Source organism: Biomphalaria glabrata, chromosome 10 (genome assembly GCF_947242115.1).
Source record: "Biomphalaria glabrata chromosome 10, xgBioGlab47.1, whole genome shotgun sequence".
Classification (NCBI taxonomy): Eukaryota; Metazoa; Mollusca; class Gastropoda; family Planorbidae; genus Biomphalaria; species Biomphalaria glabrata.
The window spans coordinates 19,092,651-19,381,008 of record NC_074720.1 but is presented as its reverse complement, the minus strand read 5'-3'; the positions used below and the strand labels follow the sequence as shown (position 1 = coordinate 19,381,008).

The window sequence follows — 288,358 nt, the reverse complement described above, 5'->3', positions numbered from 1 at the left end:
ACCAGACAGAGTTAGTGAACCTAAGCTTTGTGGAAATATTTCTTATCGCTCAAATTTATTGTTGTTGAACAGGAACTTATAATTTATGACATGAATGATTCATAATAATTGATGCAATTTAACTCGATATAAAAGTATTTTTTAAATATTTTACTTTTTGTGATAAGGGTGCCATCCAGTAAGGCGCGCATCTTCTCATTATTTCTTGGTAAGATGACGCTTAAACTTAGAAAAACAAAATTATGCTATAGGGTTTTAAGTATCTACATTATATTTAAATATCTACTTAAATATAATGTAGATACTTAAATATAATGTAGATACTTAAATATAGTGTAGATACTTAAATATAATAAAGTCTACATTATATTTAAGTTCACTTCGCCTTTCATTCTAATTTCCAACTCTTCCACACTCTCTCATTCTGTCATTCTCTCTGTCTCACACTCACAAACACACTTCACCACTTTGAAACACACAAACACACTTCACCACTTTGAAACACACAAACACACTTCACCACTTTGAAACACACAAACACAAACTTCCCCATCGTGTGTCATGACTCCCTCATGAATTTCACTCTTCTAATAAAAACTCCACACACGTATTGGAAGCGAGATGTGCCCCCCCCCCCTCAATTACTTGACTTGGTGATTTTTTATTCCTTATGAGTGAGTTAATTAGATCTGAGTTGAATCAATAGAAAATAAAAACTACTAGTTTCTTGATTAGTAACCACAATAAATTCTAGTTACACCCACAATAAATTGTAGTTACATGAGAACTTACATACCCAATATATTCTAGATACATCTCTAATAAATTCTAGTTACATCCATAATAAATTCTAGTTACATCTCCAATAAATTGTAGTTACTTCCACAATAAATTTTAGCTACATTCACAATAAATTCTAGTTACATCCCCAATAAATTCTAGTTACATGAGAACTTACATACCCAATATATTCTAGTTATATCCACAATTCTAGTTAGATTCCAATAAATTTTAGTTACACTCACAATAAATTCTAGCTACATCCCCGAAAAATTCTTGCTACATCCTCCCACAATAAATTCTTGTTACGTCTACAGCCGTTTTGTTTTTCTGTTTCATCATGATAAAAACACAAACAAGATTAAAATGTACTTTGAAAAGAGACCTCCTCTATACAACTTTAAGAACGAATATTTTCCTTTGAACAACAAATGACTGTTTGATTTTTTTTGTTGTCCACACGAACTTACGAGTTGAAGAGAAGTAATTACAAACATTTGTATTGCAATATCACTATTCAAGTCATTGAATCTGGAATTGAGTAACCCTCCCAGTTTATTGGTCGATTCTCTAAGCGTTGCTTAGATTTTGATGTAACTCTATTATAGGTTACATCGACTTTCATTATATAGACATCGAAAATTAGATCTAGAATAGACCTTACACATTCCAAATTAGAAGTCTAGATGTTTATATAATGAAAGTACCAATACAAAATTAATTCTACGTTGCCCTCTGGCCTAATGGGTAACGTCCTTGGTATGTCTAGCTCACGGTGCCAAAAGATGAGTTCAATTTTCGTGCTACAACTAAAATGAAAATAAAAAATTATTCTTATTTAATTTTTTTTTAAAGTTACATAATGGAGTATTGTCTTCTGAGACTGATTATATTTTAAAAAAATGTTTTTATTGTTTGAAAAAATAGAATACCATACAAATTTGGTCTTTTAAATTTGAAAAGTTTCGTAGAATTTTTAAAAAAATTCGTTGTTTTGTTTTATGATTTGAAAACGTTTGTTACAAATCTCCTTGAGCGTAAGCTCAATCTTTTCTGAACACAATCCATGAACACACTGTCTGGACACAATCTCTGGACACAATCTCTTTTGAACACAACCTTTGAACACTATCTTTGAACACTTTCTTCTCTGAACATTATGTCTGGACACAATCGTATCTGAACACAATTTTTTCTGAACACAATCTTTTCTGAACACAATCTTTGAACACAGTATTCTTTAAACACAAGGTCTGAACACAAGGTCTGAACACAATCTTGTCTAAACACAATCTCCTCTGAACACATCCTTTGATCACAATCTTTTCTGAACATAAAGACTGAACATAATTCTGAACACAATAGGCAACCAAAACTGACTTAATGAGATAATGAAAATAATGATAATAATCTTTATTATTTATAAGGAACATTGCCTTACAGTTTATGAATGAGACAAAACCAAACCTTATAACTCTAGAAAACGAACAATACGTTCACACTGGTCTCACTCCAACATTATATACATCTTCTCACTGTCTGAACATACGAAAGAAATTTAATCCGAAGTATTACAATAGACATTAAAACATTGCATTCAGAAGGCTGATATTCTTGTAGAGCATTACACCAAACCTGAATCGAATCAGTTCGGATGTAACTGCAATCGCTCCCCCCTCCCCCCATAATTCATCCTCTCGCCATAATGATGAAAGTGTTAACCCGCAAACTTGAAATTCAATCTATTAATCTAGTGCAGTGATAATCACATCACTTTTCATTTCTATTAGCGTTCGCAGTTTTCTTTCATCCAATGAAGAGGCCAACAATCATGTCACTGAACTAAATATTGAGCCCATTTGTTGCTTTTTGTTTTCTTAAACCAAAGAATGAGAAAGACAAGATGGCGTGGGCAGTAAATCAAAGCTAATTTGAGAATCTATTTCTAGGCATACCCTGGTTTAGAAATTGTTTTGCATAATTTATTCTGTTTGTAAGAATACATTACGCATGTTTCTTTAATCAAGATCGATGCACACAGTTATTGATCATTTATCTAACACATTTTTTTTTCTTAAATTTTTCTATTTTGTTTTAGTGCTGCTGTTTATCCGTATAAGGAACTTTTATTTATTTTTCAATCTCTTCTGTTTGTATAACAAAGTCTATACTATAGACGTAAAATACTACTCACTAACTCATTCATTTATCAAAGAATGTCTTAAACTTTCGTTAGAAATCGCATGAAATTTCGTACACATGTACCTTTTACCTCCTAGACTCTCATCAAGAACCGGTTTTGACATATTCGAGGCCTGGCGTCTGCTCGTGAAAATACCGCAAGCTTTCTATCAAACCTTCGTATTTTATTTTCAGTATTTCCCCAAAAGATCGTCGTCTATATCATAGACTTATATATACTACGCTAGACTGGACATGGAGACTTTTAAACACTACAAAAAATGTCGTGAAAAATTTTTAGAACGTTGGATCAAGGCGTTGTTTTGTAAAGTAGTTAGAAGAAGTAAAGCTGTTTTTTTTTTCAACCCTAACCTATGTAACATATAATTTAATTTTTAGATCTAGATCTAGTAGTAATTGAACATCAAAAATAAGAGTTTTCTCTTCTCATAATTATTATTTTGTAATTTTTAGATACATAATCTAGAAAGATCTAGACAATCAATCTATTTAAATGTACATAAGATGATTTAAATGTACATGAATTATTTCCATCTAGGATTTTTGAAACATTATCTCAATGGAAACAAACAGGAAATGGCTTTGTTTCATATATTTGCGTGAATATCCGAGAAATGATTTTGCATTATTTCTAAACTTTGAAAACTAAAGATCATTACTTTTCTAAGACAAAATAGATTGATTGGGGCCACTCCCCGTAGAGCCTGAAAAAAAGAGTTTACGTACATACATTTTTTTTGTATAGATACGCTTGTGAGTCGATCAATCGCGGATAAGAATTTATTTCCGGTTTCCAGTCTAGATATAATATATGTCTATGATGTGAACATTTTTTAGAAAGTTGGATCAAGGCGTTATTTTGTAAAGTAGTTAGAAGAAGTGAACTTAGGTGGTGGGGGTCAGGGGGCGCGAGACAGCGGGTAGATTGGTCTTGAGGCCATAAGGTGAAAACCTACAAAATCACTAACTCAGATTTGACAATATGTTTCAGAAGAGAAAAGAAATAAAATAGATTCTAGAAACAACAGATTACATGATATGTAACGATATGGGGTCAAAAAGGTCACGATTGAGCACTCTTTGCGCAAGCATTAACTAGCACCTACATGATTACAAAAGAGAGTTTGTGTTTTCTGTCAAGAACTTGATACCAGCTCTTGATAGCTAGAGTGGTTATCACTCCTTCGACTAATATAATGTATAAAGCTAATATCAGAGATGACGATAAAATAATGATAATTTGATGACGATACATTGATATAGAACTAGGCGTTAACCAAACAACATTGAAAATATTTTTAAAAAAGTAATTTGATGTTTTATTAATATATCAAGTTAGCAAACGTTTCGAACGACAGTGAGGTCTATAATATGTTTTTATAAAATAGTAATAATAATATTATAAAGTGTTCTCTTTAACCTATGTGATTCCAGAACAAGAATTTAGTAATTACTGAGACAAATACTTGGCTACGATGGACTCTCCCTGTCTGTCTCTGTCTCTCTCTCGTGTACAAATCCTGTAGCCCAAAGTCACTGTCTGCGCAGTAGCCTACTAGTGTAATACCGATATTTACTTGTGTAGCAAGCAGTGGTGGCGCCCTATAGATCTACTGTCTCTGGCCGTCACTTAAAGTAAACTTAACCTAACACTAATAGTACAATATTTAAACTACATGTTTACATATTACTTCCTAATGTGTCTTAAAACGAAGAGATATTAATTAATAATATCGTTTTATTTCGTGCTTTTAAGAATGTGCGCTTATAAATATGTTTTGGCACATAAGCATTGAAGATTATTGGCAATTTGTATCAAACATCGGACAATGTCTTGGCATGTTGATCTAATAGACCCTGTACATTATTAGAAATATTTAATGTAGTTGCCCTGGGAATTATAGTTTCTTGTGATCATTGAAGTCCTATAAAAGCCATAGAAATATGGAATCGTATTGCCGTGGAGATTATAGCTTGTATTATTAATTATACACTACTTACTTAAAGCCCATCACCGCAATGGAGTATAGGCAGCCAACAATAGTCATCCAAAGACTCCCTAGTCCCCTGTCTTTGTGGCCATTCTTTTCATCTTGCTTCAGGTGTAGCCAAACTTTAAAGTGTCTGCCTCTAGTTCCCTTCGCCAGGTGCTTCTAGGACGCCCTCGATCTCTATTACCTTGTGGGGTTCACTTGAATGCTTGCCTTTTGATGCTAGTTAATGCTTGCGCAAAGAGTGCTCAATCGTGACCTTAGTGACCCCATATCGAAGGTGCCAGCCCGATCTAGCCTCATCTTCTCTTTCTGATTTTTTTTTCTACATGAGATTAATTGGTTCTTTGCGCGGGGGGGGGGGGGGGCGGGGGTGCTGATGGTGTCTTGCCAACGGATGGGAATGATCCTACGTAGGAAGCTGTTAATGAAATTCTGCACTTTTCTAATGACAGTTTTAGCTGTTCCTAAGCAAAACAGTCTTAACATTAGTGTTAAAGAACCAATTTGTTTTGTTAAGGAAATTTCTCTAGCTCTCCAGATTTTCTTGAACTTTATATTCACAGTTACAGTGGCGTAGAAATCAAGGTGCACAAGAGTTCATTGCCCAAGATTGATACCCCCCAGGTGTCATTGAAAAACGAGAACACTTTTGAGTGTCATGACACTATTAGGCTTAATTGCAAAAAGGCCTTACTGTGTCATGATACTATTAGGCTTTATTGTAAAAATAGAATAGAATAGTCCTAACTGAATAGAGTGTAAGGACATAACTTAGCAGTGCGCGGGGTCCTGGGCGAGCGTCATGTGCGGGGTCTTTAGCCGTAAGAGCAGGCTATATACCGTACCACATCAAGCTAACGGGCTCATCCGTCTCTAACGCTGTAACAATAACAATACAGTATGACCGCCTCTAAGCTGTGGGCCTTATTTTCGCTACAAAACATAGAACATGACGAATGTACTTTTGGCCTACTATTGACATTATATACTGTACTGTAATTGTTCATTAACAGAAGTAAATAAAAAGGAAAACACTCGTGCACTACCAATATTATGTCTTCTCTATCACTCTGCTTCTATAAAAACAAAGTGGGCTATAAGAGCTACAGTGGTCCCTACACTTTCGCAGACCCGACTTTTGCGTAAGGACTTTACCACGGGTTTTCAAAAAATTATTTAAACAAGGTAACAAAGACAGCTTATGTGGAAACACAAACTCAAATTCGTCCCCCGAAGTTGTCCACCCAGGCAGGTAAAAAGGCAGGTTTCAATATTTTCAGAAAGAACATCAGAATGAAATTCTATCAAATGACAGAGAAGAATGGAGAAAAAAGGCTGACAGATCTTGTGTGGTGCCCTAGTGGTCCAGCAGACCAAAGGATAGGTGAAAGTGTATGTGAACCTGGCCTAACTGATGTCTTATAATGAATATCTAATTGATCTACTTGTTTTGTAAAGGGTCAATCTCTTATTCAAATCCTCAAGAGAAATATACATGAAAAACCTGCTTGCATAAGTGATTTAAAAGATTAGACTTTTCGCTTTCAGAAAAGAAAAAAGTAGCCGTTGCATCAGAATTTTGATTGGTCTAAAATATTATGATGTCGGTATTTCACTATCTTTTCTAGTTTACGAGACCTTAACGGGACGGACGGACAGACATTCCACACAAAACTAATAGCGTCTTTTACCCTTTCGGGAGTTGCTAAAAATAATAATTACAAATAATAATAATAACAATAATAATAATAAATGTGACAATCTTGGTTCACTATGTGGACCAGTAGAAATGGCAATCTACAGATCTTCGATTATGGAATGGATAAGTCTGAATGGAAAGATTTGCCGTGTAAATAGACACACGCTACGGAGTCACTTCCTTGTCTCCACAATTATAAAGTATTCATTTTATTGAAACGTGTCTATCTTGGCGTCATCTGCACACGGATCATCGTGACGAAATATTGACCAGCCTTTCCTACTGGCGATCAGCAATCAGAATCGAATCTCGATTAAGAATCGAAGCCACTCCACCACCCGAGCATCTGTGTCATAGACATACATTGGTCTATGATCTGTGTTTAAAGGGAGAACATGTGTACCGTGAACACAACATCAGGGGCCAATACTGGCTGTGAAGACTGAAGAAACATCAGTAGGACAAAGAACTTCGGGTCTATCTATTTTAGCAAAAGTTCTGAGTTAAATGCATAAAATAAACAACACTTGCCCTACAGAGGCAATAGATTGATTTTTTAAGATAAGAATATCGATATATCGACGTCGACTATTTTGTTTTTCTAGAATGCTAAATTTCATGCCGGGCTTGTCTTTTCAATCGAATTAACGAGAATAATTGAAAACGTCTTGAAGACGAATGAATGCACATTAGGTTTTGCTTACACAAACATACCACCCAACCCCCTTTCCCCTTTTTGTTTTTCTTACACACACTCATACTAGTTCCTCCTCCTCCTCCCCTTTCCACAAAACACTTTTCTTCCGATGGAAGTGAGATGAAGTAGAACAACCTTTTCAAATATAACTGATACGCAAACTACGGCACGCGGGCCAGATCCAGCCCTTGAAGCAGTACTGTCCCGCCCATCCAAACGTCTGCTCACAGAACAGAATTAAGCTGTAGAGAATCGGAACTTTGGCGCCACAAACTTGAACAGAATCCTCTCTGCTTTTCGGTTGGTAATGTCTTTGAACGTGGAGGTCAATTTTATATGAAAAAGGAAGAATGGATCACATGACTTAAAAAGTTGCGCTATACAAAACAACAACAACAAAAGTCCACAAAACAAATTATTAAATTAAAAAAACAAACACAATTTGTTATAAAAATGTTCCTTTCTCTGTTTACTTCTAGTTCTTGATGTTACATAGTTCTTGATGTTACATAGTTCTGATGTTACATAGTTCTTGATGTTACATAGTTCTTGATGTATGTGCATTCCATAAAATCTTGACATCAATAGCGTAATTAGGATGATCAATTTAGAATATTAGTAATTTATTTATTGCCAATTATTATTTTGGAACAGAAGGGATATAACCCTGTAAGGTGCTTATATGTGTTCATTATTTATACTGATCAATCTTGATACAAAATAGCTTGAATATTTCTTTGGTCATTGCAGACCACGGCCACCATCTGATTTTTAAAAACCGTTTTAATTCATGTGTGGTGGCTTTGTTATCTCTTTTAGAATAAACGAGGGCGACGTCACGTGTTTCTGGTGATTTTTAAATAAAGAAGTTAACTCTAAACAGACATTTTCTGCCTTAATTGTATGATGGTTTCCGACGTACGTCGGGAGAACAACTATTCTCTACTTGTTTGTAAAATGTTTGTTTGTACATAAAATATAAAGTAGAAAGTAAGGCGTATGTATGTGTATGTATGTATGTGTACGTATGTATGTGTATGTATGTGTATGTATGTGTATGTATGTGTACGTATGTATGTGTATGTATGTGTATGTATGTGTATGTATGTGTATGTATGTGTATGTATGTGTACGTATGTATGTGTATGTATGTGTATGTATGTGTATGTATGTGTATGTATGTGTATGTATGTATGTGTATGTATGTATGTGTATGTATGTATGTGTATGTATGTATGTTACGAATAGAAATCAAAACCGTTCGAGCAATCTTGATAAATCTTGGCATAAATGTTTCTTGGGTACTAACTGGTACCGTAGTGTATGTATTGTAGCCCTAAAACAAACTTAAGACCCTCAAAAAAAAGTTGACCGAATCTATGAAAGTATTATAATTTCATCGGTCTAGGCCATGTTAACCATGTATAAATCGAAAGGATCTAGATCTAATTTTTAAAACTACACTTTGCACAGATAGTTTTTACTTGCTCCAAACAGATTGCATCGTTGTTTTTTAATTCAAAGGAAATTGCGTCAAGTTTGTTTGTTGCTTTTTTCCATATATATGTTTATCTACCTATATGTTTATGCGCGCCCCCTAGCGTAGAAGAAAATGTGTTTTGATTGGCTGTTTCCCGACCTGATTTGCATGACGCTCTTTGTCTCATTCATTCAACTCGAGTGCAGCAGACGTGGAAACTGAAGTATATTTGTCCTCATTTGTACGTTAGTGAAAAAAAAATGCAAATGAAACAAACTGAATTACATGCATAGATCTAGATCTACGTCTTTGAAGACATTAACTCTTTCTCTCCTAACCGACGATACCAGCGTTGATTCCACCAGAATGTAGTAAATAATTACGAAGAGAAAGAGTTAAGACATTATTTTATTTCTGTGTAACATTCTTTTATCCTTAACCCAGGAACTATTTTTTTGTAAACACAGAAACTAGTTTTGTTTTTTTAGTCCCAGAGTTTAGTTAGAGCCTTCGTGTTTTCTTGCATGGGAATCAGTTCCATCAGTCCCGGAGTAAGGGATGTGCCTAAAGTGTGACCTCCTACTGACTCTATAAATAGAAAGCATCTTGCTGACTCTTGACTCTATAAATGAACTGACTAGGTACCACAGTGGACCGACAGACTAGGTTCCACAGTGGACCGACAGACTAGGTACCAAAGTGGACCGACAGACTAGGTTCCACAGTGGACCGACAGACTAGGTTCCACAGTGGACCGACAGACTAGGTGCCACAGTGGACCTAAAAACTAGGTACCACAGTGAACCACCAGATTAGGTTCCAGAGTGGACCGACAAACTAGATACCACAGACGACTTACAGACTAGACACCACAGTGGACTAACAGACTAGGTACCACAGTGGACTGACAGACTAGACACCACAGTGGACTAACAGACTAGGTGCCACAGTGAACTAACAGACTAGGTACCACAGTGGACTAACAGACTAGGTACCTGTGACAGGTGGGGAAATGTGACGTGTGTTTGGCTCGTTTAATGTCTAGGGGATGATTATTTTTAATGCTATCACACCCCCACTTATCAGCATATGAATCGGGAGCAGGCACGCAACGAGACAAAGCAATGAAAGATAGATACAAAAGTTAAAATAAAGGATATTTATTTACATAAATATACATATAATAATAAAAAGGGGGAGGGTTTGCATCTATCTCTAGTATATTCTATGTTTAATCATCACTCTTGCACCTAATAAGAGAATATGTCACTTTGTCCTCTGACTTAGCTGGTATTCCTGTTGATGTCGCAGCTGGCTGTGTCCTGGCTTGAGGTTCTGCAGCTGGAGGTGGCGCTCTAGCGGATAGAGGGACGCCGGTGATATAGTTCTTGTGGAGTCTCAGTCCCAAGTTCTAGTATCTGTAGTGGGCACAGTATGGCGGGTGGCCGGATACCGTGGGCACAAGGTTACTGCGGGCAGAGCTGATCTGCCGTGGGCAGCGTGGTTGACAGGATGTGTCCAGTGAGTTGCAGAGGGTTGGCGTAGCTATGACGTCTCACACAGATCTGGTCTATAGGGACGTCGCACCTAATAGCTTGACAGGTGGGCTGTCGAATAGGCGGGCAATGCCGATAGCGCCAAGTAGTAGAGTTGAGTAGATCTCAGTAGGCAAATGCAGCGCTGAATAGCACTAAGCACAACTGCAGGTAAATAGATAGATGATCCAATAACTAGGCAATAGGTGATTCTTGATAGCAACTAGGCAAGTGCAACGCTGATTAGCACTAAGCACAACTGCCGGTAAATAGATCGTTGATCCAATAACTAGGCAATAGGTGATAGGCAAATAGGCAGGTCAGTAAGCTAGTGCAGTGCTGAATAGCACTAAGCTCAAACTAATAGGCAGACACCTGAGGGAGGCACCAGGTATTCCTCTAGGAGAAAGAATGTATGAAGTAGTCCAGACTCGATAGCTCAGCTCGTATGAGAATGAAAGAGGGTCTGGCCCGATTTAATTTACTTTATATATGCCTGGGAAATGTGGGCGGACACAGGAAAGGTCCTAGGCTAAGAATTAGCTTACACGTGGGTGAAGTCCGACCAGAGCCGCACCTTGGAGTATCACGCGGTATGTTGACCCGTGTAATCTCTTAGATCAAAGAGAGACGTGGGGGGGGGAGTGACCTACATTCCACCCAAGAGGGGGGGGGGTCAATTGCGGCGTCAGACATCCTGCCGATGAGATCAAAGAGTCTGAGCGTATTTTTGCCCCGGTCAAGGGAAGATAAATGAAAGGACTGGCCTAATTTTCTCCAAGGTGGTGGACTAAGTCTAGCCTGGTAGAGAGGAAAAGGCGTGGCGGGTGAATAATTTAGGGGTAGGATGGAGAAATAATTAAAATAAAATAAATAAATAATGAAAAATAATAATTAATGCTGTGATAAATTAGAGTGACTCTGACAGCGAGTTTTTGACTTGTCACAGTACCACAGTGGACTAACAGACTAGACACCACAGTGGACTAACAGACTAGGTACCACAGTGGACTGACAGACTAGGTACCACAGTGGACTAACAGACTAGACACCACAGTGGACTAACAGACTAGACACCACAGTGGACTAACAGACTAGGTACCACAGTGGACTGACAGACTAGACACCACAGTGGACTAACAGACTAGACACCACAGTGGACTAACAGACTAGGTGCCACAGTGGACTAAAAGACTAGGTACCACAGTGGACTAACAGACTAGGTGCCACAGTGGACTAACAGACTAGGTGCCACAGTGGACTAACAGACTAGGTGCCACAGTGGACTAACAGACTAGGTGCCACAGTGGACTAACAGACTAGGTGCCACAGTGGACTAACAGACTAGGTACCACAGTGGACTAACAGACTAGGTGCCACAGTGGACTAACAGACTAGGTGCCACAGTGGACTAACAGACTAGGTGCCACAGTGGACTAACATACTAGGTACCACAGTGGACTAACAGACTAGGTACCACAGTGGACTAACAGACTAGACACCACAGTGGACTAACAGACTAGACACCACAGTGGACTAACAGACTAGACACCACAGTGGACTAACAGATTAGACACCACAGTGGACTAACAGACTAGGTGCCACAGTGGACTGACAGACTAGGTACCACAGTGGACTAACAGACTAGGTACCACAGTGGACTAACAGACTAGGTACCACAGGGGACTAACAGACTAGGTGCCACAGTGGACTAACAGACTAGGTGCCACAGTGGACTAACACACTAGGTGCCACAGTGGACTAACAGACTAGGTGCCACAGTAGACTAACAGACTAGGTACCACAGTGGACTAACAGACTAGACACCACAGTGGACTAACAGACTAGGTACCACAGTGGACCACCGACTAAGTATGATGTGAACCAAAATTATTAAGTAAAAACTATTTGTGACTTCTTCGAGTCACGTAGTCCATCTGCATCTATAAAATAAACAAATTTAATCTGGTTCATTTAATACCAATGATAGACTTTGTAGTTGAAATAATACGTCGCTGGGACTGGGTCTCTGCCATCTTACAGAAAAAATGTTTGCCGGAAGTTTTCTTTCTCTCTCTCTCTCTCCTCCTCCTCTCAAAGTAATCTCATTCCAAGGGACTTAATTTCTTTCTTTCACTCCAAGCAGACGATAAAAAAAAGGAGTGTGAGGCGGGGGGATGTACGTCATCAGTTTTCAGCCCGAAGAACGATTGATTGTACTTTGAACAAGGTTTAGGCTTCCTAAATATTCTAATAGTTCCCCCCCCCCCCTTTCTTCTGCCTGCGTTCAGGTCGTCTCGCAGTTGGAGAAACTCAAAGGTCACTGCCAAGTGTACACTGCCAGGTCCTGACGACCTAATCTCTCCCTTTTCTGTCACCTACTGTCCTGAGTCTTGAGTTCAGGTGTGCGGATCATGAAGACTTGAGCAGGCCAGTTCCCCGAGTGGACGGATGGAGAATTTATTAGATGTTGATGGATGGAGCGACAAATGTATGCGAACTCTTATGTCCAAATGTCAAATAGATATAAAAGTATACAATGTAGGCTCTGCAGCTGTTACGCTGGGACGAGGGATAGCTTTATTCTTACACTAACTCAAACATTATTGACAAATGTTCAACAATCTTTAACTTATAATTTTTTAAAATAGATTTGATTTGTTTAAATGAACAAGCACATTCATTTATTGAAATATAATAAAGCATTACTTTCACAAATTCAGTAACGTGATTTCTCCACATATTGTTGTATAGACTGACTCTGACTGACTCTCTTTTAGTACAGTGATTTCCCCACATAATGTTGTATAGACTGACTCTAACTGACTTTCTTTTATTACAGTGATTTCCCCACATAATGTTGTATAGACTGACTCTCAAACAGAGATATACAATAACACAAAGACTTTCCTTTAATTCGGGATCATGTATTAGCACTGCATATTTTGCCATTTTGGAGCCTCTCGCGTCTTACTAGCTACTTTGTAGACACCCGTGTGTAATAACACGCCAGTAAAAAAGAAGTCTATGTTAGATTGAAAAAGAAATATCTGAAATTCATTTTAAAAAGTAAAATTTAAAAAAAGATATTCGAGATAAAAAAAAATATCATTTTATTGTTTCATTGTGTTAAAACACTTAGCACTGGGTTGAAACACTTCAAGGGCTATAATCATACTAGTGTCGACTAATGGATGTCCACGTTTCAACAGACAGTGAAAGAGACTAGTGTAAAAAGAGACATAAAGTATCTAGTCTTTCATTCATGTTCATTTGACTTTGGTGAATCAATTGTACCACTGGGAATGTTGCTCATATGTAATGCTAACCTTTAATAGAACTACTGGGTTGAAATAACCTTTTACTTTGTTTACATTACCATGTCAGTTGCTAAAGTACTATAATTTGTCATTAAATGCAACATATAGATCTAAATGATATATAATTATATATAAATAACGATAATTATATTTTCAGAATGAGACCGTTAGAAATAGCAATTTTAGGATCATTGATGATGATTCTTCTTCTATTATCTACTGCACAGTCCGCACCTTTCAGGTAAGTGACAATAATCAAGAACAGTGAGATCTTTTTTTAGTATGATTTCTCATGCTTGTAAGTTTCTTCCAATCTAGATTTTAAAACAAGCAAAGTAGAAATAACCCTTTAAAAAAAAACTCCGCAATTACAACTATATATCTCTGTAATGTATAAGTTATACCCATTATTCGATATCAAACTAAATAATTAACAATACTAAATTGACTTATTGATTACATTACAAAAATATTGTTTAAAGTTTGAACGTGATCCGATAATATTTGTGGAAGAAATAACGTGTACAATTATCTAAGGGGCCAAAACCCTACATATTTAACAATATCTGTGAGTAAACCTTGTTGGTATCAAACAAAATAATTAATTACCAGTAATTAATTGACTAATTGTGGTTGTTTTTTTATTGATTCATTTATCTTCTATATATACTACACTAATAAATAATTATGCAAAGATTCAACTTGATTCGAGAATGGGTGTGGGAGAAAAAAACGTGTACTAACATTTTTACCAGACAGACAAACAGGCATAGTGTTATAAATAATAGTGTTATAAATAATGACTATTATTTAATTCTCCAACCAAGAAAAACAAATCTAGATTAGTATAAGATCGTAGGTCGTTATAATTTGAATAGATGCTTGTTTTAAATTCTGAAGATGAAAGAATATTTCAGGCCCCACTGTGACCTACAAATTTTTGCACAACCCCAATTCCTGCCGGAAGTCGATTAAAGTTATCTCTTCGTCGACTTCACCTTCTTCAGTGGTAGCGTCCCTTTTGGTCTTAAATTCGTCCTAAGCATGTTTCAATAGGAGTTCTTCCGGTCAATATAACCTCTCTTTCAAAAGCAAAGCCTGTTATCGTGTGAAAGTTGAGAGGACTGTAAACATTGGGCCATTATTTCAAATACCACGTCCAACATAGTTTTACTTACGCAACTCTTTGTCCTACTAACTATAAAAATGGTCTCAGAAGTTGAGGGGTGGCGTAGTGTGGAGCATTTAAGAGTAGAAAATCATAAAACGCAAATCAAAATATGTGATGGCCATTCATTCAAAAAGGGGAATGATTGGTAGACATTTATAGATCTAGATACTTAACTAGCAGGGATCATGGTAGTTGGTGAGTTGTCAAGTTTAAGCTCTTCTGTACAGCCAATTCTGGGCAGGCTTCACCTTGAGAGAGTCACGCACCTCTTGCTCTTCTATACTTTTTTCTTCAATAAAATGTATAGGATTGTAAAACTCGTAATCACCTTGTTTATTGGATTTCTTTTAAGCAGTGATAGTGATGTAATGACCTAGTTATTTGTTTTCTGTCAAGCAGTGATAATGATGTAATGACCTAGTTATTTGTTTTCTGTCAAGCAGTGATAATGATGTAATGACCTAGTTATTTGTTTTCTGTCAAGCAGTGATAATGATGTAATGACCTAGTTATTTGTTTTCTGTCAAGCAGTGATAATGGTGTAATAACTTATTATTTGATTTTTCCCAAACAGTGATAATGATGCTATGACCTAGTTATCTGATTTCTCCCGATCAGTGATATTGATGTAATGACCTAGTTATCTGATTTCTACCAATCAGTGATATTGATGTAATGACCTAGTTATCTGATTTCTCCCAATCGGTGATATTGATGTAATGACCTAGTTATCTGATTTCTACCAATCAGTGATATTGATGTAATGACCTAGTTATCTGATTTCTACCAATCAGTGATATTGATGTAATGACCTAGTTATCTGATTTCTCCCAATCGGTGATATTGATGTAATGACCTAGTTATCTGATTTCTACCAATCAGTGATATTGATGTAATGACCTAGTTATCTGATTTCTCCCAATCAGTGATGATGTTGAACAAAATGAACAAGCGGAAGTTGATGAACAAAAAGAAGCCAGATGGTTACTTAATCATCTAGCGAACTTTCAAAGGTAAGGAAACAGCAAATTGTTTAGTTATACCATATCATGAGGCGGATTTTGGGGGTGGCGAGTGGGCTAACTAGATAGGACAAGGAGGTTATTTTATCACCAACTTACAAATTTGATAGGTCTCTGTCATGCATTCACATTCGATGCAAGTTCTTAGCGCGTAAAGTTTTGTTTCAAACTATCAGAAATAAATACGCCCTTTAGTTTTGGATTTACACTGACCGGTGAGTTAGCAAACATAGTTTGGGTCAGCAGACACGAATCCTGTCGGTTCCGCATTTGCCTGGGGCTATGCGTACCGAGGCAGGACATTTCTGACGACGCCGTTTTGGCGCCATGGTCGTTTTGGCGACTCTGTTTTGACGACAGTGTGAATTATTAGACATAAAAGTCAGCTTCTTTCTTGCTTTAACTTTGAATAGGCCTAAAGGTTGTCAAAGGCTCAACTAGTCTCTGGCAATCCAGTTCAGTACCTGGCCTGCACTAGAAAGTCCTCTTCAAATAAAATAACAAGGCTACTGCAAGGCAACTGGCCAATAGGTTTGTCTGGGACAGGACGCATCCATTGCCTCTCGAGATAGAAGAGGTCATACTAGCTGGTTAGCTGGTTATCCAGTCTTCACTTTATTTTATTTGTAAGCATGCAATAGTTATGTATACATTCTGTATAGGGAAGAAATGTCCAGCTACTTCCTGACCTCCTTGACTAAAAAAGCAGCAAGAAAATACATATAGGTAGCTTTCCCACAACAGTAACCATACAAAAGAAAATATTCAGCATAATATTATATAAGTATCAAGAAGTCAAATTATAATTATATCGTAAAATAGGGAGACGGAGTAGCAGGTACAGCGTTCCCTTGATAGAGTAGCAACTTGCAAGTACAGTGTTCCCTTAATAGAGTAGCATGTACTGTGTTCCCTTGATAGAGTAGCAGGTACAGTGTTCCCTTGATAGAGTAGCAGGTACTGTGTTCCCTTGATAGAGTAGCAGGTACTGTGTTCCCTTGATAGAGTAGCAGGTACTGTGTTCCCTTGATAGAGTAGCAGGTACTTTGTTCCCTTGATAGAGTAGCAGGTACTGTGTTCCCTTGATAGAGTAGCAGGTACTGTGTTCCCTTGATAGAGTAGCAGGTACTGTGTTCCCTTGATAGAGTAGCAGGTACAGTGTTCCCTTGATAGAGTAGCAGGTACAGTGTTCCCTTGATAGAGTAGCAGGTACTGTGTTCCCTTGATAGAGTAGCAGGTACAGTGTTCCCTTGATAGAGTAGCAGGTACAGTGTTCCCTTAATATTCAAATACTGCCTAATGCTAACCTTATTACTTTTTTTTTGTTTACTAGGAACAGAAGAAATGGCCACAACTTAGATGCAGGATTTCAATCAAGGCACTCCATTTTATACAATTTATTTAAAGCTCAGGATGGTAGGTTCACACTGGAGAGAGGAATTAATCCAGCATTCTCATGAATTACTTATTCATTACTATCTATCTATCTATCTATCTATCTATCTATCTATCTATCTATCTATCTATCTATCTGTCTATCTCATGGACGTAGCCAGGATTTTTTTTCGGGGAGGTTTATATATATATATATGTGTGTGTGTGTGTACATAATTAATCTTTATTACATTCTGACCCTTTCGGAAGACGTTTATCGTTTATTGTAGACTCCCCGCCCTTGCTAGCAAGGGGGTCTGGGGGAGTTCGTAGCGCTCCCCCAGCGCGGGGCGAAGCCCCTTCGCCGAGCACTATTTCTGGTATTGAAAGCCAACAAAATGCATATTCTGAGGTATCTACAGTGCATTATCTTGCTATTAAAAAGTTTTATTTCAAAAACCTAATGTGCTATTCTTACTGACTTAGACCCTCTCGCGCCGTTCGGCGCATTTTCCGGCAAGCTGTTTCCGCAACTCTTATTTTGCGTAATTCATTTTGTTGGAAAACATGTCCCGCAAAACCCCATGCGACGCTCTGTCACAACCTTACTAAGGATTCGACTCCCAGTTCGGCATATGATTTCTTTGATTTAGACCCGATCTCTATGACTGACTCCTAAAAGCTGTCTTAGCCATCTTTGTTGAGACACATTTAATGATTCTCAATTTCGGCAGAAGACTATTCACACTTAATTAATGGAGCCCAAGCCACTGGTAGAAATCTGTAACCTTTCTTGACTACGCTCTTGGAATTACATGCCTGTATTTCGCTTTAGATTTTATATGGAAAAGGAAAGTTTTTTCGTCAAATCATCTGTTGAGGGGTTTTAAACTAAAAAATCTCTGGGTTTTTTTTGTTTTGTTTTGTTATTAATTCAAAACCCCATTTAGCTACGATCATAGAATTTGGTGACTGTAGTTTGCTTTAAAATAATATTGAAGAGAGAGGTTTTCAACTCTAAACGCTCTGTAGAGGAATTTTAAACTCAAAACCATCTGGAGGGTTTTTAAACTTTAAAGAAAAAGCCATCTGGAGGAGGGGGATTTAAACTCAAAACCCCTTTGGCTACGCTCATAGATTTTATAGTGTGTAATTTGCTTTTTTTTTATATTGAAGAGGTACTTTTTAGCTTCAAACCCCAACTGGAAGGGGGGGGGGGTTAAACTCAAAACCCCTTTGGCTACGCTCATAGAATTTTGAGTATGTAATTTGCTTTTTTTTATTGAAGATGGGGTTATCGTAAATTTTGGATGGGGTTTTTAAATCAAAATATTCCTCAACTGTGCTGTTGGAATTTGGGGATTGTTGTTTGCATTCTTTTTTTGTTTTGTTTAATAGAAGAGGGGGATTTAACTGCAAAAACCTCTGGTAGGGGGTTTAAAATTCAAAACCCCCTGTAGGGGGTTTTAAACTCAAAGCCCCCTGGTAGAGGGATTTGTATCTCAAAACCCCCTGATAGGGGTTTTTAAAATCTCAAAACCCCCTGGTAGGGGGATTTAAACTCAAAACCCCCTGGTAGAGGGTTTTAAACTCAAAACTGCCTCGGCTGTGCTGTGGTAAGTGATGATTTAGTATTAAAATCTCACCTAAAATAAACAAAATGAAAGCAAAAATCAGTCACTTAATCCCATCCCCCCCCCCGCTAGGGGGGGGATTTCATTTCGGGGGGGGGTTTGAACCCCAAGAACCCCCCCCTGGCTACGCCCATGATCTATCTATCTATCTATCTATCTATCTATCTATCTATCTATATCTATAATATTATTTTATAATTTTGTAAACAAATTGAAGTTAGGCATTTTTACAAAAATTCTACAACTTTAAAAAAATATATCAACTGTATAATAAACCCTGACAAGTGAACACATATAGATCCAGATATCTATATACTTGTCTATCATTCAGACTCTTTGGTTTTGTAGTCACCACAACAAGCGAGCTACCACAAGTGTCATCATCAGCAATCTAATTGGATTAGATGTGTGATGTGTTTTAGCTAGTGTAATTTCAGCAACATATCTTTGATAAAAAGAGTCATAGACGATTTTTTTTTCTTAGAGTGGCTATGTTTCCATTGGCTATTGTTTACTATTAGTCTTAGTACACATATAAAAACAGCGCTGTTCACTGACACCAAACTAATGGCATAAAGTGTCCTATTAATATTTCACATCACTATTCGCACATGTCTGTGTTGAGGGCACTCGATCAGTTCCTGGGTAACACAACTGACTTTTTAGAGCATGAAGACACACCCAGTCAGGAATGAGTCAATGAAAAGTAGTGCACACACACACACGCACGCTTTTATGTCAGAACTGCAGGGAATTACTGCAGGACCAGAACTTCTACTCACTTTGAACTCAACTGATAGAGAAATATGCCACGAAAAAGACTTTAAACTAACCTGATACTGCCTGATAGGGAGATATGCCACGAAAAAGATTTTAAACTAGCCTGATACTGCCTGATAGAGAAATATGCCACGAAAAAGACTTTAAACTAACCTGATACTGCCTAATAGGGAGATATGCCACGAAAAAGACTTTAAACTAACCTGATACTGCCTGATAGGGAGATATGCCACGAAAAAGACTTTAAACTAGCCTGATACTGCCTGATAGAGAAATATGCCACGAAAAAGACTTTAAACTAACCTGATACTGCCTGATAGGGAGATATGCCACGAAAAAGACTTTAAACTAACCTGATACTGCCTGATAGAGAAATATGCCACGAAAAAGACTTTAAACTAACCTGATACTGCCTGATAGGGAGATATGCCACGAAAAAGACTTTAAACTAACCTGATACTGCCTGATAGGGAGATATGCCACGAAAAAGACTTTAAACTAACCTAATACTGCCTGATAGGGAGATATGCCACGAAAAAGACAAAAGTAAGGAAACACTATTTGCCCTTTAGAACTTAAACCTCAAAGAAAATTTATACAGTAATATTTCATTCGTTTCTAAATTCCTAATTGTAAATGTCATAGTTTTGAAAGTCCTAATTTTAAATATCCTAGTTGCACATGTCCTAGTTCTACATGTCCTTGTTGTAAATGTCTTACTTTAAATGTCCTAGTTTTAAATGGTCTAGTTGTACATATTGTAGTTGTACATGTACACAGGTCCTATTTGTACATGTACGCAAGTCCTATTTGTACATGTACACAAGTCTTATTTGTACATGTACACAAGTCCTATTTGTACATGTACACAAGTCCTATTTGTGCATGTCCACAAGTCCTATTTGTGCATGTCCACAAGTCCTATTTGTGCATGTCCACAAGTCCTATTTGTGCATGTCCACAAGTCCTATTTGTACATGAACACAAGTCCTATTTGTGCATGTACACAAGTCCTATTTGTGCATGTCCACAAGCCCTATTTGTACATGTCCACAAGTCCTATTTGTACATGTCCACAAGTCCTATTTGTACATGTACACAAGTCCTATTTGTACATGTACACAAGTCCTATTTGTACATGTCCACAAGTCCTATTTGTGCATGTACACAAGTCCTATTTGTACATGTACACAAGTCCTATTTGTACATGTCCACAAGTCCTATTTGTGCATGTCCATTAGTCCTATCTGTACATGTACACAAGTCCTATTTGTACATGTCCACAAGTCCTATTTGTACATGTCCACAAGTCCTATTTGTACATGTACACAAGTCCTATTTGTGCATGTACTCATGGCCGGATTGAAGAGAGGGTAGGCGTACTTCACAACAGAGGCCTTCATAGAGGTCTTCACAGAGCCTTCACAATATAGGTAAACAAAAATATCCTAATTTTGACGGGACAGAAACGCTTATATTCAAATTTGTTTTTCGCATTTTAGAGACATTACTTTAAATGTTACATTTGACAACACTTGTAGCGTGCTCGTAATACAAAATTCAGTTCCGGATCTAGAGCAGTTTATGCTATTCGGACACCTATAGGCCCAAATTTGAAAGTTTGACTTTGACAGCGCATTTTTTGACAATATAAAAGAAAATGAAGTATCAAAATCTTCTTTACTTTAAGGAGAATAAGGATGACTACTTATATTTGTATCCCTAACATATATTTGTTATTATATTTAATGTCAAAGAGGCCGTGTGTTTTTATTTAATTCGGACAAATTTGACCCACATTATTTGATTCCGGACACCATTATTTATTTCGGACAGTCTCTATATTTAGGCCTCAACTAAACTCAGATTTTAATTCTTTACTAACATTAACTAAATTTTAAGATCCCCAGTCATAAACCAACACATTAAATCATTAAGATGTTTTGGAATTATGCATAAATACGAACACAAAAAGTAAAAATATGAACACACTTATTCTACCAAAATTAGGTCACTGGGATACTGACTTCTATGCCGACTTTTGGACTTACTTTATGTTTGAATTGTTTGCATGATTAGATTTGTGTTGAATGTTTGTGTTTTTGTTTATTAATTTAATAAATTTCTAATACAGATGTCAGATGATCTTTTGTAGTTTAGTACATGTTAGGATAGCCATTCTTGCCTAACTGAATCCTCTATATTCTCTCTATATTAATCTAGATCTATCTAGTAGGTCTAGATCTAAGCATTTAACTTCATTCAATGTACCAAGCTCACTCCAAACATTTGCCCATTTATTCTCTATTTAAAAAAACAACAACAAACGAACAAATGTAATATATGATCATTTTTATTGATGTCCAAAACTGGCTGTCCGAAATAAATTTTGGTAAGAAATTGGAATTTAATTCGGACACCCTATTAATTTTTTTTTTGTATGGAATCAAACAACTTGGCTTATAAATCAAATAAATTAGCTCCAAAATCAGAATAAATATTGTCGGGCTCATTAGTATAGACGTAGCCAATCAAAAAATATAGTCTTAACCCTAGGAAGAGGTAAAGTCATCCGGGTAACATAGGAAAAAACAACAACCTAACTAACAAATTTGAAATTCGTTTTTCTTACATAAAAAGACAGCTAAATGAAAGGAAATTGGGCCAGAATCATTGGAAAATGAACAAGCAAATTATACAGCGTGCTAGTTTTATGATAAATATTAAAAAATTATTTAATGACCACAAAAACAGCGAATGTCCGAATTCATGTAATGTCCGATATAAATAAACTACTATATATCAGTTCATCATTCAAAGCCTTACAAACTCATAAATATATATTTTTTTTTACATATAATATAGTCTACATATTGAATTATAAGTTTCATTATAGAAGAACTCTTGTTTCTTTCTTCTAAAATATGGCATGCTTTGATATTTATAATTAATAAGTGTATTTTTTATCAAAGGTTTCAAAAAATTGTAGGGGCTTCGACAAAAATTTTGCCCCGAGGCCTCCACAAACTTGAATCCGGCTCTGCATTTATTAGTTCAAAATGTCCTGGGTGTAAATGTTCTAGTTTTGAATGTCGCAATATCAAATATCTAGTTATAAATGTCCTACTTGTAAATGTTCTAGTTATAAATGTTGTAGTCGTAAACGTCCTGGCTTCAAACGTCACCGTCGTTGACGTAATACTTCGAAATATTCTAGTAGCTGAGGTCTTACTGGACAATGTCACAGCTATTTTAACACAATAGTTGTCAATGCTTTCAAGTCCTTGTTAATAATGTCCTAGTTAATAATGTCCTAGTTGATAATGTCCTTGTTGTTAACGTACAACTTTGAAACAGGATTCACCACAAGAAAAAAACTTCAGAAGTCAAGTTGGTTTAGATGTGGCGTTGGCGTTATCACTCATCAAATAATCGATACTCATAATCATAGGGACCTGATAGTGTTCTCTTTAATAACTGTCCCCTTACCCCACCCTCCAATGTCTACTACTACTACTACTACTACTACACACACACACACACGCTCAAATAGATGATATACAGGTCACCCCAAACAAATACTGGAGATCAATCCTTGCCCAGTCCTTCTGATGTCTGGCAAGTAGGCTCCAGTCCATAACTAATTAAAATATATGGACAGAACAAAAAGATGGATGATAATGACACATGTGTGTTACAAATAGCACAAGTATATAACAATCACATTGTAAGCATACAACCATGACACTATATCATAAGTTTATTACTATGACATTTTATCAGAAGTATATAACCATGATATTATATCAGAAGTATATAACTATGATATTATATCAGAAGTATATAACTATGATATTATATCAGAAGTATATAACTATGATATTATATCAGAAGTATATAACTATGATATTATATCAGAAGTATATGAAACCATGACATTATATCAAAAGTGTATGACTGTGACATTATCACAAGTATATAACTATGACATTATAGTATAAGTATATAACTATGACATTATAGTATAAGTATATAACTATGACAGTATAGTATAAGTATATAACTATGACATTATAGTATAAGTATATAACTATGACATTATAGTATAAGTATATAACTATGACATTATAGTATAAGTATATAACTATGACATTATAGTATAAGTATATAACTATGACATTATAGTATAAGTATATAACTATAACATTATAGTACAATTATATAACTATGACATATAACACAAATTTGTACAGAATAGGCGTGGCGAACACAAGATTTTATTTCAGTTTCTATACAAGGTGTGCATTACGAGTTTTTCAAAACAAAGCCTCTCTCATTTTTCTTGTCTCTCTTTGTTTCTTTCTCCCTCTCCCTCTCTCTCTCTCTCTCATATCTTTTTCTCTCTTTCTGTATTTATCTCTTTCTTTTTTTTTCTCTCTATGTCTGTCAGTGTCTTGTTCTTCGCTCTCTCTATTTAAAAAAAAAAGCTTATTTCAGCTGACTAGATCTGTCTCTCTGGTAGTACACGTCAAGTCTTCCACTTCTCATTGTTAAATCAAAGTGAAACTTTGCACAATCATTCATTATTTGTCGAATACAATGCATAAATAAATAAAAAATTAACCAACTAGTTAATTAATTAGTAGTAATTAATTAATTTTGTTTAAATATAGAAAAAGAGATACAAATCTTGCAGTATTGAGAGATATTGCAGTGATTGTGCGATTCTTTCTTTTATATGAGCTTAATTTTTTTGAAGCTTTTTTTTTATTTTGCCTATTCTCAATTTCTCTTTCTCTCTCTTTTCCTTGCTTCACTCTCTTTCGTTCTCTCTTTCACTTTTCTGTAAAAATATGTATCTCTTTGTCTGTCTCTTTCTTTCTCTCTTTCCACCTTATTTAAAATTCAGTGACTAGTTAGACCAAATGAACTAATAGCCAAGACTAAGAACACCAATATGTTATGAATGTGTCCTATCTTGTTTATACACACGCACGCACAGATATGGATTCAATACAATAAACGTGAAGTCTGCTTTTGTCGTTTCTAAACTCACACGATTTGAAGGATTCTACTTTTCTACTCAATCTATTCCTCCTATTTATTTTTGTTCTGCCTGATTCATGATATACTTACTTACTGACCGTCACCCTTATTGGAGTATCGGCCGGCAATAATATTTCTCCATAGTCCCCTGTCCTGGGCCACCAACAATGGATCTCCATAGTCCCCTGTCCTGGGCCACCAACAATAGATCTCCACAGTCTCCTGTCCTGGGCCACCAACAATAGATCTCCATAGTCTCCTGTCCTGGGCCACCAACAATAGATCTCCACAGTCTCCTGTCCTGGGCCACCAACAATAGATCTCCACAGTCTCCTGTCCTGGGCCACCAACAATAGATCTCCATAGTCTCCTGTCCTGGGCCACCAACAATAGATCTCCATAGTCCCCTGTCCTGGGCCACCAACAATGGATCTCCATAGTCTCCTGTCCTGGGCCACCAACAATAGATCTCCACAGTCTCCTGTCCTGGGCCACCAACAATAGATCTCCATAGTCTCCTGTCCTGGGCCACCAACAATAGATCTCCATAGTCTCCTGTCATGGGCCACCAACAATAGATCTCCACAGTCTCCTGTCCTGGGCCACCAACAATAGATCTCCACAGTCTCCTGTCCTGGGCCACCAACAATAGATCTCCATAGTCCCCTGTCCTGGGCCACCAACAATAGATCTCCATAGTCTCCTGTCCTGGGCCACCAACAATAGATCTCCATAGTCTCCTGTCCTGGGCCACCAACAATAGATCTCCATAGTCTCCTGTCCTGGGCCACCAACAATAGATCTCCACAGTCTCCTGTCCTGGGCCACCAACAATAGATCTCCACAGTCTCCTGTCCTGGGCCACCAACAATAGATCTCCACAGTCTCCTGTCCTGGGCCACCAACAATAGATCTCCACAGTCTCCTGTCCTGGGCCAACAACAATAGATCTCCACAGTCTCCTGTCCTGGGCCACCAACAATAGATCTCCACAGTCTCCTGTCCTGGGCCACCAACAATAGATCTCCATAGTCTCATGTCCTGGGCCACCAACAATAGATCTCCGTAGTCTCCTGTCCTGGGCCATCAACACTAGATTTCCGTAGTCTCCTGTCCTGGGCCATCCTTTCCATCTTGTTCCAAATGTAACCAAACTTTAATAGGTCTGCCTCTAGTTCTCGTGGCCACGTGCCTCTAGAAGGCCCTGTCTTTCTCTTGCTTATAAGGGTTCACTTCAATACCTGCCTTGTGATATAGACATATATTTCATATCAGTTAAGCCTAGTAGAGTGTAACTTTGTTTAGAACACATTATAAAATTGTTACATTTTTTTTTCTTTGCCGTTTCAGCTGCCCGTCTCGTGCAAGATCCTTTTGGTCCAGGCAGAAGGAAATAAAAGAATGTCAAGGTCATCCTTGGTCTATAAAGACCAGAATTTTTTAAATTGTATGATTCTTTCTTAAAATATATCTGCTTTCAAATTAGGACATTGAATTCAATTTCTGTACACAGTTTGTTAATCATATCTGTTACTATTTTTAACTTATAACACATAGACTTTGTCAATGTTGCCGGGGTTTTTTTTTGGCAGAAAAAAAATTTATCTAGGTAGACTTCAATGTTCGTATTATGAAGTCTACCCTGAAAAAAAAAAGATGTATAGAACAAACTACAGATTTCGCGAAAGACAAGATAAATATATTTCTTTTATTTATGTCAGTAATGATCAAGTTATCAAGTTATGAGATGCTTTGAGAATGATATATCCAATGACGTGACTGTTTTGATTACCTTTTGTTTTGTTTCTTGTTGTGTTGTTATTCATGGTTAAGTTTTATAAAACATATTTAAACTATAACTTTTCAAATAGCAGAAATAAAAAAAGTTACAATTTTCATGCAGAGTTGTTCTATTAATAGTTTCGAAGGGAAATAAGCCCACAACTGTGTCTTTTGGTAGTGTGTTTGTCTTTTGTACATTGGTATTACTCTTACATTGGTATTACTTTTACATTGGTATTACTCTTACATTGGTATTACTCTTACATTGGTATTACTCTTACATTAATGTAGGAAAAATATCAAAAGTTTAGAATAAAATGGATATATTACGTATAACTTAAAATGTGACCATGTGACAAATTTTAAATCCAAATCAAATCATATGAAATTAAAAACAAAAATAACTATGTAAATCTCCTTGGCAAAAAATCTAAAAGAAAATACAAAAGATAAAACGAAACATACGACATGCAGATTTATGCAGTATATGTCATGCTAGAATTATGTGGTTTAATACATTATTATCTTAAAAAGTATAGAGACATTTCAAGCTATGCTATCTATAGTTCAGATGCTGTAAATGTTACATTTTTACAATGGTAAACTGTTAGCCCAAGGATCAATCGCCTTTCCTTTCAACTAACGAAATTAAAAATCCTAGTCTTCACCAAGATTCAAACCAGAAACCCCCCTGGGTTTGGAAACCAAGCGTTTTACAACCAAGCTATCACGCCCACATTTGTATTGAGTTTGAAAATCAAGATGATCAACCAGCAATGTTTTCCAGGGCATCTAAGGTATAAGTCTGAGATTACAGTAGAGGTCCTTTAACAGAATTGAATGAGTACAAATGGGACTTCCACGGCCGAAAAGAACAGGTCCTTAACATGGTCAGTCAGGTATTGCATCCAGTGATCTCGACCATACACGTCACAGGAGCCCATGAGTCACGGAACATACATCAAAGTCTTTCCGAGAGTCTCTCTCTTCGCGAATATATATATATTTTTTTGTTCATTGGAAAGTGGGACCTACGAAAGTCAATGGACCATAGCAGCTCTTAGTGTACACTTTGTTCTAATACCAAAGACTAAAGACACTATTTTCTTTTCCTATTAAGTTGTTCGACTTGATAGCTACTGGAGGCCAATGAGCAAACGAAAGCTGCTGCGACTGGAAACATCTTGATAATAAAATTCAGCAGCACGAGGTTTCTGTCAATCACGTTAAAATGTTTGTAAAATGTTTTAAATGTTTCGGATGTCCCTTCAGAGTTGAAGATAATCTACTTCCTAGTCCAAACCTCTTGCAGGAGGACGGGGATAACATCGGGCAGGATAAGAACCCGGGTCCATTAAGACGATCGAACAACAGTCCGGCGCGCATACTGTACTTATAATTATGAGTCAGCGTGATTGGATTAAACTCCAATGCCCAATGGTAAAGTTCCACTTGCAGACCTTGCGATCTAAAGGATAGATTTGGTCCACGGTTATGCAAAGTCAGGTACCCTTTAGAGCTGGGTGAACTCAGTGGCGCCCTAAAAATCTTGAAATTAAAAATCCCAGTCTTCACCGAGATTCGAACCCAGGACTCCAGGTTCGGAAGACAAGTGCTTAACCACTCAGCCACTGCGCCAAATGATATTGCAACGGATAACTTGATGTTATTACCAATTACAAAAGAAAAACTGCATTCGCGCGGAGTCTTAGCAAGAATTTTAGCAATTGTTCAGTACCTTTCCACAAAAAAAAAACAAAAAAACAGCGCATTTCATGGGAGAACAGAAAAAGCTTATGCACTGAACAAAGTTCAATTTGAGATGCTTGACGAATTCGACCCAACCATTCAAGAACGTCTTTGACGAATTAAGAACGCCGAGGCTCACGACCATTATCTCGGATCTAGGATTCAAAACGAGCTTATGGACCCATTGGCCTTCTTTCCCGTTTTCCTTGACTACACGCTTGATGTTTGCCACAAAGAGCAGATGTCTTTTATGTAGCGTTTTGGGGACGTATCAGATCCAGAAGTTAAGGTGAAGGTGTAGTTAAAAGGCCAGTACTTTAGTACGGTAGTATGTTTTGTAACAAAAATAAGGCCTACAGCGTTAGAGGCGGACGATCCCGTTAGCGTGACCTGGTACGATATATATATATTGTCTACTTTTAGGGTTCAGAGGGCCCGCATATGACATTCGCCCAGGGCCTCGCGCACTGCTAGGGCCGTCTCTGCACACACACACACACAGAGTAGGATTATAGCGAAATTTTCTTTTTCCTTGTTCTTTGCTCGACACCACGTGTTAGCCTAATGCCCTCGAACTCCATTGAGATAAACACAACAGCCAGAGAATACTACACAAGAAGAACATACACACACACCCACACACAAAGACACAAGAAGAACATACACAAACACACCCACACACAAAGACACAAGAAGACCATACACAAACACACCCACACACAAGAAGAACATTTAGCAATAACTATGAAAACAAAACATGTCCTCTTGACTTCTTTCATCTGTTCACATTTTTTGTTTTGTTTTCTTGGAGTGTCTAAGCCTCCAATTGTTTCCGTCTTTGAACAATTCTTTAGCCAGCTCCCTCCCGCCACCTTTTCAACGTTCAATCAAATAATACAGAACAATTTCTATCACAAAAAGATTACGTTATAGATTTCACGTAATAATATGTTTCAAGGTCAAGTTGTTTTTTTTTGTGAATGAACATTTAATAGAAATGTTTCCTATAGTACTAAAATAGCCAAGGGAGTTTCAAATAATCTGTTGGAGAAGTTAATTCTTAGAGAGGGTTTAAATACAAGGGAAGGCAGTAAGCAAAATTCATTCAGTAAGTTTTTAGCTTTATGTCATTTAAATCATTTGTGAGTCTATTATTGAAATAAGTTGTATTGAGTGTTAATTGTGTATGTTTATTAATTGTATGATATTTACTTTGGAATTACAGTCATCGGATTTAACTTCTGAAAATACTTACAGAATGTGTGTTTGAAAGGTATAACATAAATATAGCAATGTCCAGTATATTTCAATATTTGAATGTTACATTCCATTTAATAGTAGGCTAACAAATATGAATAGTTCACTTTGATAACCAATGTTTTGAGTTATTTGCCTGGTTAAGTTCAAAGCATTCTTCCGCTGTAAGAAAATGATTTCTCCTAGCGTCCTACATCGCCTTTTACTCGCAGTCAGAAGAGCGCGCGTCCAAAAAATAAGTAAAAGTAAAAAATGTCTCTATAGAATTATTGTCTTGCAATCAGAGCTGAGATTTGCATTCTCCTGGCGTCTACAGAGCACTAATCATCCTTCAAAAAACGTCGCACGTCAAGTGAAGTGTCATAAAGAAGGAGGAAGCACTGGTTAATACTATTTTTTGATGGGCATGGAGTTACACACAGCGCACGTACGTCTGCCCAGTACGTGATGCTAGTAAGATCCTCTTCGTATTACGTAAGACGTTAGCCGATGACTTTATTTTTGGTCAAGCAATAGTGGTCAACATAACGATGTACGAGAAATTCACCCATTCTGACACGTTTGGAAAAGTCTTCTTCCAAAAGTGGTCAACATAACGATGTACCAGAAATTCACCCATTCTGATACGTTTGAAAAGGTCTTCTTCCAAAAGTGGTCAACATAACGATGTACCAGAAATTCACCCATTCTGACACGTTTGAAAAGGTCTTCTTCCAAAAGTGGTCAACATAACGATGTACGAGAAATTCACCCATTCTGACACGTTTGAAAAGGTCTTCTTCCAAAAGTGGTCAACATAACGATGTACCAGAAATTCACCCATTCTGACACGTTTGAAAAGGTCTTCTTCCAAAAGTGGTCAACATAACGATGTACGAGAAATTCACCCATTCTGACACGTTTGAAAAGGTCTTCTTCCAAAAGTCGATGTTGCTGTAGACGGAACAAAAGAGATACTTTGCCAAACTAGATCTCAACCACTTCGTGAGGTTGTGACCGAGTGTCGCATGAGGTTTGCGGAACATGTTCCGCGACAGAATGAATTACTCATACTTCATACCAAGAGTTGCGATGACATGGAGGCCAATACTAGGAAAGCGCAAACAGGGACGTCTTCGTATAACTTGGCGCCTCACTTTCAGAGCAGTACACATGAGGTAGGAAGAGGCTGCAGACATGTCAGGGATAATTCTATATAAAGACAGCTAGCCACCCAATGCGCCGAACGGCTCGGGAGGATCTATGTCTAAGGTCGAAGTCTAAGCCTCTCCAGAAAACGGTATACATTTTAAACAATCATTACCTGAATGTCAAGGATGTCCATAACTTAACGTTCTTGAAACATTGGTGGAAATTGATTCAGAACAAAAAAGAAATTACATCACTTTATCGGCTTTACCATGGGAAAGGGGGGAGTGCGCCCCACATTTCAAAAGACGCTGGGTAAAGTATTCATCCCTTACATATGGACTATTTTAATAGTAAAATCAAGGTTTTGATGACGGGTGCTTGTTCTAAGGGAGACAATTCAAGCTACTCTTTTTAACTATTGTACTGTTTTATTTATTTCCCTTATACCTTCATGAAATGTTTAAAATAATCAATAAAGTCGCGGAAGGATCTGTCTTGTGTCTGTGAAAAAGTTTTTCAAACTAATAAGCAGGTCCGGATTTACACTTGATAAGACCCTCAGCTATTTGAGAAATGGGCCCCTTGGCAGTCAACATAATAGAATTCTTACCTCTTTCTTCAAAATGTTTGAAAATATCCCTGGAATTATGCTCGTAGGGACTAGCGGATGCAAGGGAGAAGGTAGGGGCGATCGCTCCTCCTAAGACAGACCCACCCTCTCCTTCCCCCTCCCCCGCAGCGGGCGAATTTTTATAGAAAAATTACACAAGTTGTGTACAAAAGCATTTACTTTTCTTAATAATATATATACTAATATGTATATTTTTAACATTTATTTTTAAAAATATGTCACCACTCCCCACCTCTGGTATGTTCGCCGATTCTGTGAGGTAGGGGCGTTTGCATCTACCACCCCACCACCTAAGCCTTCGGGTGTGCCGCTCAATGCGCCGTACGGCTCGAGAGAATCTACGTCTAAGTCGAAGTCTAAGCCTCTCCTGAAAAAAAAAGTATAGGCCTAAAACATTTTGTGAAGAAAATTAGTTTAATATCTATTCAGTAGGCCTATATCTACTACTTATTAATACTTCAACGAGATAATATACAATGTCGCCCCCCATTCATCTGGTATGTTGGCCTATTCTGTGGGGTGGGGTGGGGCGAATGCATGCACCGCCCCTCCCGCCGATACTAACCCTTCGGCTGGTCGGTTTTATTATTTATTTTTTTTTCAAAATATCACACTCTGTGAACAAAAAGTTTTAAATATCTTTATAATATATGCTACTTTTTTATATTTTAACCTGTTTTTAGGTTAAGATTATGTCACGCCGCACTTTAAACTCAATTGTAGGCCTAATTATAATAGGACTCAGCTTAAACATATCAGCAAGTAGAAACCCCGGACCCAAACCAAGGAACATGGGCTTATTAACTTTTCTCATGTCACTAGAAAAATAATAGTGATAAAGAATTAGCCGAGTAGCTATTTTCGTTTGCTCAAGATATTGGGTGTTTGGGGGGGGGGGGGGGGCTGAAACGTAAAATTATCATTACAGAATTACAGCACTAAGAGTAAGTAGTGTGTCAGCTGATTGTCAAGCCTTCTTTTGAAAAAGGCGTGTAAACTTGAAGTGAAAATCACAAAAAAAAAACACGGGTATATTGGTTTTCTGTTTTGTTTTTATTTTATTTTTAGTTTAAAGTTATGACCTTGACACTTTAAATTGTGACTACTTGAATTGTTTAAAAAAATCTATTACATTTAGACTCTAGTAGTAGCTTTTCCATATGTGTTTCAGTTTGAGACAAACTAACAAGACTATTTTGAATCGGTAGAACTAGTGTTTAGGCCTACGTGTGTTAAACTAAGTGAGCTACACACTTTGATTCTCTTGCCAGATTTTTTTCTCGCACAAACTAAATCTAGATCTAGCTACGGACAGACCTGTAGTGATGGTGTTTTTATTTTTGTCAGTTTAAGTCATGATTTTATTTAAAAGCAATACGAGTCAACACGCAAGAGCACGTACACATAATACAATTCTTCGGTGTATGTCTAGATCTAGATTATTATTGATTAGGCCTATATAAAGATTTCAATTTGCATTGTGAGAGCCAGGACAGATCACCAAAGACAGTCACCAAAGCAAGAATAAGTCATCTATAGGCTTACTGGATGAACTATATCTAGAGATCCAGATTTAGACCATTCATTACTCAGTAAGTTTCTAATATAGAAATCAGTTGTGTCGTTTACTTAAGTCACTAGAAATTGAACTACAAAAATCACTAAGTATCAATGCGGACACTTAAAATTACTTTAATTAATGGTAGATCTATCCTATCAATTAGAAAATACTGTCAATTGTGCTGTTCGCAAACGAGTTAGCTCTTATTAGTTCTTATTGTGATCCTTCCTTAGCTCTTATTCGTTCTTATTGTGATCCTTCCTTAGCCTGAACACTATTTCCTATTAAATTCTATATAGTATAATAGGCCTATAGAACAAGGATGCATAACATGTAGTGCTACCACTACTCTTGGGAGGCTTAGCGTGAAAGACTTGAGGGGCCAATCTGAATCCCCCTCCCCAGCTGACTTACTTCTATTAACATTAATTCTATTAGCTGTGTAAAAATCCATGTCTGCACTTAAATAAGAAATAAGAAAATTATTTACACAGTAACAAAAAAATAGTCTCTAAGCAATTTTAAAGCATGTCAGATACATGCAAATATGTTTTCTAGAGTATTTGTCAAACTTAAGATAGTCTTATCAAATAGACTGGCAAGCATTGCATTGGCCATAGAGCCTCTTCAGTTAAACAATGTGTTGAAGCTTTAATAAAATTTATTTCCCTTCCATATTGACCAATGATTTCCAGTTCCCACTATCAGTAAACAGAAATTGGGGCATTGTGTCACTTTTAAACCTGGATCTGCAGTTTTAATCTATTCTATTTTGTTAAAAGTCGATCTAGTTAATTAGTTGTACCTTGTTTAGGTGATGTCATTATTTTATTTGTGATGCAAGTAATATAGGCTATCCTTTCAAATGTTTTATTAATTCCAAGATCTTCATTAAACCATGACAATGTTATTGATTTGATATTTGGTGCAGTTCTTGTTACATGTCTAATTATTAATAGATAAGGTTTCATTGCAAAATTGGGAAGGTTTCCCTTATTTGGGAACTAAAAACTACAAGGCAATTATGATAGAGGGAATATTAAATATATAGGAAAACAAGAAATAGCAAAATGACATTTTTAAACTTCTTTTTGCCCAGATTATTAAATATTTGCTATATTTTTTATTTTCAGAATGACTTTTCAACTTTTAAACACAGTATATATTTCATACGTTCACTGATTGGTTTCATGACTTAAAAGAAGTTTTTCACTTTTTTACAAGTAGCTTTGAATGTTTTGAAAGAATTTCCAAGGTATGTTTTACATTTTAAACAATTCTATTTTGATTTATTATGAAAAAAAGAGGCTTAATTCTTTTTAATTTACATATAAAAAGCTTGAATTTCTTTAAATGTGTAAATAGATAATGAAATGTTTATCTATTTTTAAGGAATCACAATTTATCTTGCATCACTGTTGAGTTGCCCTTTCTCTGAGGATGAATTTAATTTGAATACATTTTGTCAAGGATCTAACAATTTAGCAAGCAGGGATCTGGCTTCAATTTAATGGTAAGCAGAGGGTTGTGTACTTGTACAGAATGTTTCTTGCACAAAACAAATATTTTTAGACTCAATATGAAGATATTTTTAAGATTATTAAAATGGATTCTCTTAATCATACTATAAAATTCATCCTTCAGTAAATTTAAAATTAAGGGAATTTCTTTTTTTCAACATACATTTTCTGTAAATTTGATAGTCATACAAAATTGTCTGTAGAAAATAACCATTTACAATTTGGTAATGTCCAATATTTACATGTATGTTACAATTTTGGATTTACATTATCTTGCAAGATCTTAGTTTTCATATTTTTTCTGTGTGGGATACTGGCTCATTGAATATCATTATTTTGATAATTTAGAGATAATCTGACATCTTAATTTTTTTGCACATTTCAGAATTTGTGTTATTGACTTCAAGTCTTGACAGAACAATGGCAGATCATTTCTTAGTTTCTAAATTCAAGTTCCTGATTCTTCATCAAATGTCAGACAGAAATCTCTGAAGATAGTTTTACAAGAGTATCACAGTTCAATTTATCACATTCCATGTTATTGGTATGAAGCCTCAATATGTCTCAAGAGAACTGTACATTCAAAGAAACTTTATTTCTACACACAAGATATCAGCCCTGACCGCACTTCAAACTTTGTTTCAACTATTGTATTGTTTAAATCTTCACCACCACTATTATTTTGACCTATGTAGTCATCTAGTCTGTTATATCTCTACATGGACATATCTAAGTTATCATAGCTACTTTAAAAAACGAATTGTCAGCATGTAAAACAATAGTTTATGTTCAACTCATATCCTGTATAATCTCAACTCTTAGAGTTGAACTGTCCATTAGTTAAAAATAGTTGTCACACCATTTTTGTGCTAGGATTTCTTGTATGCTATAGAATATGCAAGTAATACCTAACTAGTCAATACACACGTTTGGATTTCTTGTAAAATATAGATTCCATGCAGCAAGTTACAACCAGCTTTTACACATCTTCAGTCAGTTCTCCTCTACTACTTTCTGGAGTTTCAGTTTATGCATACATGTTTATTGCTATATTTTGTAAACATAATGGTGTAACTCAATCTCTTTGAGTACAGACTTGAAAAATGAAGTGCTTTATATAGATTTTTAAACTTATTATAGAAACTTCTATTACCTGTATTTTTAATAACTACTTGTAATTTTGAGTTTTCTTCAATTACTTACAAAATCATTGTAATATAAGTTCTAGATAATTTCATCTAAAATCTTAATTCTTCCCACAATTTTCCAATTAGATTTCTATTTTTCTTAATTTTTTATATTTTCTTTGTCACCTTTCTAATAAACTTCCAAATTATAAGTTATAATGGACCACATTTGAATGTACTGCATTCTTATAAAGTGACTACTTCTACAGATGATCACTTTTCTGTTCATTGTTTGTTGAAATGTGCAATTTTTGTAGTCATTATTTGAACTGTCATTTTATTACTGAATCATTTCAGAAATTGTGGTCTGAATGGTGCCAAAAGTAATGTTTATTTCACAATGAATCCATCTCTTTGCAAATGTTCTATCACACTTCTCTGGTCAATCATTTATTATTCATGCCATTATTTTTGGCATATACAAATCTTAAATTATATTTCTAGTGCACATTGCAGCTATTTCTGTACTCTAATTATTGCCAAGAATAATTTAGTTACTTCAAACCAGCAGTTTTCTTTTCAAAATCTAGATCACTGCTATTTTTCATTTTCTTTGCATAGCCTAAATCCCTTTTTTTAAACTAGCCATTGTCTTTGCTAAGTCTAGATCACTGCCTTTTTAAATGACATTTTCTATGCTAAGGCTAGCTCACTGCCTTTCTAAAATAAGCCATTGTCTTTGCTAAATCTATATCACTGCCTTTTTAAATGACATTTTCTATGCTAAGGCTAGCTCACTGCCTTTCTAAAATAAGCCATTGTCTTTGCTAAGTCTAGCTCACTGCCTTTCTAAAATAAGCCATTGTCTTTGCTAAATCTAGATCACTGTCTTTTTAAATGACATTTTCTATGCTATGGCTAGCTCACTGCCTTTCTAAAATAAGCCATTGTCTTTGCTAAGTCTAGATCACTGCCTTTTTAAATGACATTTTCTATGCTAAGGCTAGCTCACTGCCTTTCTAAAATAAGCCATGATTTTTGCTAAATCTAGATCACTGCCTTTTTAAATATCATCTTCTATGCAAAGCCTAGATAACTAGGCCTACTTTTCTAAAATAAACCATTGTCTTTGCTAGTCTAGATCACTGCTTTTTTAAATATCATCTTCTATGCAAAGCCTAGATCACTGCCTTTTAAATATCATCTTCTATGCAAAGCCTAGATCACTGCCTTTCTAAAATAAGCCATTGTCTTTGCTAAGTCTAGATCACTGCCTTTTTAAATGTCATTTTGTATGCAAAGCCTAGATCACTGCCTTTCTAAAATAAGCCATTTTCTATGCAAAGTCTAGATCACTGCCTGTTTAAATATCATCTTCTATGCAAAGCCTAGATCACTGCTTTTCTAAAATAAGCCATTCTCTATGCTAAGTCTAGATCACTGCCTTTTTAAATGTCATTTTCTATGCAAAGCCTAGATCACTGCTTTTCTAAAATAAGTCATTTTCTTTGCTAGTCTAGATCACTGCTTTTCTAAAATAAGCCATTTTCTTCTCTTAATTTCTTTCTGCTCAATGATAATGTCATTTTCTTTGCAAAGTCTAGATCATTGCTTTTCTAAATGTATACATTGCTACACATTCAATTGTAACTATTGGTATAATTGCTTCAATTCCTCTCCCCAAAGTAAAATTTTAGTGAATACACATAAATCTACACTTTAAAAATCTAGTGACATGTGCATTTTTATTTGGACCCAAACCCCTAATAAACAGAATTATTTTTATTTCTGTAATGTGTAGCCTGTTAAGTGACAAGTATTATGCATTCTGCACTACTGAAGCCATTTCCTTGTCAATTTCTATGCCATTGTTAAAGTCTATGTTATGACATAGTGTCAACTATTTTGTCTTGACAGACATTTTAGTCTGTATTTAAATATATCAAATCAAATGAAATATTCAAGTAATGTCTACAAGTTAAATACAATCCTTATACAAACATGCAAAGTCAACCATTTTCTGCTTTGAGAATAAGTTTAAGCCAATCATCACACACATCATGTTGACTTAACAAAACCCAATTAAACAAGATGTGAACTTAAAAGAATACTTCTGTAATGAAAAAATGTTCTAAGTTTAGAAATGTAATACTATAGTGTCCTGAGTATGACGTTAAACTGCTCCTCTTTGTTAGTTACTTTTGGAGCTCAAAAGTTTCTTTTTCTTTCTTCTTACCAGTCTGTCTCATCTTCTCTAGTGTCTGTCTCATCTTCTCTAGTGTCTGTCTCATCTTCTCTAGTGTCTGCCTCATCTTCTCTAGTGTCTGCCTCATCTTCTCTAGTGTCTGCCTCATCTTCTCTAGTACAATGTCATGAATTATTTACACTCAGTACAATGTCATGAATTATTTACACTCAGTACAATGGCATGAATTATTTACACTCAGTACAATGGCATGAATTATTTACACTCAGTACAATGGCATGAATTATTTACACCCATCAATGTCATGAATTATTTAGTATTTATACTTATGTAAAGTATCCAAGTAATTGTGAAATAAAATCTCTTCAGACCACATGGATAAGGTTTTAGAATTTTTAAGAAAAGGAAGACAGATTGTTAAGTTGGCAGACACTTAAGTGTATATAGTTAACATTTTGTATTTTCCCTTTATTATTTGTATTTGTTTTTAATTGGTCATTAAAACTTGTACTTAGCTTAGTGAAAGAACATAACAAATTGTTAGCTCAATCAACTCAGGCACATAAAGTTGAATCTAATTGTGTGTACACCTTTGAACATGTCATATAAAACATCTGTACTGATTGTGGTCTAGTTTCCCTATAATGTTGTTTTATTTTAGAAGAGTTAACTTGTGTAGTGGATGGTAGTCTCCTGTAGATAAGTTTATATAAGTGGTGTGGCCGGCAACACTGCTTATATAGATGAATCCTCAGGGACTTCACTTTCCCTGTACAGTTGATGATTCAAAGATTGTACAGCAAAGTTGAGTGAAACTGACCCATCTCTACTTATATCCGTACTAGTTAACTTAATATATCAGCCAAGTTCATAGCACCAATTGAAAGATGCAAACTTAGACTCTTAGGTACACTTGTACACTGTAATATTTGAGTTCACTCATACTGTTATATCAGATTTTTCTATAATAAACTTGTACCCCTTATCCATAAACTTGTACCATTATACATGAGTTAACTTCTGATATTATCTTTAGATTACTTGTATATTATTCCCTTGAGTTTACATGTACTGATAAGACAGTTTACTTTATATTATTACCTTGAGTTTACTTTATATTATTACCTTGAGTTTACTTTATATTATTACCTTGAGTTTACTTTATATTACCTTGAGTTTACTTTATATTATTACCTTGAGTTTTACTTGTTACACTGAGTTTACTTTTGTACCAATTTTACACTGAGTTTGTGTAACATTACCTTGAGTTTCTGTGTAACATTACCTTGAGTTTCTGTGTCGTATTACCTTGAGTTTCTGTGTAATATTACCTTGAGTTTACTTGTACTTCCTTTCATTATAAAATCTAATTTCTCTATTATTGACCTGTTTCTCTATTATTGTTACTTAAAAATGATGTTCTTTCTGTTGAATAATATAACCTGTCAATTTGTACACTTTTCAAAGTATTGGATTTATATAAACTATTTTTTGTTTTTACAATCTACTGTTATTCATACAACAGTCCTTGACACTTTTTTTTTTCTGTTACTACATTGTATACATAGTCATACTACAGTCATTGACACTACAAAGTATACATAGTCATACTACAGTCATTGACACTACAAAGTATACATAGTCATACTACAGTCATTGACACTACAAAGTATACATAGTCATACTACAGTCATTGACACTACAAAGTATACATTGTGTGTATTTTGTTGACTAGTCTTTTGAAAGATACGTGAAAAAAGCATTAATTTATGTTAATAAGATTTATGCTTAAATTGCTTCTATCTTTCCACGAGACACTATTCCACATCAGACATAAAACTGGATAGAATCATTAGGCTTCACTCAACACCATCACACACATTATTGTATACATTCAGTCGATCACATACTCTAAGTAAAAGGACAATAACATACATATTAAGAGAAAACACCACCACACACACATATACAGATAACACACACACTGCAATCTTTCTTTGCCACACTAAACACAAGACTAAGACCAGGTGATTACTTTGTCTACATGTAACATTTGACCAAGTGTTCATTGATAGGAAAATTGTCTATATCATTACTTGTTTTACTTTATATTGGAAGTCATTTCTTTTGAAAGTCATTTTTTGTCCATTTCTTCCAATTAGTTCTGGAGTTTTCTTTTTTTTTTTTTTTTTCACAAACCTGTACTTTTTAAAAAGCTACATTTTTAGTTATATTAAAATTAGATAAGTTCTCAGTCATTAAACAGCTCTTCCAAAAAAAAACAAAAAAAAAAAACAACATAGTTAGCATGCCAAATAAATAGATTTTGATCTAATATTTTTTCAATTCCTTGAATGTTTAGTTCTTAAAAGTTGTTTTTTTTTATAGTAAACTTTCACTCAGGACATTAAACTGTTTCTCTTTTCTGGCACTTTTAGAGCTCAAAAGTTCCTCTTCTTACTTTCCTCCTTTCTATAATTATCTGATCTTTTCCTTTGTCAGCTCAACTTTAATAGTAAGCGTCCATTACTGAAAGTAAAGAATTTTTTTTTTGTTAGTCCTCACCCCATCTTAGTAAGTCTTTTGTTACTAAGTAAATCTTTTAGTCATCTATTTTTTTAAATTGTTGGACTAGAGATCTGTCGCTAGCTGGCCGTAGTGATAGGGTTTCCACCTAGCAATTTGGTAATTAATTCTATTGGTGGAGTTCTTCATAGCTTTTATTTATAAAATGTCAAGTATAAGTAAATTTTTCAGCCCTTTGAAGTTGGCAAGCTTGTGTTGTATTTAATTTAAATAATTTTCATCAGTGTTTTTGTCTATCTTGGTCTGTTTTTTTTATATTTCTATTTATTCAGACAGTTTAATAGAAATACTTTGATTCTTAGTCTACTATTTGCAGATTGAGTGATTTTGTTTGGGTATGAATAGGATTTTGGCAGATTGAATATGTCCTGGGTATGCCAGGTTTTTCTACAAATATTCTCCTAGCACTTACAACCTGATGTACAAGTAATGCTATAAAGTTAGCATTTAAAACATTGGAAGTTTTCCGTATTCACTTTTTACTCTATTTTTGATTGTCACAGTTGTAACTTTAACAACTTTATTTTTGACATGGCCATTTTTGTGGCCATGAATAATATTTAGTTAATTATTTAGTCTGCTTTGTGTGTGCGCAAGCCCTCTCCAGCTAACTCCACATCCATTGAGGATTTTGTATACGTTTCTGTTTTGTTGGCTCATGTTTTTGTGTTTGATTAAAACCCTTATTTGGATCTTTTTATTTTTTTTTGTTAGCTGCTGGAACTTATATTTAGTTAGCATTTACCTTAACTTGAAATTCATGTTCAGGATAGGATTTTGGATTAGGTTTTCTGTTGCTAGTTTAGTGTTAGGGTGAGGTTTTATGCTATCTAGATATATTTTCCATATGAAAGTCCATTAGGGCATGTTTTGTTTTTGTTGTTTTGATTGTCTGTTATGTTTTATAAGTTTGTTTTTATGTCTTTCTTTTTTTTTTTGTCTTGTTTTTACGTCTGAAATCCTTTCTGGGTGGTTTTATTTTTTTTTGTTAGCTGCTGGAACTTATATTTATTTGGCATCAGCCTTCGATCAAAATTATTTCGTTTCATTATTTGGTGTCTTAGCAGGTTAGGAAGTAGTTTAATTTGTTTTTTGGGTTTACAGTTGTGCTGTATGCCGTCTAAATATATTTTCCTTTGAAAGTCACTGGCGTGGTTTGAAATAAACTCGTAAACTTTGAGAGGGTTTGACACTATAAAATATTTTCAAATTTCTTCTATTTAAAACAATTTTTTTTAACCCTCCCCCATCCCCTTTTTGAAAATATTTTATAATCAGAGCAGACAAAATACTTGATACATTTACTTTTGATACATTTACTTTTCATACATTTACTTTTCATACATTTACTTTTCATACATTTACTTTTCATACATTTACTTTTGATACATTTTACTGTTCTCATCCCCTTTCTCCCCAATGTCACTATACAGGATTGAAGATGTAGTGCTTGGTATTAGAATTTACTGATTGAAGATGTAGTGCTTGGTATTAGAATTTACTGATTGAAGATGTAGTGCTTGGTATTTGGATTTACTGATTGAAGATGTAGTGCTTTTTATTAGAATTTACTGATTGAAGATGTAGTGCTTGGTATTTGGATTTACTGATTGAAGATGTAGTGCTTGGTATTAGAATTTACTGATTGAAGATGTAGTGCTTTTTATTAGAATTTACTGATTGAAGATGTAGTGCTTGGTATTAGAATTTACTGATTGAAGATGTAGTGCTTGGTATTTGGATTTACTGTTTGTTGTACTTAAAAGTGAACACCAAGTAGTAGGCTAGTAAGTTGTTTTTTTTTTTTTCTTTATCTAAGATTATCTAAAGTAAGTTTCTATATTTTATTTTATTTAAATATTTCAATATATTAGTTAATGAAATGGTACATCTATGAATTCTACAATTAAGTTCTATTTAAGTTATCAACTTCACAAGCTTGCATTTTTAGTTCTAACTTTAATTTTTGTGTGCATAGTATTTAAAGTGTAGGCTAATTCAAGATGTTAAACTGCTCTTTTCTGGCACTTTTTGGAGCTCAAAAGTTTCTCTTTTTACTTTCCTCCTTTCTACAACTAGTTGATCTTTTCCTTTGTCACCTCACCTTGAACCCAATGTCTTCTAAAAGTTTTTCTTTAGTCAACCAAACCTTTTTTAATTGCTATTTCTAGTCAGTTGTTTTGTTTTCTATGCTTCCTTTGGGAACAATTTGTTTTGTTCTGTTTCCTTTGGAAATAAGTAGGCCTACCTGTATTTTAAAAAGCAGCATGTAGTTTACAGTAGTTGATTGTAAACTTAACTTCAGTTTTCTCCTTGGTAGCTAATTAGACTTTATTCTACATTTATATTTGGTTTGGACACATTCTCACATTCTGTTTTCCCCTGACATAATGTGACATCCAGTCCAACAATTCCTGGACATTTTTTCTCTACATTTTCTTTTATTCTGTATAACATTTGTCAGTTTTCATGATTTTTCACTTATCTTTTTTTTTTCTGTCAATGTTTTCATACAAGTTTAGTAAGGTACAATGCCAGTGAAAGTTTAATTCATTGACTGTATTTAAGATTGTTTCCTTGTAGGTAGCTAACTCTTACTTTATTCTACATTTATATTTTTATTGTTGGAAGTCTCACATTCTGTTTTCCCCTTACATAATGTGACATCCAGTCCAACAATTTCTGGACATATTTTCTCTAAATGTTCTTAATTCTGCGTAACAGCAATATTTGCCAGTTTTCAGGGTGATTTTCTCATTTAATGCTAATATTATATTTAAAATACTAGCGGAACAGATAGTTATTAGCTGGCTGTAATTAAAATTTTCTAAATTCATTTATATCTATTTTGTTGGAACCTCTCCCATTCTGTTTTTCCCTTAACATAATGTGATATCCAGTCCAACAATTTTTATCTTTATCTTTTTTTTGTGAACTATTTCTTGGATTCTACTAAAAGTGACAAATGAATATAGGCATTTTCTTTTTCATCCAATTTTCAGTTCGTCACCTGGTACAGTGTGAATGAAAGCAAAGTTTTGAAGAGCTTGGTCTTGTCTTGTGTTTACATACACCAACATGCATACAGTACCAAACCACTTTATAATGCATGCATAGTCACTTTAGTATATTAGTTTCATCTCATTGTCTTTAGAAGCATTTTATATTTTGATAATCAAGTAACATATACTAAATGCAGACTCCTACAGCCAATGCTTAAGATAGATTTATATATTTTTTTAAGATGATTTCTAACAAAATATACTTATATCTTTCAAACTGTTAACACAGCACACTAAGTACATGCTTGTAATGTTCAATGACTGTTTCATTGTTATTGATTTCCATTATTTACTTGTTTATTTTGACTATAGAATTGGTTCTAGTGTCTATTTTAAAATAAATGAACCAATTTTGTGTAGAATTGTTTTGGTGTAAATAAACATCTGGTTTAACAGTGTGTCCTTGTTGCTTGCTTTCTTAGTCAAATTTAATTGAATAGCGAGTTCATAATTACTAATTTATAAACTGACTTTTGAAGTCAGCTTGTTTACTTTCAATTATATGAATTATTTTTCTAGCAGTATCTTTTACGCCTGTGATTAATGAAATATACAAGGTCTCTGTAGGCTGTATATAGAGACTTAAACTGAGCACGGAAAAAGGAAATGTACATCTATCAAAAATGGATATACTGAAAGATTAACCTTTAAAACAAATGTTAGAAGTTTTGTGATTTTTCAATATTTATGGATTAAAAGTATAATTAATTACTTCAAAATTCGGTAGATATTCTGAACCTGTTAGAACACATTTTCAAAAGACAAGGAAGCTAGATTCTTGAAGACTCAGTTATTTAAATCTTTACTTCTGCAGTTAAATTACATTATGAATGAAATCATGAAAGTGGTTTAAGCGCAAAATGGAAGATATGTAGCATGAGAACAGTTACAGAACTAGAACTGCCAAGATGTTTTTTTTAGTTATTTCCATTAGAAAAAGATTACTGGTACGTTCTAAGGACTCATGAACTGTTCAGCTCATACGTTTTCGCTTAAGCTGCTTTTGTAGTTAGTGTCTGCATTACAAGACTATTTGCAGGGCCGGATTAAAGTAGAGGCATCTACACTTGTTCAAAAGCTTTAGTAAAATCCACTGTTTAATAACACTTGTACAATTACACTTTCCCTTCTTTAAAAAAAAAAAACCCATGCTTTTAGATATATTTAATCTCATTTGACTTCATTTAAAAAAAAAATTAGTATAAACAAATTTTTAGGTGTAAAAAAAATATTTTTTAGTTTGTGGACCTAGGTTGCAGCACTGCCATAAAGTCGGAGATGCATTTATATATTACGAGCAAGCTACATACGGACACATCTTTCCCACGACAGGAGTGGGGGCATGGGCATAGCGTCGCCTTTCTTAAATATCTTCAAGATACAGAAAGTTGAGGCAGCCAATGTGTGTGTGTGCATGAATAAATCTTTATAAATCAAACAATAGCCTTGTCTACGTTAGTATTAATAAAATATGTATGTCACTATATTAATACTACTGTAAAATCCTCACCATTGTTCAAATGTTTTAATACAGACTTTTATACTAGTGTCCGGAAAGGAATTTAATAAAGTTTAAAATGCAGGTAGGTTACTTAAAGACCAAGAACACAAATGTACGTAGTACTGCAGAGTTGGCAATCTTTTTGACTTTGTGGCTAACAAAATTTATATTCTACTCGCTATGAACGTAAGGCAGAACATAATGCCGTTGAATGTTTGTAATATTTTATTTTAGGCCTACAGAAATGTTCGTTGTATGTACGACAACTAAATATTTGAGAGTTTGTGTTATCACACAAACTCAGAGGCGGCCCACGACTGATGAGGCATAAGAAATATTCCAAATGACGTCTAAGGAAAAAAACAATTTTACTACTCACGATTTTATAGTTGGACTAAATGTCTTTTTTTTTAATACGAGAGAGTTGACATGGTTAATAAACTTATTCAATTCCGAAGATCAGTGCAATGTTTCACAAAACCTAACATGACCTAACCAAAAAGCAATGCGGGTATACTCAATCAAGTCAAGTCAAGCCAACTAGATTAAACAACACATTAGATCTCTTCTTAACCAACAGACCTGGATTAGTAGTTGATTATGATATTATCCCTGGTCTATCAGACCATGAGATCATAAAAATACACAGTCAGATAAAAGCAGTAGCCAATACAAAACCCAAAAGAAAAATATTACTCTGGAATAAATGTAACCTAACACAACTACACCAAGCTGCATTAAACTTTCAACAAACATTCTTATTAGAAAAAGACATTAACCAACCAGTCGATGACCTCTGGAATTTCATTAAAAACCATCTTAAAAGCATTATAGAAAATCATATACCAACTAAATACACATCAAACAAAATAAATAAATGCTGGTTTAATAATAGACTAAAGAAGCTTTGTAAACAGAAGGAAAACCTATATAGAAAATTTAAAGAAACTAATGCAGAAAGAGTTTACAAAAAGTATATAAAAATTAAACACTTAACCCAAAAAGTAAGCAGACAGCTGCAGAGTGAATACATAAACAATGTAATATCTAAAGATAACAACAAAAACCTATGGTCATACATTAAGTCTAAGAAAATGGAAACAACAGGCGTAGCGCCATTAAAAGATGAACATAACATAATACACAATGATAATGAAACTAAAGCAAACATCCTAAACAAATACTTTGCATCAGCATTCTCAGCCCCAGGAGACAAAGACATATTACTGAATTTGGACCAAGTAGACAACATAGAAGATATAGTAGTACAAGAAAATGGAATTCAAAAACTATTAGCCAACACCAAACCAAATAAAGCTTCTGGACCTGATGGTATTCCAGCTAGATTACTCAAAGAACTAAGTAATGAGCTAGCCCCAGTGTTCAAAATACTCTTTCAGGCTTCTCTTAACCAGGGCAGAGTACCAAAGGACTGGAAAGAAGCTAATGTCACCCCCCTATTTAAAAAAGGAGAAAAATCTGACCCAGGAAACTACAGACCAGTATCACTTACCAGCATCACATGTAAAATCCTAGAACACATAATATGTAGCAACATCATAAACCACTTAGACAAACATAATGTCCTCACACCATACCAACATGGCTTTAGGAAATATAGATCATGTGAAACACAACTAATAGGACTAATTGATGATTTTTCAAAAGGTTTAGATAATAGTGAACAAATAGATGCTATCTTACTAGATTTTTCTAAGGCTTTTGACAAAGTTCACCACCATAGTTTGCTTAAAAAATTAAAATATTTCGGCATTAATGGTCCACTGCATCAGTGGATTAAAGATTTTCTGATAGGGAGAGAACAAACTGTAATAATAAATGGCTCTAAATCAACACCGATAACAGTAAACTCAGGTGTACCTCAAGGAACAGTCTTGGGTCCTCTACTATTTTTAATTTACATAAATGATTTACCAAATTGCATTAGTTCAGGAACAAAAGTCAGATTATTTGCAGACGATTGCATAATATATAGAACAATAAAAACAACACAAGACACAGATATTTTACAAAGAGAATTAGATGAATTACAGAAATGGGAATCAAATTGGAGCATGTCTTTCCACCCAGAAAAATGTCAGTTGTTAAGAGTAACAAAAAAACTAAAACAAATTAATTCCACTTATCTTATTCATGGCAAACCAGTAACACAGACTAAAAACGCAAAATACCTAGGTGTTATAATAAATGAAAAACTGTCATGGAATCCACATATTGATGAAACTACAAAAAAATCAAACAAAGCATTAGGATTTATTAAAAGAAATTTCTATAAATCAAATACGAACATAAAACTAAAATGTTATTTAACCTTGGTTAGGCCAATAATAGAATATGCATCCTCTGTTTGGGACCCCTCAACTCAAGAAAACATTAAGAAACTAGAACAGACACAAAATAGAGCAGTGCGATTCATAACAAACGAATATTCACATTTGACTAGAGTAACACCTTTAGTAAAATCACTAAATTTAGAAAGCCTTCAGGACAGAAGGCTCAAAAGTAAAGTAGCAATCATACATAAAACACTGAACCATAATCTTCAAATACAAAAACAAAATTTAATAAAATACTCTGAAAGACACAAAGATAAAGGCACATTCCTCGTCCCATATGCTAGGACAAATTTGTACAAATACTCCTTCTTTCCTAGTGCTATTAGAGCATGGAATGGGTTGCCTGAGCTAGCCAGGAAAACCAGTGACTTGGCAGAATTTAAGTCATTGGTTAATATGCATGACTAAATGCATGACGCGTAGGACGTAATCATCTTCTTTTTTGAAGTAACGTCTGTATTATATAAGATAAGATAAGATAAGATAAGTCTATTAAATGTTTTCTCATTCCTATCAATCCTCTTATGAACAACATGCGATTTCTTAATAAAGATAATATAAAACGCACAAGACTCTGGTTTAAATCGTAAAAAGAAAAGTCCTTTTGAAATAAACATTTATTTAAAAAAATAGATCTCGGATGAAAATTTAGCATTTCCCTAACATTTTAGCAGCTAGCTGAGATAGTTCTAGACGCCTGACATTGGGCAACTCTTTCTCAAAGAAGAGGACGTGGTCTATAGTAATATAATCCGACCCTCCTGGTGTCAAAATAGTGTTCACAATTTCTTTAACGTCCTCTTCTGATAATGTACTTTTCGGTCGCTTCACCACGCATGCGCAGACGTTGTTGACGTTGAGGCTGTCGGGAACGGGGACGGCCTTGACCTCCACAATGTCTTGATGCGCGAGGAGGGGCTCTTCTATCCAGACTGGGTAAATAAGAACGATCCCTGAAAGAAAAATATTTTAGAGACGTCATTTTGAACGCACTTTCTTTTTGTTGCCTTGCTTGTAAGCTGATGGAGCGTTTTTGTTATTATGCTGGTGAAACGTTTTCTTTGAGATTCTTCTGTGTTCCCCTGTTTAGGGTGAGTATCTCAGGCATGACTGCAGTTGTTTTCGATGCCATAGTAGACTGGTTCTTTTCGTTTGTCTTTATGTCTCTACAGGGAGTTAGTATGGGAGTGGAAGTCTACGCTGGTGACTAGAGATAGCAGTGTGTTGTGTTGTGGTTTCGAACATTAATGTGTACGTTGTGGGACAGCAAGGTGTAGAATTTATTGTTTAATTAATAGATCCACAATATTAGAATGTTCATCATAACTTAAATTCATATCATTAAACATTTACATTGTCAACAGTGAGTCACTTATTTATTGCAAGCACGAAGGTGCCTGGTTGAATGTCAGGGGCCCGGGCAAACGAGCTAAGGCCTTAACACAACCCTGACAGTCATCAGTAATTTTTTTTTTTTTCAATTCCTACTTTTAGCTTGCTCTCTCGTTATGATATGACTCTTTCTAAGGTAACTACAAGAGATATGACTCTTTCTAAGGTAAATACAAGAGATATGACTCTTTCTAAGGTAACTACAAGAGATATGACTCTTTCTAATGTAAAGACAAGATATGTGACTCTTTCTTTCTTGAAGACAAGAGATGTGACTGTTTCTGTGTCGAAGACAAGAGATATGACTTTCAGTCGTGAAAACAAGAGATATGACATTCTGTCGTGAAGACAAGAGATATAACTTTCTGTCGTGAAGAGATATGACTTTCTTTCAAGATGACTAGAGATATGACTTTCTGTCGTGAAGACAAGAGATATGACATTCTGTCGTGAAGACAAGAGATATGACATTCTGTTGTGAAAACAAGAGATATAACTTTCTGTCGTGAAGACATGAGATATGACTTTCTGTCGTGAAGACATGAGATATGACTTTCTGTCGTGAAGACAAGAGATATGACTTTCTCTCGAGAAGACAAGAGATATGACTTTCTGTCGTGAAAAGAGATATGACATTCTGTCGTGAAGACATGAGATATGACTTTCTGTCGTGAAGACAAGAGATATGACTTTCTGTCGTGAAGACATGAGATATGACATTCTGTCGTGAAGACAAGAGATATGACTTTCTGTCGTGAAGACATGAGATATGACATTCTGTCGTGAAGACAAGAGATATGACATTTTGTCGTGAAGACATGAGATATGACTTTCTGTCGTGAAGACAAGAGTTCTATAAGACATGTTGGTGTTACATACTGGAGCATAAGCTAAATGGACAATGGATTTCTAATACTTCATTGTCCATCTCTCGCCTTGCCATCATGTACCAAAGAACTGTCAGACATTGACATTGAATTTACTGATTGAAGATGTAGTGCTTGGTATTTGGATTTACTGTTTGGTGTACTTAAAAGTGAACACCAAGTAGTAGGCTAGTAAGTTGTTTTTTTTTTTCTTTATCTAAGATTATCTAAAGTAAGTTTCTATATTTTATTTTATTTAAATATTTCAATATATTAGTTAATGAAATGGTACATCTATGAATTCTACAATTAAGTTCTATTTAAGTTATCAACTTCACAAGCTTGCATTTTTAGTTCTAACTTTAATTTTTGTGTGCATAGTATTTAAAGTGTAGGCTAATTCAAGATGTTAAACTGCTCTTTTCTGGCACTTTTTGGAGCTCAAAAGTTTCTCTTTTTACTTTCCTCCTTTCTACAACTAGTTGATCTTTTCCTTTGTCACCTCACCTTGAACCCAATGTCTTCTAAAAGTTTTTCTTTAGTCAACCAAACCTTTTTTAATTGCTATTTCTAGTCAGTTGTTTTGTTTTCTATGCTTCCTTTGGGAACAATTTGTTTTGTTCTGTTTCCTTTGGAAATAAGTAGGCCTACCTGTATTTTAAAAAGCAGCATGTAGTTTACAGTAGTTGATTGTAAACTTAACTTCAGTTTTCTCCTTGGTAGCTAATTAGACTTTATTCTACATTTATATTTGGTTTGGACACATTCTCACATTCTGTTTTCCCCTGACATAATGTGACATCCAGTCCAACAATTCCTGGACATTTTTTCTCTACATTTTCTTTTATTCTGTATAACATTTGTCAGTTTTCATGATTTTTCACTTATCTTTTTTTTTTCTGTCAATGTTTTCATACAAGTTTAGTAAGGTACAATGCCAGTGAAAGTTTAATTCATTGACTGTATTTAAGATTGTTTCCTTGTAGGTAGCTAACTCTTACTTTATTCTACATTTATATTTTTATTGTTGGAAGTCTCACATTCTGTTTTCCCCTTACATAATGTGACATCCAGTCCAACAATTTCTGGACATATTTTCTCTAAATGTTCTTAATTCTGCGTAACAGCAATATTTGCTAGTTTTCAGGGTGATTTTCTCATTTAATGCTAATATTATATTTAAAATACTAGCGGAACAGATAGTTATTAGCTGGCTGTAATTAAAATTTTCTAAATTCATTTATATCTATTTTGTTGGAACCTCTCCCATTCTGTTTTTCCCTTAACATAATGTGATATCCAGTCCAACAATTTTTATCTTTATCTTTTTTTTGTGAACTATTTCTTGGATTCTACTAAAAGTGACAAATGAATATAGGCATTTTCTTTTTCATCCAATTTTCAGTTCGTCACCTGGTACAGTGTGAATGAAAGCAAAGTTTTGAAGAGCTTGGTCTTGTCTTGTGTTTACATACACCAACATGCATACAGTACCAAACCACTTTATAATGCATGCATAGTCACTTTAGTATATTAGTTTCATCTCATTGTCTTTAGAAGCATTTTATATTTTGATAATCAAGTAACATATACTAAATGCAGACTCCTACAGCCAATGCTTAAGATAGATTTATATATTTTTTTAAGATGATTTCTAACAAAATATACTTATATCTTTCAAACTGTTAACACAGCACACTAAGTACATGCTTGTAATGTTCAATGACTGTTTCATTGTTATTGATTTCCATTATTTACTTGTTTATTTTGACTATAGAATTGGTTCTAGTGTCTATTTTAAAATAAATGAACCAATTTTGTGTAGAATTGTTTTGGTGTAAATAAACATCTGGTTTAACAGTGTGTCCTTGTTGCTTGCTTTCTTAGTCAAATTTAATTGAATAGCGAGTTCATAATTACTAATTTATAAACTGACTTTTGAAGTCAGCTTGTTTACTTTCAATTATATGAATTATTTTTCTAGCAGTATCTTTTACGCCTGTGATTAATGAAATATACAAGGTCTCTGTAGGCTGTATATAGAGACTTAAACTGAGCACGGAAAAAGGAAATGTACATCTATCAAAAATGGATATACTGAAAGATTAACCTTTAAAACAAATGTTAGAAGTTTTGTGATTTTTCAATATTTATGGATTAAAAGTATAATTAATTACTTCAAAATTCGGTAGATATTCTGAACCTGTTAGAACACATTTTCAAAAGACAAGGAAGCTAGATTCTTGAAGACTCAGTTATTTAAATCTTTACTTCTGCAGTTAAATTACATTATGAATGAAATCATGAAAGTGGTTTAAGCGCAAAATGGAAGATATGTAGCATGAGAACAGTTACAGAACTAGAACTGCCAAGATGTTTTTTTTAGTTATTTCCATTAGAAAAAGATTACTGGTACGTTCTAAGGACTCATGAACTGTTCAGCTCATACGTTTTCGCTTAAGCTGCTTTTGTAGTTAGTGTCTGCATTACAAGACTATTTGCAGGGCCGGATTAAAGTAGAGGCATCTACACTTGTTCAAAAGCTTTAGTAAAATCCACTGTTTAATAACACTTGTACAATTACACTTTCCCTTCTTTAAAAAAAAAAACCCATGCTTTTAGATATATTTAATCTCATTTGACTTCATTTAAAAAAAAAATTAGTATAAACAAATTTTTAGGTGTAAAAAAAATATTTTTTAGTTTGTGGACCTAGGTTGCAGCACTGCCATAAAGTCGGAGATGCATTTATATATTACGAGCAAGCTACATACGGACACATCTTTCCCACGACAGGAGTGGGGGCATGGGCATAGCGTCGCCTTTCTTAAATATCTTCAAGATACAGAAAGTTGAGGCAGCCAATGTGTGTGTGTGCATGAATAAATCTTTATAAATCAAACAATAGCCTTGTCTACGTTAGTATTAATAAAATATGTATGTCACTATATTAATACTACTGTAAAATCCTCACCATTGTTCAAATGTTTTAATACAGACTTTTATACTAGTGTCCGGAAAGGAATTTAATAAAGTTTAAAATGCAGGTAGGTTACTTAAAGACCAAGAACACAAATGTACGTAGTACTGCAGAGTTGGCAATCTTTTTGACTTTGTGGCTAACAAAATTTATATTCTACTCGCTATGAACGTAAGGCAGAACATAATGCCGTTGAATGTTTGTAATATTTTATTTTAGGCCTACAGAAATGTTCGTTGTATGTACGACAACTAAATATTTGAGAGTTTGTGTTATCACACAAACTCAGAGGCGGCCCACGACTGATGAGGCATAAGAAATATTCCAAATGACGTCTAAGGAAAAAAACAATTTTACTACTCACGATTTTATAGTTGGACTAAATGTCTTTTTTTTTAATACGAGAGAGTTGACATGGTTAATAAACTTATTCAATTCCGAAGATCAGTGCAATGTTTCACAAAACCTAACATGACCTAACCAAAAAGCAATGCGGGTATACTCAATCAAGTCAAGTCTATTAAATGTTTTCTCATTCCTATCAATCCTCTTATGAACAACATGCGATTTCTTAATAAAGATAATATAAAACGCACAAGACTCTGGTTTAAATCGTAAAAAGAAAAGTCCTTTTGAAATAAACATTTATTTAAAAAAATAGATCTCGGATGAAAATTTAGCATTTCCCTAACATTTTAGCAGCTAGCTGAGATAGTTCTAGACGCCTGACATTGGGCAACTCTTTCTCAAAGAAGAGGACGTGGTCTATAGTAATATAATCCGACCCTCCTGGTGTCAAAATAGTGTTCACAATTTCTTTAACGTCCTCTTCTGATAATGTACTTTTCGGTCGCTTCACCACGCATGCGCAGACGTTGTTGACGTTGAGGCTGTCGGGAACGGGGACGGCCTTGACCTCCACAATGTCTTGATGCGCGAGGAGGGGCTCTTCTATCCAGACTGGGTAAATAAGAACGATCCCTGAAAGAAAAATATTTTAGAGACGTCATTTTGAACGCACTTTCTTTTTGTTGCCTTGCTTGTAAGCTGATGGAGCGTTTTTGTTATTATGCTGGTGAAACGTTTTCTTTGAGATTCTTCTGTGTTCCCCTGTTTAGGGTGAGTATCTCAGGCATGACTGCAGTTGTTTTCGATGCCATAGTAGACTGGTTCTTTTCGTTTGTCTTTATGTCTCTACAGGGAGTTAGTATGGGAGTGGAAGTCTACGCTGGTGACTAGAGATAGCAGTGTGTTGTGTTGTGGTTTCGAACATTAATGTGTACGTTGTGGGACAGCAAGGTGTAGAATTTATTGTTTAATTAATAGATCCACAATATTAGAATGTTCATCATAACTTAAATTCATATCATTAAACATTTACATTGTCAACAGTGAGTCACTTATTTATTGCAAGCACGAAGGTGCCTGGTTGAATGTCAGGGGCCCGGGCAAACGAGCTAAGGCCTTAACACAACCCTGACAGTCATCAGTAATTTTTTTTTTTTTCAATTCCTACTTTTAGCTTGCTCTCTCGTTATGATATGACTCTTTCTAAGGTAACTACAAGAGATATGACTCTTTCTAAGGTAAATACAAGAGATATGACTCTTTCTAAGGTAACTACAAGAGATATGACTCTTTCTAATGTAAAGACAAGATATGTGACTCTTTCTTTCTTGAAGACAAGAGATGTGACTGTTTCTGTGTCGAAGACAAGAGATATGACTTTCAGTCGTGAAAACAAGAGATATGACATTCTGTCGTGAAGACAAGAGATATAACTTTCTGTCGTGAAGAGATATGACTTTCTTTCAAGATGACTAGAGATATGACTTTCTGTCGTGAAGACAAGAGATATGACATTCTGTCGTGAAGAGATATGACTTTCTTTCAAGATGACTAGAGATATGACTTTCTGTCGTGAAGACAAGAGATATGACATTCTGTCGTGAAGACAAGAGATATGACATTCTGTTGTGAAAACAAGAGATATAACTTTCTGTCGTGAAGACATGAGATATGACTTTCTGTCGTGAAGACATGAGATATGACTTTCTGTCGTGAAGACAAGAGATATGACTTTCTCTCGAGAAGACAAGAGATATGACTTTCTGTCGTGAAAAGAGATATGACATTCTGTCGTGAAGACATGAGATATGACTTTCTGTCGTGAAGACAAGAGATATGACTTTCTGTCGTGAAGACATGAGATATGACATTCTGTCGTGAAGACAAGAGATATGACATTTTGTCGTGAAGACATGAGATATGACTTTCTGTCGTGAAGACAAGAGTTCTATAAGACATGTTGGTGTTACATACTGGAGCATAAGCTAAATGGACAATGGATTTCTAATACTTCATTGTCCATCTCTCGCCTTGCCATCATGTACCAAAGAACTGTCAGACATTGACTTAGAAACTCGGTTGCCAGAGTTGGGTACGGAAAATCCTTTCTGTAAAAACTCATGTGGTGGGTTTGGCACAGCAGAATAAATGATGAAGAAAGACAACTCGTAGGACAGTACAAGTTGTTTTTTTTTCGACTTTTTATGCGCGGACACTCGGCAGCCATTTGGGGAAAAGGTTCAAGTGGCTATCGGTGACCGATGCGAGCTGAAGAAATATCCACTTCACTACATTCACATCAAAAGAAAAAAAAAGTAATAAAAATAAAGTTGAAACTCGCACTACCCACCTCTTGATATGACGTCACCACCGCGGCCAAAAATAAGAATTCGACCGTCTTCTCTGAAAGGTGTAAGAAAAGTGTACGAAGTATTTTTATTCAATTAAGAAGAAGCGAATTTAAGATTAATCTTTAACATAAGAGCACATCAGATAAAATAAAATTTATAATATTGCACACATATGTAGTTTGAAAATAGACTAATAAGATTATCCGATAGCAACAAATAAGAAGACAAAGGCTACGTTCTGTTTCCCTAAATGCTGAGTACAAAATTCATGAATAAAAAATCAGTATATCTGCTATGCGCTAAATAACATGCCCTATAGGTCAGCCCGATATGCGGACGCTTCGTATTAGAAACATGGCTTACAAGCAGTGGCGTACTTAAGGTACTTGACGCCTAGTGAGGTAGCTCCTTTTCATACCCTCTAAAACACCGAACATATTTTTAATTTCATGTGACACATTTTAAGTTGTGAACTGTCTATGGTAAGGAGCTCGAGACCTATACATCGGAATCTCGGGTTCAAAAGGTTAATATATAACTGAGGAAAAGTTGATACCCCTCATCACCCAATATCCCGTGCAGTCCGCACCCCCCCCCACCCCCGCCGAGTTCGAATTTCGGTGAAGACTGGGATTTTTTACTTTGGGATTTTTAGGGCGCCCTTAACTCTATCTCTAAATGGTTGTCTGACATTAGTTTAGAAAAGTTACAGGGGTTGTCGTTTTGTTTGCCATATAACACCCTTGTTAACCGTCGGCCATAGAGACAGATTATCTTTACATCTGCCCTATAGATCCAATTGTAAATTTAGTCTGGAGGAAACATTTGACTGAAAGCACAAAGTAACTTCAGTCTGGAGGAAACATTTGACTGAAAGCACAAAGTAACTTCAGTCTGGAGGAAACATTAGACTGAAAGCACAAAGTAACTTCAATCTATGACTTAAAATTAATAATAAAATACAACAAAAAGGCAAGTAACTCCCGGTAATCAAGGAGATATGACCCGAAGATCAATTGCCACGCAATGAAATAGTGTTACACTTATTGCTCACTTGTTGTTGTTGTTTTTTTACTGAATTGCCAACTGTGAATTTCAGTTTAGCATCCTTGACATTGTTTAGTATATCGTAAAAATGTCCAGTAGTGGCGCGCTTTTATCATAAGAATGAAGATTAGAGACCTTGTTTACAGTACCATACAACCTTTAGAAGTTATGTTAAGTTAAATTATCAAGCTCTGTATCTAGTATTAACCTGATTTGTCCTAGATCGTCAATACATAGCCATCCGTCTTGTGTGAACGCTGATTTAGTTTTCAGTGGGTCACCGACGTAGCCTTTACAAAGTGTTGGTGATTTGACTAATACACGACCCGTCTGTCCTCTGGGTACCTCTTTCATACTATCATCTACAATTTGTATCTGTCAGAGAAGAATCGGTCGTAGGGAGTAAAGGTATCTATCTATCTATCTATCTATCTATCTATCTATCTATCTATCTATCTATCTATCTATCTATCTACCTACCTACCTACCTACCTACCTATCTATCTATCTATCTATCTATCTATCTATCTATCTATCTATCTATCTATCTATCTAACTGTCTGTCTGTCTGTTTGTCTGTCTATCTATCAACATATCAAGCTATCCATCCATTTACCTGTACATCTGGTAATAAACACCCAGCATCATAGTCATCGTATAAATTAAAATCTTGAATTTCTAAAAGAGTAGCACCAAGAATTTCAGAACCTGCATATCCAATGTACATCTTCTTAGCAAAACCTTCACACCTATATAGCAGTCAAACAAAACAAACGTAAATAAATGGACAGTGCCAATGAAAGGGAGGTAATTACAACAATATACGCGTCTTACTTCCCTAGGACATCAACGCTTTCAACAACTTTTGCTAATAAATTAATAATGCCATCCTATACTCTTAAGCGAGCTATTCTTGTATGGTAGTCCTTATCCGTTCGTTCATTTTAGTAATTACAAAAATATTTCCAAAATGACTTCGGGTATATATCTTTCCTTAAGAAATTATTCAACCTGGTACTTACTACTTATACAACTAATTCCTTGTAGTTACTTTCACGTGGACAACGTTTCTCATGCTCATTTCATACGGAAGCCTTACGGCTTGTGCAGTTTAATCAGGATCTCAGCACTAAGCACCCAATCGATGAGAGATGGTTAGGTTTGACTAGCTAGTTTGCTGAAGTCCCTGTGGCTAGTCAGAGTGAGCGCAGGTTGAGAACAGAAACAAGGAAACGTTTGTATTTTACGTGATGCCAACAATCACCTTTGTAACAAATTGTAACAAGACTCTAACCCTCATCTCTCCGTAGAGTAACATAACAAGAAAATTCGAATTTTATAAAAGACTTTTTTTTATTACCACTTCCCCGAATCACACTTTTCACCATTGCATCGATAGAAATGATGGGAAAAGTATCGAGTTCTTTTGGCGCTTTGATGATGTGCTCAGTCCCCCCCCCTCCTATTACTCGTGGTGTTCAAATAAATCAAGGATTATTTTTTCCATCCATATTTTTTAAGCCCGTGGTATAGCCCTTCCAAACCCGTGAAAGTCTAGGGCACATGAACCTGCTTTTTTTTTTGTTGCGAAACAAATCTTCAGTTATTCCTATCTCCCTTTTAACAAATCAAATTGTGTAACCTCCCACCTTTTTCTTTTTTTTTTTAGCCATTACATAATATCCGAACGTTCCCGAGAATTAGACTGGCGCCGGGAGGTTGGGGGGGGGGGCAGAGTTTTATTGGAGCTCTTAGAATTAACTCCCTTTTGAAAAAAAAATCATTTCCATTACACTGACGTAATGTAATGATAATAAAAACAAACTAAAGACATCCTTACTTTTTCACAATTGTTGAGGTGAAAGGTTGACCGCCTGTGTACACAAACTCCACATATGGTCCTGGAAGATGTTTTCTTCTTTCCATCACGTACAAAATGAACTGTGCTGGTACTATCATCAAGTTCATCTGCTCAGCGTCTTTTATTTTTAAACTCAACTTGGTATAAAAATAGAGTTGTGACGTTACAGACTGGAGAATTACTTTGGTACTTCTTTATTCAAGCCTACTTCACAATGATAGGGCCCTATATAACTATATTCATACTTGGCTCATTATTTAGCTTATTCTTTCTGTGTACAGTCTCAAAGCCAGAGGCTTTGTAGTGGAGAGGGGACGTTAGTGTAAATATTTTAAAAGGGGTTGCATGACTATTCCATCAAAGGAAATTACATTTGTAATTGTGACTGGAATCTGGAATTCACTGGGCAAAAAGATAAGACAAGTTGTAATTTTGTGACAGTAGAGTTTTTTTAAAAATCAGTGAATAATAATTAATGATCAAACGTTTTAGGGATTTAAACCACTAGCGATGGGGTTTGTTCACCTGGTACTGCCTCACTGATCAGAAAAAGGGAAAGAATTTAAGAAACTGTTGTTTTTTTATTCCGAATAGCTTGCCACGAAAGGTAGGATAAGTTCATTCGTGGGAGTGGAGATAATAAACCTTTGTTTCAAAATTAATATTGAATAATTAATGGTCATTTGTGTTTAAATTATAGAGAAAGAAACAGATTGCAATCTTGAAATACAAAAGGTATTGATTTTAATGATCCAAATCAATATAAATTCATTTCAGGTGCGCATACATTATATTTATTCCACTTTTCTCATTAATTATACTGTGCAGCTAATTTTCACACAGTGAATAGATACGAGCTTTCCTGTCATGTTTTCTGATTCTACATATATCACATGAGCCTACATATCAAATTTAATGTCGACGCGAATGCTGTTACGAGAGTTCCATAAACTTATAAAACAAGTAACACTCTTTAAACTCCATACCTCAAAGATGGCTTGTGGCTCCGTCCGGTAGCAGTCTGGTAGCACTCGTGTAACTCCGGACAAAGTGTCGAAAGGAAGTGCAGCAACAATGTACCAAGGCAAATAAAGGTAGCTGGTACAAGATAAGAAATTCACGTAGCTGGTTAGCTGGTACGAAATGGAAAAGCGTGCAGCTGGTAGGACTTCTTAAGAACTAGGTTTACAGATGTCATGTGCCAATATTTAATACGTGACTCAGTAATGGCATCTAATTCTCATTGAAAGTGACCAAGAGTGAATAGGATCCGCATGTTCTCAAACCATCAAGTCTTTATTTAATGCTCAAGAAAAGTATTCAATAACTTGGAGTTATTAAAGCAAGAAACATAGTAGTTGGCCTACACATCCAGCATGTGTTCGTCACTCTATCCGCATGTGTTCGTCACTCTATCCAGCATGTGTTCGTCACTCTATCCAGCATGTGTCCGTCACTCTATCCAGCATGTGTCCGTCACTCTATCCAGCATGGAGTGTTATGACGAGACAAATAAGCAAAATATAAAATGAAAAAAAAATGTCTTAGATGAAGAACCGAAAAACCACTGCCATATTTCTCAATACTGCAAGATGTAACTCTCCTTTTTCTATATAAAGCAAAATAAATTAATTTTAACTAATGGATTAACTAATTTCTTTATTGTTTCGTTTATTGTCATCGACTAGGAGTGATTATGCGAATTTTCAACATGATCCGAGAATGGCGAACATTTTACCAGACAGATGAATTGAGTTAATATAAGCTGTGTAAAAAAAAAATCATAGTTTTTATTATGAACATAATTTAGTTCTAATTGCTTCAAAATGGTTTTAAAAAATACAGTTGAATCAGGTTAATAGGAGCAGCTGATTATTAGTCTCAAAACGATCGCGTCCCGATGTGGTCCAAATCAACTAACTGGATTAGACTGCACAAAAGCGACTGGATAAGTTAATTCTCTAAGCCGAAAGATTTCGATCTTCATCTGATTGTAACTTGTTTTTATGTTTTCGTGCTAGAGAGAGAGTTATGCTTCTGTTCTCCAAACTCGTTTTGAGAACGAGGCTCACTTAAGGCGAAAGAATTTGCACAAACTTTGCTCACAAACATTATACAATGCACCAGAATCTTACAACTTCCACTATTTGATCTGGTGCAAGATGTGAGAAGCGTGGAATAACAAACTCTATTTGTTCTCAGCTATTTTGATGAAGTAAAAATGTATTCTAGATTAAGCCTATGTTTCTTTCTTTTTTTAGTAGCAGTTGCGAGGATGTTTTAAAAGTAATAAATTAGGACAATGCTTTTTTACATAACTAGCTTGGAACGTACTCCCTGGTCGAGTGGTATGGTCACGATGGTTCCAGGTTCAAATCCTGCCCGCAGCTATTCCATGCCGTCCTGCATGCGATTTGGGCTAATACATAATAATCTCTTAAGAAAGAACGTCTGAAACTTACAAAGTCAAGTATCAAGCATTAAGTATCAAGTATCTAGTATCAAGTACTAATAGAAGTTTGGTATCCATTTAAGACTTGAATTACCATACAACGATTTACTACAGAAATAATAATTCACAACCACCAGAGTCTTTTTCATTAACTTTCCCCCAGTCAGTTTGAACTACTTCCAGTACTTATGTAGAGACAGTCCAGATACCTATTGAACTAAGCTGTCTGCTCGATCATCTCTGAGAAGGCTATAATAGAAAAACTAAGTCAAGTACCTCATTAAATCTTCACAAGATATCGACTTAAAACTGGGTCAGATTGCTACTTTACAACAATAGAGACTGACATTCTTCTTCCCATACATTGTGAAAATCCAAGTCTATATAATAGTCAGAATTCGACACATTAACAAGGTTACAAAGACAGTTTGTGTAGTAACATAAACTCATAATCGGCACCCGAAGTGGTCCTACCAGGCAGATAAAAATGCAGGATGAAATTCTACTAAAGGCAAATGACAGAGAAGAAAGGAGAAAGAAGGTTGACAGATCTTGTGTGGTGCCCCAACGGCCCAGCAGACCAAGAGATAAGTGAAAGTAAATGTGAAGTTACATGTGAACGTGGCCTAACTGATTTCATATAATGATTATCTTATTGATCTAATTGTTTTGTATAGAGTCAATCTCTTATTCAAGCCTCATTAAAAAAACATTTCGTAGAGAAAAAAAAATTAAAAATCCCTTGTTAGGTGTCTTACAGGAATCGAATCACCCCGCAGTTCACGCGATAATATAAAAAAACACTTATTAATTGTTGTTTTAAATTATGTTCCACTTATATTTAGAACCGTTTGCATAAATGTGTTAAATATATGATAAATGGTAATGTCCCTTACTAAATAGCCTCCTGTGTTTGTTACTATTAATAGTGAATAGTTGTAAAAATGGTGTATTTGTATGCAAAAACTGCTTGCATAGTTGATTTTAAAAATTAAATTTTTCACTTTCAGAAAAGAAAAAAAGAAGCCGTTGCATCAGAACTTTGAAAGGTCTAAACTGTGATGTCGGATTTTCACAATCTTTTCTAGTTTACGCGATCTAAACGATCGGACGGACGGAGAGACATTCCACACAAAACTAATAGCGTCTTTTCCCCTTTCGGGGGGGGGGCGCTAAAAAAAGGGACAATTAAGTCTGATTAATGAGACAACTTAGAATTATTTACACTTAAATTTAGTTTCAAGTTTATAAGACTATCACTGTCATTTGTCTCAACTTTATTTTCAGATGTCACTTTATAAATAGTAATCATATCTAGCTCTTACTTTTTGAATACATCCGGGAACTTCTTCCAGAAAACTTTGGAGTACGCAGCTATAGCTGCATGAGAAATTTCGCACATTTTGGGGCGATTGGCTTTATCTTTGTCAATGCTGAGGACAACTGCAGCGCCGTCTTCTGGCTGAATGTCAGGGTTACAGAACTCTTCCGATAAGCTGGCCAGCACTTCAAGGAAATTTGCTCCCTTGCTTTCTAGTAATAAGTAAAACAAGTATTTGTAGCCTTTATATCTTTGTATTTTACAATCATCCCTTCATATGTGACAATTTCCACAAACAAGTAATTAGTAAATAAAGCACATACTTGTGATGAACATAATTTTCATGATTAATATCTCAAGATAATAAGGTTAAGAGCCAAAAATAGATCACACATATAACAAATATAAGATACAATCAAATCCAAATCCATCAATTACAAATACACAAAGACGCGATCTTTTTTTACCCTTATAACCGTGTATTCCAATTAATCGGATTAGATTGCATAATAGGATTTTCTTCATACTTAGGCTGATCCGATTAACCGGTGGTTTGTTTAACCGAATTAGACTGTATGATTCAATAATAAATTCTCTATCATAGAGTTATGTATAACAATAGAGCCATGATCACCTAAAACTATAGAACAGTACAATTACTTCACTGACCAGAACTTTTGTTGGTGAGCACCAGTTTCTCCAAGGTAGGCATTGACCTACAACAGACAGATGTCACAAAGGTAGATCCGGCCACAGGTTTGGCATCATTTTTGAACATATCCCACATTTCACTTCCCTGATCGCCAGATAGAACTATGTACCTTGCCTTTGACATGTTCACTACCTACAACAAAAATAAAAAAAACTATGCAACACAATTCCTAGTTCCAATAACCGAAATCATCATCCAAATAGTTAGTCCATAGATCATTATATTTTGAAAAATTAGGGTTAGGAGTTTTCCTTGTGTGAACAATTAGTTTTTCTCATGGATACACATAAACTGTCAAATTACTGGAAAAATCATTAGAGCCGTTTTTGAAATCCTTGACCAGGCAGTGTCGAAACAAACAAATTTGCAAGTTGATAAGAGGAATTGTAGAAAAAAAATGTAGGTATCATTGCAGTTTCAAAACTCTTAAAATAACTAAACATTGATTTTAATTCATTAATTATTTTCTTATTCTCCAGTGTAGTCAACTTTGATCGCTGTAAGCCCCAACGCCAAGTGATTTCCTGCTTTCTTAGCTGTAGAAATGTTTCCCTTGACATCTAAAGCATACATGATGAGGGTCCCTTCATTGGATTATTTTGACTCTAAAAAATCAAGACCGCCTTCGCGGTCTTCTTGAATGCTCGTCGCCTCCCCCCTCCCCCTTTAAGTTTAGCGTCCCAAAGGTTGCTATTAGGTTTCTAAGAATACCTCAGTAATAATTTCACCTCCTGAATAAAACTTCTCTGTACTGATGTGCACAGCACCAGTGAGGATGACCCCAAGGCTGGCTACCCAGAATTCAATGCTCAGTGGTGTGGTGACCAACACGTACTCCCCCTGGCGGACACCTGCCGACTTCAGGACATGAGCAAACCTGTTGAGATCAAAACAAGCAGATCCAAAGACACAGACATTAATACAATTTAGAGACATAGAGAAATGGGCTAACATTTTCATAAGCCAGAGAACTTCTAGCTCCAAGCCATTGTAGCCATTTTCTGTTATAGGTTCACAAAGTTCATCGTAAAATTTACTTTTCACTAGAAATTTAATCGCCTGTAAATGTAATGAGTGTTTTTATGTCAACATGTTTCAAAATAATCCCCTGTGTTTATGTTGGATGGATCGTTAGGTGAGGGATGTAAGGCTCCAATTGTCATATTGACAAGTCCCGTCTATTTTTTCCAAACAACTATGATTTTTATGACGGTATTATGATTCCAGAAGGTTAGTGATCTATTCCTTCAGACAATATAATGTATTCATTGTATTAAATTTTTCCCTATTTATCTGCTACATTGAGCTGATCACTTTACTCACTTGTTAACCGTCGGCCATAGAAACACATGACATTTACATCTTCTGCCCCATGGATGGCAATGTCTGAAAGAGGAACTTTACTTTTTACTTACTAGTATTATATGTATATTATATTTAATAATTTGAAAATCAAAGCTACCTGCTGGCTAGTTGCCACAGTTGTCTGAAGGTAATGGACTGCCTTGTCATAGTCAAGTCGTAAGAAATGACCGCTTCTCTATCCGGGTAGTTGAGGCAGACATTGCAAAGTTCTTTCGCCACTGTGGACGACATTCCACTATATTTCTACTTGTGGTCCCAAATACAAGAAGTATTTTGCGTGTCCTCAAAGTTATATGAGTATTTATTTGTCCTCAAGTATTTATTTGTCCTCAAGTATTTATTTGTCCTCAAGTATTTATTTGTCCTCAAGTATTTATTTGTCCTCAAGTATTTATTTGTCCTCAAGTATTTATTTGTCCTCAAGTATTTATTTGTCCTCAAGTATTTATTTGTCCTCAAGTATTTATTTGTCCTCAAGTATTTATTTGTCCTCAAGTATTTATTTGTCCTCAAGTATTTTATTTGTCCTCAATGCGAATGAATATTTCAACTGACCTCAGTGCGAAATAAAATTTCACTTGTCCTCAAACTAAACAAATGTGTTTCTTTTTTTATACGCTTTTAAAAATGAATGAATTATCTTACACATTAACAATTTTATACATTTGTCTCTCACTGTCTCTCAATATATCCATATCATACACGAACACTCACACAGCCACACACTCACACACTGAAGCAATTTGAAACCTTGTCACGCGATATATGTTTAACGGTCACCTGTGTTGGGGAAATGGTTAGAATAAATGTAACTAAACGAGTAAAAGTCCATCCAGAATGTTTGAATGTTAATGAGGCTCATGTTGAGTTTGGTTTGCCTTTTTTTTAAATTTGTTTCCATACTGCAGCCTACGAGTAAAAACTAATGTACACCCCCGTGACATGCAGTGCTGCTTGCAAGGCTGACGGAAGCGTCTTGACCTTACTAAAGTATTTATGGATTTCGGTTTCGCAATTTTAAAGAATTAAAAAAGCGATGCAACAGCTGGTTGGTTTGATTGTAATTTCATTAGCTGACAGTACGTAGATAAATAACATTCGTATCTTGGGTCTACTGTCAGTAGTCTAACCAGGTACTTGGGTGCCCTTTCCTTGGTTAAGTGGAGTAAAAACCAAATCAAGTCATTTTGTTGCTATCAGTACATTTAAAAGAAGACAACCAAATATAATGGTATCATTACATTTAAATTAGTGTGATCACATCAAATATAATGGTATCATTACATTTAAATTAGTGTGATCACATCAAATATAATGGTATCATTACATTTAAATTAGTGTGATCACATCAAATATAATGGTATCATTACATATAAATAAGTGTGATCTCAGATTTAAAAATATCTAACTGACAGTCAGAAGTTTACAATTAATTCATTAGCGTTTCAAAGTTAATTCATTGTGGATTTAAGTGTTTACAACAACAACAAAATTAGACCATTCTTTTCAAGTACATTTACGTTTCTCGGAACCAATGACATCGTATGTTGTCTGAATGAACCAATGACATCTTATGTTGTCTGAATGAACCAATGACATCTTATGTTGTCTGAATGAACCAAAGACATCGTATGTTGTCTGAATGAATCAATGACATCGTATGTTGTCTGAATGAACCAATGACATCTTATGTTGTCTGAATGAACCAATGACATCTTATGTTGTCTGAATGAACCAAAGACATCGTATGTTGTCTGAATGAATCAATGACATCTTATGTTGTCTGAATGAACCAAAGACATCGTATGTTGTCTGAATGAATCAATGACATCGTATGTTGTCTGAATGAATCAATGACATCGTATGTTGTCTGAATGAATCAATGACATCGTATGTTGTCTGAATGAATCAATGACATCGTATGCTGTCTGAATGAATCAATGACATCGTATGTTGTCTGAATGAATCAATGACATCGTATGTTGTCTGAATGAACCAATGACATCGTATGTTGTCTGAATGAACCAATGACATCGTATGTTGTCTGAATGAATCAATGACATCGTATGTTGTCTGAATGAATCAATGACATCGTATGTTGTCTGAATGAATCAATGACATCGTATGTTGTCTGAATGAATCAATGACATCGTATGCTGTCTGAATGAATCAATGACATCGTATGTTGTCTGAATGAATCAATGACATCGTATGTTGTCTGAATGAACCAATGACATCGTATGTTGTCTGAATGAACCAATGACATCGTATGTTGTCTGAATGAATCAATGACATCGTATGTTGTCTGAATGAATCAATGACATCGTATGTTGTCTGAATGAACCAATGACATCGTATGTTGTCTGAATGAACCAATGACATCGTATGTTGTCTGAATGAATCAATGACATCGTATGTTGTCTGAATGAATCAAAGACATCGTATGCTGTCTGAATGAACCAGTGACATAGTATGTTCTCTGAATGAACCAATGATATTTTATTATTTTATGTTGTCTGATTGAATCAATGACATCGTATGTTGTCTGATTGAACCAAGGATATTGTATGTTGTCTGAATGAATTAATGACATTGTATGCTGTCTGAATGAATCAATGACAATGTATGTTCCCTGAATGAACCAAAGATATTTTTTGTTGTCTGAATGAATTAATGACATTGTATGTTGTCTGAATGAATCAATGACAATGTATGTTCTCTGAATGAACCAAAGATATTTTATGTTGTCTGAATGAACCAATGACATTGTATGTTGTCTAAATGAATAAAAGACATTGTATGTTGTCTGAATGAATCAATGACAATGTATGTTATCTGAATGAACCAAAGATATTTTATGTTGTCTGAATGAACCAATGACATTGTATGTTGTCTGAATGAACCAAAGATATTTTTTGTTGTCTGAATGAATTAATGACATTGTATGTTGTCTGAATGAATTAATGACATTGTATGTTGTCTGAATGAACCAAAGATATTTTTTGTTGTCTGAATGAATTAATGACATTGTATGTTGTCTGAATGAATCAATGACAATGTATGTTCTCTGAATGAACCAAAGATATTTTATGTTGTCTGAATGAACCAATGACATTGTATGTTGTCTAAATGAATCAAAGACATTGTATGTTGTCTGAATGAATCAATGACAATGTATGTTATCTGAATGAACCAATGATATTTTATGTTGTCTGAATGAACCAATGACATTGTATGTTGTCTAAATGAATCATAGACATTGTATGTTGTCTGAATGAATCAATGATATTTTATGTTGTCTGATTGAATCAATGACATTGTATGCTGTCTGAATGAATCAATGACAATGTATGTTGTCTGAATGAACCAATGATATTTTATGTTGTCTGATTGAATCAATGACATCGTATGTTGTCTGAATGAATTAATGACATTGTATGTTGTCTGAATGAACCAATGATATTTTATGTTGTCTGAATGAACCAATGACATTGTATGTTGTCTAAATGAATCAATGACATTGTATGCTGTCTGAATGAATCAATGACAATGTATGTTATCTGAATGAACCAATGATATTTTATGTTGTCTGATTGAATCAATGACATCGTATGTTGTCTGAATGAACCAATGACATCGTATGTTGTCTGAATGAACCAATGATATTTTATGTTGTCTGAATGAACCAATGACATTGTATGTTGTCTAAATGAATCAATGACATTGTATGCTGTCTGAATGAACCAATGACATTGTATGCTGTATAAATGAATCAATGACACTGTATGCTGTCTGAATGAACCAGCAATTGAAACTAGTTTATTAAAGTATTACGTCTTGTGATTGCTACTTCATTAGGTCTGTACACTAGACTGCTATACTGCTTTATTTTATATAGATCTGCTATTAGTTTCTACATTTCGACATTACAACAATCCAATCCATTATTTTTTTCTAGCAATTTAGTTTTGTCTTCCTCTATTGGTATATATAGCATTCCAATCCATTTTTCTTTTCTAGCTATTTATTTTTGTCATCCTATGGGTACTTGTAACACTCCAATCCATTATTTTTCTTGCAATTTTTAGCGGCCCCCGAAAGGGGAAAAGACGCTATTAGTTTTGTGTGGAATGTCTGTCCGTCCGTCCGTCCCGTTTAGATCTCGTAAACTAGTAAAAATTTGACATCGTAATATTTTAGTCCATTCAAAGTTCTGATGCAACGGCTACTTTTTTTCTTTTCTGAAAGGCGAAAAATCTCCGTGGTCTCGCCTTACTTAATGTCAAACTATTTCAAATGGAAAGACCAAAAGATCCACGACAACAGATGTTCTACTTTTCTGTCTTTTTATTTTATTCTGAATAAATAGTTTATAAATTGTTAATGAAAAGCACATGTCATCATAAATAGTGTCTACACAAAAGAATGAATAAATTGGCACAAACTCAAAATATAGTCTTGAGTAAATAGTCGCCTAACAACATACAAAATTAGCGACATTTATTTTTAAATGCATAGGTAACAATTACTCCAACAAAGATGGGCAGTCTACATATTAATATTATCTTTAGTGTACGGGCAGTCTACATATTAATATTATCTTTAGTGTACATATTGACCTTATATTTCATGTATATGTTGACATTATCTTAAGTGTACATGATGACATTATCTTAAGTGCACATGTTGACATCATCTTTAGTGTACATGTTGAAATTATCTTAATTGTACATGTTGACATCATCTTTAGTGTACATGTTGAAATTATCTTAATTGTACATGTTGACATCATCTTTAGTGTACATGTTGAAATTATCTTAAGTGCACATGTTGACATCATCTTTAGTGTACATGTTGAAATTATCTTAAGTGCACATGTTGACATCATCTTTAGTGTACATATTGATATTAACTTAAGTGTACATGTTTACATTACCTTTAGTGTACATATTGGCATCCTCTTGAATGTACATTTCGACATCCTCTTTACATTAAATATTTCCAGCCTAAATATGCTGTAGTGCATACATTAACATTCTGTTGAGTGTACATGTGTTGTTGTCGGTCGTTGACTTGTAGCACCAAACTGCTGGTACACAACTAAACCGTTGTAGGCGTAATATATCTTAACTAATACAGTTTCAAATAACTTGAATAACTTCCTTGTGAACAAAACTAAATATAATTTTATTTGTAATATAAACAAGACCAAGTTGAAATGACATAAAATAACTGTAGTAGCGTTTAGTAATAATATTCCTAAAGGAAATCCAACTCACTACAATAACACAGTCTTTCTGTCTCACGTTCTGGAGTCGTTTTTTTCCTTAGACCAAGTGACGACAATGTCGACTATGTTGCATCATTCACAACCAATCGGTAAACTCTTACCACCGTCACCATATAAGCACACACAAACACTCCATAACAACATGATAATGTTATCTGTACAAACACAGAAACTTTGAGACACATAGCAGTGGGGGAGGGAATGGAAGAACTCCACTGTATCTATCTTTTTAAACGTAGGAAAGTCGGTAGTTGTCTTTGTTTAGCGAGGCCCCTTTTTTAAAATTACAAACCTTATATCAACTCACTCAGCCTGTCTGTCTGTTTGTCTGTCTGTCACAATTTTTGTACACGTTATATCTCCCATACCCATTCTTGGATCATGTTGAAATTTTAAACAAATATTTCATAGTACCTAACAAATCATAAATCAATTTAAAAAAACACACATTTAGTAAATCAATTATTGGTAATTAATTATTTTAAATGGTATCGAACAAGGGAAATAAATGTGGCTGTAAATGTGGAATTTTCCCCCTTATTAATTTATGTATATGTCTGTTTCTTCTACTTTCCATTCTATGATCAAATTAAAATTTCGCTTAATTGTTCATAGTAAATGACAACATATGAGTCAGTCAAAAAATTAACCAATTAATTAATCAATTAGAGGCAATTAATTAATTTTTATATAGAAAAATGGAGCTTATTCATGTAGTTTTGAGATATATGCTAGTAATTTTGTGGTTATTTCATGAGATAAACTTTGTTGCCTTGGCTGTTGAATATAATGCATTCGGAAAGAACGCTAACCCAAGAGCTTGATATCCAAACATTTATCTTCTCTTTGTTTTTGAAGGCTACTTCTCTTTACTCTGAGCTACGGCGTCTTCCAGAGGCAAACATCCTGTCAATTGACATCACATAGGTCTATAATCCAAGCCATTTTTTTTCACGTGATTTTAAGCATTGAAAACAAAAAAAGAATAATATAGATTGGACATACAGACATACGAAAAGCAGAATGTTTATACTAGTTTTTGTAATAGTATGTCCTACCCCCAAACCATTCTTACAACTTGTAACTTCACTTCTTTTTGCTGCGTCATATCGAGAAAAGAAATGCACAGCGGACATACATGATTGTTTTAAATTCAGTGTTAAAAAAAGAGAGAACGTCTATTATACAAATAAGCAACCTCCTGTTGGCTAGGTTTGTTTAGCTCCTGAACAAGTAAAGAGCCTGATGAAAACCTGCCTGAACCTTCTATTGAACCTCAAGTAGATGAACAGGTTGACGCAGGCGTTCAGGTGGCAGCACGAGCTACCGAAGCCCACCGTAACGTTATACAGCCGCTTGTAGCGCCTTCCAGACATGAACTCGGGCACAATGACCTGGGCTATGCTGTTGACAGACAGCACGAAGACAGCCAGCAAGAGGAACCCGGCCACGGCTGTAACCTGCTTGACCACTTGAATCTCTTTGCCGCTCAGCGTCTGACCCCGAGATTCCTCTGCAGCCTTTTTCTCGCCCGTCTGATTGGTTTGGAGCGAGAGATCGGCCTTTTCTTTTTTGTGATTATGCGAGGCCACTGTGACCTTTCCGGTCATCTCTCGTCTGGTTCGAGCTGCTACGATCAAGGTATGGGTGAGTATGATGGCGCATATAAAGACAATGATTAGCAAGACGTTCGGGAAGATGGTCCTGTTGATGATGTCATGCACCTCTTTCTTGGCATTGAAGTCTTCGTTAAAGTAGGCGAAAAGGCGAGTAATATTATTGGCAGGGTTCGTGTACCAGTAGAGACCAGTGGTTCTCAAAAGGGGGATTCTGGTGACTACCGCCAAGCAAAGGATGGCGCCGATGATAACCAGCGTTCTCCTCACAGTAAAGGTGTTCTTGAACTTGAGGGCGATCGCCACGCAGCAACACCTCGCCAGGCTGATGTAGGCGATGATGCCCATAGCGGTCTCCATGAAGAGACCCTCGTACCAGGCAGCGTACCCCCCTAGGAAGTATACGTGTATGGTCAGTCCGCTTTGCCACGGCTGGATGCCGATGGCTGCTGTCACCGCCACTACGGAGGAGAAGAGTAGGTAGAGGAGGTCAGCAATGGACAGCGCCAAGAAGGAGATGGACACGCTGTCGTGCAGACCCATGTCCACAAAGACAATGATAGCCATCAAGTTGGTCACCACTCCCAGGCCGATCAGGGTCGGCCATAAAAAATAGAAGTAAAAGCTCATGATGGCCATGTGGACATCGGTGCTGATGTCCCCAATGGTGGCCAGTGTAGCTGTCGTGTCTGTTCTTGTGGCTGCTGAAGTTGTAGTAAAGTTAACCCACTCCATGCTACTTTAACTTTCATCAATGATAGCACCCACAAAATGCTACATCAACTCTGGTAGCAATCACAAAAGCTTATTCTTCATTCAGGGCACCAAATAACTGCAAACTAAAGATGACATTGAGTGTCATAGTTTGTCAAATCTCGTCTAACAGTTAATCCTATATTTTATAACTTCATTACAAAACGATTGCATATCTACACTATTATTGTTAAAGACAGATTTTTAATACAATTAAAAGCCAAAATAACAATGGTGGACACTTAAAAAGTAATCATTTGTAATGATGCTCCGTGCATTGTAAAGCTTGGTTAGCAGTGCGCAGAATTTCGAGAAAAGATAAATACTAGTTTTGTTATTGAGTATGTCGCTCGGAAACAATCGATGTTAGCTTACATAAACATAGAAATAGTCGATCGTATTAACTTGCAGACACTTTCAGCAGTAACAATAAACCTGTGCAGGTGAGAAACAATTATTGGAAAAATTTTGAAGTAAAATAAAAATAAAAATGTGTTTATTTAGTTTATTCAAATATATATTTGCTCATCAATGTTTTAAAAAATCAAATATACACTCTTGGCATGTTTGTCTTTGATTTGAAGCTCTAGATCTATGTCTATGTGTTGTGCTATCGCTCATTATCTTGTTTCACCAGGGCCATCAATGACATAATTGTTGTGATTTTTTATCAGCTTCACTTCGTCATGAGTAATTAGCCTCAAACCAAAAACTCTTCATCTTCACGCTGTCGCCTCAACGTTCACGCCACATGCGTAGAGAGTATCACGAACCCTAATTATCAAACACTCTGGGGTTGAGAGTCAACAAAGGAAATGAACGAAGCGGAAAATGTCATTTCCTGTTTTATAGATCCATAGCACGTGCTGATATATAGTGTAGCATGGCAACTGTTAAAACTTCTTTTAACTGGTTAACCCCTGCCCATAAGCAAACACGTTTATAATTATTTTTATGTCATTCAAGACAATGTTTTTATTTATTTATTACACTGTACTAGAGAAATTGAACTTAACGTAAATTATATCTCGAATATTTACACACACACACACAAATGTCATCAAAGGTGTAAAACCACTACAATAAGTTTATCTGTTTAAAGAAGAATTGATTCAATTTTATGGATTAATTCTAAGGTTTTCGGTGTCTACTATAAACAACAATAAAGTACTACTGTACTTTGACCAGATTTGTTTAAATCTTTGAAGGCAATGCACTTTTACTCTTGTTTTTTGTAAAGCCTTCAATGGACTGGTTATGGACAAGTTTATAATGGTGTTTTTTAAATTACTAATTAGTAATGGTCCAATCTCTTTTGTGGACCAGTGGGAGGAAGGGCTATCTAGTAGAACATGTTCCAACCGCTCAGCAAACACAACCCTGCAAGAGTCGGGATTCGAAATGAAGCCCCCATGTAAGATGGCCGTAACCAAGCGGGGTTAGCCTCTCAGTCACACATCACAGGCTTGGAGGGAACTTGAAGTTTGTCTGTGACTAGCTAACAATAATGACAGCAAGGCTCAAGATTATCTGTAGAGAATTTTGAACATCATGCGTTTTCTCATAAATCTGGCACTCCGTGGGCATCGCAAACGAGTTGAAGAAGAATTGGCAGTACAAACTCAAAGAAATATCCTGGAGTGAAATAACTAACCAAGTACGTTCCATTCCTGAGAGATGGAATATGTCAATGTCCCAACAAAATAAGAACGAATTTATTGTAATATAAGTGCTAACGAATAAACAAAATCATACATACATTTTGAAAAGCAAATATTTCTGGATTATATTCAAAGTACACTTAACATCTAAAATAGGAATAAAAAGTTTATAGTACATTGTCATGCAGAGCATCAAAAAAACGCATTGGCCGCTAGAAAAAAAATTACCAGGCGAAAAAAAGTTTCTATCACCACACAGGAAAGAGCTACTGCTGGGAATACCTTCCTTGGACCGTAGTGGTCATGAAATAAAAACCTCATAAGAACAACGTCATGATAAATATGAATTTTAGTGGCCTTTATTGAAACCTCAGATGGAGATCTCGATGGTTCTCCCAGCAACATAGACAAAAACGAATTTTGTCTGGGGCTTCATGTAATTGTCGCTGTTTCTCCACAAGTCTCCAATCTTGAAAACAAGAATCTATTAGGCTTTAGAGTATTTTTTTAAAAGTCAGTCCCGAATATTGCCAATTTGATTTGCATATTTTTTTACTATTGATGTAAGTGTGGCTACATGCAAGCGAAGCTTTTCCAAAATTACGTTAATGCTGAACTACTTACAATCAACGATGACGAATTTACGACTCACAAATTTGAAAATTTCGTCTATTGAACAAGACTAGGGGAAAAAAATTGATTTCGATAAAATTATCGATAGTTTGCCGATACGAAAGCACGCGAGATTCACTTGTATTAACTTTATTTGTAAAACCCGACTGTTTGCGAAATAGCAATGCTTCTATAATGAATGCACTTTGTTTTGAAATTAGAAACATTTCACTGTTTTAAAACCTTTTGTTTTTAGAGGGCATCACGAGGAACTGCCGCACAGGGCATCAAATACCCTAGTTACACCACTGGTAGAGATGTAGCTAGATTTCATTACAACTTACTAGTAGATCATGACATTTGCTTTAATTTGATGATTTTATTTTTGTTGAAATAATTTGGATATATTTGTTTTGACACCATCTTTCAGAAGTGCCAACTTGATGGTTGCATGACCGAGCGATTTGAAAGTGTCAAAATATAAAAGGAAGATAAATTTTCCGAAAATCTATGAATGAAAAAATACAATTAATTGCTTCAGCAGTCTATGAGACTAATATCGTCCTTAATATAATCATATACACCAGGAATCTTAAACCATTGAACTTTCCATGTGCATATAGAAGCCCATGTGCTTTCAATTAACTACATAGTTTGTCCAAGAACAAAAAATAACAAGATGGCTGCTATGTTCAGATAAACAACGATACTGCGAGTTCCACCAAATGCAATGTTTCCTGGCAACTCATGCTAACAACAAACCTTGTTCATCTTCCCAGTAAGCTTAATTTTTCTACTAGGCTGCCCACTTTATAGCCATTTCAATTCAGACCGCTCCAACGCCCTTCAGTTCTAGGAACACATTGTTCTGGGTCAACTGCTTCCCTTCACTACCAAGAACACAGGTATGGATCTGGGTCATCTGCTTCCCTTCACTTTCAGGAACAAAGGTATGAATCTGGGTCAACTGCTTCCCTTCACTACCAGGAACACAGGTATAGATCTGGGTCAACTGCTTCCCTTCACTATTAGGAACACAGGTATGGATCTTGGTCATCTGCTTCCCTTCACTACCAGGAACACAGGTATGGATCTGGGTCATCTGCTTCCCTTCACTATTAGGAACACATGTATGGATCTTGGTCATCTGCTTCCCTTCACTACCAGGAACAAAGGTATGGATCTGGGTCATCTGCTTCCCTTCACTTTCAGGAACACAGGTATAGATCTGGGTCAACTGCTTCCCTTCACTATTAGGAACACAGGTATGGATCTTGGTCATCTGCTTCCCTTCACTACCAGGAACACAGGTATGGATCTGGGTCATCTGCTTCCCTTCACTATTAGGAACACATGTATGGATCTTGGTCATCTGCTTCCCTTCACTACCAGGAACAAAGGTATGGATCTGGGTCATCTGCTTCCCTTCACTTTCAGGAACACAGGTATAGATCTGGGTCAACTGCTTCCCTTCACTATTAGGAACACAGGTATGGATCTTGGTCATCTGCTTCCCTTCACTACCAGGAACACAGGTATGGATCTGGGTCATCTGCTTCCCTTCACTATTAGGAACACATGTATGGATCTTGGTCATCTGCTTCCCTTCACTACCAGGAACAAAGGTATGAATCTGGGTCAACTGCTTCCCTTCACTACCAGGAACACAGGTATAGATCTGGGTCAACTGCGTTCCTTCACTACCAGGAACACAGGTATAGATTTGGGTCATCTGCTTCCCTTCACTACCAGGAACACAGGTATGGATCTGGGTCAACTGCTTCCCTTCACTACCAGGAGCACAGGTATAGATCTGGGTCAACTGCTTCCCTTCACTATTAGGAACACAGGTATGGATCTTGTCATCTGCTTCCCTTCACTACCAGGAACACAGGTATGGGTCTGGGTCATCTGCTTCCCTTCACTATTAGGAACACAGGTATGGATCTGGGTCAACTGCTTCCCTTCACTTTCTGGAACACAGGTATGGATCTGGGTCATCTTCTTTCCTCAAACTTAAAGAAGTTGCTGGAGTATCCCTTCGGGAAGTCGGTTCCCGGTCATTTCATCCTCGGTCACTTCATCCCCAGGTAATTCTATCTTGGTAACTTCATCCCCGGCCACTTCATTGGTTTTCAAAAAAAAAATTAATGGAAAAATACTGCGCGTTTATTTTTAACATCAACACGGGTTTTCCCGCTGCCCCCCCCTGGTGTTTCTGTTCAGTAAATGATGGGGGGGGGGGGGGGGAATTATAACGTACAAAGCAACTGTTGTCCAATGTTCTTTCTATGGCAGACTCTAGGCACAGTATACTTACTGAATGTAACAATTCGTTTTCTACTGAAATTCAACCTACAGTACAGTTACTAGTACAGTATTGGAGGTCACAATTAAAAACTTACTGACCTTTGAAGGAGTGTTTTAAATGTAACAATATGTGAAGGTTATTAAGGGAAAGGGAAATTATTATAAGGGGGTCTTGAAATAGTAGAGAATGTCCTGCGATACTAATAGTCTACGTAGGCCTACTACCTAGATGAATTTAAAGACCGCGTCTCCACTTCGCGGAAATGTGACCTTCACGGGCAGTCTTAGAACGTCTCCTCCGCGAAAGTCAAGGGAGCATTTGTACATAATTATGAATGTATATCAAGCACAGCTTTCAAAGATTTCATTAGTCCCTCTCTCTAATTAATGTCCACTTTTAAAATGTCCAAGGAGGCGATTTGGTTGAGCGGTAAGGCGCTTGGCTTCTGAGCCAGGGTCCCGGGTTTGAATCCTGGTGAAGACTGGGAATTTAAATTTCGGGAGCTTTGGGCGTCTCTGAATCCATCCAGATCTAATTGGAACCTGACATTAGCTGGAGAAAATTAAAGACGGTTGGTCGTTGTGCTGGCCACATGACACCCTCGTTAACCGTAGGCCACAGAAACAGACGACCTTTACATCATCTGCCCTATAGACCACAAGGTCTGAAAGGGAAACTTCAAAATTGCAAGCATAACATTGAAACCAACAGTATTACCACTTATAATTTACTATTTACACCCACAACATTATTTACACCCAGCACGCGTTTTTCCCCACTAATAACTCAATATTTACACCAAGATCATTTCCAGCCACCACCCACACCAATATTTCCAGCCACAACTTCTCTGCCTACACGACTCGACGTTCACCTCTTATTAGATTTTTTTTCTCTTTAATTTTGGAATTTAGGTTAACTGCTAGCTCCACTTGGCCAAGGCAAAGAAATACACATCTTTCTACGTTTTGACTTTTTGAGTTTAGCTGTAAAGTGTCTGAGTGAGTCGTGGAAAGAGGCACGAACTGCTCACTTGTATAATATTAGACTCAACATTTTGTTATAGATAATATATGATTATACCGACTGTGCTGGATTGGTATTGCTCTCTCTCCAAACAATTGATCAATGTGTCGTGATGTTATCTTTGAACTGTGTTGGCTAGTATTACTTACTTCACATTCCTGGTGAATGTTTTCTTTTCAAGACTAAATCCATTGAATACAAAGTCTAGATTTGTTTAACAGCATAGGGAAAAAACGACTCTAAATATTTCAGACTGCGGTGTGTTGAACTCGATTAGAAAAACGAATGTGTAGTTTGTCAAATGTTGAAAAATGACGGTTTAGTTTGTAATATTTTTATCTTTAGGCTGTAGTGATTGAACGGTGGAAATATTCAACCAAGTTTGTGACTTATTTCTATGGAGGCTGTGTCCATGGGTCTATTCTATGACTAGAGCTACACCACTGAATGAGAATGGTAGACTTAGACTGACTAGAGGAAACACTAGGTTCTGGGATTTGATTTTAGTTTTTGGTGAGTACATAATAAGTTGGATGTTGTTTGTTATTTAAGCTCGTTGTTTATTAGTGGATACATGTTTGTTTTTGTTTGTTTCCTGTCCTTATCTATGACATATGTACACACACACACACACACAAACAGAATAATGGTAACATGACCGTTATTTATGTATACGATTACTGTCGATATAGAAGTTCTTAGAGGGAAATTAAACGAGAAAATACACATGCTTTCTCTCTCTCTCTTTTTTCTCCCCCCTCTATTTCTCCCTCTTTTTCTCTCTCTTTCTCTCTCCCCCTCTACCTTTCTCTCAACTGTTTATCCTGTCTTGGTATTGCCATTCACTTTAGTTCATGTATGTAGTATTGGTCTCTGTCTGCTAGGCTACATTATCAAATGCTATAGTATGTTCACTGACACCTAAGTGTGTTTATATATAAAATATATAAAAGGTTTCCAATGTGTCCTCCTTCTCCCTTTGGTAACTGCTTGGGTATGCCACGTCCAGAATGCCAGAGTCAAAAGACGTGCTTTTTTTGTTTTGTGTTTTTTGAGTTACATTTTGTTCAAAATACCATTTTATATTATGACTAAAGTCTACTACATTGATTTCCTCTCAAGTTGAATGTGTCTATATTGTAATAAAAGTTGTATTAAGTTTTGTTCAAACAAGTTATTGAAGTTATTTCCAGTTGTATAACTTCCAATGAAACCACCTGCAGCAGTGGCTTAGGTGTCCACCAGCAGTTTGGTGTGACGACATTCTCTACAATAGTTCCCTTGACGTCGTAATGCTTAATTCATTCTCTTCAACGACAACATGTTTCTTTAATGACTTCTAATGACTTCATGAATACGTTTCATCTGTCTTGTAGAATGAGAGGGAACATGAGTCAATGTGTTGCCTTTAAGTCTTTTTCTCTTTATTCATTTCTCTTTAGCATTGCAGTTTTTGTCTATCGTTTTTTCTGTTTACTGACGATTACTAGCCCTTGTGAAATGAAACTGTGGGCTAATTAGTTCTGGCGTGAATGCTTCACTCAATTAAGTAACAAGGACATAAAGGTTCAAAATCATTGCAGACGACTCGAAGAGTTATCCCGCCTCCTTTCCTTTTTTATTTTTCTTTTACATTTGTGCATTCGGCAGAATTTAGCATTGAAGCAGGTGGAGGTAAAAACCGGTTTTTTTTTCTTCTGGAGGTCAGCGTGACCAGGTTCCAAAACATTTTATGGTCATTAGTCCAGACACTTGGGGTTAATTGGATGAGCTATGTTGAAATTACACAATACCTGGCTACATACAGAAGTGCTTTGGTACAATGTGTTTCTTCTTAAATGTATGTATCTCCTCATCCGCCTCCTTCTTTTCCCAAAGTGGTAGAGAATGTCTGAACACCTTTGTCTGTTTCCCAAAGTGGTAGAGAATGTCTGAACACCTTTGTCTGTTTCCCAAAGTGGTAGAGAATGTCTGAACACCTTTGTCTGTTTCCCAAAGTGGTAGAGAATGTCTGAACACCTTTGTCTGTTTTCCAATGTGGTAGAGAATGTCTGAACACCTTTGTCTGTTTCCCAAAGTGGTAGAGAATGTCTGAACACCTTTGTCTGTTTCCCAAAGTGGTAGAGAATGTCTGAACACCTTTGTCTGTTTCCCAAAGTGGTAGAGAATGTCTGAACACCTTTGTCTGTTTCCCAAAGTGGTAGAGAATGTCTGAACACCTTTGTCTGTTTTCCAATGTGGTAGAGAATGTCTGAACACCTTTGTCTGTTTCCCAAAGTGGTAGAGAATGTCTGAACACCTTTGTCTGTTTCCCAAAGTGGTAGAGAATGTCTGAACACCTTTGTCTGTTTCCCAAAGTGGTAGAGAATGTCTGAACACCTTTTACCTGTTTCCCAAAGTGGTAGAGAATGTCTGAACACCTTTGTCTGTTTTCCAATGTCGTAGAAAATGTTCCCACATCTTTTGTCTACTAGAAACATGAATTTTGTGATTCTGTGTGTTTGCTTGTCTGCTATCTTTTACATACTCTCTTAGTCTCTCTCTTCCTCTCTCTCTCTCTCATCCTCTCTCTCTGTCTCCCCCCTCTCTCTCTTCCTCTCTCTCTCTTTCATACTCTCTCTCATCCTTTCTCTCTCTCATCCACTCTCTCTCTCTCATCCTCTCTGCACATAAAAATAATAAGGCCAATTAAATTATTCAGAATATAGAGGGACAGTTTAATTCCTACAAGGTCGGATACATTTGGAGTAACAGTCGAAAGTTAAACAAGAACAATCATTGATTAGGAACCATAAGGCTTTGCCCTGTGGGAATATTTTCAGCTACTTTTGTCCACCTTATTAGAAGCTTGAGATATAACAAACGTGTTCTCCAATATATAGAGCTTAAGCATTAAGAGATGTCTTCCAATGTGTGGATCTTAAGACAGCAACGAATTTCGTACTGTATCTCTGGAGAGCAGTCATCGTTTATTTACATCAAAGGTCTTGTCTGTAACATCTTATACAACTTATGAGAATGATTGAGGTTGTCTGTTTGGATGGCGTATTAGCTACAAGCCACCAAGCATAATGTTGTGGTATCCTTGTTTAAAGAACCTTATTTGTGGATATTTCAATAGCTGCTACTTTAATCATAGAGCGTATGTTTGGGATCTGAATGTCGTCTTCCCTCAAAAGGGTTCAATAGCGATTCGGGTATATTCGAGTGAAGAATGTAGGTTATAGACATAGTACGTTATAGACATAGTACGTTAGAGACATAGTTCGTTATAGACATAGTACGTTATAGACATAGTACGTTAGAGACATAGTACGTTAGAGACATAGTACGTTAAAGACATAGTTCATTATAGACATAGTACGTTAGAGACATAGTACGTTAGAGACATAGTACGTTAGAGACATAGTTCATTATAGACATAGTACGTTAGAGACATAGTACGTTAGAGACATAGTACGTTAGAGACATAGTTCATTATAGACATAGTACGTTAGAGACATAGTTCATTATAGACATAGTACGTTAGAGACATAGTACGTTAGAGACATAGTTCATTATAGACATAGTACGTTAGAGACATAGTTCATTATAGACATAGTACGTTAGAGACATAGTTCATTATAGACATAGTACGTTAGAGACATAGTTCATTATAGACATAGTACGTTAGAGACATAGTACGTTAGAGACATAGTTCATTATAGACATAGTACGTTAGAGACATAGTACGTTAGAGACATAGTACGTTAGAGACATAGTTCATTATAGACATAGTACGTTAGAGACATAGTTCATTATAGACATAGTACGTTAGAGACATAGTACGTTAGAGACATAGTTCATTATAGACATAGTACGTTAGAGACATAGTACGTTAGAGACATAGTTCATTATAGACATAGTACGTTAGAGACATAGTACGTTAGAGACATAGTTCATTATAGACATAGTACGTTAGAGACATAGTTCATTATAGACATAGTACGTTAGAGACATAGTACGTTAGAGACATAGTTCATTATAGACATAGTACGTTAGAGACATAGTACGTTAGAGACATAGTTCATTATAGACATAGTACATTAGAGACATAGTACGTTAGAGACATAGTTCGTTAGAGACATAGTACGTTAGAGACATAGTTCATTATAGACATAGTACGTTAGAGACATAGTACGTTAGAGACATAGTTCATTATGGACATAGTTCATTATAGACATAGTTCATTATAGACATAGTTCATTATAGACATAGTACGTTAGAGACATAGTTCATTATAGACATAGTACGTTAGAGACATAGTTCATTATAGACATAGTACGTTAGAGACATAGTACGTTAGAGACATAGTTCATTATAGACATAGTACGTTAGAGACATAGTACGTTAGAGACATAGTTCATTATAGACATAGTACGTTAGAGACATAGTTCATTATAGACATAGTACGTTAGAGACATAGTACGTTAGAGACATAGTTCATTAGAGACATAGTACGTTAGAGACATAGTTCATTATAGACATAGTACGTTAGAGACATAGTACGTTAGAGACATAGTTCATTATAGACATAGTACATTAGAGACATAGTACGTTAGAGACATAGTTCGTTAGAGACATAGTACGTTAGAGACATAGTTCATTATAGACATAGTACGTTAGAGACATAGTACGTTAGAGACATAGTTCATTATGGACATAGTTCATTATAGACATAGTTCATTATAGACATAGTTCATTATAGACATAGTACGTTAGAGACATAGTTCATTATAGACATAGTACGTTAGAGACATAGTTCATTATAGACATAGTACGTTAGAGACATAGTTCATTATAGACATAGTACGTTAGAGACATAGTACGTTAGAGACATAGTTCATTATAGACATAGTACGTTAGAGACATAGTACGTTAGAGACATAGTTCATTATAGACATAGTACGTTAGAGACATAGTACGTTAGAGACATAGTACGTTAGAGACATAGTTCATTATAGACATAGTACGTTAGAGACATAGTTCATTATAGACATAGTACGTTAGAGACATAGTACGTTAGAGACATAGTTCATTATAGACATAGTACGTTAGAGACATAGTACGTTAGAGACATAGTTCATTATAGACATAGTACGTTAGAGACAGTACGTTAGAGACATAGTTCATTATAGACATAGTACGTTATAGACATAGTACGTTAGAGACATAGTACGTTAGAGACATAGTACGTTAGAGACATAGTACGTTAGAGACATAGTTCATTATAGACATAGTACGTTAGAGACATAGTACGTTAGAGACATAGTTCATTATAGACATAGTACGTTAGAGACATAGTACGTTAGAGACATAGTTCATTATAGACATAGTACGTTAGAGACATAGTTCATTATAGACATAGTACGTTAGAGACATAGTACGTTAGAGACATAGTTCATTATAGACATAGTACGTTAGAGACATAGTACGTTAGAGACATAGTTCATTATAGACATAGTACGTTAGAGACATAGTACGTTAGAGACATAGTTCGTTAGAGACATAGTACGTTAGAGACATAGTTCATTATAGACATAGTACGTTAGAGACATAGTACGTTAGAGACATAGTTCATTATGGACATAGTTCATTATAGACATAGTTCATTATAGACATAGTTCATTATAGACATAGTACGTTAGAGACATAGTTCATTATAGACATAGTACGTTAGAGACATAGTACGTTAGAGACATAGTTCATTATAGACATAGTACGTTAGAGACATAGTACGTTAGAGACATAGTTCATTATAGACATAGTACGTTAGAGACATAGTACGTTAGAGACATAGTACGTTAGAGACATAGTTCATTATAGACATAGTACGTTAGAGACATAGTTCATTATAGACATAGTACGTTAGAGACATAGTACGTTAGAGACATAGTTCATTATAGACATAGTACGTTAGAGACATAGTACGTTAGAGACATAGTTCATTATAGACATAGTACGTTAGAGACAGTACGTTAGAGACATAGTTCATTATAGACATAGTACGTTATAGACATAGTACGTTAGAGACATAGTACGTTAGAGACATAGTACGTTAGAGACATAGTACGTTAGAGACATAGTTCATTATAGACATAGTACGTTAGAGACATAGTACGTTAGAGACATAGTTCATTATAGACATAGTACGTTAGAGACATAGTACGTTAGAGACATAGTACGTTAGAGACATAGTTCATTATAGACATAGTACGTTAGAGACATAGTTCATTATAGACATAGTACGTTAGAGACATAGTACGTTAGAGACATAGTACGTTAGAGACATAGTTCATTATAGACATAGTACGTTAGAGACATAGTACGTTAGAGACATAGTACGTTAGAGACATAGTACGTTAGAGACATAGTTCATTATAGACATAGTACGTTAGAGACATAGTACGTTAGAGACATAGTTCATTATAGACATAGTACGTTAGAGACATAGTTCGTTAGAGACATATTTCATTATAGACATAGTACGTTAGAGACATAGTTCATTATAGACATAGTTCGTTAGAGACATAGTTCATTATAGACATAGTACGTTAGAGACATAGTTCATTATAGACATAGTACGTTAGAGACATAGTTCATTAGAGACATAGTTCATTATAGACATAGTACGTTAGAGACATAGTACGTTAGAGACATAGTTCATTATAGACATAGTACGTTAGAGACATAGTACGTTAGAGACATAGTACGTTAGAGACATAGTTCATTATAGACATAGTACGTTAGAGACATAGTACGTTAGAGACATAGTACGTTAGAGACATAGTACGTTAGAGACATAGTTCATTATAGACATAGTACGTTAGAGACATAGTACGTTAGAGACATAGTTCATTATAGACATAGTACGTTAGAGACATAGTTCGTTAGAGACATATTTCATTATAGACATAGTACGTTAGAGACATAGTTCATTATAGACATAGTTCGTTAGAGACATAGTTCATTATAGACATAGTACGTTAGAGACATAGTTCATTAGAGACATAGTTCATTATAGACATAGAACGTTAGAGACATAGTTCATTATAGACATAGTTCGTTAGAGACATAGTTCATTATAGACATAGTACGTTAGAGACATAGTTCATTAGAGACATAGTTCATTATAGACATAGTACGTTAGAGACATAGTACGTTAGAGACATAGTACGTTAGAGACATAGTTCATTATAGACATAGTACGTTAGAGACATAGTACGTTAGAGACATAGTACGTTAGAGACATAGTACGTTAGAGACATAGTACGTTATAAACATAGTAACCAGTAGTGAGTGGCGAGTTGACTAGTATCCTATCTACTGGCTGTTAGCGAAAAAGTTATTTCAATTGTATGCAATTTTAATTTTTCTATGGACACCTAGGGGTCTGCTGACCACATTTTGAAAACCAGTGGATAGAGTACATACGACTAGATTTGCATTAGGACTTTTAATGGAATTCATGCTTCTAATGTGGCTACACATCAACATCATTGGACAAAACTGTCAAGTGTATTGCTAGGCTGTTTAACGATATACGCTGTATTACATTATAGAACAATGAATTACAGTACTGAAAAATGTATATCATTACTACCAAAGGTATTTCATGACTAATACTGCTTTAAAGTGCAGTAGTGAAGCCTGAGCAGACGATAGAACGCCGAAAAATAACGCCCATGACAAAATAGTGCCAATATTTATTATCCAATTTTTCAGCAATCACTTCAGATATTGTAAAAAATAAATATGCAAACATAATAGAACATTGATACTTAAAATGAATAAATTAAATATATAGGCCCCTATCCTATTTATTTATGCTCCAAAAAAATACACTTGGAAAACGCGCAAATTTATGACACAGAATAATATTTCCATACTTATCAGATTTACATAATACACTTTCAGGTAGTCCAATTGTAAGCAATGTTACGTAGAGAGCCTTGTTTTGTGTGCACTCCTGTTCTTCCATGAAGTAAGTGTAATGGTACCATATCTCAAACGAATTATTTGTTTTGGCCGATTGTCCTGTACTAGTTCTTGAGTGTTCTATAATGTCATGGCTGTTAGACATAGAAAGGCGGAACAGTTTTTAACTCTAGATTAAATTGGTGAGTCGCCGCCTTAGATTAACCAAACATATTGGCGTGATGTGATGGCCAACTTGAATAATTTCCTTATTCTTAGGTTTGCAAAAGTTAGGCATGAGACGCCCCTATAGGATCACAGATACAATTCGCTAGATAGTCGAGATATCTGACTATAGTATAAAACATTACAAACATGATTGGGTCTAAGACAGGGTAAGACTGTGTACCGTAGAGGGCCTCACCAGCGTCACACATAAACTACACGGGTCACAAAATACAATTGTTAACAACCAATGGATATTAAACAAACCAAAATAAGGCACATTTCTTTCTTCACAAATAGAACATTAAAAAAGTAAAGTTTTCCTTTCAGACTTTGCGATCTATAGGGCAGATGATGATAAAGCTAAAACTGAATAGCGCAAATTCTGAGGTTTCCTTTAAAAGAAGGAAAAAAAAAATAAAAAAAAAGATGTCAAGGTCTTCTGTTTCTGTGACCCACGGTTCACGTGGGTGTCATGTGGCCAGTATAACGAGTAACGACCAACCGCCTTTCACTTTTCCCCGACTTAGATCAGGTACCCATTAGAGCTTGGTAGACTCAGAAGCGCCCTAAAGAACCCGAAATAAAAAATCCCAGTCTTCACCTGGATTTGAACCCAAGCTGCCAACATTCCACAATATTGTTAGGGACAGATCTCTATTGAGACAGCATGATGCTCAATCCGCCGATCGGCGCGGAATGATTTTAGATGGAATACAAATTTGCTCATTCCCCGTGGCCTAGTCGAGTGGTCAGAACTTCAGCCTGTCGTCAAGCATATATCGAACTGTGATCTAACTCGTCATTATGCCAGGCACTCATACAGGAGTTTTAATCAAAGAACTTATACAGGAGGTTTAACCAAAGAGCTTATACAGGAGATTTGATCAAAGAACTCATACAGGAGGTTTGATCAAAGAACTTATACAGGGGGTTAGATCAAAGAACTCATACAGAAAATTAGATCAAAGAATTCATACAGGAGATTTGATCAAAGAACTCATACAGGAGGTTTGATCAAAGTAATCATACAATAGGTTTTATCAAAGAACTCATACAGGAGGTTTAATCAAAGAACTTATATAGGAGGTTTAATCAAAGAACTCAAACAGGAGATTTAATCAAAGAAATTATACAGGAGGTTTAAGGAGGTTAGATCTAAGAACTCATACAGGAGGTTTTATCAAAGAACTCATACAGGAGGTTTTATCAAAGAACTCATACAGGAGGTTAGATCAAAGAACTTATATAGGAGGTTTAATCAAAGAACTCATACAGGAGGTTTGATCAAAGAACTTATACAGGGGGTTAGATCAAAGAACTCATACAGAAAATTAGATCAAAGAATTCATACAGGAGATTTGATCAAAGAACTCATACAGGAGGTTTGATCAAAGTAATCATACAATAGGTTTTATCAAAGAACTCATACAGGAGGTTTAATCAAAGAACTTATATAGGAGGTTTAATCAAAGAACTCAAACAGGAGATTTAATCAAAGAAATTATACAGGAGGTTTAAGGAGGTTAGATCTAAGAACTCATACAGGAGGTTTTATCAAAGAACTCATACAGGAGGTTTTATCAAAGAACTCATACAGGAGGTTAGATCAAAGAACTTATATAGGAGGTTTAATCAAAGAACTCATATAGGAGGTTTGATCAAAGAACTCATATAGGAGGTTTGATCAAAGAACTCATACAGGAGGTTAGATCAAAGAACTTATATAGGAGGTTTAATCAAAGAACTCATATAGGAGGTTTGATCAAAGAACTCATATAGGAGGTTTGATCAAAGAACTTATATAGGATGTTTAATCAAAGAACTTATATAGGATGTTTAATCAAAGAACTTATATAGGAGGTTTAATCAAAGAACTCATATAGGAGGTTTAATCAAAGAACTCATATAGGAGATTTGATCAAAGAACTTATATAGGAGGTTTAATCAAAGAACTCATATAGGAGGTTTGATCAAAGAACTCATATAGGATGTTTAATCAAAGAACTTATATAGGAGGTTTAATCAAAGAACTCATATAGGAGGTTTGATCAAAGAACTCATATAGGAGGTTTAATCAATGAACTCATATAGGAGGTTTGATCAAAGAACTCATATAGGAGGTTTGATCAAAGCGTAATAGGCGGTGCTCTAGGACGTTTACATTTGTAAACATTAATATTATGTTTCTATGTCTAATTAAAACCAGGTCCTCTTTGACTAATGCACTAGTCTGTATCTCTAGGGCACTCTTAAGTCTACCCATTCAGTCAACTTCAGTGGGTGTGATCAGTTAATTAGTGCATACTAAATACTTGGTAATCTCTACACCAAATCCTCACACTCAAGACACTGGTTGAGTGAGTAGAAGAAACATGTTGGATGCATACGGTGCAGAGATTCATTGAGAGCCATGTTGTTCTAATTAGGCAGCCACAAATATAGCCTCCTAGACGTAGTGTACACCTCCCACACATTCCCAAGACGTAACTGTGGATATTGACAACAGAGTGCAACTGGCCTTTTTTTAAGTTAAAAAATACAAATAAATATATTTTTTTGTTTCAAAGATTAGCTACTGCTTGACGATGTAAACATGAGAGAATAGCAAGAAAAATATTACAACAAAATATAGTTCAATTTATTATTAATAGACTTCTCTATGCTAATTCGTAGTTTAGTTTATCCCAAGAGAGTGCTCTAAGGAAAAAAAACATACACTTATCTCTTTGTCTCTCCCTTTCTCTTCCCCATTGCCTTGCCTTTTGTCTCTACCCCAGGCTCTCTTTATATCCCTCCCTCCCTTCTCTCTCTCTTCTCACTCTCTCTCTCTACCTCACCTATTCTTTCTTGTCTCTCCCTAACTTGTTCTTCTTCCTCACTTTCTCTCTTCTTTCTACTCTTGACTTGTTTCTCTCTACCTCATTGTCTTTCTCTACCTCATTGTATTTCTCTACCTCACCCATTTATTTCCAGTAAGCTGGTTTGATATAGTTTATTTGTTGACAACCCTAGCTGTCCGCCGAGTAAAAGTACCTATACTCAAGGTAAAAAGCAACAGACCTTTCCTTGTGTTTTTATTTCATTCAACGAACTAATTTTTAGTTCTTACTTTCAGACCTTGCGACCTATAGGGCAGATGATGTAAAGATGATGTTTCTTTAAAATTGCATTGAACTAAGCCCAAGGAAAATAATACGTTTTTAATTATCGACTATTGTTGACTATGTATCAACAACAACAAAAACATAGAAAATACTTGAAACAAAAAAATAAGCTTATGCGAAATATTAGTTTGGATCAGTCAAGTAATTAAATATGTTATAGATCTAGACTAACTACAATGAATCGATTAATAACATGTTTACCAATTGTTTTTGTTTAGCGCCATTTCATGCTTTTAGCTTTCTCACTACTCTATTCTGATCCTATCACTTCGTCTGGACCAGTTGGGAGGGGAGAAGAACTGGAGATCTGGATAAAAAGACGAACCAACTGAGATCTAAGAGAATATTTCCGGTATTTAAAACAAAAAATGCCTATTCTGAGGTACCTAAAGAGCATTAACTTGCTATTAACAAATTTTAGTTAAAAAGCCAAATCTGCTATTCATTGCACTTTAATAATGGAGCCCAGCGACTGTTAGAAATGTGTAACACCTTTTAGAATTTGGTAACTGTATTTTGCTTTAGAATAATATTGAAGAGGAGGTTTTTAACCTCAAAACTCTGTGTAGGGGGGAGGGGTTAAACTTAAAACAATTTGAAGGGGGGTTTAAACGTAAAGCCCTCTGGTCGTGGAGGGATTAAACTCAATCTCCCCCCTCACTTGGATACGCTCATAAAATTTTGTTAGGGGGTTTACCTCAAAACCCTCTGAAGGGCGTTTAACTTAAAGCCCTCTGGAGGGTATTTTAAACTCAAAAACCCTCTTGGCTATGCTCATAGAATCTGGTGACTGTTGTATGCTTTAGTCTTATAATGAAGAAGGAGTTTTATCTTTTACAAATTTAGGAGGGGGGGTGGCATTTTTTTAAATAGAAGAGGGTATTTTAACCTCAAACACCACTGGAGGTGGATTTTAAACTTAAAACCCTCCTTGGCTGCGTAGGGGTAAGTAGTGGTTTAACATTAAAACCTCACCTAAAATAAACAAAATTAATTTCATTTGAGGGGGTGGGTTTAACCATTCCACCACACCTCTATTATTACAGCCCTTCTATTTCTTGATTCTAAATGCCTCCCAAGACTTACAGATATTATTTTCTTCACGCCATCCGGGAGTGGTTTTATGTGTTGCATGACTTTCCCTAACGAGTAAATGAATGTTGACTGGTTATCTCCCCTTCATGCTTTGATATGATGTACATCTTGCCTGAGCAATCAAGCTTATTATTATAGGCTATGATTATGGCATGATAAGTATTTTCCCTTGGTATTTGGAAGGTGTGTGTAATAGAACTGTGTAATACAATGCAAAGGTTTGTGAGGGAAGTCAAATATGAAACATTTATTTAGTACGTAGCAATAGCCGGTATTGCAGTGCCACGTCGATGTGCAAATGTACACAAACAGAAATATGATGCAATGTATTTTTAATTCACGGCACGTAACTGAATAGTTCTTTCAATTAATAAATAATACTTATTATATTAATTGTCAATATTTTAATTTTTTATGGATTTAAAAAAAAATAGCTTATAATTTATAAGTTGTCTAAGTGTTGGTGTGTTTAGTTGTTCAAATGTTGTATTTTAATAATAATAATAATAATAATAATCTTTATTATCCGTAAGGAAATTTGTCTTACAATTTGTGCATTACACCAAACAAAAAACATTATAACTATAAGAAACCAAAGTGTACATTCACACCAGACTCACTCATAATTTACATGTGACAAAGTTTATACCAGATTGTTCTTATTTAATGATTTGATTGCCAGGGGAACAAAAGAGTGTTTGTGTCTGTTTGTCTTTGCTATCGGTGTCTTGTATCTCTTTTGTGATGGTAAAATCACAAAATCCTGACACAAAGGGTGATTCTTTATTTCGAGGATCTTGTTAGCTTTTTTATAGATGTTTGTCTCAAACAACTGCCCAAATGGGGTTTGTTTTTTGCCAATGATTTTGCCAGCAGCATTTAGGATTCTATTAAGTTTATTTTTATTTTTAATGCTCAGATTGCCATACCAGGCAGTGATATTGAAACTTAAAATATTGCAGATGTGAGCGTGATAAAACATAGCCAAGGCCTTTTCAACTATCGGATTGAAAATCATTGGTGTACAAAATGAACCACAATGGCGATGTCACAGCCCCCTGGGGCGCCCCTGTGTTAACTATGCGTTCATTAGATATAACATTGTTTACCCTAACCCTCTGAGCTCTCTGGGTCAAAAATTCATTAGCCCATAGTATTATGTATGGACTAATCTGCAACGCTTTCATCTTTTCAATGAGTAAATGAAGTTGTATAGTGTTAAAAGCTGATGAGAAATCAATAAAGAGCAATCTTACATAAGTGTTCGGTAAGTCCAGATGTTTGTAGACACAGTTTAAAATATTTAGGATGGCATCGTCTACACCTTTACCCTTTTGGTAAGCAAATTGTAAAGGGTCTAACTTATTACAAAGATCATTCAGAAGAAACATTTTAACCAATTTTTCTAAACATTTAGACACAATGGAAGTAAGTGAAACAGGTCTATAGTCATTCATTTCCTTCGGTTTGGAAACCTTTGGCACAGGTACAATTATAGATGACTTCCACACAGGTGGTATCTCATGGTTTATGATTCTCTTTTAAAGCTGAGGAAGTAATCACGTTAAGCAGCTCCAGATTGGAAGCGAAAAAATAGCGAAAAACTTGAACTATGTGCACAAATGTACAATTGGTCACATTGATAGTGAATATGTTCCTGACATTTTGAGAGAATGGCAATAAGAATAAAACATTTTATTTTAGACGAGAGCTGGAGGATAGAAAAGGAGGGTAGTTAGAAAAGTGAGAGATTTGGAGTGCAAAATTAGAGGAAGAGTGAAGGCAACACAAGAAAAACAAATAAAGAGATGAGAAAACTGAGAACGAAAGAAAGAAAAAGCTAGAGAAAGAAATGTGGAGAGGGAGAAAGAAAAAGAAAGACAGAGAACATATAACAAGGCGTCCTAATCAACACTTTCGTTGAAAACCTTGACGATACAGTGAAATAAACAAACTGTACCCTATGTCAGTGTTTACGTCTAAGTGATAGCAGTGGCCTCAATCCAACCATGCTAGGACCGGCTTCAATAACTTGCAAGCAAATAATAGTAACTATTCTTGATGAAAAAGAAAATAATGGAAATCGTAATAGAAGAGACTTAGACATATTAAGGATAAGTTGAATCATCTTGTTCCACGGACAAAAAGAACCGACAGGAAGTACTGCAATGCTTTATTTAAAAAACAAACAAACTGATAATGTAAAATGGCTTAGAGTCAGACAAATAGTTAGAATATTGTTTCACATATTTGTTACTGTCTAATTTTCATGTCAGAGAATGGAAGCTCATTTTCTACCATGCGGTCACAGCACTATCAAGATGTTTACATTGGTAGAATAGAAATGAAGCAGGCATAGACTCAACAAATAGATAGCAGAAATATGTGGAGAATTTAACTATGTATTGTTATGAAGTGTGTTTGTGTGTGTTTCTATGGTGATAGTGAGAAGATGTTTGCGATTGGTTGGTGGGTATGCAGTGTGAATGTTGCAAAATAAGCGGCATTGTCGCAAGCTGTCTTGGGTAAGCCAGACGACTCCAGATTGCCAGAGTGAAAAGACGTGTTTTTGTACTGAGTTAGGTTTTGTTTAAAATACCATTTTATATTATTACTAAAGTCTTATTTAATTTCATCTCAAGTTGAATTTGTCTATATTGTAATAAACTATTTAGTTTTGTTCACAAAGAAGTCATTTAAGTCATCTCAAGTTCTCCAAGCTAAAATATAATACACCTACAGCAGTTTAGTTGAGTACCAGCAGTTTGGTGCTACGAGTCAATGACCGTTAACAAAAGGGATACAAATGTCTTTCTCTCATGTTTGTGTACAGGTTATATATTTAATGGGCCTGAACCCTTTCTCTCATGTTTGTGTACAGGTTATATATTTAATGGGCCTGAACCCTTTCTCTCATGTTTGTGTACAGGTTATATATTTAATGGGCCTGAACCCTTTCTCTCATGTTTGTGTACAGGTTATATATTTAATGGGCAACCCCTGAACCCTTTCTCTCATGTTTGTGTACAGGTCATATTCTTTTTCTAGACCTATTCTGTTACATGTAGTCAACATTATTTGATGTCTTTTGTTTTTTCGTGTTAATGATTGCAACTTTTAGCTCATAGAATAGTGTGACGTAAATATAGTTTCATTCAAGTGTCAATAAGGAGGTCAGGTGTACTGTACAGTAAAAGACTTTGTACCCAGAATACCTGCCAACTATGACCACCCTTCCAATTTTTTTTAATAGAATCTTTAGTCCTACTGGGAAAAAGTTGGCAATCAACTGTGTAAAGGTTTTGCACAAGAATGAGTCCATTAAAGGTAACGATAAGTTGTTAATACATTCGTACGTTAATAATAAGGTCATGATAAGTTTATGACTAACTCATGATTAGTTCATGATGATAAGCTCATTATCATATTCTCCTGTATGGAATCTTGTTATTGTTTTTAATTGAAAAAAAAAGAGTCCTTCAAATTATACTACACTTCCAACTACTGTAACTAGTGCTGTCTTGGTCATAGCTCTGTTACTTCTCTAGTCTTCAGTTATAAAGAATTGTAATTACACAATTTGTTGTGTTTTTAAAGTGTTAATATGTGAAAGATGGACAGACATACACTCTGGCTCAGAGCTCTACTGTAGATAATAACGACAAATTATCCCGCGCTGTTTGCAGCTACATTTAAGTTATCACCCCTTATCTTGTTCGAAAGGTGCATGACGTTGTCAAGTCAATAGATTCATCAACATTTCAGGGCCTACTGCGTTCTAGCTCCGGCAGCGCGTAGTCGTTCAGTCGTAACACCTGAGAAGTGAGGCTAAGAAAATATTCCAGTCACCTCGCTGCTGAGACACCGCATAACATCTTCCACAACAAGGTGGTTGATTGGATTGGGAATGTGCTTTTTAATATAGTTGGCATCCCATCATGCACCCTCCAAACACACGCACAAAAATATGCACACACACACACGCATGCTAAGCTATAAAACAACATTTTTTGCGCCAGGGGCGAATCAAGTTCTGGAACTGGAATGTCTAGGTTGGGATTGACTTAATGATGGCGGCTAACGTTGTGTCAGTCTTGGCAATGTTAAGACGTGACTTGGTGTCACAACTCAAGGTAACTATGAGTGCAATGCTTTTAGTGAGAACGAGGACAAGATATAAAGGAGAAAAAGTGAGAGATCGAAGGCAACAAAAAGAGAGATGAGAAAAGGAGAGAAAGAGAAGTGATAGAGAAAGAGAGAGATGAGATAGTGAGAGAAAAAAGATGAGATAATGAGAGAAAGAGAGATGAGATAATGAAAGAAAGAAAGAGATGAGTTAATGAGGGAAAGAGAGATGATATAAAGAGAAAAAGAGAGATGAGATAAAGAGGAAAAGAGAGATGAGATAATGAAAGAAAGAAAGAGATGAGTTAATGAGAGAAAGAGAGATGAGATAAAGAGAAAAAGAGCGATGAGATAAAGAGAAAAAGAGCGATGAGATAAAGAGAAAAAGAGAGATGAGATATCGAGAGAGTGAGAGAGAGAGAGAGAGCTAAAAAATCAAGATACCATAGAAGAGCAGAAGAAAAGCATTATATAGAGTGAGAGAGAGAGAGAGAGAGAGAGAGAGACATTGATAGTGAGAGGACAACAGTGTGAGAGAATGAAGGAGAGAGCACACAAAAAGAGATTGTTGAGAACGTGAGAGACGGAGATAGCACGTGATAATAAATGAGAGAGAGCTGGGGGGAGACAAGTTTAAAAAAAAACATGATCAGAGAGAGAAAGAGAGACAGGATAGAATTACAGATGAACAGAGGCTGAAGAAGGTAAACACTCTCTACTATGAAGCATGGGAGAAAAATGAGGAGAGCAAGAGACTTCGGTCAGGGAAGGGGAGATAAACAGAGTTCAATAACTGGATATAACGAAAGCTGTATTTGCATTAGTTCAGCAAGATGCTTACAACTAATATTTTCTCTTCTACCTTTACTATTATTTATTTTCTTTCTGTAAACTAGAAACAAACAATGTCTACATTGAATTTTATTTTCACATCAAACTTGTACAAGAAAATAATAAACAGATTAGCATGCAAAGCTTTGGTGCGAGAATGTATTGGTTGTAGAAGTTTTGAAAACTTTACCAGAACTAAAAGTAAACACATTTCAACTAATGTTTCTGACGGGCTGGCAGAGCTAGATAGTGACGGCAGTCCGAGGCGCATACACCAAATAGGCAGACAATGGTGTTCTGTTGCCATACGAGTGCTAGTATTCACACAGACAGATGTACTGCCAGAGTTTGGCTTTGGAGATTTCAACTTTAATCAGACTATATATACAGGCTACATGTAACTATTGTGTAGATTAGTAAATTCAATCTTTGTTTAAATAAAATGTCGTTAAATCTAACTATTGAATTGTGTACATGCTAGGAATTATTAAACGTTTACAATGACTTAGAACAGTTATTCAGAATAAGTCAATGTCTACAATAACATCGGACAGCCAACTCAGAATAAGTCAATGTCTACAATAACATCGGACAGCCAACTCAGAATAAGTCAATGTCTACAATAACATCGGACAGCCAACTCAGAATAAGTCAAAATCTACAATAACATCGGACAGCCAACTCAGAATAAGTCAATGTCTACAATAACATCGGACAGCCAACTCAGAATAAGTCAATGTCTACAATAACATCGGACAGCCAACTCAGAATAAGTCAATGTCTACAATAACATCGGACAGCCAACTCAGAATAAGTCAAAATCTACAATAACATCGGACAGCCAACTCAGAATAAGTCAATGTCTACAATAACATCGGACAGCCAACTCAGAATAAGTCAATGTCTACAATAACATCGGACAGCCAACTCAGAATAAGTCAATGTCTACAATAACATCGGACAGCCAACTCAGAATAAGTCAAAATCTACAATAACATCGGACAGCCAACTCAGAATAAGTCAATGTCTACAATAACATCGGACAGCCAACTCAGAATAAGTCAATGTCTACAATAACATCGGACAGCCAACTCAGAATAAGTCAAAATCTACAATAACATCGGACAGCCAACTCAGAATAAGTCAATGTCTACAATAACATCGGACAGCCAACTCAGAATAAGTCAATGTCTAGAATAACATCGGACAGCCAACTCAGAATAAGTCAAAATCTACAATAACATCGGACAGCCAACTCAGAATAAGTCAATATCTACAATAACATCGGACAGCCAACTCAGAATAAGTCAATATCTACAATAACATCGGACAGCCAACTCAGAATAAGTCAATGTCTACAATAACATCGGACAGCCAACTCAGAATAAGTCAATGTCTACAATAACATCGGACAGCCAACTCAGAATAAGTCAATGTCTACAATAACATCGGACAGCCAACTCAGAATAAGTCAATGTCTACAATAACATCGGACAGCCAACTCAGAATAAGTCAATGTCTACAATAACATCGGACAGCCAACTCAGAATAAGTCAATGTCTACAATAACATCGGACAGCCAACTCAGAATAAGTCAATATCTACAATAACATCGGACAGCCAACTCAGAATAAGTCAATATCTACAATAACATCGGACAGCCAACTCAGAATAAGTCAATGTCTACAGTAACATCGGACAGCCAACTCAGAATAAGTCAATGTCTACAATAACCTCGGACAGCCAACTCAGAATAAGTCAATGTCTACAATAACATCGGACAGCCAACTCAGAATAAGTCAATGTCTACAATAACATCGGACAGCCAACTCAGAATAAGTCAATGTCTACAATAACATCGGACAGCCAACTCAGAATAAGTCAATGTCTACAATAACATCGGACAGCCAACTCAGAATAAGTCAATGTCTACAATAACCTCGGACAGCCAACTCAGAATAAGTCAATGTCTACAATAACATCGGACAGCCAACTCAGAATAAGTCAATGTCTACAATAACATCGGACAGCCAACTCAGAATAAGTCAATGTCTACAATAACATCGGACAGCCAACTCAGAATAAGTGAAAGTTTACAACGACAACAAATGCAATTATTACAAAGTCTCACAGCTTACCTTGATACAATATATTTACCTTGATGTGTTATATACAATATATTTACCTTGATGTGTTGTATACAATATATTTACCTTGATGTGTTGTATACAATATATTTACCTTGATGTGTTGTATACAATATATTTACCTTGATGTGTTGTATACAATATATTTACCTTGATGTGTTGTATACAATATATTTACCTTGATGTGTTGTATACAATATATTTACCTTGATGTGTTGTTTACAATATATTTACCTTGATGTGTTGTATACAATATATTTACCTTGATGTGTTGTATACAATATATTTACCTTGATGTGTTGTATACAATATATTTACCTTGATGTGTTGTATACAATATATTTACCTTGATGTGTTGTATACAATATATTTACCTTGATGTGTTGTATACAATATATTTACCTTGATGTGTTGTACACAATATATTTACCTTGATGTGTTGTACACAATATATTTACCTTGATGTGTTGTACACAATATATTTACCTTGATGTGTTGTATACAATATATTTACCTTGATGTGTTGTATACAATATATTTACCTTGATGTGTTGTATACAATATATTTACCTTGATGTGTTGTATACAATATATTTACCTTGATGTGTTGTTTACAATATATTTACCTTGATGTGTTGTTTACAATATATTTACCTTGATGTGTTGTTTACAATATATTTACCTTGATGTGTTGTTTACAATATATTTACCTTGATGTGTTGTTTACAATATATTTACCTTGATGTGTTGTATACAATATATTTCTATTCAGATGTTCAGCTTTTAAAATTTAGACTCAATACAATATAAGAAAGTTTTCTTGGCGGGAGGGGGGGGGGTGGAGGGGCTACTAAACAATGACCGTGGGTTAGCAGTCCAGTGGGCTAGTACAAGCTATGTTGAATAGTAACGTATAGTTGTTTGTGGGCCAAATGCCCAGTGACAACATATCCTTAAAAATACTTGAAATGAAAAAAAAAATGTCACTTATAGTTTCACATTGTATTATATTTGGCGCTCAATTCAAACGGTTCTGATTTCAAAGAGGAACTATGAAGTCCACGGTACATTCCACACACAAAAAAGGGGTGGGGGTGGAAGAATGAAAAGAGCTACGAATGCCTGCATATCCTGAGCTCCGCCCGAGGGCTGGCTCTGTGTTTATATGTAATTAATACTTTGAGAGGCTCCCTTGTATAAAATCAAACAAACAGCCGGCATCCTGGCGGTCTTTAGTAGTCCTGGAGGAGAAAGGTCAAAGGCGACTGTTCTGACCTATTCTCTTACCTTCGGCACACGATCTAGTCTAGGTCTTACTAGCCAATGACGTCAGATCAGAGCGTTCCAAAGAGAATTGATTCATAAAAAAGGAAGATAAGAAGAGAGAAAGCGATAAAATAAGAGATATAAGTAGGAAACAAATAAAATACAAAGGAAAAGGGAATTTCATCTTCAAGTACAAACACACTCACCTCTCTTTGTTCTTTGTTTGTAAATCTTCACATTAAATTAAAGTCACGTGATTTAAGACCAAGGCTAAGAATAATACTCAGGCTGATACTAATACTAAGGCTAAGATAAAAAAAATACCAAGACCAAGTTTAAGACTAAGGCTACGTCTGACTACCCGAACATTCCGTAGAAAACTACAAAAGAGACCAGACACAAAAAGACTCATTCCCAACTAGGCTCAGATTTACTGCACTGCAAGATTTACTGCACTGCAAGATTTACTGCACTGCAAGATTATGTAGCCTCCTTGAGACTCATGTTTAAAGGGACCTCCACATTTGAAATATTTACTTTTCTTAACAAACTAGGTATACAAAAGAAAATAAAGTCAATGTGATTAAATTTGCAGGTCCTCTTTTTTTCACAATTATGGCATGATTTTAGATCTGTTAATAACATTACGTACAGTTGTATTGAAGCTTGAAGAAGGTCTTAACAAACATTCTGGCCAGAACCTCCGCTTACTAGAATCTACAACATTCAGATACCGTCAACTTGTTCATGTTCCTGAGTCAACGAATATGTAGGTGTAAGCTAAAACTAAAACGCCAATTTTTGAAACAAACTACAATTAAAAAAAAAGAAAGCTTTAAAGCACGTGTAGTTTGAGGTATTAGTTTACAATATTCTGTATGTGTAATGTATTTGATACTTGATACTTCTTAACACGTCAAAGATCAAATACATTTTCGCATTGATCTTAAAGTACATAGTCTGGTTACGAGTCGTAGCATTCGATGGACACCTCCCTCATTTAACACGTACTCGTGACCTGCCTCTAAAAACTTATCTCGCTCACGTGCTAATGGTGGAGAGTGTTATCCGGACACAGCTGTGCGCGCCGCGTGACTAAACCAACGACTTTTAATGAGAGTGAAATGTGAAGCGGTGGGTACCAGAAACTTTCAAAGTGGAGGGGAAGTATCGAAAGGAGGGGTTGAGGGTGTGCAGCGGGTAGAAAAAAGGGAGAGTATGCACCTTCAATTACGGTTATGTTAATTGTTGTTTGCTCCCTTTGGCCATTATGTGTAGAGTCTAGCTTGCAGCTTAAATAGAATATGTTATAGCATGGGCGTAGCCAGGATTTCCCCCTCCCCCCACCAAAGATATATATATATATATATATATATATATATATATATATATATATATATATATATATATATATATGTTTGTGTGTTTGTATATATATTAATCTTTATTACATTCTGACTCTTCATTCTTTCGTAAGACGTTTATTGAAGCCTAGAATAGGTTTTTCCTGGAGTTAGTGGAAAAATTGTAGACCCCTCGCCCTTGCCAACAAGGGGGTCTGGGGGAGCGCTGCAAGCACTATTTCCGGTACTGAAAGCAAAAAAAAATTCACAATTTGAGGTATCTACAGTGCATTATCCTGTTATTAAAAAGTTGTATTCAAAAACCTAATGTGCTATTCTTACTGACTTAGAACCTCCCGCGCCGTTCGGCGCATTGGTCGGCAAGCTGTTTCCACAAAAATCTGGCAATGTCTGAAGCCTCTTCCCACCTGCTCCGAGGACCTGCATGAAAGTGTGGCTCCTAGTTGTACTAGTATGTCCCTGTTTGCGATTTCCCCGTAATGGCCTCCATGTCATTGCAACTCTTATTATGCGTGATTGATTTTGTCTGAGAACATGTCCCGCAAACCTTATGCGCCGCTCTGTCACAATCTTACCAAGGGGTCAACTCCCAGTTCGGCATAAGATTTCCTTAATTGAGACCCGATATATATAACTGACTCCTAAAATCCATCTTAGCCATCTTAGCCGAGCCATATTTAGTATTTTTCAATTTCGGCAGATGGCTATTCACTGCACTTTATTAAAGGAGCACAACCACTGGTGGAAATGTGTAACCTCTCTTGGCTACCCTCTTGAAATTAAGTGACTGTAGTTTGCTTTAGATTTAATATCGAAAGGGGAAGTTTTGTCATCCAAATCATCTGTTGGGGGGTTTTAAACTAAAAAAAAATTACAAATTCAAAACCCCATTTAGCTAGGCTCATAGAATTTGGTGAGTGTATTTTGCTTTAAAATAATATTGTAATTTGCTTTTTTTTTTATAGAAGAGGTATTTTTTTAGCATCAAACCCCGATGAAGGGGGTTTAAACTCAAAACCCTCTTTGGCTACTCTCATAGCATTTTGAGTGCGTAATTTGCTTTTTTTATATTGAAGAGAGGGTTTTATCGTAATTTTCGGAGCGGGTTTTAAAAACAAAATCTTCCTTAGCTGTGCTCTTGGAATTTTGGGATTGTCGTTTGCTTTTTGTTTTTGTTTTATAGAAGATGAGAATTTAACTGCAAACCTCTGGTAGGGGGTTTTAAACTCAAAATCCCCTTTGGCTGCGCTGGGGCAAGTATTAGTTTAGTATTAAAATCTCTCATAAAATAAACAAAATCAAAGCAAAAACCAGTCACTAAATTCCATCTTTCATTTCGGGTCCAACCCCCCCCCCCCGGCTACGCCCATGGATTATAGATAACGTGTGCATCGTATTTGTCGTATTTAAGGGTTAGGGTATGTTCTCTAGACTTTTAGACTATCGATCTGATGATCCCAGGTTTGAGCCCGCCCGCTGCCATCCCTCGCTGTCCGTTTGGTCTAGGATGTAGAAATCTTCAATTATAAAGTAACATCGGAAACATGTACAACAGGACCTCACAGGACCTCACCGCTTAAAGAGAATGTTCACAGACTGTTTTGCTGAATTCACCCCATCTACCGTAACATTAATCAACTTGTTAGCCAAGTTCTCACTTGGTTTAAGCAGTTCCTATCTACAATCGTGCCATTTTACATTCCAGAAAGTACACGCACACAAAAATAGTTTCAATGTTTTTAATTGAGTTGTCTACCTTTACAAACCATGTTTCCAGTTTAACACTGCCACACCACTGTATGCCCCTTTCCATTTCAGGGTTTCGAGGTTCTCTCAGTTGTAATGAAACAAGTATCTGAGATGATTTTTTTGACTGAATTGACTGTAATGACACTTTTACCTAAACCAAGTCGTTACTTGATTGCGTCATAGTGCCAAGGAATGCAATGACGCTATTACTTTGTAAGAAGTCGTTACTGGAGTGTAATGACACAAGTACTTGTAAAGTAGATACAAAGGCTTACATTTACACACATCGTTTTGTATCTATGTCATGGGCGTAGCTGGGGAGAGGTGTTGGGGTGACGTTTTGTCTCCCCCCCCCAAACATAGTGTATCTGTGTGTACGTAATTAATCTTCATTACATTCTGACCCTTGATTCCTTTGTACCTTAGAATCATTTCTTTCTGATTTGAATGGAACAACAGTAAACACTAAAACTCTTACCAATAAAAAAAAAGGGGTTCGTTTGTAAATACTTTCAGTATGATTCGATTTTTTTTTCATTTTCTTCCTTTAATAACTACGTTTAGTTGGGAGAGAGACACAATCAGGATCTGAACCCAGGCCCACGGGCTTCTTGCAGCTTCAACGTGGCATACGACTTGATGCAAGCTGGTCTCTCTCAAATCTAAATTCATTTCTTCTCCTTCAGGTGTCTTATTACTCTAGTCCACTAGTTTGTGCGTGACGACAATTACTTCCTGCTCTAACAAGCGATATTTAAAAAAGAAAAGAAAATTCTGGAACATCTGGTCAGGCAAAGAAAGTATGCAGTGGGGTGGCATGGGAGCTGGCTTGCCAAAACACATTCTGACAGGCCATAGTTTATTATTGTTAATATAACCAACCAAACTGTGCAAACATTAGAGTGAGGGGATGCGAGTGCTTGCCCCTTCCATGTCCGGATACAAAGACAAAATAGTTTTACCATACGACAACAAACGAAATTGTAAAAGAAAAACTGGACAACTTTTGTGTACACTTAAACATTTCCTCTTTCCTGTAGGTTGTGGATCAGCATACTAATAGCTGACATTCTTTCATGCACAATCAGGGCCAGATTGAGGGCAGTACAGATAGTGCAGCTCTCCAAGGCCTCATCCTCTAAGGGAGAATTCAATGCTCTTAAAGGGAGAATTCAATGCCATTAAAGGGAGAATGCAATGCCCTTAAAGGGAGAATTCAATGCCCTTAAAAGGAGAATTCAATGCTATTAAAGGGAGAATTCAATGCCCTTAAAGGGAGAATTCAATGCCATTAAAGGGAGAATGCAATGCCCTTAAAGGGAGAATGCAATGCCCTTAAAGGGAGAATGCAATGCCCTTAAATGGAGAATTCAATGCCCTTAAAGGGAGAATTCAATGCCCTTAAAGGAAGAATTCAGTGCCCTTAAAGGGAGAATTCAATGCCCTTAAATGGAGAATGCAATGCCCTTAAAGGGAGAATTCAATGCTCTTAAAGGGAGAATGCAATGCCCTTAAAGGGAGAATGCAATGCCCTTAAAGGGAGAATGCAATGCCCTTAAAGGGAGAATTCAATGCCCTTAAAGGGAGAATTCAGTGCCCTTAAAGGGAGAATTCAATGCCCTTAAAGGGAGAATTAAGTGCCCTTAAAGGGAGAATGCAATGCCCTTAAAGGGAGAATTCAATGCTATTAAAGGGAGAATGCAATGCCCTTAAAGGGAGAATTCAATGCCCTTAAAGGGAGAATGTAATGCCCTTAAAGGGAGAATTCAATGCCCTTAAAGGGAGAATGCAATGCCCTTAAAGGGAGAATGCAATGCTCTTAAAGGGAGAATTCAATGCCCTTAAAGGGAGAATTCAATGCCCTTAAAGGGAGAATTCAATGCCCTTAAAGGGAGAATTCAATGCCCTTAAAGGGAGAATTCAGTGCCCTTAAAGGGAGAATTCAATGCCCTTAAAGGGAGAATTCAATGCTATTAAAGGGAGAATGCAATGCCCTTAAAGGGAGAATTCAATGCCCTTAAAGGGAGAATGCAATGCCCTTAAAGGGAGAATTCAATGCTCTTAAAGGGAGAATGCAATGCTATTAAAGGGAGAATGCAATGCCCTTAAAGGGAGAATTCAATGCTCTTAAAGGGAGAATGCAATGCCCTTAAAGGGAGAATGCAATGCCCTTAAAGGGAGAATGCAATGCTATTAAAGGGAGAATGCAATGCCCTTAAATGGAGAATTCAATGCCCTTAAAGGGAGAATTCAGTGCCCTTAAAGGGAGAATGCAATGACCTAACATAAAATTGAACAACTGTAAATATATTATAAATGAGATAAGCTGTCACGCAATGTACGCGTCAAGGTCTCTTGGTCTGAAGATGTTTACATCAAATTTAGTTCGAGAAATACAATAACTTTACAATAACTTCCTCAGACTGCTGATAGTAGACATTTGGAATTTACATAGTACTACAAGAAAAATATTTAAAAATACCTTTATTTTCAAAGACAATACTTCAATTATACAACTTTAAATAAAATAGAATTTTACACAAAAAAAAATAAAATTAAAAAAAAATCTGTTAGCTCTAGTCTGGTGTCGAACTCATTGAATACCATCAGCTCCTTGAACGACCGATTCTAACCATTCGGCTAGCGGGCATTGTATACTTGTGAACATCTTTATTGGTATTTTTGAATTGTATAGCCATCTAGCACTATATCTCAACGTTTAGACCTCTAGAATCTAGATCATAGTCTAGATGTAGTTCATAGTCTAAATGTAGATCTACTTCTAGATGTAGAATCTAGACGTAATCTATATTAGATTTACGTAAAAATATTAACAACCCTTAGATAATCTATCAATAAATTTTAAGCAACTTTAAATTTAGTTAAAAACTCAGTTATCGGTACACCTCGACTGATTACGCCATATTTTTTAAAAGCCAAAGTTAAATTTATTTCATTTTTTAATTTAAAAATGTATAACGGTCAAACCAGAATTTTTCCCTTGTGGCCAACGAGCTAGTAATTCACACACACGTCCTCTTGTTCTGTTTCGGACGTTCCTTCAGACATGAAGATTATTATTACGTCTTAGTCCAAGCCTCCCACAGGACGACAGGGGATGGACGTTTCGGGATTGTTCGGGGCCCACTTTTTTTCACCCGTAACTTATTTTAAAGGTGTCTCTATTACCAATTACTGGCAGAGAGAGAGAGAAAGAGAAAGAAAGAGAGAGAGAAGAAAAAAGAGAGAGACAGAGAATAAGAGATGGGATCGCGTTAAAGAAAACCACCTACCAACCAATCTGCACTGCCCTATGTATCACAGAATTCCGTGCTAAAAATAGCCCGACCTAAAATGAGGAAGACTTCTGGAAATCATTGATGAACTGGTCAACCTGGAAGTGGAACAGGTAGATAAGCAAGGCAGGACGAGTGCCTTAAGCAACGAAAGATGCGATGTGCGTCAGAGCGTGTAAAACCTTGAGTGAGTAGGTGGGTTCTAACCTTGAAGTTGTAGATTACCACACAGTTAGCATAGAGTATTTTTAAATGAAACATCTGTAAATCAGTGGCAGAAGCAAATAATACATTAATAAAGTGTATTTTTATTACGCACTACAATTTAAATGAATTACAATTTCTATTGATACAAATAAAAGCGAACAACACTTGCATACATATGATTATTTCAACGAAGATATAACTTGCCGTCACTGAAACAATATGAGGAATTTGAATATAATAAAATAGGTCAAAAGTTGCTTCTTGTGTGTAGTGTAGAGTTTCACCAGAAACTTAACTATGTCAAGGACGCTCAATTAAATTTCAATATTTCCAACTAACTAAAAGCTACAAACGGTAGAGCTCTGAAAATGTATTGGACTATAGTGCTAAAAATTGCAAACAAATAATCAAAGAAGTTTAAACAAAAACAGAAACTTCGCTTTTCCAGACTTCCTTTCTTCTGCACACCGGATACCCCTACAAGCTGGCTATTTCTAGTTTTCCCGCCATGTATGAAAATGTCCAATAGATAGTGGCATATGATTTTAATTAGGTCATAAATTAATTGATATATTTTACATTTTGATAGGGTAAATCATTTTCATCTAGTGTCACCTTTCTTATCTCCTCTTCTCGCGGGACAAACAGGTCTAACACATTGACATTTTTGTAGGTATTGGAATAAAATAGAACCAATAGGGAAGTGCTCAATGCGGTACTGGTTTTAGCTTTTCCGCTTCTCCTTATGGAGTCATATAATGGTTTGTATGTCATGGGAGCGTCTACTTTTAAATAAAGTCTTACATACAAATCTTGTCTAGGGATGATTAAGAATTGACATCTCAAGAGAAAGATGAGAGACAGAAATGTTTGTTTGTAGCCCACGTCCAAATCTGGTTTTACGTAAAGTCGTGACGTAGCTACGCTAGCAGAAAGAAGTCCCAAGTACCTTGTACATCTAAAGTAAATAATTTCAAAAATTCAAATATTTCCACCTGTCATTTTTTTTTAAAGTCCGTCATTCTAGTGTGTCCGTGTCTACATTTAAACATCGTTCGTCTCACTCCACATACAGTCTCAAGATGGGGAAAAAGTAAGTGTGTGTTAAATTATTTCTTTTTTTGTTTACCTTTGAATGGAGCTAACTCACAGACCTATATATATATAGTCGTTTTTTACACATTTAGTTTTACTTTCAACTTTACATTTCCAAATAACAAACAAAACCGGAATAGTAAATTAGACTCGCAACACATATGGAAATTTTGGAGGTAAACATAGTCTAACAAATAACAGTAGGAGACTTTGGCTAGGACATTTACTGATGACCATCTCATTGTCTAACAAATAACCGTAGGAGACTTGGGCTAGGACATTCACTGATGACCATCTCATTGTCTAACAAATAACAGTAGGAGACTTGGGCTAGGACATTCACTGATGACCATCTCATTGTCTAACAAATAACAGTAGGAGACTTGGGCTAGGACATTCACTGATGACCATCTCATTGTCTAACAAATAACCGTAGGAGACTTGGGCTAGGACATTCACTGATGACCATCTCAGACTTTAGTTACATCCTCAATGCTAATTATTTAAACATAATATACACAAATCAAACCTTCTGAACTTGGGAACGTGTGTCTGGAGATGTACTTGTAATGTATAAAGCCGTTTTCTTTTCGTTCAACCGGTTAATCGGAAGATTTTATTTCTGTCTTCTTGAACCCGGGCCGTACTTGAAAGCGTAAAAATGTATTGATTTCATTTATTTATTTGTAACTTTGTCTTCTTGTCCAAACTCACTGGTGCTGTGTGCGGCAACGCGGTGGTGGGGTGGAGTCTGTACGTTTTGCCCACCATAAAGAGACTGACGACCCACCTGAGACACGAGGGCGTTAGGTCCTTTTATTTCATTCCGTTATATACAGCAGATGGAAACATAAAACATGACCCCCCCCCCCCCAAATATATATATATATATATATGGATAGAAGGTTCTTGCTTATTCGACATCTTTTTATGAAGTCTGCATTAAGGTGAGGTGATCATTAGTAAGAGAATTTATTTCAGAAAAATAATAATTTGAGTTTCAATAGAGGTTATTTTGTTGATCGGCCTCAGTGCAATAAAGAAATGTTTAGTAACCATAACGCAGTTCCAGTCTAATCTCGAATGAAGACATTTTATGATCTAGTATGGAACATGCCTCCTAAAGATAACCAAAAGATTTAAGCCACACATCTCACGTACAAAATATTTGTGCAATGTAATAAATATGGTCACCGACTCATAGACTTACAAGTCTATTTTTTAAAAATCTTTTACCTTATTAACACCTTAATATCAACTCAGTCTGTCTGGATGGCGTCTTATATACGTTATTTCTCCCACTTCCCATTCTCGGATCAAGTTGAATTTTTTTGCAGCGATTCATTGTTGATGACAACACACGGATCAATAAAAAAAAATTACCTACACAATTAGTTCTAATTAATTAATTTTGTTCTTTATACAAATATACTAAGCTAAGGGGAGATAAGCCTTGTGTAGAGAACTAAAAAACCAGCTAAACATTTTAAACTTAAAGACTAAAACCTTCTATTTCTAAAAGTACTTGAATAGCTCAGTGGCTAGCGAGTCGACCTTCCATCATGAAGGATCGTGAACTCTTGTTCCAATTCAGGCATAAGCAACTTTATTTTTTTAAAATAGCGTTTGAAAAAAAAACAGCACCGAAACCTTCTCCCAGATCTCACTCCTCCCCCCTTCTAACTGGTCCACAAAAGCGATTGGGTCATAGCGCACAGAACATTCTATAAGCATGAAAGTTGCTCTAAACAAAAACAATTTCAAATATGTTTCAAATATTTACAATCGTCAAAAAAAAATTCTTCTTGTTAGTCAAGATCTATTAACACGAAAAACTTTTTAAAATACTTTTAAAAAATACCTTCTTTATATAACTTATAGAGCAATTTGTGCTCATAATAACTCATGAATGTTAGATTTAAAAAAAAAAAAAGAATATTTTTACCCCACCTCACCCCCGAGAAAAAATCCTGGTGAAACAAATGTATAAATCTACTAGACTTTCTACTATTCTACTGATAGGCCTCTACATCTAGACGTAGAAGAAGGTACTTAAAATTTTCCTGACAATGAATTAATCAAACCATTGAATGAATAATGCCCCCCCCCGCCCCTACCCTCCATATGGAAATAACCGAAGACGTAGGGTCAGTTCGTTCAAGATCAATAAATAACCGAAGACGTAGGGTCAGTTCGTTCAAGATCAATATTTTCTGGTTCTCTAGCCGCCGTATTTTTTTTTAAACTATAAAAGTTGAACAGGAGTTTTCCCAGTAGTCTTTTCAATTCTTTTCCCAACCAGTGGCATAGCTAGGTATTTGAGGGCCCATGGGCTTGACCTTTTAAGGGGCCCTTGCATTTTGACATTCAACATCATGACATGAGACAATGTACTTAATAAATATGTGTCTACATGCAATTGCTAAAGTTAAATAAAATTAATACCAAGAAATAATTATTAAGACTTTTTTAAATTGAATAATATCATTGTTTATTGTCGAGTGACAAATCTCAATTCATATGGCCTCACATAGTGCTTTCTGTGTAGCAAAGGTCATCTATAACATCTAGAATTCTAGATTAATGCTGTGTATTATTTTTGACTCCACGTGAATAGCAAGATTACATGGCAGTGGCGTAATATTAGATATTTAATGTACAAAAATTAGGACATTCCCTTCGTCCAAGCTACGCCACTGCTCCCAACAATATATAGCAAGTGTCATATTTCTAGGCAATAATATTTCTCGAATAATACACAAATAATAATGAGACAACAACAGAGGGAAAGGTCGCGAATCACTCACCTAGAAAATTTTTTTTTAAAGGTGCTGGGAACAGTGCAATAGCCGCTCACATCCTACAATTCAGGTGGGGGGGGGGAGGGTTGATGCGAGATGTGAGCAAATGTCATTTCATAAAGCTTTGCAATCTAGGCACGTGCGCCCTACCTGAAGGGCAAAAGGGGTGATGGTGAATGTGGCCACGGGGGTGGGTAGATTGTAAGGATGCAAACCTTTGCCTTACATAATATTTGCCTCTGCCCCGTTGTGATCATGTTTTAATTGTTACTGCCGCCGAATGTAGGTCGTGAGTTTGAAGCCGAAATCCGAAGCAGGAAAAGTCCCTATTATGAATTGGTGCATGTAAGCTTGAGCTAAGTTATCTACCTTGCGTTGTCTTTAAATAAGTGACTGGAAGCAGTGGATGTGTTTCTTTTGGCAATCAAAAGAAACAAGGAAATTAAGCATGCAGACACACAGACCCACACACAGACCCAAACACAGACCCACTCACAGACCAAACACAGACCCACACATAAACCCACACACAAGCCCACACACGGACTCATAACAGACCCACACACAGACCCACTCTCAGACCCAAACAAGAGCTCACACACAGACACAATCTCAGCCCACACAGACCCACAAAAAAAAAACCACCACAGATCCACATTGGGTGTATATGAAACGTGTTGTAGCTGTTTTACCCCCCCACCTCCCCATCTCTTGGAACGGTCACTGTTATCGGGGTCACTTCTAGACACTTCTCGTGCTCCTAGTTATGTACATTTTATTAACAAAACAATCGCTTCTCATCAAGATGAATAATTCTTGGTACAATGTTATTGAAATGTTCATTAGGAGGTTATGTAACCAATACAACATTTGTTTGCGGCAATAGTCAAAATGCATTTAGGATATATAGTCTAGAGTCTAGAATAACAGTGGCGTCCTTAGCTTACGCTAGATCTTGCATGGGTCCTTGGGATCTTACTTGGTCCTGTGGGATCCTTCTATTGGAATTATGATAGGTCCTGTGGGGATCATTTTAGATCCGTCGGATCATACTTGGTTCAGTGGGGTCCTTCAAGGTCCATGGAATCGTACAAGGTACTGTTTGAGGTCCATCTAGATTCTTGGGATCGTACAAGGTACTGTTTGGGGTGCATCTAGGTTCTTGGGATCGTACAAGGTACTGTTTGAGGTCCATCTAGGTTCTTGGGATCGTACAAGTTATGGAAAATGAGTTAATTCCACGTATCAGTTTTCTGATATTGTAAGTTTTGGAATGGAATCTTTCATGATGGTGGAAAGGGGGCGGGAGAGAAATCTGCAACAACTTGTACGTCTGCTCCTGAACACAGCATTTCAAATATGGGCCAACTGTAAAGGTCAGAGTCTGGTGATTTTAAGAGAGAGAGAGAGAGAGAGAGAGAGAGAGAGAAGAAAAGAAGAGATGGTTGGAGGAAGAAAGAAAGATGATAGGAAGAGAGGGAGGTAACTAGTGCCAGTAGAATTAGAAAGCTTCCTCAGGTGAAGAGAGAACGATTTGATCTATGGAGTTTGAACCGAGCGGCTCGATCACCTTTTCCTTGGATCCTTTTAATTTCTTTTCGATTTCTTTATGCTGCCAGAAGACAAAAAAAATATTTCGTTGGAATATTTATAACGACATTGTTGAATGTTAGATGTTATTTGATGGTTTTATGGTTACAGAGTTAACCATTTTTAAAGATTTCTTTGACTGTATTGACAGTAGGATATACAGCATCCGATATTTAGATTTCGTGTTTACAAAACTGTATTTAAAAATCATATAGAGAAGTCCATCTTCTTATTTAGTTTGTTCACCTCAGTTTAGGTGTTGTTGTTTTTTAAATATTGTAAAATGTGTCTACAAATGTCAGTGGCTTTTCGTGCTTGATTTGTGTCCACGGGTTTTAATAAGATTGTGTTGTCTCAAAGTGTGTTCAAGACGAATCTAATAGTTTAGTCTCTAGTCTGACATGTAGATCTAAGCGTGGCACAGAGATATTAGGTTCAATTCTCTGCTTCACAGTGGGGCACGTTTGGATGACGTGGCCTTATGTACCGACAGGGGCAACTCGTCAATGTCCTCGAGTCTATATTGCTAAGCCAAAATTCACCCTGGAGTCCCTACTTCCGGGGGCTTTCAGGCTCCAAGTTGACCCCCATTGACGCCCTCACCCTCGGACTGGCCTTCATGTATGGCGGGGCGGACAACAGTAACCTAAGTGGAGTAAGCCAGATTGAGGAGAGATTGGAGCGGTGCGAGATACGGGAGGAGCGTGACACCGTGATACGTTGCGATCTTCCTGAGCCTTCGGTTGATAAGGACAAGTATATTGAGATGCCGGATCAGTGTGATTCTCAGTGTGATTCGTCAGAGGAGTGTAACGCTCTTCAGCAGTGTGACAACTATGGAAAGTGTGATTCAAATGATCAGTTAAAAACGCGTGTTTCGAATGACCAATCCAGGACACGCGTATCAGATGACAAATCCGACAGATCTGACCTTTGTATCACACGTTGCGACAATGCGAATTCAAGCCTGCAGTGTTATACAAACCTTCAGTGTGACAATTTCGAGCAGCGAGACACGCGTGTCCAGTCCGATGGGACTGGTCAGTGTGACGGGCGTGAGGTCAACAACAATGACAGCAATGACAAGGAAGGTGCTACGGGCAGCTCCATTCATTCGTTCGCTGACATTGTCTACTACAAAGCGAAGTAAGTTTCTCTGCCTAGTGAATTGTGGGATAGATTTGACAAAGCTGTAGGTAGATTTGATAAAAACAAACATATTTTTTAAAACTTGTACAAGAGAAAGAACCACACATTTACAGCAATGCCCTTTAATATTATAATAATTTTTCCCTTTCTAAAAAAACTAATTTGATTAATTACCACAAATTAATTAATTAGGGGGTATTTTTTCATTGATTCGTGTTTTATTAGGGACAATAATTAATTAGGTAAAATTTCAACTTGATCCTGGAAAAGGAAGTGGGAGAAATAAGGTGTTCAAAATTTGTACCAGACAGACAGACAGACAAACTGAGTGATTTGATATAAGCTGTAAAAATAAGTTTGTACACTACTGAGCGAATATATATTCATCAGTTCATCTACGAATGATATAGCGACTATCTATGCAGCTTAATTTCAGTTATAGTCATGTTTTAATTAGTATTTTTTTAGTAAACAACTACAAGGAAATGAGCCTAGCCTACGTCTTAGGAATCACAGTTTTATTCAGCTTATTATTTTACTACAAAAATAAAACAAAAACCTTTCAACTAAAATATCACAAATTTTACAACACTCTTCAAGACCAGATAAAAATTGAAAAATGATGGAATGTAGACCTCTGGGAGAGCAGTTCATGACCTATGACACACATGCCAATTAGCTCAAGATATTCATTTCATTACTGTTATTACTTTTGTCTTATAGTCAGTCCATGTTCCTTTAGTAAGTTCTGGACAATTTGGTCCAATCACTTTTGTACTCAGGTGGGAGTAGATTTGCATAAATTCTTTAGGCGCTCAGCTAGCACGCGAATCATTTAGAATGAAACATTTCTTGTCTACATCGGCCATTTGGGATTCAAACTTCAGCTCTTTCACTAAGCCACGCGGCTTACAACTCACATACCACATTGAAAGATTTTTCATTGTTAATACAGTTGTAGATTCTGTTAGTTCTTACAAGGCATGTATTAGAACGTTGCTTTCTGGTTACAAATGTATATGTATTTATGCATTGTGGGTTACCAAACCTTAAGAGTTACGATCATGAGAATCATCTTGATAATGGTAAACTGATTTAAGCATTAAGCCACTGCTTGAAAAATAAATCCGCAATGACATCAAGGGCAAAAAAAAATTAAAAAAAAAAAAATTCTAAATTCTATTGTACTAAGAACATTCAATGTTGGCAGACAAAAAACAAAACAAAAACTGTGACAGCGTTGTATAATATGGCTCTGTGATTGTATTACTTAATGGAGTCATTTTAAGCCACCTTTCCGCCCTTAAACACACCTTTCACTTATGTTCACATCAGCAGACAGTGTTACATTGATTTTTGCTCCAAAATGTCATCAGATCGGCTGATTCGTAAGTTATAATATATGACATAGTAATGTTTTGAAACTAAGATTATGAAAGTTAGGTTTTAAAATTTAGGATTTAAAAGATAGTTTTTAAAAGTGAGGTTTTAAACGCCAGGTTTTAAAAGTAAGGGTTAGGTTTGAAATGATGATAAAACAAAAAAAAAATAATTGTCTTAATAGATAGAGACATTATATGAAAAGCTACAAATTCAGGGGAAAAATTGCTTACGTGGCAAAAAAAAAAAAACAGCAACAAAAAACATGTATTAGTTATTTATCATATCCCCGTTACCTTTATCTCTTAGTCTGTTGGACCTTTGGGGCACCACTCAAGATCTGTTGACCGTTTTTCTCCATTCCTCTGTCCTTTGCCTTTTATAGAATCCCTTTCAATGACAGGCCTGTTCATTCTATTATCTTGTTTTCCCATCGCTTTCTCTGTCTCCATCTACTTTTTTTCCTGGTACTGTTCCTTGAAGGAAGGTGAATGTCCAAAGTCCGTTGATGAAATATTACATAAAACATATTTCCATTGTACATTCCTATAAGCACTTTAAAAAATGCATTGAAATATTCATACACATGCGCACCAACAATAGCACACAACAATACTCAAACAAAGTGATTGAATTACCTTTTCAGTATATGTACAGTCTTCAGAAACAAACAGTGATTCTTTAATTTCCTAATGAAAGTATGGGGGAAAAGATAACAAAGTTCATATTATTGCATACTAAAAATAAAAAAAAAATATTTTAATAGAAAACTCTTTCTTTATGATGGTATACATGTAGGTATTCTTAGAGACATTTTAATTTAAAATGTATTTATAGAAGCTTCTTTATGGATTGATGTTTTTATATTACCATTGTCCTTAAAATCTTTAGCTTGCTGTCCTTACATCATAACTGCTCTTAATGCATTAGTATCTTTATTTATGACGTGTCCACTTAACGTGTTAACGTAACGTGTCAACATAACCTGTTAATGACTTGTAAGCTTCCAGACGTTCCCTAGGAATTAAAGATGACTACGTCCTAGACCACACGTCCTGCTGGAGGGCGGGCAGAATTCAAATCCCGGACCAACAAGACGACAATGCGGACTACATAGTCCTACCAATGAATGCTAGTATTAATATGAACACATGTGTGTGTCAATTTATTCGTGTGTTCATGTGCACACTTTCTATTCCACCAGGTTTCTCATGAAAACAGAAAACACCATGAACTTGAGTAAGACAAAGGTGAAGGTCGATGAGAGTGAGCCCAACTACTGTAAGTACTGCATTGGGTGGTACCAGCAGCATCTTCATTATAATTAGATCTGCATTTTATGTAAACAGCTCGATACTAAAATAACTCAAGTTCCAAATTGGTAGACTTCAGACACTACACTGAACATTCTAATTCCATGTAGGCCCAAATTCCTGTTTAAATGATATCATATTATTAATACGATAGCGTCTCTTTATTGAAGCATTCGTCACAACTGTATAGATATGATAGTGGTGAATATTTAGAATTAAGCCATTTGAAGCATTTTGCGACTTTTACTGTTAACTTTGCTTTTAAATTATTTGCTATAGTTTCTTTTTGAAGGTTCATTTAATGTACTGTATTCTTGTCTTCTTCCAAAACATTTTGATACATACTGTTACATACAATGATAGTTATTGGTACTTTTAAACAGTTTAACTTACTTTTAAACAGTTTAACTTACTTTCTTTGGAAAGACTGTAAAAACAGATTAACTTACTTTTAAACAGTTTAACTTACTTTTAAACAGTTTAACTTACTTCTACTAAACAGTTTAACTTACTTTCTTTGGAAAGACTGTGCTGTTGAAGTTGTAAATTAAGTAAGAAAATGTCTAAGAGAAAACTAAAGCAAATTATTGCTCTGTGTATAGGTCTCAGACTTTGATCTATAGAAAATTTAATTCTACGGAGGATTCGTACCAACTTTATATTCAAACAATATTGAAATGATGCAGATTTTAAAAAGGTTTAGCCTAGATTTACAATTTTACACTGTTTGAAGCACTTAGACTTTTTAAAGCCATACGTTAGCGGTCATTTTAATACTCACAAAATAACAACAACACATATTCTAGATCCATATCATTGAATAAATTCTAGAAAAATCAAAAGTAGGAAGACGGGAAACGGGAATGTAATAATCTTATCTTATAAATTATAGAAGTTCAATAAAAAAAAAGGAAGAAAGTTATACCAATCTTTACTTTAATAATAATAATATCGTACAATTATTTGAAGCAAAGGGCAATATAAAAGAAATTGCAATAGGATTACGACTAGAGTACAATCATCTAGCTGCCTGGTCACGTGGTATGCGCTCTGGACTTTCGTTCGATGATATAGAATACTATAGAATAGATGGTGTCGGGTACACAACCTGCCCGCTGTCATCCCACGTCTTGCCGAGTGAGGTTTTGGCGAAGATGAAAATTATCCAAAACATGTAAAAAAAAAAAAAAAAAGCAAAAAAAAACAAAACTATCTAATAATAATAATATCTATACGTTGTATTGCAATCATTAATACAATATTTTAAAAGGTTTTTTGTTTACCCTTAACCCTTACTCTAGGATTGTTTGTAATCAAGCTTTTCTGATATTTAAGATTGTTCTGTTGAGTTTGAGCTCTGTTTATTTGATACAACGTCCGATGTGAAACGTCCGATTTACGAAGAAAACATTATTTAAGAAAAATTTTCTCTACGCTGACCATCAAAAACAATCACAAAAATGATCTGAATTGGTCACTTATGCCATGTCTTGAGGGAATACAAAGACGATTCAGTAACAGAAAACAAAAGGCTGTCCTCTAGACACAGAACATCAAATGACAAAGCTTAAAAAGACAGGAAATGAAAGAAAAAAAAAACAGGTAAAAGACAGGACGTCAAAGACAAAGCGTCAAAAGAAGGTTAAAGATAAAACGTCAAAAGACAGGAGGTTAAAGATAAAACGTCAAAAGACAGGACGTTAAAGACAAAAAAAGTCAAAAGACAGGACGATAAAGACAAAAAACGTCAAAAGAGAGGACGATAAAGACAAAAAACGTCAAAAGAGATGACGATAAAGACAAAAAACGGCAAAAGAGAGGAAGATAAAGACAAAAAAACGTCAAAAGAGAGGATGATAAAGACAAAACTTCAAAAGACTGCCTAGTTTTATGGCAATGTTAAGCGGAGAAAGGTGGAGAATAAAACAGGGGATTGACTGAAACAGCTTGCCAACTATAAACTAAAGTGGGAGAACTTGATTCCTTCCCATAATCTCCCAACAGTGTACAAGTATTACATGAATGAAATCTTTCAAATAAATAACAAAATACTTGCTTGTCTTTCCCTTCAACGCACTTTTTGTTGTGTAGTGTCTTGGGTGAAAAGCAAAACGTAGTCAATGGGTGGTCTGTGTTTTACATTAACCTAGCCGGGATGTTGAGCTTATATGTTGATAACTGTTCATTGTTCTTCAATGTCATTTTATATTTTATACTATACTTGAAGGAAGTCTCCCGAGCCCTACTTTGAGCATACACAAATAACTAGAAACATAACAAGCTAGAAGTCCGCGCTGTAAAACTAAACTGTTTCATTCAATAATTTTAATATACCTCAGAAAAAAAAACCCACGCTGACCCAAGTTTTAGAACAAATCATTTATTGTTTGTGCGCAGACTAAACACTCAATTTGTGTAAAGCATTCTTTTTTTCTGGGAGACCCTTCTCTATTTTTTCTTTCTGATGAAAAAAAGATCAACGCCTATGTTGATTCCCTCCTATCATCACCTTCTAGTGATGGTACACAGGATCAAATTGTTTCCCTTTTATTTACACCAACCTGGCAAAGTTTGTGTCTGTATTGGGTACAGGCCACGCCTAGTGATCGTAACAGGAAGTGACGTCATGACTATAAAAAAAATGTTCGCTAATGATCAACCAATTTACTTTTTTCCTTTTTAATTTCTTATTTTTATTTGTTTTGAGAGGATTAGGGAGCCATTGTCTAAACTAAGCATTAAACCTAGGGAGCCTTTGTCTAACTCTAAACTAAGCATTACAGCACTTCTTGCTAACTAAACGTAAATCTCCTTGCTAGTTAAAGGTGCAAGCCAAGAACTTTCTCAGCCTAAGATCGCTTTTCGGGACTTATTTTTTTTTGGCCCTCAATATAGAGTTTTCCATGCTCAATCCAGCTCAGAATTTCCCCATGGGGCGAAAGGGAAAAAAATGGCTTTGTTGATTTTTTTTTTTTTTGTATTATAAAGACTGTCTTAGTTTTAGGCCTACCTTGATTAAAAACCTTAAAATGTATTGCTTTTTGAGTCAAAGCCTGAACAACTGAAGAAAACAGCACACTTTTTTTCATTGGCACAGTCTGCAAAAGAGCTCACAGCTCAGCAGCAATAAAGCTGGCTAGAAGAAGAAGAAGAAGAGTCAAAGCCTGCAAATCTATAATACTCTGTACATAAATAACGGGCATTGCCGTTTAAATAATACGATCTAAATAGCAATATTTCTATTCTTATGGTACCCAACTTTTAAAAAATATCATTGTTTTGAGAGCCACTTTAATTTATTTAGTAAGCCTCCCTAAGAGTTTTTTTTATATATGTATTAATTATTCTCTATGACTCTCTATGATTCTCTACGACTATCTATACTTTTTCTTCTTCGTTATGAGCAGATGAGGAGGCGCCCTTTGAGAGGAGAGATGTGATGGTGAAGAAAGATAAGTGGGTCACAGATCTGTACACAGTTGACTCCATCCTCGGAAAGTGAGTTCACATTCGTTTCGACTGGTCTACAGTTAGAAGTTGTTCTGTTACACAGTTAGAAGTTGTTCTGTTACACAGTTAGAAGTTGTTCTGTTACACAGTTAGAAGTTGTTCTGTTACACAGTTAGAAGTTGTTCTGTTACACAGTTAGAAGTTGTTCTGTTACATTTCAGTGAAGACATGCATGACGAGTGTGGGGACATGTAGTGATTGTATACAGAACACTTGGCACATACTTTGATAGAATGGAGGGACCATAATAGGAAAACAGATTGGTCTTAGGAACCGTGACACTTGACCTGCTCGTTCAGCCTTGTCCCACCTTCTCGTTCAGCCTTGTCCATCTTTATCTTATCTTTATCTTTATCTTATTAAAAGGCTTATATCATCTCACGTTGTATGTTGATATGTCTGTTTGTAAGTCTGGTAAAAAATGTGCACAGTTATTCATTGGCGTGGACAATACATGAATCAATAAAAAAAACCAACACCTAGTTAATTAATTAAACGTGCATTAATAGTTTAGAAAATGATTTTCACATAATTTTTAAAAAATTATTTTTTTATATGAATTTATTTATACTGTTTAGGTTCAGTGAGCATCCAGTTGAAATTTCGGTTACCGTGCAGCCTTCATTGTGATATTTCGTTTAAAATGTATACTAGATATGAAACTTGTTTATGGTTTGTTTGAATTTAATTTTAATTTATGCTCAACTAAAACGTCTATCATAAAGATAAGTAAGTAAGTAATGGGGAAAAAAGGAAATTTTGCTAGTGACGTAGTTTAAACTTTTTTTTTCGAAATGTATATTTCTAACCATCTGCAATTGCTTATTGAACTTTCTTGTAATCAGCAAACTAAATCTGGCCATACAAAATATTTGATAATTCAAACACATTAAACATTCTTTCCTAATTGAACACCCTGGGGGCTGAGCTCCCATCAACCCTCCCACGTCAATACACACAATATTAAAGAGAAAAAAATAGTAAAAGTTGAATATCGTGGTCTAAAAAAAAAACGAGTTGTTTGGCTTTCAGGTTTTTAAGGAAAGACTTTTTAACCAAATGTAATTCCAGATGTTTACACAATATGATTTTTACGTGTCAATATCAAGATAAATAAATCTACCTGCCTTGAGTGTCTACGTCTGCTGTTACCAGAGCTATATTAATATGTGATTTTATTTCTCCTATTCTGCTTCCCCCTACCCCCAGAGGTAAATTTGGTGAGGTCAAAGGTTGTTTCTGTTGCTATACTAATAAATATGTGTTTTTATTTCTATCTATTTCTACACCTCCCTCCAGGGGTAAATTTGGTGAGGTCAAACGTTGTCGAGAAAGACGTACCGGGAGACAGCTAGCTGCGAAATTTATTGAGGTCAACGGCCCCCAGGACCGTCTGGATGTTCTGAACGAGGTGGAGATCATGAAGCACCTCCAGCACCCACGTCTTCTGCAGTTGTACGACGCCTTTGAGAACAGGGAGAATTTTTGTCTGGTCATGGAATTGTAAGTTTATAGTCTTCCTAAATATTTCATTTCATACTTCCTGACTCTATATTTCATTGTATTTTGACTTTCTGACTCTATATTTCATTGTATTTTGACTTTCTGACTCTATATTTCATTGTGTTTTGATTTTCTGACTCTATATTTCATTGTGTTTTGACTTTCTGACTCTATATTTCATTGTGTTTTGATTTTCTGACTCTATATTTCATTGTATTTTGACTTTCTGACTTTATATTTCATTGTGTTTTGACTTTCTGACTCTATATTTCATTGTTTTGACTTTCTGACTCTATATTTCATTGTGTTTTGACTTTCTGACTTTATATTTCATTGTGTTTTGACTTTCTGACTCTATATTTCATTGTTTTGACTTTCTGACTCTATATTTCATTGTGTTTTGACTTTCTGACTCTTTATTTCATTGTGTCTTGTCTTTCTGACTCTTTATTTCATTTTGTTTTGACTTTCTGACTCTATATTTCATTGTGTTTTGACTTTCTGACTCTATATTTCATTGTGTTTTGACTTTCTGACTCTTTATTTCATTGTGTCTTGTCTTTCTGACTCTTTATTTCATTTTGTTTTGACTTTCTGACTCTATATTTCATTGTGTTTTGACTTTCTGACTCTATATTTCATTGTGTTTTGACTTTCTGACTCTATATTTCATTGTGTTTTGATTTTCTGACTCTATATTTCATTGTATTTTGACTTTCTGACTTTATATTTCATTGTGTTTTGACTTTCTGACTCTATATTTCATTGTTTTGACTTTCTGACTCTATATTTCATTGTGTTTTGACTTTCTGACTCTATATTTCATTGTGTTTTGACTTTCTGACTCTATATTTCATTGTGTTTTGATTTTCTGACTCTTTATTTCATTGTGTTTTGACTTTCTGACTCTATATTTCATTGTGTTTTGATTTTCTGACTCTATATTTCATTGTGTTTTGACTTTCTGACTCTATATTTCATTGTGTTTTGACTTTCTAACTCTTTATTTCATTGTGTCTTGTCTTTCTGACTTAAGAATATATCTATTCATTGTGTCTTGTCTTTCTGACTCTATATTTCATTGTGTCTTGTCTTTCTGACTTAAGAATGTATCTATTCACTGTGTCTTGTCTTTCTGACTTAAGAATATATCTATTCATTGTGTCTTGTCTTTCTGACTTAAGAATATATCTATTCATTGTGTCCTGTCTTTCTGACTTAAGAATGTATCTATTCATTGTGTCTTGTCTTTCTGACTTAAGAATGTATCTATTCATTGTGTCTTGTCTTTCTGACTTAAGAATGTATCTATTCATTGTGTCTTGTCTTTTGTCTTTACTTTTCATTATGTTTGCCTCCTCATGTCTCTTCACTCTGTCATTGTGTCTGGTTGTTAGAAACATCTGCTTCTTTCATGCTAGACATTTCTTTCACAATAGTTTAGTCTTTTTTTTGGTTCAAACATCCACAATGGTTAACTACATTATTGAAGAGTTATTTTTATTATTTTTTGACCCCCCCCCCAATCCTAAAATAAAAGAAATGCGTTAACGAAAAAGTCGACCGTGTTGATTTGAATGGTGTGGATCTATAGACTTTCAAAAGAAAGTCGTCTGCATTTAGATTAATGAAAAGCTCTAAAATAACTATTTTTACCTAATCATAAAAACTGCCTGGTCGTAAGATTAGCGCTTACCCTCAGTACTGTCATCTCGATCGTGCCAGGCTCAAACACTTTCCGCTGCCATCCCTGCTGTAGGTTTGGGCTACGTCAGGATGTCATCATTTTCAGTTCTGAAGGCACATTCGAAACATGGAACACCAAACTCAGCGACTTTGACTTGGTGTAAAAAGGGGAAATAATCAATCTAGTTTGTATGCAGCCGTACAACTGCATTAGGGGATCGCATTTTTCAATTATCTTCTGAAGCAGTGCAAGTTCATGTCAGTTAAAGCCAAACGACTTCAACTATTTTCTGTACACTAACATCTCGCTGCGTATTTACTTTTGACCTGTGGCACCTTTTACTGGATATAAAGTAAATTCATATGGGTAGAAATGTGGCTTTATTAAAATATTACTTCTAGATATTTTGATCTATAAGAGACGAAAAGTAACAATTTTGTTTGTATCACGATCACACAACGGATTGATTTCACGGCAAATGAAAAACGGGAATTCCCCAAAACTAAACTATAGCAGTCTAGAAATGGTTTTCTTTTCGTATTAAGCTGCCAGGAGCTAGTTAAAGCGTTTGATGAGTTAACAAGTAGGGCACTTATCTTATTTCTGTTGTGTATCCTCCTTCTCTCTCTCTCTCTCTCTCTCTCTGAAAATCTCTAGCAATCCCTTTCTCTCACACTCTTTATTTCTTTTTCAATTTCTTTCCATTCTTTCCTATTTCCACCCTCATGCTGTGCCACCTCCTCTGCATTCACTAGAGTAAATGGCGGCGAGCTATTTGAGAGAGTCATCAATGACGACTTCATCCTGACAGAGAAAGCCTGCGTGATGTTCATGCGTCAAATCTGTGACGGCGTAGCCTTCATGCACTCTCAGAGCATACTCCACTTGGATATGAAGGTTAGTCGATCTAGCTCGTCCCATCCGAATCTAATCAGTTCGCTAGGTTTAATCCTGATCAGTTGGCTAGGTTCAATTCTGATCAGTTGGTTAGGTTCTATTCTGATCAGTTGGCTAGGTTTAATTCGGATTAGTTGGCTAGGTTTAATTCTGATCAGTTGGCTGAATAAAATTGACCTATATCATAATAATTTTCAATGTTTTCAATATCTATTAAGCAATGGTTGCAGCCATACCATGGTAATTGGTTTAAAGTTAAAGTTAAACTAATTTTACTGCGAGAAACAGATGAATTAACAATGAATTACAAAATGAAAAATATTTAGAAAGCAAAAGTATTGGCTGCTTGGCCTTAGTAATCTAAAATTCGTTAAAATCAGACTAAATTTACAGTTGATAATTGAACCGTTTCCATTGCACGTACTCGCTTGATCTGAACATCTTTAATTTACTGATGCCTCTCTCTCTCTTCTTCTTCTCTCTCTCTCACTTTCTCTTCTTATCTTTTTTTTAAATCACTTTATTTTCTCATTCTCCAAACGCCAATGCTCTTTCTTTTTCTCTCTACTCTCTCTTTCTCTTTCTTCCTATCTCTCTCTCATTCTCTGTCTCTCTCTCTCTCTCTCTTTTCCTCCTTTTCCTTTTATTCGCTTAATGTCTCCCTCATTCTCCCTCTAGTCTCTGTCTCTCCTTTCTCTCCTTAATTCTCTCTTAGTTTTATGAGCACGATGTCTTTGTTTCTCACACTAGGAAGTTCATGAAACTAAAATGCGAGCTATTGAAACGAAAATAAATGTCTGTGTGACGTCAGACCTCCTCCTCCCTCGCCCTGTGACACCTGGCTCTACACACCTGTCACACCTGCTGTTTAATGCAGATGCCTTGCAGAAGTGAAAGTTTTAATCAAATCCTGTTTACATGCTGACAGATTTAGTTGAGTTAAAAAGATGGATTTGATGTTTGACTTCATTTTGAGCTGTGAATTGAAATCGACCTGGCGGAACTATCGTATTACTTTTGTAATGTTTACCATGAAGTGAAGTCTGTTCTTTGAAAAAAAAATCTTGACTGTCTAGAATCTAGATCCTGAAGTCAAAACTACTTCCACCTACTATCCTCAGGGATTCATCTCCCTTACATTTCCATCGTGGCTGAAATAGTTTTATTGTCACTCATAAGTTCCAATAGATACAGCACTTAGTTCCTTATAAAAAATCTCATAATATTTAATAATCTGTTTGATAAGCTTTAAAGGCTTTATAAATTTAATGGGGTAGCAAAATTTATCGCGTTCAATCTATCGTCTGGTCGCTAACTAGATCTATATAGCTGAACTGATCGCCAAATAGATCTATATAGCTGAACTGATCGCCAACTAGATCTATATAGCTGAACTGATCGCCAACTAGTGAACTAGATCTATATAGCTGAACTGATGGCCAAATCTATACTATAAAGTAGAAAGTAAGGCGTATGTATGGGTGTATGTCCCGCACAGAAATCAAAACCATTTGACCAATCTTGATTAAACTTGGCATAAATGTTCCTTAGGTACTAACTGGGACCGTAGTGTATGTATTGTAGCCCTAAAACAAACTTCAGACCCTAAAAAAAATAAGTTGACCAACTCTATGAAAGTATTATAATTTCATCGATCTAGGCCATGTTTACCATGTAGGGCCTATTCATCGAAAGGATCTAGATCTAGATCTAATTTTAAAAACTGCACTTTGCTCAGATAGTTTTTTACTTTGACACATAAAAATACAAAATATAGTTTATTGATTTCATTATTTAATAAAAGTAACCTTCAAATTTGTGTTTCAAAAGCATGTTTACATAAATTCGTTCCTTATCTCTGCGAATTTAGAATTTCTGAAAACATTCTTTCATTAGACAATACCCGAAATGTTACACATCTCTCTATTCCTAGGTCTAAAACTCTAATTCCACTCTAAGATGATAGAACTTCTCTTCGCAAAGATAGTTTAAAGTTTAACACATGAACATACTAATTGTAGTCCATTCATTTCATATTTTAATCAAATTAACATTCAAATTTGTTTTTCTAAAGCATTTTTCATACATTCGTTCGCTAAAGCTGCGAAGCCGTGTTGAGATATATTTTAATAGTTCCATTCATGAATCGCGTACATCTAATAAAAAAGGTCACTCATGCGCAGAGCGAAGCCTTCACGCACGCACAGAACGAACTCTGTCCAAGTCAACATTTTTCTCTAGATAAGTCTAGATAATATAATAATAATAATAATAATAATAATAATAATAATAATAATAATAATAATAATAAGCATGATTGGCTAATAAAAACCCTGGATATTCATAGAATCAACCCAAGAATAAAACAACTATTGAAAGTCTGTATGGAAAATTGGAAGATAAATCTGCACCTTAATCGTGATAAACTAGGTTCTGTGCACATAAGAAGAGGTATATACCAGGGTGACTCACTATCTCCACTCTGGTTCTGCCTAGCGATTAATCCTCTATCTACATTACTCCAAGACTCTACAAACGGGTTTAGGGTTGACACTAAATGTACAAAATGTGTGTCCCACTTATTATACATGGATGATCTAAAGCTATATGCAGAAACCGAGCAAAAATTACACACCTTAATCAAAACGGTAAAATGCTTTAGTGACGATATCTGCATGTCTTTTGGCCTGGATAAGTGTGGTATCATAAGCATTAAAAAGGGCAAGGCAACGAACACCAACATTGAATTTGAAGGCATCGAGGAATTGAACTCCGCCTCTATTTATAAATATCTTGGAATAAACCAGAATGCCAAGATAAACCATAAGAAATTAAAAGAGGACTTTCTTGGCAAATATAGGCAAAGAGTTAATAAAATCCTCAACACCAAACTGTCTGGCAGTAATCTCATCACTGCAATAAACAGCTGGGCCGTCCCTGTGCTCCTTTACACGTTCGGTGTGATCAAATGGACTGACACCGACCTACATGACATTGACAGACTCACTAGAAAATTATTAACCAAGTTTCGATGCCTACACCCCAAGTCCTCCACCATAAGGTTATACCTGCCCAGGAAGGATGGGGGTCGTGGATTGCAGAACATCTTCAAATTGTGTAAGATGCAAGTTTTAAAAATACGATCAAAACTGCTCGCCTCCAGCAACAAATTAGTTTCCTTCCTACGGAACTACGACTCCGATGCAACCCCTCTGAACCTACACAATGCTGATGTCAATATCGGTTTGGACGACGTAGGGCATGAGATTCGCCAATGGGAAGAAAAAACACTCCACGGAAAATTTCCGGCTTCATTACATGGGGACAACATCGACAAGGCTGCTTCCTTAACATGGCTCAAAGCAGGTCATCTCTACCCTGAAACAGAAGGCTTTGTTACGGCAATACAGGACAGAGTAATCAGGACAAAAAATTACGAGAAGCATATCCTGAAACTCAATGTTGTCGACAAATGCCGAAAATGTGGAAATGTGGGCGAGTCGATTGAACACATTATGGCAGGATGTCCAGCCCTATCAGAATCAGCCTACCTAGGTCGCCATAACCAAGTTGCAAAGTTAATACACCAACACCTGGCTTTGACGTACAAATTGATCGGTAAGGACACTCCCCCTTATTATAAATACTCTCCGCAAGAGGTTCTCGAGTCTACTGATCATCTGCTGTACTGGGATAGGCCTATTCTGACCGACAAAACGGTAGATTTCAATCGCCCGGATCTGCTGTTCATCGATAAAAAAGAAAAAACCGCTACCATTATCGATATCGCCGTACCACTGTCTCATAATTTAAGAAAAACTGAGATAGAAAAACAAAGAAAATATGGGAACCTAGGCTTGGAGATTAAGCGTCTATGGAAATTGTCCAAAATAACAATATACCCCATTGTTATATCAACCGAGGGGATAATAACAACTGACCTCACAGACACCTTCAAGGCCCCTTTACATTCCTAGGAACATCTTCGTTGCCTGTCAGAGGGCGGTACTGCTGCAGACCTGCCACATCACCAGAAAATTCCTCAGTGGAAACTGTTAAAGGGACTACGATGAATTTTGTTTCTCTTTAGCGAAACTCGACCCTGGCAGCGCCAGAGAATGACTACTCGTTCATTTCTAACATAATAATAATAATAATAATCTTTATTGTCCGTATGGAAATTTGTCTTACAATTTGTGCATTACACCAAACAAAAAACATTATAACTATATATTCTTTATTAACTCGCCTCTAAGTAATAAATCTGTCACCGACCCTCTGTCACCGACCCTCTATCTCTAACTCAAGATCTACTTTATACTTTAACACATGAACATACACAATTAAGTCTATTCATTTCAAATTTTAATCAAATATATGTAGGCCTGTATGCAAATGTTTTTATATGAAAAAAATGGATTTAAGTCGATTAGCTATTTTGATAGCTCCATTCATACTATTTTTACATTCACGCATTCCACATTCGCTTTACTTATAACATTATTATTTCATTTAATTGTTTACAAAACACTCTCAGTGACTATATCGACAGTGATACGCAAATTAAGACCTGCGGGCCGCGGGTAGTATATGTCTAGTAGATCTATAAAGCTAAACAAGTTATGGCATACATGCTTTATAGTGCTTTTGTTTTATCTCCGTACAGTGCACTGCGTAGCCCCCCCCCCCACCCTGCACACATTTAGAAGACAGTTTAACTAAAGCTCATATGAAGAACATAATACATCTTAGAATCCATGTCAAATAGAATCCTGCCCGGCCCTTAGGCAAAATTAGAAACAGGTCAGGATGGTATAAAGCTTAACTCTAACTGTACATTTGGGGTGTGTCGAGATCTGTATCTTCACTGAGCCCCAGTGTATCAGGTTTTGGCACTACAGAACTTTCGATTGTATGCAATGAGTTTTCTAGGGTCAAAGTTTTGTAGAAGTCTTGTGGGATTAGGTGGTGGAAATGGATCTAGGCACATAGGCACTATTTAGATGTCGTGAACATCTAGATTCTTTATTAACTAGCCTCTAAGTAATAAATCTGTAACTATATTTAATGAAAGCTGAATTATTTGTCACTTTTGTTAAACACTTTTTTTTCTGTCAAGTAAGCGTGAGATAAATGTGAATGTGAATGAATACCGAAAAACATGTTGTTTTATTGCATTAACTGATAATAGAATGGAAGTAAATACATTCAGAAATTTTAACACGGCTGGGCATGAAATATCTGGCCAGAAATCTGTGCAGGGAAATGTTTAGGGGAGTACACTGAAGGTTTTATTTATAGTTTTAAATCTGTTGAGTGAGAAATTTGGTGGTGGGGGCAGTTCTGTGGAGTAAATTATCTTCTGAGTTTTAATTTGTGAAGTAAGATATGTAGAGTGATATCTGTGAATTGAAATTAGTGAAATATGAAATCTGTAATTGACATTTTAAGCGTGAGATCTGTTGGCTGGGATTTATGGACTGAAATCTGAGCTAGTGACAGTTATAGATATTATCAAATGAAATCTTTGGTTTAAAGTATGTCGTCACTTGTTTTATGACTGTGAAAAGTTGTATATCAGGTCTATAGGTTGGACAATAATAACAGTGCAATGGGATATACTGTAACTTAGTCGAAATAGACCTATGGGATTCTGTTACATGAGTAGGTAATATAAAAATAAAATTATACAAAATATTTGTTAATGACTAATAAAGATTTTTTCCATGGCTAATGAAAATATTTATCAGTAGATAACTCTCTTATTCTTCATTTAAATCCTAAGGCAAACATTTCATTTAGGAGACAAAAATTACATTCTTCAGGTGCCTCCAAGTCTTACGTCGTATATAATTGAAGTAGGCGTAGGATCCCACGCTCGATTGCACACGTATTTGGTAGTCTATAAATGTAATGCAATTAAAGTAGACATTAGGTCATGGCTAAGCTAACTCATTTAATCTATTTAATAAGACATCATAAAGAAGATATACTTCAGTAGGCTACTTGATTGTGGTAGCTGATGTATGTGACAGAACTCAAGTCGATACTTAGACAGAATTGCAATGGTACATAACATCGCTACAGAACGTACAGGTCAAGACTAAAGTAGACTATAGGCCACTTGTAAAGTACATTTAAGAACGTGACTAACTCTGAGAAGTGCTGCCTATGACACAGTTCAATTCAAGAAAAAAGTCCAAAGTTTCTCTGGCAGAAGGGCAAATGGGGACTTCTCCCGCCTGCCTATTCTTCTACCTGCGCTTTCCCATAGTTCATCATATTGAAAACATCCGGCCATCCCAGGTATGCCCTGCTCAAAGCTGAAAAATACTGGCGATAGGACCAAACGCCAGGTGCAGAGATTTGATGGCGGTCATTGGCGTTATTAACGAATATACATGTACAGAGAGTAAATATCATGGTGAAAATCTGAACCTACAAAATGATTATGTCCAGCGTCCAAAGCTAGTTCAGGTGTGGCAGACGTCTTTAATTGTTGATAGCTAATAAGACGTGCATCTGGCAATAAATGTAATTTCTAGACTTATTGACAAACGTCTTATATGTAAGTCAAAAATAAAAATAAAAAAGTCTAGAGGCGTCAGCGCACCGGATGTGTCTGGAAAGTAGTTCATGATTCCTTGTAAAAAACTTATCGTTACTTCCCCTTGCATCTCCTCTTTTTTTCCTTTCAAAAAGTGGGTCACATTAACTCTTTTCAACTTGTTCTTTTCAATCGAGTCATGTCTACGTTTTACGACGTTTATATTAACTCACTCTGTTTCTTTCTGCTATGTTTGCATCTTGCAATTGAATTTTCGACCACATCTACTTATCCAATCGTCATCAAACTTTACATACTAGCTCATGCGCGATGACAATAGAAATCCACAATATTATTATATTTTTTAAATGTACTAACTTAAAGGGAGATAAACCTTTTGTAGAGAATTAGCAGCTTTGTACTGGATTGGGTAATTGACATTCTCTTCATTTCTATTTTCACAAATGATTTTTCCTTATACAAAAACAAAAGGTTAATATTAGACGAGGTGAAGTGATTTATATGCATCAGCGGTCGAAAATAATTGTAAAAGTTTAAGACTTATTAGGCGAAGCTACACCCAAATGCTCTGATTTCTCACTACCAATTGTTTGGACTAAATGTGTACTGAGACCTAGCCAGGAATTATTGTATACATTTTAGTAAGTTTTGATTTTTGTTTCTAAATTTATTCTTTTTTTTTTTACTATAAATTATTAATTTACTCCTGTCCATTTATCGTGATTGATCAAAGCCAACTCATCATTAGGCCTACTCTCAGTACTCAGTTAGTCCGCAATAATCTGTTCCTTCTCCTTTTAACGCCTAAGTAAGGTCCGAGCTTCATCAGCTATTTAAAAAGATAAATCTACACTGCTGACTAAAGATTAACCCCTTCACACTAACTGGTTTATTTTTGTGATTTTCTTCGTTCTTACTTTAACTTTCAGCCTCTGACCTTGAACTTTAACATTGGAACTCATCAAAATGCGTACTATAAAGTGTCGAGTTCAATGCCTCGTTCTAGAAACATATTGTATACCACGACCTTTTAGAAGACGTTCAATATTCAAACACAAACATGAAGTCAGACTAAGACAAGTATGTGCAAGGCAGACAACCGCTACATTCCTCATCCTAGAAGTAGATTCATTTCCTCACTAGAAGTGTCCCAGAAAGCTCCATAACCAGTTCCTGTGCAGGTTCTGGTGGTTTGATGACTCACGTCTGATGTCGACGCCTTCTGTAGGTGCTCTTCAAATTATTGTATTTCCGTTGGCTGAAGATCTTGTACGTAAATTTCGTCACCGACTTTTCTAGCATTGACGTGAAGTGCTTTCTAGTAGCCTACGTTTCTAAATTGTTTACATTTATCGTTTGGAAGTGTATCTAAGAATAACGAACACTCATATAACACATGGCACAAACATTTAGATACACATTGATAAATGATATGATTTGAACTAAGTACAGGGCAGAGGGCTGGAGGAGATTTTTATCAAATTAGCTGTGAATCATAGTTAGTTATGAATGTTAAGATTAAGTCTTCAAATCAAATAAAAATTTCCAGTTAACAGTTCAGCTTTATCTTTCTCCAGTTAATAGTTCAACTTCATCTTTCTCCAGGGGGGGGGGGGATCTTAAAGACGACTTGTCTGCATGCTTAAACTCTTTCAAAACTAAAGTTTCTATTCTAGAATTCTATTGTGGAATATCTTGTGCTCTAAGTTTTTAAGTTTACATGGAGTCTAGTTAGTTTTTTAGTGACCCCTGAAAGGGGATTAGCCGCTAATTGTTTTGTGTGGTCTGTCTGTCCGTCCGTCCGTACCGTTTAGATCTCAAAGACTTTAAAAGATATTGAAAATCCGATATCATGTAATTTTAGATCTATCAATGTTCTGATGCAACGGCTATTTTTTTCTTATCTAAAAGTGAAAAGTTTTGTTGTTGTTTTTTTAAATTATCTATGCATTCAGGTTGTTTTTTTCATAAAACTACACCATTTTCACAACTATTCACTATCAATAGTAGAAAATACGGGAGACTATTTAGTAAGGGAGGAGTCATTTCAGCATATTATCATCTCATTTCTGGTATTTTTAAAAAATGTATTACTAAATTTAGTATTTCTGTCATATTAGCTACTTACATTTTAAATTAAATACTTATTTTGTATTAAAATAGAAAAAAAATGTATTTTGTATTCATAAAATTCGAATTTGTTTAAAACAACAATTAATAAGCAATATTTTATACTAGGCCTATATACACGAAACATGATATCATACACTATAGACCTTTCCACACATTTAACCAAAGGGGAATTTTCTTCTTAATGCCCTAAATGAGGGATTGACCCTTTATAAAACAATTATATCAATTAGATAATCATTAAATAACATCAGTTAGGCCAGGTTAGCATTGAACTATATTATATGTTCATATCTATTAGTTCATTGTATACATATGAATAATAACAAAGGATTGTAGTTTTCGATTGTTTGTAATTCACAGTTTCTAATATTCTTGCCTGAGCCTACCGCTTCAGGGGGCAGATTTAGAGTTTCTGTTTCCACACAAACTGTCTTTATAACCTTGTTAAGTTTTTATTTTACATGGTGTCTAAATTTTTAAGTTAAGCCTTTTTTGTACTCAGTGATGGATTGCCTAACTTATTACTACCAGTTCGCACCTCGATGTAAGCTAAATCACAACTGCAAAGATACTAAATGTCTCAAACAATTTTATTTTATAATAACCAACTTCAATTTTTTAAATTATTGCTTTATGAAGCAGTTTCACATTTTATATTTTAATTCTTATTGCGCGCAATTTAAAAAAAAATCAATTTAAACAAATTAATAAATTAATAATAAAGGTTAAAATACAAGAAAAGTTTTAATTTTTCCCCACATCGAAAAAGGTGCCGGTACGCCGTACCAGTGCATGCCGTCACAAAAAAATCACTGTGTATATTTATACATTTAAAAACTGTCAGTGTACCATTCACAGAGATACCCCCTTCTTTCCCCCCCCCCCCCTTTTTTCCCAACAGATCCAGACAATTGATAGGATCAAAGAGTATTGGGAAAGCTAAAAGACTGAAATTTCGCTAAACAAAAACAATTGGTCAAAATATTCTGATTGCACAGATTTATTATAGCTTGTCTATAATCTAGATCTATTACAATTTAAATTTTACATTTTTAAAAATTCCTTTGCTATATAAGGCACGTGGTCATACGTTTTAAGGAATGCCATGGTAGGTATGTGTCTATACGATATAGTGTGAGGGTTGCAAGTGTGGTCATGTGGTTATATGTGGTCATGAGATATGTGACTGCATGGTGATGTGAGCCAAGTTGTTCGTATCTCCGTACGACTGGGACGGGTTCATACAACGCAGGTGACCTCGGCGTGCACCAAAACACAACAGATTTGGTCTACATCAGCCACTTAGATCTACCTAGGTGCAGGGTGAACTTTGACCTAATTCGTGCTTAACTGAATCCAGGTGAATTGAATGTGTTGCAGAAGGATCTGTGCGTGAGTTAATCTTCAGAGGAACGCAGAACAGCGCTCACCTACAAGTGAAGTCCCAGATTCTTTGAGTATTACATCAATATGTGTGTAGATCTGGCCATGGTGTCTTGTATGTTGATTTGTGCCTTGTATGTTGATTTGTGTCTTGTATGTTGATTTGTGTCTTATATGTTGATTTGTGTCTTGTATGTTGAATTGTGTCTTGTATGTTGAATTGTGTCGTGTATGTTGATTTGTGTCTTGTATGTTGAATTGTGTCGTGTATGTTGATTTGTGTCTTGTATGTTGAATTGTGTCTTGTATGTTGATTTGTGTCTTGTATGTTGAATTGTGTCTTGTATGTTGAATTGTGTCTTGTATGTTGAATTGTGTCTTGTATGTTGATTTGTGTCTTGTATGTTGAATTGTGTCGTGTATGTTGAATTGTGTCTTGTATGTTGAATTGTGTCTTGTATGTTGATTTGTGTCTTGTATGTTGAATTGTGTATTGTATGTTGAATTGTGTCTTGTATGTTGATTTGTGTCTTGTATGTTGAATTGTGTCGTATATGTTGAATTGTGTCTTGTATGTTGAATTGTGTCTTGTATGTTGATTTGTGTCTTGTATGTTGAATTGTGTCTTGTATGTTGAATTGTGTCTTGTATGTTGATTTGTGTCTTGTATGTTGAATTGTGTCGTGTATGTTGAATTGTGTCTTGTATGTTGAATTGTGTCTTGTATGTTGATTTGTGTCTTGTATGTTGAATTGTGTCTTGTATGTTGAATTGTGTCTTGTATGTTGATTTTTATTAGTGTACGTCTTGTATGCTAAATTGTATGATTTGTATATTCGTTTGTGTCTAGTATGTTAATGTTTGTATTGTATGTTGATTTGTGTGTCAGCATTATATGTTGACTTAACTTTATGTTGATTTGTGTGACTTGTGCTACTAACATGTTGATCCCATAGGTTTAATCGACCAAAGACAAGTTCACAACTACCCGAGTAATAGATGTCATACCTATAATTAGTACATACCATAGAATAACTGAATAGAACAAGTACACCTCATTCCATAATTTAGTCTTTATTATTTATATTGGGTGGAGGGGTGGTAGTAATAGCTATTACTCTTGCGTCGCTAATTTGAAAAAGTTGGTTTGGATTTAAATGTGTGTATCCCATTCCCTCATCATACATTTTTAGTCCTTAACATTAAAACTTTTTTTATATAAAACTGTCCAGAGGGGACGCCCCTGATTCATAATCTAGCTCTCTCAAGTTTACATACGCTGTCTTTTTGGTACAGATCTAGCTTTGTTTCCTACCATGGAGCAGTCTAAAAGTGGCCTTGTCTTATCCATAACCCCTCATGCACAGACGTATCTTTGTATGTATGTAGATCTATCAATCTCTCTTTCTCTCTCTCTCATTCTTTCAGTGTATGTATGTAGATCTATCAATCTCTCTTTCTCTCTCTCTCACTCTTTCAGTGTATATATATGTAGATCTATCAATCTCTCTTTTTCTCTCTCACACTCTTTCTCTGGTTTCTCCCTATATCACATTTTCCACAGTTATCTTCTCCTTGTTTAAATTTGAATCCGATAGTCCCAAGTTTAGATTCTTATTTCTTAGTACATGTTTAAAAGATATTATCCTATCTTATCTTATAGATTACAGACGTTACTTCAAAAGAGAAAATAATTACGTCCTACGCATTTCATCTGTTAATCTAGCCATGCATTTTAATCAGTGACTTAAGCTCTGCCAAGTCATTGGTTTTCCGGGCAGATTCAGACAACCCATTCTATTCTCTAATAGCCTACTTAGTCGCTTACATATTTCACAAAAGCTACTAAACTGCAATGTAGATGTTATGAGCTTGTATTGTATATCATCTGTAGGCCTATTATAACTCTATCCAATCTATATTTATCAAGGAATTCATTTTAAGTAATAGTTTTTTTTCTCTCTTTATGTACATTGGGACTCTATAAAGAACCGCCTCTCGTATATAATTGAGTCCTTTGGATATATTGTTTGGCGGGTCAATTGGTTCTTGAAAAAATATTTTACGTTCACGACGCGTAAAGAGGACAATTGTAATGAAAGGGAGGCAACCTTAATGGCAAGGAAGATAAATGGTAATAGTAAGGGAGACAAACGCAAGTTCCCAGCATTCTCTGACAGCAATATGTATAGCGTCAATATGGCTAATGTTAACAAAACATCTTTATCTGCGCGCCACGTGGTATACAATAATGGCTAATGGCTAAATGCCATCGTTCATATCGGCGGTACGTCAAACAAAGAGGGATAGATGTATCAGTAAGTGAGCCAGAAAGTTGATCTTGTCATCGGCAAACATCCAGCCTATATCCAAGGCTTGTCGATGCCAGTTTTCTTTGATACGTACCTCAACACACAAACTTGGGTCTGGGGGGAGGACGGGGTGAGTGCCAAGTTAGAATACGTCACAATAGACGTATACATTATTAATGCATTGAGACAAAGAGAGAAGGAGAAAGAGAGAGAGAGAGAGAGAAAGAGAGAGTATCATTTTTAAGTCTGATCATTTTGTTTTCAGTCCGTTGCACATGTGTTATAAACATCGGGTGCGGCAGCGTAAGTGAATTAAACGCGAGAGGGGGAGGGTTGGGGGGGGGCGTAGGTCTTTGCGAATTTGTTTTTTATTGAATTAAGGAAGGAGAAGAGAAAAATATGGACGCGGGTTTTTCCAGAGAACAAATAAAAGAATTCAAGGGGGAAAAAAGAATGATAAAGAATATATTGCTTCTTGAGTCTCTGGTGATAAAAAAAAACCGCTTTGATCCTAGGTATAAAATTACATTATCAATAAAAGAACGTGAAAGAATGGATCGGCCTCTCTCTTGATATGCCGCTAAAAACTGCTGATTTGGCTACACGAACCGTCACGACAGCCTTAGAACGCAAGTGAATCCCTTGTCTGAACTGATAAAACATGATATATATTTATGTTGGCGTTGACTATTAATATTAATGACAATGTCTTCGATTCCGAAGATTAATATCGACAATACACAAATAGTGAGATACTCACTTGTTTATAACCTGTGTAGCTGCTATAATATAAGAAGTTTTTTTTTTTTATTTGTCCACAGCCGGAAAATATTTTGTGTCTTACACGAGAAGGCAACAGAATAAAAATCATTGACTTCGGCCTGGCTCGCAAATATGACCCGAAAGAAGATCTCAGAGTTTTGTTTGGAACCCCGGAGTTTGTCGCGCCGGAAGTGGTCAATTTTGACAGGATCTATCCATCTACAGACATGTGGAGCGTTGGAGTGATATGCTACGTCTTGTAAGTATCTCTTATCAGTCTCTATTATCAGTCAGTCAGTCAGTCAGATTTACATTCTGATGGTAGGTTGTCGAAACAGGTGAACAGGCAGAACTAACTGCAAGGAAATGTTGGGTGTAAACTGGTGGATAGGCTGATGGTAGCAAAGACATAACTATTGATAGATTGATTATTATTATTTTTAGATTATAGGCCCCAATTGAATATCTATGGCGGATAATTATAAATAGCTGGCATTTTGTGCTGTATCCGGTGTGCAGAAGGTCAACTATATAAGGAATTGTGTGGTGCACTTTTTGGCACTGCAGTTCAATTTCGAAACTTTTCCGTTTGTATTACAAAATAATTTGTAGAAGTAGTAAGTAGGTTATATTAGAGTGGCGGAACTAGAAACAAAAAGGCAACGGCTATAGATCTAGTCCATCTTGCTTTAATAAAACAGAATTCATATGAAGATCAACTGCTACTCTTGAGATAGGCCTATAAGTATGGCAACAGTTATCTCTCAAATTTAGCGTCTTTGACACATTTCTTTATTTTAACATTTTATTTTCATATATCTCCCACTCTTACTCTTTTCATTCTCATGCACTCTCCTTCTAGTAGGTGACAATGTTCTTTCTCCTCCTCTCCCCCCAAATGATCCATATTGTGTCCTCTTCTTGTTCTGTGTTACCGTACTATTGCTTCAAGACTATAATCCGAATCTTTAAAGTCAAAGAGCAAGTAACTGTATTTAAAATTTAGCATGAAAAAAAAGTGACCAAAAGGATGAAAAATAGAGGGAGGGGAGCAACATTGTAGATAGATAGATAATCCTTTTGATTGATAGATCTTTTACTCATTCCAAGTTGTTTTTTTTTTTTTTGTTTTCTCAGATTATCTGGTTTATCCCCCTTTATGGGAGAATCTGAGTCTGAAACATTGTCCAATGTTACAATGGCTAAATGGGACTTTACTGCTGAGGAATTTGAGAGTATATCCAGTGAAGCTAAAGACTTTATATCAAAACTACTAGTGAAGGAACCAAGGTAGCTAGATCTAGCTTTAAATAGAACAAAGATCTGAAGATGGCAGATAAGAAGTGTGTGAAAGAGAAGTGAAAGAGAGTAAGAGAGAGAGAAAGACAATCTGTTGTTCAGATCTCAGTCTGCTTGGTTTTATACTTATAAATAAAGATGGCTTATGGATGGCTTTTGGATGGCTGCCTGGTCATGCGGTTTGCGCGCTGGACTGTCGTTTGGACTTATTGATGGTCCCGTGTTCAAACCCTGCCCGCTCCCATCCCCCTGTGGGTCCTGTGGGTGGTTTGGACTAGGAAGTAAATTATCTTCAACTCTAAAGGAACATCCGAAACGTAAAACATTTTACAAACACTTAGAAAGTGTTTTCCAAACTGTGTCCCAACATTGTGGCCACTATCCCCAATGAAACATAGAAATTACGACCTGGTTCAGTGTATGTGCTTCACACTGTCTTCCAAATGTTCCAATGGTCCTGAGCACCTTCCATCCTGCAGGAATTCGGCGCTAGGAGGTGATAAATCTACTAGATCTAATCTTTTATTCTAGAGGAATGTACAAAACTTGTACCCTTAAAATTATTTTTGGTTGGAACAAAACAAAATATACAAATTATGTATTTTTTTTAATGTATTGTAAGACGGATATTTGAAAAGTTCTCACCAAAAGACTTGTGTATATTTCCCTTAGAAAACGAATGTCAGCATCAGATTGCTTGGAACACCAGTGGCTGAGGGTAGGTCCACTTTCATTTTGAGAATCTCCTTTTGTTAATAATTTTTATGGTATGAATATTTTGGTCATTAACTCTTGTACACAACTGTAACAAATTTTGTGAGCATCAACTTACATTTCAATGATTTCTTCAGAGGTCAGTCAAACGAGAAGGAAAACTTCTAGAACGATCTCTGTCAAAAAAGAGGCTGAGAAAATTTGTATATAGAAGAAAATGGCAGGTAAGTTTGAAAATAAAATAACTAATTGCAATCATGTTATATTTTCTCTCTGAATTATTTTTTTTTGTTAAATATTGTTGTTCTCCATCTTTAAAAAAATTTAAAAAACAAACCTGATTATTATTCTAATATAGGAGGAAATCTTTGTTATTTTTGCAATGTATCTTCCAATATAGCAAAATCAAATAAAGACAACATAAATACTATAAAGATAACTTTTTTCATTGCTTTAATTATGTTGTTTTTTTGTAACAGAAAGCAATTAATGCTATGTTAGCCTTGAGACGAATGGGTGTAGCTCTCTCATAACATTAGTTCACTACTTGGACCAATCAGCATGCTGGTAAGATCTCAGTGTTAGATATTAATCTTATTTCATCTTGTGAAGATTTTTGTCTTTGGTAGTGTTAATGTAGGGCCAAAATATATTTAAATAATAATTATATTTGTGTGTGTGCCTTAGCCATAAGACAATATTAACTGTGATGCATTAAACAATATTTTTTTAGGTCAGTCTGGTTGATGATAAACATTGTTTTACCAAAAAATTTTTTTTTATAACTGGGTGATCAAATATATAGGAACCTAGAACTTTTAAAAAATAAAACCCATATTAACTGTGATGCATTAAACAATTTTTTTACATCATTCTGGTTGATGATAAACATTATTTTACTAAGCAATTTTTTTTTATAAATAGGTGATCAAATATATAGAAACCTAGAACTTTATTTTAATAAAACCCATAAGATCTTCTCTTAAAAAATTATCATTATAAACCAAGTATGTTTGTAATATTAAGAGGAAAAGAAAAACACAGAATAATAGATTGAGAAAGAAAGATATAGGGATATTATAACACATATAAGAATGAAATTTGAAGAAATAAATGAATCAGTATCCTAACTCTTGTCTTATGCAAGCTATGCTCTGTTATGATAGGGCTATGAGTCTTTCTTTCTGATCTAGTGCCATATCTCAGGTTGGATATCTTTTGGGGTTTCAAGTAGTCTCCATTAAAAGCTTAGAGTTCCAGAATCAATGATCTGCCATGCAAAACTCTGACCATTCCCTGAATCACATTAGCTTGTGAAATATGAAATTAGTAATGTAATTCTCATGTAAAAAAAAAAAAAATTTATGTTTAAAATAGAACTTATTATTGTTATCATGATGTTATGTTTATGTTTTGTTATTATCTCATTCACTTTGCTCAGATGAACACAAGACTACCCACGAGGCACTCTGCTGGCTACATTTTGATTCAGAAGTATTTTTTTTTAGTCCAGAATGCTTCAGACATTCTGAGGAATAAATGCACCAGCATTCACTTACAACTGTAACAGGTTTCAGTAAGCTGTCATGACATTGACTTATAACTGGCTCATTGTAATGTTGCTCTGAGAATGTTAATTCATTTCCATCTCTGCCAAATATTTTTTCATCATGTACTCTGAAGCAGGTTGGAGTTATATCAATAATTAATGGAGAAAATTGTTTCATTTCTTGTCCAACTGTTTAGAAATGTTAATGTCAAATTAAAAAAAAAAAATATTTGTATCAAAAAATCTATCAACAATTCTGAAACAGTTTGAAATATTTTATTTCATTTGTACTTTCATAAACAAAGCTATCATAGGTCTACTGATATTTCTTTTAAATGTCATGACACTGTTACAGGGTTACATTTCAATCTTTGTTTTTATCTAGATAATACCCCAGTTTCATGCTTTTATGATATTTACATTTTTTTATCTGTCATAATTTGATGGATATTTATTGAAGTGTCTGACAAAAACTAATTACATGGTTAAAAAAAAAAAGTCAAAACATATCTTTTGACACTTTTGAAAAATTTAATTTTTTTTTTAAATTTTGTATTCGGTAAAAATAAAGTATAATGATTTTGTACTAAGTAATGATTTTTCTTTGAGTGTGTATAATTAATTAATTAACTAATTTATCATTAATGGGAAAGGTTTTTGTCTGACAGCATTATTTATAAAATGTTGGAAATAAAATTTGCCTATTTCATTTTTGAATATTTTGTTATGAGCTCACATTTAAACATTTATTTATGAGAACTTTGATTTTGTGTGTGTTTGTGTGAATACTTAAACAGTAAAATGTGAATTTAAAAAAAAAAAGTGATATTTTGCAAAATATTTTTTTTTTGGCAAAACATTGTAAAAATCCTGGCTTATGACTGTTGTCAGAGATATGTTACTTATTGAAACACATGTGATCTGTATTATTACATATTTGAATTATGGTGTGGATGCTTAACACATCTACAACTTTTGTGCTTCAATTATGTTTAAGAAATCATCAAAGTTAATATCACAAGTTTAGTATGAAATCTGTGTTTTACTTTATGAAAAGTTTTTTCACTGGTGAGCTACAGAAATGACTCTGGCTATGCTCAGATTACTGGTATGAATTCCTTCCTTTGTATATACCCCTAATCTTGTATGTGAATCCTTATCCTGATCTATGTAACTGATCTATGTATCTGACCTATATAACTGTTTGAAAGTTTAGTTCAAGAACAATTATTTAGTTTTCTGGTTTATAAGATACTTGGATAGTACAATTATCAATACTCATTATAAGCATGTTGAAATTAAATGTAGCTATAACTGCAGAAGACCCTCCTTTAATTAAGAAGAACAAATGTAATGAATCATTAGCAACTACATTAATTTAGATTGTGGAGGGGATAACCATAGAAATAAGCAGTGAGACAATTTTAGAGGGTTCCTTTCTTTATTATAGAATTTTTTAAATTTTGATATTTGTTACTAGCAATGTAAATATCTATTGTCTGTCTTAGAGTTATCATCGTATTTTGTTTTTACTTTTGAACTTTGTAATTGAAAACAAAAATGTAAAACCCATGTATTAAGATCTCTTAAAGTGTACAGATTTAATCAATGATGTCTAAGATTGCTGCTTTATTTTTTGTCTTCAAATGTTACTGGATAGTGATTAAATGTGTAGATATGAATTTTTTTGCTTTAATCTTATGATAATTTTATAGGAAGTCATTTGAGCTTGAAAACTTGACAACTGTAAAATGTGTAAAACCATCCATGTAAATGTGTACAGGCAAAAGATTGTAAAGTACTTACACTGACAGGTTTATTTAGGACTATGGAAATGAAGGCTCCAACTTCATTTCTCACCAAAAGAATGTATTACTTCCAAAGTGATTTCAGTTTATACAAGGATGAAATATTTAGATTTGTAAATTTTGTCTTATTATAAAAAAGTTACAAGAAATTTGTGGCATATTTTTTTCTCCTGATTGTTTTTAAAAATGAAAAAAAAATTAGTCCTTTCACTTCTATAAACAAATAATAATTGATAAAAAAAATTATGTACCAAGTAATATATTTTATAGTAATATGCAATGAATCTGGTATAGCACAAAAATTCCATATACTTCTGTAAATGATGTGACCAATTTTTTCCTCTCTTGATTGAATACTTTCTATTTTTATGGAAAGATTTTATTTTGTATTAATACTAGCCATAGAGATTAGATTTTTACAAGTTTGTCAAATATATGGAAAAAAAATCAAATTTGTAAAGTAGTATTCACTCTCTTTCAGAAATGTTGACATGAATATTTTGCATTAATTTTTTGGGGTTAGGGTAACATTAAAACATTATTATGCAACTCTAAAAGCCAAGAATAAATAACAGACAATGCTCTTCTTCTCTTATTTGCAGGCAACCTTAATTCATAGTTCAAAGTATTATTAAAATTTTATATTAATTCCTCAAATTTTGTTTTGCTGTTGATTTCTTGAGGTGTCACGTTTTAAGGTTCACTTTTATGTTTTATTACAAATATTTTGTCCTATAGTTTAAACCTTCTGAATGTGGTCGGCAATATTGTGACAGGAATTTTTTCTTGGAATAATATTTTAGCTGGACCTTGTGGCCATATGTCAAAAGAAATGTCTAGGCCATTTGTGTAACTATTGAATTCTAAATTTAATTGCTATCGCCTTCTAAGAAAACTTTTACCTTCTACTTTTCAATCAATTTACAATTAATTTTTTTAATAAGTTAATAAACTAAACATAAAGTTATTGAATTCAACTCATGAATTTAGCTCAAAAATTAAACAAAGTGTAAAGGGTTAAATGATTCCATTAGCTCTGGAAAAAAGAAAATTTGGTTGTTAATTAAAGTGTTGATTTTTCAACTATATTAAGCATAATGAATACATTGTGTGATGTCAATGTGTGTCAACGTAAAAGTAGGCCACTTTTTCTAGATATTTATTGCAACTTTACAAATGATGCAGGCCTCCATCAGTTGTAGGGAGAACAACTATGGTTCATCTCGAACACTTTTTCATTAAACTGTGGAGCCCTATTTTGAAGAGACACTCCCATTCACATATATATTGCAATTTAAGATAACTTTCGCTTTGGTAGTAGAAGAGCCGGCCATTTTTCATATGGCATGCTTTTATTCCAGAGCTGAGGCCCATGTTTTTTCACAGTCTTGCTTTCTTGGTCACCGTCTCTCTCCATTTAGTGCTGTCTAGGGCTATGTCTTCCCAATGGTCAGTATCAATGGTGACTGTTTCTCTCCATTTAGTACGGTCTAGGTTTATGTCTACCCAATGGTCAGTAACAATGTTCACTGTTTTCTCTCCATCTAGTGCGGTCTAGGGCTATGTCTTCCCAATGGTCAGTATCAATGGTGACTGTTTCTCTCCATTTAGTACGGTCTAGGTCTATGTCTTCCCAATGGTCAGTATCAATGTTCAATATTCAATGTTTTGAGGTCCCATTTTATTACATCCATGTAACGGAGTTGGGGGCGACCAGTATTTCTTGAGCCAGACACGATTTGCCGTAGAGAATGACTTTAGGAATGCGATTATCCTCCATCCGGCAAACATATCCGAGCCAGCGCTAGTGGTGTTATCTGAGGAATGTAAAGATGCTGGGAAGACCCATTTGCGCAAGTAACTCAGTTTTGCACACTCTCACTTGCCATGTGATTTTCAAGATCTTTCGGAGGCAACGCAAGTGGAATGAGTTCAGTTTTCTCTCTTGCCTTGCGTAGGTAGTCCACGACTCCCTGCTGTACAGTAGCATTCTCAGAATGCATGCCTTGTAGATAAATTAGCTACAAAGGTTGTCATAATTCGAAAGTATATCACATTTGAAACAGTTCTTAGACTGATGTGCAGAAGTGGGCAATGTTATCTTGCTATTTATTGTAACCACCGTATACATCTTAAGTTTCTAACCTCAATAAACATCTTAAAATTCTAGCCACCTTAGACATTCGAGAGTGTCTTCAATATAATCTATACATGATAGTGCAATAGAATTATTCAGTTTAACTTATTACGCAATGTTATTTCAATGTCTGATGAATGTAATGTAGCCACTAAAATCTACTACTGGTTAGATCTATGTCATTCAATGTCGGTACGTGACGTTTTGGCGACGCCGTTTTGGCGACGGGACGTTTTGGCGCGAGCCGTTTTGGCGACGGGACGTTTAGGCGCGAGATATCATTTGACGATAATTTAATAAGCACGTAACTTTTATAATAATGTTTATTTCACTCTACCATAATATTGTATGTATAGTATGAATTCTAACACCGTTCAGCGAATTGTTTTTTTTTTAATTATAAAGGTTTTGCTTATTTCATGAATATAGGCCTATAATAGGTCAGATTCCTGAATGGTAATGACATGCTATATGTGAGTTCTGCTAATCTCATTGGATGACATTTTTGGATTTCTTTCCAAAATATTTTGTTTTTTATTTGACATTAGTGTAATATACGAATTAGCTAAGTGTCACACTGTAATATTACAAAAACCATGTTAACATCTAAAGCTCTATTACGCTGAATGACGACAATAACTCCACACATAGTAAAGATCAAGACTCGGAATGTGGTCAGTACAAACTCTAACGTGAATCCACAAATGTAAACAAACACTATGGGCGACAATAGATAGAAACAAATTCACGTCACTAAGATACTTTGAAAAGATATATTTTGAGGAATTGGGTAGGGGTGATTTGGGTGACACATCTCGCATTGACGCAGGTAGAGTTAAACAAATGAAGACAAGACCAGCACCGAGCACTGGTCGTTGGCGTCATGCGTCTGGCGATCATCTCCTTGGGAATGGTCATTACATGTGACACCTATCCCGCCCCCTCTCTTCTGCTCACATTTCACTCCTTGTATATACTCTTTCCTCCACCCCTCCCCTCTCTCACGCGTAAGACGATAATCTGTTTCTAGCACTCCACTTGACATCCCTAGGTGCGAATTTATAATCCTTAATCTTCAATTCCGAGAGCGGCCCAAAGTCTACCCCTCTCTCTCAATCTCTTCGCCCCTACGTCTTTATAAGCTCGCGTAGTTTGGACCATTCACTAATCATTTTATCCAGTACGCAGACTAGAAAAACTTTCGCCATTTCATTCTATTATATTTCTAACTGAAAACCTGGTGGCAGTCTATATAAACAATGGAAAAAGTCCAGTCGAAGCGAGGAAAAGACAAAATTTTGCATGAAGGATATCTCTATGTTTTCGATAAGTTTAGTGCAGACCACTCTAAGAAGTTCTGGCGTTGTGAACTTAAAAATGAATGTAGAGCTCGTCTACACACAGATGCTGTAAACAACGAACTTGTTCTAAATCAACTAGGCCAGCACAGCCATGGATGTGATGCTGCACAACTTCAGGCTGCCTCTATTTTAACAACAATTAGAAAGAGGGCTGCTTCTTCCACAGAGATCCCATCTTGTATCATAAACAGCTCTCTACAGTCAACATATCCGTTATGTGCAATACATGGCTGCTTGTTTCATCTGACAAAAAATATGCGAAAGAAATTGACAGATGAAAATCTTCTTTCAATGTACAACAATGATCCAGAATTTGCTTTGGCAGCTAGAATGATAGTTGCATTAGCATTTGTTCCCATCGAGGACTTGGATATGGCTGTTGAAACTCTTGCAAATGAGTTACCTTTACATCTTACTCCGATAATCAACTGGTTTGAGGACACTTATATTGGACGTCTAAACAGCAGTAGAACTCGACGATGTGCTCTGTTTCCTCCTATGTGGTCTGTCTATCAGAGAACACTAAATGGGGATAATCGAACAAACAATTTTGCGGAAGCAGCACATCGGCGACTACAAGCCGAGTTTGGAATGAGCCACCCAACCATATGAAATTCATTGATGGAATACGAGCTGTCCAGAAAGGCCGAGACCTTATATATGAACAATATATCCGGGGAGACCAGCCTCTTTCTAAACGAAAAAAGTATATTGACACAGACAAGAGAATCAATGTAATTGTACAAACTTATCAACAGAGGAACATCATTGAATACCTCAAGGGACTTGCACACAATTTTTTAATGAACCCTTGAATTCCAGCGACTTAGGCAAATAACCATAGTGTCTATGTATACTTAACTTACAGTATTTTGAGAAACATGGTACATGTATTATATTGTTACTTATTATTAGCAAGTGTTTGGTATGTATAGCTGGAGATTCCATACAGTCATTAAATAAACCAATGTTAATGTAAACAAATAATTGCATCAATTTTTAGTCTTTCATCGTTTCATTTTGTTTTTTATTTCTTTTTTTTTTTTTTTTTTTAAATTAATATCTTTAAAAACTTTTTGAAAATAAAAGTGTGCCTCTTAATAAACACACATACACAAGCCAAAATGTTTATTAAAGAAAATGATGTGAAACACAAACACACATTTACATTTAGTACGTGAAAAATATGTCTTAACACAAACACTCATGCAAAACATAGATATGAATAATTCTTTTAAAAGAAATAATACAATAAACGTACATAATGTATATCGCGCCAAAACGGCTGGCGCCAAAACGACCTTCGCGCCAAAACGGCGGCGCTAAAACGTCCTGCTTCGATTCAATGTGTAGGACAAAGAATGAGACATTGAAAGTCTTACTACTATTAATCCTATTGCTCCTTTTTGACCCACAAATTCTTTTATCCTTTAACTTTTTCCTCATTGAATGCTGTCTAAATCAAAGCACTTGACAAAAACTATTGAAAGAATGGACTAAAAAAATACATGTACAAGAAAAAAAAAGTCTGCAACAGAAATTAAACAAAATAAATTTTTATTTGCATAAATTTAATATAATTAAAAATATAAATATATTGGTACTTTGAATAAAATTTATTGACAAGACTAGTTTGAGTCTAGTGTACATTCATAAAGTCTACAAAGAACATAGGCCTCATCATTTTGGATGACCATACATTTAGCTGACAAAGTTATATGAAAATTTAACATTAGTTACAATGACTACATAACAAATTTGAATGAAGTGTTTTTGTTCTCTTAAAGTATTGCTAAATAATTCTTGCTAAGTCACTTTTTTTTTGCAATTAGTGACTTAAGTTAATCAATTTATTAGGCAAAAAAAAAAAAGGATTTTATGTGGTCAACAAACTCTCAGTGTGCATGTAATTTCACTCACTGATTACAGACCTCTGATTTGCGATGGGTGAATTAGATTAAAAACTTTGATCTCTAATGGAATTGCATCCTGAGAACTGGATCATCAGATGCATTATGTATAGCTTCAATAATCAGACTAAGTTTCTAACTGCTTGATATTAACATTGGACTAAACAATTAAGAAAAAAATGTGTACATAACTGATATTTCTAACTCAATGCTAAATGGAATGTGAAATAGTCATAGTTTGTCAAAAAGTAGAAATGTGACAATAGTCAAGGCAATGCTGAGATGTGAATGAAAGCCCATTTCAAAATGAAATTTTAGTTGCAGTGCATATACCAAATCTAAAAGATACTTTCTTTTCATATCAGAATTATTAAAAACAAACTTTATTTTAGAAAAAAATATTAAAAATGTAAGTACTTAGAATATATCAAAATAATGTAAGTGTGGGTAATGTGGTCAGATAAAATTATTAATAACACAGAGGCTTTGTGTAACTAAATCTGTTTCATACTAAAGGATGTTCTGAGTTACATACAAACTGAAGAATACATATGAGAAGAAGTACAATGATCACTCAGTCCTTTAGATCAGAATTCTTGTGTTTTTTTACAACAGTGAAACATTTAGGTGACACTTAATCTGAAAAGTGAGACACTTTGTTTCGTTTCCTTCATAATAAATGTGTGTCACTTCGTCTCCAGATTGACCAAAACAAAATGGTTGCTAGATTATGACACATAATCACATTTAGGCAAAACATACACATTTGGTCAAAGATAAACTGGTCTCTGATTATTTTGCCAAGATCAACATTATTTAAAACAGTACATAGTATTTTAAAGAATGAGTTACTTAGAGAATTTCCTTTACAGTTTTCAAAAACTCATATTGAGAACATAAAAGATATAATATAAGCATAGACATAATAAAGAAATGGTTTTCCTTTGTATAAAACATGGCTATTTTCATGGATCTACTACATTGGCTCTCTAGCTTTAGGCTCATTGACATTTATAGCATTGAGGAGATAACAAACCATCAGGTACTCCAGTCTTTAACAGTCAGTCACAAATAGTCAATAAACTGTGATTTTCAATTTCTTTTGTACAGTATTATAAATATTCAAATCCAGATATTTAACACAATGGGAAACCAAAACTATTAATGCTATATCTCTTTTGAACTTTTTTCCACTTAGAACTACAGCTAATATAAGAGCTAAAATTCTTGTTTGTTTGTTTACTATTATTAAAACCTTTATTCAAAACTTATTATGCTTATTTTGTAATGAAAGGTTTTATTGAAAACTTGAACAGGAAAATTGATACAACAGAAAAAATAGCTCCCTACTTTCTAGTTTAAGCTAATTAATAATAATAGATCTAGCATTCACATTGAAACACTAATTGCATGTCACCACTGCATCTTGAATAAAGTCTTTGTAGATAGAAATATTGATATGTTAAATAAAATATACAGCAGTCGTTGCTGAAATGATAGCAGACGTTTAATGTTATGGACGGTTGAGTTGAATAACATGAACAGGAGTGAAAACACTTTAAGGCTTTAAGAAGTTAAATAGAAGAAAAAAAAATTGATTTAGTCTAAAAATTTTCTGAATTGTTCCTAATAATTCATTGTAAGTTATTTTATTAAAAAACATTTTATCCCAGACAAAACTTAATTTCAAATTAAAAATTATACTTCATAAAGTTGTTTTTTTATAAAAGACAAAAAAAAGTCTAATTTAGATGATCATTTATTATGTAAAACTGAAAACACATTGACAATGATTAAGGCACTTGAGTTTATAACAATACAAACAGCATTTATAAAAGCTGTAAGTTTTAACATGTAAAATATTAATCAAGTTAAATAAAAAAAATCTTCAAAATAAAGAAGCATAGGCCTAATTAATCAAAAAAAAAGTTGTAAAGAGATGTTACACAATATATTTGTTTTTAAAACTTAAAGACCCATCCAATAAACATGGTCACCTACATAGAGATATGTCTGCCCTTTCTACACCTTACTAGTGTTTCTATGCATTGAGCCCCAACTGGACTCACTCTCTGCTTGAGATGTATTTAGCTGGCTTGGTAAATAGTCTTTGAGCCTTTTTGTCTCGCTATCTCCTGACTGGTTTGTGTGTTTAGTGGGCCCAGTCTGTCTCTTACTGGACAAGCTTTGAAGCTCATCCCGAAGGCTGTTAATCAAAGGCTGTGGTGAGGCTCCAGGACGTAGGCTCTCTGTAATCACATCTACTTCATCAAAATGTTTCTTCTCCCCATGCTGTGGGCCTGTGTGGCTGCGCACATCAATAACGTCTCTGGGGCTGGCATTTAAAGACAGAGGCGCCATATCAGCCAGCTTACTTCTCTCCTCCTGCCAGGCACTTTGCCTTACATGAGGTCTTCCATTGCTGACCTTACCAGCCAAATGAGATACAGGCAGGTCCTGGTAAGAGGCCAAACCATGGTAAGGCTCAGAGTAGGTCTCCATTGTTCTTAATGGTAAAGTGTTTTCATAGACTGGGTTCTGAAATGTTTCCTGTCTTGTTCTTATGTCAGAACTATGCTGCGCAGGGTTTCCATTAAAACCCTTATGTTTCTGGGGTCCAGGTGGTGGCAAGCTGTCCTCAAAGTTCTTTGTTTTGATAACAATTGGTTTGCCGGGTTCTGTAGCTAAATAAGAGTTTTTTCTCGATGGAGCAGTTTCAACAAACGTTGATGTTGTTAGTTTTTCTTGCTGAGGTGGCTGACTGCTCAAATTTGTCTAAAACAAAAAATAAATGTGTCAGTAATTAAAAGGTTAAATATAATATTCTTTATAAATTAAGAAAATGTTTACTATATAAAAAATACTACTTAGAAAAAAATAAAACAGAGGTGTGATGACTTAAATGAAAACTCCTTTAGACATTTATATCTTAAGACTTGGCTTAGAACCAAGAAGCACAAAGTTATACTGGCTCACTTTGACTTCATTTAGACAATCCCTCATCTAGTCAATGTGGTATTTACTCAGGTGTCTTGGGGCAAGCATGCTAATACAGCACAAAAAATAACTGTTTAAAAGTTATTCAATTATTATTATCATCATTATTTTTGTATAGTGCATCTCCATGCTGTTATAGCTTGCTCAGTGCACTCAGGCCCCATTTCTTTTGTAGGTATGTGGGAGAAGTTTTCTATGCTGCTTATAGGCCTTCATCAAGGATAACTCAGCTCAAGTTAAATATGTTATATAACAAAACTTCTAGTCTCCATCATATTTTGAAAAGCTCATGTCCCCACAGTTGTGTAGCCCAGCTGTTCATGCCACTCTGCATTATGTCCCAGAAGTAATATGTCTCTAATTAGATAAAAACACAATGAAAGGAAATTAGATGATGGTATGAAACCTGAAATGTTTTTCTAAGCTAAATTATGGTTAATACAAACGAAACCATCAAAAATGACACTAACCAAAGTTTAGCTATGAAAATGGTTGTGCCAATAAATAATAATTGAAATAATTTTCAATAAACATGAACCAGGCATGTATAAGGTAGGTCTAGGCCTATATTTATCCTAAAGTTAATTAATATTTTAGTTGTTTTAGACTATTAGAAGTAAAAACTTCATAAAGAATAATGTTTTTACTTTCACTGAATGATACTGTGAGAGATTGATTGATAAGAAAAAAAATGTGTTTTTGATTAGATCTAGAGTTTCAAAGAAAGTAAGTAAAGAGAAGCGTGACCCACAGGAGATAGGGCATAAGGGCCAGTTTGTTTCAGGGGCTCAGGGCTGGTAGGAGGGCATAAGGGCCAGTTTGTTTCAGGGGCTCAGGGCTGGTAGGAGGGCATAAGGGCCAGTTTGTTTCAGGGGCTCAGGGCTGGTAGGAGGGCATAAGGGCCAGTTTGTTTCAGGGGCTCAGGGCTGGTAGGAGGGCATAAGGGAAAGTTTGTTTCAGGGGCTCAGGGCTGGTAGGAGGGCATAAGGGACAGTTTGTTTCAGGGGCTCAGGGCTGGTAGGAGGGCATAAGGGACAGTTTGTTTCAGGGGCTCAGGGCTGGTAGGAGAGCATAAGGGACAGTTTGTTTCAGGGGCTCAGGGCTGGTAGGGTTAACAAACCTGAGTGCTAGGTAAGGAAATGGTGGCAATTTCATCTGAGGCTCTGTAAGGGCTCCAGGTAATCAATCCACTGCTGTCATACGGCTCATGTGTGCGCTGGACATTTATAGGAGTGTGTTTCTTTTCTGATACAAGAAATAAATAATTGGCTATGAAAGTCAGTTTAGTTATAATGTTCATTTACACTACTAAAAACAATATTAGTCTCATTGGTAGAGCAATAAGTATATCAATCATATAGAAATATATTGCTTAATGATAGAGTAATAATAAGTTTCATAATTCAGAGCAGTATGTGTCTCTTTGGTAGACCAAAATGTATTTGAGCCAGTATTTCATTATGATATTTGACAGATGTTATTAATAATAAATGCAAACATTCAATCACAAATATTAAAATAATAATAAGAAATAAAAAAAAAATTGAATAAACCAGTAGATTTAAGCTAGCAAAACAATACAAATAAAAATATATTATTTAGGTTACTATGACATTAAATATAAGTACAAACAAAAAAAAACTGACAAAACAAAAAAAGGTTTTAAAAAAATATGCTAAAACTATTCAATAAAATTTTATAACTTTGTCAAGTGTGAAATAATGGCTGCCTTATCATGTGGTATGAGCTTCAGGCTGTAAATTATTTTTATGACTTCACAATAACTGTCATCCTCTTCTTATTTGAAGAATGTCTGTATTTTGTAAGATATAAGAAGACTGTTTACCTTCAGATGCTGAAGAATCAAGATCTGCTTGCACTGAATGGTCTTGCCTGGTGGAACAGAAACAGAGTAATGTTTACTTCTGTTTAGTCAGTTTTTAAATAATGTAATTACATCATTTATTGAGTACGTAATCATTAATTAACATCCATGTATAGTAAAAGATCTGTTTAATGCTACACACATATTTAATACAGATAACTAATATGTGTTAAATTCTTCCTTAAATGTTTTATGGGACACACTCTGTTTCAAAGACTCTACGGGTGTTGAGAATGGATGTCCATTAAACAAGAAAAAATTGTAATAAAAAACAACTGAATAGATAGCAACTAAAATCTGAGACAGAGGAGAAATACAGCACAGATTCCTTCAATCCCCCAGCCAGACATCTATTAGTTTACTGTTATTCTCAACCATAGAGAAAGATGGTTAAATAGAAATCAATTCCTTCTGTCTCTTCCTAACGGTTCTCTCCACTCAGCCAGAAGTCTATTAAATATTTATTTTCTAGCTAATTATCTCAGTTCTATCTGCTAACCACAAAGTCTTAGCTGTCAAAATGAGATAATTAGGTGATAAATAAGATAAAAGAAAAGTAGAAAGAGTGAAAACATCTCAAAGATACTTTCATTTAGTCAATTAGGTTAGTGACAAAATCAAAGATAACAATATATACTTTCATTTAGTCAATTAGGTTAGTGACAAATCAAAGATAACAATACTATAAGAAATGTTCACAAAAATTATGTCTGAAACCATGAGATTTTTAGGGACTCAGTAGTTAAGATTCATAAGGAATAAGTAGGGGCCTACACATACTCAAATGTAAAGTTTTGAGGATTCACTGTGTGTTTATAAGTCACATAAAATAGAAATTGCTAAAAAATAAAATTTCACATGATATTCTAAAGAATGACAAATGTCTGAACTGAAAATAGCTGTGAATGCACTGACATATATGTTTCTAAAGATAAGGAAGTCCCTTAAAATTTCAAAAAATGCAAAAAAAAAATAAATAATAATAACAAATAAATATTGTGATTAGTTTTATGAGAAGTTTAAAACAACAACTATGAAAGTCTTGACTAATATAAAAAAAAATCTGATATCAATTACTACACTGATATGAAATTTTTTTACTTTACTTGTGAATACAATTTTCAATTATAAGTAAATAGAACTTTATCTTTTTAGTCACATTATGCATAACATCATTACATCATATCTGCTCCCATGCCCAGAAAGAAAAAACTCTTTCTACTTTTTTTATTTTGTGAAGTACAGAAGACATAATTTTAAATGAAATAGTTTAAAGAGGAGACAATTTATATGTTTATATATAGATGATATAAATGTTATTTTTTGCATTTTATGGACACTTTCAACAGATAGTTAAAATGAAGCATAAATGATGTTATACATAATGAACCCAGGACCATCAATAAGTCTGAAAGATAGTCCAGGGCGCAATTTGTACAACCAAGTGAGAACTCAAAACTCTGATAATAAAGAACAATGCTAAAATTTGTAATGACCTGGGTGTGTTGTATTTTGATGTTGAACTGCTGTATGCATCACTGCTGTCAACTGGTTGAACTTTGTTGCTATGGAAATAACAAGAAAGTAATCACCATGGGAACAGAAAGTGAAATGTAATGCAAATAAAAGATTTTTAAGTTCATTTATGTCAGACACAAAAAAGATTCACATCATTAAAAAATAACCTTTGATGCATATTTCTGAATTCATTAAATAACCAAAGCAACATTGAAACAACAAATAAAGTATATCAAGTCATTGTGTGTTTCAAGAATAAAAAAAACACTAGTTTGATAAAAACCTGTCATTAAATGGGCATCAGTATTAGTAAAACAAAACAAAATAATAGCTACACAGTTTAGGGTGATGAGATATAAAATAAAAGAGGAAAAAAATACATGACAAGGGGAAAAAAGGGATTTCTGGAAAGATGCTAAAACTGTTGTATACAGTTTTATAACTGAATGAAATGCATGCTATGTGAGAGACCAAGGTGAGAACATTTACTTGTGCTAATTGAATGGTGTAGAACACTAAAAGTTTTTATGTATAGTTTTGTTATTGTGACATCACTTCACATTGGTGACACAAAGAGAAACAAAATAAATGTCTACAAGACACCTTCGAATTCTCCAGGTCGAGGATGTTGTTGATCTAGCAGCAACAAAAGACAAGCAACAATTTGTTTACAATCAATGAACTTTTTTTTCTATTACATTTTGAGATAGGTTAATATTAACTAATCACCAGTTCATTGGCAATATTCTTGAATAATGGAATATAATAAATTTCAATTGTCTTAGAGCTATTTAAAATACAAACTTTATTTATCAATTCTTTGTTGTTTTATATTTATCTTCATCAACATTGCCGTTTCATTTTATTAACAAAGACAGATTTAGAAACTCTTACCTAATACTTGATTTGCTGTGAGAAATCAAAGAGAAAGCATCATCCAGCAGTTTATGCATTCTCTCCCTTGCTTCCTCCAATGTCTCCCCCTTTGGCTCATCTGGAACAAAGGCTTCATTCTGGAAGTACACATTAATCCATAATTGAAAAGGTATTGAACAAGTTTTTTCCCTGGTGATGTTCAGAAAGGGTGTTAATGAGTTGTGCACAATGGATTGGGTTGATTATCACTAAGATACTTTAACAGCACTACAAGTGCTTTGTAGATTGTGTGTTAAAGCCTACACCACTACTGCTGACAAAAAAACTGATATTGATAGCAATAGTTTATTTATTACATAGAATAGCTCATGTGACACAAAGCAACAACAGAAAACAAAGTTGCTAGTGTGATTTTGAGAAAAAAATAGTGAAAAAAAATTTAATGGCAAAAAAAAAATAATTATTTATCATAATAATCTTTTTTTTTCTGTGTTCAAATTTCTTATATTCTTTATGATTTCTAAAAAAAATGTTTGGGTTCCTTGCTTTTATTTCTTTTTACTTTCAATTGAAATGAAATCTGTTGTATTTCTGTTGGTCGTAGGTTTGTAGCTCCAGACAGCTATTAGAACTAAGCTGATGTAGAAATCTTAAATTTAAATTTAGATCTTAAATTTGAGCACACTAGTAAATACAAACATAGTTGTGTAAACCATAGCCAACCTTCATTTCTGGCTAAGGGAATGACTTAGAATCATTTATTACTAAGGGATCACAGACTTATGTTACTTTACATACATTTCATAGTTTAAAGACTTACCTCTTTACCCTTCTTTGCTTTCTTTTTCCTCTTTTTCTCTTGTCTATATTTATAGAACAATTTATTTTTGTTTTAAATAATATCATTTGTTTTCAATATATATATATATACATATAACGTTATAAATCTGCTCCTGCACTGACCAATACGGTGCACACCAATGCACTATTCAACACTGGTGATGGACAGATATTGAGATAAGCAAGGAAAGGCAGTTCATTCTGGCTGAGTGAAAGGAGAAACAAATTGGGTAATAGTTGTAGAAGGGAACATTGCCTGCGGATGGTCTAGCAAGGTGAGTCAGTTTATGTAGACTACGGTTCTTAAGACAATCAGAAGATAGAGAGCAACACAGACTGTGACTCTGTGCTGGTGGTCAGATAGAGAACCTTTGTCATAGAGAGTGGCACAGACTGTGACTATGTGTTGGTGGTCAGATAGTGAACCTTTTGTCATAGAGAGTGGCACAGACTGTGACTCTGTGCTGGTGGTCAGATAGTGAACCTTTTGTCATAGAGAGTGGCACAGACTGTGACTCAGTGCTGATGGCCAGATAGTGAACCTTTGTCATAGAGAGTGGCACATACTGTGACTAAGTGCTGGTGGCAAGATAGTGAACCCTGTAGGAACATGAAGACAGCGAAAGTGAACCCTGATAGTCAAGATGTTTATTGTCATCATCTCACATCTGTTATTACCTTGAAAAACATCATCAATATTTTACCTTGCTCACTTATTCATTTGCCTCCTTATATCTTAGGTAGAGCTTAAATGCACTAGATACATTAGATAAATAAAGGTTCAGTTAACAGTAAATAAAGGAGTGTGTCTTGAGTTGTCTGACTTACTTTTTCTCATGACCATCTTCGCTATCATGAGAAAGTCTAGGACCCAAAACTTTATCAATCTCACGCTGGGCACTCTCATAAACATTGGTGGTTAAGTTGGCAGGGTGAGACAGAGCTCCTTGCTCAGATTTCTTCTTCTCTCTCAGCCTCTGTTTGTTTTTCTTTCTTTCTTCTTCTGCATTTTCAAGCAGATCACCTTCTTCCTGTTTGTAAGTAGCACCAAAAAAAAATTATATATATGTACAGAACTCAATCTACTTTGGTTTTAAATAAGATTAAAGACATATTGAAAAGTTGCTTACCTCTACAGTGGGTTGGGAGGTGAGTGTATATTCTTCACTGGAGAATGTTTTGGTCTGCAGGCTGGCCATTTGACTTTCATAAACAGATCGTAACTCTGTAAAACAATGTCAGCAATGTACATGACATAAAGGATGACAACCAAGTCAAAAGGGTGGCTCATTTCAAATGAGAAACAAAACAAATAAAAAGAATGATGGGGGGTGGAAAATTAACTTATTTATAAATTAGTGGAAATAGTGCAGACATTTTTTGTTCTTTATCCTGAAAATAACATTTGTATCTTTAATTTTGTTTATTTTTTAGTTACTTTTGTATAATGCAACTTCTATGTTTATAACATGCTCAGTGAGCTATGGACCAATCTCTTTTCAGTGTGCTATGGACCAATCTCTTTTCAGTGTGCTATGGACCAATCTCTTTTGTGGACCAGTGGGGGAAGGGGTTATCTGGGAGTAGGTTTCCATGCTGTCTTACAGATGGTAATGCCATATTCTGATGTATACAATGTGGAACTGTCCTAAATTGCAGCCTCGAAGTTGGTAATGCCATATTCTGATATCTACAAGGTGGCACTGTCCTAAGGTGGCAGTGTCTTGGACTGCAGTCTACAGATAATACTGAATATCTAGTGCTTTCTAAGATGCTGTAGAAGTGTTCTTATATCATTTTCTCTGACTACTTTGCAAGCATTGTCTTTCAATGAGTTGACCATGAAATGCAAGAGACAGTCATTCTGTGGACAATACCTGCTAAACAAAATTTCATCATGATGAAATGCTTGTGAAATCAACTCTTGTAAGAGCTTCTGCTCAGGTCTTTGCTTGCCATTTTAAATGTATGTAAGTTTAATGAGGCAGGTCAAGAAAACTGCTAAATGTCATCCGTCAGGAAGCTTTAAATCTTATTTGAACAAAAAACATAACTAGAAGACTATCAGCTTTTACATAATTTAAAAGGCATAATGCACTGGCTTATGCAACTTACTGGATTAAATGTTAACCTTTTTTTTACTAATGTAGTGCTATAATAAAGAGTTATGTGGGTCTACCTTCATTTGTATCCAAAGCTTTCTTTCTTCTCTTCTTTTGAGGTGTATTTTGACGTATCTTTTTGCCAGGTTTTTCTTCCATATCAGTTTCTTCTTGGTTGTTTTCTGCTGGTTGTGTTACAGCCCTGAAATATACAACAGCTAATTACACTAATCAGTCCATACAACTTCATTTTTAGCATAGAACATTCAGGCCACTATTTAAAAAAAAATAATGCACAATTTTTTAATTTAATTAACTAAACATTAGTAAATCATTTAGTTAACATAACTAAACAAAAAAATTACATTAATAAAAATTCAATATAGTAAGTAAATAATACACATTACAAAGGGAGTGTTCTGAGCAAACAAAATATTTTCATGAGATAATTAAGCACAGAATTAAAATTAAAAATATTTTAAAGTCTGTGGATTATTTATTCAAGATAATTAATGTATTGTGTATTAATGTACAAAAATTTGAAAATGATAATTATTAACTGCATGCAGGCACTAAGTAAAATAAAAGAAAACACATTAACATACATAGTTATGATATTGTTTAAAACAAAAAGATGAGACCTAAAAAAAATATATTTTTATATATATTATAACTATAATAAAATAACACTTTAATAATATCACCATACTGCTGGCATCTCTTAAATTAGAATGATGGAAAAAAAAAAAGGGTAGCCAAAATGACAGCCAAAACTACTTTTTAATATGAACACTGAGTTACATCGTACATCACATTTTCTATTTACTAAACATGAATTTAAATCAACTAGTCTGTTTAATCAAGAAAATATTTAGCTATTAGCTATATTTTTAATCATGACTTACTTTTTCTTGTTTGCTTTCATGCTTGGCTTTATAGATGCATAGAGTGGATCATCATCTTCCTTCTCAGTGGATACAGAATATTTGCCTTTTTTAGATGCAAATGCAAAAGACTTTCTTCTAGCAGCAGGCTCATCACTAACATAAGTCTGAAATAAGTGAAACATTATTAAACGAAAAATAACAAATTGATGTGCAACTTTCTGGTAAAATGTTGAATCTTAAAATGAAACCAAAAAAAAAAAGAATCTGAACTGTGAGAGAGTAGAATAATATATATAATAATAATAAAAAATAAAAACACAAACTATCAGAAACTATGTCAAAATCAATCAAATGTTAGTAACTTTTTATGACAAAATTGTAGGTCTTAGACCTCAGTATGTCTATATGTAAAACAAAAGTGTTTTTGTTTGCTTTTAGAATGCAACATAAATATTTCAAACTAAAATTTACTATCTTGCCTTTCTGTCCTTTTTCTTGGTAGACGCTTTAGTTTTTCTAGACAGAGGTAAAGATTCATGAAGAGATTCTGTCAATTGATTCTCTGAATCACAATCTTCTTCAAATTCAGTTATCTCTTCAACAACTTTCTTTTGTTTTTCTTTCCTCTTCTTTAAATCAGTTTCTTTTCCTGTGTTTATGTTTTTTTCTGCATTAACTCTATTTACTTTAACTGTATTTTCATTAGTTTTTTGTGACTCTACACTCATACGTTTCTGCGAGACACTGTCTTTGACATTTACACTTGAGGAGGACCAACAGAGTCCACCTTTGGTTTTTCTTGGTATCTTATCATTTTCTATGATTTGATCGCTGCTAACAATGGAAGTAGAAGGGTTTCCATCTATATCAATTTTCTTAAAGTTTATACTACTCTGTTTAGAAGGTGACTGATGAGTATCTTTTATTTCAGTCTCCAGTTCACTTACTTTCATTTTTTTTTCAACAAGTTTTTCATTGATCTGTTCATTTTTAATTGCCAAAGATTTTGTAATTTTATCATTGGTTAGAACAATTTGTTTGTTTTCAATCGAAGTGACTTTTTTTTCTTGGACTTGAACATTTTTACTGCCACCTTTACCAGACTTTGTTTTGACAAGTTTTGCTTTTTCAACCTGGTTCCTTTCTTCAACTTTTTTACCATCATACAATTGTTTTGCTTTTAAATCTACAGCTCTGTCAGTCTGGCTAGATTGTTTTGTCAAAACTTCAGAGACTTTAGCTTTTTGTGTGTGTGTATCATCTGCCCTTTTACTGTTACTAGTGTCACCAGTAGAAGTTATATTCTCTACTCCTTTCTGCCCTCCAACAGTTCCTACATTTAGTGTAGGAGGGACTGGTGTAAGGACATCATGCCTGACTTCATTTCTGTTTCCTCCACACAGACCTGCAGATTTCTGTTTATTCTTAGAACTGGTATTTTCTTTATTCTCTTCTGATGACTTCATCAGTGATGGTTTAGTTTCTTTATCTAGGACAGTAGTTTCTTTAACTTTAGTGGCTGAGGTTGAAGATGTGGTAGTAGTGGTAGCAGCTGTAGAGGGTGCAGTGGCTGGTACAGACTGCTCTTTCACCTGAACAGTTTTATTTCCACGGCAAGACATTATTTGTCCAATATAAACTGTCAACTATTCAAGTTCTTTTAATAATGATTGTCATTCACAATTGTAGAAAATGTATATGTAGAATCAATTCTAGGCATGATCTAGCTATCTAATTGGGATGCAAGTGAAAGTTAACTTAACTTATTCTACATACTCTTAGTATTTTTTTTAGCAGACACTGATAGTTAGCTCCATAAGAATTTAACAAGTTATCCTAAGCTCTAGAGCAACAAGGTGCACATAGATATCTATATCTAGAATCTAGATTTAGACTTATAGTCTCTACTATAGTATATAGAAAAAGGTAAGATCAACAGTCAACACGCCGGCTCACTAATTTAAGTAAAAGCTATCAGCTAGCTATAGATCTAGATTTCTATATGCTTTTGCTAATCTAAATAGACCCAGATATATAAATATATATAAACACAGATTTGACTAGACTACAGACAAGGCCTACTAGACTAGATATGATCTAGAAATCTAGTCAAGCTAGTATAAGTATTGTAATTAAAAGTGTACTAAATGTGATTGACTAGAAATCAATCTAGATAATAGATATATAATTACTTTAATTAGATTTAGATCTATAATAACTTATCTAGAACTACACTAAACTGAAACTCTAAAAATATAATCAAGTCTAATGAACTCTAATAAGACTAATACTCTAATGTAGATCAAGATTTTTAAAAATCTAAGATTAGAATAATTTAGATTTTAGATATAACACAGATCTATATTATAGATTCTAGATCACGCATTTTAAAATCAACCCTACTTTTAGGATCTAGTATATATTTATAGATCTATTTTATTCTATAAGATCTAGATCTAGACTCTATAGTATATTTGTTTAGATCTATACATAGATTTAAAGCTTTTTTTCTTTTTATTATTCGAATCAATAATTCAGAAGACACGAAATGTAACGTAAACACGGTAGGTTTATTTATTTACATAACTCGTCTTAGTAACTGCTTATGTTAATTCGCAATTTTATTTGAGCAATAATTAAATTATTTTTCACATTGGGAATAACACTCTGGTCACGTTTCTGGCATCTTCAATAATAAATAATTAAAACTGTCTGAGTGTCTAGCATGTTCACACGAATGTTCTCATTCAACAAGTCTAAACTCTCTAACATTATCGATTAATCGATTTTTTTAGAACACCAGACGATTGCAGTACGAACATTGATTTTGTTACGTTAGTAGTGATCGGCGTCAACTTTAAATAAAAAAATCAACTAAAGATCTGGATTAAGTTCAAATTCTGCGCCGACTAAGCAGTTGGTCTGCTTTTAAGTATGGCCAAAATACGCGGTAGAAATGTAACCGTACTTATAATAGTCTACATACTCAACCTGGGCGACCCTAGAAATATAGGTATATTTAAAATGTGTTCCTGCACAAGTGTAGCCCCTCTATAGTTGCTGGTCACATTATTTGCTATGATTAAGATTCCAACTGACATAGGCGGCGGTCTGGCCGCCGAATGTTTTCTTGCCCAGCCCTAGGGCCTGCATAAGAGTAAAGCCGCCCGTGACATACGTACTCTGTTTTGTTCTGTATGACTTAAGTTAGTAGGCCTAACTAACAGGGCTAATTTTGTACAACCAATAAAACCAAAGTAAGTTGAAGATATTCCTTCAGAAATAAACATTATACTGATACAGCTAAGTCTTGAAATTAGTATACACTAATCTTTTCAAAACACGCCATAGACCTCTCAGCCTAATTTGAGTTATTTTTACACTATTTTTAGTCAATGTAATGGTACTAAACACTATTTTTGGTCAATGTGATGGTAGTATCATGGTACTATACACTACGTTTGGTCAATGTAATGGTAGGCCTACTATGCACTATGTTTGGTCAATGTGTTGGTACTTATATACATAGGCCTACACTATTTTTGATCAATATGATGATACTATACATTATTTTGGTCAATGTAATGGTACTATACACTATATTTGGTCAATGCGATGGTACTATACACTACACTATACATAGGCCAATAACCTTAGTCTAGCATTTGTTTTGTCTTAGAACATTTTGCGATCTTTCTAGAAGATGAAGCCACATCTTTATTTTCTAAACTTCCATCTAAACGGCGAGCGGGAAGCTAGCGTAATACTGTATTGACCCATCCAAATCGACAACCATCACAGCCATTAGACAATAGATAAATAGAAGCCAATGTAGTAAAATGTAATGATAATAGAATCAAAATAAATGAAGACAAAGAAATGCCCTACGTGGTCTACTATGTTCATTAACTTCGTTAGTGCTACTATTGATTTACATTTACTGTTCAAAGCAGTAGTTAATATATGTAGGGCCTAAATATTTTATGAGTGGGGCTAAATCTTTTTATTTTTGGCTTCCCTCAATATTTGATTTGCATTTAGGCCTATGTGATATTAGGATTGTGACATAAGCTTTTGAAGATAACAGAAGACTAAATGGTTGATGGCAGTCAGAGATTTCACAAGACGTATGCTACTCATGAAATCCAATACCCCCAGATCAGCAGCTGTGCTGGTTTACCTGTGTTACTCATTGATTTGTATCACCATAATTCATGTTGACTAATTGTAGCCTGTGACAGATTTATTTGGAGGAGGTTGGTGCAGCACTTCTGTCTTTTTTACATTTATGGTGAAGCCAAAGTTTATGCAGGCGTTGGCGAAGAGGGACAGGCTCTTCTTCGTTTGAAACATTTAGGGCACAGTCATCTGCGAATAGCAGGTCTCTGATGCAGTTGTAGTTTACCTTGGTCCTTGCCTTGAGCCTTTGGGCGTTGAATAAACTTGCATCGGTATCGTATACCAACTCCAATGCTTTCTGTGCGAAAGATACCTCCTCCAAATAAATCTGTCACAGAACCAGACATTCTTTAAGAGGGCCAGACATACCAGACACAGAAATCGAGCTGTCCAACATGAACAGTATCAATGCGACAGTAAAAAGGTCCCAACGTCGATGGGCAGGACATGTAGCCAGACTATCGCCTTCCCAAACGACTTCTATACGGGGAGATGTGTGCGGGAAAGCGCTCCAGGTGAGGTCAATACAAGCGGTATATAGACACTCTCAAGAGCTCCTTCAAGGATTGCGATATTGACTTTCACAGCTGGGAAGCACTAGCTCTTGATCGCTCATGGGGTGAAGCTGTTAGTCTCGGAGTCTCGAGATTTGAAGCAAGAAGAGTGGCCAGGGTGAAAGGTCGCCGAACCAACAAAAAGCTGAGAGAAGAAGCAGGTCTATTTGCAACTGACCAAATCTACCCATGCCACGTATGCGGCCGGCTTTTTAAAACGAGGTATGGACTTTACAGTCATCTTCGAGTCCACAGGATATGAGAAATGTGCACATCTTCGACCACAAGGAGGAGCTATATATATAAATGTAGCATGTGAAGCCCATATGTTGTTCCTTTCAAAATGTCCATGAGCTTAAGTCATCTTTTACTGTGACAAGCAGTTAAAATGGTCATGTGGCCCACACAATGACCAAATGACATTTCCACTGATGAGAAGCTAAGTACTTATTTGAAAACACAATTTCTAAGAACTTACTGAATGCCTTCACAAAGAACTTCCTTAAGAACTTAAAAATTCCCTTTTATGTATACAATTACTGATTAAAGTAAAGACAGGATATAGTGGTGTTCTACTGGACTAGTGCATTGTTCTATTGTAAAAGTCTAGTAGGACTAGACATATATATACGAATTTGAAACTAAGTGCTGAAAGAATTAGTGATAAATACACAAAACCTATTATATAAAAGCAGCAAAAGTGACAACAATTTTATTGAGAGAAAATCACCATCTGCTCTTATTAAAATTTGGCATCTAGTGCTGCATTTATAAATATGTAATGTGTAGGCCTATAGGCCTAGAAATAGCCTTTAACTATTGGCGTAGTGTCATAAAACCATCATAACAATTGATAAAAAGAAGAATTTTAAAAATCTTTCTTCGCACTGTAACCTATTTGTCATGCTTATTTAGTTCAAAAAAAATTAAAAGTCTTCTAAACATTTAGTCCCAGGTAGTAGGCAACACAAAGGACACAAAAGTTTTCTAAATGTCATTAAAATGTTCAAGTCAAATGTTTAATCTTAGCAAGAAGTCCCCTAACTTATGTGGGTCCAATACAAAATATGTTCAGTTCATATGGTAATAAGTGAAAAGGCTTATATGTAAGAGATTTGAAGAGATACTTTAGATCTTTACAATGTGGTTGGTGGCTATTGTAGGCCTACTATTGTGCTGACATGCTGCCTTCGTCTGATAAAAAGGATCATGTTTACACATAGGAGGACACATTTTAAATACAATTATGTCATGTATGTCTATGTAGTTTCATATAATTCTATTGTTTATTTATTGTTGTTCTTTTAGTGGGATACATTACCAGACTGTTTTGATTGACAGCAAGAGGAACAAAGAGAGATAACCAAAGAAATGTAGACTACCTTCACTGCCTCCATGGCTACTTGGTTGTCTTTCCCTTTGGCTTGACAGCAACGCCCACAGCAACAGCATAAGATGAAGAAGAAAATAGCCAGGACCAGCACACCACCAAGCACACTTCCTAATATAATCCACTTGGTGTTGTCTTCACTGCTGGCTGCTGTTATGTAGGCTGTGAACATCAAACACAGAAATACATTTAATATTGTCCAGTGGTGATTGGACATTTAAAATTGGTTTCTTTTTTTAATCTTGTTATCCTACATAGAATGCTTTAGTGACCATTGTTTGTCACTTGCCTTGATTTCAGTGAGTCAGTTAAAATATATTTATGAACCATCCTTTGTAAGTCTACTTCCTTCTGAATGGGACTCTCTGTTCTGTTTGGCCTCACAAATTCCGCTTTGGTATAATAATTAACAGAACCATGGTAAAAGAAATAATCAGATTTAATGTTTTATGGTTCCAGCTTAAATCTTAATGACATCTCCAGCAAAATTTTCAATGATTGAGCCCAAGGGAAAAGCTATAAAAATCTCTAAATATACACAATGTTTATGCATTAGTGTACTGCCAGGTCTTTTTCTGCATTTATTCAGCTGAGTTGAAGTAGCCTGATAAGTAACCTATCCGGTTCAAATTTACACCTAAAAAAATCTCTAATGAATTGATTAAAAAAAACAATAGATGACTGACTTAAATCAAATCTAATCTTTTAAATTATGATAGTCCTTCATCTTCACCCTGTCCCTTAGTATGTAGGACTGTTGGGGCACCAAATATGATCTGACAACCTTCTCTCTCCTTTCCTCTCCATCTTTTTCCAGTGTTAGAGTCATTTATATAGACAAGCTCATCCATTCCTTCAGAGTGTTCTCCCATGGCTTCCTCTGTCTGCCTTAACATCCTTTTGTTGGTACTGTTCCCTACATAAAAACTTTATATGGCCATAGACTCTTGTACTTTGGACAGTGGTCAGAAGGTCATCCTGAGGTCCAATTGCCATAGTGATCCTGTTTCATATTTCTATGTTTGTAATGAGACTTTTGTATGTGATGCCATGAATCTTTCTGTAACATCTCAATTCCATGGCTAGTATATTCCTCTCTGATTCTGCATTCAGAGTCAGAGATTCGCAAGCATAAAGAAAGCCATCATGACTAAAGAGTGCATCAGTAGGATGATAGTAGGAATAAAAAAAAAAAGAAAAATTAAAGTAGCCAAAGAATTAAATAGTTAATTTATCTCCCAACAAAATATAAACTACATGTACTTAAAACACAGTTAGTACCTTAGTACATTTCAAAGCACTGAGAGCTACCAAGTGTGTTACTCAAGGGGAAGCACATGGGAGTTATTTAAGGTGATAATCAAGGACAGAACATGTAATTAAAATGTGCTTTATTTAAGTCAAACCACTCTCAAGATTGATCAGATCTTACTTCAAGAAGTATTTTTAATGTTGTAACAACACAATGCTAGGAACACAAGTATATTTGTTTCCTCTTGTACCAGGCCCAATAAGTCAAATGAAACAAAAAGCTTGACATAGTGTAATGATAACCTGTGGGAAACTGAAGATTACAAAAACAAAAGCTAATGACTTTGCATTTTGAAAAACCCTGTTAAAATAATGTAATTTATCAAAACATTTAATACAAGATGAAAAATAGCTCACGTTGAGCAGTCTGGGTAACCACTTGACCTGTCTGTATAGCCATCTCTTGACTGGACAAAAGATTTAGTTGGTCTGAAACTTGCTGAGCTGGAACTATTTGGCCATTTTCCTGGACAACATAGGTGGCATCAACTGTCAATGTGTCAGGTCTTGTAAGGGAGACAATCTGATCAGACCAAAAAGATAAACATATGTAATATTTTCAATAAAAGAATGCTCTAAATGAAAATCTGAATGATAAGTCACACTGCTTACAAACAAAGGAGTCTCAAGTTTTCAATGCTTGTGAATTATGGGATGCTATTTTAAGAATCAGGTTGAAACTTGGTCTATGTTTCATTCTTCATTATCTTTTACTTAATATTTATTATATGGTTTCTTCAGTCACAATGTAACAATAAATGATCTCATAGAAATGATAGAAAAGCCTAGACATTAGATATGGCCTGAACAATATTGCCCACACAGCAGCTCCTTCCTCTACAAACAGTTGGTATGTCCAAACAAACGGCAGGTGTTGATACAGTTGAGGATCAGCGACGTTGCAGGTTTTGCCAGGGTGTACCAATGTGTGCTTTAAACTGCCTATGGGTAACGGCTTCTGATTTTTCTTCAAGCTTGACTCCTAAAGCCTTTCGCAAGACAACAGAGGTTTCAGATTTCCTTCTCCTAGATGTGTAGCAAGCCAATGATAACAAGCACCGCCTGCATGAAGCTAACTGGTTTAGGCAAATTATTAATATGTATTTTAGGGTTTAAGTTTGAGTTTAGGCACATTAGCACAATTTAGGCCATGTCGTGCCAGTGTATTTTAGGATGTTTGGGAATCTAGCCAAGGTAGTTATTTCATTGTTGTGCTAGACACACTAGTGGCCGCAACAACATGTTTACTATATGTGTCCCTAAACTGTAAAGGTTAAGCTAATTTAGAACAAATTAATGTTTTAATTAACTGTATTTGGCTTTACACTTCAATATGTTTGTTTATTTGATGTACAATGTAAATAAATACAAATGCAATCATTCTGAGGTGAAAAAAAAAAAAAAAGAGTTACCTCAACTTGAACTGTGTTATCCATGTCTGATACTGAAGCTCTTTTTCTCTTTTTCAAAGGGACATAAGTGCCATTAATTTTCTCCTCGTTTCTTATTTTTGAGAGAGCATAAGCATTGGCCAGTCCTTTCTCTAAGCCATTCTTGAATTCTCTAGCCTGTATATCAACACTTGGTCTGACTTTGAACTCTATACACAAAATTAAATTTTAATTTATTTGTGAAACCTGTAACAATATCTCAGATACAGAAAAAAAAAGTTTAAAAATATACATCATGGCTCACAGACAGTTTGAAATATACTTGATTTCAATACAATGACTTAGCAGAATTTAGGTCATTGGTTAATATGCATGACTAAATGCATGACGCTTAGGAAGTAATCATCTTTTTTGAAGTAACGTTTGTATTATATAAGAAAAGATAAGATAATGTTTTTCTAATCCAGTGAATTCAATGAATTATGTGCTGTGTCAGTTGGGTTTTTAATGGACAAAAAAAAGAGTCCCTGTAATCACAACAAACTTCCAATAAGGACAAATAAATCCGTCTTAGAATAGAATCACATTTGTTAACATTGATACTACTTCATCTTTAAATACTAAAAAAATTTGTTTATAAATTAGTGATATACCAGTACATTCCATTTTGAATGTTTTAATTACATTTTGAACTTTCCTTCAGAAATGAACATTATTTTGTTCAAGCTCAAACTTTCAGCAAGATGGCAGGGGAATAGAAGCAACTTTGAACTCAGATTAACACAACTAGACAGCCACATATCTACGGTTGCAGTTATTGTGTATTTTAGCACTGGGACATGAACTCAATTCTCTTTCAAAATTGCATCCCCAAAAAATCTAAAAAATTCTTGTGCTTCTGATTTACTGGAAGCACAATTTACAAGTGCCACAATTGGTATTTACATTTGACATAAAATGCTAATGTTTTCAATTGCATTGTGCAAGACAAATGCACAAACTCCAGATGAGGCAGATTATTAGTATATATATATTTATCTAAAACAGTTTTGGCTAATCACTATTATAGTGGCTATATTTTATAAGATGTGCATTATGGATGGTAGAAGAAACAAGGGAAACAGCATGAAATATTTTTTAAAAGACATTAAAGATTATTCTTGAAGATAGTGAAATGAGTAATCAAAGATTGATTTTTTTTTTAATTAGCATGTTTGACAATGAAGTCCAAATGATTGTGAAGCCAAAAGAAATGAGATTTGGTTCTAAACAATGACACAAGGATCAATGCAGCTCCACCATATTTACATAATACAAGGGAAGCCAATATTTAGACAACTGTTGTTTGTACTGAACCTGTAATAGAATAAATATAACTTTTTCAATAATAATTTCATCCCCTTTTTTAGAAAATAGCATTTAAAATGAAAGCAACACATTTTACAGTTTTTCTTATCTTATTCTAGGTGTTATCTCCCTTTAAACACCACAAATGCTTTTGTTTAAAATTTTTGAACACTCTCTCTACATACAAATGAATAACAAAATTTAGATGATGGATGTCTTTGAGAAGAATAAGTATTTAACATTGCATCATAAACAAGTCATAAGTTTGAAAAAAACAAACTCTTCCATTACAAATGCTAAAAAAGGATTTTAAATGCAACTGAAACAGGAAGGAATCAAATTTTTCAAAAATGTGTATACCATTATGAACTTACAGATATAAAGATATAATTTAGGTCACCCAGACAAATTAAATGTTGGTAATATTCTATAATGGTCTCCATCATGAAAACTAGACTTACTTGTGACAACCCAAAATTCTGTCTTGTTCTTGCTGTTCTCTATATTAGGCACTGTTGGTCCTGTGGTTGGGGGTACAGTTGGTATAATAGATGAGCTGGGCAGAACAGAGGACAAAGTTGTTGGGGACAATGTGAACTCTGATGTAACTGAGGTGACAATTAGCAAAGAAGAGCTATTCTGAATGACTACTTCTGTGGTACTAATGGAATCTGTATATGTCAGTGTTGGTTCAATAAATCCTCCAGTAGAAATGGACCAGTTCAAGGATTCCTAAAAAGAAAATGATATCAAATAAAATATAAATAAAAATAAAATTGCTAAGAGCACTAGAATAAGACAATATGTCTAGCCACTAGCCAACAATGTTCAAGTCAACAGACAATGTTAACATTTAGGTGACATAAAACCCAAAGATCCACCTCCACAATACAATCATTGTCCCAAAGGCCACGTACAAGAGGTGGAAGTCATTGAAAAAGGTTGAAAAGAGGTGTCTCAGATGAGAATGAGAATCCTAGGAATAACCTACCAAGACCATGTCACCAATAGAGAAATCCTTTCCCACATTGGTACTTGCCCCTCAGTGAACTGGTGACCAAGAGTACTTTGAGATTTGCAGGAAATATCCTTAGACAAGATCAAAGCCCTTACCAAAGTTATCCATAGCTTGGAATCTGAACAGAGGAAAGCCAAAGAAAGGCCATCCATGTTTAACATGGCATCTCACCTTGTTGAAAGACTAAAAGTCCATGGGCACCAGCTGGGAGGAGACTGTGAAGAGAACTATCTGCCATAAACAACAAATGGCATGGAGGACCTATGCTTAACCCCGTAAGCACATAAAAGCCATGCATGCCTATGTATGGTATCTTAAGTCTTGAAGGGAATTTCATTTTTTTTAAGAATGATTTTGTTAGCATTAAGATTAAAGCTATTGCAATAGAGACATATAGAACTTTCTATAAACCCCTAAAAAAAAATTACATTTGCATAAAAAGACAAAATAGGTCTAAGTAGAAATCAAAACAAATCCACTTACTGATATACTGTTACTGAAGGTTAGTGTTATATCACTTAAGGATGAAGACATGCTGCCCACTGACGTGTCTGTCCAATTGACAGAAGGCCAAATTGATTGAATAGTGAAGCTAGATGTCAGTAAGTCAGGGAACAAAGACTTGCTAGTAGATACTTCTGACAAGGTATAATAGGATGAATCCTGAACAGTTGGGTACAAGGAGACAGATGAAGTATTCAAAGAGCTGAAGTAATCAGATGTCAGTGATGTAGATAGTGTGATGTCAGACATTGTCACAGAACTTGTGTCAGTTGAGATGTGGAATGTTATGTATTCTGTGAAAGCGCTTGTGCCTTCTGGGAAAGGTGATGAGACTAATGATGACAAATCATTGAAAGTATGCGATGTCATATCACTTATGTATGCTGATGTCATATCACTTATGTTTGAGGATGTCCTATCACTTATGTATGATATGATATCACTTGTGTATGATGTCATATTACTTGTGTATGATGTCATATCAGTTGTGTATGATGTCATATCACTTATGTATGCTGATGTCATATCACTTATATATGATGATGTCATATCACTTATGTATGATGTCATATCACTTATGTATGATGTCATATCACTTGTGTATGATGCCATATCACTTATGTATGATGATGTCATATCACTTATGTTTGAGGATGCCCAATCACTTATGTTTGAGGATGCCCAATCACTTATGTATGGTGTCATATCACTTGTGTATGATGTCATATCACTTGTGTATGATGTCATATCACTTGTGTATGATGTCATATCACTTATGTATGATGATGTCATATCACTTATGTTTGAGGAAGCCCTATCACTTATGTATGATGTCATATCACTTGTGTAGGATGCCATATCACTTATGTATGATGTCAAATCACTTATGTTTGAGGATGCCCTATCACTTATGTATGATGACTCCAGAAAATGTGATGATTCCAATGGTATCTCTTTACTAGCACTCCATGAGATGATGGAGCTGTCTGTATCATTATAAGACAAGGTTATCTCTGACTGATGTGGTTGCATTGAGGTTAAAACAGTTTCAACAGACAAAACTGATACCATAGAGGTTGTTAAACTGTATTCAGCCATAGTGGAAACGAACTGAAAAAAAATGAAAAGAGAAAGTTTCAGATTATGTAATAAAAAAATAAAATATTATAATTCAAAGATAAATAAATTTGGTTTCAAATGGCTCTCAATGTTAATAACATTTGAAGACTAGAAGTGGAGAGAATAAACAAATTAATAATATTTTTTTAAAGGAGAAAAATAGATCAAAATAATTTAATCAACTGAATAAAAAAATGTATGTTAAAAGTAATTTGAACTTCCAGAGAAAATCAAGAAAGTGTAAGAGTCATGTCTCACTTCTTCTAAACCTAATTAGAGTTTTTTTAAAATTTAAATATGTGATACCAAGCTACAACAATTAATAAAATTTGTTATCAAACAAAACAATTTTTTTATTCTTATAACAAAATTTATTCTATAATTATTGCCTTAAATTTAAACCAAAAGAAATTTCTCAACTTGAAAACTTTGTGTGCCCCCTTGAAGATAAAAGAAAACAAAAGAAAGGGACAAAAACGCTTTAAAAAAATACAAAACCATATGGGCTTTAAGGTTAAAGTTGAAAACAAGTCAAAACATTTATGGGAACTAAAACTCCTCTAAGTCCACCAATTAGTCCACTAAGTATGAATCCTGAAAACAATCAAAAGCCTAATCTTCTTTTACTTGTTGTTTTGCATTAGTCAATTTCCCAGCTGTTAAAAATGCCAGAAAAAATTGTGATAATTGAAAACAATTTCAAAGCATCTCCTTTTCTTTAAAAGGGCCTACTAATAAACATTAGAAACCAAATAGAATTTCAATGCAAATGTGTCATACAAAAAAGCAAAAATGTAATTTATCAAGTCTTATTTAGGGTTAGGGGAAAACATTTTTTGTTTTTTTGTTGTTTTTTTCTAAAAATAATATTGTATCTATTGCAACTGTTCAAAGAGTGCCAAGCAAGAATAAATGAGACAGTTGAATCACTCTTACACCTTACCTGTCAGTGCATCTTTGAACTACAGACTATAGTGGCATAGTTGAAGTATTTGAGTAGAGTAGTTTAAGTATTTATAAATGAGAGGGAGAATTTTATTTTTGATACTCTACATTTTTATTTTCAGGGGAAAAAATTTTGTATGTTAACACATTGAGATTTGTTAAATAACAATTGTAAATGATAAATGCACTTTTTTTAATCATGTAAAATCAATGAAGTGTAAATGTATTAATTAAAAATAGAAAAACAATGTTTACTAATAAAAAGAAAACATGGCATTTAAAAGCATATAAATAAATATTATATATATATATAAAGATAGAGAGAGAAAGAGAGAACATTACATGTAAGACAGATATTAGAAGTTAGCAATAAAAGTCTAATAAATGTCAATAATATGCATGTGAATAGTCTAGTTTTATGTGAATGCTTACAAGCAAACAGGCATATTGCAACTCATGGTAAATTAATATTGAACTATTGGGAAGCTTGTTTCTCAAATTTTTAAGTAACTAAGTTGCAGAATTTTTAAAAGAAAAAAAACTGAAATGTTGAAATTTTATTTTGGTAAAAATCAAATATAAAACTTTAAAATCTCACAACCAGTGCTACACAATAAAAGCAGATTAAGCAGGTTATCAGGCAGAAGACAGGGCTACAAGTGTCTAGACTTACAAACATGGTGCTAAAAAAATAGGATTTTGCTGCATATATAGTGTATCAACCACATATAAGCACTTGATATCATGATGAAAGATGAAAAAAGATAGGAAACAAGATTGCGGGTGTTATGAGCAGACGTTTGATGGTTGAATGTGTTTGAATGTAAGGAGCTGATCTGTGAATTGTGGGATATGATGGCAATCGATGCAAACCAGATAAATAAAAGGTAAGCATAGGTAGGCAAGATCAAGGACGGAATTGGAATTATTCAGCAGACTGCTTACCGCTGATAAGTTGAAAATAAGAATTGCAGATATCTATTTCTTAAAACGGATGCATATGATAGAAGATATGGACTTCGTATCCATCAGTAATTAGGTTAGTTTTCTTCCAAATATTCCATTGTGAGAAGAGAAGATTTGACAAAGTTATCATCAGTTAATAAGTTTTTAACTATACGAGAGATATAGTGAAGAGAAAATATAGGTGCCTCTGGTGTGTGGGTGACGATGCTGTCAAAGAAAAGGAAAGAATTGAGCAAGCTACAAACTAAAGCCAAAGCTGGAAAGAAAGATTTGTCACTTGCTACATGAGGCATAGAAAAGCTCCTAGTAGCCAAAGAAAACATGCTTTGAGATGTCAGTATTTCTACCGACTTGTTTAACACTGTCGAAAGGTCCGTGATTACAAACAAACTTGTCAAGCTTTAAGATGTCAGTATTTCTACCGAGTTGTGTAACAATGTGTAAAGATCTGTGATTACATACAAACTTGTCAGACTTTGAGAAAACTTGAGTTATCAGAATACAAGTCACATGTTCATTAGAAAAAAAAAAAAGAACTAAACTTAAAATTCAGGAAAACAAGTCTGAAAAGGGATATAAATCAAGATCTGTCGACTCGGTCAAGGTAGTTTTTTTTTTTTAAGTTTGTTGTAAGCTATACATATGTACTAGATAGAACTGATATCATTAAAGTGTTTTGAGTCTATACAGATGGTACTTGATAGAACTGATATCATATAAGTGTTTTGAGTCTATACTGATGGTACTTGATAGAACTGATATTTAAGTATTTGAGACTAAACAGATGGTACTAGATATATAGACTTGATGTTACTTAAGTGTCTGATATAGATGGTACTTGATATAGACCTGATGTTACTAAACTGTTTGATAAAGATGGTAGGTCTACTTGATATAGATCAGAACTGACAATGTTGTAAATATATGTATGACCTTAAGGAAATAAAAGAACTCGATGTGGGCTAATTCTATTCAAGGCAAAGGAAGACATTAATACATGAATCTGAAAGCCTTGGTTAGGATGTCATTGAAGAGAACAATGGCTTTAAGCTTCATGTAGATTTCCTTAGAACATGTGATAGTTAACAAAGAAACGGACGTAGACTCCGATATAGAGAATGGCATAAATTCGAAAAGCTCTGATACAGAGGAAAGGAACCTGAGTGGACAAGAAAACGAAGTTGACTTAATTATTTGTAAAGAACTCATGGATAAAGTAATAAGATAGTGGACAAGAATTCGGCTAACTGAAAGTATTTGGTAACTGAAAGTCGATTAATAACTGTACCGTCAGATTCATTATTTTGCTACCAATTGAAGACAGATTTGTAAATTGTCCACCATTTTAGGTTCCAATGTGTTTGTTCAGACTGTTGGAGTAGGTAAAAGGAAATATTAATACTGAAGCTAGTTTGAAGCTTCTAGTCTAGAGTGTGAGTCAAGCAGTTGTCCAGTCGACAATGAATATACACTGAATGTACGTTACTTTCTGAGATCTGTTGCAGGGGGAAAAAGTCATTTGTGTTTCTCTCTGTTCCTATCAATAACGTTATGAGAACTTCTTGGTGGTTCATCGAATGAATGTAAAGATTGTACAAAAAAAAGTTATCCTTTGTTGATTACAAGAGCATGAAAGACTCTGAGGCGTATTAGAAGATATTGTGGCATCTAAAGCAAAGGTCGCAATGTATCCAATTCAACTGATGCTACTCTCTATGTACTGTCGGTTAGTGTTAAGTCTCTATTGAAACTCGGTCAGCAATTTTTTTTAAATTCAATTGATAAGATTTGGTCATTTTTTTTACAACTTTAGTTACTAAGAGTTCTTTTGTATCAGTTTGTGGTATGAATAGCTCAGTAATCCCATTTTTAGCACGACTTTCTGAATCTATACAATCATTAAGTCATATACAAATCCCTCATTTCAGAGGGAATTACAGAAAACACAAAAATTCTGTTTACAAAATGTGTTGAGAAACAAATCGATGTTCTTTTATCCGTGATTACAATGTTTTAAACTCATTGTTGTTAATGTTTCTGTTGTGTAGTAACGATTCTTCCAACACACCTCCTAAGTCACGACTAAGTTTGGTGGTGCATGCTCTAGTGATGCCCAAAAACCTGGTCAATTTTCTCCGGAAACTGCAGGGATTAGCGTACTGCCTCGAGGTGTTTGCAAAGGCTCGACACGGGCGGTGATAAATATGGCATCCTGTTGGCCAGTTTGGCATGTCGTGGTAAGATTCACATGACCGTCGGTCACAGGATCAAAGCTGGCGTACGACTGGTGTAACGTGGGGCGTAGTCCTTAGCGTGGTGCTGGTGAACACGGCTGTAATAAAACCCCAGCTTGACAAAACAAAGTCTCAACAGCTGAGCTATAAATTATCAACTAAGAAATCAATGAGTCCTGTCATGAGTGTGATCGGCTTGTCCCTGATATCTATCAGTGGTTGAAAATAGTGTCGAGTAAATCGGATCCTGTGTTAAACTTCTGAAGTGTAAATAGTCTATCTTAGTGGGCAGAGTCTCTTGGCGAATGAGTTTGCATTAACAATAAAGGTAAATGTCTAACTTTCAAAGGAAGTCAACCGATTTCAGAATTAATTAACGGACAGTGTAGAATTAAATATAAGAAAGTCCAATGTAGAATAAGCTGATTGGTCCAATTCATCATTGCATTGAAGATCACATTTCAATCATAGATGTAGACATGTCGAGTTATAATTGGACATGGCAATCTAGTTAATCGGATAATAAAATTTCTTCTGCCTAGGTTTGTGAGAAATAGTTGCTATCCGAAACTTTGGATGTACGATACGTAGATTATAAAAATAGAATGTCAGTGTAACTTTTCATTATTTCAAAACTTCACGTCGTTAATAACAAAAGAAAAAAATGTATATACAGTCAACTAATGCTTGGAAAATAATACATTTATACTTGTAAATTCGCTTTAAAAAAATGAGGTCGTGTTGTATGCAGTGACTGATGAACAAAACATCGAAATAAGTGTTGGGTGAAAACTCAGAAATGTAATTAGTTGACTTCACGTAAAAAAAAAGTACATTATTTTAATGGAAAACAAAATAGAGCTTATGCATTCCGAACCATTCAAAGTTTGAGCGTTTGTTAAGTTATGTAGGTCACAAGTACGTAAGTGAGATGATTGAAAAACAAAGCAATCAGTGGGATTTAATGCAGACACACCCAAAAAAAAATAAGAGGGAGATAATTATCATACATGATTAGAGCGAGATAATTGGTTCCCACAAGTATAAATTAGAAACATCTAGATCAAGATAGGAGGATACAATACTTAAGCGTACTTGTATCAATTAGTTTGGATCAGTCATGTAATTAAATTTGTTACAGATCTAGACAAAGAAAAGCATTTATAAAACAAAATTTAAAAAAAATACCTTTTTTAAAGACAAAGCTTATATATAGTGAATCAATTAGTTTGGATCAGTCATGTAATTATATCTGCAATAGATCTATACCAGTAATAATAAATCTGTGTGATTAGAAATATTTTTTACCAATTGTTTTTGTTAAGCGCTATTTCATGCATTTAGCTTTCTCAATACGCTATGATCCTATCATTTATCTGGACCAGTTGGAAAGGGGTGGGGGGGGGGGTGGAGAAAGAGCGGGGTATCTGGGTGATCGCTTTTTAAATGTATTTTTTTAAAGGGAATGACCTAAATTCGAACTCATGGGCTAGCCCGCTAGAGCCTTCTAAGGCTTCAGCCAACTCTACTAGCAACCACTCTACTAGCGAAGAGTCTATGAACATGGAAGAATGTATAGCTATCTATTGTTTCTATTTCATGTTTGTGTTCACTAAGCCTCAGACGACAATCTATAAAGGGGCTAATTCAGCCTGTACCACCAATTCAGTCAATTACTAATTCTTTCCCTTGTTTGAGATACAAAACAAAAATAATATTTTTACCAATAGTTAATTAACTAATAGGGTTTGTTGCTGAACATAAAAATTATATTTGTGTCAGACGCGAATAGCCCAATTTTCAGTAAAAGAAATTACAAAAGTCATTTCTCTATAGAAGAAGTTACGAAGGCTATATAAAATATAACCACAGACCTATATATACTACAATAAATATAGGTTTTTGATTTCTAGTCACGATTTATTTAGGTAGGTGCTGTTTTACTATTACATACCAAGTATTAGAGTTTAGAAAAACCCAGGTTTGTTTCTTGTGCAACGCTATTAGCTAGTAATAGTATAGATTCTATCTTGAGACTAGATTGCCGAGTCTAGCCTATGCTATGCCTATAGTCAGTTTTTATTTTAAAAAATGTCTAGATATTAATAAAGACTAAAGTTTTTTAATTATTAGATTATTAGATATAGACATAGGACATAGATTTAATAATACTGTAATATGTTTACTATACTCTATACTTAATCTACTAGACTAGAGATCTATCTATAGATCTATCTATAATCTAGTCAATCTAGATCTATGCAATATTCATTATAATACTTCTACTTATAATGACTTATTTAATAAGTTAGTACTTAGACTTAGATCTATTATAGCTTATAAATAGATTTACTTTTCAATGCCTAGACCTAATAATAAAATTGCGAATGATGTTTATAATGACTGATTTTTTTATTTTTTTTTTGTAGTAATAGGCCTACTAGATCAAGGTCTAGACTCTACTTAAATCTTGTCTAAAATAATGACAGTCTAAGACTAGATGATTGAGAAGTTCACATATAGGTGTTGTTAATAATACGGCATGTCGGCTGAAAGTATATAAAGTGCTTTTTTTTGTAAAAATAAAAAAGAGGCTCCAGCCTACTCTGTGATAGATTGCCTAACTTTCAACTAATAATAAATTAACAATTAACGTTGAATTACAAGAAAAGTAATCATTTTTCCCGACATTGAAAAAAGGTGCCGGTACCCCGTACCGGTGCGTACCGTCACAAAAACATATATGTATATCTCAATCTTCTTTCATTTAATTTTTTTTGCTGGGTTATTGCTACTTAATACATTGATACCGGATCGATTTAAATAGGGCCTAAGTATACAAGCAGGATTTTGAGCATTGGATAAATTTATTTTTTAAATACAAAGTTTTATGGAAGAGTTGTTTGAAGTTTGTAACTTCTTAAATTCAGGCTAAAAATATCGAAGCCTACATTTTTACACTCATTTCTAAACAATTAGAAGAGATGGACTGACTCATAGTGTAGCTTGTGTACATCTGCAAAAACACAAACTCTCTTTGTAATCTTATCAGTTAGACTTTCAAAACTATTAAAAAAAAACTTAGTGATTATTTTTACTGTATAATTCTATTATTATTCCTTTTTAGAATTAGGATATAAACAAAAATTTGCATTATGACTTTGTCTAACAGAAAAAAATGAAACTTACGTCTATTTATACAGTTATTTTTAGTTACCTAGTAATATAAAATATATTGAACTAACACGTACATTTATCATAATGCAGCCTTGTGATTTTTCGCTTATGAACATAGCATTATTTAGGACCAATATTTTACAAAGGCTGCTTGGAGAAATCAGGTATACCCATTAGGAGAAAAACGACCCCTTTACACAAAAAAATTTAAGAAACTAGAACAGACACAAAATAGACAGTGACTTTCATAACAAAATAATATTCAAAATTGATTAGAGTAACACCTTTTTAAGTAATCATTTAAAGTTTAAAATCACTACAATTTTTTTAACAATTATTTTGTGTATGAAATTGTGTATCGGAAAATGCCGGGTACTTGAAATAAGCTAATCCTAAAAAAACAACACAGATCTTGAGTAAAATACTCATCAAATAAAGTACTGTAAATGTGTAGTTTTACGCGCTAGTTTCAGGTCTTTTCTTTTTATAGCCTCTATCGGGTTTGATCACAACTACCCGTATTTTTGTGCAGGCACACTTAAAATTATAGCATAATAATGTCAGTTTTAATTTAAAGAGAGAACTGAAAAATGCAAAGATATATAAGGAAAAAGCGACTTCCGGCCCAATACTTTTTAATCAAAGAAACGAAACGGACTAGTCCAACAAACCCTATTGGTTAATTGTTTAAATTGATTCGTGTGTTGTGAGGTAATAGAAATAAATTTTGCAAAATTTCAGCTTGATCCGAGATTGGATGTCGGAGAAATAACGTGTACACACTTTTGGCCAGACAGACAGACAGAGTGAGTTGATATAAGCTTTGTAAAAACACTGTCAGTGTGAGAAAATTCAGGCACAATAAAACAGAGGTAATATACTAGTGGCTAAACGTGCTGTTAGTTGCATAAATAGTACATCAAAGCTAAAGAAGTGGAGTTAGTAAATGTTACGTTCTATAGTAAAGAAACAAGGGTTACAGTTACGGTGTTAGTGATGTACAAGAAACCAACCTGCACCGTGGATGTCATGCTCGAAATTGATTCGACCATCGACTCGCTATCAGAGAAATCTGTCCTGGACGCGACAAACAGATTCGATGCTGAAAGCGTTGATGTGCCAGCAACTGTCAAGTTTTCGCCAGGCAGCGATGGATCAAGAGCAACAGTCGTCAGTGGAATTAGAGGATTCAAAGAAGTTTGTGAAGGGAGATGGCCAACCGATGAAATCAGGTCAGTGTAAATGGTCCATTCTTCTGTTTGATTCACTGAAGTTGGATAAGATTCTTGGACTGCTGACACGTCACTGGCTAGATAAGAAGGGAAGAAGGTGTTGGTTACAATCGATGGAGAACTCTCTACTGCAGCAGTTGTCAATGACTCCCTATAGTCCGATGTCCTGGAAGACGACTCCGGTGACAAAGACATCAGAAACGTTGAGATAGAAATACTGACTTCTTCCAACGACTGAAGCTCACTCAATGACTTACTCAAAGACATACTTTCAGTTGGGGTATAAGATGGCATACTACTGAGAACAAACTTTGAGCTACTGTCATCAGAAAAATTCATAAAAATTTCTGAGTGGCTGAATGTAGTAAAAAAATCTTGTCCGCTAGTGATAATATCTTGCGTTTGCAAGTCCTGGTAAACTTGAGAAGAATCAAGAGTCGTATACAATGTTTCTACAGACATCATGTCCGTACTTTTAACTGAAGGGGATACAATCTCCGGGGAAACCAGGAAGCTGTCTGGTGTATCTTCCACTGTTGATTGTGAGCTATTTATTACAGATAGTGTCACATCAGCTGATGAAGGAACCGGATCGGAATATTCTAATGACCACTCCGATGTAATTGAGATTGGTCGACTGGTAAGAAAACTTGTACTAAAGTCCATAAGATTGGAAGTATGTATAATATAAGTAGAGAAACTTAAGAATTGGCTAGTCCCTGAAATGTCATCTGTCCAAGATGCTTTTATTTCTGTAGAAACGTTTTCAGAAGAGTAAACTGGTACATCCAAAGTCGCAGACAGCGTCTCCATAGCCGAAACGCTACTGTAATAGTAGGACACTGCAATGAGAGAACTACTCTCTGAAAACGAAGGCCACAGCGTGGAGAGTATTTGTGTTAGGTAGTGTTCAGTTAGTGTCGGAGAAACTGTGTCCGAGATGATAATGTTGGAAGAAGACAGTACGACATCGCCTGGGTGCACATCTGTGCGCATGTCGGATGTAATGTTAGCTATGGCATCAGAAGCATACGAGAAGGATGTTAAGACAAGCATGGTTAACGAACTTTGTGATGCAGACGTATAAGAGAGCGATGCATTAGATAAATCTTCAAATAGAATATAGGAACTGGATAATGTTGAGGAGACATCCAATTCCAGAGTACTTGTAGGTTCTAGCACACGACTTGATCCTACAGACAGAACTGAACTGTACCATGTATCCACGACTCCCAAAATGGTCACGCTGGAACTGAAGTGGACATCACTAATTAAGGTTGTTGGGTGGAGATCATGGGTAAAATCGTAGTCACTGGTAACTTCAAGATGGACTGTTTCATTGTCAGTGTCAACACTTAGCAAAGTGCTTAATGATTGTGATCTAATGGTCACGTTGGACATAAAGTCTGTCACAAGTTTTGTAATGGTGATCACAGGACGCTCTTCTGAGGAGGAATACGCGCTAGAACTGAACAAATCGAAATCTGTTCGTTCATCTTTAGAAAAACTGTAAGCACTAGAAAATCCTGAACTCGATATAATTGATTCCATGAGCTCTGCCGAGAACGTACTGGAAACTCCAGAAAAGCCCGTGTTTGAGTCGTCCATTTCTGTTTGGGAAAATGATTCTAGAGCTATACGAGATGTTCTAGGAAAGTCCACGAAAGAACTAACCTCTGTTAGTGTTTCTGTGTATGTACTGGAAACAGTAGAAAAATCAACACTTGGGCTGTTCAATACTATTAGTTCTTCTGATAATTGACTAGAAACAGAATGGAAGCTGATGATAGAGGTCGTTAGTGTTGCAGTTAGTTTTTCAGTCGACGTGTTGAAAGCATCAGTAAAGTCATTCATTGAGCTAGTTTGGACTGAAGAAGTTTGCTGTTCAGTAGATATCCCGAATAAAGAAGAGACCTCCATGTTTGATGTTGTCACCGGAAGTTCTGTTAATGAGCTGATGAAGTTCATGCTAGAGCTGACCAAGAGAATATCTATTCTGGACGTATCTAATCCTTCAGTTGTGGTATGGTAAATAGGCGGACTGTAAGAAATTGTACTGTCCAACGTGGCAACAAGTTCCGTAGATAAGCTGATTATAGGTAAACGTGTGCTGAAACTAGAAACCAACGTCAACTGAAATGGGTCAGTAAACATGCTAGAGCTGGACATATCGTTGGGCATGCTCGTCACAATGGAAAGGTCCGTGCTTGGTGCATCAGACAAACTGGGCACCATGTCCGGCCTAACTAGAGACGTACTCACAGTCATGACATCAGAGAGACTGACAGTTATACTTACACTTTCTGACCACGTCTCTTCTGGACTGACCGTATCGTCTGTCACGAGGACTGATGACTTAGGTACTGGGTTGATCAACGTCGATGTATCTAAAAATAAAAAGGAGTCATACCCAGACATTACATTGCATATAGACACGAATGTATATCACATACAGACACTAATATATCACATACAAATTATAGATTAATTTGAAAAGCCTATTAAAAGTTTGTAGTTGTCTTTTTTTATGTGCTTTCAATATTCTTTCTTAGATATTTTGTAAGAAGTTCACAACATTGGAGAAGACGTTACTGAGTAATTGCCCTTACGACAAAACTGTTTAATAATACATTTCAATACATCGCTAAACAGAAGAATAACTTAGAACAGGGGTGGGCAACCTTTTCGTGTCGAGGGCCGCATTAAGAAAAGTTTGGGAATGGCGGGCCGCATTTATATATATATATATATATATATATATTATAGAAAGATACGCTAGCTAACTGTGTAGTTAATTCATATTTACACACTATTATATTCGCAATCCACATGGAAAAATTTCAACAAGAGTTAGCAATTTTTGAAACCAATGTTACGATTTTTTTAATGACTGTTGTCTTTTTATATCACAATATCCCCACAAATATACAGTTGTACTTAATGTGCACTATTATACTTTTTACACACGTGCATAATGTTTCGCAACTGTGAAACTATCTTCTTAGTTGTTACCCCTGTGACTGCTGTCAAATTACAGTCAGTCAACATTGACCAGTGATTATACTTGTTTAGTTTCCACCCAAAAGTTCTTGCTCACTGAATGAGACAATATATATTCCGGAAGTTAAATGTCGGGACGAGCGAAACTTGCCCTTTTAAAGCATCACCAGAGAATGCTGTCCATGTCCTTCAATGGTACATACTAAATCAGGAGACCCGAACAAGGCTCTCCAAAGACTATTCGGAGAACTGCCTGATCTGAAAGCCACTGCGCGGTTCATCTCAGATATAATAGGATTACTGATCTGAAACCTGCAACATGTAAAATGAGAACCAAGAAGAAGAAGAACAGATATTTGTGTACCCAAATAGTATGAACAGCAGCAAGGTTTCTTTAAGTGTGGAAATGCAGCTTCTGGCACCCATGAGACTCACGTGGATGTACTGACTGGAACTTCTCTTTGCTTTGAGTTATGTCCTCTGGAGCTGAATCAGCTTTTGCGATAAAGGTTGAGCTGATGGTATTGAAAACTAGCTCTTGACGTCTTAAAATTTGCTTTTATAAATTGCACAATTAAGGAATTGTAATAAGTGATGTACTTTTAAACATTTCACTAAAAATAGTTTCACCTTTCAGCAAAGAAAAAGACAAAAACTATTTTCTTTTGCTTGCCTGTAGAAATGGGAAAGCCTTGTTTGAAAAGATTTAACATGCATTTACATTTCATGTGTAAGCAACCAATTGCAATATCAATTATAAAAATTACGAAATCTGTCTTCCACTTTCCATTAGAAATATTGCTGACAAAGCCACAGTCAATGTCGACACAAGTAACATAATTTCTTCCTTGAGTTATTATATTCTTGTCATTTGCCTTGCCCATGCTACGCTAGCGAATACATTGGATCACTTTCTTCATATATTGAAACTACCTGTCGTTATGATCTATTGCTCTAATATGCTTCATTGTTGTCTTTTGTACCAAAACAATGTTGATTTTTTGCAGCTTTGTGCAAACTTTCCTGTTTAGAGTTCATGGTTGGGATATTTTTTTTTAATTAAAAAACAAAACAGAAAAATTTAAAAAAACTATTTTTCTCAGTCAAAGATCGAGCTCCATCAGTTGTTACACTTGCCATCTTGTTCCAAGCCTACCCAACACAGAGGGATTGTGTCTTGAATTGAGTGTATTGATGTATAGCCAATAAGTATAATCTTCGTTTACTGAAAACCTTTTATAATGAGACAGTTTCAATAGTTTCTATAGATAATATTTTTAATATTTGCATTTTTATATACTGTAAGCACAATTGATTTCTGTAGGTGTCGGCGGCCGCATAAGGCACTACGGCGGGCCGCATGTGGCCCGCGTGCCGTAATTTGCCCACCCCTGACTTAGAAGACTTTAAAAACTTCTTTGAAAAATGATCTAGACCTCTATGTCAATCACGTACGATACAAGTGATAGTGAAATCAAATGTTGAACATCACTCTTTAGGTTCCTAGCGAGGCCACCACAAACGTAAATCTTTATATCTTTATTTTATTGTAACTATATCGTTTGGTTGACATTGAGTGTATTTTTACTTTCTTATTTGTTAGTTACAAAATTTAGATTGCCATTTAGCAGAATATTCACAGCTCTTAATGGGTCTAATAAGTTAACAAAAAGTGACTAAAATATCATTTATTTCTGTACTTCATTTCATAGTGAGATAAATGACTATGACTACAGAGACATTTGGTTCTTTAGGAATGTTTCACTATCTAATGTTTCACTATCTAGTGTTTCACTATCTAATGTTTCACTATCTAGGGTTTCACTATCTAGGGTTTCACTATCTAGTGTTTCACTATCTAGTGTTTCACTATCTAGTGTTTCACTATCTAGTGTTTCACACGTATCTATAAAAAAAGTACTTGGACCCAAATGTTTCAAACGTTTTTAGTTCTTTGTGTTCAAGATTGAAATTGTCCAATACATTATCGTTTTGTTTGTGTATTCCATGTATTAATAGCATTTTTTTTTATTTGTTTGTAATTTGTTTGTTGTTGTGTTTTTTTTTTGTAATAATTGTTTTGAAATATAGAAAAGAATCAAATCTTTATTTCTGTGAGGGATAAACTTGTAGTTTTGAGAATTTACGTAAATACGAAATTAAAAAAAAACAGTCTTACCTGTTAACGACAAGGTGATACTTTGAGACATGACACTGTCACTGGCATATATAGATGTATCCATGCCTGGTGTCAATGCACTGGTGTCATTCTCTATCACGTATGTCTCTATGGGAGAGATCTCCAGCATAGAAGTCATGGACGCAGTCATCATCTCAGACAAGGTGATCCTGATCGTAGTCTCCAAGTCAACACTGGAATCAGGCATAAGAGATACGTCTGTCAAAGCGGAACCGGAAATAAGATCGGAAGACTTTGCAATGCTCGTGACATCGAGGAAAGATGATGTCAGAAATAGTGATGCCATAGACTCAACAGTTGATGATACATCAGAATGTGCTTCAGTTAATAAGATGTCTGCGGTGGTCGAGCTAAATATTTCGGTTCCTGAACTGGATAATCCCTGAGTGATTTGTGCACTGAATGAGTCGTAGACGAGCGGTGATGCATCAGTAGTCAGAGGTGTTGGTTCCAAACTAAAAATGCTATTTGCCGGTAAAGTGTCCAGTGAATGACTCACATTGAATGACTCCAATGTATGTATATTCGTGAGTGATGACCAAAGGTCAGTATCGCTGGTGATAGTCGAAGGTGAATAGAACAAAGAACTGGTCAATTGTGTTGGATACACAGTGGAATCAATGGTCAGTTGGTCAATGGTTGACGTGCTGTCACTGTTGTATGGGGAAGACGAAGTTGTTATCTCGCTTGGCTCAATACTAGATGTCACACAGGAATCCGAAGGAATAGTTGATTCTAAACTCAACGTTGTACTAATGTCTTCGCTGATTGATTGAATATTTGATTCTAAACTAAATGCTGTAATTGTATCTGTCTTAGTTTGTTGCATAGTACTTTCTAAACTAATTGTCGTAAAAATGGATGCGCTAATAGCTTGCATGCTGGATTCTAAACTAGATGGTGTTAAGTTGTATGTGTCAAAAGACTGAATGCTTGAATTGAAATTAGTTGTGGTAACAGTTTCTGTAATAATTGGCTGAACATTTAAATCTAAACTAGACGTCGTAATGAAGTCTGTGCTAGCAGCTTTAATACTTGATTGTAAGTTAAATGTCGTAATGTATTGTGTGGTAAAATATAGAATGGTAGATTCTAAGTTAGACTGAATACTAGATTCTATACTAAGTGTGTTAGGCTGACTACTGGATTCTAAATTAGATGCAATAATGACTGTGCTAATATATTTAATACTGGATTCTATATTAATTGTGTTAGGCTGACTACTGGATTCTAAATTAGATACAATGATGTCTGTGCTAATAGACTGAATACTAGATTCTAAATTAAATGTCGTAATGATGTCTTTGCTAACTTCAAAACTAGATGTCGCTATGGTGTCTGTATAGTACACAGATTGTGTACTAAGATAATCATTATTCGAGTCAGCACTAGACACAACCTGGACATCAGATGATATTAAAATATCCGAAAGTTTTGGTTCCTCACTTAAAGTTGTTGTTGAAAGACTTGGGTTCAAACTGTCCGTGGTGTTTCCTGGAAACAGATTCAAAAAAAAATTTTTAGGGGAAAAATAATAAAAAAAAGAATATAGGTTGTAAATTAACTCGTATTTTGCACACAAGAAACAACAAAAACAAAAAAAAAACAGTCCAGAGTCCATGAAAATGTTTCTAATACCAGTGTTACTTGTATAGTCAATCTATTTTACACTTTTTGTTATATAACAATAACAATAATACTTTGAAAAATGATACCAGTCAACAAGTTTCCCCCGTGTGGCCAACGAGCTAGTAATTTTGATTCTCAGCGATATACATCAACTGCTAAATTTTTAGGAAAATCGTTCGAGCCGTTTTTTGAGCTCCGTGTCCAGGTTCCACCTACATAGGTTCCATGAAGTTCTAACTTGAATAGAGGCATTGCAACAAATTACCAATGTAATGACCTGATTGTTGTTACGGAATATTATGTCTGATTTACTTTAGTATTTTGGTTAACAATGAATATACAAGTCGAACTATATAAGTGTCAATGAGTCTCTACAATATAGTCTTCCAAATGAAGAAAAAAGTGGGGACATCAATAAAGAATATTTATCAACATCCCTTTAATTATCATTATTAGCTCTATCGTTATTTCCTTTATCGAAAATAAAATGATGTATTTAGCTCCTACAATTTTGTGTCTCATTCTGGTATACAATTACATTGCATCATCTGTCATAGCCGGTAAGTTAGTTTATGATAAAATAAAAATGTCATGCCCATCAAAGTTCAATCTTTCGCTAAGGTGTACAAGCGATATTTGAGTAACCAACTACAATTTTAAATGTCTCTAAAATAAACCTGTCAGAAATCGTAAATATTTTCGAACAGCTTTGAATGATGTTATGAGGCTATCAGTTTACATAGCCGACATTCCACGTAGGACAATCAAACACTGAACTATGGAAATGGAGGACTATATACTGTTGTAACTCTAGGTTAGGCACTCAACGAATAGGCATGCAACTCAACACAGTGTAACAGGAAATAAAGACAGGTGTTTATTCACTAGGACAAACACATAGCATCCTTCAGCTTCCTCAGAGTCTTTCTACTAATTTACCAGTCCTTTAGACAGCAACCCGAATGTGGACCAACGACAGCCTTTCCCGCTTCGCTCCAGGTCCCTTCTACAACCTTCAGGCAGCACCAAAAGCTGGCTTCTTAGTTTCCAAACATTCAGACTCTTCACAATCCCTGATGCAATGTTATTCTCTCCGTTCTAGTCTCTTCCTGTTTACGTTCACTAGTGCGCTAGTGCGCACCTCAAGCACTGGTGCAAGGCTGGGTTACAACAATACGTTTTATTCGGACATTAACTTTTGTGCCCAAAAGATAAACTAGCACTCTGAACAGACTTCTGAACATTCTTGAGCTCAGTGAACAACATGTGTGTGTGTGTGTGTGTGCAGCAGGGAGTGATTTGTTCAAACTCAAAAGATTAAACAAGAAAAAAATTATTTTTTAAATACTTAAAAAAAAAGCGCATACGAAGTGTAATTATATCAATTAGTTAGGATCAGTCATGTGAATCAATTGTGGAATAGATCTAGACCAAACAATAATAAATATGCGATTAGAAATATTTTTACCAATTGTTTTGTTTAGCGCATTTTCAAGCCTTTAGCTTCCTCAGTGCGCTATGATCCAATCACTTTTAGGACCAGTTGAGGGGGGGAAAGGAGGGAAGAAGGGGGTATCTCAGTAAATGTTAAAATGATCGCTTTTAAAATGCATTTAATGAAAAAAATAAAAACGCTGATGACTTGAATTGGAGCACGATGGTTCAACCCTCCTGTGGTAAAAATACTAACCACTGTGCCAGCGAAGTACTTATGAAAATATAAGATTTTATAGTTATCTCTTGATATTTCAAACTTTTAAGCCATTACTTATAACGGAGACTAATTCAGCTTATACGACTACATCTGCCAAGTACAATTCCTTTCCTTGTTCGATACAAACAATAATTAATTACCAATAGTTATTCAACTAATTGTTTACTTTTTTTTTATTGATTGTTAATTATTGATTCTTGTTTTATCAGGTACAAGAAATAATTAAGCAAAGTTTGAACATTATCAGAAATTGAGTGCAGGAGAAATAAGGTGTACGAACGTTTTACCAGACAGACAGACAGACAGAGTGAATTGACATAAACTTTGTAAAAAAAAAAAGACTCTGTTAAAGTGTGGTTGGGGCATATATACGACTCGGCTGTTACTGCACTGACTCGTCTCTAGTCCATGCAAATGGAAACCAGTTCAATGTTTAGAAGACGTTATTATGTACATCACCGAATGGCTTTTGAAGAATTGTTTACATCAATTAAAAAGAAAACAAATCGTCAGACAGGCTCTAATCCAATGGAAACATTGAAAGTTGTGTCGAAGTGCGATCTGGTCATAAAGACTATTGATACCGTTACTGAACATTGAGCTTCGAGCTGATTATAGAACTGGGTTTTCTTATGGATCAAATACGTGTCAGACAGAAGTGTTAATTTATGACTAAATTACAAGGTATCTTTACACTATACACTCTGTGATACACTGTTACAATAGTATTGACACATTACTAGATGAAATTGGTGGCTCACTTCCTGGTTCTGTTCCTTGCAGAATAGTCCGGAGTATTTTGTAACATGCACATACCACGTGACTTAATGATACATTTTACTTGTTACGAATCTAAGGCCTTATAGCCATTTTGCATTCGCGAAGTCTGGTGTGGTTCCTATAAATCTAGATGATGTTTCAAAAACATCTCAGCAAAGTCTGAAGTGCTTCCGATAAATCTAGATCAGGCATGTCAAACTCATTAAGGTGTATGGGACGCATACAAACTTACCATGGCCTGAAGAATCTTGAAAGGTGTTTTGTAGCTTTCATGTAGCTTCGAGCAAATACGCTAAATGCTCATAATAGATATTCTAATTTCCATAGTGCTAAAACTAGATAATTCGTTAGTTCGAGCAATGAGAGAAACAAGGATTAGGAAGAGTATATCAATAAAGTAAGACATCAAGCGGGGCCGTTTAGTTTTTCAACTAAGTTTATTGCGTCTACTTTGTATGAATCTACTAGTCAATTACATTGAATTGTGTATATGTTGAGTGCCTTCAATACTTTTGTGTTTCTAAGTTGAGGAATAAAAGAGTTGTATTTCCCAAAGTGGATTTCTGTTATGTTGCGATACTTAAATAAGTATGTTCGGTAATACGGTGTTGGATTTGGATGATCAGACATAACTCTACAATTCCAAACTACAAATATCAACCACGTCAGTACCGTGTTACTGCACATTCTTCTGAACTAACTCTTGCTGGAGGTCTGCTCATTGTGTGGTGGATTAAAACGTTTCGTAGTGTTGGACAATACGTCACTTATGTTTGATCTTAATGTTTAACCTTAAGTTATATAGTCTACACTTTGATGGAAAGGAGTCTCAACATTTAGACAATCGTATGATTAAAATTATTTTTTAAAATTAAAATTAAATTGTTACAATAATTAATATGTATATAATTCCAAACCTTATTCTGAAAACAATAATGACTGAACGAATTGCTTTTTTTTTAAGTGGGAGAGTAGTTTTTCCTAAACATGTCTTTCATTCAAATTAAAACCAACGACATAAAACTTAAATCTAGTTTTTAAATGTTTATCGATACAGATTTTGATCAGTTTCAATGAGATATCGAGAACCTTTGAATGGTTTTAATATATTTGTCAAATCAATTATCGGTCAAGTTTGTCAGAATGACGAAGGTTCGATCAAGCTAAGAGCACGTCTTTATTGACCACCTGGGCGTCAGCTGTTACAGAAAGTAAATAATCTATTTATTTAGTCATAACACAGTTTGACTTTGTTTCAAGGAATCCTGCCCACATCATTTCTCAAGATGACTCTAAATATAAACTGTGTTTCATCCACACGAATGGACTGGCCCTGTGTTTGTTCTATAAATTGTGACTATGAACAAATCAGCTTTCATTTCACAAGACAAGTCTGGTATTTTGACCCTGATGAAATATTACTATGCACTTTCAATAAAGTATCATCTTAACACGAGAGGGCCTGACCTCTAATCTCTGTTTATGTTTTGTTAGCTGTTACATCACAATGTGTTACGGTTGCCAAAAAAAAGTAGACAAACTTATTTTTCTGTAAATTTGCTTCTGGGTGCTTCGTGTTTCTACGGAAGGTCATCAAAAAGGAACTTTGGAGTTCCGTTACTAGAGTATTCGTCTTCTACTTCTAAGTATACATTAATGAGAGAGGATTATGTTGACAGGTCAATACGTTTTAAGCTTCATATTGAATTAATATCTGTGGATTAGTCATTGAAAAGATTTTGTATTGTGCATGTTTACTTGGGAAGTTGTAAATGTTTATTCGGTTTATGATTTCAAGTTAGATTATCAAAGTATTGATAAAGTATTGATCCTAAATCAGTCGTTGCAAAAGGATTTTTGGTAGTTCTTCACAAATTCAAATATCACTTGGTGTTGTGTTATCGGACTGAAAGTAAAAACTGTACCAACAACACAATTCCAGGAAAACAAACACTACAGATTTACAGACTAAAAACAGAGTTTTAAGTCCTATCTCTAAGACGGGATGCTTCAGAAAGCTTCTGGTATCACCTAAACCCAAAAGTATTGAAAAACATCTAAAGGTCGATAGTGGCACCATGAGTAATCCCTATAATTTCTTCTTTAATGAAAAATAAAAAAGTAAACTTCTGAGTACGGTCAAATTCAAAAGACCCCCAGGACACGGAAAGACGATCCTTCAAAGTACAATACCATGAATAAAATAGAGTCAAGTAAAAAAAAAAAGATGTACGACAGAGAGAAAGAGAGAGAGAGAGAGAAACGTTTAGTGAATAAGAGAAAGTGAATATAGGTTAAAAAAATAATAAGAGTCATGAAAAGGGAGTACGACAACTTTATAAGACAGCGAAAAAAGAAATAGAAATGTAAATATTATATTTTTGGAGGAAACAAAATGGTGGTGGTGGTGGGGGGGGGGGTATAAATGGTGGGGGTGGGGGGGTATAAATGGTGGGGGTGGGGGGGTATAAATGCAAATAAAGATGAATGGAAAGTGTGAAGACGAAAATAAAAAGATAGAAAGAAAGAGAGACTAAGAATGGGGGGAAGGGAGAGAAAGAACGCGACCTAATGGGAGAAAACGATTGAAAAGAAAGTTACTTTTTCTTTTTAAATGCCAGGAGTCGAATAAACTTCCGACCTCGGTGAGTTGTAACTAACAATGGAGAGAACAAGGCGAGGGCGTCAATTACCTGATTAAAAATACATGGCACTACATCGCCTAAAACATTCCCTTGACTGACGACATGGGGGGGGGGGGCGAATGATATCGATTTCACCTCGACCTATGTCAAGATCGGTGGGTTGAGAAAGCGTGTGACAAGTCAAAAACTCGCTGTCAGAGTCACTCAATTATATCACAGCATTAATTATTATTTTTCATTATTTATTTATTTTATTTTAATTATTTCCCCATCCTACCTCCAATTTCTGCACCCGCCCCACCTTTTCCTCTCTACCAGGCTAGACTTAGTCCACCACCTTGGAGAAAACTAGGCCAGTCCTTTAATTTATCTGCCCTTGATCGGGGAAAGATAATCTCTTTAGTCTTATCCGCGGATGTCCGCCGCAATTGACACCCCCCCCCTTCGGGTGGAATGTAGGTCACTCTTCCCCTCTCTCTTTGATCTAAGAGATTACACGGGTCAACATACCGCGTGGTACTCCAAGGTGTGACTCTTGTAGAACTTCACCCACGTGTAAGCTAATTCTTAGCCTAGGACATTTCCTGTGTCCGCCCACATTTCCCAGGCATATATAAAGTAAATTAAATCGGGCCAGACCCTCTTTCATTCTCATACGAGCTGAGCTATCGAGTCTGGACTACTTCATTTATTCTCCCTCCTAGAGGAATACCTGGTGGTAAGCCGAACTTAATCACAAGTTCCATCTTAATTACTCTGTGTATATTTCCATTGGAGTTTATCATGTGTATTTTGCTTAGTTCATTTATATTTAATTAGTGCATTGTGTATTTCTCACTGGCGTAAGTAGAAAACATAAACATGTCCTATATATTTATTTATGGATTGCATTAATCTATTAATGCTACGTTGCTCAATTGATCGTTGAGGCAACCATGTATATATTTGTACACCTTATTTTATTTCCTTTATCTCGGCTGGTCGCCTTGATAATTTTACTAGCGCACTGATACTGCGTCTAGAAAGGAGATATGAGTTATCTCCCCTGTATTGAATTATCTCCCCTTTACTCATTTTACTCTAATGAGAGTTGCGCCGCTTGAACGGACACACCATTCAAGCGCGCTCCATTGTTCTCGACCCACGGTCATATGTAAACAATCATCTGGGTCGCTGACCACCGCCCAATTCAACCCCCCCCCTTTTCTTTCTCTATCCACCTGTGTTGTTCATTTGAGATTATTATTTCCCCTTCTATGTACATTTTATGTTATTATTTCCCCTTTTATGTACATTTTGATATTGCTACTATCTGCCATCTATTTTCCAAATCCCATTTGTCATCATCTCCCCACTGTGCTCTTAAGCAATTTTACCAATCTGACGAATGCACCTCAGTCGAGGGCATCGATAAGATGCATGAGAGACATGTCCTAACTTGTCTTTATTTATCCGCAGCCTCCCTCAGGTGTCTGCCTATTTAGGTGCTTAGTGCTATTCGCTATCGAGAATCATCTATTGCCTAGTTATTGGATCAACGATCTATTTACCTGCAGTTGTGCTTAGTGCTATTCAGCGCTGCACTTCCCTATTTATTCATTGGATCAACGATCTATTTACCTGCATTTGTGCTTAGTGCTATTCAGCACTGCACTTGCCTACTGAGATCTACTCAACTCTACTACTTGGCGCTATCGGCATTGCCCGCCTATTCGACAGCCCACCTGTCAAGCTGTTAGGCGCGACGTCCCTATGGAGTCAGATCTGTGCGAGACGTCATAGCTACCCCAACCCTCTGCAACTCACTGGACATATCCTGTTACCTACACTGCCCCCGGCAGATCAGCTCTGCCCGCAGTAACCTTGTGCCCACGGTATCCGGCCACCCGCCTTACTGTGCCCACTTCCGATATTAGAACTTGGGACTGAGACTCCACAAGAACTATATCGCCGGCGTCCCTCTATCCGCTAGAGCGCCACCTCCAGCTGCAGAACCTCAAGCCAGGACACAGCCAGCTGCGACATCAACAGGAAAAACCAGCTAAGTCAGAGGACAAAGTGACATATTCTCTTATTAGGTGCAAGAGTGATGATTAAATCTAGTAATACTTAGAGATAGATGCAAACCCTCCCCCTTTTTATTCTTATATGTATATTTATGTAAATAAATATTCTTTATTTTTAACTTTTGTATCTATCGTTCATTGCTTGTCTAGTTGCGTGTCTGCTCCCGATTCATATGCTGATAGGTTGGGGTGTGATAGCTTTAAAAATAATCATCCCCTAGACATTAAAACGCGCCAAACACACATCACATTTCCCCACCTGTCACAAAGCGTAAGACGTCAATCGTTGTCCAGACGTCAGGCCCACTGCTCAGTGTGTCAGCAATCGTTGTCCAGACGTCAGACCCACTTGCTCAGTGTGTCAGCAATCGTTGTCCAGACGTCAGACCCACTGCTCAGTGTGTCAGCAATCGTTGTCCAGACGTCAGACCCACTGCTCAGTGTGTCAGCAATCGTTGTCCAGACGTCAGACCCACTGCTCAGTGTGTCAGCAATCGTTGTCCAGACGTCAGACCAACTGCTCAGTGTGTCAGCAATCGTTGTCCAGACGTCAGACCCACTGCTCAGTGTGTCAGCAATCGTTGTCCAGACGTCAGACCCACTGCTCAGTATGTCAGCAATCGTTGTCCAGACGTCAGACCCACTGCTCAGTATGTCAGCAATCGTTGTCCAGACGTCAGACCCACTGCTCAGTATGTAAGCAATCGTTGTCCAGACGTCAGACCCATTGCTCAGTATGTCAGCAATCGTTGTCCAGACGTCAGACCCACTGCTCAGTGTGTCAGCAATCGTTGTCCAGACGTCAGACCCACTGCTCAGTATGTCAGCAATCGTTGTCCAGACGTCAGACCCACTGCTCAGTATGTCAGCAATCGTTGTCCAGACGTCAGACCCACTGCTCAGTATGTCAGCAATCGTTGTCCAGACGTCAGACCCACTGCTCAGTATGTCAGCAATCGTTGTCCAGACGTCAGACCCACTGCTCAGTATGTAAGCAATCGTTGTCCAGACGTCAGACCCACTGCTCAGTGTGTCAGCAATCGTTAGTTATTATTTTGTAAGAACATGTTCCTATTCTTTGGCTCAGATGGCGCTAACATGTTCGTGTCAGTTCAATCGGGTCAGGTGACATAAACACAACACAAAGTCTGTCACGTAGACATAGAGACAACATTGACTAACATAGTCACTCATAGACCCATATTTTTTATACACGGGGCTACATTGACTGTATTAGACCTATACAAAATATGGGGCTGGGTAGGAAGAGACTTCAATAAATGTGTTAAACGTATAAAAGATGCAGAAGGACATAAAAAAATGTCAGATCTTCCACCCGTCAAATGACCCAACACACAAAGCATTCTACCTGAAAGTGACAGATTTCGTCTGAGGTCATCTTAAAGCCTGCTCCTGCAACGTATTATAAAGTTTACTATCGATTTTTACTGTCCACTCCCTCCCCCACACACATTATAGGTTTTGATCAATACACTATATGATACTTGATGATGTATCACTTTTCTCTGTCTGGTACATATCCGCATAACACACTTTAACTAGTTAACTGCTCATTGGGTAACAGGGAAGCGCAAACTAGCTAGACTAAACAAGCAACGAAACGTATGACCACATACTTTATAGACGTAGAAACTAGATATACATATAAATATTTACCTAATCCAAATACTACATTCGCAATGTAAGCTTAAACAATAAATGACCAAACCATTGCATGTATAGATTATGAAGAATCCAAAAACAATGTAAAGGCGCATTACCCAAGTCAACTTTGTAATCATAGGGTACTTATTATATTGAACTATTACCTAGTTAAAGTTATAAAATGGTAGTTATGGTAACTAAAAAAAACCCCACATATTTGTAAGGTCGAACTCTCTGCTTCAATGTATCATACCTAAGATATAGTTTGGAGGAGAGGAAATCTAAACAATAAAAACTTGTGCCGCAATTAAAAAAGTAAAGTAAAGTTCCCCTTTCAGACCTTGTGGTCTATAGGGCAGATGATGTAAAGGTCATCTGTTTCTGTGGCCTACGGTTAACAAGGGTGTCATGTGGCCAGCACAACGACCAACCGCCTTTACTTTATGAATGCCAGGTACCCATTAGAGCTGGGTGGTCTCAGTGGCGCCCGAAGATTCCAAAATTAAAAATTCCAGTCTCCACCAGGATTCGAACCCCGGTCCCCGGTTCGGAAGCCAAGCGCTTTACCGCTCAGCCACCGCGCCTCCTGTGCCGCAATTACTTTCAAAATAATTATTTCTAAAAACAAATATGATTGAAATTGATAGAGCCAAGTAACAGTTAAGTTTTAACTACAGCCGAGGTCCTAACATTAATGTGTGTGTGTTTGGGTTATATAAACAGAAACGGTTTTAAAAAAAAAAAGAACAAAAGAATATGTATCAATGCGTATGTGTATATGTTGTCTTTTTTTCGGTATGAGGGATTCTTCAGGTCTGGTTGACCGCCCAACAAAAAAAAAACACAGCTGAATTCAAAAACCCATTTCTTAGTGGTTAAACCCAAATGAAGAAAGGCAGTACTACGATACAAAAAAAATAGGAGCAGGTAACCGCTGGTATCTCTGTAACTGAAAGTGTTAAATAATAGCAGATGGCTCAAACTTTCTAATAAAGCTCTCTCTGCCTTTCCTATGGACCCAACATCTTTGTGAAGAGAGGGGAGGGGAGCAAAAAGAGCGGTAATGTCCAAGCCATAAATAATGTCTATGCTCTTATCCCCCATAAATACTCTATTACCTGTGGGGATATATTGTTTCTTATCAGCTACGGTACAACTGAAAGATCTACAACAAAAGTGTTAGTACTTAGGAGATGAGGACTTCTTACTTTTCATGATGGAGGCTTCAGATCAGTAATCCTAGATCCGAGATGAACCGCACTGTGGTTTCCAAATCAGTAATCCTAGATCTGAAATGAACCGCACTGTGGTTTCCACATCAATAATCCTAGATCCGAGATGAACCGCAGTGTGGTTTCCAGATCAGTAATCCTAGATCTGAGATGAACCGCACAGTGGTTTCCAGATCAGTAATCCTAGATCTGAGATGAACCGCACTGTGGTTTCCAGATCAGTAATCCTAGATCTGAGATGAACCGCACATTGGTTTCCAGATCAGTAATCCTAGATCTGAGATGAACTGCACTGTGGTTTCCAGATCAGAAATCTGAGATCCGAGATGAACCGCACTGTGGTTTCCAAATCAGTAATCCTAGTTCCGAGATGAACCGCACTGTGGTTTCCAAATCAGTAATTCTAGATCTGAGATGAACCGCACTGTGGTTTCCAAATCAGTAATCCTAGTTCCGAGATGAACCGCACTGTGGTTTCCAAATCAGTAATCCTAGATCCGAGATGAACCGCACTGTGGTTTCCAAATCAGTAATCCTAGATCTGAGATGAACCGCACAGTTGTTTCCAGATCAGTAATCCTAGATCTGAGATGAACCGCACTGTGGTTTCCAAATCAGTAATCCTAGATCTGAGATGAACCGCACAGTTGTTTCCAGATCAGTAATCCTAGATCCGAGATGAACTGCACTGTGGTTTCCAAATCAGTAATCCTAGATCTGAGATGAACCGCACTGTGGTTTCCAAATCAGTAATCCTAGATCTGAGATGAACCGCACAGTTGTTTCCAGATCAGTAATCCTAGATCCGAGATGAACTGCACTGTGGTTTCCAAATCAGTAATCCTAGATCTGAGATGAACCGCACTGTGGTTTCCAAATCAGTAATCCTAGATCTGAGATGAACCGCACTGTGGTTTCCAAATCAGTAATCCTAGATCCGAGATGAACCGCACTGTGGTTTCCAAATCAGTAATCCTAGTTCCGAGATGAACCGCACTGTGGTTTCCAAATCAGTAATCCTAGATCAGAGATGAACCGCACTGTGGTTTCCAAATCAGTAATCCTAGTTCCGAGATGAACCGCACTGTGGTTTCCAAATCAGTAATCCTAGTTCCGAGATGAACCGCACTGTGGTTTCCAAATCAGTAATCCTAGATCTGAGATGAACCGCACTGTGGTTTCCAAATCAGTAATCCTAGATCTGAGATGAACTGCACTGTGGTTTCCAAATCAGTAATCCTAGATCTGAGATGAACCGCACAGTTGTTTCCAGATCAGTAATCCTAGATCTGAGATGAACCGCACAGTTGTTTCCAGATCAGTAATCATAGATCTGAGATGAACCGCACTGTGGTTTCCAGATCAGGCAACTCTCCGTATAGTTTTTTTTTTCTATAGGAGGGTTTTGGGTCCAGAGTCTTGTTTGGGCCTCTTGATAAAGTATGCATTCTGTTGTGTCCAGTTCTGAGTCAAAAAAATTATGCGTTTATTATGTCGGGATAGCTTATAATAGGCGTCTTTTTTTTCGTATAATTTGGATGTGAGCTGGTCCAATTCTCATTTATTCTACTCTCTATCATTTTATTGATTTCTTCTGGGTAGAGAGGATTTTCATTTGTTCGTTCATTCTTTCAGTATGTCTGCTTTTTCATTGCCTTCTAATTCAATGTGTGCTGGAATCCATTGAAGAACAGTTCCCTTGCTATTGATGTTAAGGTTTACAAGAGCTGTCCTGAGTTGCTTCATATTGCAAGTATCAGAGTTTTTTTCTGGCTTTGAAGGACTGTTCTGGCATAAGTCAGTAAGACAATGTGGCTGTTTAGTGTACATGGCTAATTTATTAGTGAGGTAGATGCTAGTTCAAGTGCCCGAGTTCAGTAATTCCTTCAGGTCTGTTTGGTTGGGGTCGGATTTTTTTTTTTGTTACGTTTTCAATGCTGCCTCTTATAGAAGGGAGGGAATTTTAAGATGAAGAGCATAATACTGCTTTGTTTATTCAATAATTATATTTCCTAATTGTTATTTCTTTTTAAAGTTCAGAGATTCCTAAATAAAATGAGTTCTTTTAAGCCTGCTTCCATTTTGGTGAACTGGGGCAGGTTTTTTTTTCTTTTGTTTCCAAACTGTGGGGAAAAGGCTTTCTGTAGGTTGAAATGTGAACAGTGAATGTTTTAGTCTTAAAGTATTTTCTTTGTAAAGGGATACTAGAATCCATATGTTAAGAAGTGCTGCATGAGGTCAATTCTATTGAAAATAATCAGCATATGAGCATATACCAACTATTTCAAAGTTGACTATCGGCTAGTAAAAAATACATGCAATATAGATCACTTTTGAAACAAATAACACAGGTCGTGGTGGGTAGGAAATTATTGCTGCAAACATTCACACAACGTCTTCATCAAGTTCCGTAACTCTTTCTTCCTGTCTGCCCAATTAATAATGTCAGCTCATTAAATATGCAAGGTCCTGACAGAAGTTCCTTGTGAACAAGGGTCAAGGCCTTCCCAAGTTTAGCTTCTCCCTGAGTCAAAATTGGCGGCAACTGTTTGATTATTCATTGGCCAGGGCTGCTTGTGTTTTCGAGTTAGTGCCCCTTGTGGAGCAGCGTCATTTCGCAGCAGGACAACAAGGCTCAGGATTTGTTGACCACACTGCCACACTAGGTTGTGGTAAACAAATACGAGGGAGAAACTGGGAGCTCTATCATCGATTTGTCCTGACATTTTGTTTTGAAGTTGGTAGCACCTGAGTGTTGCCAATTAAGTACAACTAGATATGGAATTCAAGTAATTTGGTGAAAAAATGTGTATGATTATGCTAATGTGAAATACAAATGCACATAAAAAGGGGGCCATAAAAAGAGATAAATATAAGGACAATATAAGTGTAAGATTAAACAAACAGAATATAAAAAGTGAGAAAGTCATAAAAGTAAATGTCTCGTATACCGGTACGTGACTCTTTTGTAGTAAGTGTAGATAAGTTGTCCTACTCCTAACTGATCCGTTTTTCGAGGTTATTGTGGCCAAAAGATCGTGTAATAGTTAGGAGATGCTTTTCATTCATTTAAACTTAACATAATAGAATACAATATTAGGTAGAGGAAAAGTAGATTGAAAGAGAATAGATTGACTCTTTAATGGGACAAGTTTATGCATTGCAAAGAGTTGACATTAAAGTGTAAACAGAATTACACTAGATTACTGTCGGAAGTTACAAGGGTAACTCATAGACTATATATAGTCTATGAGGTAAACCAACTTTGGTGGATTACTTAGTAACAATTTAGTAACTTCTATCATTTTATAGTGTAAGGAAGAGTAACTAGATATGATTAGGCTTAGTACTTTTTTCTATCACTATCTCGAGAGAGATATTTCCCAAATATGGTGGCTCTTCATCATCATCATCAACTCCATTATAGTGAGGGCTTGAGAGGGTTTGAGGGGCTTAAATCCTCTCTTGCAAGAGCCCAGGACAGAAACCCTGCTGTCTTGCGTAGTGCATGTCGCCATACAAGTCGAGAATTTTGGGATTTCCAGACCTGTCGAGACGGAGATCAGCAAGTCTGGGGCAGTCAAACAGAATATGAGGCACGGTTTCCTCTTCTTCCCCGCAGCGGGGGCACCGTGAATCAAAATTTGGCCATAGCCGCGAGAAATATGAGCCAACAGGACAGTGGCCTGTCCTGCAATGTGCTATAATAGCTTGCTCAGGCCTGGACGGCCTCCACCACGGGGAAGTGCAGTCAGGGCGCATCATGAGCTCCCAGACTCCAGAGGGCTTTTTGGGACTTGTCCCAGCACTCAAACCACTTTTCCGTTTCTGTTTTTTGTATTATAGCCAGGGCTTGATGAAAGTGGCTCTTCATAGAATGTGTATTCGAAAAGAATATCTTCAGGCCGAGTCAAATGATGCAATATGCAGACTTGGAGACGGCACTCTCTAGTGCCTTTATAAATATGTTGCTGGTTATCATAGCTGAAGGCACCAGATAAGCTGCGGCTGAACTAAACAGACATAACAGAAACAAAACAGTCATGGTAGCAAGACCAGTTATCACCAGGACACGCGAAGACTCAAAAATACCTTGCAAGGCCCTCAGTCACTTAAGATATAAGTAGCTCCTACTGAGAACAATGGAGAAACAACTAATTTGAAGAAAGAAATATCAAACCCAAACTCTCTGTAGCATTTTACGTCTCGAGAGACGATCTTTTCCCTTTGCAGCTTCTTGTGTTACTAAAGAGGCTAATCCTTGATAAACAGCTGCGGTCACAGGTTGGGCATCTGCAATCACCAGGCGCTGTTGCACTTCCACACTTCTTTCTGCTGCTCCTTGCAATCCGGGACCCTTCCTTTATGCTCGCTCTCCAGTGCCACGTTTTCCCAGCTGTAAGTGTCGATTTTGAAGAGCTTTATGTCGCGTTTGCATACATCTGAATACCTTAAAAGTGGACGACTAGCGGATCGCCTGTCTTCTGTTAGATCTCCATACAGAATGTCTTATGGAAGTCGACCTTGTGGAACGTGACTATGAACGTGACAAAGCCAGCCAAGGCGTCTGCTGCTAGTACCAGCGCGGATCTCCTGTCCACTTCTGCTTGGCTTCCGAACCTGGGGTAGAATCTCGTTGAAGACTGGGATTTTGAATTTCGGGATTTAAAGGGCGACCCTGAGTCTACCCAAACTCTAATGGGTATATGACTTTAGTTGGGAAAAGTAAATACGGTTATTTTTTGTGCTGGTCACATGACACCCTGATCATTAACCGTTGATCAAAGAATCAGATGACCTTAACATCATCTACCCTATAGAGTCTTCCTCTTTATTTAAGCACTAACAGAAAATTCATAATAAGTGCACAAATTTAATTATTTTCTCTCTCTCTCTCTCTCTCTCTGTACCTTCACTTGCCACTTCAACAGCTGAACCGTTGGGGCACCACACAAGAAATGTTGCCCGTCTTTCCCCATTCCGCTGTCTTTTACCTTAGTATAAATTCTTTCCATTCCTTTCTGTTGTCGCGTTCTCTGTCTGCCTCGTCTTCTTTTTCCTGGTACTGTTCCCTGAAGGAAGGTCTTTGCAAGCTCTGAGGATCTTCTGATATGGCTATAGAGTTTAAAACTGCGTTTTCCCCCCTAGTTAGGGGTCCAATAGCTATATTAATCCTGTTTCTAATATCTTCTTTTGTGACGCTGTCTTTGAAAATCCTGATTTAATCAACAAATGGAGTTTAAAGAATTTACCTCTCAGTCGCCTCGATGAGAAAATAGTAGTTCAGTTTCTTTTTTTAATTAGTGGGAGGAGGAATCTAAAGTTTAACTAATCTAAAATTTGCTTTACTTTAAGGGAAACCAGCTACCAAAGATCAAACAAGGCACTAATGTGACAATGTGACAATAGTTCGGGGTGAATACATTATATTATTAGCATCAAAGCATGTTATATGTATAAACAGACCTATGTTTATAAACTGTAATATCCTGCTCAATTGTGCACTGGGTGTCAAAATCGGCCTTGGCATTATCAAACGAACCCTGCCACAATCTGTATTATCTCACACCAACTTTTGTTTTAAACCAGTCTCCAATACTGTTGTTAAAGTACACCGGCCTGCTGATAGAGGTTCTGGAGAATAGAGGCCTGCTTATAGAGGTTCTGGAGTATAGAGGCCTACTTATAGAGGTTCTGGAGTATAGAGGCCTGTTTATATAGGTTCTGGAGTATAGAGGCCTGCTTATAGAGGTTCTGGAGTATAGAGACCTGCTTATAGAGGTTCTGGAGAATAGAGGCCTGCTTATAGAGGTTCTGGAGTATAGAGGCCTGCTTATAGAGGTTCTGGAGTATAGAGGCCTGCTTATAGAGGTTCTGGAGTATAGAGGCCTGTTTATATAGGTTCTGGAGTATAGAGGCCTGCTTATAGAGGGTCTGGAGTATAGAGGCCTGCTTATAGAGGTTCTGGAGTATAGAGGCCTGCTTATAGAGGTTCTGGAGTATAGAGGCCTGTTTATATAGGTTCTGGAGTATAGAGGCCTGCTTATAGAGGTTCTGGAGTATAGAGGCCTGCTTATAGAGGTTCTGGAGTATAGAGGTCTTCTTACAGAGGCCTGTTTATATAGGTTCTGGAGTATAGAGGCCTGTTTATATAGGTTCTGGAGTATAGAGGCCTGTTTATATAGGTTCTGGAGTATAGAGGCCTGTTCATAGAGGTTCTGGAGTATAGAGGCCTGCTTATAGAGGTTCTGGAGTATAGAGGCCTGTTTATATAGGTTCTGGAGTATAGAGGCCTGCTTATAGAGGTTCTGGAGTATAGAGGCCTGTTTATAAAGGTTCTGGAGAATAGAGGCCTGCTTATAGAGGTTCTGGAGTATAGAGGCCTGCTTATAGAGGTTCTGGAGTATAGAGGCCTGCTTATAAAGGTTCTGGAGTATAGAGGCCTGTTTATATAGGTTCTGGAGTATAGAGGCCTGCTTATAGAGGTTCTGGAGTATAGAGGCCTGTTTATATAGGTTCTGGAGTATAGAGGCCTGCTTATAGAGGTTCTGGAGTATAGAGGCCTGCTTATAGAGGTTCTGGAGTATAGAGGTCTTCTTACAGAGGCCTGTTTATATAGGTTCTGGAGTATAGAGGCCTGTTTATATAGGTTCTGGAGTATAGAGGCCTGTTCATAGAGGTTCTGGAGTATAGAGGCCTGTTTATAGAGGTTCTGGAGTATAGAGGCCTGTTTATAGAGGTTCTGGAGTATAGAGGCCTGTTTATAGAGGTTCTGGAGTATAAAGGTCTGCTTACAGAGGCCTGTTTATATAGGTTCTGGAGTATAGAGGCCTGTTTATATAGGTTCTGGAGTATAGAGGCCTGTTTATAGAGGTTCTGGAGTATAGAGGCCTGTTTATATAGGTTCTGGAGTATAGAGGCCTGTTTATAGAGGTTCTGGAGTATAGAGGCCTGTTTATAGAGGTTCTGGAGTATAGAGGCCTGTTTATAAAGGTTCTGGAGTATAGAGGCCTGTTTGTAGAGGTTCTGGAGTATAGAGGCCTGCTTATAGAGGTTCTGGAGTATAGAGGCCTGTTTTTAGATGTTCTGGAGTATAGAGGCCTGCTTATAGAGGCCTGTTTATAGAGGTTCTGGAGTATAGATTCCTGTTTATAGAGGTTCTGGAGAATAGAGGCCTGTTTTTAGATGTTCTGGTGTATAGAGGCCTCCTTATAGAGGTTCTGGAGTATAGAGGCCTGTTTATAGAGGTTCTGGAGTATAGAGGCCTTCTTATAGAGGCCTGCTTATAGAGGTTCTGGAGTACAGAGGCCTGTTTATAGAGGTTCTGGTGTTAGAGGCCTGCTTATAGAGGCCTGTTTATAGAGGTTCTGGAGTATAGATTCCTGTTTATAGAGGTTCTGGAGAATAGAGGCCTGTTTTTAGATGTTCTGGTGTATAGAGGCCTGCTTATAGAGGTTCTGGAGTATAGAGGCCTGCTTATAGAGGTTCTGGAGTATAGAGGTCTTCTTACAGAGGCCTGTTTATATAGGTTCTGGAGTATAGAGGCCTGTTTATATAGGTTCTGGAGTATAGAGGCCTGTTCATAGAGGCCCCTGTTTATAGAGGTTCTGGAGTATAGAGGCCTGTTTATAGAGGTTCTGGAGTATAGAGGCCTGTTTATAGAGGTTCTGGAGTATAAAGGTCTGCTTACAGAGGCCTGTTTATATAGGTTCTGGAGTATAGAGGCCTGTTTATATAGGTTCTGGAGTATAGAGGCCTGTTTATAGAGGTTCTGGAGTATAGAGGCCTGTTTATATAGGTTCTGGAGTATAGAGGCCTGTTTATAGAGGTTCTGGAGTATAGAGGCCTGTTTATAGAGGTTCTGGAGTATAGAGGCCTGTTTATAAAGGTTCTGGAGTATAGAGGCCTGTTTGTAGAGGTTCTGGAGTATAGAGGCCTGCTTATAGAGGTTCTGGAGTATAGAGGCCTGTTTTTAGATGTTCTGGAGTATAGAGGCCTGCTTATAGAGGCCTGTTTATAGAGGTTCTGGAGTATAGATTCCTGTTTATAGAGGTTCTGGAGAATAGAGGCCTGTTTTTAGATGTTCTGGTGTATAGAGGCCTGCTTATAGAGGTTCTGGAGTATAGAGGCCTGTTTATAGAGGTTCTGGAGTATAGAGGCCTTCTTATAGAGGCCTGCTTATAGAGGTTCTGGAGTACAGAGGCCTGTTTATAGAGGTTCTGGTGTTAGAGGCCTGCTTATAGAGGCCTGTTTATAGAGGTTCTGGAGTATAGATTCCTGTTTATAGAGGTTCTGGAGAATAGAGGCCTGTTTTTAGATGTTCTGGTGTATAGAGGCCTGCTTATAGAGGCCTGCTTATAGAGGTTCTGGAGTATAGAGGCCTGTTTATAGAGGTTCTGGAGTATAGAGGCCTGTTTATAGAGGTTCTGGTGTTAGAGGCCTGCTTATAGAGGCCTGTTTATAGAGGTTCTGGAGTATAGATTCCTGTTTATAGAGGTTCTGGAGAATAGAGGCCTGTTTTTAGATGTTCTGGTGTATAGAGGCCTGCTTATAGAGGTTCTGGAGTACAGAGGCCTGTTTATAGAGGTTCTGGTGTTAGAGGCCTGCTTATAGAGGCCTGTTTATAGAGGTTCTGGAGTATAGATTCCTGTTTATAGAGGTTATGGAGTATAGAGGCCTGCTTATAGAGGCCTGTTTTTAGAGGTTCTGGAGTATAGAGGCCTGCTTATAGAGGTTATGGAGTATAGAGGCCTGCTTATAGAGGTTCTGGAGTATAGAGGCCTGTTTATAGAGGTTCTGGAGTATAGAGGCCTGTTTTTAGATGTTCTGGTGTATAGAGGCCTGCTTATAGAGGCCTGCTTATAGAGGTTCTCGAGTATAGAAGCCTGCTTATAGATGTTCAGGAGTTTAGAGGCCTGCTTATAGAGGCCTGTTTGTAGAGGTTCTGGAGTATAGAGGCCTGCTTATAGAGGTTCTGGAGTATAGAGGCCTGTTTTTAGATGTTCTGGAGTATAGAGGCCTGCTTATAGAGGCCTGTTTATAGATGTTCTGGAGTATAGAGGCCTGTTTATAGAGGTTCTGGAGTATAGAGGCCTGTTTATAGAGGTTCTGGAGTATAGAGGCCTGTTTATAGAGGTTCTGGAGTATAGAGGCCTGCTTATAGAGGTTCTCGAGTATAGCGACCTGCTTATAGAGGTTCTGGAGTTTAGAGGCCTGCTTATAGAGGCCTGTTTGTAGAGGTTCTGGAGTATAGAGGCCTGCTTATAGAGGTTCTGGAGTATAGAGGCCTGTTTATATAGGTTCTGGAGTATAGAGGCCTGCTTATAGAGGTTCTGGAGTATAGAGGCCTGCTTATAGAGGTTCTGGAGTATAGAGGTCTTCTTACAGAGGCCTGTTTATATAGGTTCTGGAGTATAGAGGCCTGTTTATATAGGTTCTGGAGTATAGAGGCCTGTTTATATAGGTTCTGGAGTATAGAGGCCTGTTCATAGAGGTTCTGGAGTATAGAGGCCTGTTTATAGAGGTTCTGGAGTATAGAGGCCTGTTTATAGAGGTTCTGGAGTATAGAGGCCTGTTTATAGAGGTTCTGGAGTATAAAGGTCTGCTTACAGAGGCCTGTTTATATAGGTTCTGGAGTATAGAGGCCTGTTTATATAGGTTCTGGAGTATAGAGGCCTGTTTATAGAGGTTCTGGAGTATAGAGGCCTGTTTATATAGGTTCTGGAGTATAGAGGCCTGTTTATAGAGGTTCTGGAGTATAGAGGCCTGTTTATAGAGGTTCTGGAGTATAGAGGCCTGTTTATAAAGGTTCTGGAGTATAGAGGCCTGTTTGTAGAGGTTCTGGAGTATAGAGGCCTGCTTATAGAGGTTCTGGAGTATAGAGGCCTGTTTTTAGATGTTCTGGAGTATAGAGGCCTGCTTATAGAGGCCTGTTTATAGAGGTTCTGGAGTATAGATTCCTGTTTATAGAGGTTCTGGAGAATAGAGGCCTGTTTTTAGATGTTCTGGTGTATAGAGGCCTGTTTATAGAGGCCTGCTTATAGAGGTTCTGGAGTATAGAGGCCTGTTTATAGAGGTTCTGGAGTATATAGGCCTTCTTATAGAGGCCTGCTTATAGAGGTTCTGGAGTACAGAGGCCTGTTTATAGAGGTTCTGGTGTTAGAGGCCTGCTTATAGAGGCCTGTTTATAGAGGTTCTGGAGAATAGAGGCCTGTTTTTAGATGTTCTGGTGTATAGAGGCCTGCTTATAGAGGCCTGCTTATAGAGGTTCTGGAGTATAGAGGCCTGTTTATAGAGGTTCTGGAGTATAGAGGTCTGTTTATAGAGGTTCTGGTGTTAGAGGCCTGCTTATAGAGGCCTGTTTATAGAGGTTCTGGAGTATAGATTCCTGTTTATAGAGGTTCTGGAGAATAGAGGCCTGTTTTTAGATGTTCTGGTGTATAGAGGATCAAGCAACGGCACAAATCCGAGCACTCATTCATGAGAAGTGGTTAAAGTCCTGGGAGGAATCCGACAGAGCACGTGGTGTCTGGCAGCGCATGCGTCACCCAGATCGCGACGATCCATGGTGGCGACTGAGGAGGTCAGAGCAGTCAATAGTTGCGCAGTGCAGGACGGAACATTGTCCTATTGGGGCATATTTTGCCCGGTTCCGCACTAACTTTGACTCCCGATGCCGTCACTGTGGAGAGAGCGTCGAAACAGTGTCGCATGTCTTGTACGAGTGTCCCCAGCTCCGCGAGCTAAGGGGGGACTTGCCTGTGCAGTCACTCGACTTGTATGGTAGCTATGAGGCACTACGCCGGACGGCTAAGTTTCTTGCCAGAGCACTACGGGAGGACTAGTCCTTCCTGCTCTGAATTTTCAATAGGAGTTCATCTCAGGTGTATAGAGGCCTGCTTATAGAGGTTCTGGAGTATAGAGGCCTGTTTATAGAGGTTCTGGTGTTAGAGGCCTGCTTATAGAGGCCTGTTTATAGAGGTTCTGGAGTATAGATTCCTGTTTATAGAGGTTCTGGAGAATAGAGGCCTGTTTTTAGATGTTCTGGTGTATAGAGGCCTGCTTATAGAGGCCTGCTTATAGAGGTTCTGGAGTATAGAGGCCTGTTTATAGAGGTTCTGGAGTATAGAGGCCTTCTTAAAGAGGCCTGCTTATAGAGGTTCTGGAGTATAGAGGCCTGTTTTTAGATGTTCTGGTGTATAGAGGCCTGCTTATAGAGGCCTGTTTTTAGAGGTTCTGGAGTATAGAGGCCTGCTTATAGAGGTTATGGAGTATAGAGGCCTGCTTATAGAGGTTCTGGAGTATAGAGGCCTGTTTATAGAGGTTCTGGAGTATAGAGGCCTGTTTTTAGATGTTCTGGTGTATAGAGGCCTGCTTATAGAGGCCTGCTTATAGAGGTTCTCGAGTATAGAAGCCTGCTTATAGATGTTCAGGAGTTTAGAGGCCTGCTTATAGAGGCCTGTTTGTAGAGGTTCTGAAGTATAGAGGCCTGCTTATAGAGGTTCTGGAGTATAGAGGCCTGTTTTTAGATGTTCTGGAGTATAGAGGCCTGCTTATAGAGGCCTGTTTATAGAGGTTCTGGAGTATAGAGGCCTGTTTATAGAGGTTCTGGAGTATAGAGGCCTGTTTATAGAGGTTCTGGAGTATAGAGGCCTGTTTATAGAGGTTCTGGAGTATAGAGGCCTGCTTATAGAGGTTCTCGAGTATAGAGACCTGCTTATAGAGGTTCTGGAGTTTAGAGGCCTGCTTATAGAGGCCTGTTTGTAGAGGTTCTGGAGTATAGAGGCCTGCTTATGGGAGGTTCTGGAGTATAGAGGCCTTTTTATAGGGGTTTTGGAGTATAGAGGCCTGTTTATAGAGTTTCTGTAGTATAGAGGCCTGCTTATAGAGTTTGGTTGTTTTTCTACTGAATTATGTTTTGTTAGGTACGATAAATAGTTGTGCAAAGTTTCAACTTGATCCGGCAAGGGGATTGGAGAGAAATGACGTATACAAAATGTGTACCAGACAGACGGAGTGAGTTGATATAAACTTTGCAATAAAAATACTAATGGGGTTGTGGATCTTAAAAATATGTCGGCAGACTACAAATGTAATTGTGGTGAGCTTTCATCTTCATCTATCTATTATTCTGTTGGACCGTTTTGGCACCACACATGATCTGTTGACAGTCTTTCTCCATTCTTCTCTGTCTTTTGCTTTGATAGGCCCATAATTCTTTTCTGTTGTCTTCCCATCGCTTTCTCTATCTGCCTTTTCTTCTTTTTTTTTTATAACGCCAATATTAGCTCACTTTGTATCTTTCTAGGCCGTTGATGGGGTTTACATCTTTGCAATAGATCTTTGGATCAGTTCTACTTATTCACTTTTGCCTACAAGTTCATAATAGATGACAACACATGAATGATGAAATAAATTAACCAATTAGTTCATCAATTAGTCCTAATTTATTAATTTTGTTTTTATATAGAAAAACTCAAAAGCCAAGAGGAGAGCCTTGTGTGGAGAATCAGGTAATAAGAATTGATCTGCATACCATAGCTTCGGGTCACCAAGTCAGCTAATTCTCCTTCTGTCCCAGCCAGGCCATCTATGTCGCCCTCGAAGCGCAAACTTGTAATTTTTTCTTCCTCCAAATCTTACAGTAAGCATAAAGAGACATTGCCATTCAAAGCGGCCCATATATAGCAGAACATTCCGGGCTCACATAGGTTTCATCAGCCACACGAGGAGGCACTAAACCCCAGTGCAAAGCCCTCAGCCCCGGATGACAAAAATGGTCAGCATTGAACTACGATGGACGTACTATATGCTATATTTAAATTCTGCTTTATTTACTTAATTCTCTATTTACATCCGGCTATTTTTACATACTTCCATATTTACATATTGTCACATACAGTTAGATGGCCTAAGGCCTTAACTCATTTTAATGTTAAAATAAAAGTGCTAATTGTTGACCGCTTAACATTTTCTACACACAGTTTCTTTGCAAACACTTCTTCGTAGAGTATATTCTTGGAAAATAAAGAGAACAGGTGGGAGTGCCCTTCTTGAAATTCGTTATAAAAAAAAATGAACAGATTTTTTTGTTCTTGAATGTTAGGAGAGGATAAGCTCTTACAATTGAAGATTTGTAGAGAATTCTGATTCGCTCACTGGGAATGCTACATCGAGGATCATAGCTTTTAAAGTCTATCACTGTATTTTACATACATGCACATGTATAAATAGGCAGCAGTAGGGACCACATTTTGAACGAGAGATATTGGTGAAGTAAGGCAACAATAAACACTTCTGACCAGGGGACGAACGGTAAGTGCGGGGCTTGTGAAACAATCTCGTTTGAAATGATTCTTGAATGGGACTATGGATGGTCGAGTGGCTTTATCGCCAGGTCCTGTGTTGCAGCTAGGCGGTAATGTTCAATGATGCTGTTCATCATTTGTGCCCTGGTCAAGACTGTCCGAAAATGTGGTCCCCATTTCTGCCATTCAATATGTAGCATGTATGCATCAGTTAGTGTTTCAGCACTTAGGTTTGTATTTGTAGTTTGCACACACTATAGAATGCTTAGGTTTCCTAGATTGGTTTTACTTTCGAGTGACTTAAAGAACGCAGAATACTTTTTAAAATATTTATTTTATAAATGACTTTGAGAACTAAACAAAATGTATAATACAGTCAAATGCACTTTGAATTAAAATTCAGTTGCTAGCTTCTGCGAAATGACATAATACCGTCACTGATGTCATCTCGTAGCGACATGTCAGAACGTCCAGCAAAACAATGCCCGGCCCGCTAAGTTTCTTTTGAGCAGTCGCTGAGGGGAAATTGGCCAGAGATCAGCCGACTACTGGACAACAAGCCGGCGATAAGCGGCCCTTAAATATTGACGCCTCCCCAGTGGCCTTGTGTACACGCCGGCCATTCATTTGCGCAGATCAAACAGCGGTCCGAGCTTTCTCTTCTGTGCTGTGTCCAGGTCTAAACCTGGCGCCCAGTCCAATTAGAAAACATTAGTCTGTCGAGCCCAGGCTGATACACTGAAAACTTCAGTTATGATTGCTTAAGAATGAAATCGTTCATTTCAGAGGTTCTAAAAACTGAGAAGGTTAAGAAACACCTTTGACAGTAAAGCACTTTCAAAGTAACTTTATTTTTTTCAAATATTGTAATTGAAAAAAAAAAAAATTTCACTAGGGTTATGGATTATGTAAAGGTCACTGGACACACAAAACGATTGTGAAAATATTGATTGAAAATAAAACAAGGAGGTGAACATTATAACATTCTTGTGATGCAGGCTAATGCTACAATATCAAGCTGTCTAATATCAATATTCTGTTGTTGTTTTAAAACAGATTTTCGTTAAATACAAAGGGAAGATTTGTTAGGCGCTAGCCTCTTATGTGTTTGTTGAGGAGGATGTGAACAACAAGAAACTGTTTCTCACTATTTGAAACTGTTTCTCACTATTTCTCATAAACAGATAGTATAAACACCCTGCAATGACAATTTAACATGTACAATTTAAAAAAAACAACAGCCTTCAACAAACATTTAGTCTCATACGGTAAAAGACACATTGCTAAACGAACATACAGTCCAAATAGTTTCTTTGTTTTAATTGTCTACGAATGTTTTGGTGAAACTTGACATTTAATCTACGGCATCTTGTGTTGAACACATTGTTCATACACACCTGGACTTGAGCTAGAAACAATGGTTCCATTAACCCGTCGTTAATCAGTGAATAGCTGAGAGTGGCTAATACCGAATAAATGTTAGAATTAAACTTTTTCAAAACCGAGAACAGTATTAAAAGTATATTTTTTGTAGAAAGCTTGAATTACAATTATTTAATACATTAAGGGCTGAAATGTCACGGGATATCTCATAAATAAAGGTCACGTGATATCTCATAAATAAAGGTCACGTGATATACCCATTAATTTATAGGCGTGATAGATGAGTAGTAAAGTGTTAGTAGTAAAGGTGGGTCACGGGTTCGAGCCCCAGTGAAGACTGGGATTTTGAATTTATAAATTTGTAGGAAGTCCATGATTCCACCTAACTCTAATGGGAACCCGACATTAGTTTGGGAAAGCAATGGCGATTGATAGCTGGCCACGTGACACCCTATTTAACCGTGGGTCCACAGACTATCTTTACATCATCAGCCCAATAGCTACAAGGTCTGAAAATGGTACATTATGCTGTGTCTGTTCTATTTATCTGAATGTTTCTAATGTGAGAAAAGAGTCCTTGTAATCACAATAAAGCAGTCTTAGTCTTAGCCTTGCTTACTTTACACATTTAAATGAGGGAATTATATCTTATATGTAATTTTGGGACATGCAAGAGCTGAAATCAAGGCTAGCGGAATGTATTCACGAAGAATTGTTTGCAAAGAAACTGTGTGTGTAAAATGTTAAGCGGTCAACAATTAGCACTTTTATTTTTCTGGTTTGGTGGAAACAAGGGAAGCTACTCAGCTTTGTTTTCAAGATTCCATACATTCATTAAGCTGAGCGATTGAATGTACACAACTCTTGAATGTAGGGAGTTAGTTTGTTTTTATTTTAAGAAGAAAGAAGGGGGCAAGACAGATGTGAGCCTAATGTGTCAGAAGGGTTAGGAAGAGACAGTGCAATACAAGGAAATTTTATTTCAATACACATTTCCACATCAAGCTTACTTTGTACCACACAATCTGCCTGGTGCCTATTTGTTTTAAACCCATTGTTTCCCACATTGTTTCCCACATTATTTCCACATTATTCCCACATTATTCCCACATTGTTTCCCACATTGTTTCCCACATTATTTCCACATTATTTCCCACATTATTTCCCACCTTGTTTCCCACATTATTTCCCACATTGTTTCCCACATTATTTCCCACATTGTTTCCCACATTATTTCCCACATTGTTTCCCACATTGTTTCCCACTTCTCACTCTCGGATCAAGTTGGAACGTTGCACACGTAGTCAATGTCGATGACGATGCATGAACCAGTAAAATATGAACTCATTAGATAAGTAATTAAAGTTAACTAATTTTTGGTTTTATATAGAAAAAAGGGAGAAAAATCTTGCAGTATTTAGAGATATTGTAGTAATTGTGCAAGCTTTGTTTTTTAAAAAGCATTTTTAAAATTTATTTCAATTTCATCTAAAAGTTATTTACAAACAAAGAACAATCAAAAAGTTGTGATAAATGAGAATAAACAACAGAAAAAAAAGAATATGTGTAAAATACAAAGCTTATCTAAAGAAAGGAACCGCTAATTACTTAGATTTAATGGAAAATTACGGGGTTTATCTCCATTCCTGCTATATAAAACAAAATTAATTAATTAGTACTAAATGATTAACTAATTGCTAAATTATTTTATTGATTGATGTCTTGTTATCGACTAGGAATAGTTCTGCAGAATTTCAACTTGATCCGAGAATGGAAAGTGGGAGAAAACAAAAAAGGGGCCAAAATGTAGTAAGGGGACTAAAACCATATATATATCCACATCTCTCATTAAGTAGCATTTATTCCCATTATTTCAAAATCATACAAAATATCAACAACCACCAATTGATTAAATAATTATTTTTTTATTGATTCATGTCTTGTCAGGTTTAATGAATTATAGGGCAAAGTTTTAAAGTAATTCGAGAATGGGAATTGGAAAAAAAAAACGTTCAAACATTTTACCAGACTGACAGACTGACGGACAAAGAGACAGAGTGAGTTGATATAAGCTTTGTAAAAAAAATGAATTGGTCTATTTCCAAACTATGCACGAAACAAAAACTGCATCTGACCTGCTCTTTGTGTACAACTAAAAACGTGTGCATTGAATCATAATACTAAAAGACGGTACGTGACGTTTTGTCTCCGCCGTTTTGGCCCCGCCGTTTTGGCGCGAGACGTTTTGGCGCTGGGGACGTTTTGGCGCGAGATATAATTTGACGATAATTTAATAAGCACGTAGTGTTTATAGCGTATTAATAACGTATTTATTTCACTCTACCGTGACACCTATCTCGCCCCCTCTCTTCTGGACACATTTCACTCCTTGTATATACTCTTTCCTCCACCCTTTCCTCTCTCACGCGTAAGACGATAATCTGTTTCTAGCACTACACTTAACATCCCTAGGTGCGAATTTATAATCCTTAATATTAAATTCCGGCTCGCGTAGTTTGGACCATTCACTAATCAATTTTCCAGCACGCTGACAGACTAGAAAAACTTTCACCATTCTATTCTATTTTTAACTGAAAACCTGTGGCAGTCTATATAAACAATGGGAAATGTCCAGTAGAAGAGAGGAAAAGACAACATTTCGCAATTGGAAGTATGAAGTATGGAAGGCAGCCTGGTGTTGTGTAATATTAGAAATTTAACAATAATTACATAACAAAACTTAAATACCAAAAATAGCGGACAAAAATATTTCTTCTTCTGTAGGTGAAAAATATGTCTTAACACAAACACTCATGCAAAACATAAATATACATAATTCTTTTTAAAGAAACAATACAATGAACGTGCATAATGTATTTCACGCTCATTGTATCCCTTGCGCCAAAATGGCGGAGCCAAAACGACCTTCTCGCCAAAACGGCGGCGCCAAAACGTCCAGATTCGACTAAAAGAATCGGAGTAGACCAGGATTCATCATATTAAATCAACTGTCAAATGTTATGTTCTATGTTCTACTTACCATCTGTCTGCTGTCCTGTTGCTATCCTCAGTAATCCAAACAAAGAAATGATGACAATGTTGTGGAGATTTCGTTTCATCCATCCCGTGTTAGTCAGATACAAGACCATGGTGACGCCCCTGACAAAAATCTGTAATGGCACAAAAATATGTTATATTTACGGTGTTTGTGTAGACATGTAAAACACTGCACTTATTCCTTATCTCTTTCTATATCAAGTGAAATAAGTGCAGAACTATACGATCCAGGACGAGGGTGGAATATACATTGTGAAGGTTATGTTTGCGTTAATATCTTTAAATCCACTATAAAAAAATCATTTTAACTTTAGAAATGGACAACATGCTTTTGCATAGCTTTTAATTCTATAACAAGAAAAGAAGTTTGAATCTGAAAAGGTTTTACTTAAAGATGACAACGGAGACAACCATTTACTTTTAAAAATATTTTTCGTAATCAGAGTAAACAATAGAACCAGAAACATGGGCGTAGCCAGGGGGGGGGTTTTGGGGTTCAAACCCCCCCCCCCGAAATGAAATCCCCCCCCCCAAGGGATCGGAATTTAGTGAATGATTTTTTGCTTTGATTTTGTTTATTTTAGGTGAGATTTAATACTAAACCATCAATTGCCTCAGCACAACCAATGGGGTTTTGAGTTTAAAACCCCTTACCAGGGGGTTTTGAGTTTAAAACCCCCTACCAGGGGGGTTCGAGTTTAAAAACCCCTACCAGGGGTTTTGTGTTTAAAACCCCCTACTAGGGGTTTTGAGTTTTAAACCCCCTACTTGGGGGTTTTGCAGTTAACTCCCCCTCTTCTATAAAACAAAACAAAACAAAAATGCAAACGAAAATCCCCTAATTCCAAGAGCACAGTTAAGGGAGATTTTGATTTTAAAACCCCCTCCAAAATTTACAATAAACCCCCTCTTCAATATAAAAAAAAAGTTAATTACGCACTCAAAATGTTATGGGCGTAGCTAAATGGGTTTTGACTTCACTTCAGCAGGTTTGAAGGTAAAAAATACCTCTTTAATAATAAAAACAAAGCAAATTATACACTCAAAATGTTTTGAGTGTAGTCAAATGGGTTTTGATATAAATAAAAGCAAATTACTCACACTAAAATCTATGAACGCAGCCAAAGGGGTTTTGAGTTTAAACCCCCCGCCAGGGGGGTTTGAGGCTAAAAAATACATCTTCAGTGTAAGAAAAAAGCAAATTACGCACTCAAAATGCTATGAGCGTTGCCAAAAGGGGTTTTGAGTTTAAACCCCCATTCAGAGGGGTTTAATGCTAAAAATACCTCTTCAATATAAAAAAAAAGCAAATTACACACTAAAATTATTTGAGCGTAGCCAATCCAATCGGGGGTTTTGAGTTTGTTTAAAACCCCTCCAGATAGTTTTGAGTTTAAGATCCCCTTACAGAGCATTTTGAGGTGGAAAACCCCCAACAGATGACGATAAAACTTCTCTTTTCGATATAAAATCTAAAGCAAACTACAGTCACTTAATTCCAAGAGCGTATTCAAGAGTGGTTAAACATTTTTACCAGTGGCAGGGCTCCCTTAATAAACTGTAGTGAATAGTCATCTGCCGAAATTGAAAAACACTAAATGTGGCTCAACAAAGATGGCTAAGACAGATTTTAGTAGTCAGTTATAGAGATCGGGTTTAAATCAAGGAAATCCTATGCCGAACTGGGAGTCGACCCTTTAGTAAGATTGTGAGAGAGCGACGCATGAGGTTTGCGGGACATGTTCTCCGACAAAATAAATTACGCATAGGAAGAGTTGCAATGATATCCTAGTACAACTTGACGCCACTCATTCATTGAGGTCCTCATGGCAGGTGGGAGGAGGCTTCAGACATTACCAGTGACAGATTTTTATGGAAACAGCTTGACGTCAAATGCTCCGAACGGCGCGGTAGGGTCTAAGTCAGTACGAATAGCACATTAGGTTTTTGAAATAAAACTTTTTGATAGCAGGAAAATGCACTGTAGATACCACAGAATATGCATTTTGTTGGCTTTCAATACCAGAAATAGTGCTTGGCGACGGGGCTTCGCCCCGCGCTAGCACTCCCCAGACCCCAGACCCCATTACTAGTAAAGGCAGGGAATCTACAATTTTATGGAAACAGCTTGACGGCAAATGCGCCAAACGGCGAGGGAGGGTCTAAGTCAGTAAGAATAGCACATTAGGTTTTTGAAATAGAACTTTTTAATAGCAGGAAAATGCACTGTAGATACCTCAGAATATGCATTTTGTTGGCTTTCAATATCAGAAATAGTGCTCCTAGCGCTCCCCCAGCCCCCCTTGCTAGTATTGGCGGGGAATCTACAATTTTTCCACTAACTCATGGAAGAGCCTATTCTAGGGCACAATAAACGTCTTCCGAAAGAATGAAGGGTCAGAATGCAATAAAGATTATGTACACACACACACACACACATAAATACATATAAAAAAAATTTCGCTGGGGGGGGGGGGGCGGTCCGGAGGGGGGGGGGGGAGAAAAAAATCCCCCCCAAAACCCCCCCCGAAAAAAAATCCTGGCTACGCCCGTGACCAGAAATAACAACAATTAGCCTATTTTGTATGTTTTATCACAAGAATAGTTTATCTATATATATGGGATAAGATAAGATAAGATATATATATATATATATATATATATATATTTGTTATGACTCTACATTGCACGTTGTCATTAGGTGTGAGACTGCGCACCATGAGACACGGGACAGAGACAGGAAATAAGTGTGGGAGTCAAAAGATGGCTGATGTAAACAAGTGTTGTTATTATTCGAATGTGTAATTGGTAATTTTTATCCGACTATTAGTCTATTATTAAATTGCTGTTTTTACCTATCCCTTTCGTTGAGGTTCTTTGGGCTCGCTGTAGGCAGAGTTACAGCAATATATATATATATATATATATATAAGATGCATCAAGCATCGATTAAACTTATGACGGAGGATTCAAATAGTATTTTTTTTACAGCAGCTTTAATCGATTGTATGTTATGAATTAGCCTTTAGTTAGTATAATCTCTGCCATAAAATCAGTTGTATCTAGCCTGGGCCTGCGAATGTTATGAATTAGCCTTTAGTTAGTATAATCTCTGCCATAAAATCAGTTGTATCTAGCCTGGGCCTGCGAATGTTATGAATTAGCCTTTAGTTAGTATAATCTCTGCCATAAAATCAGTTGTATCTAGCCTGGGCCTGCGAATGTTATGAATTAGCCTTTAGTTAGTATAATCTCTGCCATAAAATCAGTTGTATCTAGCCTGGGCCTGCGAATGTTATGAATTAGCCTTTAGTTAGTATAATCTCTGCCATAAAATCAGTTGTATCTAGCCTGGGCCTGCGAATGTTATGAATTAGCCTTTAGTTAGTATAATCTCTGCCATAAAATCAGTTGTATCTAGCCTGGGCCTGCGAATGTTATGAATTAGCCTTTAGTTAGTATAATCTCTGCCATAAAATCAGTTGTATCTAGCCTGGGCCTGCGAATGTTATGAATTAGCCTTTAGTTAGTATAATCTCTGCCATAAAATCAGTTGTATCTAGCCTGGGCCTGCGAATGTTATGAATTAGCCTTTAGTTAGTATAATCTCTGCCATAAAATCAGTTGTATCTAGCCTGGGCCTGCGAATGTTATGAATTAGCCTTTAGTTAGTATAATCTCTGCCATAAAATCAGTTGTATCTAGCCTGGGCCTGCGAATGTTATGAATTAGCCTTTAGTTAGTATAATCTCTGCCATAAAATCAGTTGTATCTAGCCTGGGCCTGCGAATGTTATGAATTAGCCTTTAGTTAGTATAATCTCTGCCATAAAATCAGTTGTATCTAGCCTGGGCCTGCGAATGTTATGAATTAGCCTTTAGTTAGTATAATCTCTGCCATAAAATCAGTTGTATCTAGCCTGGGCCTGCGAATGTTATGAATTAGCCTTTAGTTAGTATAATCTCTGCCATAAAATCAGTTGTATCTAGCCTGGGCCTGCGAATGTTATGAATTAGCCTTTAGTTAGTATAATCTCTGCCATAAAATCAGTTGTATCTAGCCTGGGCCTGCGAATGTTATGAATTAGCCTTTAGTTAGTATAATCTCTGCCATAAAATCAGTTGTATCTAGCCTGGGCCTGCGAATGTTATGAATTAGCCTTTAGTTAGTATAATCTCTGCCATAAAATCAGTTGTATCTAGCCTGGGCCTGCGAATGTTATGAATTAGCCTTTAGTTAGTATAATCTCTGCCATAAAATCAGTTGTATCTAGCCTGGGCCTGCGAATGTTATGAATTAGCCTTTAGTTAGTATAATCTCTGCCATAAAATCAGTTGTATCTAGCCTGGGCCTGCGAATGTTATGAATTAGCCTTTAGTTAGTATAATCTCTGCCATAAAATCAGTTGTATCTAGCCTGGGCCTGCGAATGTTATGAATTAGCCTTTAGTTAGTATAATCTCTGCCATAAAATCAGTTGTATCTAGCCTGGGCCTGCGAATGTTATGAATTAGCCTTTAGTTAGTATAATCTCTGCCATAAAATCAGTTGTATCTAGCCTGGGCCTGCGAATGTTATGAATTAGCCTTTAGTTAGTATAATCTCTGCCATAAAATCAGTTGTATCTAGCCTGGGCCTGCGAATGTTATGAATTAGCCTTTAGTTAGTATAATCTCTGCCATAAAATCAGTTGTATCTAGCCTGGGCCTGCGAATGTTATGAATTAGCCTTTAGTTAGTATAATCTCTGCCATAAAATCAGTTGTATCTAGCCTGGGCCTGCGAATGTTATGAATTAGCCTTTAGTTAGTATAATCTCTGCCATAAAATCAGTTGTATCTAGCCTGGGCCTGCGAATGTTATGAATTAGCCTTTAGTTAGTATAATCTCTGCCATAAAATCAGTTTTATCTAGCCTGGGCCTGCGAATGTTATGAATTAGCCTTTAGTTAGTATAATCTCTGCCATAAAATCAGTTGTATCTAGCCTGGGCCTGCGAATGTTATGAATTAGCCTTTAGTTAGTATAATCTCTGCCATAAAATCAGTTGTATCTAGCCTGGGCCTGCGAATGTTATGAATTAGCCTTTAGTTAGTATAATCTCTGCCATAAAATCAGTTGTATCTAGCCTGGGCCTGCGAATGTTATGAATTAGCCTTTAGTTAGTATAATCTCTGCCATAAAATCAGTTGTATCTAGCCTGGGCCTGCGAATGTTATGAATTAGCCTTTAGTTAGTATAATCTCTGCCATAAAATCAGTTGTATCTAGCCTGGGCCTGCGAATGTTATGAATTAGCCTTTAGTTAGTATAATCTCTGCCATAAAATCAGTTGTATCTAGCCTGGGCCTGCGAATGTTATGAATTAGCCTTTAGTTAGTATAATCTCTGCCATAAAATCAGTTGTATCTAGCCTGGTCCTGCGAATGTTATGAATTAGCCTTTAGTTAGTATAATCTCTGCCATAAAATCAGTTGTATCTAGCCTGGGCCTGCGAATGTTATGAATTAGCCTTTAGTTAGTATAATCTCTGCCATAAAATCAGTTGTATCTAGCCTGGGCCTGCGAATGTTATGAATTAGCCTTTAGTTAGTATAATCTCTGCCATAAAATCGGTTGTATCTAGCCTGGGCCTGCGAATGTTATGAATTAGCCTTTAGTTAGTATAATCTCTGCCATAAAATCAGTTGTATCTAGCCTGGGCCTGCGAATGTTATGAATTAGCCTTTAGTTAGTATAATCTCTGCCATAAAATCAGTTGTATCTAGCCTGGGCCTGCGAATGTTATGAATGTTATGAATGTTACGGTTCTATGTAGTAGTAATAAGTAGTACAAACTATTTAGATCAACTATATATATAGAATAACCTTAGATGAATCATTATACAGTATTTAGTTATTAAAAGATTTTTAATAAATCATCCCATGAAATGATCTAGTCTAATTCAGAGTTCAAAACGGATTTCTCGAAACAGTGTTATTGACACCATTCTTCCTTTCGGACAAATGGCATACGGTACTATAAAAAAAATTAATAACTTGCCCAACGGGAAACTACTGAGAGTTATTATAGCAAACATGAGGCAATTTGAGGCTGGTGTTATAGCTAATTATCGCCTGTTCAGTAACTTTTCAAATCCACTTGCATTACACCATGCCATGGAGTGACCGGACGAGTAGAAAAAAAAATATCTGCCCTTGTCACGGTTGATGGGAAGTCTATTCCTATCACAGAACAGCGGACTTCAACATTATACAAGAACATTATTCACTGTCATTCGCCCCAGTAACAGGTACACAAGTACTCCATGTGGTCTGGTCAAAGAACATTTCTCTTGTGCGCAATAAATTCCAAAAGTGAGTAACTGCCACATTGCTTTGTGTGTTGATTTTTCCCAAGCGTTAGCACGTAGAGCAGACGACACCGCCCCCCGTGTCCTCCTTACACTGGCTAATAACATGCGCTCGATATTTTCTTGTGTCATTAATGAAACCTCTGACATGTTAGTATATTGAACTGGCTTCACGTATTGATTCATCCTTCTCTCTCTCTCTCTCTCTTTCTCTCTCTCTCTCTCTCCGCCATTTTTTACTTTGTGTGTGTTACTATTGCGTGTTTTGTTTCTATCAGTGCAGGCTATGTCTTGGACTGCAATGCATGCATTACACATTGAACAGTAGAAACATTGTCAAACATATTCTATCAATCACTATAGATTATATGCGTGTCTTAGTGTCTTCAACGATCAATCGCACCAACATGTTACGTTGTGTCAAGGACAGGTCTTTGTTTTCATGCGTTTCCTTCTTGGCTATGTCAAAAGATAAGACATTCGATATCCTTGTCAGCTATCAGACGACTCTGCCTCGTTTTGGGTGTTCATTGTAGAATCTACTTCTGCTAACATGGAAGCTATATTTTCATCGCCACTGAGGAATTCAATAGACAAAAAAAAAAAAAACAAGGTTACAAAGAGAGTTTGTGTGGAAACACAAACTGAAAATCGGCCTCCGAAGTGGTCCACCCAGGCAGGTAAAAAGGCAGGTTTTAATATTATCAGAATGAAATTCTATCAAAGACAAATGACAGAGAAAAATGGAGAAAAAAAGTTAACATCTTGTATGGTCTAGCAGACCACAGGATAGGTGAAAGAGAATGTTAAGTTAGATGTGAACCTGGCCTAACTGATGTCTTATAATGAATATCTAATTGATCTAAAATCTAATTGTTTTGTAAAGGGACAATCTCTTATTCCTCAAGAAAAAAAAATTTCCGGGAAAAAAGAAATCCTTTGGTTAAGTATTCTATAGTGTAGTGTGAACACTGTAGTTCAGGCGATAATATGAAAAACTACTTATTAATTGTAGTTTTAAATTATATCCAACTTGTATGCATACTAAATAGATTTTTTCTCTTTAAAAATTTTTAAATTTTTTGTTTGTGTGTAAATATAGACTTAGTATAACAGAACTTACATAACTTAACAATACAGATGTAAATTTATGACGGACAGACAGGCCACACAAAACTAATAGCGTCTTTTCCTCTTTCGGGGGCCGCTAAAAAAGAAAGGAATCTAGTGCATCCTTTACTGTCTGATAAGCATTCTGGGAATTCGTAAAGTTGCTCATTTTAAATCTTTTATTGTAAATCATTAATAGTCTTTATAGACTTGTTTAGGTTAGACTGGGTTGGAAAGTTGTTATGTTCGGCCAACTCAATATTATTTAGAGATAAAGGCTTTCATAGTTTATATTACATATAGGTGCCTTCTTTTCTCTTGGTTTCTATGAGCTGCCGCAGATTTGTTTTGGAAACAAAGTTCCTCACAAGACAGTGTTGATTCCATCCAAGGTCTAAATGCACTTTGACCTTACTAGACATGCGCCATGAAATAGTAAAGCTAGAACAAAACGAATTGCGTCTTTACTTTTATCGATGAACTAAGAATGTCTTGAGACATGTTTGTGTCTTTTAGGAGTGTCTCACTTTGTGACTTTTGTGTTGTGTGTGTGAGAGAGAGAGGGTGTGGGAGAGAGAGATATCATTGACTTAGCAGTAATCAATAATATTGTTTGATAGTTTGATTAGGTCTGTGTTTTTATGAAGCTTCCTTTAGAATTCAGTAGGCCTATCTCAAAACAAAACCTTTTTTAATGGGGACAAAAAAACATCTGCATCCTTGTTATAATGTTTTTATGTGTAAAAAACATTTAAAATGTTAATGTAAACATGTATGTCACATTTAGTTCAACGAACTCATCACCCACACTGCAAGCCCTCTTCGTCCCCTTGCCTACTTACTGACAGTGTGTGTGAATAGCTAGACACTGTTGGAGACTAGATCTAACTTGTTTCAATCATGTTACATGTTTATGGTTACATGGTTATGTAAATATTTAATAAGCTCTTTAATTTTCGTGGTACTTCCGCACTTGTTGAGTTCAGAAACAAAAAAGTAGATCTATAAGCCGGAATAGCTTTGCTAACAATATACATTTTAGGGGGCTATCACAAAGATGCGAACATTATTGTCGCGATATGAATACAGTGATTTGGGACATGTGTGATAGATCAAGATCTAGATCTACGATCTAATTTCAAGTGGATAAATTTAACTGAACCACCAATCTTTCTTCAACACACTACACAGTGATTCACACACACGTGAGCACGCCGCTTTACATTGTGAGCCGTATTTGAAAAAAAAAAAGGTGATGTGTACATTGGGAGGGTGAGTTTGATAACCGAGTCAATAATATTTAATCTAAGGTTTAAAATGTTGTCGGTGTCACAGCTGGGAGAGGTAAGTCTTTAAAAAACATTTCAAATCTATAGACTAACCTTACGCTTGAATGACGGCCTTCAATCCCAAATCTGGAAGACCCCTTGTGTGTCTACGTAAAATCACCAGCATGATGAAACATAAGAAACTATCCAATGAAATGTAAACAAGCACAGAAACTGTACACACACACACGTTTGAAGTTACAACGGTAGTGTGCCCTTTGTTTACTTTTAAGTAAATCAAGCATTTCAAATCATCATTTTTATGGACGAAATGTATCAACTATAAAAACAATTGATCCGGATCTGTTAAATCGAGACTGCCGATTGTTGAATGTGTCAAGACTAGCTCGATTTTACCTAATGCTTAGCCTAAATTGGATTGGATTTTTATGTTTTCATTCAAGAGCGGTGGCTCTAAGAATTGTTTGTATTTCTGCTAGTGGACACATCAGGAGCATGCACCGCGGTGTTTTGTTCCACACAGGAAGTATTAGACCGACAGGCCATGATCTCGGGGTCGCTAGACTCGCACGCGCTTGCGAGGCACAGGATCAGCAGCACGGGCGTTCGCGGAGGGGAGGGTGCGATTACGGCGCATAAACACGGAATCATGTTAAATAGGAAGAGCTTACCCCTACTGAGAATGTGGCTTGACAAAAGTGAAAGTGGATCTACATTGAACGTGTTGTGTGTGTGTGTGAAAAAGCGGGAAAAATGAATTAGAAGCGTACTATTTGTATTATGAATGGGTAGGCCAGTTTGGTGCAGCAAAGTTTACCAACACAGATAAATTAAGCCCCCTGATAAATTGTGATTAGTCTCCCCTTCATTTAGTACAGCCTGTCGAATTAAGACTTTCCCACTACGTTATAATCCTATGATTCCTATCACTTACCTGGACAAGTTGGGGGGGGGGAGAGGGATATCTGGGTAATTTTTACCGTAAGCGCTTTTTAAAAGCATTTGTTAAAAACATGGAGGAACGACCTCAATTCGAACTCATAGCCCAAGCCTCCTCAAGCCGACATCCTAACCACACTGTTAATGAAGAGCTTATGAAAATAGAAGATTGTATTATTTGTTTCAAACTTAATAGCGGCGACCTATAAATTGACTAATTTAGCTTTTACCACCACTTCAGTCAAGTGCAATTTCATATTCGAGATACCGGTACTAAACAAAATAATTTATTATCATAGTTAATTAACTAATTTGTTAATTTTTTGTATTGATTCTTGCGTTGTCAGGTAAAAAAAAAATAATTGTGCGAAATTTCAGTTTGATCCGAGATTGGCCAAAAGTACAAGTTATTTCTCCCACACTCAGAGTGAGTTGATATGAGCCTTGCAAAAAGAAATGTTCCTCTTTCTTTGTGTCTGAGCCTTTTATTAGGTTGTGTGTTTGTATTAGTAAATTAAGGCTTCGGGTTTTATTGCTATTTTAATCTTTAGTCTTTATGAAGAGTCTCCGATTTGTGTGATTTTACTAATGGTATTACTCTAGTGACTTTAGTCTAATACAGGGGTGGGCAAATTACGGCCCGCGGGCCACATGCGGCCCGCCGTACTGTTTTATGCGGCCCGCGGACACCTACAGAAATCAGGTGTGCCCACAGATTATACATAAAGAAAATACAAATATTTAAAAAAAATAGCTAATTTTAAATATCTATATAAATTATTGCAATTTCTGAGGCGAAAGAAATATTGTCTTTACATGTCATTCTAAAAAAGCTTAAAGTAAACAAAGATTATTTTTATTTGCAATATTACGAATAATTCAGTTAAAGATTCAAACACAGGCCACTATTTTATTCAATGCTTTGAAGAACAGTGTTGAAAGTCTTGGGCTAGCTTGGAACAAGATGGCAAGTGCAACATCTGATGGAGCCCATGTTTTAACAGAGAAAAGCAGGTTTTTAATAAAATTATAGAAGATATCTTAACAGGAAAGTTTGCTCAAAGCTGAATTGAATTTCAATATATTATTGGTCATCTATTTTCAATAATGCAACATATCACTGCCAGGGGTCTTAACCACTGACAGTTCGATGAGTACTTGAAGATTAGGAAACAAAACATTTCGATGTTCGGTACCACAGTAGTATCGCTAGCTTAGCATGGGCAAGGTAGTGAGAAGAAATGGAATCTCAAGGAAGAAACAGGTTTTCACATTTTCTTTTGTAAAAAAGTGAAACTATTTCTAGTGAAATGGTTGAAAAGTGCAAGATTTATTTCAATTCTTTGATTTTTTAATTTGAAAGCTAATTTGAATCAGTTTTCAATACCCTCAGCTCACCATTTAGTGAAGAAGCTGAATCAGCTCTAGAGGCCATACCTTTAAGCAAATTATGAACTGAAAGAGAAGTTCCATTCAATTATTCCACGGGAGTTTTATGAGTGCCAGAAGCTGTATTTCCACACTTTAATAAACTTTGCTGCTAAACTTTCACTTTATTAGGATTCACATACATATGTTAACAAACATGTTTTCTGTTTAAAAATAAACAAGCGTAGGAAAAGGTCGATGCTGACTGACTGTAATTTGACCGTAGTCACGAGAATAACTAGTAAGCTAGTTCCACAATTCTGGAACATTATGCACGAGTGTAAACAGTTAAACACTTCAAATTAAGTACAACTGTTCAATTGTGGTGACATTGTGAGATGTAAGCAGATGATAACAAATTTTTAAAAAAGTATCGTAACATTATTTTCAGAAATCGCTAGCTCCCTCAACTGGGAGTGTAAAAAAATTAAATGTAAATGTATAACACAATATAAATGTGAATTATTATATATATATATATATATATATGCGGCCCCCCATTCCCAAAATTTGTGTAATGCGGCCCTTGATAGGAAAAGGTTGCCCACCCCTGGTCTAATATGATATATAGTCCATTGGTTATAAATCCTATTTTGTGTCTGCTCTAGTTTCATTGTTTTCTTCAGATGAAATAAGCAACTATTGCCAGAGCTTAAACTAATTAGTGGATCAGTGCTCTAGGTCTACGCGACTTTATTGTTGGGTTGGTGAAAAGTGCAAACCTAGACAAGAAACACACACCAGCCTATAAATAGTATATGATCGTTTGAAAGACTCCTAAATTAATGTAATTGGCGTTCATCATGTATGTTTACTTTTATATTTAAATCTTAGTGACGTATATCTAGTCTTAGATTATAAAATTGCGATATGTTAGAAGTATACCTTTATTACTGTGGCAAACTCTGCCGCTCCAGAATTGGCTTGATCAGTCACTTCCAAATTCTGCCCCGTCTCAAGATGAAACCAAAGCCAATGACTCACTTGGGGGCATCCATTGTCTTCCGAGACAGAAGAAGCCCTATACCTTTATTATCAATAGTCTAAGAGTCTAACAGTTGAAGTCAAGAAAATATGAACAAACACATTCACTGAGTTAAGAATTTTAATGAAGATGTTGAGCTAAGAAAAGTCCAATGAACAGTAAAGTTGGAAGTTGCATGTTTAGCAACTAGAACACAATTTTTGTGTGTGTAGGATTTCAAGTTGGAACAACAACAAATAAGACCAAAAAAGTCTGGGACTCAAAAATCTTGGGAAATAGTTTTGTGTATCAAAGAAACAAAAACAGTAAGTAGTTCAAATTCTAACAAAAGCTGAAAAAAAAACAACCTTTATTCTCCTGTTTCCTTTAATTCCTCATCTAGTGCTGTTCCTAAAGCTGCTGATGTGCCCCACTTAAAAACAACAACAAAGATTGTGAACTGATTAGCCAACAAATGCAAATTTGATGAATGCAACAACAAACATAACTTCATTATGAAGTATAAAGACAAGCAAACAATTTCAAAATGCAACAACTAGAAACAATTTGACCTCATTGAAAGAATAGAAGACAATACTTTGTCATACATCTACTGATCATGTTACACGATCATTGATAGTCCAATAAACATTATGAATAGGACAGAAGAGTGGTGAACTTAACAGAAATACTGTTTTTAATGGTCATTTCAATTGTAATCGGAAATTTGCAACATTAATATATTCATGATATTTTACAAAAAAAAAAAAAAAAAAAGCATAGGACTTTTCCATGTGAACACAGACAAAATTTTGACCTAAAATGTGGATGTCAAGATATAACTACTTAATCTACTTAATGCTTAGAACAGAAATAGTTTTATTTTATGCATTTTCAGGACGATGTTGACATCCATTCATAAAGTGAAGCACCAAAAAAATGTCTTGTTCATTAGCCTTATTTGTTTTTCATTTACAACAAACTCTAGAGCTACCTCTATGAAAAGATAAAAGGAAAAGATAAATCATGAAAAGATAAAAGGAAAAGATAAATCATTTTTTAGGGGACATCATTAATTATGTTAACAATGATTGCATATTTCATTAAAATTCTGGACAAAAAAAAAATCTTGAGTAACATTAAAATGCTGAAACAAGTTAAAATTATATTCCCTGAACTTAGTAGAATAACAATTGATTCAATTGTACAAGTTCATGTTTCAACTATTCAACTAATTCTTTTAACAATGGTTTTTAGCAACAGTCCATTTAGTTCTATCAAAGAATGGACAAGAGAACTTAGAAAGTGGATTTTTTTGTTTGTTTCATTTGACACTGCTCTATGTAAGGCATTAACAGTGATAATGTTCATAAGATGAAAAAAAAAAAGTACAAATGTGACTAAAAATCGGTTATTAGTATCAAAGAGTCAATCATCTTTGAAACTCTGGATTAGGTCTGGTGAATGTAGGCAATACATGGTATGAGTTTTTATTTCTAACAGACTTGGCAGACATGAAGAGGTTCTTGATACAAGTACATGGCATACAAAATAAGTTCATCCAATGGCACATTTATAGAATAAGAACAAAGAAAAATGATTTCATAAAAATCTTCAAAATATGAATGAAACCAATCTAGTGTTCTGCACATTTAAGTGATACGTAAAACATCTCTATAGAACATAAGGCTAGAGATGAACTGCTGATCAACATATACATTGCATTCTCATTTCCTTACCTGTCAACAAAATCACAATCTTAGTACTAATTATTTCTTTTCACCGACATCTCTTTGAAAAGAAAACAAATATATACTGTTACTTGCCTATGTGGAGTGCATCAATTCTACAAGTTTAATTCAATTTGTTTCACTTTATAAATATATTTATTTATTTCTATACAGAAATGACAGTGGTGTGCCATGGACCTTCTTCATTAGAATGACAACATTTTAAAGCAGGTGGCTATTAACCCTTGTTTTTCCATGTATTGTTTGCTAAACAAAAAACTTTAAATAAAAGTGAACTAAACAATTTTAACAAAAAAAGGGATCATTTAAAAAGAAACTTTGGAGTTTCTTTTTTAACAGACAAAAATAGAACAAACTTCCTACACTGGACAGCACCATTCACTTTAAACACAGAACAACAAAAATGACATGTACTGGTATGTGCCTTTGTACTCACGTAATTATTCATAAAATGAAGAAATAGAACTCAAGTTTTTCTCCAAACAAAAATAAAATGTGAACACAATTTTATGTATATAGAAGTTAGAGGTCAATAGACATACAAAATATACATTTGTAGAAACCAGAGAATTTAACTATATCTAGATAAAATAAATATATCTAGATAAAATAAATTTTCAACTTTGATCATGTCTTTATAAAATGGTAAAGTGTTCCTCATAAGCTGTTAAAAAAATTTAAACAGAAAAAAAAAACAAAAAAAAGACATAAAGCTAGAATAAAACCATGCAACACACTGAAAGTAGATACATCCTGATGCATCAAGATTCAAAGCTTGGTCAAAATATTCAACACTACAGCAAAGAAATCTTCAATATTGACAATAAAATCTTGGGTCAACTACTTGTAAGGCTTACAAAATTTGGCAGAATTATGAACAACTTCCAATATGATTTCAAGTCCAGAAAAAATTAACAGCCAACTGCAGTAAAAAAAAAATCATTTTAAATTCATGCCTGTGTTCGGCTTGTGCTGCCCTAATAGTACTGATTAATAGAGGTGACAAAGGTTTATCCCTAAGAACAGCTTTAAGAAAAGAAAAGCTAGAAACATTTATAAAGTGAGGGGCAAGTCTTAAATGTATCTCAAAACAGAGAACCAACACTGCCATTAAGAAATCAGAGAACTAACACTTGTGCCATTAAGAAATCATAGAACTAACACTTGTACCATTAAGAAATCATAGAACTAACACTTGTGCTATCAGAGAACTAAATTTATGCTATTAAGAAATGCCCCCATCAGAGAAAGTATAAGTCACCAATTCAAGAACAGAATTTCTACAACACAAAATGTTCAATTACTTCTTAGGGTGTTACCTGGGTAGATACTAAAACCAAATAAATATAATCCCAAGACTGGGTCTCTTTAAGTTACAGAACTCCCTATATTCACTGGCCCATAAAGATGGTAAGGTTATACCAAAATTAATATTCTTTCCATACAGATTGGCTTATCATCAGGACAAATCAGAGCATGGCATATTGAACAACTAAACCACTACTTTTGTACAAAATACAAATTTAATGCTTTTAAGAAAACTTAATTAAAAAAAAACAGCAGGCAGTTTTCAAAACCTTGCATTTATTGATATTATGCAGGCCTTTAAATATATCAACTGTTACATCCCTTACAAACTGTGGGGGTCACTAACAATGTAATCACAATGCAATTTAACATTCAACTGTTTCATTTGATTTTATTTGGTCTTTATAAACTGAATAGATCCAGCTCTATTATGAGTTTGATAAAGTTTTCAAAACATAAGATTTGGCTAACATTGACCTTTAACTAAATTTAACAAAAATATTGTTTAAAAAATGTACACCTGAACACAGAAACATACAATTGTGCAGGTCACATTGAAAATTGCAATTGTTTTTCAACCAAGAGTTAATAAATATAACACATTTATAATCATTGTTTTACAAATATTGTTCATTTATGTGACCTTTATATTTAAGAAAATCACTAATATGCTCAAACCTTATAATGTCCTGTAAGTCTAAAATGTAGGAATCTTTACAATTTTTTAGCTTTTGTTTGACAGTACATTTATTCAATTTCTAGGTTTAAGTCAGTTCTAATTGTATGTTCATTTCTGTGCTCATTGTTTAAGACAGTGGTTCTCAAACTGTGGGACACAGATCCATGGAGATAGCAGTAGGGGTTCCGCAGAAAGATGAAAATTGAATACAATTATAATCTCAATTAACAATCCTTCAACATATGTTCTTTTATTTGTAATGTTTCCACTAAGGGGTCTGTGAGCAACTTTTAAACAATATAAAGGGGTCCCAAGGTCACAAAAGTTTGAGAACCACTGGGTTAAGATATTTCATAAACACCATCTATTCTTCTATATTATTTTGAATATCTTTAAAACATAAAAATAGCCAGTAATGAATTTTTTTTTCATCAGAAAATTATATAATGTATCTATAGAAAGATCACCATACTTTGCCTCAAATTAAATGATTAATCTTTAAAAAAAATAACTATAATCCATGTATGGATCTAAACTTCGTATACAACAATCCCTGATAGTAGAGTGAGCACTTTAGAAAATAATAACATTATAACTAGAGTTTGTAGAGAAGTGTTTTGTTCTGAGACTATTTGTCTAATGTGAAACAATACATACATGGAAGCAAAATAACTCACTGGAGGCACACAAAACAAATGTTATCCCCAAAATTCTGTCTTCGATTTAAAGAGTTAGTCTACAGTTCAATAGGATCTATGTTTGATAGGATTAGAATCAATCAATTTTACTTTTAAAAACAAAATGATATGTTAGACTAGATAAAGTCAAAATATGCATGACAATCCAACCTGAAATGATAATTAAGATATATATTATATTTATATATACATATATATTCAAGATTTATATGACTATGTGAATAAAATATATATATATAAATTTGAAAACCAGGATTCTATTCAGTATTGCACAAAGAGTTGGGTTTGTGTATAGCAACAGAAAGTCCTAACCTGATCAGATACATTTGGCTAACAACATCTGCACAATAGATGATGTGATAATTTACTATTGGTTAAAATAGACATTTTGTTACATTTCCATTAATGAGAGTGCCATCACCAAAACACAGCATTCATACAAAAAAGCATCATCTATACCTCAAAACATTTGATATGAGAAACTAGTACCCTACTGGTTTCAAAACTAGATTTGCCCTTAATCCCTCACATAAAGGAAAAAAAAAATTGTGCAAACCAAATTGCAATTAAGCAGTACATAATGTTTTGAAATACATTTTTATAAAATACTTAGAAGTTTTAATGAAGTGGCCAAGTATTTTTTAAAATAGTTTTATAAATGCCACATATCTGAAGTATCTTTTTTTTTTGCTTTGACAAAAATAACAGCCTATTGACACTATTTAAATATATTATGGCCACTAATAACCTAGGAGAAAAAAAGATAACCCCAAAAAAAAAAATACAAGGTACAATTTAACTTCGGAAAAGAACCAAATACAAAATATTAAAAGAACCAAAGATTATTTAACAAAACCAAAAAGGATCTAAATTTTCCTTTTTTTTTTAAGTTTATGTTTCAATTACTCGTATAAAAATATTTTTTTTTGTTCTCTCTGATTTAATATAACAAAGTTTACACATACCATTCACAAAAAATCACAACTGAAAAACTGTTTCAATAGAATGAGATCACAAGTTCAAAGTCATCATCCAATAACTTTATCTGTAGTACATAATAAATATATAAAACTAGTAAACATATATTATTTGTTTCTAATTAGTTTAAGCATGGTCAAGCAGTAGTAAATGCAAAACATTTTCAAGCAAATTTTTTTTTTTTAAAGTTAGTAGATATTATGAAACATAAATATATTCTTTTACTCTATGTGTTGGTAACATCCTAACACAGCATTAAACCAGTGGAATGTGCTAAACAAATGATGGCCACCAATAATGAATCCAAGATTAAATCAGATAAATTTGAACATCACATTGTTGAGCCCTGGTATTGCATATTCAGAGTGAGACAGAGACTGGCTGTAATCCAAGTTGGGATCCTCAGAGCTGTTGGCCACAGCAATGAGTCCTCAGTTTAGGCTCACTTAGCTGTTGGCCTCTGCAATGATCTGCGGTAAGCATTTCTTCAATTTGAAGTAGCTATCAAACCTTGTCAGTGCATATTCCTGTCAAATCAAACAATTACAAGAAAAAAGATTTTATTTAATTTTCATTTCTAATCAAAACATGCTACTTAAACAATAGGTGATTCCTACAGCACTATGAGTGATATATTTCTAAGTAAATCAAATTTGACAAACTTTTGGAGATGTATATATGGATGGCACATGGTTAACAAAAAATCAGTGATGCCACTTTGGGGGGGACTTAACAGAATGGATGCTAATAAAATTGAAAAGACTGCTAGTAATGGTAAGACTTTAAAAAAATATATAATTAGTAAATTGACTCTAAAAAGCAAGTACATATTTATTTATTTGTTATTGCATATTCTAAACATTAAGATGAGCAGACGCATCTTAAAGGGAAACTCTGATGGTTCTGATACTTTTTGATATAATATTTCGATTAACAGAAAATGAATGTATTATTCTTTTTTTTTTTTTTTTCAAAAATAACTTAGTACGTGATGTTTTTCTGACATAATTTTTCTGCACATCCAAAATGGTTAGATTTTCACAGGGTTTCTATGTGATGTCACAAAAACCTATTAATTGAGTCTATTGACTTACTGTATAACAGAAAACCATACAGTAAAGTTTACATTCTCGTAAAAGAAATAGATCTAGATCTTGTAAGCAAAGAAAAAATATGCGTTAAGAGTAGATGATAGTCTGTATTTTTTCGCCAGACCACTCAACACACACAAACACTATCAGTTTGGTTGTCTTGTCATGACCAACTACATATAGCCTAAACTTGCCTTACACTGACCTGTCAGACACATGATCTATTTACTTTTTGGGACAGGGAGAGGGTTTAGATAAAAATTTTACTTTTTTTGTTTTTTTGAGTTGGTTATCCTAATGCTTTTATATATAAAATATATATAATAAGCCTAACAGTTACTATAAGAATGAAGTGATACAATTGGTTAGATCTAGATTTGCTTTCAGTATTGTTGAGGGAAGTGCTGTATGCCTAAAAAACAAAATCTAAAAAACACTTTTTCGTTTAGATGTCAAGAATTTACTAATTTATTAAATATAAATGTTTCTAAGCATTTAAATACAAAATATAAAATGTTTTTTATTTAAGCAGAATTTAAGTATGTCAATAACTCAAATTTGAAAAACCATAGGAGTCTCCCATAAGATAGCAGATAGAAACAGAGTAAATATAGCATTAGTACAAAGTTATGTTTTCACTAAGGAATATGTCTAATGTGATTTGTATTTTAATCTAAAAGTCAAAAAATGTTTCATGGTCAGATAATGTATTTGATCCGATGGATTATTGCTTTGGATAAACATAACATAAAGAAAGTTTATAACTATAACATTAAAATTAACCTAAATCCAAACTAAAACGATTCAGTGAGTCAACAATTAAAGAGTCCACAAGTAAAAAAGATACTCCATTCATCCTAAAAGTAAATCTAAAATAAAACTCAAGATATTAACAATAACCCATGGCTATGCTGGAAATGTACAGACAACCTATACAAGGCGTTTTCAAACACAGAGAAGAGCAGAAGTAGGCCCATAGTCTGGTATACACATGCTGGTCTTCTCTATAAGAGCTGCACTGATGGAAAGGTAAATAAATTGATACACAAGCTTTTCAACTGTTAACTCTCAAGTTCAAAGTATTTGTCTTATTCAGTGATGCCAACTTGTACTTTGGGCCATTTTAATTTCCATTACTGGTGTTGCGGGCCACATCAACGAAAAGATACAAAAATGAAATTAACCTATTTGATTAGAAACCTGTGGATCTTGTACTTACATTGATTAATGGGATACTTTGAAAGGGACACTTTTTTAACAAGTTGGAAAATGATGTCATTTCTCTAGTTAAAATGTGAGCAACCATGTAGCGAACTTGACCACCGACTTGTTTATTTTTTGTCTCTTTTTTTGGTAAATATTCTCATAAATTTGCAGCTCAAATCAAGAATGCCACCCTATTAGTTTCATAATGCCATGCATATGTTGTTGTTTTTTTTAAACAGCCACACTTTCTTTATAAAACAAACATGTTGGCTTAGTATCATGTTTCACCAAAAAGTCAAAATCCATTCTATACAGACGTTTTGGGCCCCAGGCTGTATTGTGGGCATCACTGTTCTAATTCAACTTTTACAATGTTTTTTTTTAATCTATTACCTCATCCAATTTGATTTTACGCTAAAGAAAGTGTTACTTAACAAATATAAAGTCAAACAAGCAGAAATGTAAAGTTGTTAAAAAAAAAAGAAGAGAAGATGCTTTTGAGAGGAATATGAAGTCAGTAAAGAGAAACATTAAAGGTACCTGTAACATATGAGATAGGTCACAAGTTTAGTTTCTGAAGACTAGTTTCCCATGTTTCTAAAGCTTATACATATGTTTAAAAACTGTTAATGGCTAATTATCTTATGCTTTAGACATCTTAGTGTAATTCATTATTTTCAACTTAGGATGCCTGACTCAGCTAGTCATAACAATTTCCAACCATCTGAACTGCAAAAATGCCTTCTTCTGGCATCTTTAGCATACACTTCGTCATGGTAAAAAGAGCGCAGATGAAGTAAGGAATGAGGCAGCGTCAAATGGCATGAATGTATAGTCACAGGTTGATAAAAAAAAAAGTGTGAGACACTTTTATGGCACACTTAGCACATTTAATGGGTTTATTTACTGTATCTTAATCTTCATGTTAAGCCTGGCCTCTAGTAGAGGGCCTGAACAAATTTCATCAATAGAAGGTCAATGAGATCTATAATCACATTTTGGAAAATAAAAAGATGGTGCACTGATAAAAACACTGTGAAATGTTTGCTGCATAAAGAATGTTTTAAGTCAAAAATCCTAGAAAAAAGGTTCAAAACTTTTATCTAAATTTATTTTTTTTAATTGCTAATTTTATGTTGTTTTCACATGCTATGCAAGCTAACTTCACTAAAACTGATATGAGAATAAAATGGCTGCCTTTGTGCACCCTTAGTCAGCACATCGCACCAGCATTGGGGACCACACTTCATGGGCTAAGAATCACTAAGGTAATATCTACGTTGTTTATGCAATATGAAATTAAAATCAGTGCTGTTTTTTTTTAAATAACTAATAAAACTATAAAGAAAAAAAAAATGCAATGGCTAATCTGAAGATTGCATTCATTGCAAAATATGAAATTAGCACTCAAATGATTCTGATAAGCAATAAATTAAGAAAAAAATCAATATTCGAATTGATTAGAGTAAAAATTAAAATAGTTAGGGTATTGGAGTAATGTACTAAAGTTTCCAGACTCAGTTCTTGTGTTAATACACACCACAAGTTAAAAAGTAAGAAAATTACTTCTATCCTTTTCCTTCAAGAAAATAAAGTAGATTCTTCTAAGTTCTAGGCTGACTTATTTTAAGCTGTACTAGTTCTGACCCTTAAAAAAAGATCGACAAAAATTATAAAAATTATCATTTATTAATAAGTAATCATTTATTAATATACACATAACCTCAATAACAAAAAGTGATTTAAGGGAACAAAATAATCTCAAGTTAAAGTCTTCACAAAAGACATACAAATGACCCTTGATAGTCCTGTGGTTAGAAGATTATTGAGAAGTTCAGATTACCAAAGGTTCACTGAACTTTAAAGAATTTCGCTGTATATGTCAAAAAAAAATATAGTTATGATGTACAGTAATAAGATACTCTATTATACTTTCATTGGTATAAAATAAACAATAGATGAAAATGAAACATTTTTTTAATCTAAATAATGGAAAAAATGTCCTTGGGGATATTTGCTAGATTTAAGTATTTTTCTGTTGCTGTGGTCTTCACTGGATATCACAAAATGTTTTATTTTCTCCCTATTTTTCAAGTCATTAATGGTAGGTCGCCGATGCCATACATAAAAAAAATGGCACAACTGTCATCCCTGTTAATAATTTCCCATTTTTCAGAAAGAGATAATGTTTTATAATTATGCTTGCCAACTATAAGATGTAACAAAAACTAAAAAATTAAGCAGGTCTCATAGTAATCACAGAAAGACAATCAAGAACATATCACCACTTAACACAGCAAGAAGCATGAGAAGAGCAAGTTCGGGACACGCATGTGTAGCTCAAGCATACATTGTGGCCTATCAAATGTCAACTGTACTATATTTAGCTCTAACATTATATAAGTGATAAGAAAAAGAAATTTATTTTGATCATATGACTGAAATGTCCCTTTTACTACTGGACTCTACAAACTATCTTTAGAACAAATTTTATATTTTCTTTTAAGTCTGTTGTTTATTTTACTTAAAGCTTTCTGGGTAAACAAATTAGAAGGATAAATTCAGGAAATTGTACCACCATCTCCAGTATAAGAAATAAGAGATTGATTTGTCATAAACAAGATACAAGTAAGAAGAAAAAAAGTTGAGAAAAAGAAATAGTTTGAACACTAAGAGATATGGTTCCTTTGTCAAGTTATTTTAACAGTATGAGATATAGTTCCTTGGTCAAGTTATTTTAACAGTAAGAGATATAGTTCCTTGGTCAAGTTATTTAAACGCTACGTGATATGGTTCCTGGGTCAGGATATTGTTTGAAAGGCTTTAATTGTGGAATCAAATGAAAAAAAAATGGTAAAGTAAAATAAAACGTGATCAGCATATTTTTTTGTATGCTAATGAAGAGGGCTTTTAAACAAGAAATGGGAAGACTTTTGGTTGCAAGCATTGTCAAGAGCATCAACAAGTTAGGAGTCCTGTAAGTGAAATAGCCCTTCACACCTTAAACTGTTTTTGGTTTTGATTGTGAAAACTAGCTTAGTCTTTCATGTGCAGGGTATATAATTTTTCAAAAATGCTTTTGTGCTATTTTATGTAACTTAGAATTGCAAAACTAATCAAAATAACAAAACTTATTCCAATATTTGTGATTATCAATAAATGATGCCAGAGATCAAACTTCTCCAGATAATATCTGAATCAAAACAAAGTGTTTCAACTAAAGTTTTCCCAATTCCATTTCAGAGCCAATTAAATACCATAGAAGAACCAAAGATCAGTTAACTAGAAACAAAAAATTAATACAAGAAAAGGCATGACTTATTGAAAATGTTATTACAAAGAGTAGTTCTACATTTGCAAAGACTTGATTAGAAGAAAAATATCAAGAATAGAAGATAATTCATTAGTTCTAAGTTACTGTTGGGTCAAAGATAGTAATAGAAAAGGCACATTTTTTGTTAATAGATTTCAATATTTTGTCATGCCGAGGAAACCAAAAGGGTGATAAAACATGCATATCACTCACTGAATAATCTATTGGAGGGCCAGGAATCTGCATTACAAAAATTGACATATAATCTAAATAGTCTAATGCCTAGTTCTACCGACTTTAAGCTTAGTTCTATGTAGAATTCACTCATATTTATTCAGCCAAAAAGATTCATACATTATTCAATGCAAAAAAAAATGTATATAACTAAAAATATCTTGAAAAAATGTGTTAATGATAATATATAATATGGTGCGCAAGATTAAAATTATTTTCTTAAAAACAACTGTGTATAAATTTTTTTTTAAATGGCTGAATGAAATGTTGCAATGAAGAGATGTGTATACATGCTTAAAAGCACATATAAAAGTTGCCTGTAGAAAATCAGTTATGTCACTTGTTGCTGTTGGAAATAGTGGAAGCTGTTTATGGGAACTCAAAATGTCTCTGCATTATAATGAATTTAGAAACAAGGTAGTTTTACAGCATTCTTAACTCTTTCAGTGAGAATTATTTGATTTTTTTCTGACATGAACAAAAATCTGCAAAGAGGATGGGGGTATAGTTACCAAAACAAAGAACAATCACGCTCACCTCTGGACATTTTTTTTTAAAAAAGTTAAACATTAAAAGATAGTGAAATAAATATTATATACCAAGTTACTTGCTGAGAGAAAAGTCGCACTCACCAGCACTAGTGAGGTTACTCCGTGAGAGTAAAGCCCCACTGAAAGAATTAAGTAAACTAAAATGGCCAAAAAATAAATGTTTGTTCAAGCAAGACATAACTGTTTTTCACCTTTCTGGAAACTTCAGAGAAAAGCTAAAGCTTGTTCAGTACTTCATTGTACTATTTGGTCAACTAAAGGACTTGACCAAAACATATAGAATGTTCAAAATGAGACTAAATGTTTTTGGAATACTTAACTAAGAATGTACAAACATATTATCTTACTCTGTACCAAATTATTAAATGTTAAAAAAAAAAACAGAATACTCACAGAATAATCAAAGTCAATGCTTGAAGTCTGAGCCTGTACCATAGCCCATACTCCCCAAGTAAAATGGGAATGTAGAGCTAAAGTATTGGTCTCTATATATATGTTCACCAAGTCTGTAGGAGTGATTTCTTCCTTTCCTGAAGCTTTAAGGTATGTTTTGAAAAACTGGAACTGTTTAAAAGGGAAATAAAGTAATGATCATTGAACATTCAAACAAGAGAGAGATTATCAGCTTGACAGTAAGCAAGTAACAATGTAGAAAGAAGACAGTGTGGTGAAAACTGTTTGAATGAGGACACAGTGTAGAGTGAAGACACAATGAAGAGTGAAAACAGTTTGAATGAAGACAATATGTAGAGTGAAGACACATTAAAGAGTGAAAACTGAATGAAGACATTCTGTAGAGTTAAGACACCATCAAAATTGATCTGGCAATTAATAAACAGATCACAAACCCATGTACCAACTTTTCATCTTGTATAACATATTCAAGAAAGTGAAGACACAATGAAGAAATAAAACTGAATAAAGACATAATGTCAGTGAAGACAACATCAAAATTGATCTGGCAACCAATGAACAGACCACAAACCAGTGTCCTAACTTCTTATATTGTATCTATATTCAAAAGTGTCTGGTTTCAGTCTCAAGGAAGTGATTGGATAAAGTCATGATAATGTTACAATTGACTGCATTTTAATCAAGAGGACACAATTTATTTATATAGGTCAAAAACAAAAAATACTTCAGTATAGGTACTAGACCAGTCCAGATGAAGATATGTAAAACGACCAACAAGGAAAAATATTCTAAGAAAAGATCAAGGTCAAGTGGCTTCAAAAAAAAACTTGTTGAATACTATAAAAAAAGACCAAGCAATATCAATGTTAGAAGTCATTTAGTCAGTCAAGCTCCATTTTACCAGTAAAAACTTTCAATTTTTATAACAAAGAATTTATTACAGTAATGTCTAATTTTTTTCAACATATTAAACATAATTTGTTATTCTATGGGTGGAGATTTAAAAAGGGATTTGAATGTTGTGTCACTTCTGTGTATAGCTTAACGAGCTCAAGTGTGTTGCCATTCTATTGACAGACAATAATAATGCAAATCCACCAGATAAAAGATGTCTCAATAAAAGATAGCTCAGCTTACCTGTTTCTCTTTGGATGGGAAATTTGAGCAAACAAAAGAAAATCCAGGCTTGTCAGTCATAGTATAATCAAACATCCACTCATTGAAGTGATTACCAAGATCAAAGCCCCTGAACAGAAAAAATATTTCTTTCACAATTCATATTTAAAATTAATTAGTTAAAAATTATTTCAAAAAAGTTTTAGACAATTAGTATCTAAAACTTGCGGGAGCTACCACCTTCTACCAAGCGCGTCCCCAGGTGGCGGATAGGGGAAAGACCCTTAGATATAAGGGTTAGCTGTGAATAGCAAATAAACAGCCGCGGACCAACTGGTTTGCAGTCATGGAGGATGAGGTGAAGTATTCCAGTGGTTAGAATATTTACTAAAAACATCTCAGAAATCCAGGGAAATGATTGCAAAAAGCGAGTATAGGGCGCAAACCTGCTGCCTTGCAGATGATCTTGGATGATCAAAGGCTATGGGAGCACACCCAGAAAGAAAAGCAGGCTGAAGTCGGAGTCAATGGGCCTCCTGGCGCATAACACATTGACACGCAACCTCATCTATGTTGGAGTTCAGTAACGATTCTAATAGATGTGGTGTCCTGCCTGTGGAATCCCGCCGCGCAGGTAGGGGGCAGGGCTCTCCGCCTCGAAGGAGCCCACACAAGCGAGCTGGTTGTTCTTCTATCTCTGCCTGTGGAGCCAAGCGCAGGGACAAGAAAGTAAATACTACTGGCCAACACTCCAAGACCAAAAGTCTAAAATCTTACAATGGAACGCAGAGGGCATCCAAAAGAAAAAAGAAGCTTTAAAAATATTTCTGCATGAGAAAGAAATTGATGTAGCTTGCATCCAAGAAACTCATTTGAACAGTAATCTTCGTTTCTCCATTAGATGCTACACCTGCATCAGACAAGATAGAGAAATCAGACCCAAAGGAGGAATTCTCACCCTCATTAAAAATGACATCCCTACCACAGATATAACTATGCCCAACTCCTCAGAATCAGAAATAATGGGAACTAAGCTAATTTTCCAAGATGGAAATATTAATCTATTTAACTGCTACTTCCCACCAGACAAGGAAATAAGAGATTGACCACATACAAATACCTGACCAAGAAGACTGTCTAATCTTAGGAGATATGAAGTCCCTTTCAGAGCTGGGGATACCCAGACCTAAATGCCAAGGTAGAAGAAATTGAAGAATGGCAAGCAGAGAACAGACTTATCTTGCTTAATAAACCTGAGGATAAACCAACCTTTTTCTCAAGAGCCTGGCTAACATCAACCACTCCAGATCTAGCCTTTGCAACTGACAACTTATCCAAAAAGTGCACCAGAGAAGTTGCAGACCAACTAGCCACCAGTGACCACAGACCCATATTGATCAGTATCGATACCTCCTTCAAAATATCAGAAAACTCCACCATCCCCAAATGGAACTACAAAAAAGCCAACTGGCATCTATTCTCAAAGCTCACAGACCTATACACAACTTCAATAAACTGCAAATCAAATCAGGTTAATAAGTCATTCTCAGCTTTCTCCAAAGCAATCCTCCTAGCAGATAAGGAATCAATTCCAAGAGGAGCAAGAAAAGATTATATCCCCAACTGGTCTGATCACCTCCAACAACTCCACAATGCAAGAAACACAGTATAAAATAACCCTTGTATAGAAAATAACATAAATCTAAAAGCAGCTAACGCAGTTTTCAGGAAAAATTACCTTTCCACCATGAGAAAAAGTTGGCATGAAAAAACAGAACAACTAAACGTAGATAGAGATGGCCACAAACTCTGGCGTATAGCCAAATGTCTCAACCAGGAAGAAAACAGAACAACTCCTATAGTAATAGAAAAGGACAACAAACCCCTGAAAGGCCAAGAAGCAGCAAATGAATTCATTAAGTTTTTCCAAAGCGTAGGACAAATACAAATTAATGAAAGTAGAAATAAAGATGTAAACTCAGAAATCCAAGATAAAATTAAAGAAAACAATCCAGCTTACTCCTTGTGAATGACCACTAATCTTAAAATGAAGGAACTAGATGAATCCCTAAAAGTCCTCAAACCAAAACAAGCCCCAGGCCCAGACAAAATATCAAATGACATGCTTCTTCACTTGGGTCCTCAAGCCAAAAGAAAACTGCTACAAATATTCAATGCTAGCTGGAAATCTGGCAGAATTCCAAACATCTGGAAAAAAGCCATTATGATCCCTATACTAAAGCACGGCAAACCAAGAAATAAACTGGATAGCTACCGTCCCATCAGCCTCACTAGCTGTACTTGCAAACTGATGGAAAGAGTGATAAATAGAAGGCTGACATGGATCCTTGAGTCAAATAACCTACTCACTGAATCCCAGGCTGGCTTTAGAAACAGAAGATCAAATTGCCTTCATCACACAAGAAATAGAAGACGGCTTTCAAGAAAAGAAACCAACAACAATTGTTTGGGTTGACTTAGAAAAAGCATTTGACAAAGTCTGGGAACAAGGTCTCTAGCTCAAGCTAATCCAGCATCACATATCCCACAGAATGTACAACTGGATAAAGGAATACCTAAATAATAGAAAAGCCTTAGTTTGCATGCAAGGACAAAGAAGCCACACAGTGGGTATAAACAATGGCGTCCCCCAAGGAAGAGTCCTATCCCCAACACTTTTCCTAATATTCATAAACGATCTAAATCAAAACCTACCCAAAAAAGTTAAAAGCAGCATGTATGCAGATGACCTTGCCTTAATTAGCACAGAAGAATATGTAGGAACATCAAAATTTCGATTACAAGATGCTCTTGATAAACTCAATAATTGTTCCAAAGACTGGGGCATGTCCATCAACACAAAAAAGACAACATATACCATATTCTCACATTCAACAAAACAACAAACAATAAAATTAACATTAGATAAGGAAGCTTTAGAAAAAAATGACAGCCCTACATATCTTGGAGTCACCTATGACCCGAGACTAACCTGAAAAAACCAAATAGATAAAACACAGAGTAAAGGCATCCAGAGACTATCCCTCTTGAAAAAATTAGCTGGCACAGATTGGGGAGCTAATCACAACATCCTGAAAAAGACCTATACCAGTTATGTAAGACCTGTACTAGAATATGGTGCCACAGCATGGGGCAGCAGCCCAAACCAACCTAAGAAAAATAGACAAGGTTCAAAATATTGGTCTAAGGATAATGACAGGAGCAATCAAAACAACACCCATAAGAGCTATGGAGGAAACCGCTGCCCTGATCTCTCTGGATAAAAGAAGAGAAATAAAAATCCTTTCCCAATTCACTAAATTGGAAACCTTGGAGAGGCACCCACTCAGAACAAAAATCCACAAAACTGGCACAAAAAAACGTCTCAAAAGGACCAATTTCATACAGGAATCTCTAAACCTAAAAAATAAACACCAACTTGAAAAAATTACTCTGGAATCCTCGATACACTATAATGAATCTCCACCCTGGGACGAAAGCCCTCTTCCTACTATAAGGGACCATATTGAAAAAATAAAAAGAAAATCTGATTACAAACCAACAGAGCTCAAGGAAATAGTGAACTGTTTTCTACATACCAATTACCCTAGCAATCAGTGGATCAGAGTTTACACGGATGGCTCATCCCATAAAGCCACCACAAATGGAGGAGCTGGAATACTTATCGAATGGCCAGATGGAGGAAAACTAGAAAAATCCATTGCAACTGGAGAGCTCTCTGACAGTCACAGAGCAGAAAGGGAAGCACTAGCACTAGCTGCTACCATGCTAGCAAATCATCCAAGTTCCCCTCACAGTCAGATTGTCTTTCAACAGAAGCGAAAACAACCCTCCAAAGCTTGGAAAACTCTGATTCCTCTTATATTAAAAACCTCAGAACAGCACTTACAAAGCTCAACAACAACAGCAAAAAAAACTGTTATTCAATGGATACCAGCTCATATACAACTAGCAGGAAATGAGAAGGCTGACACACTTGCCAAGAGTGGGAGAACAAACTCACAAGTAAACTCTGCACTCTATCCAGAAGAAAAGAAGAAATTAATTGTAGATAAAATAAATGAGAAATGGACGAGCTCCCATCCAAATCACAAGAAAGATGATGCTTACTATAAGCTATCCAGACAAGACCAACGTCTAATCTTTCGACTCAGGACCGGACACAACAGAATGCGACAACACATGTACCGGAAGCTCAAAATTGGAACCAGTGAAATCTGCCCATGTGGAGTATCACCAGAAAATGCTCTCTTTACCAAGAGGCCAGTATAAGACATTGGCCCCAAATCACCCCAATAGAAAGAAAACTATATGGAGAGCTCCCTGATTTGGAAACCACAGCGCAGTTCATCTCATGTATTGGTCTAGTCATATGAACACTCCAACATAACAATGAGAACGATGAAGAAGAAGAAGAAGTATCTAAAAGATTATTCTGACAGTAACTTAAATATAAATTAACAAGGTTACAAAGACAGTTTGTGTGGAAACACAAACTGAAAATCGGCCCCCGAAGTGGTCCACCCAGGCAGGTAAAAAGGCAGGTTTCAATATTATCAGAATGAAATTCTATCAAAGACAAATGACAGAAAATAATGGAGAAAAAAAAAAGGTTAACAGATCTTGTGTGGTGTCCCAGCAGTCCAGAAGACCAAAGGATAGGTGAAAGTGAATATGAAGTTAGATGTGAACCTGGCCTAACTGATGTCTTATAATGAATATCTAATTGATCTAATTGTTTTGTAAAGGGCCAATCTCTTATTCCTCAAAAATAAAACATTTCTGTTAAAAAGAATTTTATTTTTTTTCTAAAAATCCAAAAATAATAATTTTTTTCTTTGGTTAGGTGTTCTATGGTAATTGTGCTTCAGTTCACACGATAATATGAAAAACTACTTATTAATTGTTGTTTTAAATTATGTCTGACTTATACGCATACTAAATAGATTTTTTTCTTTTTAAAAAAATAATAACATTTTTTTGTGTGTAAATATAGAACTTACATAACTTAACAATACAAATATAAAAAAAAATATTTTTTGACAAAAATCTACAACCGTTTGCATAAATATATTAAAATATGATAAACAGCTATCTCCCCTAATAAAGAGCCTCAAGTGTTTGTTACTATTAATAGTGAATAGTTGTAAAAGTAGTGTATTTTTATGAAAAAACTGCTTGCATAAGTGATTTAAAAAATTAGATTTTTCATTTTCAGAAAAGAAAAAAGTAGCTGTTGCATCAGAACATTGAATAGTCTAAAATATTGTGATGTCGGATTTTCACTATCTTTTCTAGTTTACGAGATCTAAACGAGACGGATGGATGGACGGACAGACAGGCCACACAAAACTAAAAGCATCTTTTCCCTTTCGCGGGCCGCTAAAAAACAATATCTAAGTTTTAAAATATTTTTTTTATTTTAATTTCCTGTTTTTTTTTGTTTTGTTTTTATGTATAAATTATAATTTCATCCAAAAATGCATACATAAGAAAAGCTATCAAAAACATCAAAGCAAATGATTTGTTTGTTTAGTGTAGATTATTTAATGACATTGCAATAATACAATGTCTTCAAACATGATCACTTCAGAATAAGTGCAGTTCTCTCCTGCATTACACTTCACTTTTAAAGGGTTCAATTCTTAGGCAAGAATTTAAAACCATTATGCTTGTTTGGCATTAAGCTGTTAGTAACATAATGCTTTAGTGGCTCCTTATGTGAAGGTTAAACATTAGACTTAACTTCAATGGAAAATTGACTTCACTGGAGACTAAAACTTTCAAAGTAAGTATAATTACTTATCAAATGTAGATAATTGTAAACAAACAAGAATCTTCTGGTTCGATCACCCACCGATAGTTATAGTGTCCATATTCCCAGTCTATAATAGTCATTCGTGGTGTTTGAGGAGTGGCTTTGTCAGCAAGTAAAATGTTTCCTGTTAGGAAGAAATGTGATTAAACAAACTAGAAAGAACAACATTTGAAGTAGAGAGTCGACATTTTTTAAAATCCCATTAAGACATAGCTAAAAAAGAATCTCAATTTACCAATGAATTAAAAGTTGAATCAAAAAAACAAACTTAACAGACCAATATTAATAGTCTACTATTATGATATTGTTATAGAATTTAGAAAGGCATCAGAAATTTTTAAAGATATGCCAGAGATTGTGTTAATCCCCTATTTAGTTTTTATGTGTCATTGATAAGTAGTGTACAAATACTCCCTGTAATTGATATTTAAGTAAACTTAACCATATACAGACACTCAAACATACAAAATGTTTGCATTTACTAACCTCCTTGTAAATCATTGTGACAGAAAACTATTGGACAATTTAGATCATTGGCCATTTTTCTGAAAAAAAAAAATAATGTAATCATTAAAGTAATAACCATCATATTTGATTTATTTTTTCTGGAAGTAAGAAAACTTTAATTCAGATCATTATTTAAATTGTTTTTCTCTTGTCAGTTTCTAAACCTATAATGTGTTAGCTAATTTTTTCAAACATAAATATGTATAAATATTTTCATTTTCCTTTTCATTTTAGATTTTTTAAGGACGGAATGCATGATTCACTGACTTTTCATGGCTGTGTGCGAATTATTACCACTAGATTCTAGATTTAGCGTAGATCTAGAGTAATCTAGGCATTTGTTATATTTAAATATAAGTAATTAAATTGACTAAAATTCACAGAGTTTTAAGGTTATGTGTGAATTATCTTCAATAGATCTAATAAAGATTAAGTTAGATTTAGATCTAGATAATAGTTAGATGTAGATCTAAGTCACTAAAATGTACAGACTTTTGAAGGTTATGTGCAAAGTCATTCTTACTATTACAAGTGGATTTTAGGTGAGGGAGGTTCCAGAGTGTGTAGCCTTCATGTTAGGTTGGTAATTGCGCTAAATATAGACTACAGACTAGATCTAGGGCGTCTTTGGTAGAAAAAATGAGAGGAACAACCATTTCTTTGCTGCCTACAGAAAAATAATGCAAGGTAAAATCCTGGCTTAAGCCAAGGCCGCCTTCAAGCACACAAAGGGATGAAAGGCGGTGTACACAAATGACTAATCAGTTCATTAACACAGCCAGCCAATCATGGTATCAGAATGCCTAGACATACTGTTGCTTTTTAACATTTTTAGCAAGAAATAAGCAAAATTATATAAAATAAAACTAGAAAAATCCATTGCAACTGGAGAGCTCTCTGACAGCCACAGAGCAGAAAGGGACGCACTAGAACTAGCTGCTACTATGCTAGCAAGTCATCCAAGTACCCCACACAGTCAGATTGTATTTCTAACCAATGAGAATCAACCCTCCAAAGCTTGGAAAACTCTGATTCCTCCTATATAAAACAACTCAGGACAGCACTTACAAAACTCAACAACAGCAAAAAAACTGTAATTCAATGGATACCAGCACATATAGAACTAGAAGGAAATGAGAAGGCTGACACACTCGCCAAGAGTGGGAGAACAAACTCACAATTAAACTTTGCACTCTATCCAAGCTCTCATCCAAATCACAAGAACGATGATGCCTATTATAAGCTATCCCGACAAGATGAACATCTAATCTTTCGACTCAGGATCGGATACAACAGAATGAGACAATATATGTACCGGAAGCTCAAAATTGGAACCAGTGAAATCTGCCCATGTGGAGTGTCACAAGAGAATGTTGACCATGTCCTCCAAAACTGCTCTATTTACCAAGAGGCCCCAAAACACACCAATAGAAAGAAAGCTATATGGAGAGCTCCCTGATTTGGAAACCACCTCGCAGTTCATCTCATGTATTGGCCTTGTCATCTGAATGCTCCAACGTAAAAAATGAGAACGAAGAAGACGAAATAAAAAAAAAAATTATGAGGTAAAAATTTTAGGAGAGGAGAAAATTTTTTAGGAGACTTATAGATATATATAGATAAATATTGATTTTCACTTTAGGAAAACAAAAATGGCCGACATATTTTGTTTTTAATTTTTAGCTTAATCTATAAGTCAATATTGTGTTGTTTTTAATTGTTTTAAATATGTATATGTTGATCAAGTGAAGAAAATTAAATGGCAACACTTAAAAAAGACACACAAAAAAACAACTTCTTATTATTTTAAGTAATTTTTTGAACTTACAATAACTCATTAAATTCTGTATCCATGTTAAACAAAGGACATTTTTCTTGAAGGCGAGACATTGTCACACTGTTGGAATCAAGATTGTTTTGAATATCTCTTATCCAGCTGAGGAGAAAAACAAAAGGTAAAATTAACTCCAGTGAACAAAATTGAAAGAAAAACTGCTGAACATTTGTTTTCATTGCAAGAGCGATTTATTGACATTTGAAAAGAAAGAAGTCACTAATTAGGCTCTTGAGTTCAAATAAAAAGCATGCCTAGCAAAAGATTCAGGTGTCTAACCTAAAACAGAAAGGATTGGCACAGATTTGTCTTTTATCTGTGCCCAAGTTTGCATCAAGAATAAAGTAAGGAAAAAAACAATTACCCTCTGACAAGACTCTTAAACCATCTTGGTTTCTTACAAAGTGGCATATCCAGACTGTGGAACTGAGCAAGCTTCTCCGCTACCATGACCATCACCTCTGGCTTGCAAAGATCTTCAGGTTTCAGTGGTTTGGCCTGAGACATAAACTCATGATTATGTACATATGTGTTAATGTTATTCATAAAATTGCCCATTTATCTACAATACAATGCTAGTCTGTTTGTTTGTTGTTTTTCTTTTTTCACTGGTCCACAAAGAAATTCTTAGCGCACTGAGCATGCTATAAGCATGTAAGATGCGCTAAATAAAAGCAATTTTTTTTTTTTAAATGTTTAATATTATATCCAAATTTCAATGTTAACATCTCATCCCAAAAGCTCAAAATTTAAGTTATGAAAAGTCAAATTGTCTTAGTTTTTATTGTATTATAAAATTAAGCTTAAAAATTAAAATGGTTACCTTAATAAACTCTTCAATCCTTCCATCATGATACATGCCGTAAGGTTTGGGTCCCAACTTTCTTTCCGCCAGCAAGGCAAAGACTACAGAGTTGTGCACTAAAAAGTCTAAAGTTGATTTACTAATCTGGCCATAGATACGCAGCAACACTTGTTCAGGCTCCCCCCTTGAACTATGCTTGCCTTTAGGTAGGGTAATAAGGTACAAATAGTTGGACATACCCCCTCTGGAACACAAAATGAATTTATGAACTATTTTGTTGAGACATACTCAGGACATTTTCTTAATCTATCAGGCTAATAATTTTTTAAAATTGCTGGCCCTCAAGAATTTTCATTAAAAATATTGTTATCATATTCATTACAATTATACTTTATAGATAAAAAAAAAAGTAAAGGTTGTAATTAAAAACATATTATATTCCAAGGTCAAAGGAATGTATTCCGTAAGCAGTCACTCTTTTTATAATATGTATTAAGAACAAACCAAAAAATCAAAACAAAGACTTCTACCAACCCAACAGGTTCAATCTGTAGATCTTTCTCTGAAGTCAAGTGAAGCCAAGCACCTCCTATGGAGTCTTGACACCACCGAAAGGCTTTATTTCGCACCATTTCATCTGTAATGACATCTTTACTCACTGGCCCATTGGTAGTAGGATTAATCCGACGATCTGTGTCATTGCCAGTGTCTGTGTCATCAATCATTAATGAGGAATCATTATGATTGTTAAGTTTTATTTCCCTTGGAAAGTTCGGGCAGCCTTTTAAAGGTTTCTGTAATATCTCAGTTTGCATCATCTTTAAGTGTGAAGAACAGCTTTGTTTTTAAATTTGATTCAATCAACATGAATTGTTAAGCTGGAAAATTAAAAACAAAGGAACATAAAAATAGTTATACCAGTAAAAGCCTAAATAATACATTTATAATACATTTTTTTTTTTGAAATCTTAGAAAAGCTAACTCATGAGATGTTAGTCAGGTGGTTATTAAGTGGTGCCACTGGCTATCAAAGTGATGATGAAAGAGTTCTGATCAAGGTTGGAAAGTTTACTTAAGATTTGAGGACTGTGAAAAATCAAACCAGCTCTAGAACTAGATGGTATTTTACATCTGATGGTAAAGGAATAATGCTGTTGTGTGTAAAGCAAACCACACAAGTCATACAGCTATAGTTTGTAACCTTTCTATGGAAAACATCTTCAACTCCCAATCCAACAAAATGAAAAACTAGTAGGCAGCACTTGCTGGCCAGTTGTTCACACACATTAGATCACACACACTCATAACTCATACCTAGATCTAAATGAATTTCCCCTTTGTAGTATAGACTATACTATAGTGTCTATAGTTATAGATCTACTACTCTTCTTAAGTCTTATAACTAAACTTAAGTTTAACTAACTAGAGTACAGATTCTAGATCTATTTATTAAGTAACTATTCTAGACTCAGTAGTCTAAGACTGTTCACTCTAAACTCTAAGACTAAGTTAAGACAGTGTACAGTGTAAGAGTAAGTGTTACAAAGTCTATCTGATCTATTCAATCTAGATTGACTAGATCTAGACCTATTCTCAATTCTAGAATGTCTCTAGATAGATTTCTTCTAGATCTATTCTATAGTTACTAGTATAATCTCTATAAATAATACTCCGCCACTTAGATTCTAAATGTCTTCTCTAACCTAAGCCTAAGTACTCTTAAACTTTAACTTAAGTTCCTTCAACTAAAATCTAAATCTAGATGTAGATCTAAATACATGGTCATGGAACTAGATCTATTTATAGATCTATCTTAAATATCTAGACTAAATCTAAAATTAATGTATTAGATCTATCTATATATAGACTAGTCTATATATATTATATTATAGAGATTTATTATAGATTATTACTAGATTCTAGATCTAACATTATAATATAATATAATAGTATTAGTCAGACTTGGCCCGGTGACTTCGATTGTTACTGTATGGATCATGCTATTTTCCGATTGTCGTTTTGACCTTTAACCGATGATACTTTAAAAAGTATAACTAATTTGTATTGCATCCTACTAGAGATCTAGATCCTTATAAGCAAACTTATTTCCAAGAATAGGCCTACAATATTAAAATTTAACAAACGATGTAGATCCTATTACAATACTACCAAGCCTACTATAAAGATTCTATTGTCAAAATGGGGAAGATAGCCTACTCATCATTCACAACTTTAGATTAGGACTATAAATATATTATATTATTATATATATTATATTCATATACAAGAGATTTTCTTAGCAAAGTTCTAGCTGAGCATAGATTCTATTTAAATCTTGATTCATCTAGGGTTCTAGATCTAGACTCCAATTTAGAGTAGCACCGGTATATAATATCTCTATAACTTATAATTACGTCTAGTTAGATTTAGAATGTGTAGTCTCCATTCCCTCACTAGTTTTTATTGGAGGAAGAGAGCCCGGGTTACCAGCCTGTCAGTATTTTGCCTGAATCAGTGTTTCCCAACCTTTGTCTTTAACGGAATGTTTCGTACAATTGAAGAATTTAGCTGAATACTGCTTATTCTTTTACGACGGATTTTTTCCTATTTGAGAATGTAGTCTAGGAGTAAGGCAAACCAAAAAAAAAAAAAATTAACAAGGTTACAAAAGACAGTTTGTGTGGAAACACAAACTCAAAATCGGCCCCCGAAGTGGTCCATCCCAGGCAGGCTTCAATATTTTCAGAAAGAACATCCGAATGAAATTATATCAATGAAAAATGAGAGATAAGAATGGAGAAAGAATGTTAACAGATCTTGTGTAGTGCCCCAACGGTCCCGCAGATCAAAGGATAGGTGAAAGTGAATGTAAAGTTATATGTGAACCTGGCCTATAACTAGTTCCCCTTTCAGACCTTGTGGTCTATAGGGCAGATGATGTAAAGTTCACCTGTTTTTGTGGCCTACGGTTAACGAGGGTGTCATGTAGCCAGCACAACGACCAACCGCCTTTGCTTTTCCAGAACTAGTGTCAGGTACCCATTAGAGCTGAGTGGACTCAAAGGCCACTAAGGATTCCAGAGTTGAAAATCCCAGTCTTCACCGGGATTCGAACCCGGTTCGGAAGCCATTTAACGCTCAGCCACCGCGCCTCCCCTGGCCTAACTGATGTCTTATAATTGATCTAATTGTTTTGAAAAGGCTCAATCTGTTATTCGAAACCTCAAAAAAAAAAAAAAAAAAAAAAAAATTCCGCAATAAAAAAATTCAGGAAAATGAAGTTTACAAGATTACTATTTGTCTTAAATTAGGTCTAACTTATAATGCATACTAATTAGCTTTTTCTCTTTAAAAAACTGCTTGCATAACTGATTTTAAAAATTAGATTTTTCGCTTTCAGAAAAAAAAAATAGCCGTTGCATCAGAACTTTGAATGGTCTAAAATATTGTGATGTCGGATTTTCAATATCTTTTCTAATTTACGAGATCTAAACGGGACAGACGGACAGACATTTCGCACAAAACTAATAGCGTCTTTTCCCCTTTCGGGGGCCGCTAAAAATACATCAATAAAAGGAGACGATATCGCTGTAAGCATTATTACTGTACAATTTCTGTTCAACATTATCCCTTGTTCAATAACGTTACTTTACAAGTTATGGATTGATGTTTTTATTTCAAAAATGGTGTTTAGACTTATCACAAAGCCAAGTTGATAATATTTAAGAAATAATAAATGATTAATGATAAGTAAGACGAGTGAGATAAATCTATTGGGCTAGCATTTCAAATACTAACATTTTCATATCACAAGTCGATTTGATCTTGAATGGGATTTTTTTTTTTAATTATGCAAACATTTTAATTTAAGAAATCCAGCTCCCTGTTTCGTGGTCATGACATGTGATCACGTCACGCATGCTGTTCAAGGCTAGTTACATTTTAAGCATTAGGGCTAATTATCATTTCTGTTAGTTATGGTTAGCAACTATAAGCCCATTATTCCTCTCTAGCACACTATCACAATCAGATTCACATCACAATTAAATTATTATCAGTTTAAACATCCTCACCTCACTTCCCCCAATTTACATTTTAGCTCTAATAGCGGATCCAGAACTTTCAAAGAGGGGGCGCACACACACATATATATTACATTACCGCCACGCCTCCGTATATAGGCCTTATATACAAGGAGGCGTGGCGGTAATATGATTGGCTTCCGAACCAATATATCAAGGGTTCGAATCTCGATTAAGTCTCGGATTTTTAATTTCTGGATTTTAATGTGCCCTTGAGTCACCAAACTCTAAACCAGGGCTGGATTTAGAGGCGTGGAGGCCCTGGGGCAACAAAGGAATGGAGGCCCCTAATTATTTTCCGAATTTTTTTTCCGTCCAGTCTTTCAAAAAATTATTGCCACCAAATAAAATAATTTTAACAAAAGAATGTATAAGTAACTTATGTTAAAGTAATTTAAAGTCAAATTGAATTAAATTAAAAACGAATGAAAATTTCTGTGATTTTTTTTAGCGAAAAATTTCGCTGAAATCTTGGTTTTCTACTCTCCCATCATCTTTTGGAGCCTTTATAATTTTTTTTTTAACGAGGAGCTCTCCAGTGCTATTCTAGACCATCAAAAGTTCAAGACCATAGAAATAAATTCTTATCCGCGACTGATCGATTCAAAGACCTATACATATAGATCTAGATCTATAGATTTTTATGTAAACTCTTTTTTCAGGCTCTAAGGGGAGTAGCCCCAATTAATATTTTTTTCTGTCTTAGAAAAGTAATGATCTTTAGTTTTCAAAGTTTAAAAATAATGCAAAATCATTTCTCGGATATTCACGCAAATATATGAAACAAAGCCTTTTCCTGTTTGTTGAGATAATGTTTCAAAAATCCTAGATCGAAATAATTCATGTTAATTTAAATAGATTGATTACCTAGATCTTTCTAGATTATGTATCTAAAAATTGCAAAATAATAATCATGAGACGAGAGTACTCTTATTTTTGATGTTCAATTACTAGATCTAAATCTAAAAATTAAATTATATGTTACGTAGGTTAGGGTTTAAAAAAACAATAACTTTACTTATTTTAAGTACTTAACAAAACAACACCTTGATCCAACTTTCTAAAAAAATTTCACGACATTTTTTGTAGTGCTAAAAAATCTCCATGCCCAGTCTAGAGTAGTATATATAAGTCTATGTTTAAAACCAAGTAGATCTACATCTTTAGTGTAATTTCAATGTTTGGGAAGGTAGCTGATCTTAAAGAATGCGATAGTAAAAAGAGTTCCTTAGATTTGTCTTGTTTGCATAAGTCTTAATATCAGGTGACCGAGCCTCGCTCGGATGAATAATTTGTTAAGGAAGGATATTTACCCGAAGTTATTTTGGGAATATTGTTGTAATTACGAAAATGAACTATCGGGTAAAGACTATCAATCCGAAGAGTTGCTTTTTAGTTCTTTCAGTTCTCAATGTAATTGTACATGGCGATTAGAATAGAAAGTCCCTCCAATAGTAGGCCTATAGAAAACCACAGCTCACGTCTTAACGTTTTACATTGCTTCTTTCATGTATAACTATTGGGCTATTATAGGCTTGTAAGAAAGTCTTTGCAGTATAACTTCTAAAATGGTTACTTCATGACATTTAATACTGCAATTAGTATATTTATTATGGCTCTGAGACATGGACACTTTACAGAAAAAAACTAAGACTTCTTGAGTGCTTTCACCAAAGATGCCTGCGCTCCATCATGGACATACGGTGGCAGGACAGCACTACATACAGCGATGTCCTTGCCAACGCCGGTATGGACAGTATAGTGGGACTTCTTATGGTCCGACAGTTGCACTGGGTAGGGCACGTATCCCGTATGGGAGACGAACGAATGCCAAAGGCAGTCTTTTTTTGTGAGCTAAAAGGTGGTCGACGTAACAGAGGCGCCCCACGGAAATTCTTCAAAGACCAGCCTAGTCGTCAACTTTCCTTGGCTGACATAGAAGAGAGCACCTGGTTGCATGCGGCCTCAGAACGAGACAGCTGGAGGTCTCTCACGAAGGCCGCGAGATACACATTTGAGACCAAAAGAAAATCTGCTGCCGAGAACAAACGGAGATGGCGAAAAGAAAATCTAAATCGGCCACCTGCTGACAATGGTTATGCTTGCCCTGGATGTGGCAAAATATGTAGGTCACAGTTGGGGCTGCACAGCAAAGGGAAATACTGCATTCTTCACTTATCTTCGGACTCGAATTTCATACCATTTTGCAAGAATATCGCTGTTTGTATTGTGGTCTTTGGTGAAGTCGTTCAAGAAGTCTTAGTTGCTTTCTATAAAGTACTCATGTCTCAGATCCACATAGAGGGGTTGAGAGAATACTGGTTGACACTGATTTTTGTAGACAGGCGGAGCGATTTATTTCGCCACACTCTCGCTTGGAGGCGTCCAAAAGCACGACTATCCATGATCACATATCAACCTCTCTTTAAAGCAATGCGTCAATTGATAAAATGCTTCCCAGATAATGTGAAGTTATCTACCACTTTAATGGATGTCTATGCGCAGTGATCTTTGGGCTGAGTAGGTTTTATTGGGTGACTTTTGGAACATGACTTCTGTTTTACCGAGGTTTATAGGTTAACAAATAAAAAAAAAGGCAGCAGCGTGATGAAAATTCGTTGACCGCGAGCTGGATATCATCAGGGCCAGCCCTAGGCCTATGCTGTCACAGTGGTGGACTCCGAAGGTTCAAAAGCCCCGCGCTGATTCTATGCGTAAATTATTAAATTAAACCATTATAATTTATAATAGGGTTCCCGTGGTCTCCTTGTTTTCAAGGAGCTCCTGGAAATCTCCTGAAACTCATAAAAATGTCCTTAAAAAGACAAAATTGTCACTTTGGGGTGTCAATCAATATGGTAAACGCCAGTCCTACGCGTGATATAAAAAAACGGCATCGTCAGCTTTCATTTAATAAAAATGTAATGCAAATACGAATTTATTTTCTAATACAAAATCTTTATTTTCACTTATTATCTTTATCTCTACCCTTACTGGTCCGCGCGCAATCCTCACATTTCACATATGGCCCCGCAAATGTTAGGGCCGGCCCTGATTGTGCAAGTAAGGTAATAGTAATAGCAAGTAATAGATATGCTGTGTTATGACCATTTCCTATGTTTTGGTATTGGACAGCAGACTTCGAAGCTTAAACACATTGCAATAATTCACCAGCAAAATAATAACAAAGTAAAAGCTACCTACGGGTGTAAGCAATTAAAGTGTAAACAATTTATAAAGCCTTTAAAACACAATAACTAATCTTACATTAAGATATTTAATTTCATTATTTTTCTTCCATAAATTCCTAATGGATCAATGTACAATAAGATGGTGCGCAAATGTTTAATTACGCCAATTGAATCATTGAAACTTGTTCCTGTTTGCGAAGAAAAGACTTAGTGTACTGCTGTGAGCCTAGTGACGTAAGCGGTGTCAAGTTTTTTTTCCCATTGACGTCATACAGAAAATTTCATTCATAAAACATTCTAGCCAAAATACATTTTTCGATAATGAGCCATTTTCAAACCGATATAACGGTCGACCTCGAGTTTTCCCGATGTGGCCAATGAGTTGAGAATTTTTTTCTCACTATTATGCACATACTGTGAAATTTTAAAGAAAATCGTTAGAGCCGTTTTCGAAATAAAATTTATATATATATATATATATATATATATAAATATATATACATACATACAAGAATTGCTCGCTTAAGAGTATAGGATATAAAAGATACTCATTACCAAGCCTAAACGCTAGCTCGTCTTTGTAAACCTTTACCAATTAATATTGTTGTAACCCTGCCTTGCACCAGTGCTTGAAATGCGCACTAGCGCACTGTTGAACGTAAACAAGGGGAAGGACTGTTGTGAGCCGGCTAAAAGTCATGGGAGTCTGAACAGTCTGGTGCTGAGTGCCCGGAGGAAATTCCAGCTACCCGTCGCCTCAGCGTGGCCCTCCGGTGGAAACATACAGAGGTGGATCTGGACAGGCTAAGAACGAGTAGCGAACCAGGCCTTCTAGCAGGTCTCCCTGGGTGAGCTTTTTTTTTTTTTTTATCTCACTCGGGGTGGGGATGGAACAAGTAACCTGCAACCCAGTCCAAAAAGTCCGCCACGCCGTTCCACAAAGGGGGTCGTCATCAGTACCAGGAGCCTGGAGTGGCGGCTCCCGCACGGAATTGTGACGGTTACAGAATAGGAATATGAGACAAGCTCCCCGCAGTTAGTACTGTTCTCGGCCACTTATAGCGAGTGGGCAGAGAGCGAGGACGGTGCGCTGTGTACGCGGCACGGCCCGGTCTGGCCCAGTCAATCGATATGGCCGTCTACCGCTGGGTGCCCTCAGACAGGACAGGGGTGAAGAGCCCCATGTCCAGGCCTGGTGGTTGGATAAAAGCCTTTCTAACCATCAACGGGATAATGGCGCCTCCGGCGCCGATTCCCTACTGGACTTCATCGAAGGTGCTGAGTGCTGTCCTGTGTGATACTAGGAAACTGTGTGTGAGACCTAGAACGACACTGGGAAGTGTGTCGGTGGTCTGTTCTGTGTTCTGGTATGAAGTAGGACTCTTAGAACTTAAGTCATATTACTCCCTGTGACTTTATAGCAGACGTCCAAGTCTAACTAGTAACTGTTACTATTTGTTGATGCTTATTCAAAATAAATACATCGTTTACTGTTGCCGACCTGCCTTTTCGTTGAGTGCCTACCCTAGAGTTGCAACAAGATGTAGCAGCCTACAAATTTGTTATCAACCGTAATATTTAAAATGTTGTCGGTAAAAATGCGAAAAAAAAAAAAAAAAAATTGCTGACCCGTCAAAATTTAGAGGCTCCTAACTTGTGAAGACGCCTGCACCGCCCTAAATCCGGTCCTGTGGGTACCTAACTTGAATTGGTGAAAGTAAAGGCGGTAGACCGTTGTGCTGGCCACATGTCACCATGCTCGTTAACCTTTGGCCAAAAAAACATATGACCTTTACATCTGTCCCATCGTTTGCAAGATAAAAAGGTGGTTCTTTTCTTTTAGAATATAATATTCAGAGCACAATGAAAGGGGGTAAAGAGATCTCTATTAGACTTAGTCATTGGTTTTCTTAGCTATATATTAAACTATATTATAAACTCAGAAAAAAACTCAGTTATTTAAACGATAAAAATAATATCAGTATTGGAGGTTGCATAATACTCGTACCCGCGCGAGACTTAATCCCCCCTGACCTTATTTACAAGCTCACTGGTAGATTGCACTCAAGATTTGGATTAAGATACCTGACCTTAATTACAATCTCACTGGTAGATAAACTGCAAATGAAATATTCAAGTGCACTAAAAAACATATATATCAGAAGTCAAAACTTGCTTTACAAAAATATGTCTTGCTATGAAACATTCCTTCGAAAAAAAAGAAAATGGATTCTTAGTTCCACGCGTATCCTTATGTCTTAACCTAGTCGTAGGCCTACATGTTAGTTAAGAGATTTAGACGCCACAAAGCCATTCGTTTTCTTGGCTGATTCTGGCCATTGATTGCCTGGTCTAAATAAGCATTTATTTCTAGGACTTATGTTTCGTATATGGCTGTTCCCCAAGATCTACAGTAACGAATTTCTAGATAACAAACATAGGGATATTTGTAGACGCCATAATGATCTATCAAGTATTGCAGATAGATAGATAGATAGATAGATAGATAGATAGATAGATAGATAGATAGATAGATAGATAGATAGATAGATAGATAGATAGATAGATAGATAAGAGATTAAGGAAAATTGTCAAAGTAAGAAAAGAGAACTTTGATTGACCCCAGGCCACAGATGGCAATTTAAGCAGGACACAGCTGTGTCTCCCTAACCGAGTAGAAATGTACAGACAATAGTGCGTTACTCTCTCACACACGACGATACACATAGTTTGGATAGAGATAGATACTAACCAAGTCCTTACAACTGAAAAGTAGGCCTAGTTATGGTTCGTATCGGTAAACATACAATTTCTTAAGTACTAGTCGACCGGCGGCGTAGCATACGCCGCTATTTTGCAGGGCCGGCCATAGGCCACAGCAACCTATCCGACCGCAGTGGGCCCCACACTTTCATAGGACCCGTGCTAATTCTGTGTAAATTATTTAATTAAACTATTTTATAACTTATATCAGATTTCTCGCGGCCGCCTGATTTACCAGGAGCTCCTGGAAATCTCATGAAATTGCAAAATATATGAAAAAGTCTTGGAAAACTCGGAAATTATTAAAAATCTATTGAAAACTCATACAAATCTCATGAAATATATTGACAAAAATTGTAATTTTGGGATGTCATTCAATATGGAAAACGCCAATCCTACGTGCGATGCGATAAAAAAAAACGGCATTATGCATTAGCCGCTTGTGCGTAGCCAGGGGGGGGGGGGGGCTCAAACCCTTCCCTAACAGATGATTTTGACAATAAAACTTCCTTTTTTCGATATAAAATCTAAAGCAAAATACAGTCACCTAATTCCAAGAGTGTAGCCAAGAGAGGTTACAAATTTCTACCAGTGGCTGGGCTCCATTAAGAAAGTGCAGTGAATAGTCATCTGCCGAAATTGAAAAAGACTAAATGTGACTCAACAAAGATGGCTAAGACAGATTTTAGGAGTCAGTTATGGAGATAGGTTGTGACAGAGCGTCGCATGAAGTTTGCGGGACATGTTCTCCGACAAAATAAATTACGCATAATAAGAGTTGCGATGACATAGAGGCCATTACGAGGAAAGCGCCAACAGGGAAATCCTAGTACAACTTGGCGACACACTTTCATGAAGGACCTCAGAGCAGGTGGGAAGAAGCTTCATATATTGCCAGTGACAGACTTTTGTGGAAGCAGCTTGCCGCCCAATGCGCTGAGCGGCGCCTGAGGATCTAAGTAAGTAAGAATAGCAGATTAGGTTTTTGAAATAAAACTTTTTAATAGCAGGATAATGCACTGTAGATATGCATTTTGTTGGCTTTCAATACCGTAAACAGTGCTCACAGCGCTCCACCAGACCCCCTTGCTGGCAAGGGTTGGGAGTCCAAATTTTCCCCACTAACTCCAGGAAGAACCTATTCTAGTGTACAATAAACGTCTTCCGAAAGAATAAAGTGTCAGAATTTAATAAAGATTCATTATGTACACACACACGCGCACACACATTCAGATACGAGACATGATTGTAGGATACACATTCTGTTTTGATACATGTAGGTAAGATACACATTCTCATTTGATACATGAAATTAGGTTTGTCATTGCCATGTCTACAAAATATATTTCAGCTACTAATCATTAAAATAAAATTAGAAAAAAATCCCACCCCCGAAAAAAAAATCCTGGCTACGCTTGGAGAGCTTTGATTGGTCTATGATCGCCTTCAAGTTAATGATATTAATAGGATACTAGAGCGACTCTTTGATTTTACGTTTTTAAAACTACACAGATGGTAGAATTCAGAATTGGTTTCAAAAGCAAGATTCCCAATGTGCGACCATTTCAGTGTTACTACCTGCATTCTACCCCCCGCCACTGAATAAAATTGGCCTCCTTCAGTCGTGGAACGACTAAGGTTCATCTCGAACCCTTTTTCATATGGCTGTGGAGCCCTATTTTGGAGAGACACTCCCGTCCACTTATATTACAGGTCGATGTGACTTTCGCTTTGGCGGTAGTAATAATTATTAAGGCGTTATCCAATGTTTTCCTAACCGAAGGAGATGGCTGGAAAGATCATTCAATATAAAATGTTAGTAATTTCCCCTTTTAGTGTCTAGTATCAATATTAAATCTTTAGTCTACTTCGAATACACTGCGTATAAATAATATTAAAAAAATATTTAAAATAAATATGTAGAGTACTTTTAAAAGAAAGACCCGCATTGTCTATTTAGTCCTTTCACTATTGAGGTAACTTCACCTGCGTTGAAATTACGAATTCAATTAAGCCTTCTTTTTACATTATATCCCATCAAGTGGCATCAACCATATCCACATTGGTAGGCCCTATAATATTTCTATTGATGATTGATAAGAAGGAAATCCCATTTCCATTTGCGCATTTCGTCTGTGGTCGCACATGACTGACTTCAGCGGCCTTACAAGGGCTGGTGTCATCCGGTACGACCATTTCTTGATGCTACACACCCTGGGCTAGCAAGACCTTTTGCAATAAATTTTAACACTAATACAAGACGCATATCATAGACATTTAGAAAGTTTTAGCCAACAGACTTACAATGCTTGGTGGGGTGTTGCTCCAACTCCGGCCCGTGGGTCAAATCCGAAGGGTGACTCTAGATAGGTACGTAAGTAGGTACGTAGGTAGGCTATATAGGTAGATAGATAGATAGATAGATAGATAGATAGATAGATAGATAGATAGATAGATAGATAGATAGATAGATGTAAAGTGTAAGAAAGTATTTGAAGCTTGAGTGCCGGAGTCACGATATACGAAGCAAGGAGAGCGGCCAACGTGAAAGAACGAAGACGCGGGACTATCTGTAACTGACCAAAGTGAGATTTGGACTTCACAGTCATCTTCGTGTTCATAGGAAATGAGAAATGTGCACATCTTGGACCACGAAGGAGGAGCTTCAAGAAAGTATGCATATCCGAGAAAGTTAATATCGACACTATGAAATTTATAATAATATCTGCATTCTTTAAAACAAATATTACCGACACAATTGAAACATTTCTAAACTCGGTACATCAAGTTTATTATTGGTTTTGCAAAGGTCACCGTTAATTTGTCTTCACGTGCTCAAGTCACGTGATTGTGCCAAGTTACCTCGTCTGCTGTCTCCTTGATTTCTTCCACAAGGAGCTTGAGCTGAGCTCTTGCACGAAAATCAACAATACATTTATACATTGATCTTTTTTTTTCTCTACTTGTAGAGATCTCAACATCTTAAGGTTGTTTCCCCTGACATTCTTAGAAATGCCACCCTGATTAGAAATGATCACTTAGAAGTTAACTGAACATAGTTCTTACGTTTGTTGTACGAGGAACATTGAAGTCTCTCGAGCTAGTCTACACACTACACACCAGTGTTACCAGCTTAAACCTTTATTTTAAAATGAATGTTGCCTCGTATTGATTTCTTCTTGAACATCTTCCATACAGTAAGTAGAAGAAGAGAAGGTAAAGTAACAAGGAAGCCATTGTGCTGTGTCCAAGTGTTAGAATGATTGCAAAGAACTGATCTAGTTGCCAGTGTCCAAGTGTTAGAATGATTGCAAAGAACTGATCTAGTTGCAAAGAACTGATCTAGTAGCCAGTGTCCAAGTCTTATTGTTTGACTCACCAGTACACGTCCTTTTGTTTTGGGTTGCGGCTACAAATGTTTTTCTTTACTGATTCATACATTTAAGAGTCAAAGAAGTTTTGTTGTTGTTGTTGTTATGGCTACATTGGATTAGTTTGGATCACCCATGCATGTTTGTGTGCGTGTGTTATTGCTACATTTGTTTAGTTCATACAAACATGTCTGTTTTGTGTTATGGCTACATTTGTTTTGACAAATTTCAGATCAACTTTCCACCATTTTCCTCTAGAACTTTTATTAGGTGAAACAGTAAACATTTTATAAAGATTTACTGCTGCAGGGGTAAAAGACTGTATAGAAATACGAAAAACATGCATATATTTTACCCTGCCGGACCAAGTAAAACATTTTATATCCTGCTGAATAAGCATCAAGTGCGTTGGAAAAATCCGCTTTCTTTGAAGATCATGGCCTGAACACTCACCATCTGGTGGTTTATTGGTGAAACAATGAAGTGATCCTCTTTATGATCTGAGCAAGAATTTTTTTATTTCTTTTATGCATATGTGCAGTATGTTCTCAAAGATCTTGCCAATAGTCCAACAAATAATAATAAAGACAAAAAAAAAAGAACAAAGGCCTATAGGTAAAACAAAAATACTCGTAGGGCATGTTCTAGCAAGAAACAAAACGAAAGTCTTTCTATTACGTATAGTTGTTGTTTTCACATCACTGACAGTCTAATGTTAGACATTAAAATATTTCTACAATCTCTTAGATGTTATAGGCTAATGGAAAGTAACTTTAATTTAACGTGAGATAGTTCAAGGCCAATCACAGCTCCAGCTTCAATAACGTGCCCAGTGAGCAGTGCAGTGTTAGTCTTCCATGTCAACCTCAATGAAATTAAACTTTGTTTTACATGTTTCGGATGTTCTTTCAGAGTTGAAGATAATTACTTCTTTGTCCAAACATCCCGCAGGACGACGTGGGATGGTAGCGGGCAGGGTTTGAACCCGGGACCATCGATAAATCTGAACGACAGTCCAGCGCGCAAACCGCACGGCCAGGAAGCCATTTAAGGGACGGAGGCGTGGGCTACAGCCCAGGGACCCCCCACAAGAAAAGGGCCTCCACATAAGAAACAAAATCTTTCGGCTTAGAAACTTTACTTGTTAAAAATATGCATATATATATATATATATATATATATTATATATATATTATATATATATATATAAATATACTTTCAGTTGGCAACATTGTCGTGGTTAAAAAGTGTCCGCTTATGGCGTGTTCGTATTTCCGTAAAATGCATAACCGAATCATAGACATAGAAAATATAGACTGGCCGATTAAAGAGTTTTATGAAACGAAAATTTGTGATTAGCAATTTTGTGTACTTTATTATACAGCATTTATGAGCAGTATAAAAGTTAAGTATTCATATCTATTTCAGCCACACATCTATATATATTGTAAATAAGGAGGCAGTGTAGTTTTGTTTAACCTCTAAGAATAAAGATCATGCAATTTTTCATAATTCGGAAATCCGAATACAATAGATATAGGCCTACATGTTTTCAAGTTACAAGAAGTTACTTTCTTTGGCCAGTCTATATTTATTTATGTCTATGAACCGAATACATTGCGTAAATCTTTAAAAAAATTACATTTTGTTTTGCTAAAATATGCATTTTAAATATTTTTTTTTAAACGAAAGAAAATAAATTAATTTATTTTACAAGTAATTTGTTTTATAATATATCTAAATGCGCTATTAGATTCACCAATAGTTTCGTTCTTAGTTCGACCATGGTTCGACTATCATTATAAGTAAGCTAACCCTTTCACCATGACCATGCAGTTAGACCATAGAAACGAGGCTATTGAGTATTGATCACCGACATAAAGACAAAATATAGGTCCGTGCTATTTCAAATTACTTCAAACAATGAAGAGATTGATTTAGTTTCTAAAGATAACTTTTTTTTTCCTTTTTTATTCTGAATAAAAATTGATTTTATCTGGTTATATGGTGTGTGATATGTGTTTTATATGTGTGTGATATGTGTTTTATATGTGTGTGATAGGCCTATGTGTTTTATATGTGTATGATATGTATTTTACATGTGTGTGATATGTATTTTACATGTGTGTGATATGTATTTACATGTGTGTGATGTGTGTTACAATTTTTGGCCCTAGTGGAACAGCCAATATTGCAAAAATATCACATAATTGTTTTTTTTTTTTTTTTTGGCTATCCTCCAAAAGCCCTGATTACCAACCTCCAACTTTTAAGGCGCCCCAATTTTGTTTCATACTTCCAATTATAGGTCTGTTACTCACGGTCTCTGCTGCTCTCGTTCAAAGATTCATATACAGACGTTTCAATAAATGAAAACGCTTTTCGTGACGGTTTTCCAAGACTCATTAACATTAAGATTGAAGTGTTAACGTGAGGTGAGAAGGGAAAAAAAAGGGGAGGCAGTGACGTAGCTAGGGATTTTGGGGCCGGGGAGGGCTTGACCTCATTAGGGGCCCCTGCATTTTGACGTTCGGCATCTTGACATGAGATAATTGCATAAAATCAAATGTAAAAACAAATTTCGGACACTCATTTGGGGGACCCACGGATTTTCACATTTGGACACCCCCTCCCGCCACTTAGCTACGCCACTGGGGGAAGTAAAGGATGTATCGTTTAAATTTCTTGGCTTTAACAGCCCAGGATCTCAACCAAAAAATGGGGTCGTCAAAGTCAACAAAGAAAGAAAACACTGCTACTAAAGATCGGGAGGCACACATCACCATCTGAACGTGTCACCAAGATACACACTAAAGGTAGACTCTGAATTGCTTTGAAAGATTTATCAAAATGCATTTATTAAATGTGCTCTTTACTGGCTACCTTACATGTGTATTCTTTTAGATAGTCTATAGATAATTTTCGCTTATTGAAAATTGAAAGTGTGCTCTTCGATGACGTATAGATATAAATAGAAGAAGAGATTCTATATTGAACTTTGTATCGTGTTTAGTTTCCAAGCACTATTGACCTACTTACAGAATTGCGCATATTTTAAGAAACAACTTACAAGCTAGAAGAATGTGTGCTTGAGATTTTATTTTAGCCAATATAACTTTGAAGAACGTAGATCAATTCATGAATATAAATTAATAAAACACCCATATGTACAATTTTTTTTTCTGTTATTAGTCTTCCAATAACGAGGGTGGAGGGACATATCAAAAGTCGCCTATTAACAGAAATGTGGAAAATATTTCGAGCGTATTCTGAATCGTCTCGATTTATTATGCCCCTAGTTTCAATTTTCGATATCAACATGCTTCTGATAGACTAGTATCATATTATCTTATCAGATTATACAATCTTTATTGGTCTAATCTATAAGTAAATCTAAATGAAAAATAATATTTAGGCCTACTGTACGTGGTCCTACCTTTAAAACGGCTTCCTTCTAAATATTTAATAATGAGGTGGAAATGCTAGATGGCTGACTTCATTAGATCTAGATCCAAACCTATATAGATTATACTGGAATTGTTTACATACAGGTAGTTTGTTTATCAGTTTCCCAGCAAGCGATTACTGTAGTGACTATCTCTCTCCCCCTCTCTCTTGTGTGGTAACATAAGTGAGAGACTTTGTGAAATGCAACAGTGACGGGCCCATTATAAAAAGGAATGACACTTGATAACGAGGCGTTGTTAGCAGACGACTTAAAACTGGCAAAGGCGGAATCCTGAGCTTTTGAGTTGGGGAAACGATTTTTAACAAATTAAAAAGTTTCTACTTGATCCAAGAATGGGTGTGGAAGAAATAACGTTATTTAATATCTTTTTTCAACCCCACACACGAATACTAGCTACAAGACGGGGAGGAGTCTCATCGTTTGATGCCAATTACATTACCTCAAGATACCAGACACAAGCAGGTTCAAGAGTACAAAACCATACTAGATGGAAAACACGAAAAATCAACACCACAAAACAAGGATTTTAAAACATGCATACAATATTTGCAGTAGTTTATCATTGGTGCAAACATGCAACTCCAAGTATGACATTTTCAGATAAATACTCTTTGTCAGAAAAAAAAGCAATTTTGTCTATATTGTCCATTCTATCATTGTGCGTTGATCAGAGAATACGTTCTTTGATCGCTAGCACTATGCACAGTGTTATTTGCACAGGAATGTACAAGAAAACAAAGTCACAGATCTTGTGTAGTACTAATGATTGAACAGCCTCGAAAGTTTGAAGGCCGTTGCTAAAAGATTGTCTACATACCATTTATAAGCGAGTTAATTTTTAAGCCAGAAGATATGAAGTACAGAATTCGGTTAATAGATAATATATATTGCTATAAACAACAGAGCATAAGAGGACATTTACACATTATTATAACCAATACTATTTTTAGTAACGGTAAACCCTAGTTCAAACTCACCAAGTATCAATACTATCGTCTTTCACTTTTACATGTAGAGCGACAACTTGAAATCAAATTGTCTAAAGTTTTTGTCAATAATTTACAAAAAGATCCCTGTTGAAGTTATTAGAGGCGAATGTAATCTAGAGCGACTCAAGTTCTGAAGTAACTTGCACTACAATGTCAATCTTTTTTTTTAAAACTATATAAGTGTCAAGTTTTTGATGAAATCACTTTAAAATTTACGAAAATTTCAGAAAAAAATAACACCAAACACACAATGTTACATAATGGTTTATTTACACACACAAAAATTAATACATCTTAAGAATATAGATATTCATATAGGCACCACTTTAAAATATTTAGTAGTCTAAGTAGCCACAGTAATTTAAAAGTAACTAAACTTATGGTCAAGTAATAAATTGTATATTTAGAAATATACTTTCTAGTTGGTTATAAAAGCATTAATTTCATTAAGTGTTTAAACAAAACAGTTTAATTATTCATTTGTATATGTGTTTAAGTGTATTAATGCATTTTGGAAGAAAATGTTTTAATATTTTGTAATGTTTGTTAACACCCCACAAGCCCACACAAAAAGAAGACCAGACTCTTAAAATCTTTTGACTTTCATTCTTACTGAACCAAATGATCATAATGTCCAAATATGTCATTGAAAATACTTAGTAGAATCCAAAAAATAATTCAAAGAAAATGTGTCCAGAAATAGTTTGTTGGATAGGTACTGCAATATGTTAGGGGAACAATGTTAGACATCCAAAACATAAAAGTAGAAAAAAATTAACCTATGAGGAAATAATCTTAGTGAATAGAACTTTCTTGTCTGCTGGTGTTTTGAAAACTTTTCATATAAAACCATTCAGGGAAAAAAAATCACCATGAAACTGTCAAATATTGCTGTTGCACTGAGTTAGAACATTTAGAGAAAATGTGTCCAGTAATTGTTGGACTGGGTGTCACATTATGTAAGGGAAAAGCAGAATGTGAGACTTCCAACAATAAAAATATAAATGTAGAACTTAGACAATTTTAATTCCAGCCAGCTAATAACTATCTGCTCCACTGGTATTTTTACTTCGAATTAAGTGAAAAAAATAAATAAATAAAAGCACCCTGAAAACTGGCAAATATTGCTGCTACACAGAATCAGAACATTCAACTGGGTGTCATTTTGTAAGTGGAAAACAAAATGTGAGAGTCCATTGATAAAATAAAAATGTACAACAAAGTTGATTGAATTATCAACCTATACGGAAATACAGTTTAGTAAATAAAATTATCTGCTCTACTGGATTCTTAAATACTCATGAAAATATTGACAGAAAAAAAAAAAACAGATCATGAAAACTGGCAAATGTACAGAAGAGAAAATGAGAAAGTGTGTCCAAGAAAAGTTGGACTGGATGTCACATTATGTAAGGGGAAAACAGAATGTGAGAACGAGTCCAAGCGAAATATAATTGTAGAATAAAGTCAATTTAATTAGCTAACAACAACAAAACAGCACTTTTAAATTTACAAAATCAACCACTATATAGGAAGCATAGGAAAAAAAGCTAAAAACTAGTATCAATGATTTATTTACTGCAGAAAACTTCAGAAACTATAGTATTGGGTTCAAGGTGAGGTGACAAAGGAAAAGATCAACTAGTTGTAGAAAGGAGGAAAGTAAAAAGAGGAACTTTTGAGCTCCAAAAGTGCCAGAAACAGTTTAACATCTTGACTCAGGACAAGTGTTAATATGTCAATGCCACCATTTTTGTTCAGCATATATTAAACTACAAAAAAAAAAAAGCTAGAACTAAAAATGCAAGCTTGTGAACTTGATTAGAACTTAAAGTGTTTCTAGTTGACTACAATCTGATTCAAAGATAAAGTTGATAATATAACTTGTATACAAATAGCCTACTACTAGATACTGTTCACCAAAACAATGTTTCTACCTTACTATGTAACCCATATTGCTGATCTGCACGAGAAACTGTTCTTTTGTGCCCTACTTCCACATGCAAATGTCTAATAGATACTTCTAGCATGTGAAATGCTGCAGGTCTACCCAAAAGTCTACACAAAGCACTATTTCCTAACACCAAGCAATATTGGGAAGAATGGTGTGAAGAAATAATGAGAATTGTAAATATATAAATAAATATACAATTTTTTTAAAAAAGTTAATACTCAAGTATCTTGTCTGCTCTGATTATAAAATATTTTGTTTTTAAAAGGGATGGTGGGGTAGAGGGGAGTAAAAGGAAGCTGAAAATGTTTTAATTGGAAGAATTTTGAAGGAAAATATTTTATAGTGTCAAACCCTCTCAAAGTTTACGAGTTTGTTTCAAACCGCGCCAGTGACTTTCAAAGGAAAATGTATCTAGACGGCATTCAGCACAACTGTAAACCCAAAAAATAAACTAACCTACTTAATTTCCTAACCTGCTAAGACACCAAATGAGATAATTTTGATCCAAGGCTGATGCCGAATAAATACAAGTTCCAGCAGCTAACAAAAAAAATAAAACCATCCAGTAAGGATTACAGACGCAAAAACAAAAGAAAAAAAAAAAAAAAGACATAAAAACAAACTTATAAAACATAACAGACAATCAAAACAAACTTATAAAACATAACAGACAATCAAAACAACAAAAACAAAACAAGCCCTAATGGATAGTTAGCCAGGGACTTTCATATGGAAAATATATCTAGATAGCATAAAACCTCACCCTAACACACAAACACCTAAACTAGCAACAGAAAACCTAATCCAAAATCCTATCCTGAACATGAATTTCAAGTTAAGGTAAATGCTAACTAAATATAAGTTCCAGCAGCTAACAAAAAAAATAAAAAGATCCAAATAAGGGTTTTAATCAAACACAAAAACAAGTTAACAAAACAGAAACGCAAACAAAATCCTTAATGGATGTGGAGTTAGCTGGAGAGGGCTTGCGCACACACAAAGCAGACTAAATAATTAACTAAATATTATTCATGGCCACAAAAATGGCCATGTTGAAAATAAAAAAATAAAATAACTTTTCTAGCAGTAAAAAGTTAATATGGGCAACTTCCAATGATTTAAATACTATTTGCATTATATTTTCTCAAACACACCCAAGAGCCTCAACGCTTTCCAACCAAATAAAAAAAAAAAAATCAATAAAGAATATTCAGTTATTTCTTGTGTAAATAGTATAAATAATACAAAGTATAGTTGTCAGATAATATGGAAAAAATATGCCAGAATCTAATTTTTGAATAATTTTTTTTAAATTCTCAAGAACACAAACTTGAAATGGGTTTCAAATCTTACTTAGACTTCTTTATAAATAAAAAAAAATTAAAAAAATAAGAAATTCATTTAAAGACTATAAATTGCTAGGTAGAAACCCTATCGCTACGGCCAGCTAACGATGGATCTCTCACCCAACAACAACAACAAAAATTACTGAAAAAATATGAATCTTACTATTAAAGGTGAAGTGGGATGACAGTGGAAAGAGGTTGTAGAAAGGAGGAAAGTAAAAAGAGGAACTCTTGAGCTCCAAAAGTGCCAGAAAAGAGGAGCAGTTTAACATCATGTCTCAGGATATTTCTCAGGCTTTAATTCTAACAGTAACAGTTCCTCATATACTGGTACTATAAGAGATAACAATGGAAGCATTCGAAAGAGAAACTGGACAAGAAAAAAATTAATTTCTATTTAGACAACTGAACTGAGACTTTGAATAAATGTCACGAAAAAAAGTTTATGAAAAAGTCAAGCATTCAAGGAATTGTTAGATTAAAAACTAGTTTGTATAGTAAGCTTACACGTTTAGAGGAGCCAGTGGAACAAGGTATAGAGTAGCTAGCAAACAATGTTTAGAAGAGCAGTGGAAGGACTTCAGAACAGATCTTTATGATAAATGTTGAAAACAAAATTCTTAAAATAAGAAAACTTGTGTATAATAGGAAGGGGACAATGTCAATAGAAAGATATTGAAATGACTTTCAAGAGAAATGACTTCAATACACCTGGGTACAAGTAAAATAAGATATAAGTATATAAACAATATTTCCTGATCAATGAACACTTGGTCAAGTTTTACATGTAGACAAAGTAATCACCTGGTCTTAGTCTTTTGTGTCAACTTTTAAATGTGGCAAAGAAAGATGATGCAGAGTGAGTGTGTGTGGTGGTGCTCTCAACATGTGTGTCCTTGTGTGTAGCTTGTGTGGGAATGTTGTCAGTGTGTGTGGTGGTGTGCTCTCAACGTGTGTGTCCTTGTGTGGGAATGTTTGCAGTGTGTGTGTGTTTGTGTGTTCAACTACTAATTATTAATTATTCTAAACATGCTTTGTGTCAAATCTTTGAGATGTCAATATAAAGTGGGTCTAATTGTCGCATGTTGAAAGATTTAGAAATAGTACATAAATCTAGTTAACATGAAAATGATTTTTGTATAAATAGACAAAATTATAAAAAGACCAATTAGTCCTTGTAATTTACACTATAAATACCAAGTAGTACAAATGAAAGAAATAAAAGATTAAATATCAAGACCTGTTTTATGAATAACAGTTAAGTCAAAACTAAACATCAAGGTACACCTTAAATCAAGTTATGTTCTACAATAAAATTAAGCATGATACTAGACAAAGTAGTTAACAAAATGCTCACAATGCTACTATGTAGGAACAAGGTCAATAGTAGCAGCAACTATCAAGGAATATTGTATGAATAGCAGCTGATAGTAAAATTATCTATTATAATATTATACAAGAAATCAGAACTGTAACAAAACTTTGTATACACTATAAAACAAGTGTGCTTATGGACATAAAAATGCACACAAAGCAAATCATGTCATTCAAAATGAATAGAGAGTATCAGCAAATATCAAGGACTATTGTTTGATATAACAATTTAAATAATTCAAACTTTAAGAAAACCCTTCCAAAAATATACACACACAAACAAATATTGAATTCATTCACAACAATTTGAATGAGTTAACTACATGTTAGAATAAGTCCATGTTATAAATAGAAAGAAAGTTTTATAGGCTGTACACATTATATTTACACTGTAACTAGAGAGATGGGTCAGGTTCACTCAGCTGTACAATCTTTGAATCATCAACTGCATAGGGAGAGTAAAGTCCCTAAGGATTCATCTATACAAGCAGTGCTGCCGGCCACACCACTTATATAAACTTATCAACAGGAGACTACCATCCACCATACAAGTTAACTCTTCTTAAATAATACAACCTTATAGGGAAACTAGACCACAATCAGTACAGATGTTCCTTAAGACATTCATCTCAGGACAATTTAGTTCAAACAAGTACAAGTTATAAAGACAAAAGAGTCAACTATATACACTTATGTACAATGTCCATGTGAGACTAAAATCTCTTCGGACCACATGGATAAGGTTTAGAATTTCAAAGAAAATGACAGATTGTAGTAGGCAGACACTAGAAAAGAGGCTATCTGGTGAAAGGTAAGAAAAAGAGAAACTTTTAAGCTCCAAAAGTAACAAACAAAGAGGAGCAGTTTAACGTCATACTCAGGACACTATGCAATATTTAAATTGAATCTAGTGCTGTTAAACAATGACACTATCAAACAAGTTGAATCATTTTGCATGATATTTTGTAGAGGATTTATTTTACATTCCAAGAATAATTCAGGAATTTATTAGAGAAGAGTAATACATCTTGCAAATGGCTTACTTAATGAGAAGAAGAATGCATAAAACTTGGCACTAGCCAGGCCCACAAATGTTTGACATAATTTTATTAATGTCACTGCACTAAAAAAAAACAGTTCAGAGAAATGGAAAATATGAATTACTGGATTTCAAGAAAAATGCACATGCCAAGAATAATTCAGGAATTTAGTAGAGAAGAGTAATACATCTTGCAAATGGCTTAACAAGAAAAAGAATGCATAAAACTTGGCACAAGCCAGGCCACAAACGTTTGACAATTTCATTAATGTCACTGCACTAAAATAAAGTTCAGAGAAATGGAAAATATGAATTACTGGCTATCAAGAAAAATGCACATGCAAGTAGCAGTCATGCTGTAAGAAATTAGCATACTGAAAATGTCATGTAGCTAAAGGTGAGGTCAAATAAATTGTGCAGAAAGAGTTGCATTATTTTACATGATAGAATGTGAAATTGAATTTGATCACTTCGTGACTTGTAACGAGTTTCAAACAAAATTATACTTAAGATTTGTATAGGTAAATAATGTAGCATCGAAGACAAATTTAGAAAAATGGTAAATATTTACAAAGAATTTTACTCTTTGTGAACTATTCAATATTCATGCAGTTCAATATAATATACAAATCGTAGCTTGTGTATTTACTGAATAACTTGTAGTATTAAAAAAAAATCTCGACTTTGATGTGACTAATCTATTTTAGCTAAGAATAGTTTAGAAAGTACATTGGACATAAACTATAGTGTTAAAACTAATGTGCTGACAAAATAAATTTTTTAAATAGTAATAATAGGTTCATAGATTGGTGGCTATAATAAGGATGTAACAGTAGTAGTGAAGATTTGAAGTTTGTACATTTCAAATAGATAAAAACTTGAAGTTTAAATTTCTCTTGAAATATCTTTGTGTCAGACATGTCTTGCAAATGATGAATCAAACCTTGATAAAGAACTTGTAAATTTAAAGTATGATAACTTGAACCTTGTCAACACACCAGAAAGCTACACGTTTTTAACTTGTATGGTAATGTGCATTGCATACAACAGAAAGATTTTAGTTCAGGGCTTTTGCAAAATGATGTAAGCTTCTCAAGCCCTTACTCACATGGAGTTTAATGATGAACACATGACTATCTTCAATTTTTTTTTTCAAGTATTGATGAAAATTTGAATCTTGGATTTGATGAGTCAGCAACACAAACAAATCTGAAATGTATAACAAAATAGATGTTTTACGTGTACTAAATGTATGACAAGTTTAATTGTTAAGACTTGAAACTCATGAAAATCTTTTCAGATGTGATTTGATTATAAATGAAAATATTTGTAAAGATCTAACAACATCAAGTTATTACAATGCCTCCTGTCTCTTTCCTCTAAATTATCTTTTAAAACATGGGAAAATACACAGGTGAAGAAATTATTTTTATAAAGTGCAAGATGAATGATTACTGAAACAAAGATCAGAAGTGTTTAACCACCAACTTGTATTTGCAAATTAAAATCATATTATCTAATTTGAGAAAAACCCTTTTCATTAACATTTTAATCTCTGCATGCTGAAAAATTTCTAAAAGATTAAAACCAACCTTTTTAAATATTACAGATGCATTCAAAACATCAATGCTGATTGTTTAGGCAAACTTCAACATGATTAAAAGTGGACGAAGGTTCTTTTTTTTAAGTTCAGTCACACACTCATCTGTCAATAAAATAATATCTGTCAATAAAATAAAAAAGTTCAATAATACTAATAAACATTACATGATTTGAAGATTTAACAATGTTTTAGCATAATCAAAATTATGCTAGACTTTTTTAATAATGAGTTTAATAATAAAAACAGGCAAGGAATTATAGCTAATTTGAAATTTGAGAGCATACCACAAGACCATGAGTTACTACAGTTATTGTTGTTGACATGGAGTCATTTATAATAGAAGAGATGTTTATTAGTTTATTATAGCTCTCTGTAAGGAAAGCTTGCATCTAAGGGTGTAATGCACCAGTAATGCCAATGTAATTAAGCTGGTGAACTAAGCTATGTAGTAAATGCTTTGAAGCTCTTTTTTGCAAAACTAATCTTTAAAAGTGCTGATCAGAAGTACTAAGACCAAACTAATTTCTGCTTAAAAACCTTAAGGTTACAAAAATCTATACTATATATATATATTCTAGACCTACGTTAAGCAACTATCATTCATGACTGCAGTATTCTTCTCAGCATAGATTTTATGTAGACGTGATTTGATAAATCTAGATCCATTCATTTATATGTAACACAGCATTAACTGTTTTACTTTGGAAGAGCATGCCTAATGAAATATTTATTACAAGTACTTAAAGTTTGTCAGAAGTGTTACTAAATATTCTCATACTCTCAGATCTAGGCTATAGTCTTTAGATCTAAGACAGATTATATAGCGGAGTACATTTTTGGAGTAGAAAAAAATGTTCTTGATCTTGTTACTAGGCCCTCCTAGAAAAGTTTAGCTTAGAGTGAGTACAGCACCAGAAAATAGATTCTAGCTCTAGACTCTAGATTAAATTACATATATTTCAAAGTTGTATTTATTTGAAATTGTAATAAGTTTTCTGAAATTATAAGATTATAGGTCACATTGTCCTATTATCTACCACAAATCTAGAATCTACATCAGAAATCTAGAATCTACAATGATCAGGAGTCGAGTGTGGAGGAATGGTGATGGTGGTGGACAGGACTTGAACCAGAGACCATCATCAATATGATTGAGACCACAGTCATGCCATTTTTGACCTTGAATTCTAAAGAGTAACTAGACTGTCTCATGTGACTACCACAACCACCAAGCATCCTAAATTCTAAAGAGTAACTAGATTGTCTCATGTGACTACCACAACCACCAAGCATCCTAAATTCTAAAGAGTAACTAGACTGTCTCATGTGATTACCACAACCACCAAGCATCCTAAATTCTAAAGAGTAACTAGACTGTCTCATGTGACTACCACAACCACCAAGCATCCTAAATTCTAAAGAGTAACTAGACTGTCTCATGTGACTACCACAACCACCAAGCATCCTAAATTCTAAAGAGTAACTAGACTGTCTCATGTGACTACCACAACCACCAAGCATCCTAAATTCTAAAGAGTAACTAGACTGTCTCATGTGACTACCACAACCACCAAGCATCCTAAATTCTAAAGAGTAACTAGACTGTCTCATGTGACTACCACAACCACCAAGCATCCTAAATTCTAAAGAGTAACTAGACTGTCTCATGTGACTACCACAACCACCAAGCATCCTAAATTCTAAAGAGTAACTAGACTGTCTCATGTGACTACCACAACCACCAAGCATCCTAACTTCAACGTATGCTAGGTACCCATTATTACTGCATTAGCGTAGGGTGGAATTCTAGACTTACAATTTAACTTAAATTCCTCACAGAAATCTAGATCTATGACTATAACAAAGAATTTCTTTTAAATTAAAAATAATTTGGACTTACCTTTTCATTCTAAGCTGATGAATGATATATAATATAGGTTTAAGTTTAGATCAAGATTGACACTAGCACAAGGTCCAAGTGAAGTTCTTGATCATTTGATCGAATTCTTTTTTAAAATTAAAAAACTTTCAGAGACTTTCTACTTAATAACTTTGACTTGAGTCTGGACAGAGACCGTTTTATTTATACGTAACATCTATACTATAGAAACAGAACTAACTTTAAAATAAAACACAAATATAAGAGTATAAGATCTAGACGTCTATAGGTCTCAAAAGTAGTTGTCAGTGACTTGTTAGTTTAGATCTATAGATTTCTTTCTCAAACTTTTAAGACTTAAGTAGACGTAAACTAAACACCCGTGTTTTGTGATTTCTACTCAAACTTTACACATCTTTTTTGACAAGAGAAGTCTCCACGGTAGTCTCTATAGTCCAAAAATAGAAATAATAATAGATCTAGTTCAGTGGTCCCCAACCATTTTCGGTGTATAGGTCAACTAGTTTACAATTCTGACACGGGCCCGCGTGCTGAATGCGTAGACGTCTGGGCATTTAGTGAAACTCATTATTATTATAGCTTTTATATAGAGCTACTTTCATGCTTATAGCATGCTCAGAGCGCTTTGGTGCAATCTCATTTGTGGACCAGTTGGGGGGGGGGGGGTATCTAGGAGTTGGTTTTCCGTGAATAGTGGCCTGGCCTATGTACACTGCTGAGTGTCTTTCATTGTAATTGCATTTCATGTTCCCACCCAATTTAGGCAAAGTGTGTCTCAACTTTATTTTGTGTTGGCTTCCCACCTCGACGATGGCCAAATGGAGTCCTATAATATAGTTAAAATAGGGCCTGATCCGTAAATATATGCCTACAACTAAAAAAGTATTTTCAGCTTGTGTTATCTGTCACTACAACCAAATTGTTTTTAAACAGTATTTACAGGCTAAGAAAAGTCGAAGTTATAATTAATAGTGAAAACAAAGGGGGAAGTGTTAGCTATAAATAGTGTTGGATCGGCACAGAGGTCACGGCTGGATCCAGGTTTAAAAAAAAATAAAAAATTTGATTAAAACTCACGAGTATCCCCTACCCACGTCCTGACACGTTAAAAATACGAATGATTCTTAGCACGGTCATTAGATTTGTCCAGTATCCTTTGTTTTATAGATTTAGGCCTATTTGAAATTGAGCAAAGGTTTAAAAAATTGCAATACGAAAAAAAAAAGATTTGTGTTCAAATTACTTCAAATCGCATTTATTTCTAAATTCAAAGTTGTAGGCTACTTATGACAAATAAATGATAAAATATAGACTATTGACAATCCTAGAACCCTTAAAAAAACAGTTGTAACGTTGTATTATTGCGTTGCACAGTCACATTTTAAAATCTGCTCAGAGAATGGACGAAGCAATGGAGTAGCATATGTTATACTGTTAAGGGGTGGGTTTTAAAAACATTCAAACAGTAGCCGCCAATTTTAGAACAAACTAGATTTAATCTTTTAACAACCAAGGGACCACAAAGGGTTATTTAATACAAATCTATTCCAACTCTCATTGCAAATTTTCAGTGAGCTTTGGGTGCAATAAGAGATCCGAAGATCAAGATTGATGCCCCTATTCATTGTGTTCTATTAGCCACTCTTCACTCTGAATACTATCCATCGTTGTTTCCCCTATAGTTGCAGAACCTCCCTTAAATGTGTGACAGTATCACTAAACAGCTGAGCCCCCCCCCCACACACACAATACAGGCCATTAACGTATAATCATAGTAAGGACATACAGTTTAGTCATTTCTTATCACCAGCTTTTATCCGCCAATACCACATGCAAAAGACTCCCAATGTTTTAGATGTTCTATTTCTAATCACGAATATTGTGACAGTCTAGCCTACTTATTTCAACTTGTAATTTCTATAAGGTATTCATGGTTGCCTGTTTGGCATTAAATACATCATCAAAGCGTTCCCATTTAGGCCCGACTGTTGGCCTAGTAGTACTTGGTTGAAATTAACATTATTTACAGCCATTGATTCTGTCTTTACACCAGAGTGGCATGATAAATGAATTTATTTTAAAAAAATACTGCACCCAGTCTACTATGCAAAGGTCTCTATCTTCAGTTGCGTAGATTTGGTCAGATCTGACTATATTTGACAGCTGAGTCAACAAAAGCTAGATTAGAGCATGGAATGGGTTGCCTGAGCTAGCCAGGAAAACCAGTGACTTGGCAGAATTTAAGTCATTGGTTAATATGCATGACTAAATGCATGACGCGTAGGACGTAATCATCTTCTTTTTTGAAGTAACGTCTGTATTATATAAGATAAGATAAGATAGTATTAGCTTTTTTTTAAAAAAAAAAGTATTGTTGTTTGTGTGTTTGTGTATTTTGCTTGTTAAAGAGATTAATTCACGTGGTGGTCTGCTAGTTAATTATTTCTGTAGTTCGTGGAACACATATTCAAGCCTCGCGGAACACTACGGTTCTTTGGAACACAGTTTGGGAATCACTGAAGAGTCAAGTATTAAGAGCTCTCTGTTCGACACTGATTTAAATAGTTTGTATTTTATGTAGTGTTTATATTTGTTATGTTCTTGAAACGTCTTTATGTTTGTTAACAGCGCTATTTTCATTTAACTAGTAAGCTATTAGTATCGTTAGCACATTTATGGGTATTGAAGAGTTGGGCCATAAATATCAGAAGTGCTACGATGAACCATAAAAAAATTAAAGGAGAAATCTTGTTTCAATGAAGTAGTAAATTTAATACTCAGCACCTGATTTTCGGACTGAAATGTCCACACCGCATCTTGACCTGATGGTACACATTGAAAAGTCATTGTTACTTGATTTCGTAACTTGAGGCGCTCCACGCACTCCAGGGATTTAGAGAATTAGACAGGGGTTTCGGGCATGTATCAACTTTTTTTTCCTGATGGCGAAAAATGTAGTCAAAGGTAGACAACTAAACAAAACCAATATACTGCACGTTTCAAGAGTAGTCTTTCTTAGTCGGTTCAAAACTCAAGAGCTTTAATAATAATCTGATGTTAAAGAACACCTTCACCTTACTATTATACTTTCGATTTTATAGCCAGAGGTGTACCAAGGAGGTGGGACTTTGAGATTACCCTCCAAGTAAATATATCCCCGGATTTACTACATTGTATCTGCCAAGAGCCATAGCCTCCAAAAACTAAAAAAATATAGGCCTACACTTTTTAAAATTCGAATATGCATATTAAATATTTTTTAAAAGGAAAATTAGATTAAATTTACAAGAATCTATTTCTTTCTTCTAAAAATTAGCATGCTTTTAGATACACGTATTTTTATAAGTGGATTTTTATTAAAGCTTTCGAAAAATTGTAGGAGCCTCCACAAAATCCTGCTCTGGGCCTCTACACTCTTAAATCCGGCACTACATAGAGGAGCTGGTCGAAACAATGAACTTTCATGATGATAAAGCAAGAGTACAAAATTACAAATTACTCATGTAAACAAAAATTAGACTGTCTCTATGCATTGTTCCTTTAATAACTTTGTTACTGTATTTGTAAGTTTTATATTTGCTTACTGGTGGCTTATAATAATAATAATAATTTTATTTATAAAGCGCTGTTAACAAACAAAATGTAGGCTCAAGGCGCTGTAATAACATTACAAACACTAACACGACAGCTAAAATGACAAACTAATCTTAAAAAGTTTTAAACAGATAGGTCTTATTGTTCTTCTTGAAAGTAGTGTAACATGTTTTCTTTCTGAGATCAATGGGGAGTGAGTTCCAAACCTTTGGTCCGTGCACTGAAAATGCCCGCAGACCGTAGCTTTTCAGGGAGGAACGTGGCACCACTAAAAGAGTTGAGTTTATTGAGCGCAGGGCTCTCTGGTGGACATATGGAGTAATCAGTTCTCTAAGGTGCAAGGGCATCTCATTGTTATATATATACACTGATGACAAAGTGTGGCGACCTTGTAATCGATTCTCGCTTTCACAGGAAGCCAATGGAGCGTGCGCAAGAGAATAGTAGCAGAATCTCGTCTTGTTTTTTTGTAAGGACTATTCGTGCGGCGTTGTTATGTATACATTGCAACTTGGCAATTTTGTCATCGGGTATACCTGCTAGCACGGCGTTGCAGTAATCAAAGCGGGAGAGTATGAATGCCACAGCTAGCGTTTTTGTTGACTCCGTTGTTAAATATGGTCGGATCTGGCCTAATCGGCGCAGCTGCAGATAAAGACCCTTTGCAGAGCTGACTTATGTGTGGGTCGAAAGATAGTATTGAGTCGAAGAAAATTCCAAGATTCCGCACTACATGGACATAAGGAACCTGGCAGTTCGTGATAAAGAGAGAATCTGTGCTCTTGACTTTTGAGACATTGTTCCGAGTGCCAATCTTAATTATTTCTGTCTTGTATTCGTTCATCTTGAGCTTATTCTCAACCATCCAATCGCTCACCCTTACAACGGTACCACCGATTTTCTATGCCAGATGCGACACCTCTGAGGGTACTGAGGAATCGTATAACTGTGAGTCATCGGCAAAGAAATGGTATAAGATGCCGGTTGGCCGTATGACACCGCTGAGTGGATATGTATACATAGTGAACAGTACTGATCTAGAACTGATCCTTGGGGTACTCCGTACTTCAAGAGTAAGCTTGTTGATTCTTTCCCGTTAACAACGACACTTTGGGTGCGTTCCGTCAGGTAGGATCCAAGCTACTTTAGGACGATTCCTGCTAAACCAAAAGTTGCAGAGAACCTGGCCATCATAATTTCATGGTCTAGCGTATCAAAGGCTGCGGACAAGTCCAGCATGGGAAGGATTGATATGTGGCCTATGTCGAAATTGTGAAGTAAGTCGTTTAGAACCCTGACCACTGCTGTCTCTGTGCTTCGGCACTTCCTATATGCAGATTGAAATTCTTCCCAGAGACAGTACTGTTCAAGATGAGAAAGAATTTGCGCTAACACGATGCGCTCCAGAAGCTTTGACAGGAAGGGAAGATTTGATACCGGGCGATAGTTTTTTTTAGACATTCTGAGTCAAGACATATGCCAATATAGATTACGTACACAAGCTTTTCTTAAACTGTGGACGACATCCTGACATGGCGTGACAAGGACAGAACGAAAGTCGATCTATTTATTTTCAAGGTACAATAATGTATTTTAATTTTAGTTATAAATTCATGTTTGAATATTACCCAGTAACATGACATTATTACCAATATTTAAAAAAAAAATGTTTAAGTAATCGACACCGCATTATTTTCTAAGTTGGATATTTTGAAATAAAGTCCTTGACCGTTTTCACGAGACAGTGGTCAGCAGCTATATCGATTCAAAACTTTTTAAAAGTGACATTACAAAACGTCTTGACATTCTTATGTCTGAACGGTTGAAATTTTCACAACTATTGTACATCGTTCTCGTTACGTTGACGACTTTTGTGTGGCAAAATAAAAAAGGAAGGAGACAAGACGCGTTACTTAAAACCAAGAGGATCTTACTACGAGTATGAGATCAAACCAAATACAGGCTTCAGTTGGGTGGACGTAAACAACAGAAGATGAAATTGTGTGAAAGTAAACAACAGAAGATGAAATTGTGTGAAAGTAAACAATAGAAGATGACAGTGTGTGAAAGTAAACAATAGAAGATGACAGTGTGTGAAAGTAAACAACAGAAGATGAAATTGTGTGAAAGTAAACAACAGAAGATGACAGTGTGTGAAAGTAAACAATAGAAGATGAAATTGTGTGAAAGTAAACAATAGAAGATGAAATTGTGTGAAATTAAACAACAGAAGATGAAATTGTGTTTGAAAGTAAACAACAGAAGATGACAGTGTGTGAAAGTAAACAATAGAAGATGAAATTGTGTGAAAGTAAACAACAGAAGATGACAGTGTGTGAAAGTAAACAATAGAAGATGAAATTGTGTGAAAGTAAACAACAGAAGATGACAGTGTTTGAAAGTAAACAATAGAAGATGAAATTGTGTGAAAGTAAACAATAGAAGATGAAATTGTGTGAAAGTAAACAACAGAAGATGACAGTGTTTGAAAGTAAACAATAGAAGATGAAATTGTGTGAAAGTAAACAATAGAAGATGAAATTGTGTGAAAGTAAACAATAGAAGATGACAGTGTGTGAAAGTAAACAATACAAGATGACAGTGTGTGAAAGTAAACAACAGAAGATGAAATTGTGTGAAAGTAAACAACAGAAGATGACAGTGTGTGAAAGTAAACAATAGAAGATGAAATTGTGTGAAAGTAAACAACAGAAGATGACAGTGTGTGAAAGTAAACAATAGAAGATGACAGTGTGTGAAAGTAAACAATAGAAGATGAAATTGTGTGAAAGTAAACAACAGAAGATGACAGTGTTTGAAAGTAAACAATAGAAGATGAAATTGTGTGAAAGTAAACAATAGAAGATGAAATTGTGTGAAAGTAAACAACAGAAGATGACAGTGTTTGAAAGTAAACAATAGAAGATGAAATTGTGTGAAAGTAAACAATAGAAGATGACAGTGTTTGAAAGTAAACAACAGAAGATGACAGTGTGTGAAAGTAAACAATAGAAGATGAAATTGTGTGAAAGTAAACAACAGAAGATGACAGTGTTTGAAAGTAAACATTAAAAGATGAAATTGTGTGAAAGTAAACAATAGAAGATGAAATTGTGTGAAAGTAAACAACAGAAGATGACAGTTTTTGAAAGTAAACAATAGAAGATGAAAATGTGTGAAAGTAAACAGTAGAAGATGAAATTGTGTGAAAGTAAACAACAGAAGATGAAATTGTGTGAAAGTAAACAATAGAAGATGACAGTGTGTGAAAGTAAACAATAGAAGATGACAGTGTGTGAAAGTAAACAACAGAAGATGAAATTGTGTGAAAGTAAACAACAGAAGATGACAGTGTGTGAAAGTAAACAATAGAAGATGAAATTGTGTGAAAGTAAACAATAGAAGATGAAATTGTGTGAAATTAAACAACAGAAGATGAAATTGTGTGAAAGTAAACAACAGAAGATGACAGTGTGTGAAAGTAAACAATAGAAGATGAAATTGTGTGAAAGTAAACAACAGAAGATGACAGTGTGTGAAAGTAAACAATAGAAGATGAAATTGTGTGAAAGTAAACAACAGAAGATGACAGTGTTTGAAAGTAAACAATAGAAGATGAAATTGTGTGAAAGTAAACAATAGAAGATGAAATTGTGTGAAAGTAAACAACAGAAGATGACAGTGTTTGAAAGTAAACAATAGAAGATGAAATTGTGTGAAAGTAAACAATAGAAGATGAAATTGTGTGAAAGTAAACAACAGAAGATGACAGTGTTTGAAAGTAAACAATAAAAGATGAAATTGTGTGAAAGTAAACAATAGAAGATGACAGTGTTTGAAAGTAAACAATAGTAGATGAAATTGTGTGAAAGTAAACAATAGAAGATGACAGTGTTTGAAAGTAAACAATAGAAGATGAAATTGTGTGAAAGTAAACAATAGAAGATGAAATTGTGTGAAATTAAACAACAGAAGATGACAGTGTGTGAAAGTAAACAATACAAGATGAAATTGTGTGAAAGTAAACAACAGAAGATGACAGTGCTTGAAAGTAAACAATAGAAGATGAAATTGTGTGAAAGTAAACAACAGAAGATGACAGTGTTTGAAAGTAAACAATAGAAGATGAAATTGTGTGAAAGTAAACAATAGAAGATGACAGTGTTTGAAAGTAAACAACAGAAGATGACAGTGTGTGAAAGTAAACAATAGAAGATGAAATTGTGTGAAAGTAAACAACAGAAGATGACAGTGTTTGAAAGTAAACATTAAAAGATGAAATTGTGTGAAAGTAAACAATAGAAGATGAAATTGTGTGAAAGTAAACAACAGAAGATGACAGTTTTTGAAAGTAAACAATAGAAGATGAAAATGTGTGAAAGTAAACAGTAGAAGATTGAATTGTGTGAAAGTAAACAACAGAAGATGAAATTGTGTGAAAGTAAACAACAGAAGATGAAATTGTGTGAAAGTAAACAACAGAAGATGAAATTGTGTGAAAGTAAATAATAGAAGATGAAATTGTGTGAAAGTAAATAATAGAAGATGAAATTGTTTGAAAGTAAACAAAAGAAGATGACAGTGGTTGAAAGTAAACAATAGAAGATGAAATTGTGTGAAAGTAAACAACAGAAGATGACAGTGCGTGAAAGTAAAAATAGAAGATGAAATTGTGTGAAAGTAAACAATAGAAGATGACAGTGTTTGAAAGTAAACAATAGAAGATGAAATTGTGTGAAAGTAAACAACAAAAGATGACAGTGTGTGAAAGTAAACAATAGAAGATGACAGTGTGTGAAAGTAAACAATAGAAGATGAAATTGTGTGAAAGTAAACAACAGAAGATGACAGTGTTTGAAAGTAAACAATAGAAGATGAAATTGTGTGAAAGTAAACAATAGAAGATTAAATTGTGTGAAAGTAAACAACAGAAGATGACAGTGTTTGAAAGTAAACAATAGAAGATGAAATTGTGTGAAAGTAAACAACAGAAGATGACAGTGTTTGAAAGTAAACATTAAAAGATGAAATTGTGTGAAAGTAAACAATAGAAGATGAAATTGTGTGAAAGTAAACAACAGAAGATGACAGTTTTTGAAAGTAAACAATAGAAGATGAAAATGTGTGAAAGTAAACAATAGAAGATGAAATTGTGTGAAAGTAAACAACAGAAGATGAAATTGTGTGAAAGTAAACAACAGAAGATGACAGTGTTTGAAAGTAAACAATAGAAGATGAAATTGTGTGAAAGTAAACAATAGAAGATGAAATTGTGTGAAAGTAAACAACAGAAGATGACAGTGTTTGAAAGTAAACAATAGAAGATGAAATTGTGTGAAAGTAAACAATAGAAGATGAAATTGTGTGAAAGTAAACAACAGAAGATGACAGTGTTTGAAAGTAAACAATAAAAGATGAAATTGTGTGAAAGTAAACAATAGAAGATGACAGTGTTTGAAAGTAAACAATAGTAGATGAAATTGTGTGAAAGTAAACAATAGAAGATGACAGTGTTTGAAAGTAAACAATAGAAGATGAAATTGTGTGAAAGTAAACAATAGAAGATGAAATTGTGTGAAATTAAACAACAGAAGATGACAGTGTGTGAAAGTAAACAATACAAGATGAAATTGTGTGAAAGTAAACAACAGAAGATGACAGTGCTTGAAAGTAAACAATAGAAGATGAAATTGTGTGAAAGTAAACAATAGAAGATGAAAATTGTGTGAAATTAAACAACAGAAGATGACAGTGTGTGAAAGTAAACAATAGAAGATGAAAGTGTTTGAAAGTAAACAATAGAAGATGAAATTGTGTGAAATTAAACAACAGAAGATGACAGTGTTTGAAAGTAATAAATAGAAGATGAAATTGTGTGAAAGTAAACAATAGAAGATGAAATTGTGTGAAATTAAACAACAGAAGATGACAGTGTTTGAAAGTAAACAATAGAAGATGACAGTGTTTGAAAGTAAACAATAGAAGATGAAATTGTGTGAAAGTAAACAACAGAAGATGACAGTGCGTGAAAGTAAAAATAGAAGATGAAATTGTGTGAAAGTAAACAATAGAAGATGACAGTGTTTGAAAGTAAACAATAGAAGATTAAATTGTGTGAAAGTAAACAATAGAAGATGAAATTGTGTGAAATTAAACAACAGAAGATGAAATTGTGTGAAAGTAAACAATAGAAGATGAAATTGTGTGGACGTATGTGGTGGGTTTGGCACAGAATGTAACAACCAAATGACGAGGCAAGTCAGGAAGCTTATTTCAAGTGTTTAATGTACACAAAAAACCTGCAGCCATACATGAACACAATGGACCTATGAAGAACTCAACAGGATTACACAGGGTGGTATTGGAGTAGGTGCGCACCAGCAAGTTTCAATGGAGGATGCCAGCAGGAAAAGGAATTCAAATCCCCGCTTCCCGGGCAGAGGTCAACTTGATCCTTTGCTGACCGGTGCTTGGTCAAGTTTAGCCTACCGGTATATCATGTCCTCCCCACTACACGTAAACAATAGAAGATTATGAATTTGTGTGAAAGTAAACAATAGAAGATGAAATTGTGTGAAAGTAAATAATAGAAGATGAATTTGTGTGAAAGTAAACAACAGAAGATGAAATTGTGTGAAAGTAAACAACAGAAGATGAAATTGTGTGAAAGTAAACAACAGAAGATGAAATTGTGTGAAAGTAAACAACAGAAGATGAAATTGTGTGAAAGTAAACAACAGAAGATGAAATTGTGTGAAAGTAAACAACAGAAGATGAAATTGTGTGAAAGTAAACAACAGAAGATGAAATTGTGTGAAAGTAAACAACAGAAGATGAAATTGTGTGAAAGTAAATAATAGAAGATGAAATTGTGTGAAAGTAAATAATAGAAGATGAAATTGTGTGAAAGTAAACAACAGAAGATGTAATTGTGTGAAAGTAAATAATAGAAGATGAAATTGTGTGAAAGTAAACAACAGAAGATGAAATTGTGTGAAAGTAAACAACAGAAGATGAAATTGTGTGGGCGTAAGCAATAGAAGATTATGCAAGTTGTGCGGAAGTAGATTAAGGTACCTAACCCCAAACCTCTTCCTGGACGGCGAGTGTTATTTTCGAACTTGGGACCGTAGTGACGATAGTCCAAGAAGCATACCACACGACCACGCAGTGGCTGTGGGTTGGATGATATTGTGAGGTAGTGTATTTGCAGAATAGACTCTAGTTATTACAGTCTTGTCTATGTATCTCATAAACAATGCGATTTATTTCTTTTTGCTGCTAATGATACTTCTACTTTCTTCTAAATATGTATGGGACAGCAACCGAACATTCCTGACAATATTAACTCTTTCTCTCTTAATTGACGATACCATCGTTGATTTGAACTCATTAAATTAGATTTATGTTTGATTTTATTAACGTTGCTTTGTTTTATATAGATAGAGAGAATACATTCCCCTTTAATTCTAGACCAAATAAAACACTTTCTGATAACAAACGAAAAAGTTTTTCAACCTTAATCATAACATGGTCAAAAAAATTACTAATGCAAAATGAAGAATTCCGTCGGCACGTGGAAAATAACTACGGAGAGAAAGCTATAATTATTCTTACTACTTTTCCTGTTTATCTTAGAGGCATAACGTATTTATTTGTAAACATTGCAAACATTCTTTAAAAGACATATAGATCTAGATCTAGATTATCCTATACTCTTTAGTGAGCAATTCTTGTATGTATGTATATATATTTATATATATATATATAAATTTTATTTCAAAAACGGCTCTAACGATTTTCTTTAAAATTTCAAGGTATGTGCATATTAGTGAGAAAAAAATTCTCAACTCATTGGCCACATCGGGAAAACTCGAGGTCGACCGTTATATCGGTTTGAAAATGCCTCATTATCGAAAAATTAATTTTGGCTAGAATGTTTTATGAATGAAAAATTTCCATGACGTAAACGGGAAAAACGCTGCTTACGTCACTAGGCTTACCGCAGTATACTAAATTATTTCTTTGCAAACAATAACGAGTTTTAAAGAACCATTAGACCTAATTAAACATTTGCGCACCATCTTACTGTAGATTGATTTATTATTTGAACTATGAAAGAGAAGTAATGAAATTAAATGTGCCGATGTATGATTAGTTATTGTGTTTTAAGTGCTTAATAAATTGTTTACTCTTTAATTGCGTAGAGTGGTGTAAATACCTTTTACATTGTTGTTTGTTTTGCTGGTGACCTCCAGCTGTCTCGTTCTGTGCTATCTTCTATGTCAGCTAAGGCAAGTTGGCGCCTAAACTGGTCTTTTAAGCGTTACGGTGTTACGTCGACCACTTTTTAGCTCACCAAAAAAGACTGCCTTTGGCATACGTTCGTCTGAGATTCGTCTCCCATACAGGATACTGCTCTGTCCAGCGTAACTGTCGGACTTAAAGAATTCCATCTATACAAAGGACGCGGATACACATTTGAGACCAAAATAAAATCTGCTGCCGAGGACTAGACGCAGACGCTAAAATAAAATCTTAATCGATCACCGCGGACAATGGTTATGCTTGCCCTGGATGTGGCAAAATATGTAGGTCACAGCTGCAATCCTCATTAATTTTCGGACTCGAAGACAAGCCTTATTATTATTATTATTTTGCTGGTGAATTATTACCATGTGTTCATGCTTCGGTGTCTACTGTCCTGTACCAAAACAAGGGAAATGGTCATAACACAGCTTCTCTACGCCTTACTTGCTCACACTTAACATGATATCCATCTAGCGGTCAACGAGTTTGCGTACGCTGCAGCCTCTTTTAATTTAATTATAAACCTCGGTAAAAAAGCTTGGAGTTAGGGCGTGTTGACGGAAGGCCCATGAGAGATCTGAATGGAGAGATCTGTAAAAGCAGGCCATATCCCTCCACGGGCTGTAGCACCACTGGGATGGATGGATGGATGACAAAAGCCGTTATGAACTTCTTATAGTCCGACAGTCAGGCTGGGCAGGGCAGGTATCCCGTATGGGGGACGAACATATTGTTTGGCGTAACAGAGGTGCCCCACGGAAACGTTTCTTTAGAAAACTAATGCAATGATTTAAGTCTATTAAGAAAAAAATTGCCATTTTATTTTGTCACAAAGTGCCTGTTTTACCCTATAACGTAGAGATTTGCGTCACTTGATGTTTCGTACTAAAGGCATAATGAATATATACTAATTCCATAATTAAATGTCTGAACGTAACCAACTGAGAAGTAACACTGCAAAGATTTTCTTCCAAGCCAATAATAGTAGGCCTACAATAGATGGATTGTAAAACTATAAGACGGATGTGAGCTGTGGTTGGTCTAGCTCTATACTATAGGAGGACTTAAGAGACTTTATATTTAATCGCCATGTGCAATTACATTTAGAACTAACAGAACACTAAGCAACTCTTCAGATTAGTAGTCTTTATCTAATAGTTCATTTTCGTAATTACAACAATAGCCCAATAGTTTTACGCGAAAGAAGCAATGTAAAATGTTAAGACGTGAGCTGTGGTTTTCTATAGGCCTACTGTTGGGGGGACTTTCTATTCTAATCACCATGTACAAATACGTTGAGAACTGACAGATCGAAAAAGCAACTCTTCGGATTGATAGTCTTTACCCGATCGTTCATTTTCGTAATTACAGCAATATTCCCAAAATGACTTCGGGTATATATCCTTCCTTCACAAATTATTCATCCGAGCGAGGCTCGGTCACCTGATATTTCTAGATAGTGAGAGCGATGTGTCCCGAAACATTTTTTTTTTTTGAACATTTAAAGAGCGATAAACATGCACTAAAAATAACATTTATAACAACATTCATCTCCCTTTCATTGCTATTTAAAATAGTGTGTCTTAGCTTTTATATACTTACGAAATACATCACGAAATCTCCCAACACTGTCGGCTGGAAACTTCATTCACACGTCCCTTTTTCCCCCTAGACTGGCCTAGACGCTCACTTCAAACGGTTTATGACAGATTCAGAGTGTGACATCTGCTATTCGTGAAAAGCCGCAAGCTTTCTATCAACTTTTGTATTTTATTTTCGGTATTTCCCCAAAAGGCCGCAGTCTAATAAGAAAGCGGTTTTAATTAATATAATATAAAAATATAAAAATCCTAGAAGCATTAATGAGATAAATCCAGAGTTCTTTTTTTTTTTCGAGAGAGAGGAAGAGAGAGAGAGAGAGAGAGAGAGAGAGAGAGAGAAAGTAATGGTACTTTGTAACATTTTCAAAAAAAAAAGAATATACAACTAATCCTAATAGTTTTGAAAAGATAAATTTAGATCTATTGTTGTTTCCTTACATCCAAATGGGATCAAATAAACGATTACAATTAATAAAACCAAAATGATATATCTTTTAAGCTCTGTGGCATTTTGCGTCTCGAGAGACGATCTTTTCCCTTTGCAAATTTTTGTGTGACTAAAGAGGCCAATCCTTGATACACAGCTGCGATCGCAGGTTGGGCATATGTAATCATCAGGCGCCGTTGCATTTTCACCCTTCTTTCTGCTTCTGTTGTGTATGACATCTGCAATCCGTGACCCTTCCTTTATGCTGTCTCTCTCCATGTAGATCTATCCAGTGCCACCTCTTTCCAGCTGCTAGTGTCGATTTTGAAGAGCTT

At 35.4% G+C, this 288,358-nt stretch overlaps 5 protein-coding genes and 2 long non-coding RNA genes across 15 annotated transcripts; 2 read left to right on the top strand and 5 right to left on the bottom strand.

Annotated features, from left to right (window-relative positions):
• The first annotated feature begins 32,607 nt into the window (after positions 1–32,607).
• Positions 32,608–42,092, top strand: LOC106072221 (uncharacterized). The gene is made up of 4 exons (XR_001218550.2): positions 32,608–32,876; positions 33,979–34,100; positions 34,238–34,358; positions 34,751–42,092. It is a non-coding gene; the product is annotated as an uncharacterized LOC106072221 (long non-coding RNA).
• Positions 42,093–53,111: 11,019 nt separating this feature from the next.
• On the bottom strand, positions 53,112–64,075 carry LOC106072216 (uncharacterized). Its single transcript, XM_056044667.1, has 10 exons — positions 63,997–64,075; positions 63,246–63,411; positions 62,492–62,666; positions 61,827–62,034; positions 59,036–59,147; positions 58,029–58,186; positions 56,805–56,937; positions 56,397–56,563; positions 55,141–55,193; positions 53,112–53,423 (listed from the first exon to the last, which is right to left on the bottom strand). The coding sequence occupies exons 1-10, from the start codon at positions 64,044–64,046 to the stop codon at positions 53,119–53,121; spliced, it is 1,527 nt and encodes a 508-aa protein (XP_055900642.1). The 5' UTR covers positions 64,047–64,075; the 3' UTR covers positions 53,112–53,118.
• Positions 64,076–70,397: 6,322 nt separating this feature from the next.
• On the bottom strand, positions 70,398–71,540 carry LOC106072217 (5-hydroxytryptamine receptor 2-like). The gene has a single exon (XM_013232558.2). The coding sequence runs from the start codon at positions 71,538–71,540 to the stop codon at positions 70,398–70,400; it is 1,143 nt and encodes a 380-aa protein (XP_013088012.2).
• A 5,501-nt stretch (positions 71,541–77,041) lies between these two features.
• On the top strand, positions 77,042–140,706 carry LOC106072218 (myosin light chain kinase 3-like). Of its 3 annotated transcripts, none has more exons than XM_056044432.1 (11): positions 77,042–77,681; positions 113,816–113,892; positions 117,332–117,422; positions 118,734–118,937; positions 121,380–121,521; positions 134,739–134,938; positions 135,817–135,969; positions 136,651–136,696; positions 136,830–136,916; positions 137,172–137,259; positions 138,134–140,706. In XM_056044432.1, the coding sequence occupies exons 2-10, from the start codon at positions 113,823–113,825 to the stop codon at positions 137,223–137,225; spliced, it is 1,047 nt and encodes a 348-aa protein (XP_055900407.1). In that variant the 5' UTR covers positions 77,042–77,681; positions 113,816–113,822; the 3' UTR covers positions 137,226–137,259; positions 138,134–140,706. The 3 variants fall into 3 exon arrangements, with proteins under 3 accessions (XP_055900407.1, XP_055900406.1, XP_055900405.1); XM_056044431.1 differs by lacking the exon at positions 77,042–77,681 and adding an exon at positions 105,607–105,689; XM_056044430.1 differs by lacking the exon at positions 77,042–77,681 and adding an exon at positions 109,978–111,228.
• A 4,700-nt stretch (positions 140,707–145,406) lies between these two features.
• Positions 145,407–221,896, bottom strand: LOC106072222 (mucin-2-like). 2 transcript variants are annotated; one of them, XM_056044713.1, is made up of 19 exons: positions 221,449–221,896; positions 212,591–212,720; positions 183,109–184,623; positions 177,711–180,316; positions 168,236–169,366; positions 167,196–167,466; positions 165,409–165,596; positions 164,354–164,519; positions 162,678–162,847; positions 156,581–156,726; positions 155,753–155,877; positions 154,704–154,798; positions 154,402–154,604; positions 153,554–153,596; positions 152,752–152,870; positions 151,836–151,904; positions 150,301–150,347; positions 149,575–149,699; positions 145,407–148,232 (listed from the first exon to the last, which is right to left on the bottom strand). In XM_056044713.1, the coding sequence occupies exons 2-19, from the start codon at positions 212,697–212,699 to the stop codon at positions 147,480–147,482; spliced, it is 7,881 nt and encodes a 2,626-aa protein (XP_055900688.1). In that variant the 5' UTR covers positions 212,700–212,720; positions 221,449–221,896; the 3' UTR covers positions 145,407–147,479. The 2 variants fall into 2 exon arrangements, with proteins under 2 accessions (XP_055900688.1, XP_055900689.1); XM_056044714.1 differs by having other exon boundaries at positions 180,228–180,316; positions 221,449–221,886.
• Positions 221,897–224,813: 2,917 nt separating this feature from the next.
• Positions 224,814–264,059, bottom strand: LOC106070753 (choline/ethanolamine kinase-like). Of its 6 annotated transcripts, none has more exons than XR_008780256.1 (11): positions 263,854–264,059; positions 247,545–247,888; positions 247,029–247,254; positions 246,570–246,703; positions 246,200–246,307; positions 244,351–244,409; positions 243,904–243,988; positions 238,047–238,155; positions 236,889–237,059; positions 233,964–234,045; positions 224,814–230,627 (listed from the first exon to the last, which is right to left on the bottom strand). XR_008780256.1 is itself a non-coding variant. In XM_056044720.1 (11 exons), exons 2-11 carry the CDS (start codon positions 247,826–247,828, stop codon positions 230,547–230,549), a joined length of 1,284 nt encoding a protein of 427 aa, XP_055900695.1. In that variant the 5' UTR covers positions 247,829–247,888; positions 263,854–264,059; the 3' UTR covers positions 224,814–230,546. The 6 variants fall into 6 exon arrangements, 5 of the variants coding, with proteins under 5 accessions (XP_055900695.1, XP_055900697.1, XP_055900696.1 ...); XM_056044720.1 differs by lacking the exon at positions 233,964–234,045 and adding an exon at positions 235,924–235,950; XM_056044722.1 differs by lacking the exons at positions 233,964–234,045; positions 263,854–264,059 and adding exons at positions 235,924–235,950; positions 248,973–249,048.
• A 3,421-nt stretch (positions 264,060–267,480) lies between these two features.
• Positions 267,481–274,392, bottom strand: LOC106070752 (uncharacterized). The gene is made up of 3 exons (XR_001218299.2): positions 274,092–274,392; positions 272,181–272,293; positions 267,481–271,797 (listed from the first exon to the last, which is right to left on the bottom strand). It is a non-coding gene; the product is annotated as an uncharacterized LOC106070752 (long non-coding RNA).
• Positions 274,393–288,358: the final 13,966 nt, after the last annotated feature.

Bases quoted from the DNA above. Each gene is read 5' to 3' on its own strand.
- LOC106070753 (XM_056044720.1), bottom strand. From the start codon at position 247,828: ATGATGCAAACTGAGATATTACAGAAACCTTTAAAAGGCTGCCCGAAC. The intron at 246,704-247,028 runs GTAACCATTTTA...TTTATGTCTCAG, and splicing joins GGATTGAAGAGTTTATTAAG to GCCAAACCACTGAAACCTGA. The intron at 246,308-246,569 runs GTAATTGTTTTT...TTTTCTCCTCAG, and splicing joins TTTAAGAGTCTTGTCAGAGG to CTGGATAAGAGATATTCAAA.
- LOC106072217 (XM_013232558.2), bottom strand. From the start codon at position 71,540: ATGGAGTGGGTTAACTTTACTACAACTTCAGCAGCCACAAGAACAGAC.
- LOC106072222 (XM_056044713.1), bottom strand. From the start codon at position 212,699: ATGGTCTTGTATCTGACTAACACGGGATGGATGAAACGAAATCTCCAC. The intron at 153,597-154,401 runs GTAAGTCAGACA...CTATAAATATAG, and splicing joins GAAGATGGTCATGAGAAAAA to ACAAGAGAAAAAGAGGAAAA. The intron at 149,700-150,300 runs GTAAACAGTCTT...TTCTTGTATCAG, and splicing joins TGATTCTTCAGCATCTGAAG to AAAAGAAACACACTCCTATA.
- LOC106072218 (XM_056044430.1), top strand. From the start codon at position 110,564: ATGTACCGACAGGGGCAACTCGTCAATGTCCTCGAGTCTATATTGCTA. The intron at 111,229-113,815 runs GTAAGTTTCTCT...CTATTCCACCAG, and splicing joins ATTGTCTACTACAAAGCGAA to GTTTCTCATGAAAACAGAAA. The intron at 121,522-134,738 runs GTTAGTCGATCT...ATTTGTCCACAG, and splicing joins TACTCCACTTGGATATGAAG to CCGGAAAATATTTTGTGTCT.
- LOC106072216 (XM_056044667.1), bottom strand. From the start codon at position 64,046: ATGACAAGGCAGTCCATTACCTTCAGACAACTGTGGCAACTAGCCAGC. The intron at 63,412-63,996 runs GTAGCTTTGATT...TGATCTCAACAG, and splicing joins CTGTGGCAACTAGCCAGCAG to GTTTGCTCATGTCCTGAAGT. The intron at 56,938-58,028 runs GTAAGGATGTCT...ACTGCTATATAG, and splicing joins ACCTCAACAATTGTGAAAAA to GTGTGAAGGTTTTGCTAAGA.